Source organism: Blennius ocellaris (assembly GCF_963422515.1).
Source record: "Blennius ocellaris genome assembly, chromosome: 1".
Classification (NCBI taxonomy): domain Eukaryota; kingdom Metazoa; phylum Chordata; class Actinopteri; order Blenniiformes; family Blenniidae; genus Blennius; species Blennius ocellaris.
Window position 1 is genome coordinate 22,601,034 of NC_137650.1, and position 286,324 is coordinate 22,887,357.

The 286,324-nt window shown below is 41.4% G+C and overlaps 12 protein-coding genes across 19 annotated transcripts; 7 read left to right on the forward strand and 5 right to left on the reverse strand.

Moving 5' to 3' along the window:
• Positions 1 to 11,402: 11,402 nt before the first annotated feature.
• On the reverse strand, positions 11,403 to 34,785 carry aldh1a2 (aldehyde dehydrogenase 1 family, member A2). The gene is made up of 13 exons (XM_080497121.1): positions 34,633 to 34,785; positions 26,666 to 26,770; positions 25,916 to 26,056; positions 24,561 to 24,690; positions 22,458 to 22,519; positions 21,560 to 21,688; positions 20,011 to 20,124; positions 16,591 to 16,693; positions 15,774 to 15,958; positions 15,479 to 15,643; positions 14,641 to 14,798; positions 12,520 to 12,594; positions 11,403 to 12,273 (listed from the first exon to the last, which is right to left on the reverse strand). The coding sequence occupies exons 1-13, from the start codon at positions 34,747 to 34,749 to the stop codon at positions 12,201 to 12,203; spliced, it is 1,557 nt and encodes a 518-aa protein (XP_080353247.1). The 5' UTR covers positions 34,750 to 34,785; the 3' UTR covers positions 11,403 to 12,200.
• A 4,995-nt stretch (positions 34,786 to 39,780) lies between these two features.
• Positions 39,781 to 51,518, forward strand: aqp9b (aquaporin 9b; the record flags this gene model as incomplete). Its single annotated transcript, XM_080521158.1, has 6 exons — positions 39,781 to 39,882; positions 40,675 to 40,801; positions 43,938 to 44,075; positions 44,377 to 44,495; positions 45,559 to 45,776; positions 51,356 to 51,518. The coding sequence occupies 6 exons, from the start codon at positions 39,781 to 39,783 to the stop codon at positions 51,516 to 51,518; spliced, it is 867 nt and encodes a 288-aa protein (XP_080377284.1).
• A 3,948-nt stretch (positions 51,519 to 55,466) lies between these two features.
• On the forward strand, positions 55,467 to 63,356 carry lipca (lipase, hepatic a; the record flags this gene model as incomplete). Its single annotated transcript, XM_080497555.1, has 9 exons — positions 55,467 to 55,548; positions 57,269 to 57,447; positions 57,805 to 57,984; positions 58,111 to 58,228; positions 58,468 to 58,701; positions 60,381 to 60,623; positions 61,664 to 61,778; positions 62,196 to 62,414; positions 63,242 to 63,356. 9 exons carry the CDS (start codon positions 55,467 to 55,469, stop codon positions 63,354 to 63,356), a joined length of 1,485 nt encoding a protein of 494 aa, XP_080353681.1.
• A 1,402-nt stretch (positions 63,357 to 64,758) lies between these two features.
• adam10a (ADAM metallopeptidase domain 10a) lies at positions 64,759 to 89,577 on the reverse strand. Its single transcript, XM_080503697.1, has 16 exons — positions 89,358 to 89,577; positions 84,772 to 84,922; positions 76,712 to 76,830; positions 76,171 to 76,326; positions 74,481 to 74,581; positions 73,991 to 74,149; positions 72,316 to 72,408; positions 71,877 to 72,060; positions 70,054 to 70,217; positions 69,757 to 69,940; positions 69,507 to 69,657; positions 69,226 to 69,409; positions 68,985 to 69,096; positions 68,310 to 68,530; positions 68,108 to 68,234; positions 64,759 to 67,654 (listed from the first exon to the last, which is right to left on the reverse strand). The coding sequence occupies exons 1-16, from the start codon at positions 89,407 to 89,409 to the stop codon at positions 67,560 to 67,562; spliced, it is 2,253 nt and encodes a 750-aa protein (XP_080359823.1). The 5' UTR covers positions 89,410 to 89,577; the 3' UTR covers positions 64,759 to 67,559.
• Positions 89,578 to 91,587: 2,010 nt separating this feature from the next.
• mindy2 (MINDY lysine 48 deubiquitinase 2) lies at positions 91,588 to 113,969 on the forward strand (the record flags this gene model as incomplete). Its single annotated transcript, XM_080494592.1, has 9 exons — positions 91,588 to 92,487; positions 92,880 to 92,937; positions 97,121 to 97,185; positions 102,796 to 102,954; positions 104,565 to 104,667; positions 105,615 to 105,757; positions 106,518 to 106,691; positions 107,950 to 108,135; positions 108,956 to 113,969. The coding sequence occupies 9 exons, from the start codon at positions 91,588 to 91,590 to the stop codon at positions 109,157 to 109,159; spliced, it is 1,992 nt and encodes a 663-aa protein (XP_080350718.1). The 3' UTR covers positions 109,160 to 113,969.
• A 3,452-nt stretch (positions 113,970 to 117,421) lies between these two features.
• sltm (SAFB-like, transcription modulator) lies at positions 117,422 to 127,183 on the reverse strand (the record flags this gene model as incomplete). The annotated part of the gene is made up of 20 exons (XM_080494542.1): positions 117,422 to 118,104; positions 118,197 to 118,351; positions 119,120 to 119,258; positions 119,352 to 119,663; positions 119,824 to 119,997; positions 120,230 to 120,354; positions 120,738 to 120,891; positions 121,020 to 121,165; positions 121,264 to 121,320; positions 121,416 to 121,516; positions 121,665 to 121,744; positions 121,824 to 121,921; positions 122,026 to 122,175; positions 122,283 to 122,389; positions 122,504 to 122,547; positions 123,183 to 123,879; positions 125,162 to 125,189; positions 125,590 to 125,645; positions 125,747 to 125,834; positions 127,049 to 127,183. 20 exons carry the CDS (start codon positions 127,181 to 127,183, stop codon positions 117,996 to 117,998), a joined length of 2,955 nt encoding a protein of 984 aa, XP_080350668.1. The 3' UTR covers positions 117,422 to 117,995.
• Positions 127,184 to 131,681: 4,498 nt separating this feature from the next.
• rnf111 (ring finger protein 111) lies at positions 131,682 to 162,575 on the forward strand. 5 transcript variants are annotated; one of them, XM_080510057.1, is made up of 16 exons: positions 131,682 to 131,753; positions 135,850 to 136,809; positions 140,998 to 141,130; positions 148,534 to 148,688; positions 150,084 to 150,278; positions 150,348 to 150,727; positions 152,452 to 152,704; positions 153,569 to 153,646; positions 153,723 to 154,086; positions 154,190 to 154,315; positions 154,479 to 154,596; positions 155,056 to 155,136; positions 157,629 to 157,724; positions 158,030 to 158,116; positions 158,592 to 158,695; positions 160,763 to 162,575. In XM_080510057.1, exons 2-16 carry the CDS (start codon positions 135,933 to 135,935, stop codon positions 160,878 to 160,880), a joined length of 3,165 nt encoding a protein of 1,054 aa, XP_080366183.1. In that variant the 5' UTR covers positions 131,682 to 131,753; positions 135,850 to 135,932; the 3' UTR covers positions 160,881 to 162,575. The 5 variants fall into 5 exon arrangements, with proteins under 5 accessions (XP_080366183.1, XP_080366182.1, XP_080366185.1 ...); XM_080510056.1 differs by having other exon boundaries at positions 131,696 to 131,868; XM_080510059.1 differs by lacking the exon at positions 158,030 to 158,116 and having other exon boundaries at positions 131,696 to 131,868.
• Positions 162,576 to 164,282: 1,707 nt separating this feature from the next.
• Positions 164,283 to 214,610, reverse strand: myo1ea (myosin IEa). 2 transcript variants are annotated; one of them, XM_080495864.1, is made up of 29 exons: positions 214,368 to 214,610; positions 199,803 to 199,946; positions 198,730 to 198,819; positions 197,138 to 197,232; positions 192,549 to 192,636; positions 190,180 to 190,269; positions 188,922 to 189,053; positions 188,513 to 188,647; positions 188,132 to 188,264; positions 183,858 to 184,054; positions 183,544 to 183,624; positions 182,847 to 182,933; positions 182,682 to 182,765; positions 181,000 to 181,167; positions 179,849 to 179,934; positions 177,001 to 177,082; positions 176,677 to 176,783; positions 175,376 to 175,474; positions 174,778 to 174,922; positions 172,477 to 172,591; positions 172,219 to 172,388; positions 171,986 to 172,131; positions 169,950 to 170,096; positions 169,482 to 169,639; positions 168,777 to 168,866; positions 168,466 to 168,670; positions 167,550 to 167,585; positions 165,887 to 166,056; positions 164,283 to 165,782 (listed from the first exon to the last, which is right to left on the reverse strand). In XM_080495864.1, exons 1-29 carry the CDS (start codon positions 214,368 to 214,370, stop codon positions 165,706 to 165,708), a joined length of 3,360 nt encoding a protein of 1,119 aa, XP_080351990.1. In that variant the 5' UTR covers positions 214,371 to 214,610; the 3' UTR covers positions 164,283 to 165,705. The 2 variants fall into 2 exon arrangements, with proteins under 2 accessions (XP_080351990.1, XP_080351991.1); XM_080495865.1 differs by lacking the exon at positions 167,550 to 167,585.
• A 3,502-nt stretch (positions 214,611 to 218,112) lies between these two features.
• mtmr10 (myotubularin related protein 10) lies at positions 218,113 to 230,983 on the forward strand. 2 transcript variants are annotated; one of them, XM_080504051.1, is made up of 16 exons: positions 218,113 to 218,640; positions 219,802 to 219,859; positions 222,363 to 222,499; positions 222,889 to 222,961; positions 223,985 to 224,127; positions 225,647 to 225,740; positions 225,838 to 225,985; positions 226,629 to 226,716; positions 226,837 to 226,925; positions 227,116 to 227,246; positions 227,372 to 227,441; positions 227,850 to 227,920; positions 228,074 to 228,246; positions 228,360 to 228,530; positions 228,930 to 229,112; positions 229,402 to 230,983. In XM_080504051.1, the coding sequence occupies exons 1-16, from the start codon at positions 218,584 to 218,586 to the stop codon at positions 230,014 to 230,016; spliced, it is 2,301 nt and encodes a 766-aa protein (XP_080360177.1). In that variant the 5' UTR covers positions 218,113 to 218,583; the 3' UTR covers positions 230,017 to 230,983. The 2 variants fall into 2 exon arrangements, with proteins under 2 accessions (XP_080360177.1, XP_080360178.1); XM_080504052.1 differs by having other exon boundaries at positions 229,405 to 230,983.
• Positions 230,984 to 236,032: 5,049 nt separating this feature from the next.
• On the forward strand, positions 236,033 to 241,684 carry atxn1l (ataxin 1-like). Its single transcript, XM_080495003.1, has 3 exons — positions 236,033 to 236,135; positions 238,082 to 239,278; positions 240,223 to 241,684. The coding sequence occupies exons 2-3, from the start codon at positions 238,205 to 238,207 to the stop codon at positions 241,654 to 241,656; spliced, it is 2,508 nt and encodes an 835-aa protein (XP_080351129.1). The 5' UTR covers positions 236,033 to 236,135; positions 238,082 to 238,204; the 3' UTR covers positions 241,657 to 241,684.
• A 5,762-nt stretch (positions 241,685 to 247,446) lies between these two features.
• Positions 247,447 to 263,219, reverse strand: znf821 (zinc finger protein 821). Its single transcript, XM_080496239.1, has 6 exons — positions 263,129 to 263,219; positions 254,720 to 254,851; positions 254,458 to 254,576; positions 253,301 to 253,399; positions 252,470 to 252,636; positions 247,447 to 251,190 (listed from the first exon to the last, which is right to left on the reverse strand). Exons 1-6 carry the CDS (start codon positions 263,130 to 263,132, stop codon positions 250,242 to 250,244), a joined length of 1,470 nt encoding a protein of 489 aa, XP_080352365.1. The 5' UTR covers positions 263,133 to 263,219; the 3' UTR covers positions 247,447 to 250,241.
• Positions 263,220 to 263,271: 52 nt separating this feature from the next.
• ap1g1 (adaptor related protein complex 1 subunit gamma 1) lies at positions 263,272 to 282,927 on the forward strand. Of its 2 annotated transcripts, none has more exons than XM_080500311.1 (23): positions 263,272 to 263,358; positions 269,840 to 270,043; positions 270,183 to 270,307; positions 270,565 to 270,706; positions 270,850 to 270,946; positions 273,052 to 273,128; positions 275,254 to 275,349; positions 276,304 to 276,384; positions 276,478 to 276,576; positions 276,659 to 276,714; positions 276,819 to 276,932; positions 277,022 to 277,162; positions 277,656 to 277,710; positions 277,915 to 278,037; positions 278,186 to 278,275; positions 278,389 to 278,513; positions 279,655 to 279,759; positions 279,893 to 280,034; positions 280,954 to 281,077; positions 281,847 to 281,945; positions 282,104 to 282,264; positions 282,412 to 282,510; positions 282,623 to 282,927. In XM_080500311.1, the coding sequence occupies exons 2-23, from the start codon at positions 269,843 to 269,845 to the stop codon at positions 282,722 to 282,724; spliced, it is 2,454 nt and encodes an 817-aa protein (XP_080356437.1). In that variant the 5' UTR covers positions 263,272 to 263,358; positions 269,840 to 269,842; the 3' UTR covers positions 282,725 to 282,927. The 2 variants fall into 2 exon arrangements, with proteins under 2 accessions (XP_080356437.1, XP_080356438.1); XM_080500312.1 differs by lacking the exon at positions 263,272 to 263,358 and adding an exon at positions 263,531 to 263,672.
• The last annotated feature ends 3,397 nt before the right edge of the window (positions 282,928 to 286,324 follow it).

Genomic DNA, 286,324 nt, shown 5'->3' on the forward strand with positions numbered 1-286,324 from the left:
TTTCATCAGAAGGAAAAAAAAATCTTTATTTATGACCCCGGCAGTGACACAAGAATAGGTTCAAGCTTCTCTCCATCTGTTTGCAATCCCAGTGTAATGCTATCATCACCTGTTTCCATGGTCGCGGTCGCATCTGGCTTGCATTACAAAAAAAAAAAAAAAAAAAAAATCACACAAGGTGCATTTTTTTTTCTTTCCACTTTGTGTGTGTTTTACTTTAGTATTTGGCTCATGTTTCTGAAATAGACTACAACAGCAAATTAAGATGTAAGACATTAGACATAAAGGGAAAGAAAATACTTATATTGACCTGCAATTTGCTTTAAAATTTGGGACCAGGCTTTCTGGGGTTGTGAGGATATTGAATGCAGGAATGTAAGCACTCAGTAGTGTTTATTGCAATGCAATGTTAGTTCACTATGACAACACCTGGGTTTACTTCTTAAAACCAGAAATAAAGGACCCCAGTTTAAAGAGCTCAGTTGAAAAAGATATTCTCAATATATCTATCAAGTCAAGCGCAATGCATTGTTATTCTTACTGCATGCAAGCTGAAGTATTCTGATCCGACGTTCAATTGACTAACAGCACTGTGCAAAGCTTTGATGCACTTTAGATGTTTATCTGGACGTATACAGTATCCCAACCAAAATTTCATTAGGCTGCATGATGATCAGCCGAAAATGACAGCCATGGAAAACTTCACGAGTTAATCAGGAGAACTCATCCTGTGTTGCTGTCTTGAAATTCTATTAGTTTGTTTTTCTTCTTGAGGCACTTGGTGTAAAGGTGATTGATTATCAAACTATGTGATGTCTCCCTTTTGACTTGCGCACAGTATTTGATCCATTCACAGGTCTTCGTGTGCATAGTGTCTGCAGCCTAAAGTAACATTGAGGTAACATTTGCCATATGATACCATAACAATGAGGACACACACCGCAGGGTGGTGTACTCTAAGAAAGATCTTGCCCAAGGAAATGTATTTCCCTGCCTCATAACAGTCTGGAATTTGTGTATCCGCTCTGTCTCTCCCATGGACACCAGCTGTGCAGCTGGTGCTTGCTGGAAACTGCAGTTGTAGTCGTGTGGGATTTTTAACACAATTCTCCCATGTGCATTCAAGGAAGCAGTAATGTCATGCAATCGGGGCTGTGTTATCATTGTGTGGATCCCGAAGAGTGATGTCAGAGGAAAAAGGAAACTAGCTAACTCCCAAACCAAGAGAGCAAAGGTTGGAGGCAGGCTGGCAGGGACCCAGATTGGCTTAAAGATTTTCCTTATTCTCTTTCCATTTTGCCTTCCTTAAAAGCATAGTCACTCCATCCAAATGGCCTGCATGGACAGGAGGCTACTTCCTTTGGCATATCTGGTTATGAGCCTTGATTTATCATTATGGAGTAATAGTTGTCATTTTGGGGTTAAATATTACAGCATTATTAAACTGAATATCCTGTGGGATGGCTCTGCATTGATGAAACACCGTGTTGTAAATGGATGAAACTGAGACAAATGACTGGGTGGACAAACTAATTCATCCGTTGCATTAACACAAGCTTTCTATCATCCATAATGAAAAATCAACACCGCCTAAGAGATTATTTTGTGTCTCATAAATGCTCTTGTTGTGTGACATTCAAATAGGGGGCAATCAAATTGGACTTTTCAAAGATTCATATCTCAGTCTGCTACAGGGAGTGTGTGCAGTATTGATGCATTTGAAGAGTACAAAATAGGACAAATGATGTTGCACAAACGAGTACAAATCGTGATCATGTCACCCCAGCTTTCTGATTGTTGGAAAAGCATGTGTAAGGTAGTAAATGTTTCATCGTTCTCATCAGAATCATTTGGTGAAAGCATTGTTGTAGTACTGTGGCTGCGTAATGATTCAGCTCTTTCAAACAATGACAAGGAAGCATTTAGATAAAATTTGGCAGCACCCCTTCAGAATAACACAAAATATAGACAAGAATAAACAAGTGAGGGCTACTGTGCCTGCCTGCGTGTGTGTTCATTACTGTTACTGGGATCTTACTCTGTTTACACAGTATAATGTGAAGTTTTTTGTTCTTGTGAAGACAAAAAAAAAAAGAATTCTCCACAATGATTGCATTTCTGCAAAATGACATGTTTACAGGTTAAACTTTGCTTAGGCATCATAGTTATTGTTGAATTTACCCACAAGTTAAATTAACAGTGTCTGCCCACACAACTGGAAACACCATTACTTCTGTCAGAGACAAATGGGGAGGCTTTATATGCAAACCGTGTGTTTGTGCTTCAGCTATATTACTTCTGTTTGACAAACTTTCTTTGGCACCTTGTGGTGCATGTGCATAACATGATGCCCCCTGTACCTTCGCTCAATTACTGAACGCGATGTCCTGATAGCAAATTTGTCCAGAAAATGTGACATCATCCACATAGATAGGATATTTTATTAGACAGTGATGCTAGTTCCTGGTGGTCTGCCGGAAAAAATGCAATGTAGGCATCCCTGTCTTCTTGTCCCATTAAAGCTGTAGGATGCTGTGCCATAGTTGTGATAATGCATATGTACCATGTGCAGGTCTGTACAGAGAGCACAGCAGGAGATGTGGTGGAGAGAAGCAAGTGGTGGATGCAGTTAAAATTAATGTTTACCTATTTCAATACTCTATGACATGAATATTAATTACTTTTTAAAATTACTGGGCTCATCTGTTGCAAATGTAAGTCATCTGAAGAAATGAAGTAAGATTGTTTAATCTTGAAGAGCAAGTTATATCAGATCTACACAGAACATTTTAAATTGCCGTATTTGATTAAACAATGTAATTTTTGTAATTTTTGTAATTGTTTTTTTCTGCCCCCTGTCCTGGAAACGAAATCATATAATTGATAGTAACTTGGAAACATGATTAGATAACATATTCTACAAACAGAAATCAGATTACTGGAAATATTGTGAAATATTTGTCAACTTTTTCTGACTTTAGTCACAAAATTAAGCATAGGTTCCAACTCCCAATTTATTCCTATTGTTGCTCGCGGTGAAACATCTCCAGTTGTGTATTGTGAATAAAACAATCTAAGAGCTCTATATTTTACAATAAAAGCTGGGCCAGAGATCCGCTACACATGCTGCAACATTCAAATGTGTAAACAGCCATGTAACCAAACCAATCAATACAATAGTAAATCAATATCAGGTTTCAACGAAATACAATGATTAACAACACTTAAAATCAATGACAACTGGGAAGGACACGTGGTGGCCAAGCAGAATGTTCCTCATTTAGGGTTTTTATTCTGGCAGGGTTTAGTTTGAGGAAAAAGTATTGAGACTGATCTTATAGTTGCTACTGCAATCATTATTAACTTTATTCTAAGTCAGTCAACGACAGTGGAAATGTTCAAAAAGAGGAATTGGGTTTTTTTCCGGATACAATGAAATGATGGGGTTGCTTAATAATTTGCTACTAAACACATGATGAGACTAAAAATACATAAAGATACAGAAGGAAACAATAGTGATCTCAAACTTCTAAATTATTACTGCACATTGATTCAGTGGTTTATACGCTTGCCGCATCGTGAGAATATGATCCAAGCTTTGGGGTCTTTTTCTGTAAAGGTTGCATGTTCTCCCTGTGTGGTCATGGGTTTTCTCCAGGTACTCTGGTTTTCTCCCAGCCTCCATCGCTGACATCTGGGACCAGCTCCACGTCTCCTCAGCACTGAGTTGGATGAAGCGGTATAGAAGATGGATGGGTGGATGAAAAAATGGTGACGTTTTGCTAAACACACCATATATGACAATGTGGATAACTGCACTAAAATGTTGTGTTGTAGGATGCAATAAACTCATTTATGGTGTTGTTTACCTAAACAAGCTTCAGAAAATGTTGTGAAATGGGGTAGTAAAACACTTTTAAATAGGTTGCATGTTTTGTGGTAACAAATAGGATAACCAGGGGCATACTTTTAGATCTGAAGCTATAAAAATAGTTCATCTTCATGTTTTGTTTTGTTTTTTAAATAGTTGTGAAGCAGATTTTGCATCAAAGCTGTTTATTTTGATGAATAAAGACTGAAGCAGCTTAAGTAAAGAGCTTTTCAAAAACCTGGAAATGTTTATCTAATGAAGTGCAGAAATGTTTCAGTAGTATAATTTACTAATGAGCTGCATTGTTAGTTAACCAGTTTTTGTTACCCTTTTGGGTGTGTGTGTGTGTGTGTGTGTGTGTGTGTGTGTGTGTGTGTGTGTGTGTGTGTGTGTGTGTGAAGAGTGTCCTGTTGTATTGCCAGATGAGCCCTTACTCTGTGAAGAGGTGTGATAATGCATACACACAGCATAATCAGCCAAAACACGGGCCAACGCTGATACTTCCACAACTGTAATGATCATGAAGTGGCCTTGTTAATTTAATTATCACATGCAGTGTCCTTTATTTAAAGGTCAGTTAAAATTTTAAAAACATGCTCCGTTATCTTACATCACTCTCATAATTCGTTCTTGATGTCAAACTCAATCAGATGAACAGATGGAGTCTATTTCTACGTCAATGGTAGCTCTGAACTTTTTGTTCATTACTTGACATCACACAGGACACATAAAGTTTTTTGGAGTCCGTCATGAACAAATCATCAGAGAGCAGATGTAATGTGTTTCTATTTGAAAGAATTCATGTTTCTCAGTCAGACTATTCCCCTAAACAGGAATTTGTGCCTTTGAACTGAAACCTTCCCATGGGTCAGCTTGACACGTGTCATCCACTACCTCTCTGTCCTTGTGTACTGGTGCAAAGGGGAAAAAAAATTCCTGCAACTCAAGCTTGACCATAGACATGTCAAGCTCAGATTTTATGATGACATTCGGAGCTGCAATGTCACTATCTCATTTAAGTCCTTATGATACAAATGAGTCATTTCATTAGTCCCAGAACAAATTTGGCACACCATGGAAAACCAATAGATCAGCTCAGTAATTCTGTCCTTACACAAGTTATTTCTCAGAGGGTGAATCTCAGATACTGTGCAACAGAATTTAACCTCCGAGGCTATCGTGCAGATGGAGAGATTAGCATACAAATGGTTACCTTTAGATCATTTTTCTGAGCATAGGGTAATGGCTGGTGAATGATACTTATCAAGCTCCATAAGTGCTCCTTCCAATCAGGTCATTTGTATTGAGAGTCAGGTGTTGATGGATATGGGATTACCACTTAACCTTGGAGTAATTCCAAGACACCTCTTTAATCATCCAATACATTACCTATCCCATAACGGCTTGACCAGTCTTTAAGGATATCACTTCTTAATGTAAAATATGTTTTATGTGATAAATTAAACTGGAGGTGTTAGTGACCTATTAATCTCCTGGATGGACTCATGACAGGACACCTCTATGCTTTTATGTTCCTAAAGGTTGCCACTGCAGCTGCATTGTCCTCGTGTCTGTGGTGGTCCTATAATTATTATCCTCATTTGGACACTTTGAAAACAAGATGACGAGCAGCTGCACAATGATTTTACCAAAAAATCATGACCAGTTGCTGAAATGTGTTTAATATTGGTCAAGTTAAGCAGGTTTGAATCTGCAGACTAACAAAGTGGGACACTAATTTATGAAAGCTGATTGTGATCATGTGCTGCTTGTTGAAGGCTGGCTCTGATTTTCCCACCAACACTTGACCCTGACCCTGCCTGCCACAATTATACCTGAAGACTTTCACTCCTTGCACTCGTCATCCAATAAACATGGCTGGCTCTAAACATTTAAAGCTGTGTTCTTGCTTTAATCCTTCCTCACAACGGTGTAACATGTTGGTTTTTTTGGGGGGGTTTAAAAGGATTTCCCAGGTCACTTAAAAAAGAGGTTTCATGCGGTGCTTTTTGTATCTGTTGTAAATGCGTGTCAGCACATCTTCGGGCTGTGGACGAAAGGCAGCCATTGTGGGAAACCAAGTAAGCAATGAGGAGGGAGTCAAGACGAAAGAGTGATTGAGCTACTTTTACTATTTACACTGGATATTCACTTGAGCTGTGTGTGAACTGCACTCTCTCTGCACTCTCCACTGAGTGGTTTAACCATCAACACGCTCCCAAGAGCAGTGGATGGGACGGCTGACTCCGCTACTTGAGGGGGTTCAATCCCCTTCTAAAGCGTGGTTTTAATCTTTGGTCAAGGTTCCCGGTAGGTACAAGATTGGAAAGAAAACAAGTCAACGTTTCCCACAAGAAAAGTACTGTGGTCCCACTATAAGCCAAGCTTTTGGGTGGTTTTGTAGTATAGTTGTTAAGGTGATTGAATGTGGGTCTGTGTGGCAGGGATTCAATTGAAAAGAAACTTTAATTAAACTTTATTCCAAAAAATAAGCATATATTTTCATAAGAAATGTTGTAGTGCAACCAGAAAATGTCCAATAACTAACAGTTCAACTTTCACTCAAGATCAAGGGAAGGTACTGCTTCTAAATGAGATGAACTAAACAATATAATCATCATGAGGCAGTTTATATCTGTGACTACGATCTGCTTTGATCTGACTTCCTACTTTATTTTGTACCCAGACACGGTGCACATGGTCTCATGCTTCACTTCCCAGCTTTGCACTCAGCAGACCTGTGCCTCATTATTAATCAGTCTCTCAGTGTTCTTTTGCACTCACTCACTCACTCAGCTATTGTTTGCCAGATTGTCTTTGCATTTGTTTTAAGTTGTTCCAGGATTTACTGTCATGCGTTATTGTTTTTGTGATTGTTGCTTGCCCTTGAATTTTGATTTTGTCTGCTGGATTTTTATGTCTTTCGCCTCACGAATAGGTTCCTGTGTATGACCCCCTGATTAAAATCAATAAGTTTGAACTTTTTGGATTCTGAACTGTTTGATCTTTGCAAGTGAGTTTATGATCTTGTTTCCAATCTGGCCATGAAAGACTTAGCTAAATCAGATGCCCTCAAGGCTGACATTTTGGGCCATGGCCAGTGTTTCTTGTAGCATAACCAGCAGCTGATCTCTCTTTGAACAGGTTTACAGACAGAAAAGAAGCCATTTCATTCTTGTCAAGTTCAACAGATGATTTAATAGTGTTTTGCTTGCAGCTTTGCCGCTCGTGCTCCAGCTCCCGCACTACCAGTAAACATGCTGCCGGGGACTCACCAAACAGTCTGTGAACCACGAGAGGTATAATGGAGACTCAGCGACATGTCACTCTTTTCTGGTGAACTTCAGTCTGTAACTTGTACTGATGATGGCATCAAAGTCTTTTGACAAGGCCACAGCTGGGTGAGAGTGGCATTCACTCCTTAGTACAGGGGTTTCCAAATTTTACTTTCAGTAACAGGACAGGAGGATATTCAGCTGGAGCTGGACGCTACTGTTTACAATGAGAAAGTTTGTGCTGTGTCACGGACACTCGAACGGCTGTGGAGTTGCAGCCGGGTAAAGCCGGCCACCACCGCCGGCCGCTTCCACATTCTTTGCCAGACGCGTTCCTGCGTCGTTCACAACCCCGCCTACATTTTAACCGTACTTTCTATGGTGGGACTGTGCGACAGAGTTAGGACTGGGTGCGCCGTGTCATACCGTACCCTCCCACCCCGCTCCACTCCGGCACGTACTGCGCGGTGAAACCGAAGCTTACAGGAATTCCTCAGACAGCTGAATCCTGATGAGAATGAGGAGGAGCAGATGACATGGTAGGACAAGCTCCTACATGGATTGTGCCACTATCAAATAAAGGAAGTGGCTGGTATCAAGAAGACCTACCAATGACTACAAAATCCTGGACTGATAGACAACATGGCAGCAAAAGAACAGGCACTGAGCACAAGGGCCATAGAGTCAAGTATCGACCACAGTATATCAGACCCAAAGTACAGGGTGTGCAAAGATGCCCCAGGATTAGCGTGCAGAGAGAGACACAACCAAGCGGCTGGCATAGTGTACCGAAACATCTGTGCCCAGTATGGACTTGAAGTAACCATATCCTGGTGGGACATCTCCCTGAAGGTGTGAACAACAGGGCTAAGACGATGTGGGACTTCAGTTTCTAGACTGACAAACAGCTGCCAGCCACAGTGATAGATGTGGCAGTATCAGCTGACAGCAACATCAGAAAGAAAGAATAATAAAAGGTTGAGAAGTACCCTGGGTTGAAGGAACAGCTGGGGTTAGGGTTAGCAACAGATGTGGAGGGTTAAAGCTGACGTAGTTTCTTTCGTTGTCGGAGCACTCGGGATGGTGACCATCAAAGTTGGAGAGAGGCTGCAGCAGATCTGAGGAACAACATCTGAAGTCTCAGTCCAGGGGAGCGCTGTTCTAGAAACAGCTAAAATACTGCACAGAACCCTAAAACTCCCAGGTAGAGGACCTGAGCTTGAGATGATCAGATACCACGCTACAAGGGTGAGAGAGGGCCTTTTTTTTTTTTAAAGAATATATACATATTTGCTGTGTTCTGTTAAAGGTATACAGGAGGATTTTCAGGAATTTTAGGAAAGAACCGCCCTCTCCACCGTTTGAAAAAAATGCGCATGCGCAACGCTGTACCTGCTCCCGAGACGGAACGCCTACTAAAACGCGTGCGAGAGACATGCACGAGCCCAGCTCTCCTCGTGCACGCTCTGTTTACAAGTCACAAGTCGGCATCGCTCACATAAGCTCACTTTACAAGAAGATTTGCACCACAGGGGGTGAAACTGTGTAAAAATGTCCGAGAATAATGCGTCGGGTCGGCCACCGGCTTGATGAGGACCGTGTGGAGTGAGCTGCGCGCAGGGACGAGCACGTACAACGGGCTTACGTCATATATCACCAGAATGATTGACAATTGGGAGGACCAGTTATTTTGATGATCCACCCGGAAGAAGAAAATCCTCTACTATACCTTTAACTACAAATAAAGGGGCTGAAACATTAAATATAAAAACTCACAGAAACTGAAGGCCTTGTTACATATATGGTATACATATCCAGCGTGACTGACTGCCGTACAGCACTTAAAGGAATTAAAGGAAAAAAGGCTACACATTTTTTTTTAAATCTCAAATTCTCAGTCCAGGCAGAGATTTGTAAGATTTTTACTTTCTGAGTTATCTTTACTGTCACGCAGACATTCACTCATCACCGCATCTCTGTGGAGGAGTTACGGCTTTCCAGACTGGTTTACTAACTGAGTCCTGACTCACGCTGCACGGGAATGAGAAGCATGTACAGCAGAGCTTACACAACATTTCAATGAGAAAAGTCAGACGCCTCCTGTACACACACACACACACACACGCACACACAGAGGCATATTTTTGAGAATATAAGAGATTGACCAGACAGCGCTTAAAAACATCCATGTTTGGTGTGTTAATACGTGAAAAAATATGATGAAGAACAGATAATAAGAAAAGCAACACTATCTGGTTTAATTGTGAACTCAAGCTGTAAACAAGACTTCTGGGGGATAAGGGTCTGTCTGGACAAAGGGTGAATGACCCTTTCAGTGTGTGGTCTGGTTTCACCCCAATGCCCTGAAATGTCGAGTTGTGCTTTGGCGCAAAAAGAAAGTAAGATGTTAAGTTAGTGTTGATTCTAAGTTATGAGTTTTCTTTGGTTTTTTGACACACATCAGAAAATAGGCCATATCTCACATAATCTCACTGCCAAAAACATCCATTAAAAAGTAAAATATAGCTATTTCACTGTTTTTGTTCATGTGATCTTGTCCTTGAATTGTTGGTTTGATGTGATTGGCACTACTTACTGCACAGTGGACTATGTTAAAATAACAGCGGGGACATATTTGCATGGCCCATATATATTTCACTATTGTCGTTGCATTGCTACTCTAAAAATCTTTGGTTTTTCAAAGAAGTCCCTTTACACAAGGGTTCATGGATGCAGGATTAACGCAAGACTCTGCTTCCATAGTCCTCACTGACATCCCCTGTTGTGTTAACAGAGTGCTGCAATAAGGAGATCACTTTTTCATCTTCTCCTTGTAAGGCCTTCAGATACCAACTGGGATCGGAATTGTGGGAAACTGTACTCTGATCATTCAAAAGCTGTTGGCCAAAGAAAAGCTTCAGCTCAGCATTCTCACATCTGTTCATCTCTGACGAGAACACCAGCACCATGCCGGCTCATGTTTCTGTTGTTTCAATTCCTCTCTATGGGCACATGTCATCACCTCTTTCTTTTAATATGTCAACGATGACAACAGATTCATGTAACAATGTGTGTTTTTTTTATGTAAGAAAACATTAAAACATTAATAGGATGAAGGATCTTTGCAATGAACATGCAGAGTAAAAATCTTTTTTTTAACCCTTCATTAAGCAAGTGACTGTATTGTCCAGCTTCTGCCTATTCTTTTACAGCTATGAAAGATAACAACAGTAACAGCTATATATACACACACACTGGGATTGGTGTTGCTTGTTTTGGAGTGTAGAAGTGATAATAAAGAAGTGAAGTAGAAGTAGTGGACATGCAAATAAAAAAAATACACATCTGCTGTGCTTTTCAATTTTGATAAGTAGAAAACATTGTGTTCTGCCCTCTTTCATTAGTCAACCACGTCGGACTGATGCATTTTGCATTTGACCTGGGAAAAATAATCTGGAAAATGTAAACTGTCACCATACAGTTTTTTTTTTTTTTTTACATTTTTTGCAGGGGGGTTTGAATGAAACTATCAAACTGTAAAACGGCAGCTTATTTGATTTTTTTTAATGTAAAACTTGAATCCAGTGTGCAAGAGTGTATTTCATTTCACAGGCCCAGATAGTTATTATTCCGCTCTCCCCTATTCTTAAACTTCAGATTTTCACATTTCTGTTCTTCTATGTTTTCTTTCATTTTAATCTATGATTTTCTTTCAAACTCGCTGTAATGTCAAAATTATCTTCTTTTACAATAATATAAATGAGTGGAGATGCTGTTCAAATGAAATTGTGTTTCAAGATCTGTATGCATTTAGGCCAATTTATTTCAGGCCTTGAGGGTCATTGTGTGTGTGTGGAGTTAGCGTGTGCTCCCTGTGCATACCTGGGTTTCCTTCCACAGTCCAAAGAAAATATGTGCATTTGAGTGATTGGAGAGTCTGTAAAATGTGCCTGCCTGTGTACATGTGATTGTCTGTCTCTCTGTGTGTGTCCTGTGATGGACTGGTGACTTGTCCAGGATGTATCCTGGCTACTATAGTCAGCACGGATCAGCTACAGGCATGTTTGATGTTGGTCTGTCCAGTTTAACTCATTATTAAGAATTGGGCATGTTCCGCAAAGACAGCTGGATTTAATTGTTTGATAACACAATCAATACTTGATGTTTTCCAGAGAAAAAGGTTTTTACAAAAAAAAAAAAAAAAAAAAGACCCACTTGGTCATTTTATAATTTTATAGCATATGATTGTATAAACATAAACATAAATGGACATCAATGAAAATCAGTTACATAAAGTTAAAAATACATCTACCCCTCTTTTAGCAGGTGAGAGTAAAATGCTTTTAAGAGGTTAAAATCTTTCACGTTTACATCAGTCAAAGGTTGACATACAGTGTTAAGTCATATGAGCTAGAATATGAACAAAGAAAATTAGAAATTGATTTTAATTGTGAATTAACATTTCATCCATTCCTGTCTGAGACATACAACTTCAGTGGTCTTGAATGTGCTGACATGCTCGCATAAATTCTACCAAGACAACAACATGAGGTTTTGAGGATCACACCGCACAGTACGAAGTAAAAAAACAAAAAACAAAACAAAAACAAAAAAAACCTGCCTCTCAACACATGACAAGTTGCTAGTAAAGAGTTGATTACGAGTGCGGCGACCGAGTCTCTGAGCATCCAGCATTCGGGGGTGGGGTTGTGGTGAGGATCCGGGTGTAGCGGTTGGCAGAAGTTATCAGTTGGCATTGCAGTCTGGGCAGCCCCCCCCCATCGTCTCTATGAGTGCTTTAGTGTAGTTAGTGAAGGAGGTATACAGTATGGGGAGAGTTCAGTGGTTGTCAGTAGAGGCTAGAGAAAGTCCACATGTTCAAGGCGAGGTGGAGACGGCTGGACAGAGACTGAGCCGACTGTCCGGGCTGACGGAGGGACTGGAGGCAGCGGGTGGATACAGCCTGTAGTTACCGTGCAGATAACTAGATTCAATGGTTGGTGTGGTTCGCCACCGTGGACGGACTGACAAGAGGTGAGTCAGTGATGGCTGCCTTAAGAGTTCTTAGCAACCATCTTCATGGTGATGGTCTTCACCTCTGCGTACTCCTTCAGTCCATTTTCTCCCCTGAAACAGGAAATAGTAACCAAACTGCTCATTTTGTAGTAACTAAGGACACTGAGAGCCACGTTGAACCATAGCACATACACTGCCGGTGGCTCAGAGTAGAAAAATTGCAATATCCTCCATGAACAGGATTTATGTGATGTTAAGCAATTTTGGAAAGCAGTCTTTGAAAACACAATGTCAGTATTAGTGATATCGTAGCTAGTTTGTGTATTCTCAGCAGGCAGTCGACCAAGTCATACTCACAATTCACGACCATTGCCAGACATTTTATATCCTCCAAATGGACACTGTGAGCTCATTGCGTTGAAGCAGTTTATCCTGGGGAATAAACAAGACATCGATCACTCTCGTGCATTCAAGTCCTGTGGTTTTATTTTTTATTTTTTTTTATTTTTTAAACTTGCACAATTTCATCCAAAGCTATTTTCGGGAGGACTGATGAGGAAACATATTGTCAGCATATTCTGCAATTTCTGAAACCCTCTGAAGCTGAAAATATTGTTATGTTACTGTTTAGCAAATACAGCTGACCGTTGACAGGTTGTATATTTGTGAATTTACTAGCTGAAAGTTCCTGGGAAAGAACTTGTGAAAGAGTGCTGTTCACAACATATTAAACTGTTTGAGTACAGAACGAAAAAAACATGATGAGGTGAGGAAATTGGCTTAATTTCAGTCCCTATTAAATTGGTGTAAAGATTTTGAACTCTCTTACAGCATGCCTTATCATTAGGAAAAATGAGCAAATGTTGCCATTTACTTGGTGAAATTTCTGATAAAAGCAGATGGAAGGAACTTTCTGACGACCGCGATCAGGGTGCAGCAGGGAATGAAAGCAAGAGCATTATGGGTGGAGTTTTTTATATTTATTTTTTTTAATAATTTTTAACAATGTAGATTTCCTAATCTTTTAACTTGCAATCAACTTTGCATCATTCACAAGAAACATCACATGTCCCCATTTGATGTCCAAAGTTTTCAGAATGTTTAAAGTAAGTTGAAGGAAACAGTTTTTTTGATAAATGAAGGAGCTCTCATTTAAGAAAAATAGTATCTTCATTGGTTTTTACACTGCTGCCCATCACAACCGCCCTCACATTTCCCACTTTTTTGTTGTTGTTTTTTTTTCTCATCCTGGCAGGGATATTCCAGAGTTCAGAGGAAAGGAATGACCATTAAATCAAGTGTAAATTTTTTTTTATAATTTCACCAAAACATAAAGCTTTACAACTTCATTATAACTTCAGGGTTCAGTTTGAGAAACGAAAAAAGTAACGTGATGTGGACAAAGTAAAATGTAAAATCATAATAAAGGTACGAGCCACTAACTAGCTCCTGTCAACACTGTCCGTTATAGCTTGGATTTGAAATCAACAAAGAAATGCAATTTTGCAAATGCAAGTCAGAAGCAATTTTGCAAAGCAAAACGAGAAACATGGTACTCAACCAAAATATTCTCCTCATTGTGAGACAAATATGCGAGGTAACAGTTCGTCACAAGAGTTTGATTCTCAGTGCATGAGATGTCACACCTCTGCTTAATCTAAATATTAAAATGCATTTATTTGATTAGTTTTGTCTGCCTTTAAATTAGCTTTCATCGCCAATCAGTAGAGATCGATTTTATCTCTCAGTGCACTTCAGATAGTTTGTTGAATGAAGTGAGAGGGGTTTACCTAACACATCCCAATGGGAAATCACACTTGACCTTTTACTGAAGAGGAGCACAGAGATATATTTCCAAAATTACACAAAGTGTGCACCCTGATGAGTTTCAACAACCTGCTTTCAATCCAGATTATTTGCACGTTTTCTTTACGTAAAGATGTACAAAGCTCAATATAGGGATTTGTGCAGCATTCCGGATGAAGGACAATGTAGAGAAATGTTTCCTCATCGCGCTACAAGGCCGTGGCCAAGTCTGACAAGGTGGTGAGACCTTCCTGGCAGACGCTTTATGTTAGCTATACTTCAACTCCTACTCATAACCATCTGTGGGTAATTACAAAGGAAACAAAACAATTTAGAGCAAACTCAACAAGAAACAGTTTATGACCATTTCATTTATACAAATTATAAAAACGAGGGTGTCCGTTTACATTCACAGTTCACGGTTTGAATTGTTGTATTGTATGGGCACACTGTATTTCTGATATTTCGACATCTCGAATGTCTGAGCTGTGATTAAATAAAATCCGAAAGAAGGAAGGAAAGCATTTGTTTGTGGCTGATGCAATGATAGAAAAGTGGCACATTGCCAGTTTTGCTGTTTCTGCATGACAGAGACAGAAATGGTTGATACTTCCCAGATGAAAGAAATTAGTGACTACAGCCAAAGAAACAGAACAAGGGGGGAAGACTCACCAGACAGTGCCAGCCTGCATGGCTGTGGAGATGGTTATGGCTTTGTTGATGTCATTGGTGAACACAGCCGCAACCAAACCATATTCTGTGTTGTTGGCTCTTTCAATCACCTCCTCAATGGTTTTAAACTTCATGATCTGCTGGACGGGTCCAAAAATCTGCAAAGAGATGAGAATGAAAAGTGCAATCAGCAGCATGACAATTCCTGGTGGAACAATAAATGGATGCATCTATTCAAGAGTTGCCTGCAAGCACTTAATTCTCTTTCTTATATATGCTGCATTTCGTGATTGTGTTAGTTTTGAGTTTGACGAACCGTAAATTCAACAATTAAAGTAGGACAAACTTAAAGATGAGAGACCCCAGCAGAGAGAGAAAATAAAATGAGCTCAATCAACAATAGCTTTTGTGATCCCTATCTGCACATGGTGAGGGAATGAATGTAAATGTGAATGAACTGGGAAATGTTATGGATCATGTGTATGTTTGTTGAGACCTCGGAAGTGGTAAAAATACTGCATGCATCATTACTATAAATGCTCGCCACATAAACCAGCAGCAACACTGGTCTCGTTGTTACTTTTGATATTTTTTTTCTTTCTGAAAACTTGGATTTTGCACTTAAATATATTTTCAAAGTACGATTTGTATGTATGGAGTATTTTTGTGTTTATAAACCTTGTAGAAAAACAATGATGTTTCTTCCCCTGCTGCTTTTCATACATGTATCAAGATCAAACGATCCAAATGTCCACTGGACTCACCTTGTCCAAGTTGCAAACACAAAGGTAAATCTTTTTGGAATTATTATTATTATTATTATTATTATTATTATTACCTCCTCTCTGGCGATGCGCATGTCATCTCTCACATTGGAAAAAACTGTGGGTTCGATGAAGAACCCTTTCAGGCCCAGAGCTTTGCCTCCACACTCCAGCTTTGCTCCTTCACTGATTCCACTCTGGATGAACTCCAGCACACGGTTCTGCTGCTCTCGGCTTATCTGTGGAGGGGAAAAAAAGCAGAACAGAGAAAACTGAGAGTTAATCAGAAACGAAAGTAAACGAAGGTTAAAAAAAACCACAAAAAAAACCCAGACTAAAACAGCACCAGTGAAGGAATGATCAGCTCACCTGTGGACCCTGCTCAGTTGTGGGGTCGAAGGGGCTGCCAACTATCCTCCTCTTGGCTCTCTCCACACTTCTCCTAACAAACTCCTCATAAATGGGCTCCTCCACGTAGATGCGAGAGCCGGCCGTGCAGCACTGGCCTGCGTTGAAAAACACGCCCTGATGGGCCTGTTCGACAGCGAGATCCACTGTGCAAACACAAAAAAGACTGTAGTGAGTCAAAGCGGGATGAAAATGCCTGCTTCAAACTAGAAACTGCAACATGGACGTCACATTGTAACGCTGTGGTTTCTTTTTAAGTAGGACAAGCCATAATTGGTGTTTTTAAAGTCAACTGAGATCCCAGTGTGAATATAATTCTCCACGTATAAAAACTCAATCTGGCTCGGGAAAGATGTGCTTGGTGTTATTGGTGCTCGCCTGTGCAAATCTGATACCTGACACCTGGGAGACAGGACCCTGCTGTTGTGCACAAAGGGTTAACGGACCCCTGTGATTTATGGGTCTCGGCTGAAGCACCCGACTGAGTCAGGGTCCATTCTGCTGATTTACAGGCCTATGTGAGCCCCTTTCACGGCTGCTGAAAGCATTTGAAAACCTCGACACCCCCAGTTTTGTCAGACACTTAGAATGCATATGAAACCCATCCATCCCGGGGCTTTCATAGCACCAACGTCCACCTGAACATTTTAGGATACTCACTCTGTATCTAAAAGTCAAAGGTCCAAAGAGTGGAACACATAACCAAAAAAAGTAGTGACCACCTAGTGAGGGTCAGAATTCAACAGTGCAATAATAAGAACATCTTATGAAAACTTACTGTCAGCATCCGCAAATATGATGTTGGGATTTTTTCCTCCCAGCTCCAGCGTCAGTCTCTTTAGGTTACTCTTCCCAGCTGCCTCTTGGATCAGCTTGCCGACCTAGCAGAGGAAACAGATCTTTGGTTTACTCGTAGAGATACGGGCGCCCAGCCAGATCACTAAATCAGCTGGAGCCATTAAATATCTTTAAGGGGCTGGTTAGGTCCAAACAAGGAATGCACTGGTCCGCAAGTTGAAACATGAGTTCTGCAAACACACAGAATGAATATCTATTACAGGGCTTTGGAGACAGTGACAGGAAAACAAACTGATGTTTCAGCTGGGAACAGCCACCGATGCACAGTGAAGGGCAGGAAGAGGCAACCACAAGGTGTGTGGGCGTCGTCCTGCGAACTAAAACGCTGCGAGACTCTTTGGTATGAAACAGGTCTGATGTGTTGATATGGAAGAAGACAAGGGATTTGCTGTAGTTATCGTTTATCTTCCTAATCTTCATACTTCCTTTTCACTTCTTATCAAGAGAGATGATATCACATATCCAAATTGAAGAGCAATGTAAGATACGTTCAGGAATAACATTCCTTAATAAGAGATTTTGGTCAAATATGTATATCGCAACAGAGCCACGGTAAATTCATCTTAACCTCTTTATAAGGCAAGAAACCATATTCAATAACTTTCGAATTTCATCCTGATTCCCTTCAATAAATAGAAAAATCATATCATACATGATTTTTTAAGGAGATCAGTGAAGCTGATATGTTTTGCCCTCTCACTAGCCTGCTGTGCTAAACAGCGCAGTCAGACAGTTGAAGTTTCAAGAGTCATGAGGTTTTTCATATCTTGAAGACGATGATTGCAAACCTCACTGGTTTCTTGCATGAGGTATGCTAAAAAGCTCATCATGAAATCATGAATCAAAGTTATTCGATGCAAAAGCACTAACATGAAATTTTTAAAGAATTAGTTCAGAATGTCTATTTAATAACACAGTTATCATATGTTAATATATTAGCATGTATGTGACTTTTGCAGCTTTTTTTTTTTTTTTTTTTTAAAGGTAAACAATCCCTTTATCCACACTTCAAACGCTAACTAATTAGGATCTAGCATCTTTTTTTGTTAAATCTGTGCAATTAATAATTTTGAAATGGGAACTGGAAGTTCATGAGGTGGATTTGGTGAATTTATCCAAACAAATAATTCCAATTAAACAGCAAACGCCAACTGTTTCATATAAGGCCATCAAGCGAACTATAAAAGACAACACAAGACAATGTAAAAACAAACCCATAAATGGCGTTTGAACTGATTCATTCAATATGTAAAGTAAATGAAAAAAGTGCTAAGTGGCGTGTTTTGTTACCACTGGAAAGTGCCAGACAACTGTTTTGCCCTGTTTCTACTTTTTAGTGTCAAACTGTGTACAGACACGAGCATGGCATCGATCTTCTTCGCGAACTCTTCAAAAGAAAGAAAATATGTGTTTTTACCAAAACGTCAAAGTATTTCTCCAACACTGAAAGACTCAGACCCAGATGTCAATGGGTACAGTACAATATGCACAAGCAATGAAAAAAGAAATGCAGGAGAAATCTGCAAAGGAAGCAAAATACAATATGCTCCCCATTCACAACTTAGAGGAAGCGAATTAGCTGATGTTTTTATAACAATTGGTGTGAAAGTGCATTAACAAGAGAGAGACAATCCTGAGAAACTCCACATGCCTCCCTTTCACCCCTACACCTAAAACAAGTCTTCTTCCTGTTACTCATACAGCCTGTTTTATTTTCCATAAAAACCATCAAGATAAAGTGGAAAAATGCGTTCTCGTGTCCAACTACAGAAAACCCCTGAGCTGCAATGTGGCGAAGACTCATCTTGTCTCATCATTTTATCCGGTGTCTGATTCACCATGGATACAAAACTTTTATGTATAAAAAAGAAAAGCTATAAGCTGGATTTGTTGCTATGCTGTCCCCAGCACTATGCAGTCTAAAAACAGCATACTACTTGGCTTTGTTTCTTGTTTGCTGGTATGTTTTGTCTGTCTTTGATCAGAAACGCTAAGTGGCTGGCTGGAGGGAGGTTAGCGTGTTGTTTGTTGAGGGATACAGGAAACACGCTGGACTGCTGGACTCCTTTGCGTGGTGTCGCAGACATGTGAGTCAGAAAGAGGATGAGTTGTGGGCCTACAATCCACCTGTAGCTACTCCTCCACCTTCTACCCTGCGAGGAGATGCCGCAGTTGCGAGGAACCCATCATTGCTACTACAGTGCAATGACTCACTGTCTGGGCATCAGCAGTCTGACAACGCGGCTTCAATCTCCCCGTAATTGACTCCAGATCACACGAAACAACACAGCAAAACTGGTAACAAAAAAAAAAATTGGGCTACTTACAAAGGAAATGTTCAATCAGGACGGGATAATAAAAGAAAGAAGATGTTGATGTTAGAAGGTGCATTTATGTAAGCTAGTGTGCTGCATGTAATAGGAGGAGAAAACATTTATCTTCCACTATAATGAGAATTCATGAATACAATATTATTTGATGGATCGATGGATGGATGGAGAAAATGGTGAGGGCACTTTGATAGTGTTCTTGTATGCTTGTTAAGTACATCTAATCTCTGTTCATGATCAGTCACATTCACCCATTCACACACCTGTTGTGCAAAGGTGCTCATAAATCATTAAGAGGAACACGACATTATGACATTCAATGTTTTCCACAAGGAGGGGTTGGCTAATGATCAGATGTACCAAATGATGCCAGATTCATTCCCGACACACAGTAAGGCTGGCTTATTTAGAGTTAATATCACATTAATATAAATCGGAATTCAACATCAAATGCAAATGCAAATGGTTTTAACAGAGCGGCCATTCAGATAATAGATAAATTATCTGTAAAAAAAATATGGCTCTGGCAGGGATTCAGGCTGTTACCTCCAGCCTCAGGGATGCATTCAGGCCACAACGTTCAACTCATAACATGGTAACATGGTATGTCCTTTAGCTTCTCATTAACCACTTTCCTGCAGAGGTACAAGCTGGTATCCTGACTCCGCCCACGACAAGTTAAAGGAAAGGCTTATCCATTATTACAACAGGAACATCCGAGTGGAAAAGAAGAAAAAGCCAATGTTTTTAAAGAGACTTGTGTGTAAACACTTGACAGCACAAGTATGTGCATATTTATGAGATAAAAATCAGAGCCCTGTCATGTGGAGTAATGACAGGGTATGCAGCTCCAGTAAAATACCATTTGTTTGTCATTTAAACTTGAGTAACAGGCACACAACAGCCCCAAATTGCCCAGCATTGCTCTTATGCGCCGCACATGTTGGTCACTGTGTCACTTGTGTTTACTGACAACAGTAAGCAGTCGACCACTGCTGAGAGAAACGTACCTCAGTCGATCCTGTGAAAGCCACTTTGTCTATGCCCATGTGCGAAGCAATTGCAGCGCCTGCTGTTGGCCCAAATCCTGGTAAAATATTGATGACTCCCGGTGGAAACCCGGCCTGTCAAAACAATATGAGAGGAAACAAGCTTTAGCGGAGATGACAGTAGAGCCAAGCAAAACTACAGGCAGTGTGGGGGAATCCAGACCCAACCCAACCTCCCGACTCGCAGAGAACATCAAAAAGAAGAAGGCAGCAGCAGCAGACAGATCTTCTCCAGAAAGAGACCAGGCCAGAGAGGAAAGAGGATGTGGACTCTCACCTTTGTGAAACTTTATCCGGCTTCATTATGGTACCGTGTAATACTTCTTATAGCTCCTATCATGTTTGATTATTAATGTGAGAAGACTCTTTTTCTTGTCTGAAGATTTACATTCAAGTTACAAGTGAAAATCCTGAATTATTTTGCCGATTCACTTTTTTTCCCTAATTCATTATATAACATACACTTTCAAATTAATTCAACGTTAATTGTAATATTTCAAGGTGATTACTGCCACTTAACAAGCCGTGGATGAGTCACATTAATGTCACATATGAAATGCAGTATTTTTTTATATTTTTCAATTCCCTGTACTTGCTACATCTGTCAAGTATCTACGTATTTAAACTGTGGTGCCCAGTGTGATAACAAGGTAGGTTTACTACTACCACCAATATACTGCTAATGTTGAATCCCTGTGCTGTTAAAATAATTCAGAGAAAAAGAACAATGTACATTATTCCAATGCTGCTCACTGTCTTTCTCAATAGTTACGTATTTGCATGATATCATCGCGATACCCAGTGGACTCAAAGGAAATATTATTTTCAATAAAATTTTATGTGTAGAAATGGATTTAATTTTAATGCAGCGCTATACAGAGATGTGGCACCTATGCGTTTATCAACACAATTATTTTTTCTTTATCAATTCAGACAAATTGATAATTGGTATTACCTGACAGAATGTACACATTGCTGTATATAACGATGGTTAAACGCAGCACAACAGGTCACTTTGGCAAATAACTGCAGCCAGTTATTTGCCAAAGTGAAGACTACAATTGTATATCTAGCATTCTCAGACAATATGGCCTGGGTATGGCTGAGCTGACGTGCAATAATTCAACACTGAGAGCAACTTCATTGCTAAAGCCTACATTCACAACAGTGACTCATTGGAGTTGAGCTACTTTGACATGTTTTAAAGAATTGGTTCGTAAGGCCATGAGACATTTAATATCAGCCTGGCACAAATGTATTAATTACCTTTTGATGCTGACATATGTTAAAGTGGTTTGGGTTGTATTATTCTAGCTGTCGCAATGTTTCAGTTGATGAACAAGAGTATTTTTTGGTTGCATTATGAAGTTCAAATAAAACATTGGCCAGATTCACAGTGAACACTGTGTTCTTGGCAAAATGAAGCCTGCAAGTGACTTGATTAAATGAGCAGAACACACGTGTCCTAAATCCAAACGTTGGCAGTTGGCAGAACGACCCTTCAGTTTACCTCCTTGACGAGAGCTGCTATGTAGAGGCAGGTGAGGGGCGTCTGCTCAGCTGGCTTCAGGACAACAGTGTTTCCACATGCGACTGCTGGACCCAGCTTCCACGCTGTCATCATCAGAGGGAAGTTCCACTGTACACACACACACACACACACACACACACACACACACACACACACACACACACACACACACACACACACACACACACACACACACACACACACACACACACACACACACACACACACACACACACACACACACACAGCAGAAGAAGACATCACGCATCTGACACACTGGGTGGTCACAAGTCAAGTTCAATAACTCATCGCTCGAAAGTCACTTACTCTCATTTTCACTCTGTCTAAACATAGTCAAGTGAGAAAATGTTCTCGGCACTTCTACAGTATTTTCTCTTCTTACGGCATTCTGGGAAAGTTGGGAAATTGCAACACATGTGCAATAGACCCATATCACTGTACAACACATAGGCCTGTGTTATTTCTGCTCCGCACAGGAGCCCATGGGGCTCAACACAGAACCACACGCTTTCTGCACTCTTGCACAATCAACAGAGTCTCCTTCTCCTTGATCTACTCCTTCTTTCTCATCATTACCTTTTTTTTTTTCTTTTTTTCCAAACCCACCATGTTTAATCTCTGCTCACTTCTTGTTCCATATTACTCAAACTCACTGGCATCGTCAAATTCTGGGGCTCACCAACAGAGTTTGCTCATATAAACAATGACCGTCAGGGAATTACTGGAAATGCAAAATGTAATTCAATAAGCAGGCCACAATTACCAATCCAAATTATATTTTTAGACCCAAGCCTATATCAGTTTTTTCACACTTCTCTGTATACTTGTATCCAGTGTGGTTGACAGTTGTACTCACAGGGATAATTTGTCCACAAACTCCAATGGGCTCATATCTGGTAAATGTCAGATACTCTCCATCTGTGGAAGAGTATGCATGTGCACACGCACACGCACACGCACACGCACACACACACACACACACACACACACACACACACACACACACACACACACACACACACAAGCAGACAGGTGAGAAAGTCAGTTGTTAAATCTGTTGCATTTGTTCAAAAGACTTGAAAAGTAACTCCAACACACAAAGTATGTTGCCACCTGACACCCTTGGCGTGTTGACTTAACATGTTAATTTGTAAACGAATCCACATGCAACATTCCTGATTCCCAAACCCTTGTGAAAGATTACATTTCCTTTCAAGCCCCCAACAGCACAGGCATGTGTGTAACTGTTTTAGGTCACAGAGATGGGTGTTATGCTGGAAAGGTTTGCTCATTCCTCTTGCATTACTTGAGTAAAAGGAGGTACTTCCTGTGGGTGTGCCATGCTTGTTCATTCTGTACAAAAACAATTCATATTGAGAAATGTGTGTATGAAATTGTTTTGTTACAATGGTCAGTGGTCAGCTGATGATTGCCTAATGTTGCCTTTGGATTGTAGTGATCAGGATAGATAACAAGCCAAATAATCACTTTCAATGTGAAGCAGTAAAAGCATGACTCTGAGTATCAAACTGGAGTAAAGGTTCACATATTTCAACCTTGTTCTTTAATTTCAGGGCAGATGTTGCTTCTGTTATTATGCTGTTATTATGTGCCGAATACATTATCTTTGTATCTGTCAGACACAATATTTACAGAAAGAGCTCTTGTTTCAAAGTATGACGTCTGCAAATGACTTAAATTTCAATTTGGAACAAGCAATGTAAATGATACCAAGTTGTGGAGCCAAAGGTGCTTCACATAATGAAACACTGCAGTCATTTCACACCTCTCACTGTGATACAAATTCAACACCATCATCTCAGCATAACCAGACAAGGGGTTGTTGATGGTATAAGTATTGCACCTTGTCCTGACAGGTGAACAGACATGGTTACTTTCATCACACAGGATACAGGAATACTTGGTTCATTTGTCAACAAGTAGAGTAAAGCTTCATCCAAAGCTCTGGGAAAACGGTCACCATGGTTAGTTTGGCACCGGTGTGCAAGAGGAGCTTTGAAAGGGACAATGCAGTGGTATCGGGAGGTTTCCCATGTCCTCTCTCTTATTCTTATTACTTCCTGTTGAGACAGACGGCCAACTTCACCCTCTGTCACCCCCAATTCAAGTGGATGAGAGGGGCAATACTGGCAGCTGCCTCCTCTGGACACTAAATGTGTGGATTGATCATCAATTTGACACTTTGCTTTACTGAGAGTAAACACCGCTTTTTTTTCTCTGCCAAAGCCGTAACCGCACCAAAAGTCTTGAAGCAGATAAGAATCAGTGGATCAAATGACAATAAGTAAAAAGAGCTGCTAAAAAAGAGTGACAAACCCACCAAAAATCTGTGCAGATCTGTGAAGCCCTGCGGTGCTGTAATATTTTCACAGGTTTTATGAGTTGATGCTTGGCCTTTCGCTTACTCCAACTATCACAGTGCTTATAGGGAACTACTAGCTGCTGTACAAAACATCTGATGAGAACGTTTTACCATCTTTTAGCCCTTCTTTTTGACTTTTTCCAAAATTCTGCTTTAATGCTTTTAATCATTCATGAGCCTTGTAGTATCATGAAATCAGAGGCTGGCTGTTTGCAAAGAAACATCCCTGCATGCTCAGCGACAAGTGTTGCTGAATTGTACAAAACTAAGGTTTAAATATAAAACTTTTTTTTGATATGTAATTACTGTATGAGTAAACAAGTAAATAAATGGTTAATCGACCGGCTTTTTTAAATTACTTTAAACTAAACATACTTTACTTTGATGTTCAAATTCAAGCTAGAATATAGTTGAAACACATATTGGTTGATTACTGGAGGTAAACTTGCTTTTTCAGCTAAAACATTTTATAGTTCATATTTCTATATTTTTCCTTTTTTTTTTTTTTTGCCTCACCTCCAATCTTGTTCACCACCAAATTGCCACTGTAAATCTTTTGAAAATAAAGTTTCTTACCCATTGGTATGGATGTGCCATGGAGCTTGTCTGCATATCCAGCAAAGTATCTCAGTGTCTTTATAGTTCCTTGGAGGTCCACAAATAGGGTGGGCAGGAAAGGCTTCCCACTGTTCAGTGACTCGATAGTCTGAGGAGAGACGAGGGAGACGTTTGAGAAATATGTGATATAACCTTGTGATCCTCGCATAATTCCATACCCCGTCCATCCTTTGCACGCATCCACGGGTGAAATGTGACACTAAGATAACACTAAAGTACAAATATGGCCTCTCAGTTACAGTTACATGTAATGTTTAAGACAAAGCTAATATTTGTATTTTCCAAACACAGAGGCAATTGAAGGTGCTCGACAGTGTCCTTGAAGTCCGTCATAAAACGTGGGTAAGAAAAGAAGAAGAATTTTGATTAACAGTGAAAAATCTAATAAGCAGACAGACATTGAGTGGTTAGAGAATTAAAGTAGTGTGTATTACACCTTAGCTAGAGTTGAATATTGTTTTCGGACATTAAGCTCCCATAACTGTTTTCTAGTCATCGTACATAAATATTGAGACGTTAAAAAAAAAGAAAAGAAAAAAAAAGAGTAAAATAGTGTCACCAATTAATCTCATATGTATGTTTTTGGACGGTGAGGGGAAATGAGAGAACTGAAGGAGACCCGCACACGCTCGTGGAGAACATGCAAACACACAAAAAGGCCCCAGTCAGGATTTGAGCCGATGAGAGTCTCACTATGAGGAGAGAGCATTAACCACCGCACCACTGTGCCGCCAACAATGTATGTTCTGGTTGTTTCCAGGCTTGAAAAGCTTTCTGTGTGGAGTTTCCATGTTTTCCTTGTGCCTGTTTGAGTTCTTCTCAAAGACTGTGGAAATTAAAGTGAAGTCAGATTCTTTCTCTAAATCTGTCACTGGTGTTAATGATGGTGTATGTTCAATTTCCAGTTCAAGAGGCATAGCTGCCAACATTTAAAAAGACAACATTATTACATCCAAACATTCTTCTTTGATAATAATTCGTCCAACTTCGGGTCGCAGGGAGCTGGAACGGAGCCCATCTGACTGAGCCAAAAGGCACGGTCGACCCTGGAGAGTTTACCGATGCATCACGTATCTACACCCGCGGTCAATTCACAGATAGTTCACCTGATATGCATCCATTTGAACTGCGAGTGGAAACTGGAGTACCCCTGAGAAAAACAACGCACGCTCAGGAGAAAAGATTCAAACTTCTCACAGATCAGCCCAGAAGCCCTGAATCAAGCAGGATATAATTACTCTGATTCACTCGCCACTACGGCACTGTGGTTCCCCGATCTAAATGTTTTCATGACTGAAAATAAATTTACTTACGGCGAGATAGACACTGTCTCTCTCTACCAGGTCAGCCAGTTTGGACAGCAGTCGGCCTCTCTCAGATGCATCCATCCTTCGCCAAACAGAACCCAGAGAAAAGGCCAGGCGGGCTGCCTGCACGGCTTTGTCAACATCAGCCTACGAAAATGAAACACTTCAGTAAATTTTCCTTTTTCGTCTTTCTCTCCAACAGAATAATACGATTTGTTTCTCCGCATGCGCATAAGTCGATCTGAATCTGAATCTGACATCTGAAACTCTTGGACAGGTTCTGCTGTCCAGTAGTTTGCCCTACTTTGATTGAATAAATGAACGATTTCAATTTTTCTTTATTACTTGGACACACATTAAAATACTGAAACGAAGTAATGTGATAATAATTGTTGACATTATGCAAATAATATACTGAATGTGGATATTTAATTAAATGGATTTCACTTTTAAAGTGCTTTTCCATTGTCAATCACATTCACCCACACACTCACTGCAGTGGTGATGGCTGCCATGCAAGGCACTTAATCCACCCACTGGAAACAGTCTGTGGCTTGAAAGACTAACAACGAAGGACAATTCCACAGGCGTTGAAGTGTCCTTCCCAGACCCCAGGGTGATGTGGAGTCAAACCCACAACCATACGATTGAAAGACGACCTGTTAATTTTACACGACTCTTTTAACTTCTACAAATTAGTGAATATCTTTAATTTGACTGGACATCCCTGACTGAGAGAGGGAGAGGATTATTTACCTTGTCGGCTTCCTGGACCTCGCTGATCTGCTCTCCAGTAGCTGGGCTGTAAACGGGAAAGACCTTCCCACTGACAGAGTCCTGCCACTCATTGTTGATGAAAATCTGCAGAACAAACACAAAGAGGTGTTCGGCATTTCAGTAATGAATTATTCATGTAAAAAGACATCCACCTGTGATTTAAATGCAACTTTTGAAAGCTTTTGAAACAAATTTACTGCAACAACAAAAACGTAGTTTCTGAACATGAGCTCGTGTGCGAGGTTCATTACAGCCTTCGGTTTTCGGAATATTTAGTGAATCCTCACAAATCATTTCAATACATGTTTTTACAGACGGTGAAAACAGCTCTGAGACAGCAGGCCCGGCCCCTCCAGACTCTTGTGTAAGGGATATGGGAGAATCTCTGGAAATCTGGACAAAGATTCCTGCCTGTCCAGCATTGCTCTCTGGGGAGTGCTCCACCATCCAGACAAAGGGGGTGGGGCAGTTGTGGGGGTGCAGATAAATCCCTATCAGACACCACCGGCCCCCCCACCCGCCACCACCACCCCCCCCCACCCCCCCAAGCACAGAGACACACGTTTCACAACATCACTGCTCGTTTACGAGATCATAAAACACGTGCTGTGCTTGGTTTCTGTGATGCGTTAAAGCAAGTCTTCCGTTAAACAACTGCCTTGCCATTCCAAACAGGACATTTTCAACATCTATTAAGACAAAAAAAAAAAAAAAAGAATAAACGTTTACACAACCGCAAGAAAGTTGAGAGGTATTCCACTGGAATATGGTCAAAAGTTGGATGAAAAGTGGAATGATCAGGCAAGGTGTGATTTGATGTCATTAATATATCTCATGTAGATTAAATCCTCTTCCTTGTTGACATGTTTAGGTCCATTAAGCGGACTTAGTTCTCACACACTGTTTTCAATGGCTGTCGGTCTGTCTGATCGATAGAGTGCAAGGGGAACATCTGCTGGCACAGATCTCTCTGTGTATACATGCGCTCTTACTGTCCTTCGACTTCAGAGGAGTTCAGATGCACTGAGAGCAAACCTAAGAGCAGGGTTCAAGTGTCCCCCTGGCCTTCGCCTCCCTGAACCCTCCGACGTGTTTACCTCCATAAACGCTGGGCTTTAAGTACTATTTAATTGGCTGTAAACTGTTCGCAGTGTTTACTTTTGGGCTGGTATAAAATGCCAAGGAGTCTGAAAACTGCTGGAGCCACTGCAAACACATCACTCTGCTCCCTCTCCGCCTCCACCTCCATCCACCACCTCCTCCTCCTCCTCCTCCTCTTCATCCTCCTCCTCCGCCTCCTCCTCCTCCTCCTCTTCATTCCCACGGCTGACTGGCTCATAATGTGGATGTATGACTAACTTACATGCAGATGTTTAAGGCGTTCAGTATCTGTGCGTACCACTCCACAGAGCAATACTGTATAGTCTCATTCCTCTGCGATTCCTTTCGACTGGTCACCGCCAAAAAAAAAACAAAAAAAAAACATTCCCCATTTGCCTCAGCAGAGTCAGACGAAGGCCACGGTGGCTTCTCGCTCTTTCTCTCTACCAACCCCGTATTCTCAGGCGCCTTCCATCAGAGGCCACCTTTAATCTGCTGCTCATTAAGAGCACTTCATAAAATTGTCAGTAACGATAAGGAGCAGAGGGCCAGCTACAAAAACAAAAAGTCCTGTAGAGCACTGAATTAGTTTTTAAATTTATAGGGGCCACTGAAGTGGGGCGCCCTAAATCAGAGGAGCCCCCTGACAGCCTCAACAGTCCGAGCAAGAATGCAGACCGTGGGTAGCTTTATGCATGGCGTAACCCCTCTCACAAGATGCTGCTAAAGGAGAACGGATGAAGCAGGAGAACAGTGGAGCAGGCCCCACCTAAATCACAGCCAGAAAAGGACAACTGTCAGCCGCCGTTTGGCTCTGCCCTCTCACTGGGCTCGGACTGGTGTTAGACTTTTGTCTCGATCCATTGAGAGACTTGATTAAGATGACAGGCCCGGGTCGTAAATCAACTCTCAAGGTTTCTTAAAATTGCTTTTAGGATCATTTGGACGAAGGGAAAAGAACACATGGATGAAAAAGCAAGTGCAAAGGGTGCACATTTTCAAATGACTAATAGTGTTTTCTTTCCCATTCCCCGCGGGGTTCTTGGTATCACATCACATGATCATTTCATGTTCAAGAAAGTCTGCGACTCAGGACTTTCACTCTCAAAGTGAACAATTCTGTTTTCCTGTAATTGAGCCAGCACTTCGACACTGGAAGCAATAAAAAAAAAACTTTGAATTCACATACTGGATATTTTGTGTGGCTACATTCGGTTCAACAAGCATTAAAATTGACATTAAGCTGGGACGTGTGTTTCCTGACACGTATCGAGGAGCCCGACGTAGAGGAGAGCGAAGCAGTAAGCTTATAGGTCAACACTTTCTGCATGGGTCACAGGGCAGCTGCAAACATTTAGCGACTCCCATGCTTTTCTGTAAAAGTCGTCAGTCACATCATTCACCGAGAGCCCGGCCTTGGGGATAATGAAAAGATGAGACATGACGTAAACAAATGTGCTCTAAGAAAGAAAAAAAAAAATTATGTCATAGTGCATTTTAAATCTTTTCGGACGAATTACTTTCATGCCAAACTGAAATCAAGATTTCCTCATCCTGTGCCTAAAACAATTTGACGATGTTCATGTTCTTTAGCTGTATTCCTTGTTAACAAAACTGTGCGTGATATTTGTGATAATTATTTTTTTGTAGGAGCAAACAGCAATGGGAAGTGAGAAATGCCAAAACATTTTGCAGCCAACCAAACATCTGTTTGGCTCTTTGCTTCTTCTCACAGCTCGAATGCTGACGGCCGAAGGAAAACGTAACAATGGGTGTGTGTGTGTGTGAGAGAGAGAGAGAGAGAGAGAGAGAGAGAGAGAGAGAGAGAGAGAGAGAGAGAGAGAGAGAGAGAGAGAGAGAGAGAGAGAGAGAGAGAGAGAGAGAGAGAGAGAGAGAGAGAGAGAGAGAGAGAGAGAGAGAGAGAGAGAGAGAGAGAGAGAGAGAAAGTGGGTCTCTATACGTGTGTGTTTATACACAACACGCCAAGATTCCTCAGCCAGACTAATCCTACGGGCACCTGCAACCCTCGTCTGCTCAGGAAGTTTCATATCCTCCCCTATCACAGGACCTCTATTTCCTTTCTGTTGCTGGATGGGTTTCAAAAGTCTTATAATTACTACTGTTACAAGTGAGCGGAGAGCATGTGAAAGTGGAGACCAGCTGGTGTTTTTTTTTCTCCTACTCCTCTCCACAGGTCTGACACCACGGAGCCGTCATGTTTTTCATTCACACACCCACAGACAATGCCACCCTGCGCTCCTGGGCTTGGCGAGGGCGACCCCGCTGTCACTGACTGGCAAACGTCTCTGTCTCGTCAGCATGTGTGGGCAAGTGGTTAAGGCTATTGACACCGAAGTTATGTGAGAACCAATTTTCACCTTCAAAAAAGGAACTCGCCAAAAAAAAAAAAAAGGGGGGGGGGGGGTGGAACTAGAAACTATTCCTTGGTTGTTCTTTTTTTTTTAATAATATTTTAACATACGAGTCAAATGTAATTCCATTTTTAAATAGACTAACAATAACTTAACAAAAGCATATATTTTCTAATTATTCAACAAACATGATGAGCAAGACAGATCTACTATATCTAAAATTCTAAAGTCCAAAATCAAAGTGTCCTCTCCTTTATCTCTCTCTTTTTTCTTTTTCTTTTTTAAGTCTCTGAGGTTTGATGGGTTTCCTGTGTATTTAACCATTCCTTAAATCTCAGGTCAAGGGAGTGTTTAAAGAGTGTTTTTACATAGTTTCACTCATGGGATCTCGAGAAAAAGAGGAAGTAATTTATAAAGAAATGTCATGCTTTTCCACAGTCAAATAAACATCAAGAAAGGCACTTCTGTCTCTGCTGTGTCTTGTGCTCATGGGAAAAAAGAGCCTATTCCTCCAGATTTATGAAGCCGAGTGTTTTTCATAATGACACCGTAAGGATTTACACATTGCTTGTCAAGGGGGGGCTGCAGACTGAAGGTATGGGAAGTTAACAGGGTAACCTCGCTGTCATTGCTCTTCCTTAAACAGTGATTAAGAGACAGGGGACACGATGTTGACGTGTCTGCTAAGATGATAATTTACACTCACTGCACAAGTAGGCATTTCACACCAGCGGACACATTAATGGCACTGCACACTTGCCCTGTCACAATCAAAGAGATGTGCCTCTGAGACTGCAGCCATGTGTGCACGGACAAGGAGATTGTGTAAGCAAAGTCGCACAAGGGAGGGAGGGGCTCTCGCTGTGCTCGTTGTGATAAATCATTTAGTTGCGCAGTATCCACTAACTTTGACTCCGTTTGATCTCGATCAGAGTAAGACGGTGGTTTTGAAGTGAAAAACTCCAGGACTGCAGGTCAGGCACTGGCAAAGCAGGGCCACTAACCCACACAGTGAGGCAGGGTCATAATTTACACCCCGGTGGACAGCACCTAGCATCAGGGAGCCCCAAGCCTCCATCTGTACTATCTCAATCAGTGACAGATTGATGGAGCCTCTTATTCATCCAAACTGAGAGGATGTCTGTGCGTAGACTGCTGTACAAATACACAGGTCTTCAGCAGATGGATTCTTGCACAGGTTTCCTATGGTGAAAGTGCACTATGCCACCATGAGCAAAGCAACTAAGAAAATTTATAACACTTGATTAGATTAGGAGACCTGTAACTCAGACAGTGAACAAGGTCACTGAATCTGATCCCAAGTCTAATGCTGGTTAGATATTTAATTTTTTTAATTATAGGCACTTTTTTCATTCCAAAGAAACACGTGTATTTTGAATATGTATTCCTGTTATTCCACTAAATGTCTACACTTTTGGAAGTATTAACTTTTAGTGGCATAACATTGTCATATGTTAGCATTTTTTTTTCAGGCCGTATTACTAAAAAAAAAAAAAAAAAAAAGGCACAGCATGTTCTAATGTTTCACTTGCACTTTTTACAGCACACAAAAACATTTTATAGACTGTTCTTTCACAGCAAAAGCAGCAAAGCCGTGCGTTTATTTCCTTCCTTGTTAAAGTCGTCCCACCAAGTGTCTGGTTTAAAAAGTCATTATCACTGAACAGTGTGAAAAACCACAAAAGCCAGATGTCTCACCTGCGAGGCACGAAAACGTTCTGCTTAATTACTCCTAAAGCGGAGCCTATCTTCTGACAAGGGAAAAACATCAATATATCGCTGCCATTGCACATCTACTCATAGTTTCCTTTATGGCCATATCAACCTTTAAGCTGTTTCTATTTTGAAAGCCAGCTTGTGGAGCCGTGCAGCAATAGAAATGTGGGAGTCGGGCATAGAAAGAAAAGGGCCAGCCTCTGTATGGTAATTCCTCCAAGAGAAAGTGAGTTAAAACTAATGATAAACCATTAACAGAAGTCACATTTTGCAGAGCGGCTCAGCAGAAGAACAATATCTTATCTGCGGCAATCTCACAACGTGTATTGAAGGTTGAACAGTTCATGACTCGGTGAAAAGGACAAGGGGCAAGCCTCGATTGCAATTATCCTTTTGTTTATCACAAGCCTGCCTGTTATAGAGAGACATGTTAAGTCAAGATATTGTACAAGTCATATCTTTGTTTCCAGGGTCAGCTGATGTAATCTTTGCATTGCAAAACAAAAGTCACTTTGTCTTAATAAATAACTTTCTTTAATTGTCATTTTATTACAAAAAAGATAAATGTCGCATTTCAAATTCAGAAAAGATGTATGCATATATAGATCAATTTAGAAAGGAGAGCACATGAAAAGGCCAACAATGCTGGCTCTTTCCCTTTGCAGTCAGCAGGGTGGAGAACAGGAACAGGGTGTGAGGAGAGCCCACGCCAGGGGTGCCCATAAATCAGGGCCCTTCTGCCCCCTATGTCCACCAAACCAACAGGGACTGGATGATCCAAATTCCTGGGGGTTAATTCACCAAGTCGTTCCCTAAATTTCCTCCTGTACGCTGGTGTGTCCACCCTTTTAACTAACACTGTGTACCGTGAGGGAGTGGAAGGCTTCCAACACAACAGCGACTCAATTGCAATATGTACCATCGTCTTCATGGTGCAGCAGCAGCAGCCTGCCCTTTGCACTTAAAACACACGAGATATGTGTTAACACAGAGCAGTTATGCCTGTGAATGAACTTCCACCATGCTATCATTATTCTGCCCTTTCTGAGATACGCTCTTTAATCTTGCAGTCATAAAAACATTTGTTCTGGGAATGAAGGACCAGTAGCAACAAAATGCAGCAGGGTCCATCCTAATACATTCTGCTAATAATTACTCAGAAGACATAAACGGAAAGTATTTCCATAACTTTACTTAAAGGTATGTAAAAGTGTGCGATGAGGGGGGAGGATATTCCAGACTGACTGGAGAGTAAAAAAAACACAGGGCATTGTTCAGCAAATACTCACATTAGGTCAAAGGAATACAATGAGATTGATCAAAATGTTAAATTTTTGCAGCAGTATATTTCTAACTGTATACTATCAAGGCAACCTTGCAGATAAATATTATCTTTCTTGTGATTTCCTTCATAAATCAGTTCTTTCAATCACTTTTCCTTCTTCAGCCTGTTTCTGCTCCTCTTTCTCCCACCCACACACTCAACTGTAAAGCTCAAAACACATTTTGACTTCATGCATTTAAGTAATTTATTCAGAAAATCAACTTTGTGTTATATAATCTGGACACACATCTGATTCAAATTATTTAACGTGACTGCTATTTGGACTAACCTGAGTGTGTGTGTTCATCGCTGATGTCATTAAAATAAAATAGGCAGAAAAGAATTTGGTTGGGTTCTTTTTCCCCCCATGCACACTGACGCCTGATGTTACAGTAAATTGTGGCCTTTGCAAGTCATTACCACATATGATCCAAAGGGTGAAAAAATTAAAAGGCTGTCTTGAAGTGATACGGTTTCACAAATGTAATTTTATTTCCTTTTTATTATTATTACATCTCTTTAAAATATTTAATTGATTGACTTCCCACGCAATATTCTGACATGATGTTGGCCTGTGTCTGCGGCAGGGCTGCACTCCAGGCGCAATGTGGAATTAATTTAGAATAAAATAAGAATAAGGTGGGATTTTTAAAAAAATAAAAAAATTCAATGTGATTATTTTGTAATTCTGGCAATTTACTGTTTGTGCACGATGCAGTTAAACTATGACACACCCTTTATTATTAGCTGGACAAATATTTTGTAGCATGAGCAATTACACCTGGCACACACACTCCAAACATCATCAATTATTACACTGGATTGTGGTGCCAGGCCTGTGCAGGGAAGATCGACTTCTTCACTCATACTGGAAGAAAATCAAAAATCGGGGAAAGCAGCTTTAAAAAAAACAAAAAACTATTACCTCAAGTCTATCACACACACACACACACACACACACACACACACACACACACACACACACACACACACACACACACACAGACAGACACACACTCACACGCAGTCGCGCGCGCGTATCGAAACGCGCGTGTCGCGTCAGTTAAAATCGCGTGTGTTTTGGAAATTTAAATGACAGATTAGGATGAAATAATGATAGTCCGCCTCCTGAGCGCGCGTGGACGCGGACAAGGTGACGTGCAGTCGTCAGATCACTCACTTTTTAAACTTTTTTTTTTTTTTTCTTATATAACAAATACATGGATCAAGAGTGATCTGCACGCGCTCGGACCCAAACTGCAAACTCTGCTCACTTCAAACAAAAACAAACATTAAAAAAAAAAAAGTTTTGTTTGCAATCAAACATCTGCGTGGAGAAAGTGAGCGGCTGTGCGCAAAGTTAAAGTGTGTGAGGGTCGGCGCGGTGGAGCAGCGGTGGAGCAGCAACAGACCTTGGTGAACTTGATCTCCGGGTTGGGCACCGGGGAGGGCATCAGCTGGAGGGATGCCATCAGAGCCGCGGGGTCACTCTTCACTTCTCCGGGCATCTCGATCTTGCTGGAAGTCATCACGGCCGTCTCTCTCTCTCTCTCTCTCTCTCTCTCTCTCTCTCTCTCTCTCTCTCTCTCTCTCTCTCTCTCTCTCTCTCTCTCTCTCTCGCTAATGCCTGAGGCTGCGTCTCCGGGCTTTTCCAGCAAGTTTGTGATTTGGATTTGGGGCTCCTTCCTGGGTTTATAGCCAGGTGTCAGCCACGGCTCGTTTTCATTGGGCAAAGAAAAGGGCTGTCCTTCTGAGAATTAAATTCAGACATTTACATAAACGGACATCGGCCATGCGTGTTGAGGAGGAGTAACACATCCACACCGCACCTAACACTCCCGGTGCACTCGCTTTCCACTGTTTTCGCGTACAAACACTCTTTTCAAAGAATTTTATACAAACACCATGCAAAAACGTATTGCTGGTGAATCATTCCATAGGTTTTACGCTGACAGATTGAGATCTAATTTCAAGTTTACCTTTATTAATCAGTAAGTAAATATTAAGTAAGGTCTATATTATGAACTGTGCAAAAAAGTTCCTAAACTGGCTTCGTTTAAAGCTGCACGTTTCTTGGAGAAATCACAATCACACGGAGACTTGCTCAAGGGGCTTATCACGATCTCCTCTCTGCAAATGGAGTTTGCCCTGTTGACATGAAACTATTCTATATTTCTGGCATTTCACAAGACGCTCACCAGACCGACAATACTGCACATCCCAACCAACGTTCATCAGATTAGATCTAATGCAAAGATAAAAAAGAAACTCTGACCACCATCAACTGTTTCCACCAAGTGAAAGGTATCCCACTCCCATCACCATGTAGTGCTGTTTGCCTAACGCCTGCTCCACATGGTCTGAGATGTTATGTAAATGTGGATTTACAAGGGTTGCTGCTACTTGCTGGGGTGTTGTTGGCACAGATTTGTCCTGCAGGTGATAATTCCTCCTCGCGCCTCCTTTAAACCTCCCAATAAACATCCACCCATTTACTGTGGGCAAGCCTGTCTCCAAAAAAACAAAGGTATCCGAGGTATAGAATTCACACATGAGCTCATGTTTTACATATGAGGGCACTCAAGTTAGAATATCCTTTAAGAGTAAATAAAAAAAGATGAATTTGTAATGGATGAAAATGGTTAAACATGCAATATAACATTAGGTTAATGAAATGGTCAGGAGAACAAAAAGTAGTTAAAAAGCCTGAGTTTAACAAGTTTTGTGTTTTTGTTTTTTTTTTTATTTGGCATTTCATAACTTGACCACCTTGACAGGACAAAGAAGTTTAGAGACAGATTAACCCCCCCGCCCCCCCGCAAAAAAAGAAAAAAAAAGAAAAGAGGAGGATGCGTTTTCTCCATCAGCACATCAGGCTTTTTTCACAGCATGGGCGACACTCTCGAAGTGTCTGTTTCACATCAAAGAGGACGAGCCTGAAACCGTGACACTGATTAATGGATTGAAAACATCCCGTCCTCGGCCTGTCGCCTCATCTTTTCACAAACCACGGTGAACGGAACCGATAAGGCGCACCGGGGAGACGACGGCGTGACAAACTGTGGCCCTCGCCTCAAAACACATTCATGGAGCGCCCTCTGTTGGAGGAAGCGAGACTCGGAGGCTGCGGGCGCACGTGTCAAACGTCCCAACGATGTAAACAGGTTTAAATAAAGTGGATGAGCCGCGGATTGCAAACATAAAAGTAAAATGTGAGTGAAACGGGGAATAGATTGTGTTTATCTCGACTCACAATTATGTTCAGCAGAGGGTTTTTTTTTTTGTTTGTTTTTGGTTTTTTTAAGTTTATAGACTTCATTTCCTGATTAATTCCTCTGATTAATCCCCTTTAATGCAGTCGTATTATTCTCGTGCGTGCCTCCTTAAGAGAGGAGGCGCAAAGGTTACTATCCTCGGAGCCCGATTTTTCAAAATCTTTTTCTACTGACGATTTTTTTTTTGGCCTGTAACTAGTCCTGCATTGTTGGGAGCATGTACACACACACTAAAAAAGAAACACATCCGAACATGCAGAAAATTGAGGAATAATGTGTTATGACTGTTGTTAACAATATGGCAACCATTTCAAAAGACATTTTTATTAAAAATGTATACATAAAGCGGATGGGAGAGGTACCTCATGGAGGAGATCAAAGGAGATGAAGATTGTAGATTTTAACGCTTTATTGTCATTGTCATAAAGAAATTCTGCTACTATGTTAACATAGAATGTTGTAGGAAAAGAAAGAAAGAAAAAGACAGACAGAAAGAAAGAAAAGAAACTTTGATGACATCACGTAATGCCATAACAACTTAGCCTTTGACAAGGGCTGCGAGAGGCAGGCACACAAAAGTTTGACAGAAACGTTCTAATTTGTTATGCTCATGCATGTATAAGAAAGCTGCAGGGAGATGAATTGCAAGAAAAGATGGTTTAAAAATCAAAACTTTGCTGATTAACCGGAGGCTGTTTTCCTCACACACAGGTTTCTGCTGTAAAAATATTTTCTTCCAGCCATTTTTCAGATTTATGCTCATGGCAGCAAGTTAACACACACTTCACACCTCAGAAAATAAATATAATACAGAGGGGTTTTTTTTTTAGATGCCAAAAATAAAAGGTAATAGTTTTTCTAGAGCCTTGTTTGCAGATTTAACTGTGTTAAATTCATTTACACTTCATCTATAATTGCCTCGCTAGACTTCTACTGAGGGCAGATTTTGTATTCTGATTTCAATTCCCATTTTCTACACTTATTTATATATTGTACACACTAAATAAATAAATAAATAAATAAATATATAAATAAAATACCTATCTATGGAAGCCCTAAAAGGACATGGTTAACTATTTTTCAAACCCCTTCATTTTTTGTGATAGCGAGATAATTCAGTGGTTTTCTCAGGATCTCAAGTTATTTTTCTTGAGAAAACTGGATTCGTTTTCCCGGCGTAACGATAAAAAAATTACAACATAAGTTGTTTTTTCTGGTGCTGTTCGGTCAGACAAAGACATGACAAGCTGCCACTGCTGACACAGACAGGTGCATAAAGTCTATTTCTATGTTTCTTTTCACTTTTGCACCTTTCTAGTTCACTTTCTGGTTAGAAGATATGATGCTTGGAAATCAAAAAGTATTTGTCCAATGACTGTAGGACTGTGATAATTAGCCCCCTGCCTGTACCTCTTGTAGTGCAGTTGTTGTTGTCCAACCCAAAGAACCATTACTGTGCTATTGTGCTATATGTGACATGCATCCTATGCTCAGTGTAATTTAATTCCTCCTCATCCCGCACACATCACCCATGCGAGCTAGATGGTGTGGTCTTTTGCTGATGTATATTCACATCCATCATCCTGGCAACCTGCCATGGTTAAAAGAAAAAAAAATGAAAAGAACACCGAAATATTACATAATATTAAAATAATGTATAGTGGAATGGCTGCATTACTTGTCATCAATAGAAAAACACCTTCTAAAGCTGTACGATTTGTTATATGAAAAGGGTCAACTTCTTGTCAAGATTATGTTGTTTACCTTGTCAAGCAACATTTTTTTCAAGGTTCTCTTCAGGTATCCCTCTGTCCCTCAAGGCAGCAAAATAAGGGTCATTTATATTTTTGCAGACAGCTGGATAATTAAAATGAATGTTAGTTCTGGGAGGCTCAGAAAATAAGACGTTTTCTGGGGCCTCAGTAAATTAAGAAGTTGACAAAATGAGGGTTATAGCTGGTCAAAGGTTTGGCAAATATTTACCACCAAACAATTGAGATGGAGACACAGAAGCCTGTTACTGATGTAAAGATTCCGTCAGAATTGGCTACTAGCTCATTTGAAATAATGGATTTTACATAATTGACTGGAATAAGCATAGATCTATGGATAATAAAGGGGCTTCTGTAATTACTATCTCCCTGGGGGAAAAAAAATCAACAATACAAAAGCAAGGTCATCACAATGGAAAGCATGGAAGCAGCAGTGTTTAACACGATCTCCACTTTAAACTGGACTGCCTGTCTACAACGCAAAGGTAAAGACAACAGGGCTTCATGGTGCATCTTTTGGTTATTATATTTGTTGAAATATATAGTAGTTTCATTAGTGTATTATTCTTTTACTTGATATTGTTGTTCTACAGCCCCCAGGTACCTCTATTGTCAATTTTCATGTGGATTTATTCTCGCATTTTTGTTTCCACGAATCCTGTTTTCTCGAGAAAAATAACTTGAGATCTCGAGAAAACTACTGAATTATCTCGTTATCACGGAAAAACGGAGGGGTAAAAAAAAAGTATTAAACAATAGTATTTAACAATACCATTATACCATACCGTAAGTATTTAGCAATGTCCTTTTTAGGCTTCCGTATCTTTCTGTTCGGTCTTCACCTTCAAGCAGACTGGTAAAAAAACAAAACATTTTACAAAGCTTGATTTTCTATTTGTTTATCTGCTGGACTCTGTCAGGATAGTTTATATTGTTATTTACTTCATTGTTGTTAATTTCTTTTATTTTGAGTGCAAAATTGAGACATGCATATTGACGGCACCAACCATAGAGGCACTAACGGCTGAAACCGTTGGCGAGCAGGATGCTATAAGAAGTATTGTTGTAAATCGATCTATGCATTTTATTCAAGAATATCATTTAGTTGTATAAATGTAGAACTGTACATGTTATACGTGTATCAGTTATTAATGTATTGTTTGTGGTACTCCAGAAAGGCGTTTTGTTTTGTTTTTTTCTTCTGTGGGTTTCCTGGTGTTTCGACGAGAGAGAAAATAAATCGACACAACACCCGTTTTGAAACTTAACTCCATCCGAGGGGCCGCGACATCCATACCCCCTTGTGGTTGCAGGAGGGATCGGAAGCCGCACAAAAGCTCCGCGCGCTGTCTTGTCAGCCCGCACGCGGCCGCACGCGGCCGCTCGGTCCGAGCGCACCGAGTGGGAGGCGACAACCTGCTCCCGTCCACCGCACGCAGCCTCGAAAACTCATAGTTTGTTTGTTGTGGCAGAAGGGAGACACCGAGGAGCGTCATCGTTGCGAATAAAGAAGATGGAAAGTGAGAAGAGGATGAAGATGAAGGAGAAATTTGCCCTGAGGCAGGACATCTATAAGGAGTTCCTGGCGGAATTTCTGGGGACGTTTATCCTGATAGTGAGTACCCTCCCTCTGCACCTGTCATCCAGCTTAAACAGCCGCTTCAAAGCTTGTGGAGCAGCATGATAATAAGGTGTCAAACCGGGTCCCCGGGGACGCCGATTGCTGTCTCTCTTATGTCTCTATTAGCAGATAACATATGATGACAATAACAGGCTCCCTCTTTGATGTGCTCAGCTGTAATCTGCTCCTGACAGGCTGTTTGTAGGAATCATAACAAGATGTGACAGATTGTTTCTCTTTTTTTCCTAAACTCGTCCAAAAGCCAGGGCCAAAAATGTTCCACATATGCTGAATGATTACACATTAAACAAATGACTGCCTCTCAAATATAAGATCCTCAAGAAATATGTGGAATTAGAATAAGATGGCCCAAACAAATGATCCATTCACCTCGCGAGTAGGGTTTTTTCCATTCACACCCTTCATGACTGAGTTGTCTACTTTTTGCACGATGAGATTGGGAGCGTCCGCATCTCCACCTGTCAGCCCTGAGCTCCACCTGTCACCCCCAAGCCTGCATCAGAGCAGAGATGCAGCCCTCTTTATTTTTTTGGATGACTGCTCCCAACTCCCCCATCACTTCCTCCCTCTAAATTTATTGTCCCTTTTTCCTAATGAGTGAGGGATTAATTACTGTATTAAAGTTGCAACTTGGGGAAAATTGTCTGTGGCAGTCAGAGGCTGACAGTGGACAAGAGGACTAGTGTTAATCATGGATATAATTGGAACAATTAAAAACAATGAGCCCTTCTATTGTGTTGTTGCTGTTCTTGTTTTGTGTCCCAGCTCTTTGGATGTGGTTCAGTGGCCCAGACAGTGCTGAGTAGAGGGGCTCTCGGCGAGCCGCTCACCATCCACATTGGTTTCACTCTGGGAGTCATGATGGCAGTTTACATCGCAGGGGGAGTGTCAGGTAAAGTCTCCCGCTTCCATCTGAATACCGCGTCACACATTTTATAAACATATTTTAGAATGTTGTCGGTAACAAGACAAAAAAAGAATTCAAGGATGTATTTATTATATTCACCTGAAAAGCAAACCTAAATAATTCTATTAGTATCAAAACTACGGCTTGTTTTTCTTTATTACATTTAATCCACAATGTTTCACTTCTGCTTGTAAGCCTGTTGCTATTAATTCTGCTGAGTTTTGAAACGTTTCTCACTGGCTGCGCTGTGGAGCAGTGGTTGATGCTCTCGCCTCACTTCAGAGGGGCCATGGGTTCAATCTCCAGCTGAGCTGCGTGGAGTTTACATGCTCTTCCTGTGGCTTTCCTCAGAGCACTCCCGTTTCCTCCCACTGTCCAAAAACATGCACGCGAGGTTCATTGGAGACCCTAAATTCTAAATAGACGTGTGTGTTGTTGTCAGCAATGGCTTGGCGACGTGTCCAGTGTGTACCCTGCTTCGCTGAGATTGGCTCCGGCGCCCTGCGGCCTTGAGCGGGATAAAGCCGTATCGACGATGGATGACTTGTCCTTGCTCTGTTACTCTTTGTGGAAAAAGAAACATCCTTGTTACTTGATATTTCAGTCTGCAGAAATATACAAATACAACCTGATAACACTATTTTTTTTTTTTTTTAAGTGTTTGTAGTAGAGTGTGATATCTCTGGAATTCCCTCTGCTCACTTCAATCTTTTGTCCCCAAGTTACTACTGTTGGACCATTTAAAAGTTTTATTTTGGGAATAGCAAGGTCATTTTCTGTAGAGCAAAACTAAAGTAGGAATGCTTTGATTATCATTCTAAAGAAAAGAATTATTGATACTAATGGCAATGTGTGGGTTTTTGTTTTTTTTAACTGAATAGGGAGTGAAAGAAAAAAGGAAGCTACCTTCAAATAATGGGCTCAATTTGTGTGTAATAGCAGTCTCGGTGAGCTTTAGGCTTTGAGATATAATGTCATGACGTGCAAATGGGACTTTATCGGGTGCATTCCTGGAGGATTACGGCAAGAAGAGCCCTCTGTGCTCTGCCAGCAATGATATGGATAGGAAGGAGCCACCGTTAAATGTCACATAGGCTTTTCTTGTATTTTTTTAGCCAAAATAGTAAATGTCCATTAATCAGTCATTAAAATATTCTGGATGTCAAAGGTTGCATTGTGCAAATTATACAAATTGATAGTACATGTTTTTTTCACCTGGGACAGATAAACAGCCTCCTTAGGTTTTGCTGAGAGGTTGTGAAGTTTGCAACAAGGGGAAGAAGCTCGTGGGACTCCTGTCACTCACTCATTTATCTGATTTGTGTGAAATCCTGACTGGGTTTTTGCTGGGGGTTTTTTTTGGTTGTTTTGTTTTTGTGTGTGATTATTTCTTGATTATAACATATATAACAATTGGAAAAAGCTTAAAAACAGATTTTTAAAAAATGGTAGAAGAGCTGTGGCTCAGTCGGTAGAACTGTCGTCTTCCAGTCTTGAGGATGGGAGTACAATCACAAACGTTGCCTTGGGCATTTGTTGATGTGTCCTCTCTGAGGCACTGGATTTCTTTTAATAGATATTCAGCTCTTTGCATGGCAGCCACCACCACTGATGTGTGAGTGATTGCAATGAATTGGTGAGTTTTGAGTTTTCTTTAATTTTGAACCTTTTGATGCTGCTTTGGACAGAACCAGGGTATTTGCTCTCTGTGGTTTTAGTCTTTCTAAGCTAAGTTAAAAGGATATTCAGAAATATACACGCATGACAGCGGATTTAGTCTTCTTATCAACATTTTTCATAAAAACAACCAATTCCTTGAAATCAGTTCAAATTGTATTCACTATAGAGTCATTATTTTTTTTCATGTATTGCATGTAGAACATATTTAATTTATTTTTATCTTAGTTTTACGTGATGAACGTCAAATCAATATTCCTTCCTCGTTAAGAATGCTGCTGAACGGTGTGATCCCTCTGGTCGATGGCTCATTTGTATGTGAGCTCCATGTTAAAAAAGTGAAGTTGTGAAGCTTCGGTAACAGAACAGCCTGAGGACAGGGACGTTAATATATGGAGAGCCTTTTTGCTGCATGACTGGGCCATTCAGCCCTGGGGTCTCCAGCTCAGTGGGAAGCTTCTGTCCAACGACATCTCTGAAGATGATCATAGGTATTGGACTAATGAGCTTTACTGGGGCATGGGTCTCAGGAGAGGAGGGGTGGTCAGGTGTGACAAGCCTGGCTTTCTTGGCTTCCCTGGCAGGGCGGCCCCATAGGAGAAGAAAACACAATTGTTTTCACTTTGTAGTCCCAGATCTTAGATGACAGTGTACCATAAGTGTGACACATCATGGTCACTCTAATGACCTGCAGTCTACGTGTGCCTTAAGCAGATTCAGGCAGATTATGTCAGATGCAATTCAGACAGGCAGGTCTGGCTGGTTGTCGTGGTCAGTGTTTGTGAACAGGATGGGGAGATTAACAATAGGCGCATGGCTGATACCCCCAGTGGTGTTACCACATCGAGGTCAGAGCCAAGATCCCAGAGTGTTAAATAAATGACCCAACACTGCCATCACAGCCCAGTAGCGATTGGCTGGAATGTGTTCAAACACATCTCTTTGGGACAATGCAGAAAGTAGGAAAATAGATAGATTCTGAAGGCACACAAACCCGCTGCCCTTTGTTTGAAAGTATCCGGGAAAGTTTAAATGAGTAAAGGAGTATCAAAGTTCCTCAAAAAAAGAGACAAATGAACAACTTCCTATCTTGGTCTTAGACACATGATTTTTTTTTTTTTAAGTTACAATAAATATTCAGATCATTAACACCACCGAAAATATAAACTGGATTTCTTATATTTTAAGTAAATTTTATGGGGTTTTTTGGTCACACTACATGTGTGACAAAAGAAACTGCCTTACGTATATTGAACCAAGAACAATGCAAAATCACTGTGTCCTGTAAAATGATATTTTCTTCTGCTTCCATTTGTTTGATGTTATTTGAGGTGCATATTTGGTTCGACAAACTATTTTGCTGTTTATTTTATTTATTTGTTCAATTTTTCAGATGGAGCTGGCATCGTTTAATTAACCCGATTGATCATGTCATTGCATGCAGGAGCTCATTTGAACCCTGCAGTCTCTCTGGCCATGGTGATCCTGGGGAAGCTCCACCTGAAGAAGTTTCCTGTGTACGTGTCGGCACAGTTCCTGGGTGCTTTTGTTGGATCCTGCGCAGTCTTCGGATTGTATTACGGTGTGTGAAACTGTGTAAATGCCATCACTATCGTAGCAGTGTCTCAGAAAGCAGGGTGGTCTCAGGAAACCTAGATCTCCATCCATCTGAAACAGTGGAAGAAAAAAAAAAAAAGTGGCTCCAGAGCAAATAGTCGTCATCCTGGTTCACAGGATGCCGCTGTGTAAGCTGCAACAACAATGATCCTATATTTACTTGCTGTATGTCTGAATTATTGATGCATACTAGTAATGTACAGCAAATAGAAGTGAGGATTGTTTGTGCGAATTGCATTACATTTATTGTGTTTTGTTTCCCACAGATGCTTTGATGGATTATACCAGTGGTCAGTTTGAAGTTACTGGAGCAAATGCCACAGCCAACATATTTGCATCCTACCCAGCAAAACATCTGTCAGTCGTCAGTGGGTTTTTTGATCAGGTAGGACTCAATAATACATTTAAATTTTGCTATATCTATGATTTGTGTTTTCCAGCATATTTTATGGGTAAGAGGTCAACCAAAAATATGATCGGGATACATCTTGAATAGATAGAAGTCAAGAAAACCAGGCATGATATCGAGGCTGAAGCGCGATACATAGTATAACGTGTCACATGGTCCAGGGCAATAATGCAAGCTGTATATCAAGATTTAGCAGTCAAGTAGTTAAACTGTTATAAAATTTACTCAACAATGAAAACATAATATTATCTTCCAAACGATGTATAATAACACGTTGTTTTAAAAGCATTTATCAGTTTTTAGGTTTTAACTGCTTTGCCTCGCTTTGAAATTGAATTATTGATGTCAGCCAGATTGGAAAGGAAATTCCTGTGGGTAAATAAGTGGGAGCTACTAGAGCATGTAGAGATGCCTGTGCGTTCACATTTAGTCCAGTTGTGGTCATGCATGTAGGAATAAATGAACACGTGAGTTGTTTGCGGATGTATGAACAATTCGGCTCGGATGACGAGAATAGCTGCCATCTGGCTTGGGTGTGATTTTTGTTTGTTTTAACAGAAGACAAAACTGATGTATATTCACAGTTGTAGGAATTTGTGTCGTTGATGAAAACTCATTCAATCTAACAAAAATGTAATCATTCTTGCAAAACATTGCTGGTATAAATGAAGCATTCGGTTATGACGCATTCTCATCATGGTTAGATGCAGCTGATTGTGAATATATGAAGAAAAATTATGTTTTTTTTAATCCATATATGTTCAAATTTGTAAGCAGATTATGGCTCTTAACCACAGCGTGTTGTGTTTTTTTTTTAATGTTTTGTGCAGCTTTACTGCGTAACCCCATGCAGCCATATTGGGTGGTGTAGTAAAGCTGCCTTATATAAACTGAAAGCGGGGGAAAGGGGAAGCCCTTTAATAAGGTTAGACACAATGCAGGGCAGAGGTCACCACCACATCAGATGAGGTAACACTCTCTCAAAGTCCTCTCCCAGAGAATCTGATGATAACTGTTCAATGATTTTGTTTTTTTTAAGGTAATTGCTACAGGTACACTGATCCTGTGCATCCTGGCCATCACTGACAAGAAGAACATTGGCGCTCCAAAAGGTATGGAGCCTTTGTGCATTGGCCTGGTCATCATGGCAATTGCCGTGTCCATGGGACTGAACTGTGGATACCCGATCAACCCGGCGCGAGACCTTGGCCCACGGCTCTTCACAGCAGTGGCAGGATGGGGCATGGAAGTATTCAGGTAATTTGACCGATCAAGTAAGGAAGAGCTGGCGGTTATTATCTGAAAAGCATCATGTTGGAGAGTCTCCAATTTCCAGGATCATGTTGAGATTTTAGCAAGAGAAAATAGAGGAGGTAAGAAATAGAATCTGCCTCAACGAGCTTCATCATCTGCTGCAGCATTTATGCTCACAAAAGCCTTGAGACATTGTAGATGTGTGATGTAAGAAACTCTGAGGGTGCTCTTCCTCATCACACACAAAGAGCCACGTTTGTAGCACCATCTCTGCTCTCTTGACATTCTGGATTAATAATTCAAAGACTGTGTGTGTGTGTATTTCTTGCATTTTGAAAATGGGCTGTGGGATTTAAAGTTAACAGGGAGCGATTCCATGCAGGCACAAATGAAATATTCAACGCCTTGCCATTGAAATTGAACATTTGTATATGCGTCAGTTTGTCTTTGTACTTTTTATTTCCTATATTCAAAGACATCTCAGCTGTGTCTGGGTACTGTTTGTGCTTGAAGCAATACCAGATCTTGACCAGATTTCACTGATCATCCATTGTTGCGTTACATTGTTGTTAAAGATTTCACTGAAGCATTTGTCATTCTTGGTAAGGGAAAAAAAAAAAGGCTCTCTGCTGTGGGTTTCACGAGTTGCAGCACCATGGAGCAATATGTTCTCACACTTATAAACAGCATTTGCCCTTTACTTTACTTCACACCTGCTTTCTATCGAGACATTTGGCTGACAGTTCAATCTTCATTTTACTCAGTCTCTATGGCTAAATAGCTTTTGGAAAGACACTGAACCCAACGTTTTCCAGCATTAGCATCGCAGGTGTATGCATTAACGCGAGTGTGATGGGGTGAATGTGTCTGATCATGTTGAGGAAGTGGAGATCTTTGAATGTGTAAAATGTGCTATAAGTGTATTTTCTGTGACCTGTCAGTTTAACATTGCTTAAAGTGCTCAGTAATTCCAGATATTTTGGAAACTGTTCGCGAGGTACCTGGAAAGCTTCTCATATGAAAAAATATTTAGGCTATCATCAGGATCGCCAGGAATGTCTTAGTATAGGGACTTTTGCTGAATGGGAGATGATCATGCTTATCTGCAGGCAAGATAAGCAAAATCAGCATCCAAGTCGATCTAAAGTTACACTGTGAAGAGTCTTTTTTTTTTGAGGCAGTGGTGGCCTTGAGATTAGAGAAGTTGACTTGAGATCGTAAGTTTGCAGGTGCAAATCCCGCAGCTGACAGTTCATGGCCGTCTTTCCCTGACCAAGACCCTTGACTCCCTTTTCTTCATGTGAACAAGCTGTCTGTAAATACACTGAGCTCACTGTGCTGCTGTTGTAACAGGTGATTTCGGAGGGTCATGGAGGGTTGGTGACAAACCCACCTGACACAAAATGAGAGGCAGTGTATGCTCCGGTTGAACTGCTGGTCACTCGCTGGCATGACGGAACGGGCAAACATTCACACCCACGCCCACATTAATGGCCAGTTCAAAGCTGGCAGGTCCTTCGAATTTCCTACCAGAGTGTGCAAAGAGTCCGAGGGCAGCGCCCTCTTTTTGGATCACTAACATGACATTAGATTTTGAAAATCAGTCTTTACCGGAACAAAACATTCTCATCAACAGAAGCATGTTTGTTTTGGCTTTGCTTCTAATTTGGCAATAGGATAAACAATCACCCCCAACGGAAATTCACAGTAATTTCAAATTTTATTTGCACTTTATTGAGTTATATTAAGTTTTGTGGACATCAACAAACATAGACAACTACTGTAAGCACAAGAAGTGCCAGTCTTATGTCACTAAAAATGTGTATTTTAGATCAAGTCTGTATGTTGGAAAGAGAGAGTGGGACAAAGTGCATCAATATCTCACTTTCTCTTTGGACTTTGCCAAGAGTGCAAACTCGGCATATTTAACTAAACTAAAAGTTCACAACAGCAGACTGTAAACAAGAATCCTACAAGGTCCCTTTGTGAAAGAGTACTTATTGATAAAAAAAAAAAAAACATACAGTTGTGCTGTCTAAACAATGGCTGATGACACTTTTTCCAAAGCTAAATTATCAGGCTTTTTACTTGAAACCTTGAATAGATTCACCTTGGTACCATCTTGATTTAAGCTTTAATTCCTGCTGAGACAAAGTTCATCCTTGGAAAGTTGGAACACTTTCTTCCAATCAGTCTTCGCGGTTAAATTTGTTGAATGGCCTATTGTTGTTCATCAACTTTTCTGCTCCAAGTCTTTATTCACATTGAAAAGGTATGACTAGTGTGTCCCCTAAAACCTTTTAACCTAAGCTTTTCAGCAGCTGTTCTCATGTCTTCCTGGCACAGTTCCACAGAGGTGCTTTCTAATGAGCTGATGAACTCCAGCCAAAGAGATACGAGCTCCAAGTTCTCAAATCCTCTTCAGTCACATTTAATTTGTTCCGTTCTCCTCTAATATCTTTTACATGAAGTCAACATTGTCCAGGCTTACCAGAATATCTTCCCAAAACACAATCTCTGCATGAAATCCCACACCTGGAGCTTTTAAATACATTTCTTATCTTTTGTGATCATAGTCCTCTGAGGTTTTAATACTGTGGCCTTGGTTCACATGTGACCCAGCTATTATCAAGCTTAAAAAAAAAAAAAAAAAAAAAAGTATCTTTCTATGGTGTTTAAATCTTTGCTCTGTCATTGTTAGTGCTGGCTTGGACCAATCTCTTTAACCTGTGACCTTGAAAATGGCACCAAGTGTCACATCAGACCAATGGAAATCCTTTACATCGGTGTGGTCTGAGTGCTAGACAACCTGTAGCGGTAACTGACCACACCACCAGAGACAGGCGTCACCGTCTTGCATGGGCCAGGGAGCATTTGTACTGGACGAGGGACCAGTGGGCCTCGGTGCTGTTCTCTGATGAAAGTCCATTCACGTTGAGCCACCAGTGTCACCAGATGAGCCTTTGGTGGTGGCGGCGTTTCATTGGAGGCAGGTGTGTCTGGTCAATACAGAACTGCCCTACGCTTTGTGAACGGTCCAGTGACGAGCCCAGACGACCCGAAGAACTTCATTAATGCAGTCACAGTGCCCCAGCAGGAACAATTTTACCTTCATTGACGACAATTTTTATGGAAGTGGCATCGTCAGGGAGTGGCTGCTGGAGACTGGAGCACCTCAGACCTGGAAAAAAAACAAAAATATGGGATCAGCGAAGTCACCATCTTGAGGCTTGTAACTTCGTACCCAGAACTTCACTGACCTGAGTGTCGCCCTTCAAGAAGAGTGGGATGCCATGCCTCAGCAGACAATTGGTCAACTTGTGAAATGCACTACTTTTTGTGAGTAGTGATCGTTATAGTGACGGTAGTAATGGCTTCTTCTGAAATACAAAATATGTGACTGTCTTAAAAGGTTGCCGAGTACAACAAATTCCTGAATGTGCCTTGAACATAAAAAAGAGCGAAGACCCTGGTATACGGTTTTAATACTCTGCTTCTCCACACAACTGGAACCAAACAGATGGCTTGTGTAACTTTCCTGTTTAAAAGGCTGCTTTAATGCACATATAAGCTCATGGTATCTATATATCGTCAAGTGGATCTGATATAATCTTTAACTGAAATGAAGCTGCTATAAATGCATTAAAAAAAAAGAAAAAAAAAGAAAAAAGCACTCATGTCAGGATTTCTATAAATCAAAGTTCTTTTCAGTGCACGCACACAGTGTCAAAGTGACCCACTGGGTGTCCGTCTCCTGACCTGATCATCTTAGCCGTGGTCCTAGATTATAGTCTCTAATCCGGCCGTCTCCCTGCTCTCGTCTGCTTCCTGAAGGCCGACCGGAGAGAAAGAGGATCCATTCGGAGGCTTGTTTACTCTCAGGCTTGTGCATCGGTGCTGTTAATTGAAGCCCTTTCACCTGCATTAAAGGCTCCCTACAGCCACATTAACAGGCAAGACTCTAATCCCCCTCTGGCAAAGTAGGAGAGTATGTCTGAGCGGAGCCAGAGTGGGAATGAGGACACATGCCGTCGGTGTTTAAGACTTTACTGTAATCTGGGTCAACCGGTTATGACTGGTCTCAGGTAGGAGAACACCAACATAAACGTACCGATCGGTGAGCAAGTGGACATCCACGTGAATACTGGAGTTTTATACAGACAGGATTATTGATAAGAGTGGCTAAAAGTGATGCTGAGATCAAATTATGAGCTTTTTAATGGTGAAACAGATCCTACTATTCCCATAATGCAGCTCAGCAGTGTCTTTCCTTGTACTGCTTTTGTTTCACATCAGGTTTTGATTTCAACTTCTGTTTAGTCGTCAAGTCAAAAAACTATATCTGACTTTGTGCTCATGTCAAGCCAGGTTTGCATTTATGCCAGCCAATGTCTCTCCAGAAAGGTTATGGAAGGTGGTTTGGCGTCAAGGCAAATAAAGTTGGTATGTGTAAGAGAATTAAATGTATTATTCATCATAAAGAAGCCTCTCAGCTTAGCTTCTTAAGCCTCTATCTCACCGGACTGATGACTTAACACAAAGATGTTAAAATATGTGGGAAGGGCCTAACAACCAACGCCTAACAACAGTCACAAGATGCCGATGGAGATTTCTTGACCATATAAACCAGTCCAGAAGTCCTTTTGTCATCAGATGTCAAGCAAAATGGAGCTCACAAAAGAAATTCAGAAGCTGCTGGAATCAGACCAGAGCCTTTTCTATATCCAGTCTCACGAATGTTACAAATTTACAAATTTGAAACCAGTTTGCAAGTCATACAAGAAAACCACTAACAAATGTTTCCAGATATTTTTACAAATTCTTCAGTTTTGAATCTGTTGTAACCCAGTGAGGCAGCGTTGTAGATTCCCTTATTCAACAAATACTAGTGAGAAATAAAAGCTTCTGATGAGTATTGAAGTTTTATGCATTCTGCAGAAAGGGAAAACAATGGAGTTCTCTTGTAGCGTTACAATAAAATCTTTCACCAATCATAGACAAGTGCAAACTTTTGATTATGAGCAATATTCATGGAGGATGTATTATGTCATCAAGTTGTTTATGTGAAAAGAGTGAATATGTGTATATGTGACCCAAGCGGGAACAGACAGACACAATATGAGCCAGTTCTGTGTATATCAGTTGGTGATACTCTGAGTAGACGCTGTATGTAATAACCAGCAATATGAACGTCAGAGGCGTCATCACATGGTGACCATCTGTGTCAGATATACAGTGACCGTCACAGATTAGAAAAAATAAATAGCAACCGTAACAATTAAAAAAACAACAACTTGCTAATAAGAAGGGGAGCGTTTATGTGACAGAAGCCAAAATGACTTGTTTCAGTCTATTCGAATGGTTGATTCTGTATTAAGTCATAGCGAGAGATGAAGAAAGAGTTTTTGATAACGGAGAATGGATAACTTTGTTTGCGGTAGTCTAATATAAACAAAACAAGCAAATGAAAATGTGACAGTAACACTTGAGTGCATCACTTTATAGTATTTCAAAGCTTTAGTTTAGGTTAGTTTAAAATGCTATTTGTCATGATCATTGACATGTATGTCTCCTACCTGCAGGGCTGGAGGCTGCTGGTGGTGGATCCCCGTCGCAGGGCCCATGGTGGGCGGAGCGGTTGGAGCAGGCATTTACTTACTGCTCATTGAGCTGCACCACCCGGAGCCGAAGACGCAGGAGGAGAACAACGTCCAGGAAAAATACGAAATCATAACTATGAGTTAAGATTGATCACACTTCCACAATAAAATGTTACGAAGCATTTGTCTGACTGGCGAGTACATGCTGAGAGTTTGGCAAAGCCTTCAAAAAGTCAATTTTTGTTGAGAATTTCAGGTATAAAGTTCAACTTGTCAGGGCTTCTTTCATACACTAAACTTTATTAAAGTTCGTCTTCTCTTCACACAATAATTTCTTCTCATAACCTTCTTATTTATTTGCTTTATAGCGACAGTTACTTCGTAGCCACTGATTTCCTGACTGAAGTCATATCACCTTGTTAGAATTGTTTGCCTATGACATTTTTATTTTTATTAATTTGTACTTACAAACAGGCATTGATTAGCTTCAAATGATTTACTGTGAAAGTTTATCTGTTCGTACCACGTTTCGGTGAAGTAATGATTTGTTTAGTGGAGTGATTTCCTCATTGTTTGTCATTTTGTTTTTTTGCATGGATTAATGATTGATTGTATTATCTTACTTAGTGTTTTACTTGATAGATAAAAAAAAAAAAAAGAATCAGCCTTAAAATCATACTGGCACTGCTTACTTTTTCCACTCATGTCCATATATATTTCTGACACCTTGGGTTGTGTTTAACATGATATTCTACACAATTTCACAGAACAGCAGGTATGAAAAAGCCATAGGTTTGCCTAATACATTTACCGTTCAGCTTTATTTGTGTGGAAGTTTTTATTTTTGAGGACATACGGTGTTTTTGCAGACTGAGTTCAGTCTGGTGCTTGTGACTCAGGCACATTTTCTGTCAGTGGCTAGGCGCAAACACTGACTGCAGCTGTTTACATTAAAGATGCACTCCAGGACTGAGATGAAATCTAATAAATCAAAATTAATGATACTGTCCCACTGAAAGTAGGCTGCATATGCAGTCACACTTTTCACAGTTTGGATGAATGAATTAGAGTTTTAGGCACAACTATCACTACACAGAGTCTGTGATAATGTGAATGTGGATATTTGGTCACGTTTGAGGGCATTAACTGATGACTCACACATTACGGCACTGAAAGTCATCTTAGCACTGCACTTATGTATCACACAACCAGCAAGACAATCGTTTCAAGTTGTGAAACAATAAAATACAAGAGCAGTTTGTTACATTTAAATTAGCTGATTATCTGTGAAATGATTCTTAATCTGATATTTTACTCCTCCTGTCATGCTTCAGTGTCAAAAGCAAAAAAAAAGTGTTCATTTACTAATTGTTTGCGATTTACTTTCTCCATAATTGAGGAGGGAACAAATATCCAGATTTATGTACTGTATGTATCAGACTCAGCTGTTTTTCTAAGGTACTAATAATATAACTTAACATTGAAGGAAGTGTGTTCACATGTTTTACAGCAGGTGTAAAAAATATTAGTGTCATGATTTGGAGTGTTTGAAAGGCCCAATGTTTTGTGACTCAAAATTCTAATCGACTTATTGATATATTCAGTTCAGTTTATGTGACCAAAATGTTTGCTCGTAAATAAAGAAAAAAAAAAAGCGTGTTTTCTCTTTCGTGTTCTTTTCCCCCCTTTGACAGCAGAATGTGGGACTTGGAAAATAATAAATACAAAAGGTTCATCAAAGATGTGCTACAACTGTATAAATCTACTCGTACAAGCGTGCGGCCAAATATCGGGCTGCTGTGAACCGAGTGCAGGAATCAAAAACATCTCTGGTCATTGCTACTGTCCAGCCACTAAAACTTATTCACAATCGTCATAATCTGCGCGTACAAGCACAGATACATGAAAATTTTAAAGAAGAAAAGTGAGTTCATCTTATGTAACTTCATGGAGAATGGATGAAGAGTGTTTTGTGGTTCAGTGGTTTCTGAGAGTGTCCTCGGAGAGCTCCCTTTATCCAACTTGACATAATAATTGACGGCATGAGCTACGGTTCAAAGACTTTATATCAAAGTATTACTTACTGTGCCTTCTGCACTTCTGGTTTTTTTTTTTTTTTTTTACTCAACAATAATTATTTCATTTCTGCCTCTAAGGGAGCCTGGATTTCTCCTCACGGTTTTCTTAAATGTCAGTAGCGTGTAGATTGGTATTAATATTGTGTATTGCATCCTGTTTCTACCAGCTGGCTGTACTTTTGTATTTGTATACATATTACTTCACAAAGCCAGTCACAGGCTGTTACAACGGTGTTCCCAGACATGGATGCAAACATATAGCACCCGCCCCCCAACAACCACGTGCGCGCGCACACACACACGCACACACACACACACACACACACACACACACACACACACACACACACACACACACACACACACACACACACACGTTACTGGGAAGAGTTAGGTAATTGTGTTTGCTTTTCAAAACAGCACCTGCAGATATGACAAGAGATATTACAGAAACTTTAACTCACGTGCTGCTGGACTGAAACAAGAATTTGAAACAACCATTTTTATGGTGTGACATGTTCCTTCTGAATCTGGTTTATGTGGTAGGCAGGAGAGGACACTCACTGAAGCCTGGAAAGAACATCTCTGTGTGTTCATGTGTGCATAAATACTGACCTGATTTGGAGAGTGTCAGAAGTCTGATATGTACTCTATAAATACATACAATAGCGAATACACAGTGAACCATCACTGACATCCAATATATGCATTTTAACTGTTTCCATGGTTTGCAAACCCCCCCACATAAATGTGTTATGTGTTGTAGGAGATACATTATAACTTTAATAAAGATATATGGGAGGTTGATATGTGATAACAGATCAAATAACAAAATGTCTTTTACTGTAAAACTGTCATAATGTGTTTACAGATTACAAACATATAAAAATAATGAATAACTATTAAAAAATAAAAATGTTGCCAGACAAAGGTGCAATAACTTCAAATGAAAATGTAAAATTATACAATTTACTCGAACCCTCATGTGATACAGATATTGTAGGATTGTGTTTTGATATCAAAGAGACTAATTTAGGACAATTTGACCACGTGTGAGGTGCCTTGGTATCAGTTCAATCATTGAGAAAGCTCTAATCAAATATTTTGTGGAATTAGTGTTCACGGGGAATGGCCAGAGGGTCACTGTGACCACCACCTTTATTTGTGCAAAGTATAAAACTCTTTGAGTTCAAATAACATGGAGAATTTAATTTCAACCATGATCAGAAAAACATCCCAGATGTCACAAACAGAAAAAAGCGATTCATTTGAATAAATAAATAATTCCATTAATCTGAATACAAGTCTCAGACGTGGAGTTGTGTATTTAAAAAAAAAAAAAAAAAAAAAAAAAAAAAAAAGCAGTAATAATGAATGAATAATTTCTTTAGTAATGGCGTGTTTTACGGCTGGGCCACAGTTAGAATTAGATTGAGGGTGGCTTATCTTCAGGGTTAGGTAAGAGTAGTCACAGCTGAGTTTAGTCTGCTGGAAATGATTGTGCCCGTTTGTATGTTCAGTGCTGGGGTTTTTTTGGGCTGTTCAAACATGTGTTGCAACAATGTTGGGCGATTTCACATTTAATTTGTCCACATGTTCTCACTAATTCAAGTTTTGTTCAAGACAAAGTTTTTGACTTTAATATTTGTCAGTACAACATAAAGAACAGCCGTTACTCATTTCTTAACCCTTTGTGAGGGACACTGATGAGCAATCCTGTGCCATCTCTGTCGTTCAGTCACACTCCACATGTTGCTTCACGTGTTATTTCACAATGTGGCCGGTTTCCACGCAGCCAATCAGCACACGACTAAATCCCCCTTATCCATAAACCTTTACTCCCGGTGTCTCCCTTCTCCTGCTGAACACCCCAACAAAATGATCTAATTTAACTCCTCTGGAGGGCAATGAATCAGATTTTAAAATAATTTAATACTCGCAATCCAAAGGATCTCGCCTTCCAATTCTTCTGCATTTACACAGAAATTAGAATACCGAAGTGTCTGTGGGACAGCATGTCTGTGGTCAAAATCGTGTGCTGTCTCCTGTTAATGAGTCACCTCGGTGAGGGGAAGAAAAGCAAAGGAAACAGAGCAGGTGAGTAAAATATCATCGCCACAGAAATGGATGATCAAATGTTAAAAAAACAAACAAACGTGTTTTAAATTCAGTCAAATTGAGCATCAAAATTCTGCAGATTAATGAAAAACCAGGATTACAGTTGACAGGTTTGCAGCTTGAGTTTTATGTTCTGTTGGATTTGGAGTGTACATTGAATGCCTTTGAACTGATGTTAAAACAGGTTTGTTACTCCCAACACGTTTTTAACAAAGGCCCCCAAACCGAGGCTGCAATCTTTTAAGCTTGAAAGTACCTCGGGCCTTTACACAATTCTTTGGTAAATACGATTAGTTTTACTACACCGCAGTTTTCTTTTTGAAATTATACTGTCCCACCTGTATTGTGCAAAGCTTCAGGAGTATTTTACAAATATTGTAGATAATTCTCTCCTTGAGAGTTTTGAACATGGTTTGTGTTTTAATGAGTCGCACATTTGCTCGTGTGTAAAGAAGTGATAAGTTGAAGCGATGTTGTTCTCAAGTTCAAATGAGGATTAAATGTTAATGATTGTATTTTCTCCCGAATCTCTGCAACTGTGCAGCTCTTATCAACAAAAAGATTCCTTTGATCTGTTGTAGCAGATACCGGCCTGCAGTGCCTCATGTCTCGAGTACACTCAGTACTCAGAGACTGCGCTTTGTTACAAATGAATCAGACTCTGTTTTTGGACTGTTCTCCATGTTTATATGGGCAAACTGTTCACGAAGAGAAGAGACACACCAAAGAAAAATTTGGGATTTAGTGATTAGAGGGATGATTGTTTCCATTACTTTCACTGCTGAGATTTTCTTTATAATTGGCTTCGTATCAGTGACCAGAACTCCTCCAAAGACAACTGTATCGCCGAGTGTTCAGACTCTGAGGGTTCTGGCGTCATGAATGTAACCACCGAAGAACAATAAATAAGCTCAAACAAAATCACGAGAAACTACAAAGGAAGAGTAATCGTTGATTATTTTGGAAGGTGATCTATGACATCTGAGATATTTTTTAGCTGAAGTTTTTGGGCGTGGTGAGGGTGGAGGAGTTTACGTGAGGAAGAGGAAGAGGAGTCTGGCACCGTTTCATTTGATGAGACAGGGTGTTGTATGCTTGCTAAAGTGATCCATGACCTGAAGACGCAGTAAAGTGCTTCTGAATGGATGCGAGACTGCAAACCAGAAGGGTCTCAACGGGAAGTTGCAGTTACGTCTCCCCCTTCTCTGCCTGTAATTAAATGAAAGCATTATTTTTAGACTATTTATTTGTAAGAATTCAACTCAGAGTGATCGTAGTCACAAGCAGATTTGTTGTGCATCACTGTCGTTTTTGCTTGCAAGTAAAATGGTGGTGCATAATGTAGGCGACATATTATTTAACCTTATTTGTCATGCAGAACCACCTGTTTTTAAAGGAAAAATATTTTTAAACTTATAACAATATCACAAAGCAGCGTGACGACAGCCAAGATAAACTAGCAGCATGTAAAGAGCAGCAGACAGACAGCTCTTTTAAAGAAAGCTCATTTATCCAGGAGCTCTTCAGGAAGGCTAACATAAGCTAAGAAGACAGAGAGACAGCAGCCCTGCAACTGTCTTTGTACAGAATCTTGTCGTAGTGGTAATTTCGTAATAGTGATCACTTGTTATTTTATGACTGTGAAAATTAGTGTCATTAGTTTAAAGCACCCCCCCAACACTTTGTTGTGTCATTTCAGTGGACACAGAGCTGAGACGAGTCCTGAAGGTGAAGGAGCCATATGTCAGCAGTTCAGTCTTCAGCCTGTTTTTAGGGGAGGATGACACCTGCACACTGGACCCTCTGCAGCTGCACACACTCACCTCCTGTGGCTTCAACAGCAGTAATCCCCTCATCATCATCACTCACGGGTGGTCGGTAAGGTCAACTCCCACTTTCTTTACACTTGACTGAGCTGAGCCACTGGATACAAAACACTGAAGTGGACCATAGGAAACAGCATCAAAAGCTTTGAACTGGAAGAGATGAAGCAGACGTGGAGAGGCATGCCGATATATCTGCAGAAATGTATTTAAACAAACTGCTGATTAGGATAAAATTATTGTTTCACTTTTCTTTTTTTTTTTTACTCTCTGGTCTGTTTGATTAATTATGTGTGTTTTAAGCCAAATGAATCAGCATGATGTTTACACAATCCAGAGTTACACGGTGCACACTGCAGCATGCCAGCACCTCAATACGAAACACATTTCTAACTGTCGTGTTGCTCTGAAGCTGGATGGCATAATGGAGAGCTGGGTTCCCATGTTGGCCAAAGTTCTGAGGACACAGCTCAGGGACGTAAATGTGGTGATCACCAACTGGCTGACACTCGCTCGCCAGCACTACCCCATAGCGGCACAGAGCACCCGCACCATTGGAAAAGACATTGCTTACTTGCTGCAGGCTGTTCAGGTGAGAGAAAATTCATCCATTTTTCTTTTTGGATCTAATGACGTTAAGTCTAAACATACTGAAGAAACCAATCATGTCGCTTACGGAAGTACCCAAGTTCACATAAATGTCGTGAATCCCCAACAGCACGAATATCGATACCCGCTCAGAAAGGCTCATTTGATTGGCTACAGTCTTGGCGCTCACATCTCTGGATTTGCTGGAAGTTACTTGGAAGGTCCTGAGAAAATTGGAAGAATTACTGGTGAGTTTTTTTTTTTACTATGGTGAAAATCCAAAAAAAAAAAAAATTTAGTTGCATTCCATCAGGATAAACTAACAACCATGAGCAGATAATGAAAACAAAATGTATGTGTCCACTCTGTGTGTGTGTGTGTGTGTGTGTGTGTGTGTGTGTGTGTGTGTGTGTGTGTGTGTGTGTGTGTGTGTGTGTGTGTGTGTGTGTGTGTGTGTGTGTGTGTGTGTGTGTGTGTGTGTGTGTAGGCCTGGATCCGGCGGCGCCGCTCTTTGAAGGCATGTCTCCCACAGACAGACTGTCTCCTGACGACGCCGACTTTGTGGACGCCATCCACACCTTCACCCTTGAGCAAATGGGCCTCAGTGTCGGCATCAAGCAAGCCGTGGCTCACTATGACTTCTACCCCAACGGAGGAGATTTCCAACCGGGATGTGAGCTGAAAAATATTTACGAGCACATCGCCCAGTATGGAGTCTACGGTACGTTGACGACATTAGGCGTGATGATGACGTATGTCTGTAATTGAGGCGTTACAGCATTGAGACATCTGGAACATACAGGACGACGGCCTTCCAGTGCCAGGCTTGGAGAGCGCTGCTCTAGAAACTTCTGACAGACTAGAGAATCCTACTTCATTGCACTCACAACACACTTGTTTAGGTTCATGTTTATAATTGAATTCAATGCTATGGCATGAATTCTGCCGTTAAAAAAGTAATCATGCTCGGATTTGCATCCCATCGCAAGGTTTTATATTATTATGTTAATCAAATACTGAAATCAGCTCTCAATAGATTTCAGCTTAATGCCACTGTGTCCTACAACCTTGAAAACCGATGTGCACTTAAATCAAAATCTTTAAAGGTTTTATGCTTATTATTTTAGGTAAATGTAAATCAATATGACCTTAGAAAATAAGTTAAGTGACAAAAAAAACAAGAGTGATGATATCATCTCAGAGCAGCTATCACTTAGGAACTCAAGAATGCCAAGACCTACTGAATTCTAAAATGTCAAACCTGAAAGAAATATGACCTGATGATTAATTCCTCTTAAACAATTATTCAAGAAAAGAGACAATTCCATTATTTATTTTGCATCCAGATAAATAAAAAAAAAAAGGTTTTTGCATATGTTTGAACAAAAAACCACTGCACCGTGCCCTGTTGCAGTTGTTTTTGTAATGTGATTTATTTATTTTTTTATCCAGAAGCAAGAAGCAAAAAGCAGTACAAATGTCTATAATACCGCCCACATTTTATGCAACACTTATTTACGAAACACATGCATGAAATTCTGTGCACACAGGGCATTGCTGAATGTCGATTAGAAATGTCACAGCATGCAACCCAGACATCAAGAACAAATAAGTGAACACTATCTCTCTTCCTTCAACTGTCCCCTTCTGTGATGACAAGTCTCATTTGGCTTAACAACCTTGGTCCCAGTGTTGAGTGGAAGTCTGCTTCCCAATCAAAAAAAACCAAAGAACTAGTGTTGCATTGTGTTGTATTTGTTGTAGTTATTTTCAAAATATATCAGTAAAATAAAAACCCTACTCCCTTTAGTGCAGGAAATAAATAACTGGTCCTCAGGATGACGCTGGAGGAACGACCCTACAAAATGTGTGACTTAAAGGGCCGTCCTTTAAACATCTTTCTCTTTAATTGGTTCTGCCACCTCAAAACACTGGCTTAGGGGCCATGACATGGATGGCAGATTATCTTTTGCTTCTTGACAGATGCATTTTATTCCCTGCAATCCCACAAAAGTCGCTCTGGGATATTGTGCTCCTTCTCAAGCCAAAATGCACCAGCATAATGGGACGGTGAGAATTGCATCAAAAACAGCGGTTATCCTCAATGGTTAATTAGCACCATGCGTCATCCAGTGCTCTGTCCATTCCTCCGAGCTGAGCTGCCTTCAGGCTACAGAAACTACTGAGAAGAAAAGCCTTCAGAGGAGACCAGCGACAGACATAATGAGGCACTTTTAGAGGATCTGATGAGACGACAGGCTGATAGATGTCTAGATTTGGAGCTAATGAACTCGATCTGCAGATAATGGTCAAACACTTGCTTGAGCTGCTCTAATGATCTGTAATATATATGTCTGATTTTTTATTTTTTTTAAGTCATCTTTTTATTTCTTCCCGTAGCTGTTGAACAAACGATGAAATGTGCCCATGAGCGGTCTGTGCATCTGTTCGCTGACTCTCTGCTGAACAAAGACAAGCAGAGTATAGCCTACAGGTGCAGCGACAACATTGCTTTTGACAAGGGCGTCTGTTTGGACTGCCGGAAGAATCGCTGCAACACACTGGGCTACAACATCAAGAAGGTCCACACCCGCGCCAGCAAGAGACTCTACCTGAACACAAGACCGCGGATGCCTTACAAGCGTATGTAGCTCTGCTCAGCCAGAAAGGCTGAAGATCCACCAACATAATCCCTCTGGTCTTTTGTTCTTCATAACGATGCATACCACACAAACTCATCACATTAATGCATTTCCATAAATTTTCATCAAATGCTGATGTTCTTGTAATTTCACAATATAAAATATCACTGAAAAGGGATGATTATTTAGCGATCCATAGCAGTATTAGTTGGAGGCCTTTGTATTGACAATGAAAGCTATAGTAAGTCTCTCCAAACGCAACACAGATTGTTGTAAAATAAATATTTTGATGGAAAACTGTATAAAACGCCACTTGCAGTGCCTCCCTCACTGAAGAGACACTCCCCGCACAGATCCCAGGTCACACTGAAACCCAAAAGAAGGAGGCTCACTGTACGTGTCACTAGTTCATTACAGAGAAATACAAACCGCACACTCGCATCCACACTGACGATCGATTTAGAAACACTAATTCATGCATGCTTTAATACTGTGGAAGTAATCTAGAGTACAATGAGAAAAGGCACACATGCGAGCGTCACACAGACGCCAATTATAGTATAATTAGACTTTAAAAACAAAACAACACAACATTCCCACTTGAGCAAAAATGGGCAACAATGGAGAGGAAAACCTCCTGGAAGAACGACAGAACAAGACTGAGATGTGTCAACGATATAACATGTAGCCAAAAATAGCACCACTGATATCAGATGCAACATTACAATCCTTGATAACTCGGTTAATGTTCTGTGCTCCAAAGAGCCTCCAGCCAACATGTGAAAGCAGAAGCAGCCTCTCATGTTGTCCTGCCTTGCTGGTACACCACTGACCACAGCTGTTTATTTTTCAAAGAAAATATCAGAGAGCTTTTTTAATGAGATACGTTGCCATACGCTATAAAGGACTTGCCGTTATATGCTACTGGAATGTAAAGCATAGAGTAGAAGGTCTAAGAACTTTGAGTGTCTCTGTATTGTTTTTGTAATCAGTAAACTCTGTTTGATTAGGTTTTTTTTGTGTTTTTTTTTTTCTTTTCAGTTTACCATTACCAGTTCAAGGTCCAGTTCATTGATCAGATGGACAATATCAAGCCGTCTCTCACCATCTTCCTCACTGGAACAAAGGAAGACAGTGGAGACCTCGCCATTACTCCGTGAGTACCGCGCCGCCGTCCCATCAGAGGAAAGTCGCATCCATGCTCACTTTACGACACATGCAATATGCAGCTGGGCTCTCGACTCTGCAAAGAAAGAGGACATGCTTAAGAGGGCATCTCACACATATGGAAACAACTCCGGCTGTGGCATGAGGGAGGACTATAAATGGGGATGATGGGATGAATAATTCAATCAAGACGCTACTCCCCAACAACAGTGTTATCCTTTGTGGTGTGTATCAAAGCGCCTCAGGCAGAGCAGTCTGAGCAGAGGAAATCTCATCAGCTGTCCTGCTTCTGTTGTACTGCAGCAGCTTTTTGCGACACATTGGGAAGAAAGGAAGGCGTTTTGCAGGATGTGCTTACCTCAACTATCTCTGCGTGTATGTCGTCCCTTTCAAAACTTTACACCAGGTCTGAAAGCATCACGGGTAATTCGACCTTCACCTTCTTGATCACCCTTGACAAGGACCTGGGGGAGTTGATGTTGCTCAGGATGCGGTGGGAGGGATCGGCACTGTGGAAGAACGTGTGGAACCGATTGCAGAACATGATCCCCTGGGGGGGCCAGGAGAAGAATCCCGAGCTCAGTGTGGGCAAAATCAGCGTCAAAGATGGGGAGACACAGCAGAGGTACAGACAATCGTTGCCAAGCACTCGTCACATTCATCACAAGTTGCCAATCAGCCAGTAATGTAGGAAATTACCTGCTGTAGAGTCACTCCACATGCTATGAGGAGTTACCGGCTGAAATTTGGGCCCATCTCAGAACGTGACCTTTCCTTTACACACCAATACACCTATGAACACACTATCAACACATCATCAAAGACTGAGAATAAAAAGTAGTGCAATTAAAAGTATTTTTGTAGTTTTTTTTGTAATGTTTTTTATCCTAGCTAATAAAGTAAGTCAGCTTTTTAAAGAAGTGATAACGTTACTATGTTACTGGCACTATTTTTAGTAACTTGGTTACATGTTAGTGTGTCTCGTTTCTTGTCATACAATTCATTAAGGTCAGAAATGTAGTTGCTAGATTTAGAGGTGAGGTTTATTGGAGATGTGCATCATGCATTACCATTCATAGTGGAGTTAAAAGTTCACGGTGCTCTGAAATGTAAATGATCAGGAATATTGTACTACAAGTACTTCAAAACTGCCAGGATAACATCTAACCTGTTAAAAGTGTTGTAATAACGATTCCAGACGTGAACAATATTGATGGTATAAGATATATGATGAAAAAGTTTTGCACTCAGTGAGTGGACTTTTTTTTTTTGAAAGCGTGTTGCTTCTTGATGCAATAATATTGTGCCTCACTCCATCCTACCGCCAACATCAGCACTATCACTGACCATGTAGTGCCATCTAGTGGACAGTTTCCCCTCATACAAGTTGATAATGTATCCCAGTCAGGTTAACAACATAATGGAAATAACCTTACTTCTGTTTTTTTCTAGGACGTCTTTTTGTGCCATAACAAATGATGGGCAACACATGGAAATGTCTCAAGATACAGAATTCGTGCGCTGTCAAGAGGAAACGTCGAAACTGCGCAGAAGAAAGCACAACTGACATTTGTGAGAGACGCTGACTAAAGGCATCTGGACAGAAATCTCAGTTATCATGTTTTGGCTGGGCTGATTTCAGGAGTAAATTTAAAACATGTTGATGCTTTGAAGGTTCTCTGAAAAATAAATGTATGATGTTTATACAGAGGACCTGCATTCTCAAACAATAAGGGTTTAAAAAACAAAAACAAAAAACACAGAGTTTACAATTTCCTGAAAAGTGTCTGATTATGTGATATAGTTATTACTATACTGTCTTTAGAATGTGCATTATGGTGCCTGAGCTACCACCGAGCACTGGGGCAGATGTTTGGATTGACATCCAGCGGAGTTGCACGGCTGAACGTATTCCAACTGAAATATTAAGCCAGATGTTGACAGACCCTTTGATAATGACGATTCCTGAGGTTTTAGGTGTATTTTTTTTTTATGTATGTGAAATAATGTGTTGCCTCTTAAAAACCTATACAAGTAACATCAATAATCATTAGATACAAGTAGACAAACCAATCTCATTCACAAAAGACCAATAAAGACTCACTGTTCTTTTCTATTTTTTCCTCATATTGTGGTTTGATTCTTTAAAGATGGTAGTTCTTCTCACCCATCTGATATATTGACAGACAAACTACATTAGTTGCTGCAGTGTTCACAGAAACACCAGAAAAGTAAAAAGCTTCTTGCATTTAACCACTGCAGGCAAGGGCAGGATTAATCATGGACACTTCGCCAGTCCATCAAACTATCAAATTTACTTAAGAGTGAAGCAACAAGTTAAAAAAAAGGTTTCACCTCATTGAGAGAAGATGCTTTTTCAAGGCATCTTCAAGCTTCTTGTGGCGTCCAAACACACACACAGTACATGCACCACAACACCAGTTTTATTGTCATACCCTAGTGTGGATTCATCAACTCAATCATTACCAGTGAAGCAGCTCGTGATTCAACGTGTATCTCAGTTTTTAGTGTGGAATTGAATTAGTTTACAAATTGAAAGATTTTTTAATTCCAACTTTTATTTGGAGTGGGATTTTATGCTCAAATCGGAAACAAGAAATCATCTCATCCAAGAGAAGTTTCAGTCACTTTCCTTTCACTGTCACCGAGTTTCTCCGAGGGTTTTCGCAATAATTTAGTGATGCAGCGAGGCAGATGTGATCACATCTGTATTAGGATAGTCTTAATTTCCTAGTTGTTAAGCAACAATAAACTAAACCGATTAAGATGCAATATCACTGATAAAATGTCTGACTAAGCACAGTGCTACATGCAAAATATTGTACTTTGTTTTTGAGCAGAACTTTTAAAAAAAAGTAGATAAATGAGTTAAGCTTGGCTTATTGACTCTTCAAACTTCAATGAAATTGCAACATAAACTCTTTTTGTAGACACACAGGAACAGGAGATATTCATCAAGTCTGGTTTAATAATGCATTTCAAGTACTTCAAAAGAAATTATATTTTTGCACAATACCTTTATCAAAGTCGGTATAGTTTTCAAAGACGGTTCAATGGGAGACGGAACCAAAGCAGTAGATAAAAGCAAAAGTATGATCGAAGACACTGTATAAAATACGAGAGACATTAAGTCAGACAGTAGTTTTTGAATATGGACCTTTGGGGCTTCTCTGTTTACATCACTTACACTTCAGTGCACATTTTCTCAACATCAGAGCAACACATGTGAAGACAGACAAAAAAAAGCAACAACAACAAAAAACTGTTTTAAGCCCCATCACACTATGTCAATGTAAAACAAGGATGATTCAGCAAAGCGTCAATTACTCACACTCGGACACGTTAAAAGCTCGCCGAAGACAGTTTAAAAAAAATACTTTGAGCTCAGACCCAAGAAAAAGCCCTCCAGTAGCACCAAAATGAAGAACAAATTTAGTCAAAGAAGCAACAGAGAATTGCATTTTGTGTCTGTTGAGAGACTTTGCTGGAAAACATAACCGAGTATCTATGCTGCAAAAACCAGAGATATTCGATGTACCCATTCAGGATAAAACATTCAAGGCATTTCTCTTGTTCACGGCTGAGCACTGCATAGAAACAATCAGATCAATATTGCATATCTCTTGCACCTTTAATGAGTTGTATGATGTGCTTGAATACAACTCTCTTGCAAGGGTACAGGGTGCCTTTGCTCGGCTGAAGTGGTGCCTCTCAAAAAATAATAAAAGCATTTATTTTTATATTTTGCCAATAATTCCTATTTAAAAAAACATCCTGAACTCACATCCACCTGCTCGTGAAGTTGACCTCAGTTTAACCCGTCAAGCCAAATTAGGGTGGGGCTCGTATATAACAAATATATTTTTAAATGAGAAAATATTCAAATATACATATAATTCGAGGGCAATAATAAGAATTCAAATAAAGATCCACGTGTTTTGAGTTTTCATGTGAAGGTGGATACAGGTATTAATAATGTCCTCAGCCTGATCAAGTCTAATACATGAACATCAATTTAAACAGTCTGAAAACAGTGGTTCAAACAGACTGCCACCTAAAAGCACTGTTTCAGCCTGGTAAAGTCCAATAACTCAAATTTTAAATGCAATTACACAATTCCCAAGGAGAAGAAAAACAAATACAGATCAGCAAGATAAAAAGAAAACAAAAAACAGAAGGAGATGGCTGACAAAGTGTTTGCACGCTCTGGTAAAAGGTCTATTAAAAGCAGCATCAAAGCAACAATATAATGCACTACTTTTCCCCAAAAAGACCCAATCTTGTCCACTTAAACAATCTAAACTGCAAAAGATCAACAGAAGCAAAGGCAACAATCACATTTCAACCAGACAGGCTCCTCGTCTGGCTGCAGAAGCTCTCGGGTGGTTTTCACCTCGTCATGAAAACTCCCAAGTGTAAGAAATTCAGAAGACGATAAGAGTCTCAGACGATAATATAGAAATTATAATCCCTCTGGAACGGGTCTTTTCCTGTCCTGAACGCTTACATATGCACGGTTCTTTGTCCACAGAGTTTGAACACATTCAGCTTTTTTTCTTCCACTATCGCCACTTCGAAGGGAAACGACACACACATGCAGCACCAGGTAAGTTGTTCTGCTGAAGCATGTGTTGAAAATCAGTGCCAAAAGCAGCGAGTCGGGAAGAGTAGGTATGACAGGACGACAGTGTGATACAATCAGATAGATTAAAAAGCTATTCTTTCACCCTTTATTTCAGCCTAATGTTATATACCTCAATGTAAACACACCTGCAAAACCCTATCACGCGCATCTAAATCATTAACCCCTCCATTTGATAACAGATCACACCGTTTCCTTAACAAGCTCACTAATCTACATTCTTTTCACGCAACATGTCCCCCACAATGCACGGCAGCTCATCTTTCTGTGCACGCACCTGCCAGGGGGAACTTTACCCTGAATTTTAAGCATGCAGCCATCTTTTACACTTGTTTTGCTGTTATTTTATTGATCCTGAGAAAGTGAAGTAAAACAGTAAATTATCTTCATCGAACAGAAAATCTGTTTCATTTGAAACACAGAAAGAAAAGAAAAAACAGAAGTACTGCAACATCTTTACAGCTGCGCATACAAAATAAGTATGACTCAGAAATTAAAAACTTCAGTTTGTGATGGTACTTTTGACTTAAAAACATTCTGGTCAACATAAAAACAGAAAACAAAAAAAATACGTTTTTTATTTATTTCAACGCAATGTCAAGATGCTGTGATTGATTGGTGGCAAAAAAAAATAAAAAATCAAGTGACCTGCAGTTTTCTGCTATCGGACTCCAGGTGGCAGCATTTCGGAGTGGAAGAGCAGGGAAACTTGAAAGAAAGTTAAAAAAAACAAAAAAGAAGAAAAAACGCAACAAGGAGTCGCTTCTTCTCCCTCCAGTGTGATTTTTTTTTTTTTAAAGCATTGAAGAAAACAAAATTAAGACCACATAATGGAGATCAGTGAAATTCTCCTCATCTCTCCTTGTGGAAAACAAGTATTTCCTATAAAAAAGCTATGTGAACCACTGCTGAACGGGACTCTCGGGAGCAGAGGTGTTGAGTGAGTTTGTTAGGCCCCCCCAAAAAAACTCTGGGCTTTGTCCGTTAAAATGGTTTCAGTTGCAAGTTCTTTGAGCTTTGCAATTCGTGGTAAAGGTTAACTCTTTGGAGTGAAGTGCTCCCATTGTAGGCACTAAGAAGGACCAGGGCAAAGAGCAGGGCAGCGTCTCAGCGCCTCAACTGTCCCATTTGATAGTTCTCTCTGTACTGACGGGGCTGACGCTGGCCCTGGGCTTGCTGCTGTCTTCTCCTTTTCAGGGTACCTGGAGGAAATGAACAGGTGAAAAAAAAAAATCCAGAAAGATTATGGCAAATGAATAAAAGAATTACTGGTGAATTACTCCTAAAACGTAATTGTCGGGCCCGTCCAGTACATCAACACTGGAGTAAAAGTCTTACGTGAGTCACATCACTGTTTTTCTTGATTTCACAGGCAACTCGCCATTGTATCTAGGCTGTGAGCTTTTCTCAAGCAGCGGGAGGCGCCAGCTGTCTATAAACACCTCTGCAAAATTGCCAAATTGCAGATGGCCAATGCTCTGAACTCTCCTTGAACATTTAAGCCAATTGGATGCTTAAGCCGCGCAACAGTACAACACCACAATGTAAACAAGTCCAGCATATCGCTGGTGAAGCCCAAAGGTTTGTTTGGTAAATTATTAAAATAGTACACGTACACCTACTTAAAGCTCTTTTGCACTTTGAAAGTACTGTACCTGGCAGCGGCTTCGGTGGGGGGAGTTTGGGGTTACTGCTGGGGGTGTGGACACTGCAGATCTTGATGAAGCCAGCCATGAGCATGATGAGAGCGATGCCCATCAACAGCACTGCCCACCAGTGTGCCTGATGAGAGGAGAGTGTCATTAACCACATTAAATTGAGATGGAAAAATACCTCCGTTCGTATTTGTACACTCACCACTATCCACTCCGCGATGTTCTCATATAGTTCTGCATTAAAGATGGCTTTCTTCAGCCTGGCCAGTGGCCCATCGGCGTCCACCAGACGACACCTCATGAACACGTCGCAGTAGCCCTTAAAGTCGTTGCAGGGTGAACCGGGCTGCAGCGTCGTGGTCTTCTTGTTGAAGAATCGGGCCCATTTTTCTGAGCCCGTGCTGGCACAGGTGCTGGGATTCACTGAGGGCGCAGAGGAAATAGGGTGATCTCTAAAATAGCGGAATTCATTTCATTACTCCATTACTGTCACAGAGGCCAGCAGGTGCAGCTCGCAACAGAGTGCAACAGAAAAGTTCACTTTCATATTTGATTGAAACAGCGAGGTGTATTTCAGATATATAGTATAACACAAACTGAACCACCGTTTTATTTTTCTGTTATTGTCGCTTTGTTTAGGGGATGAAATCACAGTATCTCAGACATTGATTGGCTTTATTATTTTCTTTACAAAAAAATAGCTTAAATGGGGATGAACGTAAAAATAAATGATAAAACATAACTTTTCAATACATTTTTTTAAGTAAAAAAACAAAAGAAATACGATCAGTCGCCCATGTCATGTATCAAAACCTCAGCGTATTATTCTCAGTGTGATTGCATATTTTCATCACGAGTCCTGCGGCGTGTCGCTCACTTTTCTCCATGCAGCAAACGTGACACAGCTCGGCTGCCTCGTCCGGGCCGTCCTGGCTGGCACAGGTGCAAACCTCCAGGCCGAATTTCACGCAAATGGAACCAGAGCAGACCTTTCAAAAAACAAAGCAGGCGAGACAGAAAATGTCTTAATGACGAGAGCACGACTGTAACAAACTACGCACAAAACCTCCAAACTGGACTTGGAAAGACATGACATCAGGTCGGCGTGTGAAGCGTACCCCATTTAGGCAGACTTGACTTTCCAAATGGCAGAGGGTTAAGTTCTCCTTTGGTTCTGAAGAAGGGCACTGAGCTGTAGCTCCATTGCACCGGCCTTCGAGGGCACAGTCGGACTCTATTCTGCACACCTCATTCACATCCTTGAATGTGCACTGTAGAGTGCAGCATGGACCCTGGCTGGGGCTGTATGAAAGAATTACCAAAGCATTATGAAGTCAAATGAAGCCCATATTAGGACTTTAATGAAAACATTTGAAATATATATAATACGAGATCTGACCTGCAGATTTTCCCAGGTTTGACTTTACACTTTTTGCCCTCCTCTTCATTGGCGTTGTAGCAGCACTCGTCTTTGCACTGATCGCTGTAGCCGCAGTCGCACTCCTCTCCTTCTTCCAGGAGTCCATTACCACAGATTGGCTGGCCAGACTCTGCACAACCGAATAAAAACGCAGTCCATCAGCCTCACGCACACAAAAAACATACACGGACACGGGCTGGAACGGATTTGATCACAAGACGTAATTTACCGACAAAGCAGTCGTCTCTCTTTTTCGTCAGAACTGCACTTATGTTGCGGATGCTACAGATGGAGAACTTGTTGTTGTTGAGCTTGTCCCCTGATGTGGCTCTGGCGTACATGATGTAGTTCCCCTGTTCCTTTTTCTCCTGCGACTTGGACTCTCCCGGGGTGCATTCGATTCCAGAGTCATGCTACAGAGACAGCAGACGGGTTGGAGAGAGCGCTCCATGTAATCCGTGACACAGCTCGGCAAGAAAACGCTGACGGCATGCCCAAGGCCAGCGCTATAAATCATTGTACTTACAGGCGAGCCGAAGTTGTGGCCAACTTCATGAGCAAAGGTGATGTGTGACACCTTGGGAGGGACATGTGAGGCATAATTCTGCACAGTGATGATGCCAGTGTTCAGGGACTTTCTCTTTCCGTCAGAGTAGAGTTTGCTCTTCTCACAGATGCCTCCAGAACTTCCTGCGGCGGGGACGGAAGACATTACAAAGTTAACAAATAGTAAAGGAATTTTACATATAGATGTTCAAAACGTGCTGAGACATCGAGGGGATGTGGATTCAAAAGTTTAGAGAAGGTCACGTGCAAGGTTACAGTGCATTTTAAGTCCATCCTGAAATTTCACCTGAACGTCAAATATCCCAGAGTTTCTGTGAGTAATGTATAGCGCAATTTCACCACTCCAGCAGTTTTATCATGCTTCAATATGACAAGCTGCATTCACACACCAATAGAAACAGCTTCTATGTAAGGTTGTTTGCACATTCTTTGGGTTCCTGGAAACTCTAATCAGAAAACACTGAACTGCAATTAATTATTTCCATGGACTGTGCAAATTCTACCCGATTTAATTTTAAATGTGAAAAAAAAACTGTGACCGACAATTGCAAGTGACTAGCAAAAATTGCTTAGTTAACATTTTAATCGAATGAACCTCTGATCATTGCTGGTGAGAACTGCAGAGGGAGCAGTGTCACTTAGAACAACCAACACATTAACATCAGCGACTTAACTGTCAATGCGGCAAAATGCACCTTTGTGGAAAGTATTTTATGTTATTTAGACGACTGTAAGCCTCGACAAGATACAGAATCAATGGTGGGAAGTCTTAAATATGGGGAAGAACAGTGATTCTTCGCACGCACGCAATCACAGTTTATAATATATAGCAAACAGGTAATCACACAACAGTGCTGCTGCTGCTTTTCCATTAATCCATAAATCCAGTCATTAGGAGGAAGCTTTTAACTGCACAGAAACATAAGAACAAAGCCCCCTCGAGCAATAAACAATGTGTCCTTTATGTGCAGACGCGTGCACATTTTACGACTCCGTCATCTTGTCGTTTCTGCTCTGCATATGCTTGTGGAGCTGCTCGCTGCAGCCACTTACAGTAACAACTGGTCACATCAAATCAGAGACACATTAGTTGTGCTGCACCTATGCGCCTTCGGAAGACATTTGTGCTTTTCTGCCTCTGTTCAAACGGCCTCCACAGAGCTCACTGCACCTCATCTCCTCTCCATCTCCTATACTCGATCGATTCTTTCAGCTTACGGCTCTGCTAATTCGCCACTATTGATTGTCTGGGTTTGTTGCTGTATTCTTCATGTTGAGATGGGATCTAAGCTCATCCAAAAGTAATAGGAAGAAGGCCCACCAAGACTTAAAAGAGCGTTAAAATGTGTTGTTGTTTTTCCCCCCCGATGAATCCTGACAGACAACACAGCTGCATCCTATATTATTCACACACAAAAAACATGTGTTGCAAAACAAACTTAATAACAATCAAAACGATGAGCAATTATTACATAGGCCAGTTTACTATGTGTCAAACATTTTGTATCGTCACAGTATAACAGCACATTGCACACATAATGACATTTCCTGAAGGCGTCATTGCCACCTCGTTTGACACTCGAACATAAACACGTTTTATCGTGCAGCTACCGCAATTCGTGCCGAGGTCAATAAAGCTTATTTTTCTCAGAACATTAGGTGTCGGTAACCTCTGTTGTCTGATGACGGTTTCTGTGTCATTAAAGCACCCGGTCGATATCAATGTGCAGGTCGGGAAGTTTATACCAGGGATTTGTGTGCGCGTCTGCGATTGGTTCTCACCGGAAGGCGCTCCGACCCACGCCAAGCCAAGGACGCCGTCATCGAAGTCCCTGTCAGTGAAGACGTAGGCCAGGCAATAGTCGTCGTGGTTCTGCTCAGAGTTCAGCTCCAAAAACTTCTCCACTCCGATGTTGGCAAAGCGAAAAGGATTGGTGGCGTCCTTTTCATCGAGGGTGTTATTGATCTGATTAGAAAGACGGCAGACATTCTGAGGAACGATCGCTTTACGCAAATAAATAAAAAAATATCAAGCAGACCAGAAAAAATGTTCACAGCCAAGATGAACACAATTCTTTAAGAAGAACATCAGTGGCTTGATTTCTTCTGTCAGTTTTACTCAAGTCATTTCTGCAGCACTGCTCTTGTAGTGACACTTTTAACTCGTGTCTGATGTTCGCCATTCAAAGTCAGAGACGGTCTTTGTTGAGATTCAACTCACCCTGATCCTTTTAACCATAAAGCTTATGTTTCGTATGCCCATGAAGTCAGTGGCCTGGTAAATGGAGTCGATGGCCTTCACGTGGCTGGAGATCTGTGGCAAATGTTTAGATCAGAAGGAAAAAAAGGGAAAGAAAAAAAAAGAACAGCAGTGGGGAAAAGTATATCATGACAGCAGTTTTTTTTTTTGGAATGTACCAAGCTTTTCACAGACCTACACAACAGAGTGTTACATTCTAAGAGAAGCCCCACTGATTTTACACATCAAAGTTTGTTTACATGTCAGAGAGAACAAATGCTCAAGTGAAAAGTGGAAAACTCTTGTTTTAGGGCTTTGTAAAGTGATCGAGTTTTGGGGGAAAAAAGAACAGCAGTGTTGCTCCAGAAACAAACGAAGTTAGAAGTCTTTTGAAACACTTTTCATCTGCCCAATGTTTGGGACACAAGGCTGCATCGGCTGTTACTAGTTCATACAAGATTACATCAGGTAACATACATTTTTTTTTTTTTTTTGACGTGATTAACAGTAAATCCAGCATTTTTTTTTTTCGGTACCCGATTTATCGTGACCTAAGAATTCATTGAAATTCTCCAGATGTGACTCTCGTCAGTGAGATTTCGGACAAGTAGCCTCAGTAGTGGTGGCTCTGCATTGACACCTGAGGTTCAGCTTAATACGGCGTGGAATAAAGTGGCGACTGCACAATGAGCACACCCATCTGCAGGACGAATCAGTGCCCTTCATCTGGGGCTGACCTTTGTCAGTGCTTTTAAATTTGACATACAAATCAGTTCTGTTCTCGAACCTGGATTCTTTCATTTGAGGCAGTTGGCTAAAGTAAAGTCTCATCTCTCTCACAACGTCTTTGAGAGAGAATCATACATGCCTTTATCATATCTAGACTAGACTAGACTGCAATTCTCCGTATATTGGTCTGGATCAGATGTCTCTTGGTCGGTTCGAGCTGGGACAAAACGCTGCCGCCCGACTTCTAACAGGGACAAAGAAAAGGGTGCACATCACTCTTTCTAGCCTCAGTCCACTGGCTTCCTGTCCACTTCTTTTTTTTTTTTTTTTTAAAGATTTTATCACTTGTTTTGAAGCTGTTAAATGTGTTGGCACCTTCTTATTTATCAGAGCTTTTTTCATGTTCTTGCTCCAGATTTATCGCTGAGGTCAGCTAATCAAATGGTCCTGAAAGTTCCCAGATCCAGACTCGGATATGGTGAACAAGCCTTTTCTGTGGCTGCACCGAGTTTGCGAAACCGCTTACCTCTTCAAATTAGAAACACCCGGTCTCTTGATACCTTCAAGTCCCCACGGAAGACACGTGTAATCTCTGACTTTTGATTCGAGTTGACTGCTGACACCTTGATATATGGCATTGTTTATCTGACTCTGTATATATTTAGTCACAGGTTGTCGTGTTTTTTCCCATTTAAACTGGAGAACACCTCGGTCAACTTTGGTTGTTTATCAATGTGCTATATAAATAAAGTTGACTTGACTTGACTTCACAAAGCTAAGAGGACGAACTGAGGTAAGCTGACCCCTGACGTTGAAGATAACAGTACTTAGTAATAAGCCGCACCAGCTGACTAAAGTTAACACATTGCTTTTTTTTTTACTCTTATATAGTCAGTGATATTTGAACACTTAAGGTATTCCTACATACCTGGGCAACGACCGCTTCTCTTGTGCCATAGTATCTGTAAAAAAGGTGGTCAGTCTGGATGAAGAGCTGGCAGGTGTTCTTCTCCTTTCCTGCTGCCCTCCTTTTCCTCAGAAGGACGGGCCCATAGGAGCGGTCTTCTTCCAACACACTGTTCCCTACCTGCACAAAAATGTGATGGTCATTGCTACAGACAGTTGATCTGTTACGGTTCCTTTTTGAGTCCGTGTCAGGCGGTTCATGGCACTTTGGAGAGGAACTCCCTCCAGATTTATCCAAAAATTTGTGAAGGGGACATTTATATTGCTGTGTTTCATAAGGTGGCGCGAGCACCGCTAATAATCGAGTGACATTTGCTAAACAAGTACACATGGTCAGTCAAGGTGGTTGGAAATGAGATGGGAGCAGTTAATCTCCTGAGCCATGTAAATCTCTGTGCTTAATTATGAGCGTTGAGAAGGGGGGGGGGGTTTGGTATGATCCTGGCTCTTACTTTGACGGGTTCCTCTGCTGCCGACGCCTGGTACTTCCTCATCCTCTCGAATACGGAGTGGTCAGCACAGCCGCCCTCTGAGCCATACTTATGAGGATAATCTGGCAGATAGGGAAGAGGATGAGGGAATGACTGTGGAGGGCTTATACTGCATCGCTCATCGAACTGGAATCATGTGAGAAGTTAAAGAAAACTGTGAATCTGATGAGAGAGAAGACGCTTTATATTACTCCAAGTTTAATTTGGATGTTTTTCTCAATAACAAAATACAAATATTTAAAAATAAAAAATTATACAGTCCCCCACTGGGCACGCCCACATGAAGTAATATTTGATTTTAAAGTGGCCCAGCAACTCTGAAATTTTATTTATAGATAATACAGGTATGAACAAAAGGACCGATTGCTGACTGACAACTGAATGTGAAAATCTAAACATAAAAAGTCCTCTTGATATCTTTTCAGATAAACTGGTACGGGCCTCCATTCATCTACTATACCTATTTAAGTCAATCTATTCTCTCCGGGTACCTGTTTGCACTCTGAGTTAATACAGAACAGGTGGATTGTAAGAAAGGCCAGGAGGTGCAACGGAAATCAGATTTTAGGTTATTAATGTTTTCATTAAAACCAACATTTTAAATCCACATTTTTGTGAGTTTTGTCTCTTTTTACCAGCACGTATGAATGAATTACATGCCGTCTTTAACAGATTGAGACAGAACCTCTCGGAGCCATATTTGGTCATTAAATGAAGAGCACATTGCTGTGCTGGTTACTCCACAGACTGAACCCACATTGAAACAACACATTCAGCCTCTGACAATGTGTTTCTGAATGTCTGTCAGAGAAAGGAGTCTTTTGTCCCCACAGTGAACACTGTCTCATTCAACTGCCGATCAAATGGCCTTCGCATTTTGTACAGAAGTAAAAAGTGTTCTGAGAAACAACAAAAGTCAGAGCAATGACTTCTATGTTGTCCTACACACCATCGTTTCATTTTTATTTAAATGGTATGTGAATCAACAAAGAGGCTTCCTAAAATAAAGAAGCTGGATTGTAATATAGAATGAATGTGGCAGTGAAGTAATGAAACTGTGCTACACCCATTTTAGGATTACCAACACGTCTCTGGCAGACTGCAGCGAGCCGATTCCATTCAAAAATGATTCATTAGAATTAAGGACTACACATTACAGAGGGCAAAATGACAAAAACAAATAAGCGTATGTACACCTGGCGACGCTGTTCTGAACTGAATTGAATCTGATCCTTGCAATCTATTTCCATAAACTATCAAAATCCTGTTTGTGATACAAATACTGTGTAATGACCCGGGAGCCTGAGCCAAACCCTGCTGCTTACAGCCTGCCGAACTATGTTTTACTATACAAACTGCTCAACCATCATATTGTCATTATTCTGCATCTAATAAACATTTTGAACAAGGTTGTATGTATAGTTTTGAAATTGTATTAACTGAGATAAACAGAAAAGTAATCACTGTTTTCTTTTCAACATTAATTTCAAAATATACCCGATAACGTAGAAGCCTTGCTTCAACTAAAAAGCTATGTTGGCAAGGTATTGATGCAAAGATCAAAACTTTTTCATTTGGCCTGTATTAATTTCATATACGTAGCTTGTATTCATTATAATGTCATGTCCCCGATTAAATCAAGCGCACTTACTGATGTCGTCCTCGTGATAGATGACCGAGTGGAAGGGCATCTTCTTGTCCAGATACCTTTCTGAAGGTTCAATATAATAGACTCCTTGGTGGGTTTTGATGAAGCCCTCAAAGCGTCCATCCACCACAGAGCCATGGGTCAGTGTGTCCTTTTCACCTGAAATGCGGTTGAAAATCAAGCCCGAAAAAATGCAATCAGTTTCACACAACGTTAGATTATGCTCAACTCAATGCAGCTGCAAGGTTCACAGTTATGAATGCCTCTGCTTCTCCCTCTTTGTTTCACACGAGTCGAACTCAATAGACCAAAATGGCCTTGTTTTTTTCTTTTGATTGTTTGAGCTCTGCTGGAGATGGTCAGCAGGAAGATGTCGGAGGAAGAGAAGAACTGCATGAAAAGGAACGGAAAGTCTTGTGCGGTCCGAGTCGTGACACACAAACACATTCAAATGTTTGAGAATTTACACAACAAATAATGAGAGAACACACAAACTGGGAACAAATCAAGGCAAACTTTGCAATGTGGAAAACACCAGACTTACCAAAAATCTCTCCCGTGTAAATATGAGACGTATCGACGGGTGCCTCCTCCCCGGATACTTCAACGATGAGATCTGGTGAAAATAGGCTTGTATCCCTTTTCAGCCGCAAGTTAAAATACCTGAGAAAGTAGAGAATGGCACACTGCGGAGTTACAATAAGCATTGAACACCGAATACACAATTGGACAGATTTACAAGTGGGCAACATGGAACACATCCCGTCGACAGATTCACATTCACTCTGCTCGTGTCCTGCTCACCACAGTTTTCAAACCGAAAGAGACAGAATGCCACGCTGAGAGAAAACAAAAGTTTAATATAGAAAGCAGCTTCCTTAACTCATTTTTACTGAACTTTAACTTGCTTCTGTGCTGGTTTTTGCTCAGTCATATCACGAGGAAACTCACACAATCCTTTGCACACAACTGTAGTGCAGTTTTACTGAATTCCTCTTAATGGTATGAGAATAATGTCAAGAGGGGGGTAAAAAAAAAAAAGAGGAATGAATCACATGAGGTTCACATGAGCGACCGCTAGCTTCGCAAGGAACGTGAGGCGATGTAGATCAGGGGAACACTGGCAAGAAATGTCTTGCGTCATCACGCGGTAGGTGTAAATCTTCCTCCAGATGACTCAAATGACCAGTGACTCATTACAACCTCACACTGAATCTACGATGGCTTTGTTACATGAGCACTGCCCAACACGTTCAACAAAAGAGGTTTCACACTTCTTTGTGGCTTGGATAATATATAATTATGCATGAACTGCCGAACTTGATTTCGTAAGCCATCGACTCCTTTTCTCTCCCGTTTGAAAGCCACGCTGTTTTGGAGATAATGACCTAATTTAATTGAAGAGAAGGCATTATCAGAGAGGATGTCCTCTTCAGTCCTCACTTTGTAATTGAGCCTTTGGCCTTACAATCCCAGCAGAGATAATCTAAAGGTATCATCAGGGTTGTTGTTTTTTTTTGTTTTTTTTCCCACCTCAGACCCTGGAAAATACACTCCCACACAGGACAGGCCAAGCAAAGAGCCACATACTGTAGTACCATCATCAGTACTACTCAACAGGCAGGTGTAGTCAGAGGGGAAACAGTATGCATCTTTATGGAGAGTTACAGGACACCAGGAGTGAGTAATTGGAAAAGTAACGAGATTTAACAGGGAGAAAACCTGAAAACGAGGCGAGAGAGGGAGGGCATAATGTGGTCAGGAGAAGTAAATGGAGGCATGTCTGGGAAAATGCTCTGCAGATAATGTTTTGAGGGTCACACAGTGCAGGATTTCCCTTCTCAGGATGACCGTTTGACCTAAACCAGCACTCAGTTTTTCCTGATCTCATGTCCAACCGCTTTATACCTCCCTCAACTAGTATTTCATATTCGTCAGGCTCAAAGTTACTGACCATTCACAACAAAGCAGCTCAATGCATTAATCCACATTACTGTAGTTTACATTTAACCCAAGTTGTTTCATTTTACACTGAATGAAGCCAAAACTGTGGTCAAATTCATAAAGAAGAAGTGTTGGCTCTTCAACTCAAGAGGAGGTTAATAAAAAAGAGAAATTAGACAAAAACATGAACAAAAAAGGAGAACAGCAAACCTGTGGAACAAAGATTACAATATGACCTTCAGCGCTGTGGCACAGATCTGACAGGATTCCATTCGATGAAACTACATATCAGGTACAGGTCCGTGGAGCACACTAATATCTTAGTAAAAAAAACAAAAAACTAAAACAAACAACGTTGATTACAATTCCACAATTGTTAAGGCACTTTAGACCAATGATTGTCACAGAGAGATACTTTTAGGCATAATCAAGCACAGAGTAAAAACTGAAAAGCCCATTTTAATTTGTGTCTTTGGTTTTCAAGAGACTTTATTCTGTAATATAACTGGATTTTCTACCTACAGTATACATCTATATGTAACGATTGTCTAATTGGCAAAAACCCATAAAGAATAGACCCCTGTGATGTAAATACAGAAAGACCGATAATCCATCTTAGCACTGACTTGCTTCTACAGTTACTCTGCCAATATTACCAAATCATTTGACTTTCTCTTACTGCAGCTGAATGAACTTGCCAGTTTAATACTACTTAGTCCTATATTCAGTCTCACAAGGCAATCGCTGCAGACATATGTGGAGCCCATGATATATGGAAGGAAGAGGACGATGCTCCTGGTCGCACAGAAGCAGCTGACGGATAAATTATTCAGACAATTCCCAAACGCTGAGCATACCGACTCAAGCATCTGACCGTCACACACTTTCAGCTCAGTCCAGAAATGCAGAGCCCCCGAGCACTGCTGAGGAGTTCCCACAACGGAAACTGTTATCGATATGGTAAACATTCCCAATATGTTCAATTGAAAATATCCAATAGTTTAATTAGAATGTGAATTATTCATGAAAACCACTTTATGCTTACATGACTTGCAGAAAGTCAGATTACATGCAAGACAGAGAGACGTTACATAACTGCTAGCTTCAACAGGATCGACACTGAACATATTTTTCTTGGGGTGAGGTGGAACAGAAAACCTTAGCAGATCACCTAACATTTATACTCTCCTTGGATTTTTATCACCAAGGAAGACAAAGAGTAATGAATATGAACAGAGGCTCCAAAGACATGACACTATACATTAACAGCAGCCATATATTTATAAAATGGTGAAAAATAAAAGAGTTGATAGCAAAGGGAATGCCTATCGAAATAAAAACTACAGACAGAAGGTGTCATGCAAATATTGATTGGTAAATAATTCCTCATCATTAAATGAATAATGTGGACAAGAAGTTAAGTTTAGTTGATTGTGTTATTTGATTCAGTAACTTGCACATTGTGTCAGCAGTATAACTGTGGGAGATAACTCCATGTTTGTTCATGATGTGATTCGGTTGAAGAGAGCATCAGCCTGCCAATCAATAATCCCTGTGAAACACTGCATTGTTTTTAATTAATATCGGAGCTATGATCAGTTAAAGTGACAAAAATCTTTCTGCATTTCAGATATGGAGAAAAAGGATCTAAAAAAACTTTTCCAGAAAAGTTGACACACTTCTTGAAGAGATGCTAACGGATATGATGGTGACCATATTAAACGCAGAATTCCAATCTTAACGTACAACAGGATTGAGTTACAGATCATTTACAATATTCAAGAAAGGGCATTTCAGTGCTATGACCTGACATTTATCACAAATAGGGTTGTGCCCTACATGTTATATATACATAATATACAAAACCTTGCTTTCACTCTCCACGCTATTGTTGAAAGTGCAATAAGCAAGTAGTTTTTATTTTGACTATCTTTATCTTTGAATATAAAAGACAAATTAGGCAGCTTTAGACCAAAATGGTAAACAGTGAAATGTCTGTCTGTGAGGGACTTCCAGCCATATTCTTAATAACCAAATATTTACCAGTAAAAATAACACTTCAGGGGAGTATAACTACTTGTAAGTACCGCAGCTTCAGAACATAGTTGAGATAAGACGCTCGCCAATTATTTTCTTATCTTGATGATATGTCAAGGAGACAATCGCACCTCTCTTACAACATTGGAATCTGGACTGAAATGTGAATTGTGCACACCAGGAAGTGTGCACTTGTAAAAGTCCAGGCTACGCTTTTCTCGTTGCACTTCTCTCTGTGAACAAGCGTCCCACAGGCACCCTGTGCCCCGTCACCTGATCCACCACACACTGTATATTCATGAGAGCGGGCATACACAAGAAAGGGTCTCTTACAATAAACCTCTATAGTGCCCAAAACTCCTGCACTGGGTTCTTACAAACTGGGTTTGCCATTATTTGCTCTTATATCTAAAGCTTAACGATTTGAGTGAAACACTAGCTTTATGGTCATTGGCTTTAAAACTATTAAGTAAATTAGAAAACTTTAATGTGATTAATGACAAAGATCATGAACAACTGGACATCGGCTTTAAAACGGCTGACTTCAATTTGTGATGTGTTCCAAGACCGGAGGCTATATCAGAGTACAGCACAACTGGACCAATATTGCAGAGCAAAAACCTTGCCTGCACTGGCTTCTACTTACATTATTGTACCTTCAAAATAATTTGTTGCAACAATCAGGTTACATCATAGCCAGATGGACTATTATGCTACTGGGTACAGAGTAAATCTCACTCATTGCCTTGGCTTTCTCTTCCTCATAAAAAGGTGTCCGAACTCTTCATAAATCCCCTGTTGTAAACTCCTTTCATGCTCAGTGAACTTGGCTTCAGTGGCCTAATTGAAAACTGCTCCTCTCGGGGAAAAAAAAGACCACCATTTTTTCCTGTAACATTATTTAAGCGCCCACGAGAGGTTGTTAAAAGCAGACACACTGTCTATGCAACTTGCATCAAACGAATTTCAAGATTTGCTTTTGTACAGAGTGAAGAAGCAGCTTTGAAATCCAGACGTGCGCCCCCTATACCATGTTGTCGTTCAAAGAAAAGCAAATGCAAGTACCGAGAAATGCAGATCTCTGATGTCACAGCAGCAACATAACCTCTCTCAATTTCTATAGCAGGTACACAAAGTGTGACCTTTAACAAGCAGACGCATTGGAATATTGGCAGCAAGAGCTCAAAACAAACAGATCGAGCCACAGAACGGCCAGCCAGATAGTTCACTTATGTGGAAATGGTCTTGTTTTGAAAAGGCTGATAGTCGACAGACCACTGTAGTCTGCGCAAGGTTTGCAGGGCTTTGGTATAAACTAAAAGTGGAAGCAAGACAAACCTGTTCAAGCAGCCGACACAAAAGCACACAGTGAAATGAGAGTAGAGTGGGTCCCGTCAAGACTCAGAAGCTCAGTCCTGCCCCAGTTCTCAAAGCAGTGCAACAAGGAGCCTTACTTTGCAGGACGAGCAGATAAAAACACCGTTGACACTTTACGTTGGCGAAGACATGATACCAAACAATCCTCTCCAAAATACTTGATGACGACTGAACTGGATTTTTACTTTTAAAACGTTACCGTATAGTTGCTTCAAATGTTTCCGTCGATACGTGAACATTATGGACAATGACTTCTAAATGTATGCGTTTTATTTAACATAGATGTAGTCATACCTACTTGCAATATAAACATGTACAGTTGGATTTGCTATTTTTTTTTTTATTTTTTTAAGAGTTGGTTAAGGGAAAAATAAACTGTTGAAATCAAAAACTGAGATTTGTTTGTACATAATGCCCAATAAAGCGGTACAGTGCAACGCGAGGTGAACACAGAAAGGAAATGACACACAAGTCGATTAGAGATCTGTTGGAAAGAGCCTCTCCCAATCCATAACACACAGCGAAGAGAGAAGGAAAACAGACAGGTCCTCTCCAAACTTAGACTCAGAAATACAAAAAGGAAACGCAGAAACATCTAGCCGATTTCAGACTGGGATAAACGGCGGGCGCAGGCATTTCCTATTTGCAAGAAAAGTCAAGAGCTGCAAGATAAGATCTACTTCAATGCGGAAGAGATAGCACGGTCGTACAAAGAGAATTTCAATTAGTGAAGAAAATCATATTCATGAGTGGAATTTGGCTGCAGATGAAAACGTCTGAATAATTTGGACTTTAATATTTAAGGTGGGTAACTATATGCATAGAGAGCCTCAGTCTTGCAGACTTTTTAACGTATCCCCTGCTTTAAGGCACCAAACTGTAATGAATGGCTCCTTGTCAGATTTTATCTGCGATGTGAAGTCACAGTCAGTTCACGTTTAAAGGAAAATACACTCAATCTCACAAAGATGTGGCATACATGTATTATATATTCAAAAATATGCGTTAGAACAAAAAAACAACATTTTCAATGTTAGAGTATGTTAACTAAACTGACATACTTAATTTATGAGTGTTTTCTTTATTGTTCATTTTATTGGCAAATTCTATATTCATGCACTTTCTGCTGAACGTGGACTTAATGCGAATTCATCCTAAATTATATAACACACAAAAATAAATAATCCAAGTCTGCACTTGCAAAGGCCATCATCTGAGAAAAGCTTGTAACAATGTGGCGTGTCTTGACTTTTAGAGTACTAAATAGCCACAATTTTGGAACTGACGTTATTGGGGGGAAAAAAAGAAAATATCCCAAAGGCAAGGTCTTAATAACACAGAGGGAAGCGTGTGATTATTTGGCTAAACGATTAAAGGTCCACTGCACCGTTAGTCAGCACCAATCTGTGTGTAATGTCGTCGTCCTCCCCCCATGTTCAAGGCACTGCTTAAATGTCTTGCAGCCTGCTGCCATTCATCAGGGCTACAGACTGGACAGACAGCACTTGTCTTCCCTACGGCAGGGACGAGAAGATGACACAGCTCATCATGACAATGACCTAACGGGACCTGCTTCCACTCAACTTTGTGAACAGCAAACGCTTCAGGAAAATGAATAAAATATGTTTAGCCTGGAAATACACGGTGCTGGGACTCAAAATGACCCCCCCCCCCCACCCAGAGTAATACACAGAGGAGTACCTCTGAAAAACATTTTCACTTCTATGCTGTACTTTGTAGTGACATTGCTCTTCTCCAGCACGTCTGTCTCCCCAGTTCAATAACATTAAATACACATTTCATATCTAGTGTAGCGCTCAGTACAACAGGAAACCCAACTCGTAAAATACATTACATGCCCATTTAAAGGCAATAAGGAACTGAATAAACCTTTTCACATGCATTCACGTGTAGATACATTACTTCCTGATTAGTGATGCAAAGAATATAGTATCTATAACCTTATGGTGCTTATATTGCAAGGAAACAGAGCAAAGCACATGCTTAAAGGTTGAATGATTAATATTATTGTCAAAACAAGTTGCCAGGAATACAAACAAATGAAAAACAACTCGTATTATTGTTCAATATCTACCATCTTCATTACCAGGGGTATAATATTCAATGTAAAGGCCACATATTGTGCAAATTTCACTACAACGGTTTACAATCAGTAATATAGAAGAAAAAGAACCATTCTTTGTCAATCCCCTCAGGGAAATATACTGTATGTCATCATAGCCTCTGTATGAGGCCTCAGACATGAAGAAAGTCTCATCTCCTCTTCATCTCCAGCTTAAACAGACGATTCTGAGATTTTCCCTTCATGATGTTGACTGGGGAATTAACCCCTCCCTCTAGTAGTGGACATTCCCGTTGACTCTCCCACAGCGTCCATGTCGTCTCGCGATTGAATGTAGACGGCACAGACGATGATGGATTTGAATGCACGGGAGAGATAGAGAGGCCGGAATTTAATGGTGAAGAGCTCCAGGTTGGGGCGAGCCGGACTTGGGAGAGATAAACAGCATCTCCAGCACCAGTTGTTATCGGTCATGAGACACAAACCCCCCCGCCTCTGGACTTTCCCCGACTCAGCTGTTCTGTCAATATGGTATACTGTGAAGAACTCTGCTGGTCTGCAGATCAACTGCCGTTATTCATTTATTTAGTCTGCTGATCGCGTGATTTTATTTCATAATATGAAAGAACACAAGAAGTTGCAAAATAAAAATGTTCTATTGTCACAATTATTTTGATCCATCAGCACCAAAATGTAATGGGTCAAAATGCATCTGTGGACCAATTTTTATGAAGAGCTGTTAACAGACAAGACAGAGAAACAGCGGATGATTTTACAACCTCCTTGGTGGAGGTAATTAAAAGGTAAACAACAATTTGTAAAAAGTTGTAAAGGTGATGGGACAGGTAAGACGGCGTCCGACCTCACCGGCACCATCTCATCTTACGTCAGCATGTCTGTTTTCACGAATTCCCCCTTAAAAGTATGCCACTTTGCCAGCAACAAGCTCAGTCACTGCTGCATCACTGATCTTTTAGCTCAGGGCTCAACGGGAGGGTTTGAGGTAAGGGTCGCATTAAATCGAAGACGTACAGGGTCACAACAAAACTGCCAAAAAAAAGTTAGACACAAATAAATCTTGAGCCGGGGGGGGGGGGGGGGGGGGGGTGATATAAAACACAACAAGCAGTAAATAAGTGAGGAGCATTTGTGGATGAACTGACCTTCCATGGGCATGAAAGTCCAGCTGCACCGTCTTGTCTTGAGGTGAGAGTGCCCTCCTTGCTCTCTGGTGGCTGCTGTGCAGAGCTTCTGTATCGTACGATAAGCCTTCATAATGACGAATGTATTTGTTCAAAGGCTTTTCGAACTGGCCTGCAAGACAAACACAATGCAAGGGCAACAATTTGTATTTTACATTGTACAAGAATTTCAGGATTATTACAATTGTTTGCCATGTTTCTGAGCAACACACATTTTTCACACGGTTTCAAAGTTTCGCTGTGGTTAAGTACTATGTGACATAGCGTTACATACCCACCATTGTGACAGCCTAAACTGTGTCTTTTTTTTTTTTTTTTTTAACACGACATGTTGTCTCAATTAAAACAGATCTCATAAGTCATGATGAGAAAAAGCAAGATAAAGATAGCTTTAGTACAAGCTGTCATTTATTACACATGCTTATTAACAAGCTCATTCAGCTTATTGCCGTGACCCCCAGAGAGGTAATCCTGCCCAACCATGTTCTTTGTTCTTTTCACAAAGAAAGAGCTCAGTTTAAAGGACAAGGGAGGAGCGCATGATGCACATCAGGTGACCGAGTTCCCCCTCAGCGGTTCTGTATAACAGCTGTTGAACAGCAAATACACTATGCAAAGGAGCGCTGGATGTTACAAAATTGACATCAATTTGAAGTTTTTGAGGTTGTACAAAGACAAACTTGGGAGGGTTGGAAAAGACGATCCATTTTCAAAAGTTCAAAAACGCAGCTTAGTTTACAAAGCTGAGCTTTTGTAATGGGAGGATTTTTTTTTACACATTTCTAAAAGACTCCCACAGGCAAAAAGGGATAATGTAACTGCTCGACCTTTCTTGTATCTTCACTTTGCGCTACATTGTTCATTATTCTGGAGGCTTACACACGGTGGGAGTCACAACTTCCCAAACAGGGAGAGGCCGTACCAGGCCAGCACCAACATGTCCATGAATGCACTTGAAAAATATTCCAACAAATCAAGATCTTTAGCTCTTCATCAACACCGACAGTCATGGCAGCGAGTTAAACTGAACCAATGGCCGTGCAGCCTGAAGAAAGAAGTACAAGATGGATTTGGGAGTAAGAGAAGTAGCAAGGCTGTAATTAATCAGAGAGTAGATTGATTTTGTACAAAAGTAAACAGTCCAAGCTGAGATGGACCAAACCAGCCTTCCTTGAGGACATGACAATGCCAATAATATAATAATATGACAGTTTAAAGCAGCTTTGCCAACAAACATGGACTTAGTGTAATATGTTGCAGGAAAATGTGACATGTGGGCATGGCCATAGTATCACTACTTACTCGCTACTTTTCTTCCTCTGCAAAGGCATCTGTGTGAGGTTAGTACGGGTTTTATAGAAACCTAATTTTATGAGGCCTAATCAAATTTTGTATGAGATCATGCCTGCGATCATTTTCATATACCAACAGGCAGGGCAGCCACCCAAAAAATCAACAGCCTTCTTATCAGCACAAAATTAAAAAAAAATATATATATATATATAAACATGCTGTCCTCAAGAGATAAAAGTACATTTAAAAACTTGAATCCCATTTGAATAAAACTGTTTCATTACCTCTATTACAGATCATTTGCCATATTTTGCTTGAACGAGAAGGGAACTGCCTTAAGTCTTAGAAAGGGGGAATTTCTATACCAGTGCGTTCACATTCCAATAATGAAAGAAACACAGCAGTCACTTTGAAGAGCCGCCTCTGCAGCCCTGGACCAACACTATCGCAATAAGAAACCCTATCAACGTTGTTTTTTTTCAGTCCTCACAATTTGATCTTGTATATTTAGACATCACTTATATGAATATGAGCTAAAAAGAATAAAAAGAAGCCTCAGTGAGAAATCAAACATAATTGACTGATTGTGAAAATTCCTCCTAAATATATTATAAATCATAAACATCAGCCCAACTGCATGATTAATTTAAAACTCAGGATTATTGCTTTAAAGTGACGTACGAAGATAACTTGAATTGGTTACATGTATGAAATACTTCTAAAATTGAGTTTCTTATACAATTCCTATATTCCTATATTTGATTAATAAAATCAATCGCAATTTCCTATTGAAACAATTGTGATTACATTCAACCCACTCAGGAGTAACTGGAACATAAACATATACAATGAATCGTGACATTCGTTTTCATTTGGAGCTCGACAACATTGAACATCAGCTCAAGGAGCGGGAACACGTAGACGGCAACAAAAAGCAGGAAATAAAGTAACAGTCAACGAGATTCACCCTAAAAGCTGCATCATCATAATTTCAGCGCAGTCTGTTTCAGCCTCAAGTGGCCTGGTGAAGTGCAAAGCTTGACAAGAGAGAAAACCGCTGACAGGACCCCCGAGGAGGGAGTAACAGCATGGATCACAACTGATTCCGGCCTCACATCAAGCAGGCTGGGTCATAGCTATAACCCAACACATCAGAAAACCTCGCCGCTCCGGGGCAAACTGCTCTGCTTCTCCCAAACACTACCTATCATGCTGCAAGAAAATGACAGGGAGAGTGTGGGCTAAGACCCGCAGGCCTCAAGACTGACAAATATTGTATATAACAAAACTTTGTGCTGCATTACCCAACGAAAGCATCTGCAGAGTATACACTGTAAACAGGCCAAGTAACAGCAGCTATGTCAAACCGAAGATAAGCTACTTTATCTAAAAAAAAACTGACTTCCTCAGAAATGCCTGAAAGTAGTCAGCAAGGGGGAAAAACTACACGCCGTCATGATCAGAAGCCACAATACTAACCACAAGGACACCCTTCATTGTTGATCCATATTGGTTTGGCCATTTTGGTCTTTGTGATGCAACACATGAAGCAGGCAAACAGCCAGCAGTTTCCTGTGTGTGTGTCTACACAGGAAATGTTCAGGCAGTGATAGTTGTGCAAAGTAAATGAAGAAAATTGGGCCCAATGCCTAAACAATAAAGCTCTAACCCAAGTTCACAAAACACAGAAAATAAATGCAAACAACTAAATAATTATGAAGAGAACAACTGTTTTCAGACTGTTGTTTTTAAATTAATAATATTTTCTTATACTGACAAGTTGAATTTTTGCTGAACATGTGATCAAACTGTCTTTATTGGAGACAATTTCTAGTTTTATTTTGAAGCACAATAAATAAATTAAGAAAAGAATCCAGTATAATCTGAAACTACAATGGTCGAATATCACGATATACGGCAAGTATGTATGGATGCCGATAATTATCGGATTTCTTAGCAACTAATAATATAGAGAACAGATGATCTATTCATAAGTGTTTAACTGTTGTCTCACTTTCTTTTGTTGGGTTGGTGTCAAAAAATTATTAAAACATCAACCTATATTGACTAACACCACACTGTTTGATGACCAACTTTTATTGTGAAATCCCTAAGTTAGACTTTGAACAAATTATTCGAATATAGTGAACCTGGAAGGCCAGACTCCCACACCTGAGAGCTTTATGATTTTTAAAGTGATTTGAATTTGATTGAGACCATGAGGTGAATCTTTCCCAGGAATGAATCCTGACAGCTCATCTGACAACATATAGTAACACTAAGAGGTTTGCGTCAATTAGTATTGAGCATTGATCACATTTTTATAAAGCAGAACTGCTAGATTTGTGAAAAACCCAAAGAAGAATATTGACAAAAATAAAACCTACTGGTGGTTTGCATTTTTTTTTAACTCTTGCACAATAGTCTTCTGCTCGTTTCCCAAAGAAACCATGACTCAAACAAACTGAGTCTGCCCTCTCCTTCGAAATCATGAATGGAGAAGCACTAAAATGGAATTATACTGTGGATGAAAACCTTCAGTAGATTAACATTTCACACCAAATACCGAGTAAATTCATGCACAAGAATGGCTTAAACTTTCCAGCTCGACCACAGCAGAATGTAACGCAGGAAGCCATTGTTAAGCCCCGCGGCGTGACGGGTGAACGTGTTGCTGTTGTAAATACTGAAGCTCGCAGTGGGGGGGTCATTACGGGTGACTGGTGGGGAAATTGGCTGAGTTTAGCTTCGCTTCGGGCAGATGTGATCGCTGTCAGACGCGGCGGAGCATATCAAATAACCCCACAAAGTATCTGGCTCCGCACACGCACTGGGCATGCGGAGCGAAGCGAGGAATTATTATAGTTTGATATGAGGCAAAAGACGGGGAATTATTCGATGCATTTGCGAGACATTTAGATATTTATACACGTCAGTGGACGATAACGCTGTAACGTTTAGTTTTTTTTTTCTTTTCTCACAACTGTCAAAAAACAAGCTTTTTTTTCTTTTTTTTAAACTACTCTGGAACTGAACTCGTATCAGTAATAAATGAAGGCGATACGGAGCCGTCGCGGGCAGGAAAAAAAACCCTCTGTGGAGTGTGAACGCAGGTTAACTGCAACAAACACTGACAGTTACCAGTAACATTAGCCAGCTAGCTCCGTGTACGACTGCATGATCCGATTAGCGCGAGCTCCGCGGGCGACCACCGAGCACTTTCCCCGCGCGGCGGCGGCCAGTGACAAACTTACCTGTGAGGTCCCGTAGGCAGCAAAACAAGAGGAGCACTCTCACAAATATCATATCGAAATCCTCCCCTTCGTAGTCCCAGTCCACCGGAGAAGCGAGCCAGCGACACCGCTCACTTGCTGGTTCTTTTTCGTTCTTTCACTTAAAGCGGTAGTCGCCTTTCCTCGTTGAAGCTAACTCCCATCACAAACACCGCCGGCGGCTCCTCTCGCTGTCTCCACTCTCACACACACACACACACCGACAGACGGGCAGGCCCTCTTCCCTTCCGCTATGAGTCTCCAGGAGACACACCCTTCACCCCCCACCCCTTTCCGGCACTGTGGGCAGAGGTCGGCGGACTGAGAGCAGCCACAGTTCACCTGCAAGACCCGGACGAGGAAGTATTGTGTTGTCAGTGTTTAATCTCGCAGCAAAAAAAAAAAAACGCGCTGTGACGCCAGTGTTTACAACCATCACGCACAACTTCCGGGTGTGGCGGCGGCTTGTTTGCGCGACTTTTCGGAACTTCACTTCACAGACATAAGGACGATGAAGCCTTATTTTAAACGGAAATAAAATTAAAGCAATAAGTGGAGAGTAAAGTGATTTGGGTAAAACACATTTTCTATTATTTTTCTATGTCTGAATTTCTCCTATGTATCAAAATATACTTGAACGCAGACATTTATTGTCGGGGTTGGGTGGGGGGGGGGGGGGGGGGTCTGTTTTTTTTTACATATAATTTTGTGAAACACTCAGAGAGCCAGTACAGAGTAGCTGGAGAGCCGCAAGTGGCACTACTGGCACAGGTTGCAGGCCCCTGTGCTATTTGATGTTTACAAAAGTAAGTTGGAAATGATGCTGATTATATTCAAGTGAGTTATTGTTCTTATCTGAGGCAAAGCATGGTAAGTTATAATGTAAACTCAAACTTGTTGCAGTATGGAATGGAACACAATAAAAGGATGTTGCACTTTCCTCCATTGCAATCCTTTGGCGTTGTCACTTTGATATTATGAACTCTCAGTCGAAAAAAAGCGCTTGCATTGCCTGAATTGAGTGGAGGCTTCTGTTTTGTTCGTGCGAGTGATTCCTGCCATCTAGTGACTTTTAAAAGTCACTGCATACGTTTTATTCCACCTGTCAAATAAGTAGTCTCGCTTTTCTCAGAGAGAAAAAAAAGCTTTAACAAACGGGTTCAAAATTTAGAGACATTCAATCATCTATGAAGCATAATTAATATATTAAAAAAGAATCATACAAAGCGTGCATTGTTTATAAGAACACATTACTTGTACAAATGGCTACAAACTGATATTTTTACGTAAATACAGAACAATCGAAATGTTTTTAATTGTACATCAAAGAGGGGGTTACATGGCGTAAATAAAACAAACACAAACTAAATACAAGAAAAAATGTTACATAACTACATTAAGCGCTCACTCGACAATCATGCTGTATGGATATTACAGACCCTTCATTTACTTTTCTCGCCATAGAAATGTTCCAATAAAAACACTACTTCACTTAACGTATACTTTCTTAATTATAAAGCGTATTTATTGAGACCAAAGTGTTCCAGCCCGCTGACTGACGGTTTGTTATCACGAGCGGTGCTGACGGACCGAGAGTTTCCAACGACGCGAGATCATTCCGGCCTCACAAATGCGCGTTCACGTTTACGCAACACGGCCACGACGGGTTTCTTCCAGTTTTACATTCATGGATCCTCGTAAAAAAAGGACACGTCAAACATTGAATCGATTTAGAGATGCAGCCAGCTGCACACATTGACAAAACGGAAACTATCTTTTATGACTATGTGATAAAAGATTGTAAATATTGGGGCAAATCTCTTCTCAAAGTTGTCAAAAAAAACCCACCTAAACCAGGTTTCAAGGTAGAACATGTAACATGTACTATTCCATGAGAGTAGAACAGTAATGTGAAATGCATTGAACTGCGGACATTTCATATGCTCATACTTGAAGTGGAATATTGCTCAAATGTTGGTGTTTTAAATTGTTTTATTGAATTTTAATCCCAGCGATATGATTTAATTGCCTGGAATCTGAGCCGCCTTAAACGCACCGCAGCCTGGCCTCTGTGTTTTTTTTTACGCCCCCTTGCTCGCGGCCTGAAAGCTCGCCACTCTGATGACGTCACTCGCATAGTCGTCATGGCGTCTTTGGGACTGAAGCTACTGCTGCAATTTAGCTAAAATCTGTCGACCGCCTGGAAAGCGAAATGGAGAAAAATGCAAACTTGCATCGAGACACTGACGCGAGCTCTTTGTGTGCCACGATCGCAGGAGAAATGGAGGACGTTACGGCTGTCGGCGGAGTTAAAGGAACAGTCGACAAATGCAGGAATAGTGAGGCTCCTCTCAGTACTTTGGTTAACGTTAGTTGTAACGTCGGCTCCTCTAACGTGGGCGCTCCCAGCGCCGCTCATGTCACTTCCAGTGCCGGGAAGTCCGACGTGCCAAAAGTGATCGAAGTCCCCCCGGTGCCGGAGGACCAGAAGAGGGACAGCGAGGCGAGCAGACCGCGGTGCGGGTCCGGGGATCAGATCAGTAACGGGATGGGGCATGACTCGGTGCTGGCTGCAGGAGACGACCAGGGTGGTGCCTCAAAGTTAGTAAACAACAGGACCGAAGGGCCGTCCTCGCCTGCTACTAAAGACGACGGAGACGCGAACGCTGCGGGTTTGGCTTGTGGAGAAAGTGAGCCGACAAAACTTGCCAAACCCACTCATCTGTGCCCGGACAATGCCATCAAGTCGGGCTTGTCCGGCGATCACACCTTGTCGGAGGGACCGCCGAGTGGGAGTGACCCCGAGCCCAGCCTCGGAGGAGAGTCCCGAAGCATAGATTCACTGGAGTCCTTCTCGAACCTCAACTCCTGCCCCAGCTCCGACCTGAACAGCGAGGGGCTGGAGGACCGAGGGCTGGCTCTGGCCCTGCAGACTGAGTACGGGGCTGACGGAACAAAGACTGCGTGCGCCAAGGATCGGGCCGCCGGCCAGTCCATATACCACATTAAGTGGATCAAATGGAGGGAGGAGAATACTCCGATCATCACCCAGAACGAGAACGGTCCCTGTCCGTTACTGGCAATCATGAATGTCCTTCTGCTTGCATGGAAGGTATGAAGACTGATGGGGATAGGTCAATACAAACTTGATTCTTAACTTGATACAAGCGGATCAATCATGAAAGTCATTTTAGGACTCCACTGACACCGATTATAATGGCCAGTTTACTGTAAGAGCTCTCTCTCTCTCTCACACGCACACACACACATATATAATGCTCATACTAATGGAGGGCACTATTAAATCTAACCCTCACCCCTCAGTATGTCCTCTGTATAATGCTTTATGCCTAGACATGTCCATATATGTCTCCATTTGACCTTTTCATAAATTTTAGTCCCCCCCATGTCAGCACATGTTTAATGCTGACAAAGCTATGCAATACTTGTGTACTTGCACATTTCTTGTGTTGGCGATGGCGACACGCATGTCTCTGTTTGCAGGTTAAGATGCCACCGATGATGGAAATAATAACTGCTGAGCAACTGATGGAGTACCTTGGTGAGTGTTTGCAGCCGCTACACCTGTTACACTTGTTAGGAAAGATGTTTTTTTGGGGGGGCGGGGGGTGATTTAAGGTGGCAGGTAATACCGCAGTTAAATCAGGATGCAGAGATGACCACTGTTAAAACGATTGTCTAAAACTGGCTCATCCTATGGAAGAAAGTGACTAAAGGCTCATCTTGTGCAATATCGGGCGAGGATGTGATGATGTTGAATATTGAATTAACGATATGATTTGCAATAAATAGAACACTTAAGTGGACAGTATTCATGTGTTTGTGGTTTGAGCATTGTACCGAGTCACAGTGCTCTTTCTCTTGCTCCGAATTTACACCTCTCTCGTCGCTGTATCTTCCACCGCCATGGCCTTTTTACGAAGCTGTCTTCATGCACTCTGGTCTCGCACAGTCGCATCTACCCAGTGCAGTGGGCAGGCATCTAGGGCAGTAGGACTCCATCTGACTCGCAGATACTGAGCATGAACGCACAGCGTATTATGTACGTTTCAGATGATGATTTAAGGTAGGAAGTGACTATAGTTAAACCAGAGTGAAAAGAGAACAAAGTGGGAACCGGTTAAACAATTGATTTAGACTTGGTCAATTTTCTTGAAAAGAATGACAGGAAGAAGCAGCTCACTCCTTTCTGAAAGGAAAGAAAATGCACGGAAATCGGCAACAACAACAACAACAAAAAAGAATTGCTCAAACAGCGACACTAACTGATTCCAGTTCACTAAAGGAATAACCACAAGCCAATCGAGTTCAGTTCACAGCACAACCAAACACAACATCGCTTGCGGTGCCCAATGGCCAGATTACCATTCTCTGTGTCTTCTGTGGGCATTTGACCTCCTTATTCTGATTAACGGCGAAGATAGCTAATCTTCAGAAAGAAAGTCACCGGTGTCACCTGGAAAACCTGCATTGCCTTTGCAGTTTTAATAATACCGTTACGTAAGACCAATCCGATGAAGTGAATCCGGACCTTTTGTGGATGACTTTTCCCCACATCATGTTGAACGTGTCACATTATCTGGTTTTATAATTTGCATATAAGTGTATTATAAATGTCTCACTATATGTTTCTAGGTCGGTCTGCTTTTACAGACTTATCACAGTATAGTCTGTGGCTGTGAGTCCATATACTGTATGTCAACGTTGTAGCCCCTTTGAGTTTTAACTGGGAAAAGATTCCAGTGTTGCATATCATCTTTAATGAGCAGTCCCATACTAAAAGGTCATACACACACACACACACACACACACATATATATATATATATCACCACAAGACCAGAGCAGAGCAGGGAAATCCCCCGTCAACTAATCTTTTGCTGCTGCAGATTAAACGGGAGCTATCTCTTCTATCTGCCTGTGTCCTATCCTTCATAACTAAAATTACCTTCATTATCAAAGCGTAGTATCTGATCAGCAGGGTTTGTTCATAGGTTGCCGTTCCCACAAGGGCCTCCTCTCAGTGCCTTCGGCGTAGTCGCTGAAGCCACCGGAGCGAGTGAACTCGAATAATCACTGTGTAGAATTTTATGGTGCATTTGTTTTTCAGTTGTTTATGTCATTTACCCAGTAGATTTTATTCATTTATTTATTTTTATGATTCACCGTTTAAAAAGACGGGTCTTGGCTGTATGACCACATAATGCATTTTATCGTCCTTGAGTATCTATGCGTTTGCTTTGGAAGGACAATAACACTTTGTATTACAACACACAATCTGATAAAGCACTCAGGCACTTCTGGATAACATGCAACCTCAGCGTGACTACTCCTTTTGTCATAACACACAAGCACAACCATCAGGGGTGCTGAAGCTCAGAAGTGTAGTTTAAAGTGGGTAGTGTTTGTCGCTGCAGCTCAGCAGTGTTGGCATACCAGTGATCCAGAGGCGAAGAGGCAGACAGATAAAGATATTAAGAGAGAACTCGAAAAGATGTGTGAGCCCACGGTTCACTGAGAAGATGAGAGTAGTGGAGGAGGGCTTTCCTTGTGGCGGACACACTGTAGTTTAACCATTCAGCTGTCTGGCCCCCTGCTGGAAAAAATCCTAACTTGCACAAAAAAAAAAAACCCTTTATGTGAGGTGACAGCTTAGGAATCATGGCAGAAGTGTTGTTTTAAATGGCTCCGAGCAGGTAGCTGCTTTGTCCAAATATCTGATAAAAAACATCTTGTGGAAATTAAGTTCACTTGTTCTGACGACGGAACACAACAGAGTCACGACTGAGGGCGGAAGTGACTGAAGTGACTTTAGTTCACACAACAGAACTTTAACCATAAGAATTTGGAGGTTGTTGTTTTGATGTAATGAGAGGAGACTTATGCCAATGTTTTTCACTGGGTAGTTCTTTCTCACTACAGGAACACGAGGGAAGCAAATGTTGGTTTATGGGTTTGTCACGACTATTCTAAAGTACTTTATAACTCTTATTAAGTGGAAAAAGAAGCTTAAAAGGGGTTTTTTTTGCTAGAAAAAACACGAGTGGACATACTCCACTTGTGTTTTGTGCTTTTTTTGAGCAAGACTTAACAGAAGTTCTTCCTAATGTATAGCTGTTTGGACTGAATGTGGACGTTGACAAGTCGATGGAATTCCTGAGTAATTCTCTAGAAAAGTATGTGTTGACAGTGCAACAAGGCGGCCTTGCCTGTTCTCAATAATCTGATGATTCTCTGAAACATTTTGCTTTTTAAAAGTAGACTATATGTACTTCACAACCAGAAGCGAGAGCGTATTTCTATTCATTTTTGTTTTCACTCAAAGTCTGTGAAATCCATTAAGCGTACGTCAGAGATATACTGTGGTAGAATGGTAAACAAAACCCAAGCTTAAGGCAAAAAAAATGGGCCCCGAACTGCTGCTGTCAGTAGTGTTTCTGGCTTGCTTTGAAAAATACACACCACCACATGTGCCGTTAAAGCCTGGGTTGGTTTTCTGAAGACCTGCAATGTGGTTTCATGTGTTAATGATCAGAGGGCAGCAGGTCTGTACTGCTGATCAGGCTGAAACAGCAGGAGCCAGACATCTGCCTGGCTACACCCTCTGCTACAAGCCATGCTGCCTGGGAGCCGAGTTAGAGCTCTCAGGTGACATCTCAGACAGGGATTCGACGGGAGCTTTACACTTGGCACAACCGTTCCTTGGTAAACAGCTGGCCTGTGCAAAATTTAGTACTAAGCCTTAGGAGTGCTTTAAAGTGCCTCCGCACTACACCGAACCTGAGCATCATATGACTTGCAGGCCGCATGCAGCCCTCCGGTCGTCCCTGACCAGCTCACAGCATTTTTAGTAAGGAATGAAATTTGAGAAAATAACAAAAAAACATTGTACGTGACAACTTCTCTGCTATTATTTCCAATGCAACTACTCTTGTTTCATTTAATTTTCTTCAGGATAAAAAGGTTTGCGCTTCTGGGCACCTTCATGTATCTCCAGTGTCGGCTGGCTGAGCACACAAACTTACACTGTTGACACCACAAACTTGCAGGCTTATGGTAAAAACAAAACAAAGGTTTATGACCGATTGTACAGTCTTTGATAAAACATGGACCTCGAGGTACTTCGTTCCTGAAGGTGTAGGTAGAACTATGTACTTGCTTTGTAGAAACCTGATATTGGTGTTCGAGAAATGAAATTTGATTCTCCATGACTTGACAAACCACAGGAATGATGTACAGCAGGAACAACTGACTTAGTGAAACCATGTATCAAACTCATTTTTACTATATTTTATCTTCACTTTCTTGAACTCGTGGCAAAAGTATTTTTTTTTTCTCAAAAACGGAACCAAATATAAAAAAGTGAAAGATTAATGTTGAAAGGTAACATTGTGTTTGTACTCCTCATCTAATGGAACAGCCAAAGTCACACTTTTGACAAGAGCTGTTTTACGATGGGGGTAAAAAAAACAACAACCTAATCCGTTCAGCGAATGGTGTGCCCGGCCAAAAAGGAATATTACGTAATGTTAATATTATTGACGTATGAATGGGTGATTGTGACCGTCTGTTAACGTTTGAGACTGTTTAGTGAAGTGAATTGTCTACTCCTGTATAACACTCCATAGGAACGTTTTGAAGCATGCAGCTTCTTAATTCTAATTACTTTGCCTTGACATTACTTCATTGCTCTCTCTCTCTCTCTCTCACTCTACCCCTCCGCAGGTGACTACATTCTTGAAACCAAACCTAAAGAGATATCGGAGGCTCAGAGGCTAAACTATGAACAGGTAAGGCCTGCTTAACACTGTACAATATCGTGAATAAATAGGCATGTGGTTTTGCTTATGTGTGTGAATTAGAGAGCTGCTGATGACTCGTGGTAATTTTTTGAGAAGCTCTCTTTCTCCCTCTCTCTATATATGAAAACCACAATTGTGTGATTTAAGCATGAGCTCTCACTTATTTCTATGGAGTCACAAATATGTTTTTCATTGCGGTGTTTTAATCGAAAGTACTGCTCCGCACAAGCACATTCCTCACTGCACATTTGCATCAAGGTAGCGGAGGGCAGTGGATGAGCTATAATATGTAAATAAGTAAACCGCATAGAACTCCAGTTTAGCTTTTTTTCCCCCCACTGCTCTATAGGTTACATAAGATGTGTCTTGCAAGGCGAAGGGAACAACAGGGGTCAGGAGTGTCAGATTATGTTGTTTCACATGGCGGTGGATGTTTAGAGACGCTTGGCTGGATTCGGCTCCCGGCTATTGCTGAGGCAGTGTGTGTGTGTCTGTGTCTGTGTGTGTGGCTCACTATGACTGGCACTGGGAGATGGAGCTCCAGCTCCCCTGCTTCTTACCATTTACACCGCCTGCCTCTGGTGTGGGAGGGGCACTGCCTCTGCTCGTCTTGCGTGGCAGAGCACCAGCACATCTGTGAATGATTTGAAGGCGCACTTGTCCCTCATTTAGAGAAGGGGGGGGATGATGTGCCGCTTCCTCACAGTAGCTCACTGGAACAGTCTTTCTAAATTTAAGTTGAGCCGAAATGCAACCTCTCGAATAAATCGGCGGTGTCCTCGGTATGCGGAGGTAAAGTAAAGGGAGTGGTGGCCGTTTGCGTCGCATAGTTATTATGGTGGTCTAATCTTGGACACTGGGCTGTGAGCTGCTTTGCATGTGGGCGTCCTTCTGTCCGTTGGCTGCCTGTGCGAGTTGCTGTGGTGGGTTGTCACAGTATGTGGACGGTACAGTGGGCAGGGCTCTGCGATGCTGGGAACTGGGACCAAAGTGAGAGAGAGAGGGAGAGCAAGTCTGAAACTGTTTATTTGCATGTGAAACATATGGTGTCCCTCTCTGGATGTGCTGAAGATAAATGCATTTGTTGTATATATAGGATCGGTATAAAGTGTAACTGTATTTGCCCTTGACTTTGAAAAGAATGATAGTGCCGTAATTCTATTTATAAATGCAGCATTAAAAAAAAAAAAAAATCGTCTGTCACAGGAGTGCAGTGAGGATTAAAATAGCTGTTGCACAAATGCTCTTTAGCTATTGTAAAATATTTACTCAAAGCAGCCGAGGAAGTGGGAGCGGAGCTTTGCTCTGTGTTCGTCTCAGTGGACCAGGCTCAACAAGGTGATTCATCTGTGGCTTCTGTTCTCGCAGCGAGCGGAGCGAGTTATGGTTTGAAAATATATTCCGCCAGTATTTAGAGTTAATGGAACCTTCATTTTCAAAAATAATACCCCTCTCAATCTTCCCTTGGTCTTATTTGATGACAAATGCACACTGAAATTTATTAAAAACTAAATTCATAAACACAGCCAAGCACATTTGGTCCATATGGAGTTCAGGTCATTGAGTGGAAATTACGTATCTGTGTTGGCATTTAGTTTAATCGAGACAGGATCCATTTGAATAGAAGATCTAAAGATCGTCTTTATAGGTTCTCAGTTTGTCAAGGACATATGATTTATATTCATTACATTTAAAAAAAACCTACCTTCTGAGTATTTTGACTCGCAGGGTCGAGGTTTGGCCTCTTGTTTCTAATCTTTCTGCAGCAGTTAATACAGATGTCGTCATATTTGGCTACATTGCATCAAGGAGCTTTTCTGGCAGCTTTTATTTGAAAAAGGCTGAAAATGATCTAACCATCGAACTAAAATGTAGAGCAGTAACAGCCACCGTATTTGATAAAAGCATGACTTGCATTATGAGGCATTACAGCCTTATATACAGTTTGGATTTTGCTGATATGGCTCTCTCTTGTCCTCTAATCACTGATGTGTGTTTTTTTTATCAGATCTGCTGTGTGTCTGCATGTGTGTGCGTGCGTGCATGTGTCTGTGTGTATAATCTAATATAGAGGACACATGGTGTCGTGTAGCACTCTTGTCTCACGCCAGAAATCATACAAGGCTCGGGTCTGGACGGGGACTTGTCTGACTTCTGTTTGGCGTGAGAGTGTGTGTCTGTTGTCGTCCCCTCTCCGTTTTGCTCAGTGATGGAGCAGCGATCTGTACTGGGTGTACGCTCCCTCCACACATAGTCAGCTGGGATTGGCTCTGACCCGGGATAAAGTCTCATAGAAGATGATGGATGCTTAAATTATGCTGTTGACTGGATAATGACGTGAAAATTAACTCGAGAACAGATTTCTATTAAAACCTGGGCAGGTAATTGTGGCATTGTAGAAACATTTTTCACGCCGTCCCAAATAAATGCAAGGCCTTTTTTTTTTTTTCTCCCCTTAGTTATTTATATGGTACACTTATACGTTATAGCATATTCAGACCTAACTGCTCAGTTAAGGTCTTTTCAGAGTTTTGTTGTAAGTTCCAGTTTGGGTGAAATTTTTTGTTTAAAAAAAGAGAAGAGAGGGAAAGCAGAGGCACTCACGGCTTTCTCAGACCAATACGTTGCAGAGCGTAAGTGAAAGTACAAGAAAGGAAGAAAAAAACCCACAGCAATGTTGTAGTAGTACGAATGTTTTTTTTCAGTAGAAGTGCATCCAATACGAGCCGGGATGAATGTGAGTGACGCATTGCTAATCATCTGATTTTTTTCCCAGTGCTCATCTGCTCTCGGAGCTCTTTGCCCCGAAGTGAAGAGACGTGGTCCATTACACAGCTTTGCTAATCCTGCCATCGCTGCTGCTCATAAGCATCCTAATCCACACATACTCAGATGAGCCAGCTGTGAGCTTTTCACCTCGGTTCTCCTCTCCAAGCGTGGCGCTGCGCTCATGGGATGTATAGCGTATGTACGGTGAAATGAGTCACACACTTCACCGTGCACGTTTGTTTAAAATGCGATGAGCTCCGCCGAAGCCACTATGATTCGATCAATTGACATGGAAAATGGTCAAATGGTAGCCAAAGAAAATTGTAAATGATTTGAATGACGATACCAAGTAAAAGTAAATGATGTTGTGGGTTTTATGGAAAACGTATGCAGGATTGTGTAAAATAAAACTAGCAACATTGTGCTGTGTTCTACATGCAGTTCCATGGACCTTTGGTCCCTTTTGAAAGGTGGACGCATCCATTTCCAAAAATATGGAATTATATAATACTAAACCACACACTGCAGCATGGTAGAAGAGTTCCGAGGCTGAATTGCAGTCCAGACCTTTCAAAAATACTCCAATAAAAAAAAACATTTATCACAAAATGAAATGAAAAATACAGGGGAAAAAAGCCGGCACTGTTTAGGGTCTATAATCCTGCCTCAGTAAAGAATACAACAACATTCCTCCCTCAAATCTCCAACAAGTGGTTTCTTCACTTTTTTTTTTAAATTTTTAAAAGAATCATGGATGCGACACAATGATAACATGGCTCCGTACCAGTTTTTTTGATATGTGCTGCTGCCATCAAACTAAAAAAATAAAGCACCCATCTTACCCATAAAGTCATTATTTGTCTTGTTTCAAAATCTGACAAGTTGTTGGTGTTCTACTTCAAATCCTCTGTGGCGTATACAACGCTGAACTGTTGATGTCCAAATGTTTCTAGACTTTACTATATATTAATTATAATGCATGCAATATGTCTTAATTATATTAAGCATTTACATCTATAAATCATAGTTGCAGTTTATTTCAGAAATATTTTTTTATGTTTTTATTGGATAACAGAATTTTTGAAATCACCCAGATGGGAAATAATTCAACAGAAAACCAGTAGACATTGAATCATTCCTCCCCATTTAAAAAGTCAGTAAAGAGCAAAGAAATGTTCTCATTTTTTTGGGTTCAAATTTTGATAATTGAGTACAAGATTTTCATATTACATTTGGTTTTGCGAAGCAATATCTTCCTTCATGTCTTTTTTTTTTTGTGTCTTCATTATGTCTCATAATGTACTGTGAGTTAAAATCAGAGGAAATTAAATTATAACCTCTCACTCATAATGGAGACCCGGGACTCTGCAGCAGGGTTTATCTTGATCTCCGGGTTGAAATGGCAGCTGAGGTTCAAGAACCAGCTGGGCAGTGATGCTCCACGGCTGAATGCAATGGTTTTAGTTCAGCAGCTTCTCAGGTTTGTAGTGCATTTGTGTAAAGTGCTCCCTCTGTTACACACTCATTTCTCATTACATCGTCATTTACAGTTAATAAACGAATAGTGTTTTGTTTTGTTTTTTTCAATCATCCAGTAACTGATTAAAACAATGAGTTGGTCGTTCACATTTATGTCCAAATTACAAAACATGGCATCATTTCAAAGTCTAAGCATAATGAATGGGGATCATGAGGATACACCCGGACAGGTCACCAGTCTGTCGCAGATGAAACGAAAAGAAACAGACGACGACACACTCTCGCTATGCTTCCATCTCGGTGTATTCAGAACTAAACAACGTCCGGTCACGTTGTTCATTCTGATTACAACCGCTAAAATCAAAAGCAATCCAGTTGAAACCTACAGGGCCTTGGTAGTATATTTGTTTTAATGGACTTGAAAACCACTACAAAATATAAATAATGAAAAAGACCTGCAGACTGGAATCTTTTCTTTAAATTAGAATTTTGGAGATGTAAAATATTTGTCTATACAACCTGTATTACCTGTACTTGTATTTCAGCTGCAATGAGTCTTGCCCCATCAAATGGGCATAAAAATGAGGTTTTCCCTCCGAGAGGTAGCGTTTACAATATGAAAATTTAAGTGTTTTCCATTGTGTCATGCTCCAGTCGTCTCCTTGGTAATGTCAGTAAAGGGACATGTCATGTCTCGTGATGATGACTCCTTAACATTTAAATTGAAATCTAATATCACATGGTTTCCTGGCAGACACTTCCATTTCTTCCTCTGGATGAGGGCGGGCTCACATGGAGCAAAACATAACTTAATAAGTGCCAGAAATGTGAGAAGGGCTCAACTGGGAGTGAAACAACTATAGTTCCTCAATTAAAAACAACACAACCAACTAACTATTCTAAGAAAAGAGGAAAAAGTCCATCTGTTATTTGACTGATTACACACAAAGTCTGAATAAAGAAAATAAAGGCTTTCTACTTTTCCTCCTTGACTCGGCTCCTTGGTTCCTCTCGTACTGAGCAGGATTACTGTTGCAACAACACACCATGAGTGGGGGAAAACTTACTCGTCTCTCGCAGTTTAAACCCAGGTCACGTTCCATATCTGTGTGTGAACCATCCAACACTTGGTGAATTCTGCTTCTCAGTGATAGGAGGCAGTAAATGCTTTTTGAGAGTGTTGGATAGTTGTTTGTGCAGGTTTCTTTTACTCACCGATTACCTGGCACGGTGCTTGCTTCGATGGTAGTGTGTTTTAGATTTGAGATAATAGAACAGTTGAAGGCGGTCAAATTGATGTAAAGTTTTCACTAACCTGGAGCCCGCTTGTCCCGTCTTCTATTCTTCCAGAACATGAGTGATGCCATGGCCGTGTTGCACAAGCTGCAGACGGGTCTGGACGTGAACGTGAAGTTCACAGGGGTGAGGGTCTTTGAGTACACCCCAGAATGCATCGTGTTTGATCTGCTGGACATCCCCCTGTACCACGGCTGGCTGGTGGACCCCCAGGTGAGAGGGGACGCGTGAAACTCAGCTCCTTGGCTTTTCCTTCTTTCTATCTTCGGCCCACCTTGTGAATACTAAACCACTTCACCACTCACTTTTCACTGTTCGTATTCCATTGCTTTCACATTCATACTTCATTGTTGTTTTTCCACTACTTCCTTAACTCCTGTTCACACAATCGCATTCCACACAAAGTAAGAATAAAGGGCATATCGGACTGATGGGTAGCTCACTTCAGCGTGTCAAAGTGTACAGGAGTAAAACAGTGAAACGAGGAGTGTGTAAATGGCTTGTGAAGGGTTTGAAAGATGTTTTTTTGTGGGGGTTTTTTCTTCTGCTGAAGCACTAAATAACACCCACTACTTTGTTCAGGTTTTGTGAAACTTAATCCACCAGCTCCATATTCAATTGTTTTGCTTTTAGACCAAAATGTTACTTTGACTCTTGTAAGGAATTCATTTCAGATGTACCCTCAGCGTTGAGCATATGCAGACCCTTTTGGCATTACCGCTGGATAGTTGACTATCGAAATAGAAACGGCTATGATGATCAGAGACACCTCAGAGAAAATGTCTCTCATAAGAAACGATGAGTGTGTCTGGCAGTTTGCGGTCTTCATTTTCTCCAGCACTCGTCTGTGCTGGTCAGGCTCCAGTTTGCTGTTATCTGTGGAGTCCAAAAATATCTTTGTTAGTACAGTATTTGTTTCCAAATCCCCCCTGGATATTTCTCACCTTGAAACTAATTAGTTTCTAATTTTACATCTGTATTTAATTCAGATTTCCATTCCACCTTTTATTCATCTTGGAAATATTACATTACTGTGTTGGTCCGAGTATAACGCACGGGCTTCTAAGCGGGTGGGGGTCTGAAGTAGAGGGTTCATCTTATAATGAGGGTCTAATATTTAGCTCCCAATGGTATCGCAGGAAATCAGTGAGTGGAATAGGCTGAAGACACTGGAGACTGTAACCTGTATTTAAAACTGTATGTTGCAAGAACACGTCTTTAAGTTCAATAATGTGGCATTATCACGTAAAGTAATGTGTCCTGTTACTCGTGTTTAACAATGTTGACAAATGGTTTTAATCGATGTTTAAATCATCAAAGTTCACATCTTTATAAATGCATTTGGTCCTAAAAAGCATTTACCAAATAGGATTCTTGTAAAAAGATGTGTTCCCCCTATATTGGGATGGGCTTTGGAATGAGATTAGATTCCATTCTGTTTATTTTGTACTAATAATACATCCCAATTGAAGATGCCTTAAGAAGGTCTATAGTCTGACTGGAATCACTTCAATGAAAATCAATTTTAGTGTCAACACATTGTAGTCTTCTGTTTGAATGCTGACGTCCATACAGTGAAGTCATAGAGAATTTTGACACGCGAGGTCAGTGAAGATTCAAGCATCTCATTGCGAGAATTTTAAAGGGAGCATATGACTCTGAAGATTAAAAGAAAATACTTTTTTTTTTAAACGGAGCATTGCCCAAAAATCTATTTCATGTTCATTTTTAATATATTTTTTCAGAGTGTTCTGTGGCTTTTAAGTGAAATTTGCCCGAATGTGGTGAATGTTCTTTCTCACAGTCTTTATCTTTGTTTGCAGATGCATGACATTGTCAAGGCAGTGGGCAACTGCAGCTACAACCAGCTGGTAGAGAAGATAATATCCTGCAAACAGTCCGACAACAGCGAGCTAGCAGGAGAAGGTGAGCGCTTTCTCCTCATTCTTTCTCCTCATTCTTTCTCCTCACTGCTCCGCCTGGCTTTCTTGCCTTGTTTTGCCCTTTTCTTTTAAGAGGGAGAAAAACGGGTAAAGGCCAACACATTTGTAGAGAGAGAGCGAGATGCCTCCGAATCAGAATGAAGCATGTAACATATTTACTTGACTGTTTTGTTTGTTGTTGTTGGGGTTTTTTTTTTGTGCAAAAATAAAAAAATATATATCTTTAAATGAAACCAGGGCACACATGTGACTGCTCATCAAATGACCTACTTCATGGACTCATCTTCCTTACCAGCTGTCAGTAACTTCTGCGTTAAATATTTGCTCATTCAACACTAAGCGGTTGTCGGCTGAGCTGCTGCGAAGTCATCACATAAAGGCTGCAGTCGATGATGATGATGATGATGATGCACTCGTAGGAGACATTCACTCCGCTCTGTTGTATTCTGGCCTCAGTAGCCCCGAAATTCCTTTGAGTACGGATTTGATGCCAACGTTTGTTTTTGTTTTTCATCACTCACTTAAAAACTAATCTGGCATGAAGTGTTTCTCTCAGCGTGCGAGATCGCGTCTGTCTTGAAGACTGCTCCTTAGCCTTTGTTTTACTGTGTCCAACCCCAGCAGCACGGAGTCAGAATAGATTAAATCATGACTGCAAACGTGACGGCAAGGTTTCCACCCAGCTTTCCAAATAGTGACCCGTATCCATAAATGAGTGGGGATTGCTTGATTCGTAACGTTGGTGACTCATCCACTGGTTGTAATGATGAAAATATTTGTGAGAAGTTTCTTCACAGTCCGGTTTTCAGTCTTCCTGAGGGGGAGAAAAAGTGTAAATTAAAAAGATGTCGACAAAATCTGCCAGATAATCAAGTTCCTCTTCTGCTTTTATTTTTCACTGCGTTTCATACTCTCCTCTTCTCGACCCAGGGATCGTAGCAGAGCAGTTTCTGAACAGCACAGCGACACAGCTGACTTATCATGGCTTATGTGAGCTCACCTCCACTGTGCAGGAGGGAGAGCTCTGCGTCTTCTTCAGGAATAACCACTTCAGCACCATGATCAAATACAAGGTAAATATTTGCTGTACTTTTTTGGGAATATTCACATGCTGACACCACTGATACACCGAACTGTTGACCAAACTAGTTTTACTTTGGCTTCCTCTGATCCCCTGTTGTCTGTATGTGTACGTAAGGTAATAATAACCTGTTCCTCTGAGGATGGTTCAGTGGCCTGTGCTTATTTGGTTTGTTTTTTTTCTCAATAGTAAGAATTTTCCAAACTGTCATGATTTTTCACATTTTTCATCATTTGAAGGCTCTTAATAACACACTGCTGTCTCAACTCACTATAATGACAAAAATCCCCTCAAACAGATTATTGAAATCAATACAAGATCCATTTCCTGGTGTGACAGCCCAGATTACTTTGACCCTCTGAAAGGTCTCCTTCACTGCACACATGTTAAGTCCTGTCCGCATCAGCCTTTGCTCACAGCTGGCTGCTTCATGACTGCAGCTGGAACAGACCTTTCCTGTTATCTACAGGAGAGGAAGTCAGTCTGTTGGCTTTGTTTTTCCAATAGTACGCTATCATTGCCAGTGAAACTAAAGCTTTGTGTGCATTTGCGTATCTCACGAACCTCAGACAAATGCCACGAAGAGGCTCTCTTCTCGTAATCTCTCGGATGCACCCATTCGTAAAAAACACAAGAAATAAACAAATACGGGAAGGTTTTTACGAGTGCGCGTTGAGAAAGGACACCGTTTATGCGTCGCGTGACACCGATTTTATGAAACGACACATTTAATGTTTGGTTGTCTTCCTCAGGGCCAACTCTACCTCCTGGTTACCGACCAGGGTTTCCTGACGGAGGAGAAGGTCGTCTGGGAGAGTCTGCACAACGTTGACGGGGACGGCAACTTCTGCGACTCCGAGTTCAGGCTGCGGCCGCCTTCTGATCCGGAGACGGTGTACCGCGGCCAGCAGGATCAGATAGACCAGGTCTGAGCAATGACAGGCAAGACTAAAGATGTTTTCACAGCGACTGGGCAACCCGCTTATCCAAACCCGACACAGCGAGCGGAGGGTTAATGTAAACTTGTTTACTCAGCAGAAAGGGAACAAAGTAAACACTTTTCAACAAAAGTGTCCCTTCACCGGTAAAGACGGAGAAAAAGCAGCAGCTTCTACTGATCCATGGGGAGGATGTGTCAAATATGTTAAATGTCAAACACACTAAATTGCAGACACAGCCCATAAACATTGGCTTTTAAATGGGACAGTTGTGGTGTGAAAGTGGTGTCGTAAAAAAAACCCAAAAAACCCAGGACTGAGGTACCCTCACACATCGTTGTGCTTTTCACACCATCAATTTACCCTCAAAAGTCTGGAGAGAATTCAAAATCTGTAAAGACGCACAGAGATCCCGAATGAGACTTCAATGAATCACTGTTTTCACTTCAAGGAAAAAGGAGAATCATTAAATAAACAAAGGGCATTATATCAATTTCAGGATACAAAAAAAACAGAAAAACACTGCATCACCCATGCTGAGAGACTGCTGTTTAAATAATAGATCTGTTATAGCTCCCGATACCAGCCTTTTAGACACAGGCAGGCTGAAAATCACAGCATTGGGTTGCCTGCCAGCCCCTTTCTTTTCTCAGGCATTCCTCACCGTCCCACAATGGTTGCTTATCAGTGCGCTGGATTTGGGTCTCCCGTGTATTTTTACTGGTTTCACGGCTGTTTTCTGGTTCGTCACCCCGAGTGGCCAAACAGAGCGCTGGCTGACTGATTGTCTGTCCTGCTCTCACACACATACAGACCAGACAACAGCATGGGGCCTATTATTTCCTTATTCTCCCTTTTTTTTTTTTTTCCTACTTAGAACTAGCCCCCAGAAAGGTTTTGTTAAATAATGATAATAATTTAAAAAAAAAAGCTATTTAGGGGTTTCATGTGTTCACAATCAATTCTGTTCTGATACAATTAGAAAGAACACGTGTCTAATCCAGCAGGAAAATTATCCTAGAAATTAAAATAGTGAATAACACAGCACAATAATTATGCTGATTACAACACCATCCTTTTTAGAATTGCCACACTCCAGAGCAACAAAAGTCACTAAAGGAGGCTGTTTAACAAGCGGTTGTGGCGAGTCCGGGTGGACTGCAGCTTCGTGTTGAGAAACACCTCCGCAAGGCTTTCAATGGCTTCACTCATCAAGTCCTTCTGTGTCGTCTGTGCTCACGACCAGGACTACCTGATGGCGCTGTCACTGCAGCAGGAGCAGCAAAGCCAGGACCTGCAGTGGGAGCAACTCCCCGAAGGCATCAGCGACCTTGAGCTGGCGAAAAAGCTTCAGGAGGAGGAGGACCGCCGGGCCTCGCAGTACTACCAGGAGCAGGAGCAGGAGCAGGCGGCGGCCGCCGCGGCGGCACAGGTAGGGAGGACGCCGCCAGAGAGATGCCGTGGACACAGATGGCAAAAGAAGGAAAGAGAAGCAGGAGTTTGAACTAATGTGGGGAATTTAATTCACCGTCGAGTGGAAAAACTGTCTTGATGAAAAGGGAAAGTGCGGTGAAAATCAATTATCCTACAGATATCTGTTACCATGATGATGAAGAGAAGAAAAAAAACTTCAGCTTTTTTATTTCTCTTACAATGAAGAAAGTAAGTCTTTTACCTTATCGATCACAGTCAGACAGCCAAATGCTCCACTGCCCTCAGCCTTTGCCTTGAGCAGATCTCCTGCCTCGTGAGTTTTGCTCCAGCTATTCTCACTCTTGAGCTTCGGCTTCAGCCGCTCCTCCGGCACTGCGTCGTCTCGCCGCCACCCAAACATCTTGAATGGTTTCTGAACAACATCCGGCCCCTTCGGCTGGCTTGTCAGAACCCCAGCATGATCACCAGCTTCCCGTTTGTTGTGCACACCTGTCCTCGGCATGGCGTCTTCATCTTGTTTCTGACGTCACCAATTAAAAGACAACTTCACTGTTTCGCGCCTATTTACAGTCTAATACTGGGATCAATAAAGTATTGAAAGGATAGTTTAGGACACAGCATAATTGTTACTCCACCTAAAGTGAGCTTTCGGTTATCTGTGGTTTTTTTCCACACGTTTTGAGACTTTTTTTTTTTTTCCTTTCTCAAAACCAAGGGCAGATTTTAGTTTCAGTCCAGAGCAATGAGCAGGTTTACTTGTTTTCTACACAAGAAGATTTGTTCACGTTGGCTCCGTTTCTCCCCATTTTGCACCGCAGGGCCAGCAGGAGCCCGGCGAGGGTGGCGAGGCAGACAGAGGAGCCGCGGGAGCGGGCGGAGCAGCGGCCGGCACGGGGACGGCGGCGGCGGCGGCGGCAGCAGCAGCAGCTGGAGCCACACCTAGCCCGGGAAAACAGTCATCAAGCGGTGACCGCAAAGCCAAGAAAGAATCGAAGGATAAAGACAAATGTGTAATTTTGTAACATACAGCGTGTCTGTGCGAGTGTGAGTGTGCGTGTTTTGTGCATTTTGCTTATCCGTGAGAAAGGGGAAAGCGTATATTTCTCCACGGACTGGACACGCAACGTGCCGCCCCCACCTGACGACAAACAAGGGAAAGGAGATGGTCGAGGAGAGAGAGAGAGAGAGAGAGAGAGAGAGACACGTGATTAACAGAGGATTTGCTGTTCCCAAACCACTGGTGCCTGCTATCCTCTATCCTCAGTGGAAACCTGGACATCAGAGGAAGGGACACAACTACAACAACAACTACCCCGTATCTTTCATAAGAGTCGGCCAAACTTTGTTACAAGTTGCACAGTGCACTATATTTGTGATGTTTGGGGGTCAAGTTTATCTTGGGGGTGGTCTATTTTATAGCAAAACGTATTCTGGAGACACACAAAAGTCACCTTCTCACTATATACATTTTTGTTTGTTTGTTTTTTTATGTCATCGTACATTTCATTCATTGTTTCAGGAGTGCAGTTTCAATGCTTTTTTTGTTGTTGTTGTATACATAACGATTTCAAAAACGGACACACACTTTTTTTTTTTTTTTTTAATTCAGCTGTTGATGCCAAGATTCAAAACAGGTAGCTTTTTCCAGAAGTTTTATTTTTGTGTCGGCCAAAAAGGGATATATATGTTTTGTTTTTTTGGTTTTTTTTTTTTCCTTTCGGAAATAAGTGTGACACCGTTTGCATCCCCACTGAAATACAAAATGGGTTAGTTAATGCCAGATAGCTGCCACATACTGTAGCTATGTCACATAACTCATCACAGCTTGCCCAGGTCAGATTTGCCTTACTGAGTACGGCAGTGTCGTCGTCTGCTCCGTCTGAATGTGAACGTGTGCGTGTTTCCATGTGTGTGTGTGTGTGTGTACAGTGCATGTATACTATGTGCTATACATGTCTCCGCTTACAGAGCGCCTCAGATTCAACAGGTTTCAGTTTTCAAATAGCTAAATTTCAATGTGCTATTTAATGTTTTGGGGATTTATTTTTTTTTAATGTTGTGATTTTATTGGCAGTCAAATGCAGATATCGTTGGGTAATGGCCGAATCTGAGATGCATTTCGGTCTTTGGCAGGTCAGATTTGTTTCCGGTTGCACCAGGTTCGGAGTTTGTGCTAATGGAACAGTCCCTTCTTGTTCTCGGTCTCTCCCCGAGGAGACGTAGTCGTCTGTGTCTGCGCGTAGGAGCCACCGTGATCTCCTCCGTCGTGGATGTAGCTTCCACTGCGGCTGGGTTTTTAAAAAGACGGAACTCGGTCACGCACATGCAATATTTCTCGCAGCTTGGAAGGTGCAGTGGACATTTGTGAGCCTCGATTGATTTTCACAAATCGCAGTTGAATTTTAAACTTCTTATTTCCATCAGCATAAAGGCGCGTCGATTAAGATGTTGGTACTCTGTAGATGTTGTGGAGCTGTGTTCACGTGCGTCTCTCAAATTCAGGAGGAGGTCTCACTTTCTGAATTGAAGTCGGGGTTAAAAAAAAACCACAAAAAAAAGTTTCCTTCATGTTCTATTTGAGATGCTCATGCAGATTTGACCTTTGATTCATGACCCACAGTTCTTTTGACACTAAATTCACTTTATTTTTTTTGAGTTTTGCATCCTTTTCAACCACCCGATGGGTCACTTCCAGTGGAAAGTCTGTAGAGGATGCGGATTCGTATACTAAGATTCTGCGGCGTCACCTTCAAACCTGCACGTCATCGCACCGCTGCATCACGCATGCAAACACATGATGTACATATGTATCCAACGCGTCGCCGCAGAGGATTCAGCTCGTGGTTTGTGCCATTGTTGTACCATGGGACTGCCTCCCGAGAAATATTTCTATCTATACATTCCAGTTGGATGCCTTGACTCGAGCCTTCTGTTCCAGACTGAGGGAACCGGTTGTCAGTGGAGGTCTTTGCAGTGCTTGCGGAGTGACGCGGTCTCTGTTATTTCGTTCCCCTGAGCACAGACTCAGCTTCAGGACTCGTCGGCGGCGACAGGCTACCTACTGTGCGGGGAAACTTTTCTTATGGACTTAATATGATGGCTGGAGGTTGAGTTCTGTGTTTTTGTATGTGTGTATATATATATATATATATATATTCAAAACGCCTTACAACATTTCAACATATTTTATAGGACAAAAGTAAACAGGCATATTACCAGAATGAGACAATCCATGAAAAAAATTTTTTTTGTTTGTTTCTCAAATGAACATCAAGACTTACTCTCGGGGCCCATTTTTCTCCTGAAGGGGAAATATCCTGAGGTGTCCTTTCCTTTTTCTCAACTTGTCTGCTTTTGAATGGCACAGTTCTTTGGCCTCTAGTCACTTATTCTTCAGTCACAACTTTTGAGTATCTTTATATTCTCGCACACACACATACTTTGACACTTTGAAGGATTTAACATAAGATTATTTATTGAAAACTCATTCTTAACTATTCACTAGGAACACTGAATTCTCTCTTCCTGTTAACAAGAAAAGGGTTTATTTGTCCTTCCCATTGACATCTTCACTGGTTTTCATGCTGCTTAAAAAATTAAGTGGGCAAAAAGAAGGTTTTTTTTTTCTTATTGTGGTGGGGGGAGGGGGGGGGGGGGTTCAAGTTGACATTTCAGCTGATTAGTATTTGCTCATTAGATGAACATGCTGATTAAACATTCCAGTAGCGGTTTAATAAATGGAAATGACTTGGAAGATTTTTACATTTGTTAGTTTGGTTTGTATGAGTGGAGTGACATGCGCCGCACATTTTAATAAGTTCTTACACACTATTTCGCGTTTGTTTGCTATTCCTCGTCCTTATTGCCAGAGTTTTGCAATTTTTGTTGTAATGTGTTTGCTTCGCCCTAATTCCTATGATGGATTGAACAGAAGGCTATTGTGTGTTCGGTGTGTCAAAGTGGTTTCTTGTATGCCTTGTAAAAGTGATGGTGGGGTTAAATGCTGTAAAATTAGTATTTTGACAAGGTGATAGTTGAACATATAGTTGTTGTTGTAATTGGTTTTGCACTGTTACATTGATATGCACTAACGGAAAAGAAACATACCTCATTTTCTACAGAACATAAATTGTGCAAGAGCGCTATTGTTTTCTTTTTTTTCTTTTGGGCTACCTTTTTGGGGGAAGAAAATGTCATGTCCAAAATAGTTGTCACCTTGGTAGCAGTTGCTTTTTAAGTCAGCTGAATAATAATTTCCAAATTTAAGAAAAGGGCTTTTCAAACGTTCTGGCTTAAAAATGATCTAGTACATTTGTGAAAAGGTAGTACCTGCTGCAGTTTGCTCTATTCAGGTTAGTGGTTCACCTACACCAGTTTAACGGCCCGAGCCACAGCGGAGGAGAAGTCCAGTAAAGACTTGGAAGGATGTGGATCTATTAGGTAGCGGAAGCACTTGTATGCGTTTTGCCATTTCTGTGTGTGTAATGAGATCCGTTAATGTCTACAGCCACAGATTTGCATGTGCATGGTAGGTTATACACTTTGAATTTGTGCGATATGTTTGGTGTCTGTGTACATGCAAAGATCTGTGACTGTCTCTGTCCTCACCTGCACCTCAGGTCATTCTACTGGACTTTTTTTTAACAAATGGATTCTGCTGCACTTCTACAACAGTTATTGTCCATAGCCTTGAGTTTTCCTAGCTCTTTTGTCCAGACATGACCAGTCCTGGGATTCTATATTAGAAATTAACAATCACTACAGTGCTATGAGGGCTGCTGCTGCCAGTCCACAAAGACAATCTAGAATCCCACTGCCTGAAGTGGAGGTGAAGATGGAGACATTCATAGGTCCATATAGGTGCACAAAAATCTCAGTATGCACAAACCTAACACATTACACACAAATTGTATTACCCTTTAAAAAAAAAACAATAAGCAAAGACAAATTTGTGTACATACAAATCAAAGTACACATTGACAAATCTCATTAAAGACCTACAAATATCAGTAAACACATTATTTTGCTACTATAATAAGTCCATAGAGAATGTCGTCTGAACAAGTTTAACACAGAAGAGCAGAAAAATGCGTACGAATTTTTCCATCAGCAAAAAAAGGTGTAGGTGTACCTCTAAAACATGTCATTTTTCAAGTCGAGTCCGTCATTTAGTTACACCACGCTCTCAAAGAAGGCTTATGAGCCCAAAAAACATCCCGCCGCCTCCCAAAAAAAAAAACTTGTTTGACTTGCTTGTTAAGGCTCGAGTGTCGTTTTCGATGTAGCATAGTTTGTTGTGTGAGACACATCCAGAGTGCTGAACAATCTAAAGGGAGCTGGTTTCTTTAATGCAATATTAAACTCCCAGGTTTTGTGATGCATGTGAAGTGTGGGCAGAAAACCTCGCAGGAGTGAAACAAAAACAAAAAAGAAAGAAAAAAAAAGTTATATTTTCCCCCCCCAGAGTATAATTTCCACCGTTAGAGCCGTTATGTTTATTCTTCACATAAGACAAGAAAAAAAGAAACCCGTTTGTGAAATGGAAGGTTACTCATTTGTGTTGATTTTAATGTTCATCTATTTACATAAATGACCAAATAATGTATGTAGCCTTTCACATCACAGTCACATATTGTATATGGTGATATATATAAATATAAATATATAACAAAATGCCTTATAGACGAGGGACATTCAACCTGATTAGAAGTTACCAGGATAATAAAAAGACTAAGATAAATCGTTGGTTTGTCGTCATTGTGTCTGTTGAGCACCCATCACCTTCAAAACTAATCGTACATATCCCATTAAGATTAAAGCATATGAACATTGCAGAATCCAATCACATGCTCACGGGCAGTTTCTCATCACCATTTAAACTGAAATACTTGTTTTGGCCTGGAGAAAGGGTGGGAATTAGCTGGAAATATCTGGGGCAAGAGCGCTGCTTTCCAGTGTGGCCAGATTATATTCTTTCCATTAATTTGACAGAAAGGCAGCACACGTTGTAGAACAGGTCCTCCTATTTGGCTTTAAGATCCACTGACTGGCGTCTGTAATGTGACAACAGGATTATACCTTAATGTGCTTAAAATGTGGATGTGTCGACACAGTAAACATAACACGGGTGATTGCACACGTCAGAGGAAACTGCATTCAAGTTCAATGTTCCTGCATCAGATTGTGTGAGTAGTAAGTAAAACACTGCTGATGCCAGGCCTTAGAGTAGTTGTTGGAGGGGGATTAAAAAAAGAAAAGTACAAAATCCATGCTTTTAACTGTTTTGAATGTACTCACATTCATCACTTTTACAAATTAAAGTTCATTTTCCAGCAACTTTCTTCAGCAGAGGTCATGCAGGTTAATTAAAAGGCCTTTATAGGTCATCAACTAAATAAAAATAGGACATAACAGAGACTTTTAATATTTGTGAAGAATGCATTGACCTGAAAGTGACCACAAAGTCAATATGTTAACATGAGAAACGATTCTGTAACCGATGTATGTAGTATAAAAAAAACTGGCATTGATCCACAAACCACCAGTCTTTGAAAATTCCGTGTCGAAAACAGCAGGGATATGTTTCATTAGATGGAAATTATTTTTTAAAAGCACCACTTTGCAGGTTCTCTCTCTTAAGCACACGGTTTTGGTCATCGACTTTATCAAAAGCAGCTTAGGTTTCATTTGGTATCGGACGGGAAAGAAAATAAGTGGTAGCATTAACTCACAGTGGGTATGAGACAGAATGGGAGTGAACGGGGGGAAAAAAACAAAACAAAAAACCTAAAGTTTCACCCACAAACCTATGAGCAGGCTAATCCACCCACGAGTCACGAGCTTTTTACTTTATTCAAATAAACCCCGTCGACTAATTCAAACCACTGCGCAGTTGAAGTGCGACGTGAATGAGAGTCCATGCGGGAACGTCTGGGAGGCTCGTTGCAAATCCAAGCATGAAATAGTCACAAAGCTTGACAGCACCTCAAATGAAGTGGAAGAAAAATAAATATCTGACACAAATGAATAAAAACCGCAGAGTCCCGATGTTTGTTTAGGCAGTTTAACACACAGCACGGTTCACCCGGGTGTCGGCAAGCAACGGGAGATTGAAAATTCTTTAAAGCAGTGGGATTTATGGGGGAGGGGGGCACTTGTGTGAGATATGAGTGATGCATAAAAGATACCTGACGGACTATCACAAGCTGTAGAGGACAGCATAACAATGAAAAGACTGCCTCTGCCAAAGCCAACCGACCGTGTCCAGTCCTGAATGGAGAGCTTCCCTCCACTCACTGATTGATAAAAAGGGCATTTCTGGAAATAACTTTGTTTTTGTTGTCCAGCAAATTCATGGAACATCCCTATTTATTTATTTTAATAATTAGCCTTATGTTAAAACAGAGTTACGTTGGAGTATTTTTGACAGTGCAGCAGCTTCTTTGAGTTTAGGTTTAATAAATAATCACAAGATTACTAATGAAACAACATATCATTAGTAGAATTCAGGCGAAGAGAATGAGCAAACATCTCCCCCCAGTTTAGTTCAGTAGTCAGCAGTCAGGGAAGAAAACAATAAGAAACTGCTGAAAGATGAGGAGGAATTGAGTGCCGAGGTCAAAGCTCTGGAGTCCAAAAAAAGAACAATTGGACTCTGAGCTCCATGAGCAGGAGGGTCAGTCCTTGGCAGACGGTCTCCAAATCACAAAGCAAAGAATGAGGATGTGGCAGAAGAAATGGGAGGAGGAAAAAGAAAAAAGAAAAAAAAATTGATGAGCTTCTGCTGAAGCTGGAGGAGGAACTGAAGAGAAATCTGCCCTGCAAAGAAGTGGGAGAAAGAGACGAGGGGTGTTGTGGTGCTCGTATCGCCATTATAATATGCAATTTAATATGGCCATGGTCCAACCGAACTGGGAAAAAAACAATATTCGGCAGATAATTACTCTGACCTCCCAATGAAGCTTGTAGCTGATGCTGAACATGAGAAACTATAAAAGAGAAACTCAATGCAACTTATAAAAGTGCTTATCATTTATATAACTATCTGTTATGACAAAATTAACCGTAGGGTCAGGGTTTAACGCTCAATAAACCTATGAAATTATTGGCCTTTAAACTACGGAAGCAGAGAAAATAGAGTGATCTCTAAAATCAAAGAGCTAACAAAGAAACTAGATATAGACCAGTTTTGAAAGTTATTAGAAAATTCTCTCTAAAACAGAAACAAAGGGGCTTTCTTCATTAATTCAATTAATCTTCCTGAAATTTTGGACAATTTCATAACATATAGAACTGGAGAAGTCGATATGAGTCAAAGCAAATAAATCTCCAGGAACAGACGGATATACTGCTGAACGGTATAAAACTCTTTAAACACCCATTGAATCCACTTCGGACGTTCAATTGGGTCCTAAAAATGATGAAATGAAATTTAGCCTCTGTGGACTAATGATATGAAAAAGGAAAATATTGAAGTCATCATATTTAGTTTTAGCCTATGATTATGTAGAATTGTTTTTTCTTTAGTGCGCTATTCAGATTCAACATTCATGAAAAAGATTGTACATGAAAATATAATGCCTTAAAGTTCCTGTTACCAATCGGTGTGGCGCCATCACCATTTTAGAATACGAGTGTGGCCGTCATCATCAGACAGTCTCTGGTATCCAGCATAATGACAACCCAGTAGTTTGGATCACGTGCAGCTGAGATAGAAACATCAATTTTCATGACAAAACCTAAAAATTCACTACGCCGCCACAGGCGCACCATTTGATGACGAGTCACCCTTTTTTCTCCGGGAGTGATCGTGAACCTGACGAGGTCTACGTCCCCACATTCCAGGTCGACATGGGCAGCGGGCGAACAATAGTACAGTAAAGTGTCAAAAAAAAAAAAAAAACATTCACTTCCCGACGCCACACGACCAAATGAACATTATGGATGAGAAGGACTGATGACACATGAAGTTCCAGGCAGAGTTACACATCACTTCCTGTTTCATGGCGAACCATCAGATTTTTAGGACCTTTATAACTTTTGATTGACATTTTGACGCAGCTTTCATCAGGAAGATCCGTTACATCCGACTGTATACTAGACATATTTGAACAATGTGATAACATGCGTAATTCCCATTGAATGGAGAATTTTTTCCACCGCTTCTGATGTGTATGCACATTTTCAGGTACGGTTGAGCATGTTCAGGTTGGGCAGGGACAGAAAGAAATCCAATAAATGATTGGTTCAGGAACTCTTGAGACACAACCGAGTGTTGGGCACTGAAAGCTTGAGTCAAACTTTATTTCAAAGACTTGTATACAATTTAACTCACAGCTTGTGAAAGGCATTTTGCTACAATGCAGGCAATTTTTACAGTTTGAATTTGCTTTTGCAGAACTTAAAAAAAAAAAAAGAAAAGAAAATTCTTATGAATTCAATAAAATTCTTTGCAATGTCAAGTTTTCTTAAAGGAACACGTCAGGTTTGTTATCTCTGTCACTTTCCCTTCTATCATTCACCAAGACATAGTACACAGGAAAAGTGAGCGTGAGCCTACTGATGAAAATGTACATACAAAACGCAGTAAAATAAATGGCAACGTCACAAGAAAACCTGTGACGAAGAACCAAGGACTGTACAGTATCTTTCCAACTTCAGGAAACTTGAGCACGAGGTTGTTTAATGGTAACAGCACGACTGCAAGGAGAACCCTAAAGTGAAGTAAACGCTTTTCTATACAAAACCGGTGTGTCCACCTCATGGCCACAAACAAGCCATCTGAAAGAGTTCATATCCCGCCTCCCCCCCCAAAAACAAAAATACAAATTTCAGCCAAGTGGCAGAATTTGGTTGTGGTTAGAACTGGCGCGGCGTTCCTTTGAAGGGCTTGAACCCACCCACCGTACCACTGCTGCCAATGGAGCTGTTGGTGATCTGAACAATTCGGTTCATTCCCGATGAGTGACTGCAGAGAGACAAAGGTCACGTCTGAGATGGCAGCCAGCAAGGCAAACTGTGGAACCTTTTCCCCATCATTTGTCGGTATATTTCGTATACCTTGAGGGAGCCATCATGCCGCCTCGAGAGTCTCCCATCCTGCGATTGTCAGTGAAGCCCCCACCTTGGGAGCTTGAGGTCCCGTGCCACTCCTTCCTCAGTCCCGACTCCCTGCTGTGACGCTCCACCACCACCTGGCGGCCGGTGCTGAAAGGCTGCCAAGACAAGATATCCAAGTTAGCGTGTTGAAGTGCGAGTAAAGATTTGGCATGTTTGATGTCACTGAGCAAAAGAAATATTCCAAAAACAGCAGAAACCTCTTAAATTACTACCAATTATCAATGACTTCTCTCAGTATAACCCAGCATCGTCACATATTCTTATTTGATGATGAAGCTGCTAAACGCAGCCTGTAATGAGCAGCTGTGACATGGGTTTGTAAAATCGTGATTTTGATGTAAATATACAAAAACTGTGAAATGCTCCAAGTGATGCAAAACCGAACCAAAAAAACAACAACCGCGAATCAAAAATCCAGAGACACAACCAACCCAATCTTGAGGGAGCTCCAGTGAGAAGTTCATTAGAGGTGATAAGAAACTATGATACTTTTTTCTTTTTGGGTGTTTAAATCCTTTTTCTGTGGCCTATCAGGACTAAAAATAAAACGCTAAGGTGCTTAACATAGGACACTCACTGTTGAGGCTTAGAATAAGCAGACATATTGTAATTTGCAGCGCTTGAAGGGCGTTGTGGTTCGGACTCTGATCTCATCGTGACAATGTGTATTTTAGTTTAATCTCACAGTCCAAAAACACGCATTTCTGACTCACTGGTGTCTATAAATTGCCTGTAGGTGTGAAATTCTGTGTGTGTGTGTGTGTGTGATCTGTCAGAGTGTACGCTGCCTTTACTGTGTTCCCTCTGTTCCATGTCCCGCAGCTTTATAAGAAAATATAATAACTCTCTAAAAGTGAACCGACCTGCTCGTTCATCACCATGGGTCTTCTTTCATCCCGATCATTGAAGCTCGTCCTTCCGCGGTTGATTGAAGGGCCTCCTCTTATGGCAGGACCTGGACCCTCTCTGCCCGTTCGCTCGGTCCGCATCCGCACAGGTCCCCTGCACAACCCACAAACCATAACAATGAGCCTCAAACGGAAAAAAACAAACCTCCAAACACTTCTAAAAAAAAATTTTAAATGGTACACTTACCGGATATCCCCCTTGTTGGAGTTCATTCCTCCGTCATTCTTCCACCCGTGCCCTCCGTCCCTCGGCGAGCGGTTGTGCGGTAAGCCAGGCATCGCGCCTCTCGCTCCCACGGGACGATCGTGCATGGGCGCGGGACGCCTCTCGTCTCTCTCCCTGCGGTCGGTGTCCCGGAGTTCCGCCCGTTGTGGGGGAGGCGGCTCGGCTCGGCGGACGGTCTCGAAGGTTTTCGGGTAGCGATCGAAGCCGGCGCCGTCCCTGTGAGGAGCAGGGCGACTCTTCTTCACCTCCGGCTCGCCATCAAACCGGTTACGTCTTGGAGCAAGACGAGGCCCAGGGTGGGATTCAGAAAAGTACAATTAGAAAGAAGGTAGAACAGACACCCACAGGACAGTTGGTCACATGCTGCTGGAAACTTATTTTGTACTGGATAACGCAGACGACATAGTTTTCATTACATTGAAAAAATGTGTACCTGTCATACGTGTTGGGCTGTTCGACTGCGGTATCTGGGAAACGCCCACGCTCTCGTGGATTGAAGTTTGAAAAGCGGTTCTGCTGCCGGTTGTAGTTGGAGCCTTGGTTCATACGGACATCGGGCTCAGACTGCATCTTCTTGTTTCCGTTCCAGTAGGTGTCGTCTCTCCGACTGAAACGTCAAGTACACATTTAACTTGGAAGTAGGGCAGAGCAACATGTGGGGGAAAAAGTCCTGTCACAATCATTTTTGCCCTCATCGGTCGATGTGTGACTCACTGCAAAACTGTGCTGTGTGCTAAATTGGCACGCCTCCATTTCAGCCACGTGATTGTTTCAGCGACTCTCGTTATCATTGGCTATTCGTGTTGCCTGTCAAACAATTGAGCATTCATACAACGTACCCATGTTCCACTTCACGGCCTCTCTTCAGGTTGTTTCTCTTTTCTTGTTCGTACCGAAGCTGCTCCTGCTGTCTCCGCAGCTCCTCGCGTTCCCGAGCCATTCGCTCTGCCTCTTTGCGTCTTTCCTGAAAGAGGCCGTGTTAATACCGAGTACGCAGAGAAGTAGACACTGTTGTATAAGCAGGATGACAATTTAAGTGGCATTCTCCACCTTTCAAAATACAACTTCAGTAATAAACTTAAGCTGCAAGTTTGAAACACTCAATGTTCACAGTGTCCTCTACACTTTGTTTGCATCCAAGTGGATTGTTACAATACAAGCAATAGCATGTTGCATCAATTCATCCATCCAAACTCTTGGCGTGTTAAAAGGGCTGTTTGAGAAGCCTAAAATAAAACTAAATCTAGAGTGATCAAACAAAGTTAAAATGCAATCCTCAAAAGTGCTGAAGAATTCTGGTTGGCGTCACGATACCAGCAACGGAAGAAATTGTTGGGTTCACTGTACCTGTTCGATTCGGATTCGCTCCCTCTCGAGCCTCTCCCTCTCCAAGCGCTCCCGTTCTAATTTTTGCCTTTCCATCTCAAGTCTCTGACGCTCCCGGAAGAGGTTCTCCCGTTCTTCACGCTCCCGATGCTCTTGTTCGGCAATTTCCCGTCGTCTGAATAAAGAAAAACAGTGGGCAAAAAAAAAAAAAAATAAAATAAGAGGACCGGCAATAGGTTTACAGAAACCCCAAATTAACCAATCTACTGATTACCACGTATGCTATGAATTGCTTCAAGTTACCTGCGCAGCTCTACAGCTCGACGAACACGCTCCAGACGAACCATCCGTTCACGCATCCTCTGTTCCTTTTGCTCCTTCATCTTCTCAAAAGGCAAGATGTCTCCCTTCGGAATAAATGGGCGCTGCCTTTCCCTCATCATTTGGAGCTGAGAAAGGAAATATAATTTGTAGCCTAAAAACCAAGAGTTGCGCTGGGGAATTTCAACAAGTGCAATACAAATGGCTTCCGCTGAGTGTTTCATACCTCCTCAGGAGGAATCAACCATTTAGGACGTCGTTGAAAATTGGTGTTGACAAAAGGCTGGGGGAAAGAAAAGCACCAATTAAACATCAAAAACCATCAGCAGGCAAATTGGAAACTGTATTTGAAAATATCGGACAGCAACAAAGTCTTACCTTATCAAAATATCTACCCTTCCTGAACGGCCTGATTTTGTTAAAATTCGGATCCCCTTTAGGATGCTCTACGTCCATCACCTTGCCAGGACTCTTCGCCCCTGAAAAAAAGTAGACGGAAGAAGGTGAAAATCAAACACAGAACATGACGTCGCAGTTCCCTGAAGGGTCAAAACCTACATCTATGCTTTTTGTCATCTTTCTCTGAAGGTTCTGATCCTGATGGAGAAAGAGAGGAAGGTTTCCCACCTTTAGTTTCTGGTTTCTTTGATGGATCTTTGTCCTTTTCTGAAACTTTCTTGTCTTCTTTTTTGTTGGACGGCTGCGCTCTACCAAGTAAAAGGAACAAAATGTCAAATGGGTTTTTTGGGTAGATATAGAATTTGGTGTTCCTGTTCCATCACTCACTTATTGATCAGCTTTGTACCAGCCACGCCACGCTTCTCGTTGACCTTGTCCTCCGCTTCCTTCTTTGAGGGCTCCTTTTTGAAAGGATCGTTTTTGGCCTAAAGTGTGGCGGCAGCAGCAGAAGAAGAAGAATGAAACGGGTCAATATTATTCCCAGAGGAAAGAAAATACAGGTAAATGACTGGTTACGATCCAAACCTACCCTTTCAACAAAGATCTGTTGCCCATGCAGCTCGATGCAGTCAAGGTGGGTAATACACCGAGTCACCTCTGTACTGGAAGACATCGTCACCAAGCCGTAGCATTTTGAGCCGGGACTGCGAGCATTTGTGACCACTTTGGCGCTCAAAACCTGCAACGACCATCTTGCTTTCAACGCGGTTCAACAAACACCAGCAATGTTAAAAGAATGCCTTTTTTAAACGAGTAACAACTCATCCCAGGGGTTTGGTGGTTTACCTTTCCGTATTTACCAAACAGGTTTTTCAGATCAGCCGCTTTGGTGTTTGAAGACAGGCCGCTCACCCAAATGTTGCGAGACGAGCTGCTGCCGCCGCCCACAACTCCTGATTCACAAGTTTTTTTTCAGAACGTAATTAGCAATCATGGGAAATTGTGCGACAAAATGGAGGAAATTAGAAAAAAAAAATGGCTTTAGTCCCCCCCCCCCAACATCTTACCCTTCTCATCTTTAATTGCTTTTCCATCTCGGTCCTTTGAAGAGCTGCAAGGCAAATATTGCAACACCACACAGGAAATAAGACAACAGTAAAAACAATAATAAAAAAATAAAAATAAAACAACAACAACAACAACCCAATGTACAGTGACACACACATTTAGAGGAATAAAACACTTTTGTTGTCAGGACAAAAAAAAAAAAATCCTTTAGGGAAGGCGTGGATCTGATCCAATGTCTCAACGGCTTCATTGCTTCTCCAGTGGTGAGATGGGTGAGGTTGTGAGCCAATTTATTCTCTGGACCAATGAACTCTTCAGAGGTTTGTTCAACTTCATGGAACCATTTGACCAAAAAGGGAAAAAAAAAAAAAAATGCCATCACAGAGACTAATGCTCTTTTAGACTGCAAGGTGGAGAAACTGAGAGAAAAAAAAACGGCTTTTAAAACTGCTGGGAAGGTCAAAGTACCAAAATAAGAGACGGTCTGTCAGCTTCTGGTTAATGGCACAATTTAACCAACTTCAGAAAAATAAATAAAAGTAGTAAATGGCAGGAATAGGTACACCAGTGAACATTTCCTTATGGCCAAAAAGAAAATCTTGAGGCTACCCACAATGTTGCGTTCATAGTGAGCTGGACTTGGTAGAAGTATCAAAGAACTGACATAGAAAGACAAACCTCTTTGCTTGACCTGATGCCCCAGTTGAAGAGGGGCCTTTCTTCCCAGAGTCCTTGTCTTTATCTCCGGATTCGGCTTTCTTCAAGGCGTCTCGACCGTCTTTCTTCTGGGGATCGCCTCGGGATCCGTCATCGCCCTTACCATCACGGTGGCCCTCCATGTCTTTGTCTTTCCCGTCATCATCTAGGCCCATCTCGGCAGAGGCGTCTGGCTCATGACTGCCCTTCTCTGCCTCTGAATCTGGAAGTTTCACATGTTTACCTGTTTCCAGGAGGTCGTCGCCATCTACATCTAGGGTGATGGCGTCTTCGTTTTGGATTGAGACGGACAGGTGATCGTCTTCGGCGTCTTTGGAGGAATCCATGGCTTCATGCTCCGTCTCAACCAGGTCTAGCTCCCCCTCTGGCTCTGGCTCTGGCTCTGCCTCTGGCTCTGGCTCTGCCTCTGGCTCTGGCTCTGCCTCCCCATCCATCTCTGGGTCGGCGTCTTCATCCACCTCTGGGTCCACGTCTCCATCGATCTCTGGCTCAGCCTCTGCATTCACCTCTGTCTCGGGCTCGGGCTCTGAGTCAGCCTCAGTCGCCGCTGGTTCAGCTTCGGGCTCAGGCTCAGGCTCAGCTTCAGTGCGAGCGAGGCCGTCCTCACTGGCCGCAGGTTTAGAATTTTCACGAGTACCATCATCTGTATCAGTTACATCTGAGGGATTTAATAAGGATAAACATGGCAAAACAACTTTTAACATCGACATGTCGCAGGTTACTTGACCTATAAAGTAGAATATAAAGCACATTCAGTGTTAATGGTCATCGAAGGCGCAGACACCACAGGAAGACACAAAACACACAATCTTCACTGGGAATGGGGGAGCGTTCGGTCTTCAGCTCTTTTACACGTTGAATCCAAGTGGCAGCTCTCCAGGTGAGAGACTTTTTTCCAAACTTCGATTGATGCAAAACAACTTGTCGGTTTGTCAGTCAATGTTCTCCGTTATGTAAACACCACCGGGGGTCAGAGCACAGGATGTCAACTCGTCATGGGAACACGTGGAACGTGGTTCTGCACTTCTTAAAAAATATCATCTCGGGAGAATGCCGATAAACAAAAATGTGTTTTGCCATCACGTGTCCAATCAACAGTGCACAAATATTTGCAAAAGAAACAAAAAGTGCGCCCGTTGGAACAGAACAAAGCATCCTTGTCAGTCGAAGGACATAATGTACGTTGATCTATGCACACGTCATACCGAGGCTGCAGTCAGCTCTTTGGGGAAACTTTAATGGACGACGTCTGCAATAGATTTGCATAGTCTCTCTTGACACGTGTCCTCATGACACATTTCCAATCCATTAGTGCAGGGTTTCGATGAGATGAGCAGTCCTTGAGCAAACTCGTATCCAAGTCCTGACTCCAGTCTGTGACACACGCACCTGTGATAAGGTGTCCGATTCCCATAGCAAAGGTTGTGAAGAATTCAGGCGAGTCCCAATACCCAAGTCGGCACCCGACCACCTGTCCATGCATGTTCAATGTTTTGACAATGTCAACGAGGGGTGGGGGTGGGTACAATGATCCCGACATCCACAAACTCCTGTTGCTTCTGATAGGTTGGACATCAAATGCCAGCCGGTGAACATTTGCTCTTCGTGTCCTTTGGGGATACGTACAGTTGAATGCCAGATCGAAAGTGCAACTGAAGTCTGATGAAGCCAGCCGAAGGTGATATTCAACATAACCGCAGAAATATTGGCCACCTAAATTAGGGACACCCAGATCCATTGAGTTTTATGTGAACCAGAGGCTGATTTTTGGAAATGTCTCTGTTGCTCCTTTGGTGATTTTTTTTTTCCTCCCACCTACATGATGCATTACTTAGACGAATTAAAACACCATGGGGTTTTGTATTTGCCGTTTAAAAAAAAATTAAAAAATTAAAAAAGCCTTACTGTACTGTTGGCCACTCACGTGTCCACATACGTACCTTTTTCTGATTCATACTCCTCAGTTTCCTAGAAAATAAAATGCATTGAGGAGACATTTCAGTAAAGCCTGAAGACAAGACGGGTGCTTAGAACATTTCCTGAAAGTTAAAGTTTTCATGTATATGAAAAGTCTTTATAATCAAAATTAAAGTTGCATCAGTTGTGATTTACCAGTGTCTGCTTCATGTTAAAGATATATTTGTAAAATGTCGTCTGAACAGTTCTATGAATTAAAGGTTTGCTTTGACGCCAACAACTAAAACAACTAAAATAGCACATATAAAATCTATTTAACAACAATTTTATGTAATGTGTCACACTCAACTGTCTCAATAGAAATGAATGAAGACGCCAACTTCTACATATTTTGGCCGAATGGATTAACAGCGAAACAAACGTGAGAAACAAAACAACATGCCGCAACTACCTTTGAAAAGCCATCTTCTTCTGCTGTGGTGTCCACATCTGAATCCACTTTTTTCCCTGAAAGATTTTGAAAAAGAAAAAAAAAAAATGCAATTACACACAACTGAGAAAAATTAACTTAATTCGCTTGAGTTCTAAGAAATTTAGCACAGGATTACCTTTAGCTTTTCCACCTTTCCGCGTCGGGGTGTCGGCTGCAACCTGGATCTGAATATCTTCTGGGTCACCACCTTCATCCTCAATAGCCTTCAAAATAGAATTAAACAAAACAGTTGGTTCATATAGAGCAAATTGGTTATTAAAATTGTGCATTGGCAAGCCTATAGCAATGTGACGCACAAGATAGTATAGGATTTATAATCCTCTTGCAAATCAACCATTACCACTCCGGATATAAAGAAATACAATTATGATGTATGACAAACAATATCATAAATATCAAATGCAGATAAAACGTCATGAAAAAAGCCAAAGTGTGGGAGCACGTCATGTAAAATCTACAAAAAAAGATATGAATTGATTAGCAAAATCGTTTCTTACATATCAGCAAATCCAACTGCCTTTGTGAATAAAATGCAGTTTTCTTTTCCCTCTTAGAATCTAAGTATTAGCATTCATGACTAAAATGTGAGAAATTGCCGAATGTTAAAAAGATCAGCTATCATTTAAACATTATTATTTTTCAGTGTTTGTATCTAAATATTGCGTCACCATGTGACAATTGGCACAAAAAAATAAATCAATAAATCCCCCCTTTTCAAGTGGCAAGTCGTTTCATATTGTGGCCTACAATCTGTATACGTCATACATTATTAACACATTATGGCTTGTATCCATTAGTTTTCTGGCAAGTTATCTTATTTTACCACAATTAACCAACGGAACGAACATGGTGAAGATAAACTTGTGAGAGAGGTGGTGTTCATTGAAATATTTCCCTTCTCATTTTTAGTCAGAGAAAAGTTGAATTGAAAATTACCTTAAATCGATAAACACTAATGGACGTGACATTAATGGGGCAATACAGGAAAGAAGCATGTCGATGTGTTTCAATGAGAGTTGATTCTGCCGTTTTCAACTTCAAACAATAACCTCTGCATAAATACACAGTAAAACAGAAACGCGTTCTCCCAGCTACAGTCGGATGTTACAACAGCTGCAGGGTAAAAAGTGCGTTTCGTCGTAACGTGCGACAGACTGCACGCAGGCCTCTCCTGTCGACTTCCATGACAAACTTAAAAGTTTGCACTGTAAACACAATATAAAAAAAGCTTAGCCTCTCTTATGATAGATGTGTGCAGTTATGTGACGAAAAAGCGAAAACAAAGCAGCAGTTGGATTGAGCCAGTGTTTATTTACGCCGTTAAGTACCTCCCTGCACGGCAGTTAGCATTAGCATTTATGCACAGCATGCAACGCTCTATCGTCGTTACTGCACACATCGACTCCTTTCAAATTACCTGTCTGAGCCTGGAAACCAGAACGCTCTTCACACCCGAGGTGTCCAAATTCCTCCGCTTGAGTTCGGACTTCAAATCCACAACTCTTAATTCAGAAATCTTCTTTGACTCTGATGAAATGGCACCCGACGCCATTTTACCTTCAGATTAACGGAGCGTGCGCGCGCATACAAACTGTTCGGCTACTTTTTCGTGGCCTTAATTGACGTGTTTAAAATTCACAGCGACACCTACTGTAAAACTAAATGAATATAAATTCAGATTATAGAATACCGAAGTATAAATTCTTAGAATATATCTTTGGATATTTAGCGTGGATATATATGGCATATATGTGGCCACAAAATGTGGTTCAGCTTCCCAATACCTTTTATAAATATGAGTAGATGTCAGAATGTAACAATAATACAATTCCGGACAATAAATGAAAAAACAAAAATATTGTTTGCATTCTTGTTCAGGTGCTGATTATGTTTGTCCATCATTGAACCTGTTATATAATCCATCCATCTATGTAATCAGACTGAGGTCACAGGGGCTGGAGCTAATCTCAGATAACATTTGTTGATCGGCAAAGGGCAGCTTACACTGGTTACAAATCCATTACAGAGCTCACACAGAGATATTCACAAATCCACACATGCACCTCACTTTCAATTAGACACTGTTATCTTTTATGAGCAGAGTGCTGGTCAGACAATGTTCCTGAAGGAAGAGCTACTAGACTCCTTTTTTATGCAACCAGCTGTGAATGTTCAGGAAACCATCATTGACCCGACGTTTGTCATAGACTTAAATCGTTCTCATCTGAAAAGGTTTATTGAGACAAAGAATAATTTCTTTTAACAATTTGGGAAAATTGTTATCCTGTCGGGTCAGTCTAGGGGTGGGCATTCGTGGGTTTCCAATGTCCATCTACCACTTTCCTGGTTTGTCCTGTGTAATTTTTTTTATGCTACTGAAAAGGAATTTAACAGGATTAAAAACTTGATTGTCTATGACAACACACGATTAACAGTTTCGGGAGAGAACACAGCATTCCATATAATTACTTCATATAAGAAATGCTTATTATAAGTCAAATCAACATCACCTGTGTATTGTATTTTCTTAAAAACTGTTATGGTTAGTCAAGTGACTGGTTTATCAGTCTTACTTTTCAAAAACTTAAACGTTTCCTTTCCAACTCCATCAATTGTGAATTTATTTGGTTAACTTTAGATCTACAGGACTATGAACTTAATACCTATTTTTGTTGTCTGTACACTCCTCTTAATCTAAACCAACACTGTACTTCTCACAAGACTTTCCCAAAATTGATCACAGTTTTCATTCAATGTATTGTTGCAAATTGGTGGTGTGATAATTCTCTAATTGTGGTGTCCACCATCAACCTTTCCAATCCTGTACTTCATATGCAACATATTTTAGCTCAGGTTTAATTCTGGGAATACTATAGTTTCTCTGTGTTCAGTAACAACAATAGTTTAGAAAACAAAATGCCGTTTGGCCTGCCTCTGGCTGGCTTTTTTTTTTTTTTTTATTGTTGTTTTGGTTGTTTGTTTGTTTTTTATTAAACTTAGTATCAAGTTACCATCAGAGATTTTTGTTTTTGTAAAATATTCCCTGAAGTCATGATCAAGAGGCGAAGGATCTGACTGATTCTTTGCTGATTTTGATAAATGATGACATAAAGTAAACTAGAAAATTCCAGAGGAAATTTCTAGTTTATGTGTGCGTGCCTCTCGCTGCTGAAATCTGTACATCTTAGCGACTTATTGGAAACAGACGCTGATCTCCGTTGCTTTCCTTTGACCCACTCCATCCTCTATTTATTCAGAAACGATTGGCCAAATGGTGAAAAAAAGTCGAAGCAACATCTTCCCGTATTTCTGCATGTTTTGATGTTCTTTATGTGTCCATGTTGACCAGTAATGATAATAATAATATGAATAATAATATTAATAACAATAATAATAATAATAATAATAATAATAATAATAAGAAGAAGAAGAAGAAGAAGAAGAAGAAGAAGAAGAAGAAGAAGAGAACAATTAAACACAGCCTAGAACAGTAATTTTTGTGCCTTGCCACTAAGGCGGCACAAAAATGTATACTTTTTCATAAATTCCATGTCAGGATTTGGAATTCCATTCCGGCAGGATAGTTTCAGTTAGAGATGCTAACATGGTTTCTTATCTGACAATAACATTTAAAACATTCTTATTGAATAAAGCTTACTGGTAATGCTGGTCCAGACCACGCTGGACAAACAAAGCTTGTATTGGTTTAGACTGCTAAGGTTCATTGCACTGAGCTTATCTTCTTTCTTTCTCCCTCTCCATACATTCATATTAAACCAATACATGTCACAAATATTCTGTCTCTCTCCCATAATGTGTACTCACTGTCCTGCCTCCCTCCCTCCCTCTCTCTCTCTCTCTCTCTCTCTCTCTCTCTCTCTCTCTCTCTCTCTCCCTCTCTCTCGCTCTCTGCCACCTCTGAGCCCTGCACTGGTTTCTTCCATCATTGCCGATGCTTCCTTACATAAGTTGAGTTTTTTTCTTTGTCCAGGTGTCTTAGGATATCTATGCTGTGATGGAGTTACATAAAAATAATTGTTGAATTGAATTGAACTGTAATTCTAATAATTCTAATTGATCTGCATGTCAGTAATGACGCTGGCCAACAATGCAGTCCTGGTTGACGTAAAGGCATGTCAAAGAAAATATCAATTTATGTGCAATCTGTATCACCTGCACATGAGCTGCGCCCTGAAACTTTTCACATCCAAATGAGGTACAGCAGGTAATGACACAACTTCTGATTTTTTCATTGAAACTTAAAGGTAAAAACAGTGAGACATATTACTGCATATAGGCAACTTGTGTGTGTGTGTGTGTGTGTGTGTGTGTGTGTGTGTGTGTGTGTGTGTGTGTGTGTGTGTGTGTGTGTGTGTGATTTATGAGGTGTAGGAGCCACTTGGGGTGGAAGGCTGCAGGTTCGATTGCGAGGCTCGAGGAGTGACTTGCGTGGCTGCAGCCTCCAGTGGTGTGTGAATGGGTGAACGTGATGAACTATTTAAAGTCCTCTGGAGGCGGCTGAAAGGTACTAAATAAGTGAAGTTAATTTATTATTACCATTAAATCTGTCCTTTTTGATGGTATGAAGACATACAAAAACAAACATGTTTGATCATCCTTTCTAATCTAATCTGTTAATACCATCATCAATTAGTCTAATTTTTATATCTCAATAATTTGATGACCATCAGGAAATGTGTTCAAGCATTGAATAGTACATTGTCCAAATGCTCTCTTTTCTAATTACTCCTCAGAAAAATCCAGACCTTGACTATACTGTTCGAGCAGTCATGAATCATTATTCTCTAATATCAAGTGAATATGATTTTTTTTTTTTTAGTCGCTCTTTGTGTGCATTTTGGTTTGGAAATTTTTGGTAGGTAACTCCAGTGACTGGTCAGCTCCATTTCTGGAGGGGACGCCCATCCCCTGGCCAGAGTTCCAGCTTCTGCCATCTGGATGGAGATTCAAAGTCCCAAAACTTAAGACGACCTGCCAAGGGAGCAGCTTTGTTCCTGCTACCATTTCTCTTTTAAATGAGTCTTAAAGGCACTTTACTCTCGAGTCTTGTAATTTAATGGAGTTTGACCTGATTTTTAAAATCTATTTCTTGCCCCTTCTTTATCATATTTTCAACAGGTTTTTATCGTGGCATTTTAGCGGTTCTTTTATTTATTTAATCACTTTTTAACCTGTCAGTGAGCCTGTGAGTGGCCATCTATGCCTGTGTCCCTGCTGTTTTTTTTTTTTTACTGTCCTGCATTTTTAAATGTATGTGCTGCCAGATGCCCTCTCCTGCTGCACAAAAATCTACGTACGGGTAACAATAAAGTCACCTTTGACCTTTGACTATTATCACTTCATGATCATTATTATTATCATGTCTTCTCCACTTGCTTCCATCAGAGTAGCATCTTAGGCCTAACCAAGGTGTCAGTGAGTGAAATTCAGGGGCCACAGCAGTTATATCATGACTTGACAGCAAACACACAATCGCATACTTTTAATTACATATAGATGGTGGGAAATGTGTGTCCAAATGTGAGTGGCCTGTTCAATTAAACTCTTCCTCTCATTGGTTTTCTCTCTGTTTCTTCACCTTTTATAACCATATTGGCCAAATCGGATTAAAAGTTTTAAAGCATATATTTGCAGCCTTAAATTTCAGAGCTTCAATCTTTTTCTTTTTTGTGGATTTGTGGCGATTCACATGAGCTCCACTAGTGGGCGCGCTTGTATTTAAAATCGGGGGTTCCATGCACCGCAGCGACGCTTGATCTCACATTATCACGGGTAAAAAGAAAACAACCTTATAGTTCATGTTTAATTGTGTCTTTTTTTTTGTTGTTGTTATTTTTGGCAGGGTGGTCCCGCCGCTGTCTGTGTTTTTAATGCAAACATTTACCGCTTTGAAGAGCAGTGAAGTGGAGCTGTCGCAAAGTGTCGTGAAGCGGCTGGTGTCCGGAGGAGGGAGGGAGTGAGTGAGGGAGGGGGGAGTGGCGCCCCCGTGCGGCCTTCAGGGACGGTGCCGCTGTAGTACATCCAGCCAACTGACGACCTGCTGGGTAAACAACAGTGGATACCTCGGAAGGCAGGAATGGGAACTTCGTCGAGGACAAACAGTGAGCCATTTCCATTCCGCCTCACGGAGACGCACTAGAGGGGCCGCGGTACTTCCCGGCGGCCGCCGGGACTCTGTTTGAGGGTGTTAAATGGTGGCGTGCGACCGAGTGTTCGGTGAGTGGAGTGAGGCTAAGTCTTAGCTTAGCTCGTAGCCGTCCAGGGCCCCGCTGCCTTCGGGTTTGCTTCTTCGGCTCAGCTCGGGACTGTGTTGTCAGTTTCACAATCCCGGGCCACTACCACCGTCCTCGAGTCGCGGTCTCCAGTGTTAGGCCCGCCGAGTTGCTTCCAGGGGGGGTAAAGCTTTACTAGGCCGTCGGTTTTTTTTTTTTTTTTTGGTTTTTTTTTCCTCCAGCGCTTGTCGTTATTTTCCGCAAGATTTAGCCTCGTATATCACAGAAAGGATGGTGGTTCGTTTAGGAAAAAAAAGAAAGGGGACATAGACCTCCAGGTACGTGTTGTCTTTGTTGTCTTCCGTCTGGACTGTTTGACAGGCTCGGATGGCGAGCTGTTGGTCCACTTTTGGGCTTTCTGGTGCTTCTCTATCGTTCTGTTAACATCCCATGCCAGCAGTGGGGGTTAATATTTCAGCATTTCTCGATTAGCTCGACTTTTTGTTGCCTCAGTCACTCCAGTAGCAGCAGCAGCAGCAGCTGTGGTGGTGGTGGTGGGACACACACGGACAGACAGACAGCAGCTTTGCTCATTGTGATTGTTTAGCGTTGTACAAACTGTGCTCATTTTGTATATATGTTTCAGATATTTGCTTGCCTGATCAGAGAGGTTTGTCGTCGTTTCTCAGTGAGTGCACTGGGTCTCATTTTTGGGCTCCTCAGCTCTGGTTCAGTCTTACAGCTCGACCTGGTTTTCTCCCCCCCCCCCCCCCCCCCCCCCCCCCCCCCCTCTCGTCCAGTGTGCTCGATATTATCATCTACGAACCCCTCAACAACATATCTTTGCGTATCGTTTTCTGATGGTGAGGAATCGGTTCTGGGAGCCAGCATTTAATGCTTCCACACATTTCCCCCTTCACTTCTGTCCTGTAAGGCCCCTGGATGTCAATGCACCACTTTCACTTGTCTTTTACGAAATGAATGGAAGATCTAAAAATGTGCACATGCTCGTGTGAGCTTTATTAAATGCACACACTCACCCTGTGTACCCTGTGATGCAGGAGTCACATTTTTAGGTCAAGTGACAAACCAACATGCTGTTATGAAATAGACCGAAAGAGGAATGCAATCATACTGCTTGCTTTGTGTGTATTACCTCTCTCCTCTCTTATCAGAAAAGGAAATGCACTGCAATCTGCAGAAGCACCATACTAAATGTACTGTTGCATTTTCTACAGGGTCGGTGAGTGGGATTGTCATCAGGGGGAAGCTCCTTTTAATGTCACAAAAGCCAGAATGCCAAGACAATTGTGTCAGGAGTGACCTAAATATTTAGCCTGCTGACAGTTTGTCTGATTCAAACATTCATGATGCATTTTAAGCAGAATGAATCGGGACACGTACATTTCTCACTGGTGCAATTTCTGTGGTGCCAGTAAACGGCAAGGATAGGAGGACAGCACTGGTTTTCTGTACTTGTTTTTGTGTTGCATCACTTGTTCTTCCAGATGGCCTTATACACAGAGTTGGTACAATATGTTCTTATTTCTCTTTTTGTGTTTAGTGGCAAGATGAAAGTGTGTCCTGATTACATCATACCAAAAAGGAGTGTTTGGCTGTGTTGCGATTCGTGTTATCAGAATGTGCACTTCATGCCCTGAAGTTGGGCCTTTCGCATTGAATTTCTCTGGTCATATGCCACAGTTTTTATTAAGAGCATGGAGCTGTTCACAGGACAGATGTTCAGAGACGTGTTGATGGCCATTGTTTATAAATCATCTTTTGGAAAATATTGAAATCTTACATGTTTTCCACTTGTGTGCAGGGTTTTTGAATAAAATACATTGGCGGCGATGTCGCCACTGGTGTATCAGATCAGCCACAGGAAGAGATGGAAGGCTAATTCTGATCAGTCTCTACCAGTTTAATGTCATTGTATTATAGCAGTTTTCAATTTATTTCAAACCATCCTTGAACACAATGCAAATGATCCGTAAAGCACAATGAAAATGCAAATAATAATACCTTTCGACCGGTGTTGACCACTTCATTAAAAAAACAAAATCAAGTTTGTCAGTTATCATGTGAGATGTTACAATGAGGTGAACACATTCCCACACCTCAACACGCTAAAACAATGTGTTGGGATGTACTGTCCATATACCAAACATAGACCAGTCTGTCTGAAAGCCACGGCACAAACATGAGTTTTACTTCCATGATGGATATTCTCTTTGAGCTCTCTTGTTGATTTAGTTTCATTCGTGTGTTTCCTGGAATTACCAATGAATAGCAGTACTGACTCATCCAATACTTTTGACTCAGCCTTTGTGTATTTATTTTCTATCTTTAATCAGTTGCCTTTGGTCATCCTGGCCTAAATTATATATATATATATATATATATATATATAAATAACAAAATAGAATGACCCTAACCCCAGAATGAACATATTGTCCAGGATTAAAATGTTGAAGCTTCGTTATGCGTCTCTAAATGTTTGTTTACAGGGATGTCAAAGGGGTTGGGCCGTATTCAATTCAATTGTTGCCACAATATTTTGTGATTGCAATAAACAAGGTCATCAAAAATATTCCCATTTAATTTATTTTTTTCATTTTGTGACTGTCTATTCTAAATGTGTAGTCGGATATTTCAATTTAGTGAAAGTAACTCTGTCATCAAATCTCAGTGATGCAGTTTGAAATCAGAAGTTGAGGTTAAAGGATTGTTCTTCAAAGTTCTGAGCCTAAAAAGATTTATCCTTGAATCAAGCAAATGGGATTGGATTGTCGCATTTCGTCAGTGGCATCAGGCTCACATGTGAAAGGGTCTCTGGTGATTTGCTTCTAATTCGTTTACTGGTTTCACCTACATTTCTATTTCATAAACCACGACATAATTTTTTTTTTTCCCCCACCATCTACTGGAGCTACAATAAAATCTCTGTATGCCAGAAATAAATTGACATTTTGAGTTGAAATTCATGCCATCACCCGGCAAGACATCGAATAAAACAACATTTTCCAGAAGAAGGTAAAGTTAGATCTGTTGTTTCTTAAATTGATCAGAGCCCTAAGATATGAGGACATGTCCATGTCGAAAAGTGAAAATGCAGCATTTGTGAAGTGAGTAACCATCAGCTGATGGAATAGATGAACAGACTGTGTTGAAATCGCGAACGTTATTGTGCGCACACAGAAGAACTCTGAGTGATTAATGAACTCCTGCCGCTGACGACGGTAAGTGGAGCGAGTGTTGACTGAAGGATGAAGACGGGAATGGCAGACTCTTTTCCAGTCCACACGGCAGCATGAGAATAATCCTCCAGTCTTTGTTGTAGCAGATCAAAGTTCGTGGAGCGACGTATTGTAAAGTGATCACTGCGGAGTTGGTGGCACATGCTAATCCTCCACGCTAATTCTCTCTCCATCAACGCTACTCCCCCCCCCCCCCCCCCCCCCCCCCCCCATTACCGAATCCACTGGTGGCATCAGATGTTTTTGCTCAGTATGACTCCGAGACTTATTTTCGCTAGTATTTCTGGTTTTTATCGAGGGGCGCAGACGATGACTATGCGACACACTTTTCATAACTTTCAAAATGACGTGTACAGAAATGACTTTTAAGCTCAAGCCTTGGCAGCAATGGGCTCTCCAGCTTGTAAAAAAAAATAGTAACAGCAGTCGTAAGTAAGTAAAATCACACAATGTTTCCAACGAAGGACGTCTATAATTGCTGTTTTATTCAGTGTTGGCTTCAGTCATATGTCCCTTATTATGTTTTGAATTGAACGTCATCAGACCAAAAAACCTCAGATGATCCCTCAAGTGATGTTGATCTGGTCATTTGTTCGGCATTGTGCTTTGGATGAAAACGTTGATGTGGTTCACAAATAATAAACGGTATCGGAGCAGTTGGTCTAGCGAAGTGGCTTGCACATCTCTCATTCTCTCTTTTATTTTCTTCTTCTTGTGTTTACTAGGTTTTGTGGGATGCAGTGGACAGAGGCCTAAGAATTGATCCAAGTGCATTTGGTGTTTGCACGGTGCGGACAAACCTGTCACCATGAAGAGTGAGGTGCCATCTGAGGCCGCCAGCAGACAGGAGCAACTGAAGGAGCCACTGGTGAACCCAGAGCCCATGGAGGCAGCCAAGAGCTTTCCTAGCAACATGGAGGTGATCGGGAAGGCAGGTAGTGATTTTGAAACCCTTTGCGAGTCCAGGCATCGGCCCCTGAGGGATACGGGGGCACATAGAGACTCGGAACGGAGCCTCCCTTCGCGCAGGAAAAGAAAAGGCCAACAGGCGGGGCCTTCGGACTGTTCACTGAAGGGGGGCCACATCAGTGAGAGCTCACTGGCTCCCCAGCGGCCCCGAGTGGAACTTTTACAGCACCCCAGTGAGGACGAACACAATCACGAGTCGTCTTTCAGTGACTGCGCTTCCTCCCCTTCGTCCAGTCTGCGATTCGGGGACTCGGACACACTCAGCTCAGAGGACGACGGGGAGGCCGGTGCAACGGGGGGCCAACGCAAGGCCCCCGCCTTGACAACGGGAGGGTCCACAGGAGTCGGCCTGCGCCCCGTCCTGGGTCGAACTCGTTCGAATCGCCCTCACAAGTGGGCGCGGGCCGAGGCGGAGCCCGTGCTGCTGAAGCGGCAGTGCCTAAGCAGCCGGCGGCCTCTGCATAGGAAACGCTTCACGAAAACTACAGGCGGCGGAACACCGCGGACTCAGAAGCAAAAGGATCGACTAATACTGCAGAGGAAGAAACGTGAAGTGATCGCACGTAGGAAATATGCGCTACTCCATAGCACAAGTAGTTCCAGCGATGAGCTGAGCAGCGACTCGTCCACACCTTCCTCTACCGAAGTGGAAGACGAGCTGTATGTGGATGTCAGCAGCACCAGCAGCCAACCCAACAGTGCTACCATCGCCTCGGGTAATTACAAACATTCGCTGCGTGTGCGTGTGCGTGTGTGTGTGTGTGTGTGTGTGTGTGTGTGTGTGTGTGTGTGTGTGTGTGTGTGTGTGTGTGTGTGTGTGTGTGTGTGTGTGTGTGTGTGTGTGTGTGTGTGTGTGTGTGTGTGTGTGTGTGTGTGTGTGTGTGTGTGTGTGTGTGTGTGTGTGTGTGTCACATAACACTGCAACACTTGTCAACATCACATGCAAGGGAATTCATTCAATTCATTGTGTTTATACTTTCATGTTAATCAGATGGACAAGTAAAAATTCATCAAAAAATGTTTTTCTATTTAATCAATGGGTAAAATAAATACTTCGTACAGCACATCCTGTTGGGACTGTTTTGTAATTATGATTCTGGTAAAGGCACACTACACAACGTGCAATAGCATGAAGTCTCTAAAAGCTCTGTGGCATCGAGATCATTAATCCTGCTGCAAAAAATGCTATCTGGGATGCATTAACATATTTTAATTGAAGTACATTGATGCAATGCTGAATTAATATGCACAAAAAGCAGAGACGACTGGTGCTGCAGGAGAGGTCCGCATGCGTGGTGCTTATTTGCATTGACGGCTTTTATTCACAGGAATGTTGTCATTGTGCCATATTCATGTGCCCACTTCCAAAAAGGTTGGGACAATTGGCTGAACATTAATAAAACAGGACGTCGTTATCGGCAATTCTTGTGAACACATTTTATTTGGAATCTAACTCTGATAACAGCACATTTTGAAATTGAAACATTTTACGAGTTGATGAAAATTACTCTTTTGTTTTCTGTTTGATGGGAGAAGCATACCTCAAGAACGTGCGACAGAACCATGTTTGACTTTGTGTAACTTCACGTCTTCTCGCAACAACAGTTTGTGATTAAGAAGCAAAGACGACTGGGGGTTTTAGTTCGACATTTAAAGGACTTGAACAGGGATGTTACAGTCTTCCAGCTCCCGATGCTGCGCAATCAGAATTTTATTGGGTATAGGAGGAGTGTGACAGTTGTAAACCGTCTCACTTTGGCCTTTTCTCTGAGGGGAATGAGCGGCCGAACGACACCGCCACAGCGACTGTGTTTTGGCAACGCTCCTCGTGACCAAGATTTGGCTGTGTCCATGGCGACCGTGACTGAAAACGATCAGTAAACAATCAGATATCTCAAAGTAGAAACAGGAATGTAGTACTGATTTCAACAGACTGAGCTTGACGTGGAGGCTTGCAGGACTATTGAATATAAAAAAAGAAATGTTGCCTGCAGTCTTGAGCACAGATGTTCCAAGTTCTGCTGCCCAGAGCAAAAAGCAAAATGGAGGAGACATCACAGGTTGACCTTTTCGAGCAAGGAGACCCAGAGCAACACAACCTGTCCTGGCTGCGAGACTGTTGTTGACATTTAATTCATCCTGTGTCGGTGGAGCTAAAACAGGCAAGTTGAAAACCGTGCTATGTGTTTATTCAATAAGAATTAAAAGTGCACTTGTGTTAGTTTGCTCAGGTTCATTACGTCTGCCGTTCCCGGTTGTTTCCCAAGTGATGTTGACACTTGTTGGAATAAAGCAATCAAATGTCACAGCTTGGTGTTTTAGGTGTTTATGTTTGTGACGAGTGGATATAAGAATTATTTGGCAGTCGTGATAAAGGCGTAGCAACTCCCTTTTGCATGTTGGAGCCTCACACCTATCAAATGGTAATGGAAACTGCTGCAACCTGTACCTGTGGGAACCACGGGTTCGTGCTGCTCCCAAATTCAAATCGTAAATTTCTGCTCTCCCTGTGAGCGTGAGATCCTTTTGGAAAGCTCCACCTCGACCCTGGCTCATTGTTTCCTTCTCGTAGCGACTTCGCCCCAGCAATATTTTCTGCTGCCGTGGCCCTCGGGGAGAATGGAAACTTAGTTGTTGTGCCTCTATGGTCGAAGGCAGGTGGGAGAGAACTCAAACACCGTTGAGCAGGAGACCTTTGCATAGAAACAGTGGGTCTCTGAGGAAAAACAACGGCGCGTGTTTACAGCAGTGGGAAGCAAGAAGGTAAATGATGAACCCTGGCTTCTCTGTGTCCTGGGTGGGAAAAGGTGTGGAAGCTGTCTGGGGAATAGTTAAGACCTGTCTCCAACCAAAGGTCAGTGGGAAATATTTGAATAAAGGTAGTATTTTCGTCTCACATCTGATCGTAATAAAATTTCAGGCATGCCCTGATATTTCAGATCAACATAGTTCTTCAGGTCGGACCTTTCAAATATGATCACACGTGGCCACTCCATGTTTATAGTTCCAGTGTTTGGTCGTGAGAGCAGAGAGAGGTTGGTGCTGTTCACCTATTGGAGCCGTGCACACGTCAACTCGCTACCAACCTGAACAGTGTGGCTGTTTGTTTGTGAGACTGCAGGAAGTCTTCGCCACAGTGCCAGGCAGCTGGACTGGCAGAGGGTGCTAAGCAGCAGCTCTCCTGAGACTGATGGAATAGAAATGACACTGGGGAACATGGCAAGCCTTTTAGCGGTGTGCACACAAACACGGTCGATACGACCGGAGCGTTTAAAGCGCAGTAATTACCTTTGTCGCACAGCGATTTTTAGTGAGGCAAATATTACTTTTAATATGTTTTATCAACCTTCTTTAAACTCCAGTAGATCAGATGTTGTGATTAATTGTAGATGAAGTGAAAGGGCTGCTTATACATTTCACGGTATTCACAAAAGACACCTCTAACTATCATTGTGCAAGGTACGAATCTAAGGGATTTCTGACACAAAATAAGAAGATGATCTACTCTGTGATGGTGTGCCATAGTAGTTTAGCATTTAGAGCTTAGATATGTTGTCTGAGAAGTTGTAGGTTCCGCTCACACACCTAATGTTTGAGTCGGCAGCACCGAGAAATTGTGAGGGTAATTACAAACAGACATGTGACTGTATAGTGCATTTTATTGTTACCACTAGTGGGAACTAAGATGAAAGCTTGATTTTTTTTTTTAATTTAACTCAACTGTAAACCATTATATTAAAGTGAGTGCTCAGTTTTTATTAAAAAAAACAAAATGCCAGTTGAGGTTTTGTTCTCATTACCTACCCACGTCAGACTCGGTCTCTTTTAACAAGGTGTGAAGGAGAGTGCGGAAGTTTGCGACGACTAACCTGTTTGAGTTGTGTTTGTGACGATCTGTGGTCCACATGTATTATAATACACATAAACACACAACAAACAGTATGCGAGTAGTTGTCGATAATGTGATGTTCAAATATAATGTAATCAGCCACGACGCAGTGTAAACTTGTGATCCAGAGTAGCAGCAGTAATAAATTCTACCGTTTCATACAATACAAAGGGGTATTGAAGTTTTAACATATAGTTATAATGCAAAGCCGTGAGCTTCCATTCTCTCTGACACACAGCGGGAAAACGTTCTCATCGTGAACAGCAGCATCCAGCTTCCTGCTGAATCTCCTCCTGCCCTGTTTATAGACAAAAGCATCTGCCCCTTGTCGGAACGCCGGGCTGCTGTGTAACGCTCCAATGTTTCAATAAATGGAGTTAACAAAACAACCAGTGTGCGCCGAGCAGTGTATGTAAACAACGAGAGGTTTTATGTCAGATTTAGATATTGCCGGCTCGTCTGGAGTGGCGATTGTCACGACCAGTCAGCGGACGCCTGCATTAGTCACGGTTCTTTAAGGACCATCGAAAAGAATTTTGTCAGTGGGAACGCACGAAAACCCGTCCCAGCACACGCGACACGGTGGAACCACGGCTTAATGCTACTTAACTGACCATAAGGTACTAGATTTCACTGCTGCGTCACTAAGCTCTCTCACACACAATATTGCTGCCTTCTGTTATTCAGTTCCGGTTCTCGGTTTGTCTCGTACTCTTACTAAAAACTATTGCTAGCGAACAAATGAGCAATAGCAAATACTTAAAAAAAAAAAAAAAAAAATGTTCTTGACATCTTTGTCATCATACAGTTTTGAATGGGTTTAAGCACAGGCTCAATCCTGCTTTCACTTCGAAATGATCTTAATGTAAACTTAATATGTAAAATGTGAATAAAGATAGTTAAATAAAAAAAAATAGGCTCTTTGCATATACATAGCCAATTGCTTCCTTTGCCTTATTGTAATGGGGTGAATGGTGTGAATTAACTCTTTGCTAACGTTCCCTGGTTGACTCAGGTGGTCTGGATGAAGATGTGGTTGTGATCGAGGCCTCTCCAGCTCCTGCTCCCGCCGTCCCCGCGAGTGAGGAGATCAACGTCACCTCGACGGACAGCGAAGTGGAAATCGTCACGGTCGGAGAGGGATGCAGGTACGCGCCGCTGGTTTTTCCCCAACGTGCCGCTAAAAAGTACGACGGACTCGACCTCAAGTTGTGTAGTCCGCGCTCTTAGTTTGAGCCCTTTTGTGAGGTAATGTTTATGTGAGACATAACTTAATTGTTATGGCCTTCTTGGGTTTATGTTGGATCCCTGTTTAATCCTTAAGGTGCTACAGTGCTCAGTGTCCGTCAGTGTTTTCAGCGCTATCATGTCAATCAAAAACAAATATTTTTATTATGCTTATTGAAGGATTTTTATGTTCTTTAGTAATTTTACACTGTTTTGCTTGTCATTGGAGCTGTTGGTGTCCATATTGTTAAAATGTAATCTCCTTTGTCTATGTCTGATATACAAGTGAGATTGTATGGACATTAATGTATACAATTCAATAGTGGTTAGTGTCATCATACTGATCTTCCAAGATTTTTTTTTTTTCCACCCCAAGTTGAAATGGTCTTGGTTTCTCAGTAAGATAAATGCTGTTTCAGAGGGGATTGATTGAGGAGGTACTTCACAGACCTGTTAATCAATCTTCAGCTGATTGAAGTGTCAGAAGTTGTATTGATTGTCAGAGAATTGCTCCGAGCAATTATCCCCTGAATAATGAGATCTGTTGGAGCGTGGGATTTTGAGACTGAAGAAACGCTTAATCTCAGTGACTTTTGCATGACTGGCCATGTGGTGATGTTCCCAGTTCTTGCCATGGATATTCTATATTTACCTGCAATCGTCAACCTTTTTTTTTGCCTTCAGTTCTGTTTTGTTACCTGTTGCTTGAAACACAAGTTGACATAATACCTGAGCCTGTGTTCCATGTGGATCTACATTTGAAATAAATTGTTGGTCAGTCTTTAATCTATAGTAGTGACTCTCACCACCCTAGGAGTTTGTTTATGAGAACCTAATTTGTGCTCATGAACCAGTAATTATTCAATTGAAACGATGCACACCCTTCAGTTTGGGACAAATGATTATTATCATAATCTCTGGACTATTGAGGGCACCAGAATACAAGCTGCACTTACCAAATTTAAAAAGAATAAAAGAAGAGTCGGAATTATGTGGTGCACCTGAACACATCACCCATATATCAGCGGCATGAAGCTTCTTCACCTGTAAAAATCCAGAAAATTAGCCGTGTCATTGTTTAAACCACAGGGCTCAAAGTGTGTGAAAAAAGTAGCGGCTTATAGTCCGGAAATTACAGTATGTGGATGAGTCAGTTTTATCATATGAAGGCTTCTGTATGTCTTCAGTGTAATGTGCGATATATGAGGCTTGAAACAATTTTAGATAATCACATTGATTCTCATAAAATGGTTGTTTCCAATGTGTTTGTTTGCCCTGCCTTTTGTCCAGAGTGGGCTGAGAAAGGTTTCATCCATCTTCTTTGCCGTACGGAGGGCAGAGAAGCTCAGACAGCTCTGTCCTCGCAATCTTGAGCCGCTCACAACAACAGGGAGATTTAATCCCTTCAGCAGGTCCCTAGTCGACCCCGGAGCGTCCTCTCAACTGCGGTCGTCCTCTAAAGGGTGGTCATTAGAACTGGTTCTTGTTAACGTGGGGAAGGAGTTTGAGCCCTTATCAAGATCATCAACATTCTCACGTTTTAGTACTTTATTAACGATAATTAATGGATTGGTATATAATTTCTTTTTTATAATTCATATGAACAGTTGAGGTATCTTGCTTTTTAAGCGGCATATGACGCCCCTTACAGATTTGAGTCACAGGTTCTGACAAGTTGCAATAAAGAGGTAATATCGAAATTGATGTAATTATGCCTTTTCATTAAATTTAGCTTATGTTCATGCGAACCAATTTCCATGAGTTCTCCAGTATTTGAGTGCTTTTTAGCTTTCCAGCCCGTCACATCACTAGATTTTTACCCTTTTCCGACGCAGGCAAAAAATGTCCAGAAGAATGTGGAGAACAACAGTTGCTTCATGAATCGCACTGCTTGGAATGCATATAGAGCATAGGTGGGACTTCTGGTCCTTTCTGGGCCCCGAGAGCCACAGTCCTGCTCCTGCACAGGGGTTGATGAGGTTAAACAACGTAGACCTGTGGATTGCTCTCGCAAGAACCAGCCGCTTATAGAGAGAAATGTCTTATTACGCCCCTTACGATAGAGAAGTATACCAGTTAAAGTACTCCGCCATCGTGTAAAGCATTTTGTGTTATGAACTTGTTACTAATTACAAATTCAGCTGCTTAAAAAAAAGAAAAAAAAAGAAAATAGGGTACACATCCAGTGAGCTCTGATTTTAATTCGGTTTTGACCTACTTCCTCCACAGACTTGCGACTCTGAAGTGAGTGGCAGCAGGAGTGAATGTTTACAGCCCGGTTTCACCTGCAAACGTGTTTTTTTTGTCTACAACGTCAAAGTCATTTTGCCTTGAGGGACCGCATACGTCACAATTTAATCTGTAGTAAACTGGACCAGTCAACGGTTAGAATAATACACGTGTATGGACAATTCCAACCCCTTTGTTTTAGAGCAAACGGGTATCATTTTCATGTAAAGTAAAGAAGTTGAAAATAGTCTGTTATTGATGATTTTAACTGGAGCGAAATGCAGTGAAATTTCCTTAAACCATTGTTTGTAGAATTTTCCCTGCTTTCAACTTTTCTGGCATGCTTTCTGACGGTCGGTTAAAACTACACTTTTTTAGAAGTCGCACCACTTTGCTGCTGAGAGAAATCGAGGAGAATGTGTGGTCCTCTGAACCCTCCCCGAAAAAGTGTTTATGCAATGTTTATTGTTGGCTCGAGGTGTTCACAATGCAGAGTATTCCTTTGCTAGTTATAGTATACGCTCTGTATTATTATTCAGATTACTTTCACTTCCTTTTGGGTAAGATCTACTGACCCCTCCGTCTTTTCTGCCCCAGTAAGCCTCTTCATACGATCTCTATGCAGTAAAATCTCCGTTGATGATGGAGAATATTTTTGACAATCTGGGTCAGTGTTTAAATCTATTCTAAATTATTTATTTAAATGTGTCTGTGTGGCTTCAACTGAGACTATGTTTGTACTGCTCTCTCATAGCTGACAGACTCCTTTCATTGGCACTGGTTGAGTAGGGTAACGTTTGTTTGATGTCAAATCAAGATATACAGAGAGGATTGAAGCGACGGATCTATCGACGACCCATGTGTGTTACAACATAGAAGAGGTTGAAGTCCTCTGCAGCTATTTCCATTTTCCTCTGTCCATTGAAAGCACCTTTTTCTCATTGTATGAGTTCCCCTCCCAGTACCCTCTCAATTCCTTATGCAGGCTATTGTGCAGCTCGATTCACAAACCTCTGCATCTACGCTTGCCTCCTCCTCCTCCTCCTCCTCCTCCTCCTCCTCATCCTCATCCTCATCCTGTCTTCCCTCCCTGTTCCACACATCCTGCTAATCTACCAGTAATATCAAGCAATAGTACCTGGAAGTGAACCCACTAATCCTGGTATGTCACGGCTTGCCTATTCGGCCTGTTTTCCTCACTTTCAAAGATGTCTTGTCTCGCTGTAGAATGCAGGGATGAGCCTCACTGGGGGGGGGGGGGGGGGGGGGGGGGGGGGGCAGCTGTGGAGCAGGAGGGCGGAGAAACAAAAGCCAGAAGAATGAGCAATGGAATCTTTGTTTACCAGCAGTGGTCCGATCTGTGGACATGTGTTTGGATGTAGTTGGTGTCACTAGAAGACCCCCCCCACACACACACACACGCACACACCTTTATATTTCTAATGCCCATGAACTCTCCTCTCGGATGAAACAAATCGTCAAAACTGATTTTTCTTCAGAAAGTTCACAAGAATGAGTCGATTTCCGTGAATAAATGGCGATACCTGATACAAAAATTCAGATTAGAACATAGCCCACCTGCATGTGTCTTTGCAAATCAACATTTTTATTTATAATGCCTTTCATGGTTTCATTTTTGTTCTTAAATCTATGGCCTGAGCTTCTTTAATTAAAAAAAAAAAAGTAAATTAATTTTCACTATCACAATGAATCAAGATTTCCAGAGGCTTCCTGGCAAATCACTCCTGCCGTTATTGGTCGTCATCCTCACCAAATATCACAGATCTCCTTCTCGATTGTTGGTTCATACGGCAGATAGGCCAAATATTCAGTCTTACTTGTTTTTGGAATGTATGTCTGTCACTGTTGAAGTGTGCCCATGATGATAATGATGATAATTTGCCCCATTGTACTTACCTCTAAATTTATCATAGCGTTTTCATTCATCATACATGTTTTTTTATTGTTGTTTCTTTGCTACAACAGACAAAATTACATTCAATTGTCCGCTGTTCTAATTCGAGTTCTTTCACTTCATAAATGCTCATTTAATAAATTGCAGGTTTGGCATACATACGCATAGATATATACAGATTGACCAAAAATACAAACATACAAATAATATTTTTGTGTTAGTGATGCAAAGATAGTTGTTGTGATTGCAAAGGGTCTAAGGAGTGTTATTGTGGAACAGTTGCAGCTGTGTTTTTGACAGTATTTTTCATCTCTGAATTGCATTTGGGTAAAATATGAAGATGTTTCATTTCACATGCATACCAATCACAACACGTAATGAGAAAAAGAAAAACATATATATATTTTAATCCAAACCTGCACCCCTTACATTCCTCTGTGACATGTTGCATATATGTACTGCTGGCTGTTATCTGTTTGTTCAACTGGGTTTACAATGGAGTCATTTGGAAAGCAGCGTGTTGGGAGAAGGTTCCAGGGTTTTAGCAGGGAGCTGCATTTGGCAGCCCCGTTCAGCCAGAGAGCAGTTAGTTACAATACAAAGATTATGTCTCCTGACGCTGATTTTTTTTTTTCTTTTTCCAGGAATAAACAGTACATCACTTCTTTTTAAAAATCTAGAACATTTACAAAGATCTTTTTTATTATTTTTCTGCTCGGTGTGAATGATCAAAACGCTGGATTACCAAAAACATATTTCCATACTTTCATTCACGTGAAGCTTGAGATTGTTTACCGGTGCTTCACAGTGGGTTTTTTTCCCCTGCCTGGTGTCATCTCCTCCCTCTTTAATTCCCAACTCCCAGCCTTAGCTGTCCACAGCGTCGGTCCCAGTAGTACGGCTCCACATTACCGCAGTGCACAGCCCACAGCTCGCCTCTGATCCCCGAGGAATGTGGCTCACATCACTTTGGCTCGGCACAACCCCAGCTCTGCCAAGCCACCCATTCCCATAGTGTTCATATTTACAATGTAGTGTTTTCCTCTTTGCTGCCACCTCCCACCCTCAGGGGGTCATAGTGGTAAACAGATATTTACAAAATAATCCCAGGTCTGCTTAATTAGGAGCTCGTCTCTGGAGGCAAGTCGCGCTCCCGGGGATCAACCCCGAGCTGAGGAAGGTGGCCAATTAGACCCCGACACTACCGCGCTCAAGTTTCCCCCTGCACCACCCCTCATCGCCGTGTTTCTAAATGGGGTCATATATGTGTACTGTTCCCTTATTGACACAGTTTTGTGGAGTACGAAACTTAATAAGCTTGCTTCTCTGTTCCACTTGAGTTGTGCAGCTCGTCTCACAGGAAGTGGGATTGGATGCAGACACTATGACTTAATGGGGATTCCCCCTTATCACAAACAGCACTCATAGAGGCATTTCCTGTCCATTACAAATCTGAGGGATTTGATTTAACCAACCTCCCAAATTTTGGAATAGAACCGATTATTAAGAGTGAGGATATCAAAAGAAAGGATAGTGTTTCATACAACTATTCTCATACAGACCAGGCAAAATGAATCTACATTTTTATATATTTTTTTTTAATCCCAACAAATTGCCCTTGCATTGTAAATTGTTGGCACACTTGACATTTCTTTTAAAAGTGCTCTGAAAACAATTTTGGGCTCATTGATAACTTCTCCACAGTTCTTGTCTGTTTTCATTTGCTGATTTCATTTGCCTTCTCGCCCTGACGGTTTGGCATCAGGACTCCATGTGGGCGTACAGCATCCATATAATAGTTTGTTTTCTCTCACCGCTTTTAGTGCGTTAAAAAGTACAATTCCCCTCCATTTTATTGAAATACTTTTCTAGTGAGTTGCTATCAGGCTGATGGCTTTACAAATAACCTGTGATAAGGTAAATATGAAAAAGAAGTGTTAATTTCTACATCCAACTTGAAGCTCCTTGTACCTATCCCTGTGGTAACTCATGAGGGTCCAATATACACCAGCAGGAATTTGTTTATCCAGCTCACCTTCACATTTCTTCGAGTCAGTCGGTCAGAATTCCTGATCCAGTTTTTGATCTTCGTTGACACAGTAGAAGTTGTGTTTAACAGGGTCTCGCTGTCGGCGAATCCACACTCTTTCCCCAGTGCTCCCGTGTATTCGCTTCGAAGAAATCTCTCATTTGGTCGCAGTCAAGTCCCTCTGCTACGCAGCTCCATGGTTATCCAGCTTTACGGCACTCCCTCTCAGTCCCTCGTCTCTTGTCCCCCGGGCTCATCCCTCTCCCCTCTCATCACCTGGTTTTACTGCACTGTGGAGGGAAATGCGGCGATTCCCTGGCCTCTCACCCCAGTCTCAAGAGGCCAAGGAGTAGAGCGACAGGAGGCTTTGAGAGAGAAAATTAAAAGAAAGGGCAAAAAAAAAAAAGGCCAAAGGCAGAGCAAGACAGGTGCAGGGGAAGGAGGGGAAATAAAACGATTTATCTGGAATGCATTAGAAGGCTTTTCTGTTTGAACAAAGGTCACAATATTCATAAAGCTACACATTCAGAGATTTTATATCTTGTATTGTATTTGCACCTTTGATCCAATGAGAAACAAAAAAACACACACACAAAAGCTAAAAAATAAGACAACATTTTCCACAAAGTACATGTAAAAATCCAACCTAAAACAAAAGCAATGGAAAGTGGCAGAGCTATTTTTGATCCTGGAACATGTCAGTTCAATTCCTCAGAAATACAGCACTCATTTAATTTCTGTAATCGTGTTCCCCAAGTCTTCTATTCTTTCCTTCTCCCATTATTTGCAGCCTGCAAGCCAATTAACAAAAAACTATGGTTTCATAAGTTAGACCCACCTTTGAGCCTCATTCCAGTTGTACATTATTTATAACTGCAGTGGCTAATTGAAATATAAATTAGATCTTTTTTTTTGTAAAACTGGTGGAACCAAATGCCTCTTATACCCCCTGAGTTACATGATGCTATAGTATACAGTTATTTTATAAAAAGTACATGAACTAGTGCTGGGAAGCCCTCTACTACGACTTTCAAAATAAACCTCGAGCTTCTGGCTCGGGCATAAGAAATGTTTCTCTGCTTCTCTGTGCTGTGAACAAAACCTCATGTGGTTCTGAACAAGTTTGTGCATCTGTGCATGTGCCTCCGCAGGTCGCGCCAAGTGGGAGGTCTTGGCCGGATTTGGGCGAGTAGCTGCTCTCAGAATCGTCTCCAGGAGCCACGTGGACGTCACAGACTCTCCACTGTCATCCAACCACTGCGTCAGAATGCTGGGGAAGTGGTTGACCTCACTGTTGATGAAGATGGTAAACACTTTATTACACTGCATAAATTCCTCATTCCATTAGCAGTTCAAAAGGTAATACAACATAGTTTGAACTTGGACGTGTTACCCAGTTGTATTATTTACACAATTTGCTGTAGGCATTAATGTCAATCTCTTCTTCTACCGTTTTTGACCATTCTTGGACAATACTTATATCTAATACATATTTAATGATACTTATAAATATTATACATATATGGGTTCAAAGAATTTAATTCAAAGCAGATTGGAACGCAAGCTGTACTGCTAATGAGGTTTGTTCCTCCGCTCATCTGCAGAGCTTCTGGGAATTTACTACAGATAAAATGTCAAGTTGAATTTCATTTGTCATATGTTTTGCGACTGTAAAGCCTCCAGACAGGACTGAGAAGTATTACCAATGGCTGCAACACCAATTTGTTGTTCTTAACTCTGAAACAAATGGACTTCTGTTTAAAAACGTTTCACCCAAGAGGCTGTAACTTGTCGTTAAACACAAAGTTGTTGCATTGAGACTATTGGGTAGGGTCACATGTCAGAGGTATGGGCAGAGGTGAGATCTCTATAATTAAGCCGGCACAGCAGGATCCATCGTTCATAGCTATGTGTCACTCCTTTAAAGAGTTGGGTTTGGTCCTGAAAGGAGTTGGCACAGATAATCCATAATTTACGCGACAATGTTTCATGTGACAACACCTAATCTGTTAAATTAAAAAAAAAGAGTGGTGACACTGACATCGATGTAGTTAGTATGCCCGGACACAGGAGGGCGCTGTTGCTCTATTTGGTAACGAAACCACACAGACGTGTGTGAAGAGAACAATACGCTATAAACGTGAAGAAAATGGAGAGAACCCGACATCCGTATGGACTGATGACTCATCGGATGCTGTCAGTGGTGAGTCTCAACTATAACGTTACTGATATGGACGATAAAACTCGAGTACGGACCTCAAGTGATACCACTACGGGTCGGCCATGTTTCCAAGTGCATGAGCAGAGGGAAGGGGAGGGTGGAGGAGAGAGATGCGCATGCATAGTAACAGGCTCTGTAGCCTCCAGCAGTCTCTCTGCAGGAGGGAATAGCGACCTTGAAAGAACCTTTCCACCTTGGGAGCCGAGATGAAAACTTGGCGGATAAAGTGGATATGCACACGTGTCCTTTTAAACGGACACCCCAAAAGTGACGAAAGTTTTGCGGTTACACTCGTATTCGTTGTCGTGTCAACGGCTGTGAAACTTTTCCTGGAGGGTACAGTGTTGCTTATTCTTGATTGATCTGCCATGTTACTCCAGAGTCCCCTTTGTTGACGATAATCCAGTTTTGTTAAAGACTGTTGTTTTTTTTTCCTGACCACTTGTGTTAAACCGTCACCTGTATTTGTGTTCCCCACAGATCTCACCGTTGTGCCAACAACCTCTGGCAGCATTCACCCTCAAACAGTCAGGTCATCATCGTCATCATCTTCCCATCATGCCTCTACCTCAGAGCTCAATGACGCCCCAGGCCCTTCCACTAGCTGCCCAGGTTCAATACCTGATAGTATGCACACACAGAGGCCGAGCGGCTCTGCTCGTACAGCCACAGAGGGTAAGATGCAGCAGGGCACTCCGAAGCGACGTCCTGCACATCCCGTTCTGACCGTGTTTTCCTCTTCAGATGAAAGCACACCAGGTCTGTCTGGTGCAGCAGGTGAAAGTGGAGGCACAGCCATGCCCAGACTCCCATCCTGCTGTCAGCAGCACTCCCCATGCGGAGGCCCCTCCCCCGGCCACATATCCTTGAGCCACTCCCACTCGAGCTGCCTGCAGGCATCGTCTGCTCAGCAGAGCAGCGGTGCTCAGCATAGCCACAGTCACGGCAACGCTCACCACTTCCTCCACCATGTCCATCACCCGACACCTCAGCCTCCGGTCCCCGTGACCTTTCAAGAGTCGAGCTGCCCCGTGGAGCGACCCAGCGCTCTGCCCGCCCCCTGCGCTGGACTCGGCAGCAGCAACGGCAGCGGTAGCAGCAACGCGGCCCACTACCATGACCAGGTAACGCGATATTAAACACACGTCACTTCCCAATGCGTTTTGTTTTGTTAAATCTGATTTACCTATTTTTTTCTTACTTGCTTAGGTGCAAACTTGTGACATTGCTAGTGGTTAGTAGTTTAAGCCAGAATAAGGCAGCGTGTTGGTAAAACAGATCATTTATTTGGTCTAGACAATGGGGCATCAATTTGTTTTGGGTTTTTTTTAGGGCGTGTACACACTTGGTATTGCATTGTGGTGTACCGTATTTTCTGCCCTATAAGGCGCACCGGGTTATAAGGCGCACCTACATTGATTGACATAATTTACAACTTCATTCATATATAAGGCGCACCTCCCTATAAGGCGCATGGAATAGACCAGTGGTCAGCAACATTTATAGCTCAAAGCCATTAGGTTACATTTTCCACTGATTCTAACACCCAGAGAGGTGCACATGCTTTATTTTAATAGCCTACCTGCAGCCTATGCCAGGACGACACTACACACAAAACCTTCTTCACTACTGGTTGACAACTTACAACTACCGGTAATAATAATAATAATAATAAACTAAACTACATGAACTAAGCAACAAAAACACAACACAACACAATTATTACCGACACCACAAACCAAATATAACCCCCAATAATTGTATTTAAAACACCACAAACAGCTGCAATGAATTATGGGAGTTTCTATCGGCTGCACTGAGGAGCTCAGGTTGAATTTGTCGCTGCAAGGCATGATGTCCCATCATGCCTTGCAGCGACAAATGTTTTGTGTTGTTGGAGGTTATTGTGGCTCGTTGTTGGGCTTGGTGTTGTGTTGATTGTGTTTATGCTGTGTTTTTGTTCCCCAGTTTAGGGAGTAATTATTTCATCTAGTTTATTTTGGTTTGTTAGAATGTTGGTGTGCAACCATGAGTGATTAAGGTGTTGTGTGGAGTGTCGTCCGCTCTGAAGATCCGGTTGCGTAGTTAGAGTTGTCAAAATAAAAGCTTCTGGTTGTTCAGCTGTCAAATAGCAGTCTTGAGTAGAACAATCGTCCATATATAAGGCGCACCGGGCTATAAGGCGCACTGGCAGCTTTTGAGAAAATTTGAGGTATTTAGGTGCGCCTTATAGGGCGGAAAATACGGTACCTTAGAACAATCACTTTGCTATGGGAGGTGAATCACTACAGCAGTGTTTTGTTTACCTCTTTGACTCCAATAGGAAAACTCGCAACGCAAACTGTCTTTTTTTTTTTTTTTTTTTAATACATTCAGTCTGCTTCAGTGTGACTCCTGCTTCAGTCGCATTCACTCTTGCGAGTTATTTCGTACCATATACAGCACGTGTTTTTTTAACAGGACTTTTCTGACTCCTGCAGTAATGCTGTGGTTTGAAGTCTTTTAATGGTGCTGTGGACTGAGAGCCGTTTCTCGGGAAGTCTTGTCTGGTTTGTTGCTGTACAGCTGTTTCACACTTCTAAAAAATGTCCCGCACTAAAGGAGCCGAGCCAAACCTGCCAAGTGAAAGCACACCCTCTGATTCAAAACACCTGCTTGTAGTTGGAGGCATTCATTACACCAGTATTCATTACACTACTTCACTGTGTGTAATGCTGTATAGAAGAAATGTTGAGAACAAAATATGCTTTTGATTGTACGAGATGCACGACGGGGGGGAAGAAAGGAAGACCCACAGGATAAAGTTGATCTTGTTTCCTCTCGACGTCTCGCCGTTTCTGTCTCACAGCAAACTCTGCCAGTGGACCTGAGCAACAGCAGCGTTCGGAGCAGTGGAAGCGGCGGGGCTAGTTTCCATGGTAGCACCTCAGCCTTTGACCCGTGCTGCCCGGGATCCACCTCGCGGCCTCCCGCTTACGTTTCCCATGCCACCCCTGGACCCAGCCAGCCAGCTGTGGTGGATTCATTCAGCTCCTCCATGGTGGCCCAGCCGCAGCCTCAAACGCAACCCCAGCCCTGCAGGCATTACATGCATCCATCCTGTGAGTACGCCGCCCTCACGCAAATGCAGAACACCACGCATTCACAAGCATCTTTTGTTTCATTTGAGATTTCTTTTTCCTCTGTCCGCTGATCCGTAAGGAAAATGTCCTCGTCTGTGGCACTGTGCTACCAGCAGAAATTGGATGTACTCGAAGGAAAAACCTCATGCTAATATTAATTAACGGAGACTGATGGTTAATATGCCAAGTGCTGCGGGAACTGTAGCAGGCAGGAGAAGTTAATTGCTACTGAGAATATTTCAGTATGGAGTGTGAAGCCGTGCGACAGGCCTCCCTGGTGGGGGACGGAGGAAGAGTTAATGGCTGTTGCTGTCTCATGCTCACTTCCTCACTTCCACCTTCCTGTGCACACCAAACAAAGGATTTCAGCAGTAAACAAAATTAAAAAAAAAAACTTTAAGTTGTTCACTCATGTTTGAGAACGAGTGTTTATGTCAACGATAAGTAAGATACTGCTGCACGTCCATCTGCTGCTGCATGTGAAAAGATGTTTTTCCCCGCCTGTGTCCATATCAAAACCTTTTGGTCACTTATTTTATGACAGCGTAACCAATGATGTAGAGTATTGTTAATCTGGACAAAAATGACCTCGGCATTCACCAATGAAAAGTGTCTTATGTCAGCTGGCATGTTACTTGATGAGACTGTAAATCAAGTCTGACAGGATCGCCAAATACTGATTGTCCTTCCAATTGTTTCAGCTCAACATTTTTGGTAATTCATGAAGAAGAAAACCTCATCTCTGTTTTCAAAATATGTCTTGCCCTGCATCATTTCAGGGCTGCAGGTTCTTGTACGTCTTGTCGTTATGTGTTTAAGTCTTGCCATGGTTTCTTTTGACAGTCTCTTGCAGGATTAGGTGTGGACTTCATACTGGATCAGATACTTTGAAACAGAATTCAACACAAAGAAAGTTGGCAGGTGTAGTTTTTAACCGTTCTGGCATTTTTCCTTTAATTCTTTATTCGTTTACCCTTTTCTCTGTCCCCAAACCCAGATGGCTCGCTAACGCGCTCCCTGCATCACCAGCCCTCCTCCGCCTGCCCTCACTCCCACGGGAACCCTCAGCTCACACCTCAGCCCCCGCCCCAAGGGGATTATGTCATCCCCCACACCGTCACCTTTCATCCGCCACTGCCATCCCACCCTTCAGGCCACGCCGTGCCCCCCGCCCCTCCTCCGCCACTGTCCACCCACCATCTCTCCACTTCAAGTGCCCCGCTGGCCCAGCACCTTCCCGCGGATCACCAGACCCTGCCTCACCACATGCCGGCGCTGGGTGCTTCCGTGCAGAGGCTCCATCAGCACGAGATGCTGCAGAGGATGGAGGTTCAGAGGCGCAGGATGATGCAGCATCCCACGTGAGTCCCGCCGTCCCTCGCGCGCAGAATCTTGCAGAAGATGGCGAAAGTTGACGATTGTTCCCGGTGGAATTTATTTATTGCCTTCCGTATTTCTTCGCAGACGAGCACATGAGCGTCCACCTCCCCACCCTCACAGAATGCACCCCAACTATGGCCATGGACACCACATCCACGTGCCACAGACTATGTCTTCCCATCCTCGTCAGCCTGAGCAAAGAACGGCATGGTCTGTATCAGTAGCAGTCAGGCAGAGGGTTGATTTTTGATCTTGACACTATTTAGGTTTTATATGTTTAACGCGACTGCGTTTGTAGGCCTCCACGGTTTGTTCTGCAGGTCTGGTTGAGAAAGTGCCTCCAGAATATTGACTCGTGGCTATTTATCAACAGGGAACTTGGCATAGAGGCTGGAGTGACCGTGGCACCGTACCCTTCAGGGCACCTGCACTCCCACCTGCCCCACTACCACCCTCCCCCTAGACTGCACCACTTCCCCATCCCCTTCATGGTGAGAGAAAGCTTCAGCACACACACACGCATCTATTAGCATACATGAAAACCAATCGCGTTCATACGAAGTCTGGCCGAGATTAATGGGGCCGTGCCTTATTTTTAACATCAGTTATTTCAAGGATGGTTTGGTTGAACCACATGAATAATGCATCAGCAATTAACATTGGCTCATCAAGCATCTCAAGTGCACACGCAACACAAATCCAGAATCCCTAATATAGTCAATATAGTTATATTTATTTTAATTGTTGTATATCTGTGACCTTAATTAGTACTTGTTTATAACATTTGAGCCCTTTCAGAAAGCCTCTGAATCAGCTTTTGAAGTATGTGATAAATCGTTCTGCAGCACACTTTTTAAATGTCTGGTAGATAGTTTTTTTGTTATCAAGGCAAACGGTTATTCCCTGGCTGAACATAACACACTGTGGATGCTCTGTTTTCTCATTCACAGCACACTGGCATATCTGAAGTGACCTACCCGCACATTAGGTACATCTCATCTAGAATGACTGGTTTTGGAAGAACCTATGAGGTGAGGACGGGTTCCGCTTCTTCCTGGCCGTTTTCACGAGTAACAATGGCTGCCCTCGTTCATCACGACTACTCACTTCCCCGTGGCTTTCCTCAACACCCCGTGCTTCAGTGTCACTGCGAATTCAGTTTACCGTAGTGCCCAAGACAAATTTGCAACTACGCAGAGGATTCGAGTTCAAAAATCAAACCGAAGTCAAAACGTTTGAGAAACTCCCACAAAGGCCACCGTGGAGAGGAAACACTCTTTGAGTGAGGTGCAGCCTTCATTGCAGTCTGACTGAAGTTGATTGGGCGTGAACGGAGCGCATATAATGGACACCATATCATGACATTGATGTTTTCTGCCTTCAGTCAACCTCGGCTTCACGCTGTACAATTCAAAAACCGTGACATCTCAAGGGTTCAGGCATGCATGGAAGAACTGCGACTCTGCATTCATGCGACACCAACAAGAACAATCCTGATTGGCTCCGTACGAATCCGACAATTATCCCAATGATACAGGCATTTTAGCATAGAAATGCATATCAGGAGACCTGGAAGTAATGGTACAGCTTCTAAACAGAGCTAGAAAGTAACAAATTACATTTACTCGCCTGACTGTAATTGAGTAGTTTTTTTTAGGGTTCTTTTGAGCTGCTCTACTATTAAAAACTGTCCAAGACTTCATGTGTATTGAGTTAAGTTCAATAAAAGAATGTTTAGAAAAGAATCACATCTCCCTCGACAAGCACATGAAAACTTAAAAGGCTTTAGTTAAAAAAAAAAAAAAAATGGCTATAGCCCTTATGAACATAATAAAAAGAGGGGAGAGGTTATTATTTCATGAGGTCCAGCTCAAATAACATGAAGTAGTAAAAAAACGAGGAGGGAAGATATATACTGGTATACGTTACAATTTTCAATGACAGTTGGAAAAAAACAAAAAAACACAAGGATTTTTTTTTCAGAAAGCTATTTGCTGCCATTGCTTTGGCGACAGAGGATATCTTAATATGTGTGGGGGGAAACCTCATTGTGGTTATGAACCATGACATTGATTCAACAAGCAAACGCAAAAATAGAAGCCACTTTACCCAGTTTCTGAACTTTTCAGTCCAGGAAATGGGCCTCAGGTATTTGCAGAGACGGCTGCACAAACGACAATCTTTAGCAAACTTTAGTGCACCAACCGGAAGAAAATTAAAAACATTATTTGGAGAGTATCACAAGAAACCATATTCTAAGCTTTTAGCTCCTGGTGAAACAACAGTTAGAAATGTTCTCAATGCCCTCGTCTCTGCCTTCTAATGGAGCCGGAGAGAAGGAGAACAGAAATCCACAAATTACTTCTGGAGTATTGGAATCAGTGATCAGTAAATCACCAGGAAGCGATGGACACTCGGCTCAGTGGTTCAGTGAACTATTAACATCGCCATTCTCGGGAGCTTCCTTACATTTGTCACTCTTAACTGAAATGTTTTCCTCCACATGAGAAAGTGTCCTTCAGAAAGTCGCCAAACTTTGAAGCTCTCCCTAAAACGTTCATGTCCACGTTTTTGTTTTTCTTCCTTCCTTTCTTTTCCCCCAATGTTTTGGACGAAGGCGTCTGCCCAATGAATTTATTTCAGTTTGGCTGTGTTCGCTTCACTTCCGTAATCATCTTGTTGGCTCAGACGATCACAGTCCCGGTGCTGCAAAGCATACGAAAAAAAATAATGAAGTGCTCGTGTCCTTGTTTCTTTTTTCATCAGTTGTTTTCAATGAAGAGAAACTTTTTCCAGCATGTTTCATTGCTCCTTTAGTTCCTATCTGCCACGGTCGTTGTTTGTTATTTTCAGACGATCAGTCCTGAATTAAATCCCTGTCACATGTAGAGTTTTGAGGTCTCTGATGTGTTTCGTACCAACATTCCCTCTCGTTGGTCACTGCTTTTGTCAATCTGCGTGAATTTCTACTGATCGAAAGATCATATTGTAGCATTGCGATAAACCTATTGCTGGTTTATAAGCGGCAAAAATATCTTGCCTTAAATGTCCAGAAAATAGAGTCTTAAACAAATACGTTATTAAAGAATGATAACATGATCATTTCAGGACACTGACACGGTGATCTTGATAACATACCGTCCAGAAACAGTTGACTTTGACTTTTTTTTTCTGCCTGACAAAATTCACACTTGCTTGAAGTCATTGAGTTGAGTATATAATGTGACAATCAGAGGAACTAATATAGTCAAATGTCTAAACTTAATTTTTTTCCCCCTCAAAATTAATTCTGCCAGAAAGTCTCATTGAGACAAAGATTTCTTTCAAAAGAAAATAGCAGCCGGGACAAAATGACCTCAATAACGCTGAGGAACATTGTTTATTAAGCCGGTGGAAATGACAGTCGCCTTTCTAGTTGTAGATTTTGTTGCAAAGGCATGACGCGGGTTCGCCGAACTCGCAAAGGTCCTCCCGTGCGTGTCGGCCTCACAGTTATTTTTCCCTCTCCTCCCGTTTCCGTCAGGACCTGCTGCATTTAGAGGAACGACTGGGGACTGTGAACCGAGGAGCCTCTCAGGGAACCATAGAGAGGTGCACTTACCCACACAAGTACAAAAAGGTGAGGACACGTCGGCGTGTTGCGTGTGGCGTATGCATTTCCTGTGTTTAAACAGCTTGTGAACGTACTGCGTAGAGTTGTGCATGCGTCTGTTACAGTTTATTCTGGGACAGAGTGCGCAGTGGTCTTTTGTGCTCATTTTCAAACGTCTGATGTTTTTTTTTTGACAGCGTTCAGAAAAAAAAAAACCCCGCTGTAGTGTCTTTTACCAGAGATTGCAGCTGTGAAGATATTGTCGGGCAGTTTCCTTAGAGGTTTCCAAATGCATCTAAATAAGCAATCTAACACCCTGCCACCCAATACAGAAGGTGTTGGAGAGAGACATTGACCAACAGTTAACCCCTGAAGCTTGGGCATCTATTGGGAAAAATATGCACGCAACCCCAGAATCGGTGAGAAATAATGAACAAATCAATTTGGAAACATGTCTCTGCTCTCGTGTTCAGTAGATGTTAGTTTTAGTTTTTTGGGGGCCAGGGAATTCGGCTAACATCTTTTTTTTGGTTTGATGAGTTTTGTTTAGCATAGATACAACAGATAGAAAGTTGTTTTTTTGTGTGTGTTTTTTTTTTTTTTTTTAATGTTTCACGACAAAATGACCATTCTCTCTGTCCCCAATTTTAATGTTTTCTGTTTCCTGAAATGTTTGTTTACATAGCAGCCTTTTTTTTTTCCTTTTCTTTTTTTTTTTTTTACGTTACATTTAATAGAACTGAGCCATCTATTGATAAAGTTACCCCTATTGTGTTGTAGTTTAGCAGCTTGTTTAAGAGAGAGTGACTCGTTAGGATCGTTGACCGCCTGTGATGCGTCTTGTCTTCTCACGGCTGATCGAAGCTCACGTCTCCCCGCGTTTCTGTCAAACAGAGGAAGCTGCACGGTAAGCAGGACGAAGACGAGGGGGCAGACGAGGACACGGAGGAGAAGTGCACCATCTGTCTGTCAATACTGGAAGAGGGGGAGGACGTCAGGTAAAAACGTTTCCCCCCCTCCTGGGAATTGGTCCCGCTCTGCACTCGGGTTTGCTTTGTTTCGGTTTTCAGGAGGAGCCAGAGTGTTTGGAAACAGGCAGGTGTGACAGCAGGTGTACGACTTCCATCTTTTTTCTTTTTTTAAACCCAAAGGTATTCAGGTAATCAACAGAAAATCCCACAGTGGCTTAAAATTACCGGCCTCATGGAACTGCTATTTGGCACTCAGTCAGGTGTTGGTTTTTTTTTTTGTTTGTTTTGTTTTTTTTAAATCTTTTGGGGATTAAATAAGGAACTGAGATTTTTTTTTTTAAAGCTTTCCAGTTTTTTCCCCATAATATTACAATGCAGTGGGAAATGTAGCCTAATTCAAACTATGAAAGAGTTATTACTCATAAACTGCAACACTTTAAGCCTTTTTTTTTTTATTTGTTCTTGATTATTTTAGCTTATAAGTAATGAAAATGAAATATATTGTGTCTTAAAATATCAGGACTTTTAAAAGGACAAGATGTTTATCCTAATTTTTTAATTTATATCTTCTGATTGTAAAATTAACTCTGAGATGTAACTATCGGTTTACTTTGATTTATTTTAAATCAATATGTTTGTCTTATAAATGAGTTCTTTACACTTGTTAGGGAGGAATATTTTTCAAGCTGTTAAAAATTCAAATCTTTTCTTCCAAAAAATGAGTTGTGAACCACATCTACTTCTCTCGACTAAAGCCTTCAGTTTGATCTGATTTCTTATTATTTCTCGTGAAAACTCTTGTTTGATCGTCTCCGTTTCGCAAAAAGACTGAAATAATTTGATGGAAACATCTGGGAGGGGGGGGGGGGCCAAAAAACGTTCCAACGTAGTTTTGTAACTTCTGAATGAAAATCAGTGGACTTTGTTCAGTTCGCTGAACAAAAGAAAGAAAAAAAAAAGTCTTTAATGGAGTCTGAGCGAGTGCTTTTTGAGTGTTTTTAATCATTAAAACTGATGATTTTCATTTTGTGAGTCTACCAATCCCATAAAGCGACCAAATCCAAAAATCTGTTAGTTTTAACCTTCAGACAAGCTTTTTGTCTTCCACTTTTATCCGTGTGCTTGATTACTAAATCGCCGTCGACATGAGCTGATGTCTTAAGTAGCAATAACGGTGCAGAAGCGTTGGCGCTGTAAGTTGTGAATCACTGGCCGCTGCCACAAACCTCTCAGAAAGAAAGTTTATCTCTTCAGTGCAGCAACATTTGTCTCGAGGAGCCGAGCACACAGAATATTTAGCTCCTGCTCACGTTGGCGTTCGGCTCCACGTGTCCTCCGGTTTCTGCAAAGGATGTTTCTACAGGGTGGAACGTAAAAGCTGCAAGAGTTACATGTCCCTCATTTATGTATTTATCAACTGGATGTGAGCTCATTCAGCGAGGGCTTACATTGTGTGCAGTTAACGTCCGAGTACGACTTTGGTATTCACACTGGATTGGTTCTGAACGTTCTCTTTTTTTTTTTTTTTTAAAGGCTAAACTGAAATCATTTCAAATCATTAAAGAAAGCAGCGAGTTTGAAGGCCCATTGTACATGTTGGTATGTACAGTAATGTGCAAATGTTTAATGCTGGTCTTGGCGGATAAAAGGCTGCTTTTAACTTGTAACTTAACACAAAATGTAAGGTGGATTTCGAGGAGTGAGAAGTTGCCTGCTGGTTGTTGTAAAAAAAAAAAAAAACCTTTTGGAGAGTTCTGACCTTCTGTGGATGTCGTCCGATTCAAATCATCCGATTCAAATCCTTCTTCTCGTAAACCCACATGTTGTTATTCATATTAAGATCAGGGCTCTGTGAGAGTCTCACCGCCACTTCCTGGATGCTTCGTTCTTCCTCACACTTCCCAATATAAACCTTCCGTATGTTAAAGGTTGTTTTCCGCTGCTCTGGGGTGAATTTATATTAGCTATTGATTCTGCTCCATGCTACATGATGAATAAGTGGCACAGCACTGCAAAGTTCATCACGACTGTAACATAAATGTCTTCTTTTGACCCCGTTTCTGACGAGTCCCCTCCTCTCTGCTGCCCCCGCAGGCGTCTACCATGTATGCACCTCTTCCATCAGCTGTGTGTGGATCAGTGGCTCCTCACCAATAAGAAGTGCCCCATCTGCAGAGTGGACATTGAGGCGCAGTTGTCTGCTGAGAGTTGATGCTGTTTTTTGTTTGTTTTCTTTTTTTTTTTTTCCTTCTTTTTTTTCTAACAAGCCCCTTTTGTTGAAAGTTTATTTTGAGATCATATTAAATGTTTTTTTTTCTCTTCAGTACTGCAGTCAACCAAAGATGGCATGAAATACCTGCGCAGCTCTACTACGAGAGAATACAAAAACAAAAAAACACCCTGACAAAAAAGCATTGAGCCTAGAGTGCCAGCTATCACTTGTTATTACAACAGCTAGAATTCTCCATTAAGGGTTTAAGATTTTATTGTATTTATAAAGCTTTTATGTAGCTTTCGATTGTTTCCTCAAGTGTCATTTTTTTTTTCTTTTTTCTTTTTTCTTTTTTTGTTTGTTTCTCTGCATGTTTCCTTGCAATGCATTTCTTTGCACATATAACGTGGGCTTCACACGGCCTAACAAGTTGCAGGCGAGGATAGCTGCTCTAGTAAAGACGCATTTCTGTAAAACCCAATGCCTTGCTTTACTAGAATAGAATGTCAACCTCCAGTTTAAAAAAAACAAAACAAAACTGCATTGCAGGATTCATTTTACCAGTCATTGTATTGATTAGTTTGTTTAGAAGATGTGGATTGTTAGTGAAAGATGTTTTTTTCTTTCTTTCGTTTTTTTCTTTCTTTTTCTTTTTTCTTTTTTTTTTTTTTTAAAGTCAAGACATTCCTAACTAGGGAAATATGTTAACAGATCAGCTGCTGTATTAGTGCACACCCAGTATTTCTAGAGTGGAAATAAACTCTGATGTTCACCTCACTCCCAGAATATGCACATGCTTTGCTACGATGACATCTCCCTCCCTCCCTCCCTCCCTCCCCCCCTTCCCTCCCTTCCTCCAGCACCTCCATCTGACTTAAAAGAAAAAAATAATAATAAAAATAAACCACCGTTCTCGCCATGGTCCCATGTACTCTCGAGAAAAAGAATGTTGCATCCCTCTTCTTGACTGTTCTTTCTAAACTGATTGTCGGGATCTGCTGTGAACCTTTTCTTCATTTCATGGGGGGGGGGGGTTTCTCTCCCGGCACACCGACGGACGGGCCCGCGATGACGCTTTACTGGGTTTCTTGTGAGATGATCTCAGGTCAACATGTGTTTAAGAAATTTCACACGAGCCTGCAACCTGGGATCATGTTGTCGATTTGATACTGGCAGTGGCGTTGGCTTTTCATTTCCTGTTTGAGTGCGTGCGTGCGTGTGTGTGTGCACGTGGGTGTGTTTGTGCGTGTGTGTGTGTGTGTGTCTAATTTGAGATAAATATTTACTGTTTGGTCTCACACTTAAATTCATTTTAGCTTCTCTCTCTTTCTCTCTCTCTCTCTCTCTCTCTGTCGTCAAGCAGCGGCGCCCATTTTGGCTGCTGCAGGAAGACAAACACTAATACTGTTGACTAACTCACTCGCATAGACTTGCACAAGAGAGAAAAGGGTTGGAGAACAGTAGTGAATATGAGAGCGTGTCGAGGCCATGTATTTCCACTCTGACTATTAAAAAAACAAAACAAAAAAAAAAGGCAAAGAAAAAAAGATATTTTGAATGGAGTGTTGAAATGCAGTACTTAAAGCAGGTATCCATGCATTCACTGACTTAAAGGCACCAGGATCATACTCTGTGGGATTTATATTAGTTTTAAAAAAAAAGAAGAAAAGATTAATAAACTTGGATAAATCTCAATGGAGTCCTGTCATTGTGTGAATGTTGAAAGTGTGAACAACAGCTCACTGATTATGGGAATCACTGAGTTTATCTCAGTCCAGTAAAACTAAAATCGGAGTATTTCAGAAGCAGAAACCTCCGACATTTAACTAACAGCTACTTTCCTCGTAATCCTAATTTAAATTCATAATGGTCCATGTTTATGTTCTTGAGCCCGAAAAATATAAAGTTTTCCATAAAGACTTGTCAGAAAGGCATATTTTCAAACCCCAGATGGTTTTGCAATTCACCAATTTGAATGAATATTAGCAAGCATTTTGAATATAGAAGCCAATAAGTATGACTGAGGCACTATTGTTATGCATAGATTAGTGTTTTTCATCCAGCTTTTCACCTCTCTGTGTCGATCACCTTGTAGCTCCTCAAATGACCCTTTGTGGGAGTTGCATCCCTCAGGCTGATGAATATGCAGATGTGCCTATTATCCAGTACATCCCTGATTCTCTGTGTTTCTGTCATACTGAGTTGAGTGAGCACAGTATTTTTGACGCTCCAAATTCAGCTTGAACAAGCTTTTAATAAATCATTAGGATTGTCTTATGATTATGAATTAAAAGAGGTACTTTTTTTTTTTTTTTTTTCAAAATACCATTTCAGCATTTCCCTCTTATCTATCTGCAGGATACATTGAAAATAAGCATAGTTCTTCTGAATGAATCAACATTTTGAGGGCTAAAAATACTTGCATTTCTAGAATAGTATCTGGAAATTGTGTGAGAGGATAAACTCGATGTCTTATTTGACACAGAGTGACTTCAATCTTTCATACCGCTGTAATCAGGAGCTGATCCCAGGTGATTAATACAGATTACACCCTGGACAGGTCACCACATCTGCACTGGTTTAGATTAACACACACACACAAAAGTAAAAGCTGTTCTATTGAAAGATCTATTCAGAACTCGAATAAATACCAAATTGTCTTTAACATTCTATTGCCTAAACCAGTGGCAGCTGGTCTATAGAGGGATAGACTGTCAGACTGTCATTTCAAGTAAACCAGCCCCAAGATAGTCATTTTCTCAAAGGAACTACGGTAATGAAGCAGCATCTTGTATTAATTTACAAGTGTGTTAATAATAGTGTCTTAATAAGTGCTCTCTACTCACTAGATGTTTCATGAACTATGGTGCTTCACTGGGGGCCTCTGTCGATCTAATAAAGGCAGGATTGTTTCATTGTGATTTAGAAATGCACCTAAATGAAGTTAACATTGGCTGAAATCAAATAATACAGGGTGCCCCACCTAAGAAATGTATCACCTGCCGCCACTGGCATAAACTGCCTTCAGTAAACTACTGTTTAAAGTTATTCTGTATGTTTTTAGTTGTTAGATTTTGTATTACATTGGGTAATTCGATTTAGGTGTTTGAAATGATAACACCCAGTGTACGATGGTGACGTGTGCTGTTGCGGTAACAACTGCAGCCACAAGATGGAGCAAAAACATCAATAGACATGGTGCTCCCTGTTCCCAGAGTCTTCCAGTTGACCAGGCTGTGGCACTGAATCCCCCCCAGCAAAGGTGTTTCTGTGATCTTTATTTACAAAGTGCCATAAAAAAAAAAATTTTTTAGAAGTGGAACGTTTGGTACCTGTATGGATGGAAGGATGAATTAGACTGAAGGTTCATGCATTTCCTGCTGACAAAACCAAACAGAGCAGTTTAAAATACAATGTTACACGCTTTATTGAAAGACTCATCCACTGTTGTGTATTGCACAAGGATGTATGCAAGCATCCACGATAAAACTACACTTGAAGAAGCAGAATTTCTCCGACAGAAGTCCCAGCAGTGTTGACCGACAAGGGCGTAATGGAGCGTTTTCATTTAAAACATGAAGGAATGTGTAAGTAATGCAACAGCAGTGCAAAAGATGTGCAGAAACAGTCGAGTAAAAGCAAAATTAACTCTTGGTAGTGCCATGGAAAATTAAAATGTCAACATTTTTCTTTCACCTGAAACAATTTGAACCCTCGGCAGAATAATTGATTCACCCTATTCTGTGATTTTTTTTTTTGGCTGAGCTGGTTAAAAAAAAAAAAAAAGCAGCCCTGTAAGTATTAAAAGCAGAAAGAGGGAAATAAAACAGCATACAAAGATCCTTCAGAAGAAAATACAAAAGTTAATTTAAAACCTAACCAATAACAGGCAAAACTCCTACATTTGAACACATATACAGAATCAGATCAAAAATGCCTGTTGTTTTAAAAATCATCTCATGTAAACAAAATCTTTTCGTCAGGCTTACTACTAGCTTGGCAATCTGTCCTTCATAGACTTTAACTGGCATAAATGGCATCTGAGGGCGTCTGTGTCCAAGGTAGTACCTGTACCAATAAAGTGCTATGACACCACAGACCGCATGCTCAGGTTACAGTATTCATGGCCTCTACTGTTCGTCTAACAAGACACCGGTGTGACAGGAGAACAGAAACGACGACAGGTTTCCTGCTGATCCGTCAGTTTGACTGCACTAAATGTGTATTGCTTTGGTATCTAGAATATCTATCATTTCAAAAAAAATAAAAAAATCACATTGAGGTGATTTACTGAGTGTCTGGGAGGTCGGAACAGTTTTGCACCAAAAATAAATATTCCTGTTAAAAAAAACAGTAGTCACTTCAGTTTAGACACTGAGACAACCATGTTTGCTGCATCTAAAAAAAAAAAATCACAGCCTGGTCCCACAAATTTAGCAGATTCCATTCCAACACTTTAAAACGTGAGCTCAAATCCTCAGAGAGATATGCTAAAGACAGTAAGGAGAACACAGAAAGCTATAAATACAATAAATAGATTTTGTTCAGTACTCAGAGGGACCCTGGAGGAAAAACAGCCCCTGAGGTCAAAACAGTCTCGTCGTGTCTTCAGAGAAGAGCCTCACTTGGAGGCCGGTGGCCTTTTTGGTCTGAGCCGTAACCGAGGGTTACTTTGGTCCAGGATAAGGCAGTAGTGGAGGATGTGTCTTCCAGTGCTTCTCTCTCCGACCGGGAGCTGCATCCCCATCCTCTGACAGGGTCGGCGGGGACACAGCCGGCTCGCCTCCTCCCCCCCCCCCCCCCCACGGCTGTAAACCAGCAGCTCCTAGATCTTGGTGACGTAGTTGTTGGGGAAGAGTCCCTGCTTCCCTCGGAGACGTCCCGTCCACCAGCCTGACGCATCTGTCAACAAAAACACCAGCATATTATCAAGTTGGTTTTTGCACAACTGACATGGAAACGACTCAGATTTTGGAGAGCGGTGTCGGTAAATCCCGAGCGCTCACCCTCTTTGATGATGTCGATGACATCGTCGGCGTTGAAGCTGAGCTCGTCGGTGTCCTGAGCGTCGTAGGCGTACAAGGCTTTGCACTGCGGCACGTGGGGTTTGGGTTTGGGTGCAGGTTTGGGGCGTCCTCCTCCCGGCGTGGGTCTGTTGGCTGATGGTCTGTGAGCTCTGACGGAAAACGAGAGAAAAAAAAAACACAACGACCGTCAGACTAGACAGTTAACGAGTACCGAAGAAGTACTCGGGACTTCAAGGTTGTGTTGCAAGGACTATTACTCTATCGCAGAGAACATCCATAAGGCATGTATCGTCACCATCTTGTCTTACTGACAAATAACACATCTGATTAGATTTGTTTTCGTGTGTCAAAGCTTTAATATGTTTTAGCAGAATGTGGCCACAAATTGAGATGCTCCACGTAATGAAAGGAAAACTGCAGTACAGGAATCAGCCACAAGATGGTGAGGTAGTACATGTGCAATCAGTGCCTGCAGGGAGGAAGTCCAACTAAAAAGTGTTGATGAAGCCTTTGAAGAGCAGAGTGTTGATCCTGAGTCAGCATCACCTTTAAAATGGCAGCTTAAGTCACTTTAAACTGCCTGCAAACATTTACCTAAAGAAAAAAACCCTGTGGATTTATCATTTTCTCTTCTTAATCTCAACAATGATGGAAAAAAGACTGCCAGACGTTACTTCACTCAACTGAGGATCAAATCGTTTAGAAGCTTCAGAGAGCAGAAAAAGTGAAATAAGTGAGTCGAGACATGTTTAGAAGATCTACTGACTGAATCCAGAGTATTAAAGCTGCTAATCTCACTGAGCTGCAACAAAATGTGAACGGTTTCCAAAACATCCGCGGACGGTCGTTTCACTATCTCCTCACATGGGTCGCAGGCCTCCTCTCAAATAGAAATTCTGAACGTGTTAAAAAAATAAATTGAGGCCATTTTCTTTTCGTGCAAAAGTCTTAAAAAGTGTGCGAAAGTATGTTTAGTATGTCGGTCCGGCCTTCCTTGCGGTTCATTCAGCAGCTTCGGCTCTTCTTTGGAAGTCTATTTCTTTTTATGTTCCATGACCAAAGTGATTCCTGGACTCTGCGACACTGTCGTGCGACTTTTCTGTGTCCATCATAAGAACTGCATTAAAATTTCACAATGGTTCCCGTTGAATGTTGTGCTGATCTGGCGTGAGCGTCGTGTGAAGGTCTGTGTACATGTATACAAATTTAACTCTCTGCAAGTTTGTGCTACATTCCAAGTGAAAAAACAAAAAGAGTTACTTCACACATTTTCTGCCACTTTTGAGCCTTCGACTGGTCGTGAGTTGTTGCAGGGCAGTGAGACCGAGGCCTTACTACTCTCATAGCTTCCACAGCAAAACTGAACCAGAGTAAAATGTGCACAGCAAAGATTTGTTCACTCTGTCAAGGATCTTTCATCACAGAATGAAAGATCGACCATTGTAAATAGACTGTAAACATCAGTGAAACCAAGCAGCAGCAGCAGCACGAAGTGAAATATTAGTGGCACACTACAGTTTGTATTGAAAATGTACAGGAAGAAAAAAAAAAAATATATATATAAATCAGAACGTTCTGCTGCTGAAAGCTTTTCTTGGTCCGGAAACCACCACCCAAAAACCCTTCAAACACTCCAACTCACATCTCTCCATTTGAGGCTGGCCGTCTGTCTCCAGCACTATAAAAGAATAAATTACCCAAATTATGTCACGTTACACAAAACACATGGACGTGTAGCAGTGTGTCTACCATGGTTCCCTTCGGGAAATGGAAAGGTGTGTGTGTGTGTGTGTGTGTGTGTCGTGAACTGAATTATCCCTTTATGAAGGTTTTCCTGTTAATGAACACACAAATACTCACTGCTGCAAGGAAAACAATAAATCATTCAGCAGATTTATGAGACTTAGCACAAGTTATTTTCCCGCATTGAACCGGCGTGAAAAACTCAGTGAAAGAGACTTTAAACATCTTAGTCATATCATGCTAAAAGCTTGAATCAGAGGCCTTTTTGAATAAACTTATCATTTAATGTACACAAGCCCTCTCTTTCCCCTTGAAAAATTAAATAAAGACAACCAAAAATGATGATTAAGCCAACCCAACTACAACTGCAGCTGCAAGTAAGGTCATAATTGTTGGTTATTATAACAATCAGAATATATATTAACTGAAAAAACTAACTGTGTCAATTGAACATTTTCAGATACTGCATTTTTGATTTTCAGGATTTATAAGACAAAGTTATACCACGAAACAAACCGTGAAAGAAAAAAAAAGGCTTGAAATGCTTCAGTTTATGTGTCACAAATCTAGCCTATAAATATCTTTGTCTATTTGAATTGTATTTACATTTTCAGAGATGCATGTGGACCTGATAAACAAATGAAGCTCACACTGCACTCTCTGTTTGTGGAGTGTCATTGTGGCGCCAAGCAACGAGTGTAAAGAAGAACTACGATGTCGATCGTACGCAGACCACCTTCCACGCTGCTGCTTCACTGTTTTTGAGCGTGTCGTTTGGATTGCTCCTGGAGCCGGTGTGCGCGGCGGCTTCTCACCCTGCGGCTCCTTGCTCCGGCACCCTCAGGCAGTCCAGGTTGGGCTGCGGCCGACTGCCGCCTCGCTCCTTCAGCTGGTCGACGTTGTTGGGCAGGAACGGGCGTGCGGCGTTGCCTGAGTGGGGATTCCTCTGACTGTGATGCTGCGAGTTCCTCTGGTTGGCGAGGTGGTTGGTGTTTTTCAGGCCACCGTTCTGATGGGCGACTGCAGGGAGGGGGTGTGGGGGGGGGGCAAAGAGACGTACCAGTTGGGACGTGATAAAGACAAGGCAACATTACAACAAAACAAACCGTCACAGTGACGCGCTGACCTGGAGGTCCCGGCGCGGCTCGAGACGGCGTGTGCTGGTGGGTTCTGGACGTGTTGGGACGGGACTGATGGAAGCTTTTCTTGGTTGGGCCTGAACAGGGAACGAAAGAAGGAAAGAAAAATAGACAAATTAAAAATGATGTTGATTTTAAAGATGCCTTCAGGCACAAAATACATTGAAATGTTCAAAACACGCGTCCTCCGATTTATCATCTGATTTCTGTTTCACTCAGAAATGCAACTAATTCTTTGACCTTATGTTGTTTGGAGCAAAATCTACTGAGAGGTCTGAAATCCAGCCTGCCACTACGTTTATTCTTTAGGGTAACATTTGTAAAAGCCTGTCACTTCTCAGTTATAAGGATTTTTTCCCCAGCTTTCGATGTCCACATTTTAGCTTTAATGCCAATAGTTTGGTCTCGGTGGCTTTACATCAGAAACAGCAGTTACGATTATTGAAAAAAAAAAAAGAGAAAAAAGATCATGTTTTTTTTTTTGCCATTCTCGCTCAATGAAAGCCCCTGGGCTTGATTGGAAACTTCAGATTGCTGGTTTACTTCGATTGTGAAGTTCATCTAAAGTTTGCAGTGCATTACGTTACAGTGATTTCTAAAAAAAAAAAATCACAGAGGCTCGTGACAAAAGTCTTTCATACGTCTTTAACACCACACATATCAGCAGGTCAGGACTCGTGTTCAACACTCACGTGTGTTCTTGGGGAGTCCGGGTCCGATGCTGACCTGCAGGGACTTACTGGAGGGCTTCAGTACAGGCAAGTCCCCCTGACCCTGGACAAACACCACCTGCCGGGAGCCGCCGCCACTCAAGAAGCCCCAGTTCTCCTTCTTCAACTTCATCTCCAGTCTGGAAACGACACAAGCGTGAGTTCTGAAATGGTGTTGATGAAACTCCTAAGAGTTTTTTTTCTTTTCCATTCTATTTTTGAGAAGGATTAAATAGGATAAAACCAGATTTAAACAAAAAAACAATCATACTGTCATAACTTAATTCCCTAAAAGTGTAATAAGGACCAATAAAAATCTTGTAATATCAAAATATCAGAATGTGTTCAATCAACAATGACGTGATGGGAGAGTTGCAGGAGGCGTATACTCCCCCACATTTAATAACTCGACACAAAGCCGATTTGTCGACTTCTTTTGACTTCACTTACGTGGTACTAAACTTGAGCGGTAGCTTCCTCTGGGTTTTCTCCTCAAACCTGCGTGAGAGCAAGCTGATGAACTCGGTCTTGAACACGCAGTCCAGCAGGCTGTCGTACTCCTGCTCGTGCAGGATCATGAAGTCGTCCTGCATCGTGCTAAACAAGGAGAAAGAGGAGAGTCAGAGGTTTGTCTCTGATACCACAGTAACTGACGAGGACCAGCTCTATTTAAAAAACAAAAATAAAAACATTCACACGGTTTCTTTTTTCTTTTTTTTTATTCTTCGCCCTGTCGTGCTTTGAAGTGAGCGAACATGGAGAGTCAGAATCAGCTTTCACATTTGCATGGAGAGCCTCACTGAACGGCTCACATCTGAAGGGGGCAGACAGCTTGTGCTCGTAACCCACACAAGGATACTTTGTTCCTCCCAGTGAAGTGGAGTTTGTCTCTGATGAGCTTTTTACAACTCCTGCTTTCTCTCATTGCGCCACCTGGTCTGTATTACTTTGCGCATTGGAAAGCCACATGCTCGCACCAACAAATCTACCTCTGAAGTTAAACATCAACAACAAAGACCTCTTTTTTTTTTTTTTTTCCATCCCCTTCTCATGCGCAGGGTTTTATAATTGTACATTTCACTGTGTATCCTTTCAGTCAGACTCGCGCACGCAAACATGTACAAGTAGCTTTAATATACCGCACATGTTGTCTGTGTCCCCTGCGTGACATTTATAGGAACATAGGAACTTGTGATTGGAAATCCAGACTTCAGCTTTGAAGTGGATGTGTGACTTCCTCCTGTAGATTGTATAGTGGACGTCTGCATGACATGGTGTCCTATCCTTTGCTTTGTTTTGGAAACAAGTCATCCCCTCCTGGTATCTATTTACACTTACACATGAGTGATACAGAACCTTGGGTCAGAAAAAAAATACACATGGGCAAGTAGTGAGGGTGAGTTTATCCATATATGTCAGCTATTTTCTCAAATTCAAATTGTGGCATTAACCCACCAATTTGTCAATTGATTTGTCCCATGGATGCTGTCACTGCTTTTGTCACATAAAAAAATTACGGGAAATATGCTGGTAATCCAGTGGGAGCCACTTTGAGCAGAGTTTCGGCTCACAGACAGGCAGGGGTGGGGAACAAATCATCAGGATTGGTGGATGACCCGCTGCACCACCCGAGTCCCGGCCAAGTCATGGCAAACAATTTCAATGAAATATAGCAAAATAAAAATGCAGCGGGAGGTTATGTAGCAGCAGGAAACGGCACCTAAATTTGATTGATGCCTACTGAACAAGCGCCATTTGTTTATAGGTGCTGTGATTGTTTGGGACATGTTGCAGTCATTAATTATTGGCCAGGCCACAGAACCACTTGGTTAGAAAGTTAAGTTTGCGCCTGCCTGACCTGCAGTGAGACTCCATTAAAACCACGTGAGCTAATAAAACACAGAGACATAACTCTGTCTGGTGCGCAGCAACTGAAAGCTTTATTTCCCAGGTCAGTGGAAGAGTAACACAAAGATAAAGCATTAATGGATTTGAATCACGCTGCGATAGCGACAAGGGATTTGTGCACACCAACTGAAACAGACTTCATATACTTATTTTTTTACATTTTCTAAAGGAATTGACACTAAATATTCAAACATGACACCAATGTAATTCAATGCCACTGAAACAGAGGAGTGATAAAGTTGTTGCTTGCCTAACATTTATTCAAATAAAACAAAATATCCATCCACCATGATATTCAGGTCTTCTGATATGCACATGAACTCCATTTTATTCTTTCTATTATTATTGTATACAGACTTTGTATGACTTAAAGTTTCCAAACTCTAAATAATTAAAATCTGAAACACTGAAATAAAAAAAAAAAACATATGATCTGTTGTTACGCGATATTTAATTGATTCTAGCCCCCCACTTCCATCCGCCATTGTTCTAAAAGGGGAAAACAACTTGAAAATGAATAACAAAACAAGCGACAAAAATAAAACTGTGTGTTTTGTGAAGGCATTTGAAATGTATACCTGAGAGACACCGCCAGGAGCTTCTCTACGTCAATCTGCCTCTTCAGCACCTCGGTCACCTGCCCCTTGTCTGGTCCTTGTTTAACCTTCTCTCTTCCAATCAGGTACACACACTTTGGTGTCAGGATCAAATCTCTCTTGATTCCCTAACAATTGAAAATAGACAGGACATCTATGGAAATGTTTCCTCAGTTATTAAGGCCAAAATATGAACGAGGGGAAATGAAACCAACCTTGAAGCGTCGGTCATATTTTGTGACCGTGTCTGCGAAGTCGATCTTTTCTCTCTTGGCGAGAAACAGCCGAAGCTCCGGCCGGTCATCCATGCCGAGGTAGTCGCCCACAAAGTTTCTGTTCAGGCTGTGTCGCCGCCTCTCCTTCCGGTTCAGCAGCAGGTCCGACGCTGGGCGAAAACCAGAGACGAGGAGGTGAGCGATGGAGGCGCAGGCAGACCAAATAATGAAGCAGTGAGACATGGAGACTTCACTCACCTTCCTCCCTCATCTGAACATACTTCTTACGGGCCACGTACTTCCTCCACGCCTTCTGGATGGTGCGGGCATAGCCATCAAACTTGCGCTCTCGTGTCTCCTCCAGCAGGAAGAGCTGTAAGAAAATACTCCTCGATGAACAATGCACCTGAACACAGACATACCTAAACACTGTACGCACATACCGAGCATGCCAGGGGACACAAAGGACACACTAAGAAGCTCTCGACAGGCCGGCAGCATGTGTGTGTGTGTGTGTGTGTGTGTGTGTGTGTGTGTGTGTGTGTGTGTGTGTGTGTGTGTGTGTGTGTGTGTGTGTGTGTGTGTGTGTAGAATCTCAAGCAAATATCTTCAAAATGTCAATCAAATTCAGTTTCCTTGACAAAACAAGAAGTGACTGTACAGTCATTGACATTGTATGAGCGCAAGATAATGGAGTGATAGGATCAAACTGTTAACAGGGCCGTCTGCTTTTCTAATACGATCCTGGAAACCAACGGTCCTTCATGTTTTAGATGTCTCCCCACTGCAACGCCTGAATCAAAGAGGTACTGTATGTTCGCACCAGACTCTGCAGAAACAACAAGCCGGTCATTATTTTCAGTGGTGTTGGAGGAGACACATCTCAAGTATGAAGGACAGTGTCCTTCCAGTACCAGGTTTAGGAGAAGTCTGGTTAGGCACAAACCCCATCAGTCACAATGGTAACTGGGAACAGCCAGTTTAACTTTATAGAAGCTTAAAATACACATGAGAGTGCAAAAATGTCAAAATTCTATGCACATCTTCTAATAATAACATTAAAATGTTCTGATTTCAGTGTGAATTTCTCTTGAAGTCTCCCTAAAAAGGAGTTGACATTATCTCAGCAGAGCAGCAGCCCTCTTACTGGTCTATGTCATTTCCTGATGGGGATACTTAACACGCAATCACACTCCGTGCCCTCTCTCTGCCAGACTAAACATCCTGCCCAGCGCTCCAGCAGCCCTGGCATGGACACGGCCGGCCACAGGCCGCAGTGTGACGGGCAAGGAACACACCACAAGCAAACCCCAAACACAACACGAAAGAACAAACAAAAACCATGAACGCTGTGGGCAGAAACATTCACTGAGTCACAGACTGACACAGCAGGGGGACTGGACAAACTGCTCGGACACCAAATCTACCAACGTCCATCACAGGACAAACAGCCACACACATACATTAAAAAAACAGTAACAGTAATACTGAAGTATAAACATGATCAATCTTAAGGAACAGGAATTTTCATGTGTTGACTTTTTAAAAAAAGACTTTAAATAAACTATTATCAGCATTAGTCTTCTTTTTTCCAATGTTACACCAAACGGAAAACTGTCTCTCGGCCTTAATCTCGACCATAATTGAGACAAATGTGACAGTCCACAAGGGAGTAGATTGTTATATGGGAGCACAAGAATATTAAAAACAGATTGTGATCCATCATCACTCTCGGGGAGAAACTTCTGCAACATCTGAACAAACTTCATTTATTACATCCCACAAAAAAAAAAAAAAAGGCTCAGTCATAGAAGTAATTAGCTGGTGTCAGTGTCTTATCAGAGACAGAGGCTTGTTTGGAGAAACCTGGCAGCTCATTTCAGCAGCCCGCCCTGTGTGATATTTACGTTTCATAAGTACACCTCAGTGACTCGTGCTCTCAGTGTGTGTGGGGTGTGTGTGTGTGTGTGTGTGTGTGTCTAGTGTAGTGTGAAGTAAATGAGTGAACGCATTCATACTAAGATGTCTGTGTGTGAGCTTCTAAACCTACATCTGTGCGCGTGCGGGCTCGTCCGTGCATGATGTGTACAAATGTTAATAAGTGAGAGCATGGCCTGCACACAAGTGTTGCTTTCATAAGAATTCAGAAAAAAAAGCAGTTATGGTGGAAAAAAGACGATCCTTTATGATGTCCCCCCCCCCCCCCCACGAAAAAAAAAACTCTGCAACCACAGCCTGGACTTGTGTTTAAGTCTCACAGCGCTGTTGACTCAGTACTGACGTCGTACAGGGGTTGGTTTCAGTCTCCTCCCATGAAACAAGGAGTCGAGCATGATTCTGGACACTGTTGCCCTTTTATGGAGTTTAATGTATAACTGTGAATCCACCCTCCCCGTGAATCCACCGAAAGCTTTCTCACATGCTCACTTTGTTTCTTACACCAATTTCACTTTGTCAGTGCAAGTTTTTTTTTTTGTCATTTTGCTGGAAGGTTTCCATTCAATAATGCTGTATTAAAACGTGGCAAAGCATGCAGAAATAAGCTGGAGCGAAACGTACCGACTCGGGGGCTTTAACAAAGATCTTGGTGCGACCGAGCTGGAACTGATCCTTGTCCATGTTGACTGACTGCAAGAGATGAAGGACCCCTTGTTTCTCCTCTCCTTGCCATGTCGGCCATGACTCTTTGGTGAGGATGGCGTACCTGAAAAGCAAGGAAATAGAAGAAATCATCAAAAACGGAGGTCTCTATGGAGGGATATTCCATAATAAATGTTAGTGGTTTGCTGGCTGCAGAGACTTAGTCTGACCTTCATTTTCAAACTTTAAAAAAATGTGAAATCGCCAACAATTGCCTTTATTGCCAATGTTTAACTGCAGGCTGTTTGCCAAAAGTGACTCCTGAGTTAATACTGAGGCAAACAATGTGCAGTATGAGTTTAAAGTTATTCGTTTGTGAGAGGTGACAGACTTTAAAATACAGTTATTTGATGTGTTTTGTAAAGTTGGAAAGTGAAGTAGCTTTGGTCAGTTCTACAGATGTAATACTGTTAATCTGTTCTGTTGATATAAACGCTCGAGCACAATGGGTGATGTGTAAGCCAGAGGAGGGTTTACCCCCGATACTCCGACCCAGCATGTTGCACCCTGACGTTACCTATTGAGGAACTTCCTGAAGACTCTGCGGTAGGCGTAGCCAGCACGCCTCACCCTGATGTTCTCCTTCAGACCCAGATACTCCACCTGGTGCTTCACTCTGAGGACAGAAGAATGTAACGAATGTCAACATGTACTGTCAAAATCGGTTCTTCTTGTGTTGGAAAGGAAAACCTTACAAATGTTTACTACTGTTCAAACCTGCTATTATTCTTACTCATCAGTAATTAGGCTCAAAAATCTCTCCACGGCGTGCAAACCCACCCTCCACTCACCGGCGGAAGGGATAACTGTAGGTTATTGTACGCAAAACAGCAGCTCTTAGTAACTTTTCCCCCAAACAAAGACCTTTAAGCGCTCCGCGGTACACTCAGACTTCCTGTGCAAACAACGGTTCCTGTGCTAATTAATGAGCCATCCCCGCTCACTGTTCACAACAGGAAGGTCATAGATCCTGAACAATGCGTCGGCCCCTGTATCAGAACATGCAGTGACCAAAAATGTGTGGGCAGTGGTTGTAAAAAAGAGCGGGAAACTGAAACAAAAGGGGCGATAAAGGGGAAACGACCAACAACTGCTCAGACATGAACGACACACAAACAGATAAAGAAAAAGAAAAATCAAGCAACTCAAATATATAGATTAGTAATAAATTCATGTCATAAAAGATTTCATCATAAATTTAGAAAGAATATATATTTCCAATTGAATTCTTTGATTTGTCCAACCAAGGAGAGAATCTGAAGTCGCAGCAGCTTCATTACAAGAACTGATTAGAAAAGAAAATCACAGTGGATAATACTTCTGCTGAAGCAATGTATGTGTTGTTTTGTACTTAATTGAAGCAATTTTGTCAGCTTTAGTTATATTTTCTCAGGTTTTTTTTTAAGTTGGGACATGCTTGCGGTAGGAATTAAATACATGTTACATCAATTGCTTTTTGTGGATTATTTTCTTTTTTGATAGGTCAACAGATTTATTTTATTCTTTGACGTGTCCCCTCCAACTGCAGCAATATTGCTTTCTCCAGTTGTTTTTAACCTTATCAAACTCTGCTCAGTAATCCTGATTTAATATACGTATTACACCATCTATTAACTTAAGTAAAACTTTGATATACGAAATTTTTTTTTTAAATCACACATAAACAGAAATATTACATTAAAAATGACTTGGATGCACCTGTACGTTAAATATGTTCCATAGGTTTAAATGACTTGAGGAGTGGCTCACGGTGTTGAACTGTTAAACTCCTGTATGTTAACGGGGTTCCGGGTGGATCCCGGTCACTCCTCCACTTACCGGCTTTCCTCCCAATCCCGGGGCTTCTTGGTCTCATTGGGTTTGATGCAGCGGATGTAGTGTGGAGTGCATTTCATCAGCGTGCTCACCAGATCGTTGGCTTGTTTCTGCAGAAGGGAATTACAGCAAACATCAAGGGGGATTGGAGGAAGGTGATGATGGTGATGATTGTGGTGGTGCAAACCACTCGGACTAAATTAGTGGCTGGAAGAGCTGAAGGACACTCCACTGTGCAACAAGCGTTTTATTTTTAACTCATCAAACGGTCTCTACCTGCAGCAGCCCTGATAGGGACAGAGTACACATACTGGACTGAACACACACCTTTATCTTGCTGCCTGCAGTCGTGGGGCGCCCCTTCTTCTCAGCGTTGAGGTTTTCTTGAAACAGTGCTCTAATGAAGCCGCTGTTAAAAGACAGATAGTTAGAACAGAGAGATACCGAGTTAGGGTGGACAGATAAAGGTTGGCGTCATCCTAGTATCCACAAAAACTAAAAAAAAAAAAAAAAAAAAAAATGTAGGCCTAAAACAATGGCGTTTCACAAGTAGCCAAAAAAACAGAAATGCAGTTAATCATTTAAGAACCAAGGACCTGTGACAAAGGTCGTCCGTTTAAATTCCTGAACCATTTGGGAAGGTCTGGGTTGGGGGTGGTTGTGAAAACAAGAGGTAGGTGTGTGTGTGTGTGTGTGTGTGTGTGTGTGTGTGTGTGTGTGTGTGTGTGTGTGTGTGTGTGTGTGTGTGTGTGTGTGTGTGTGTGTGTGTGTGTGTGTGTGTGTGTGTGTGTGTGTGTGTGTGTTGGATTTGTTCAAATATCTCTCTGTGCAGCAAGGCCCTCTGCAAGGCTGCTGCTTTACAGAGGAATGCATGCTCCCATTTAGGAAAATGTTTAGTGAAATAAAATGATTAATTGCAAATGACGAAGCAATTGTATGTTTCCATGCATGCATTTTCCTCACTCAGCGCTCCGTAAATAAAAGTACAAATCACTTATTTGCATAAAGGACAGAAAGTCATGTCTTTTTTTTTTAAACAAAAAAATGGGGGCATCTTAACAGATAACTTGAAATTTTTCCTGATCTTAACTTGTGTTTTATTAATAGTCATCGTCTCCACACACCTGAACATTTCACTGCTGCTCAGAATGTGGCAGGTGTTTGTGATGTTTCCATATTCTCAGTGCTCTCTCAGCTCGAGATGGACATTTAACCCTTCACCAGGTAAGTGAACAGACACAGAGCACTTCCTCATTTCTTCCAACCTAACGACGGTAACTGAATTATCAATCACTGGACACACCATTGAACACTGGTGCTTAACATTGACACAGATGTAGACTGAATAGGGTTTTGAGAATTTATGAAAAGCATGACAACTCATGGCACTTATGCTTGATTCTTGTTATTGTCACACAAACACTGATGTGTTTTTCACTTTTTGCTTTGACTGAATTATCTCTTATGTACTGTACCGTAGCATGTGGAAAATGTGAGACTATATTTGATAACCTCCAGTAAGAATGGAGTAATCTCATGCAAATAGCATATTAACTTTCAGCAATATATAGTACATCACATTAAAATTAGGTTTTTAGTTATAAACTTTAAATGCAGATAAATAACAGTAAAAAAGGGTCACATTATACAAAATTCACTTTCTAATGGTTTTCCAACAGTGATATGCAGTGATACCCCAGTTTGTTTCTTTTCTTCCAGTATTCAGGCTGTAAAATTGTGTATAGATGTGTTAATTTTTTAACATTACACTTAAAAAGCTGATCTAGATGCGCAATTATGTGCTCCTCCCTCCTCGAGCACACTCGATTAAAGCTTAACAGAAGCCTGTTTCAGGGGATCCATGGGCTGAGATGAGAAAACCATTCAAACATGCAGGGCAATGATCCTGGGAAATACAGGCAGAGATAATCTAAGGCAGGTGGGACGCCTGTGGCTCAGGTGGTGAAGTGGGAGGTATTTCTTTCGAGTTGCACGGGTAGTCATTTGATCCCTGACCCTGTCCATGTGGGGATGATTCTCTGGACAAGACGTAGAACCACACATCGCTCTCAGCGAACGTTGAGCAACTTGCATGTCAACCGTAACTGCTGGTGTGTGGAAGGATGAATATGATTGGGAACTTACAACACAAAGTCGATTTACCAAAACTATGATTCACTTGTTAGTCATTTAAGTGTTTGGCTCCTTTGAACTGTGTTGGCTGGTTCTGCTTTGCAACGTCGCAGTAAAATGTGGTGGCCTGATGTAAAGCCGACCCATACGGCTGCTCACTACTTATTGTCTCAGTCAATGCCTTTGTCATTATTGTTTTATTATTTCAAAGTGCTTTTTCATGTTGTGTGTATTTTTTATGACTTCCCCCTTTCTGGCTTTCGCTCACACTGGTATTCGTTTGATTTTCATCTCGACTCGAGTCCTGGCTCGAGAAGAAAAGATCAACAGGTTGTGTGTACAAATAGACCAGAGGTCTGCTAATACTGTCCAGCTGACAATACGGGTCATTCCTTTCTTCTCTGTTCAGACCTGCTGCTCCAAGGAATGAGGGTGCTTCCTTCCTCCCCGTGCTTCCCATGTGCCGCAGTGCCAGAACCTTATCTACATGTGTGAATATATATTTTTGGTGTCTATATGTGTGAACTGCAGGAGGGTATATTTCTAGCACGTGTCTACATATGACTGTGGCATAAACTTCTTTAAATGACACTCAAAGCGGCACACAAAAGAAGCCTGCCGGGTCAAGCAGACAATACAGGCTGTTTGCACAGATGGCCAGTCTGACAAAAAGACTGCAAAACCATAACACGGAGGGGGGGGGGGGGGGGGGGGACCTCAACATTGCAACCCCATGAGGACCCTGCATTTGTAGAAGCAGATTGGGAGGACCTCCCCGACCCCACCCACCCCACCCCACCCCACCCGAAAAAGCTGCATAATGGGACAGCAGCCATACGCGTTTCAGGACACAGGGCACAGTCACCCAGCCCCACACACACACTTCGGCTGCGTCTCGCCAACTTCCAGATGCACTGGAACGTCTTTCATTTAGACGTGTTCAATTATAACCACATGCATCCCAAAAGAAGACTCCCTTCAAGTGAGCACCGTAGAAATGCTCACCACATGTCGGTGCAAGGCGCAAACAGGCTTGACTTACATTTCACTACTCTGCATCAGTTCAATGAGGTCAGTGAAAAGGACGTCTCGGTTCCTCTCGCAGAAACCTTCAGCATCGTAGGACACCTGGAGAGGAGACGCGTACAAAAGGATTTTCAGTGCTATGGTTATCAAAGAGGACAAGGTTAAACGGTTAAAAACAGGCAGAAAATGAAAGACGACACCCATGTGGGTATAAAATGTGTAACTGATACTCCGAGTAGAATCGGTGGAGCTCAGTTTTATAAGGGAAAATATGAAGGGCTTCAGATCCAAACCTTCCACGATGAGCATCCCCGTAAAACCAACAGCGGTTTAAAAGTGTTTAAAGTTAAACCGTTTCTACTAAACTGTGGGCCGAGACCGGAGGGAAGTTTTGAGCGCAGTCGTAGGAGCCCCTCAAGCCTTTATAGCACGGCTCATTAAGCCTGCGGCATGTGTGCCAGGCTGAGGCCACCACACATCTGGAGAATGACACAAGACAACCCCGGCAAAGACCACCAAAAATCCAAACGAATGCAAAAACAAAGTTGTCTAATGGTGCGTAATGTCTGAACTCGATAGTGCTCAAAAACATGCACAACACTGTCCGACACCATTACGCAAGAGGGGCAGACGGTCACCATAAATAGACAAAGCATAGAGACAAAAGGTGCAGCAGAAAAGTTTAAAAGTGGAAACATTAAAAAGACACAGATGACGACGTAAGACTCCAGAATTGAAGCACCAGCTGCATAACTGGTATTTATGACAGATCATACCAATGGAGAAGGACAGCTCCTGCACCAACACCATAAAAATGACATTTCATTGAGATTCTTTTTCCAGAAGTCACCAATCAGATCGTAGCCACGCAAAGACAAGTGCATGAGGTACTGGGAACATTACACTGAATGTGCTTCTGTAAACATATGCATATAAACATCTTCGAAAAAAAGAGTAAACAAATATTTTATATATATATAGATATTCATCTGCTTCTACTAGGAAAGCATATGCACTCCTAACTAGTATGCTTAAATTTTATATTTCATTGCAAGGAATTCCACCAGCAGAGAGTAGTGTTTCAACAAACAAGTGTTGCCAGTTGTCGGATGACTCAATAAACTTGGATCACTGTATTCGGCACAAGGCTTCCTCACTCAGACTGACCTTCCCAGCATAGTGATGAATGATGAATCCCTGGTTCCAGCTGTTGAAGTGTTCATGAGTGTTGATCTGCATTCGCAGCTTCTGCAGCATGGTCTGGTCGGCTCCCTCGCCCACCGCATGCATGGTGGCACACACGTCATCCAGGATGCACATGACACCAGGCGGACTCTGGGATCGCAGGGAATAAAACGCCACACATTGATATCAAAACTACGACAGAAGACAGCAGCTTTAACTCAAAGAGTTAAGTTTACCTTGTTTTCTGTAGATAATATAGATGGTTGGTCAGATAGATATAGACCAGTCAGTCACAATAAAGATAATATTTCAAGTTTTACAGTGTAGATTTAATCAATTTAGTGTTCATATAAGATACAGATCAAATATATCTTGGACTGTAATTGATTGACCATTTTGTCAAACGCGAGAACAAATAATCCAAACAACTTGAGTATCTCTAAAGTGTGATGCGTTGTGGTGAAGCTGCCCCATCGTGACCTCTGCCTTCCTTACGGTGTCTCATTGGGTTTAAATTAAGTCCGGATCTGATCAGCAGCTTGTGGACGGCACAGTGGAAACTGTGTCTCGGGGTCAGAGGGCACGGTTGAAAGGGCACTCGTGAACTTGTCACTGGATTAGCCGAAAGAACGAGCTGCCAGGCCGCGACACAGATCTGCTGCCTCTCTCAGATGGAGGCTTGTTTTAAAGCTCTTGTTGTGGATTTCATGGATTAAAGCTCTCAGTGGGACAAATAAATCTAATTAAGAGGCGTGTCAGCACGTTAAGCTGCAAGTTGTGGCAGCCGACCCGGAACTTGGCAGGAAATTGCTTAACTCAGTTTACATTATTAAATATAAAATGTCTAACAAATGTTCAGAATCAACAACTAAGGACTCATTATAGAACAGTTTTATCCTGGCTTATTGTCACAGGCTCCGTCCTGACTCTAATTGGAGAAATAACGCATAAACTTAAAAGATTAACACAAATACCGTTTGGACAATTTGTCCCTGAATGAAAAAAAGTGCTTCTTGTAGTTTTGTTCGACATTTCTTATTTTTTCGTTTTGTTTCTGTATTTCATATTAATCTATCATAATGTCCAGCTGCTAAATAGGATTGAACCATTTAATTGGTCCAGATATTCCAGGTGAACAGATTATTTAAACAGATTATACAGGGAGAACATATAAACTCCACACATAAAGGTAGGACTGAAACTGCGAGTAATCTCACTGTGAGGTGTGAGCACTAACCACTACACCTCAGTACGGCCGTTCTCGACTAACCAGGTACTGTTAAATAGATTTAACGTACAGAGCACATTACCACTGGTTTAGCAGCCCCCCAATACAACTTCACTTTTTTAGTCTCACACACACAGTCAGACGCTCAATCCCTCAATTTTAAGTACTTTAGGGTTCAGTGTCTTGCTCAAAGACACTTTAACATCTGGACAGATGGGATATCAAACCTGCAACATTCCAGTTAAGAAACGACCTGTTCTATCCAACAGCTGACCAAACATTATGAATGAACTTTAGAAACCATCTGTCCATCACAAGTTTGTAAAACCCAAGTAAGCGTCATAAAATCATTTGTTTAGTATGAAATTCCAAAAAGGTAGAATTAAACATCAGACTTCATATTATTTGGGGCTTCTTTTTTTTTTTTTTTTTTTACCTTGGACTCGATGAGGTCGCACACAATCTTGTTGTTGAAGTACTCAATAGGACTCCACTTGATGCCTTCCTGCACATACTCCTCCTACAGGACATGGTGACAGCCGGGGGTGAGAGAATACAATCTCCAGAGGCGCAAAAGATGAAGAGTGTGGAGATTTATTACCTGCTCGGCTTTCAGAGTCAGCTCAATGAAGATCTGCTGCAGCTTCTCGTTCACAAAGTTGATGCAGAACTGTTCGAATCCATTTTTCTGAAAGAGACACCACGGTTGATGAAGTGCAAACAGAGTTGGTGAGCTTCGTCTCCAGCAGAGTGCGGATATCCTCTGAGCTCAATGGGCTTTGTTTGAAGGGGGAACCATGCTCTGGGCGCCTCATATCAAAGGAAAGGCTACATTGTGCAATTCACAGTACATACAATGGACCGTCAGCCTAAACATTTAGCGACGGCGGTCTCTTATCTTCCTGTTGAGTGACTCGTGGCTATCAAGGTGACCTTCTCTTACATTGTCAGAAAACCTTCAAATTGAAAAACAGATAAACCTGGAAAAGCAGATTAAAAACCTCCATTCCTATAACCTTTCAAATGGGAATATGAAGCTCTTTGCAAACCAAAATACTACAATCACACTTCTACTTCCATGTCTGGGGTCATTGCAGAAACAATTAATCAGATTAGAAGAGCATGTTCAATCAGGAGATGGGGCCTAATCCTCATACTTAATAAATTAGTCTCATCCTTTGTGGTAAATCTGTTTAAATGCTCAAAGATAATGCTAGTTAATCTAATTTATGTGCTGCTGCAGAGTACAAAGTTCCTGTAGGCATGTGTCAGCTCAGGAAATAGTTATAAAAACTTACTTGAAAGATTTCAAAGCCATAAATATCCAAAACTCCAACATTGAGCTCCTGATGATCCTTCACCATGGCTTTGTTGATCGACTGAAAAAAAAAACCAAAAAACAAACTACATTGTCCTCAAAAAAATGCATTTTTGACAGCCTCAATTTATTTGTTTTGTATAATATTTTATGTTTAAAAACAAAGTTTTTGACAGAGAGCCGTCGGTTCAAAAATATCAATTAATTAAAGTGGACGATCAGTGAGATTGTATATTCCGATTAATTCTGTGTAAAGCTGGAGCAGGTGATTAAAATATACAACCAACCAATTACCTCAACCAGGTAGTCGAAGACGCGAGAATGTAGCGCTTTGGAGAGAGCGTCACGGGTGTAACACGCCTGCTCCACGTTCAGGGTCACGTCGATAGACTCCACCGCATTGCCCCACTTGCTGTCCATCTTTCGGCTCGTCAGTTTTTCTTTCAGGCGGTTTTGATCAATTCCAAGAAGAAACGCAGGAAAGGCCAAAACTGTTGAAAGACAGGAGATTTTAAAAAAACACAAAAAAAAACCCCTCAGTGATATAAAACAAAATAATTCAACCTGGGATCTATGCTTATTGTTACCCCCTTAATAAACAGGCAATAAAAAGTTTGTGTCATAGCAGCAGAAGATGATTAATATTAATGAAAAGTCTTTATTCCACAAAAATGTCAAACTTTGTTTCATCCAAGTTTAGGATATGTGAGAATAATCAGCTTTTCCTTGTTTGAATTATTTCGGATAGATTGAAACTCAATAATGCTAACAAGGACACAGAGAAACCAATTAACGGTGGACTGTGCTTTGTTATGAATTCAAACAAATAATCTCATTAATATAAAATTGGATACGGTTGTTGCGTTTTAGTTCATAAAGTTGAAGGTTACGACAGCTTTCTGCTCTCATACAGCACAGAGGTATTCATGTGAAAGCCAGTATGCAAATCAATTTGCACTCATTGGGAAGGTCGCCTCAGGTCGGCGTTGCAGAGGAACCGAACCAATGCAAATACAAGGCAATCGTGTTTAATTTCCTTCTGAATTTAGTAGAAATTATTAAGGTTCTCCTCGTCATCACACTGCATACATTCAATATAAAAATATAAATATGTGAGGATAAGTTATAACAAGGACATAAATTATTGTTATTCTGTAATCAATATAGATATAAGTCTTGGATTGCGGTTGAATACAAGATAAAATGGAATTAGGTAAACTCGTAAAATAAACCTCGAGTGTGCCCCGACCTGGTGTTGATATTGTCCCCTGAGAGCCCCTCCCTGCCTTATTACAGTGACTCACTTCCCCTAAAAGGAAATAGCTCTCAGGCCTGCAGATTCACTGCGTCTGGGAATGCATCAGACCATTTCAGTAGCTCCCCTTTTGGGACACGAGGGTGTGACTGACCGTACGCCTGCTTAAATCATGAGGCCAAGTCATCTGTTGTGTTCAGCAGGAAAGCTATGGATTGTATGGTATAGATTGGAGGCCTGTACACAATGTGTGCACGAAATGATCAGAACAATGGCCACGTAAGCGCAGGTTTTCCTGCAGGAAATTTGTTAGTCAAAGCAGCAGAGGATAATCGGGGGTGTTGTTGGTTAGAGATTTGCCAAGCGTGCTCCTCTGCACAAGAGGGAACCCAAACAACAACTCTGTCAATAATCACCTCCCTTCCTCGACCCCTGTCGTGCTCCAAAACATTTGAATAAAGGCACGTTGTATGTTTACATTCAGAAATGGAGAAGTTAAGATTAGAACTGACTGACTGCAAGTACTTTTGCAAAATACACGTATGTTCGAATGTAATCTGTTGAAAACCCAATAAACAAAGTTTTAAAAAAACAAAAAGACTGACCGATTTCAAGCACCAGAATCTGAACATTTGCAGAAGGTGTTACTGTGTCAGATTCAGCACTAAAGCGCGAAGCACACAAACACTGCGAATGATTCCAGGGGATTACACTCAAATGTTGATCATAAATAAACCTTGTGATCTTTTGACAACTTCAGAGCAGGCTTCAGAGCCCCTTGTGATCTCTGATATTAACGTTGATGAATCGAAACAATGAAAAATATGCAGAGTGACACTTTTAAAACCAAATATTTAACACACTGTATCCTAAAGTTCAACAGGGACGGCTCGAACTAATGAATCATTCCAACGACAGAAAAGGATCTCAGTTAAATGCCAAGATATCTCAAGATTTTACTCAATGACTAAGTGCAAGCTGGTGAATTTTCATGTAGGGAGGAAGAGTTCTCAAACTGTGCAGCACACTGCGTTTGAAGCACGCAGCGACGGAAGGCAACAGGAAAGGCCGAGAATATGAAGTGCTGCTGCTACGTCTGCACAGAACAGAAAAGGCTTTGTACAGTAGCAGCAGAATTCCCATCTGCATCACACAGGCGCTGCACAACAAGCCAAGCAGGAGAGAAGAATCAAGGGAGAAACAGAACAAAGACCCCCCCCCCCCCCCCCCCCCCAAGTCATTTTAGTTTCTGAAGAAACGCCTTCAGACCGCAGATCAACAGCATTTTATTTTCTGGTAACCTGAGCGCAGCCAGTTGGCTACAGCCCTGAATTAACACAATAAAAGTTTAGGGAGTGAAAGTGGTGAGAGAAAAACATCTCTGAAAACCAAAGGGCAGCTCAGGACACCAGCAGGCAGAGAAAAATCCAAAGAGACAGAAATCACCCCGACCCAGAGTCCACCCGAGTGTCGTCATAAGCCAGAGTGGAAGTATCGAGTTAGAAATACAGTACTCACATTACTGGAATTAATTCATAGTTTTGGGAACTTTAATGAGCGTTTTTTGTTTTTTCAAACACATAATTTGACTGATACTCAGGTACAATTTACACCATGTAGTCTACTTCACTACTTTTTCTGAAGAAATTACAACTGGGCATTCCCACAGTTTGTCTCAAAATGAAAACATGTTGATGTGCATTTTTGTAGCCAATGAAGTTCAGAGAAAATGTCAGATTTACACCTACATTTTGTATCATTCCATATAGTTTACCGTTTGTCCGAGAAGTGTACTTTGAACGTAGATATTTTAGGAATGAAAATCAACTGAAAAGCCTCGCATTGATAAAGCACGTAAATCCTGTTCAAAAGTAAGCAATACTTAGGAGTACTTTTTTACTTTTTTAAATTGTGACCGAGAACAATTTAAGTAACCCACCGGTGTTTTCAGTATATTCAGTATTCTGTCGACCTCGGGTTTTAAGCGAATCAACAACATGACTCATGGGACTTTTGCCAGGGCCTACTTGAGTCACCCTCAACCATTTTCAATTCAAGCTGCCATAGGTTTAGACTGAGGGAAAACCTGTCTTCATATACGACACCGCTCTCCTCGTCTCACTCTCCCTATTCCACCATGACATGTCACTCTCACTCCGTCTCTCTCCTGCAGTCTGTTCTCTCTCCTGCCAGCATCCCGGACATCGGAACTAGAAGTTTGTGATCAGAGCCTCCGGCCCCCCCATCATGCCTGTCTGTCTCCCTCTTATTCTTTTCTCTCTTCTGGTCTCCTAAACTGAAAAACAGCAGGACGCCACCAGCCTGGTCGTGAAGTGGTTTCCTCACAGCGATGGCTGTGGCTCAGTTTTCTAGAGTGGGTCGTCTTTCAGTTGCAAGGTTGCAGGTTTGATCCAGCATCTCCGCTCATCCACTGAGCCTCAAATTGCTCCCAATGGATTTGGTCGCCTTACACAGCAGTTGTCACCAGTGGTGTGTCTAACAATGCAAAGTGCTTCGGGGACTGCTGAAGCAGCAGAAATGCCCCATCTAATTGAAATCCAAGAGAGTTTTGCCTCTCCGCTGTGTGCTGTGCCAGCTCGTGTGAGACTGTTGCGTTTTCTCTGTGTTAAACAATGACCATCCGCCACTTTGTGTCAAATGGATCTCCACAACGACTAAATAGATAACTATTTAATTTAATACACACATTTATGACAGCAAGAGTGTGAATCGCCTCCACACTTGGCACTCGCAGACTTTTCACTTTTCAAAGCAGCTTGAATGTTTAATTTCATATGAGGAATTCAAATTATCTGGCAGGTGAACCATCTGGAGATTTTTTTTTTTTTTTTTTACAGCACTATCGGGTCACAACATTGTTCAAACACGTCATGTCCATCAACATTAGCTATAAATTGTTGCAGTAATCATTCTAAATATCAGATGTATTGTTTTCATTTGTTGATTGCGTAATTTAAATGCTGTGTAGTTTACATTCCTATAGAATAGCTTCCCTTTACCTATTTATATCGACCCAGACATGACTGCGTCAAGAGAAGGGGAACAATGTCTCTGAATGAGTGTTGAATGAGTTCTTCCCATATGACCAGAAAGTCATAAAACACCCACTGATTGTCAGAACAAATAAAAAAAATGTACCACAACAAACATAGAAATTCTATTTTTGTCTGCCCCTCCCTACTAAAAATAAATCTTCAGCGTGAGCTTCCCTTGTTGCCCTATGCTAATCCAGTGTAAACCACATCAAACACAAAATTAGGCGGCTTTCAGCTCATTGTGCAAGCCAACTTACACTCTTCACTTTCCACAGCAGCGTAGTTGCCCGACTCCTTGAAGCTGATGTTTCCCAGGTGGAGGACGCCGGCAACGATCTGCAGCACCATGGCACGGTCCTCAAACGAGATGCCAATAACATCCATAGCATGCTGGGGAAACAAAGGAAGAAAATCTCGCTAAATCAGGGCCGTAGTGTGGGTTTACTCACTCCGAGCTCACGTCCTCTAATTAGTCCTGTTGCGGTCTCGCCGGTAAACAAAAACAGGAGGAGATTGTTGGAAAAGAAAACAAAGGAGTGTGAAGGAGAGAGAGAGGAATGTAAAGGGGAAGATCATGAGCTGCATGACCACTGGTTTGAGATGAACACGCAAAGCGAACAGGAGGAAGGCGACCGTACCGTCGTCTCCTGGAAGTCACTCTTGTCATTGATGTCGTCGACTTTGTAAGAACCCGACTGGTTGAGGTAAGTGTAGTAATCCAGGCTTGTGATTCCCAGGCTGTTCTTCTGCTCCGCACTGGCTCCTTCGATCAACTGCAGGGTAGAAATCAATCACGTAATTGCACTTGAGGATACGAGTCCTAAATGTACTGCGATTATTATGCATTAGTTGTGTTTTCCGTCTGAAGAGCAGTTAACGATTTTATCTTTTCCAGGAACCCTCGAGTCCCGCTTAAGAAAAACAGATTGACCATTTCTTTGCAGCCAAAAAGCCTGTCCAATGTGTCCTGAAATCCCCTCACCACAAGCACTTTCACAAGACAGATGTGTCCCACTCGCTCCTCCGGTCCAAAGAAAAAAGCCTCACCTGATAAAATATATGGAAACTCCTTTCTCCAGGATTTCTCATCACGACACGTGACTTCTCCAGAAGGAAGTTGGAGATTTTCCCTCCGTCTGGTTCGCCACCGGAGCTGAACTGGATCTCAAAGTATTTTCCCTGATGGATCAAAGCATGGTGTTTTTTTTTTTTTTTTTAAGTTCTGCATAGTGCTGCAATAAAGCTTAATAGCCACAGAGCTATTGAGTCCGTATTACTGGCACCTGGCCCTTGTAGGGTTGCGGGTGCTTGTGTGTACATTTGTGTAAAAGTCTGATCCTGCTCTTTGTCTTGCTTTCGTCTACAGACAAGCGCCTGTAATGTAATATCTTCTGCACCAGCCAAACTGGGGCAGAAGCCCAAAACTGAACAGAGACACTATTTATTCAAAGACAGTATTTCACAAGTAGTAATCTCATGCCATTAGTGCCAGACCAATATTTCTTCTTCCAAACTGGAACTAAAAACATCTGTTTAGTATCTGCCTTGTATGCAAACCTTAAAACTCAAACAATAAACACAAGAGTTCTGAGACGATGTTCTCTAAAATAGGCCTCTCCTTGTTTTTATGGGCATGTTGACCATAACTCTTGGTCAGTAGAGGAGGATCTGCCTTCACGGTCCTGCATGTGAATCCTGCTTTGCAATGTGTCCTTACAGAAGTTCTGGTTAACCAGGATTCACGTGAGGTTTGCTGCCTCATGCAAAGAAATGGAAAAGGCATAACTATAAATCCTAAGGTGTGACACAGAAAAACGTCCTCAAACATTCTCACAGTGACGACTCGTCATATCTGGAGTGTCTCTGTGGTCAGGGTACTTTAATAATAAATACTGGGGTTTATTTATCATTTTTGGAGCTTTTCCTTCCCCCAAAAAATACTGTTTAAATGGGGTAAACTTATATTTTCATAAACTATGTGTGTGGCCTCGATAACAGAAGATAACATTATTTTTCCCCACATGATTGATGTGTTGTTTTATGCCGTTTGTAGTAGAGCTTTTTTCCTTCCCTTCAATTGAGAAGGGTTCATTTATACAGGGTTAATAGAGCAAGTGGAGACCTCCACTTAATACTGATACAAAGATGGAGACAAGGGGCAGACCGAGGATGACTGAAGGAGAGCAAGAAATGACTTTTCAATCCATAACTTCTGCTTCTGTTTTTTTTGCTTATTACTACCCAAGAGCCATTTTTTGAGTTGAGCTAAGAGGTTCAAAGGCTAACTGAGAAATGAAAGCCTTACAAATCTGCTGGAGTTGTTGTTCCTCACAGTCTTGGCATTGCCGAAGGCCTCGAGCAGCGGGTTGGACTGCAGGATGATGTCCTTGACGTGCTGCAGACAGACACGGACATATTCAGCTGTGAGCCACATCACACACAGACGGTGCAGCAGGTAGACACGCCACACACACACACACACACACACACACACACACACACACACACACACACACACACACACACACACACACACACACACACACACACACACACACACACACACACACACACACACACACACACACACACACACACACACACACACACACACACACACACACACACACACACACACACGCACGCACGCACGCACACGCACTTCGCACCCTCGGCGTCACACTGGAACGTACGTATGCCTTTGGAACTTTCCACCCAAGTGTGTGTGTGTGTGTGTGTGTGTGTGTGTGTAGCACATTTACAGACAGACAAACCAAGTCTGGCAGGCAGTATGGTTCCAGTGAGCCTTGCACACATGAGTTTCAAATCAGTACAACAGACACAGCAGACATTCCCACTTGCATGATTGTTCACAGAAGCCAAGCTGCATTTCTTGGTATCTTTTGTGTGCCTAAAATTTGTTCTGAATGAAATAGAAACATAACAGCAACAGCAGTGCAATGTAAGTGACGAAAGGAACACTTGCGTCACTGGAGTTCAGACTGATCAAGCGTTCAAGCGTTCAAGATTTCAAAGAGCCAATTTAGTTGTAGCCAATATTTTTTTGGACCTTTGGTGTTTGGAAGCTGCAGACATGCACTTTGGTCAATCTGAAGTGAATTCAATGAGAAGAATTGCCATTTTGGCACAGTGACTAACTTCAATATGGTATTGAGATTCAATAATCCAGGCAAGAAGGGAGGAAGGCAGAAGGAACACTCCGTATTGAAAAACATTACTGCCTACTAACACTCGCTTATGTTAAAGCTCAGCAAATACCTTTTTTCGATACAGACAACTACACAGATGGGGGAGCAGGTTAACTCAGGTTAAGTCTGAATTAATAATAATAATAAAAACACACAAAAAAAAAACCTGTTGTGCTATGTTTAACTGTTAGGCTGATATTATTTATGTGAGCATTTTATTGTAGTGTCACATTAGCTGAGCTGTCAGCACTATGTGGGTCAGTCCAATGTCCAATTCACTCATTCCGTTCTGCTGAAGTTCAGTTTAGTCGAAAAAATAAAAATGCTCTATAAAAAAAATTGGGGAAAAACCCCCAAAATAAAACAGCAGCATAGTCATTAAAAAAGTGAACTGTCCAACAAGAGTATATTTACTGTAGAAACCAGTGAATGTCGATTTCATTTACTTTGATTTTTAATGTTGCTTTCAGAAGAACTATAAAGCAAAGTAGCTGTCAAATAGTAACTGAAATATAGTTGAGGCTTAATCATACCTTAACTGAGCCGTTTCAGGGCAGAGAGAGAGAGAAACTGCCGTAATATAACTGTTTTTAAGTAACTATTACGAGCAGTGTGATGTGATCATTTAGTCATTTAGTGACAGGTGACCCGCAGTGACTAAATCTCTTTTTGAAATGATTCTTTTCACACATGAATAAGCATACATCATCAACACACCACAGGGGAATGCATGTGCACAACAGTTTGTGCAACGCCTCCAGGAACCATGTGACGAGTACGTGATACTGAACAATGTGCTGGAAGAGGCGGCGAAGACAAGCTGTCAGGTATGTTTGTGTTCAGGTGCATATCTGCTGTAATCATGACATATCTTTAAATAGAGATTGTAAAAAAAAAAAAAGCCAAGTTGTTCAAAAATACACATTTACACTGCGATTGGCAACTCTGTAAACTGAACAAACTGCTGTGTAAGTGTAACGTAAACATCTCACATGGGTTTAATTCCACTTCACTAAGCAGCTGTACGGTTAAACATAAAGCCTAAAAGGGATTTCTTATGCGCCTTGTTGGAATCAGTTCTGAGTGGATTAAATATAAAAATCCCACCAGCATCATGGTGAAGGCATTTCCTCATCAAACTTTAGATCTCTATCAAGCTTAGAAAATGGACATCTGTTAGATTTGGGGGGGGGGGGTGCCAGATGGCTGAGGGGGCTGAGACCAATAAGAGGCTGCTGATGGTCTGGTAATGGGGTATGAAGGATGACGATGACAAGACAAAGACGTGGGGCTGAAGGATGAATCAAGTAGCTACAGGTCGTTTGATTTCACGTGCGAGAGGAATTATCACACATCGAGGCCTTGTTACGTGGAACAGCGTATTGCTGACTTATCATTAAATCTATACAGCAAAGCATCTCAAACATTTCATGCATTTTACACGATGTACTGAACCTCCTCTCACCTGCACTTTGGGTCCGCCTCCCGACACTCTGGAGATGTAGCCCATGATGTATTTGGCTGCAACGGTCTTCCCGGCTCCACTTTCTCCACTGGAAAACAGATTTAAATTTTGTCACGCTTTTTTTTTTTTTTTTTTTTTACACAGAAAAACACCAGAGTAATTTAAAAAATATTACATGATACCTGAATATGTTCTCACATATCAGCTCTGTTATGTTCTCTGACCTCACATGATTCCCTTTGTTTTTGTGCAAACAGGTACATTGTGAAGAAGTTTACACCTAAATATATATACATATATATATATACATATTTTTTTAACAGAAGATAAAACAAGTTGAAAATTCACAATGTCATTTGGAATAATACTTTGTGGTGCAGACTGAAAAGTCCCAAACCATGTCCTCCAGTTACAGTTTGTAATTTCACCTTGAATTTTGTTAGATCCAAAAATGCAACCAATTATTTGACTCAGTGCTTTATTTGGGAAATCTGTTGAATGATCTGCCACAGACTTTCTCCCCGGGCCTGACCTTTCCTAAAAGCACATGTCTCTGGTCCACCCTGCTTAAACAATGCATGTTAAACCATTTGTTTGTTAAGTCATCAGGCTTCAGTTGTTTTTCTTACATGTAGCTCCGTGTGGTTGAATGATGAATATCTAGACAATAGCAGTAGTATATACTAATTTGAGGAGGCTTGAATCAGAAATTGAAGAAATGTGTGAGAAGTAATCATCATATTTAATATTTTGTCTTTTGTACCTTTTGTCAATTTCTTGCTCCAATTGCTTTTCTATTTTGTTTCACACACAGTGTGACATAAACCTTCTCCAATTCATGTTGGGAAACGGCAGCTTGAGTCTTACTACTGCATAGCTGTAGCCAAATTAATACATTTTAAACTGAATGTGAACATTTAACCTGCAATACAAAACCATGAGTACTCGTCCAAACAGTGATCAAAATCTTAGTTCAGCTTGTAATTGTATCTATAATATTTTACAACACTACAAGCCTTTTCTCTTAAAACATGGACAAGAAATTACAGTTAAAGATGCCCCTGCTACAACTGTCATGTGAATACACTCCACTCATTCCTTACAAGACGCTTTTTACAAACTGGAAACAGCTTTCAGCGCTCCGTGAGCAATGGATTCCAGTACATCTGTGCCGATGAATGCATGTTGTAACGAGGACATCTATGCTGTTTTGTTTACTTTTTTTTTTTTTACTTCTCCCTTTTTCCTTTACCCTACATTTGCCTTTTTTCCCTCCCTGCCGTTCACTTTGCCAGGGTCATACTTATTTTGACATATGTGGTTTGGCAGTGGCTGACGGTGGAGTCCGTTTTTTTTTTTTCTTTCTGAGCCTTAAAGTAGAGTCAGGTTAGTAAAGCCTCTGTGAGAAACACAGCTGCAGACTGTTAGAGGCTGCCAGAGGAAGTCATAGGGCCAACTCTATTACACGGCAGTCTCTATATGGTTGTACCCATCCCCCCCCTCCCTATATACCCCCTTGTCCCCAGCAGATCCTGAAGCATTGTCTTGGCCTCAACACTGCAACAAGAAAAGCAAACTTTCAAAATGTCAGTAAAACCTCCCGGCTCCATCCGAGTGTATTGTTTCTCCTCCTGCAAGTGATTGTCTGAAGGGTTATTTTCAGCACATGCTGTGCACTCACTCTTAAGAAGCCTAAATGCTGAAGGCATTGTTAACTTCCGCAGAGATTTACCAGCCAATTTATTACTGAAGGCAGAGGAGGTTGAAGCATTATCTTTCATAAATTATTACTGACTTAAGTTATGTGGAAGATGCACAGCCAAAAATTGTTCTGAACCCTGGCGTTGGCTGCATTTCTGCTGAACATGTTGCATGTACAGTATGTTCAAGGAAGCTTTTTAAAAAGATTAACTTTCTGATAAGTCGATAGCTTTGTGTTCCCAGGAGCTTGAAAAAAACATGAACTTCTTGAAAGCAAGATGGGAGTCAATGTTTTAAGGCACATTTTAGTAGACCAACACTTTTAAATCCAAATAGCCATTTCAGAAGAAGAAGCAGAGGTTCAATAACTCTTAAAAACTCTTTCATGATGAGACTGTCTGGATTTATTTTCATTTTATTGTTATATAATTGTCAAAAGAATGTGCAGCAAGGAAGTACTGACGATGTTTTGCCCTGATGAATTTTCATATCTGACAATTCTTCATTATCACTGCTTGTTTTTGAGTGGCCGAAAGCAAATCTTTTTAGTTCGAGGTGTCAATAAAAGAATAATAATTAAAAGTTTTGGCTTTGCCCAGCATGACTGGGGCTTCAGATGATTGTTACAATACTCTATGTTACCGTCATGGAAAGCCTTTTCAAACAAGCACAATCAATTGTGGATTCATCCATGAATAATTAATTTTCTGTTCTTAGCTTCTTGTCCTGTGGAGAAAGAAAATTGCTTTTCAAACAATTAGACAGTTTCTTTTAATGGGATGCCACAGCAACTAAAGCTGTAGAATTTAACATTTTGTTATGACGAATTCTCTTCTTTTGCAACTGGGATTCAAACCTGTCCCCAAGATTACGGCTTAACTCAACCTTAAAGGAAAAATTTATTTTCCATCCTGGTAATTTCTGAATGCACAGTGTACTTTGTAAAAAATAAAAAAAAAGGAGGGGAGGGGGGGATAATTATAACAACAGTTTGTTTTGTTGGCATCTATGAAAGGACGGCTCAGGAATAATACTTTAAGAAAGAAGAACAAGAAAAGAATAATCATGGGAATAATCCATTCAAACACATTATATGGCTGTGTTTTGCAGGATTAGGTTGAAGGAGCTGATCTTCACGTGCCTTGTTGAAGGAAAGAATGAAACTTAAGCTTACTATGAAGGAACATAAAATCATGTGGACCTGTGAACACATTGTGAAATCATGCATGGACACTGGTTATGTATCTGCACAAAATGTAGGACTTTATCATATGATCAAGGCATCAGGCCTGTTAACCCTTTATGGACTAGCCATGCAGTAAATACTTCAAAGTGGAAAATCTCAATAGAAGGGTCTTTCTGAAGGCCATTTCAAGGATCAGATTTTCACCCAAGAACTTGCAAATTTACAAAAGTAACAGATATAAACCATTATGTGTCATTTCTTTATCATAAAATCTGTAGAGAAAGTTGAAAAACAGACCAAAATCACACATTTCCAAAAAAGGTTGAAACATTCATCCCTGATATGTCAGTCCTGAAATGTTTTACAGGTACTGTGACCAAATACTGTGTTATCATTTTTCATATTTCAAAGGCAAATGTGCCAAACACAGCAGTGTAGATAAAAACATATGAGCTGTTTAAGCAGGTGCTTTATCATTGACTACATAAATTCAAATAATCCTGCAGAGACAGTACAGTGTGTCTTTTGTGACTGATAACTCAGCCATTTCAGTTTGGAAGAAACCGGAAGAAGTGAGGAAATTAATAAATATGGTCACTTGCCCAATATAGAGTCAAGTCTATATCATCATCCTTGAATATGCTGAAGGAAGAGGAAAAAGTCAAAACACATCCGCCAACTTTATGCTGAATTTCCTTCATCATCACTTCACACGTTTTCTTAGTAAATGTGAAAAAGCGCAAACGCAGGCCGACGCTGACCACACTGCACAGCCAGCAGTTCACAGCAGCCTTTGTTTACCGAGACCCCGTTCATCATCAAACCACTTCCAGGCTTTTGTTTGCTGATGTAGTTCATTATGAGATCCACCTTTATGCTGGGAACTGAACGAGCAACTGCTGGCTGTCCAAACAACGGCCGAAAGTGCTGAAGCAGGGCTCATTCAACATGAGGTAAGCACTATAGTAACCACGCTGCTCAGATAACCCGAGGATAAACTACCAACCATGACACCATACTTTCTCTGTGCAGCTCTGCTGTTCCAAAACAATGAAATTCAAAGTCAGAAAGGCTGAAAAAAGTACCAAAAACCCCTCTGAATGCAGGGAATGAGTGATGTTGCGCCAGGGATCACACAGGTGCTCTTTTATTTCTTCTGAAACAGGAAGTTGTTCAAAAATAGCAGCTATAACAGCTGCTTTGTTCCCATCCCACATCCTGACTTAGCAGAAGTCAGATCCTGCTGTTAGGTAGAGTATGCATTGTTTTTCCCATTTGTGTATTTTTTTGCCTCAGTGAAACGAAAGACAATTTCACGGAAAAACACGAAAGAAACACGTCACCTGCAGTCAGTCAGCTGTGCTAAATGATGTGGGGAAACCTGTTAGCTCTGTTCTGTTCTCCTCCCATCTATTAACATCGCCTATAATGGCATTCAGCTGCCAGGTCTCACAGATTACATTGCACAGGCTACTGTCACCTTTTTTGGTTCCTAGACATTTGACACTATGTTATAAAGCCCTACAAAAAAACCAAAAAAAAAACCCAACAAATGTAAACATGTCCATTCAATAAATCAAAATCTATTAAATAATATAAAGTTATAGAAAAATGAGGTTATGTAATATCCTATTCACCTGTCATTTCCTCGTGAGCTGTGTAGAAGACAGACAAAGGCAAAAAAAAAAAAAAAAGAACTCACCTGATGATGACACATTGGTTCTCACGATCGATCATCATGTTTCTGTACATGTTGTCGGCCAGAGCATAGATGTGAGGAGGGTTCTCATACTGAGCCTGAAAAAGAGAAAAGCATTACATTGAAATCAATCCCAACAATTCAGTTGAATCGTTCAGGTAAAGTAAAATGTATAATAATAATAATAATTAAGATGAATAAAAAGAAGAAGAATCAACTCCAGCTCCACACCATTACAAACTGCCAGCACAAATAACAAAATAACTTTCCTGACAGTGAAGAGGCAAAACTAGCGTGTTACATTAGAGAGAGTAAATGCAGCTGATAAAGTTGGACAGAATGTTCATATCGATCAGCTTGAACTGTAGACTTTTTACTCCTATTCTGGAAACGTTTTCTGAAAGCAGGAGTGTTCAAATATGAAACAAGTCGGCTGTTTTTCTTTTAAATGGACATTGTGAATGACGATATGCTGCATGACACTCAGTGACACGCAGTGGTCTCACATCCACGGACTGGTAAAATCCTGCACTTTGATTTTAATGCATTGCTGGATATCTGTGTGCCATTGAGATTTGCATTGCATTACTAGGTGCAGCCATCTTGGACATCACTGCACTTTGCATGCCACAGCAGGCTGTTAATCTCGATCTGTTGGTAGACTCACTCGCTGGCTATTATCTCTAAATGTATTCTTGGGCTTCTCCCAACATATCTACAGTATATGCCATTATGGCCTATGCACTCAGTATATCCCAAGAGTCAGAACTAAACTGTGTAAAAAGGTTTTTAAAATGTCCTGAAAGGAGACGCCAAAAGACTTGAAACTATCAGAACTTACAAGTTTGGGTAAATTCAAAACAATTCTTAAAAGACAGAGAGATGAGTTTTCCGGGCTCTTGTGACTGCACAGTTGTATCATTTTCTCCTGTACTGTTAGTGATTGACTGCATTGTTGCAACTATTTTTTTTAAATATTTACACATTAATACGATTTTTCATTCCCATTTAGTTTTTTTGTCTTGTTAAATAAGCCACATTGATTGACAATATGGAGACTTGAGGCCTAAAAGCAGCCTCAGCATGAACTTCATGACCTTCTTTCTTTATTATTCATATTTTTAAGGGGCAAAGCATTGTAAAGCACTAAAAAGTAATTAGCAGGACCTTGGTTTTCACAGGTGCCGTATAAAAATACTGTAAAACTGTAAAAAGCCAACTGATAAATTTGTTTAGTCTGGTGCACATTTTGTCCGTCATTTGACTGTCAGAACTTTCAAAGCCCTTCAATGTGCTCCTGGCCTGAAGAGACAAGCCCACTGTCAACCGGCTGGCCAAGAGAGGAGACACATTGGAACAGGCTGTTCTGTGAAGGTGCTGCCAAGCCCGCTCAATGGTTGAGTCAAGCAACATCTGCGCCAGCCCACTGGAAAGTTTGTACCGCATCTAAACCAATTCATTGGAAAGCATTTTTCCTCCAGATAGGTAACCATCTTAAACTTCCAGACGCCTCATCACCACATCAGTGCCTCTACAGTGTGATAGTTTACAACATTTTGTGTGCTGCCTTAGATAAGATAATGAGATCTACTTACTGCGCCTTGATACATCTCAATTTCTTTTTCCCCAAAGTACGGCATCTGCTTGAAGGGGTTGATCGAAATGAGCACAGGACCGATGTATGTCTGGTGAGGTTACGTGTTAAAGATCATACAGTGATGACAAATGAACAGAGACCAGTAGTACAATATTGTGATCGCCATCTCTTGAACGGATGTAATAAATCTGAATGAGTCCTTACGGTGAGGGAGTGTAACAGGACTGCAGTGATCAGGCCTAAATAAGTATGAAGAGCTTACAAATAACAGAGAAAAGGCCGACCATGTAACACTGTGAGGTTTTATGCCCCGAGGCCAAAGCGCTGCTCAAGGCAAATAAAGCTGCTATTGTGGGTGGCCCACAGTGACCCACACTTGGCAGTCAAACCTCACAGTTACAGCTATTTATTGACCCAAATCAAAGGGCTGACTCAGAGCTGTCGAAACTAGAACTCCCAGCCTTCACTAACCTCCATAATCTGGAGCAGCGCGAGATCATGGATCAGGTTTATGTAATGAGCCGTTTTGGAAACATTCAACATTGGGCCTCAAAGCAGCCATTCACTCATTCATTCATTCAGGTCATGAACAGCTTACGTATGCATGTTAGCCACAACTGCACTTTAAAAGTCGAAAAGTTGTGCAGTGGACTGTGCGAAAATGACAGCTTTCAGCATAAAGTCCCTCAAACCACAATCAGAACCGGCTGCTCAGAGGATAGCAGGAATGCTTCGATGGAAACAGACTCCACATTTCTCCATTATGCAATCTGCTGGTGCTCACACCTTTTCGTTCACATCACATCGCCATGAGGCCAAACTGGAGTCCGCCTGACTCCTGACGCGAGCGGTGGTGTGAGAGATGGGGTTCGGGTATGTACAAAGAGGCATTTTCCCCTCTGAACATGGCAGAGTCTCAAGGGTAATGTGTCACTTTCCAACACCGACTCGTTACTCACTGCTGATCCGTCATGGTGAATGACCATTCAGCCAATTCTGGGAATAGCAGGGATAAGACGGGCTCAGATATTTCTTACAGGGGTGTGAACTACAAATGCAAGCAAAGGATACAAAGATGTAGTCATCCATGTATCTCTTCTTGAGGTTGTCCACGATGGCGTCCTCGTTGATCTTGCTGAGCAGCACCATGTCATCCACCCCGCTGTGTTTGACATTGTGGCTCTGCCAGTGGTACCGGTAGTGACCCCGGCTCCCCTGCAACACAGCACACACAACGTACAGTGGTTATTTCACTCAGAAGGCCACAATGTGAAGACGTGAATGAATTCAAGAGTCTGACCTCGGGGTCGCACACATGTACATTTACAGTAAACTGCTCTTCAGCACATTCAGATGCTGAGATGGTTTTAACTCATTGCTGAGATAATCAGATAAAAAATGAAAACGCAGGGGAAAATGGTTGTTATAACTCCAACAGAAAAACTCCAAATGTGCACATTTTCTGGTCCCAGTAACATGTTTACTTTGCAGCAAAGCTAAGTTAAACTCCCAGAAGTGCTTTATGTTGTTTATTCAAGTCTTAAAGACGCTATGATTGTTTTTTCTCCACATGCTAACACTCTGGTTTCTCCCCGCGTCCTTGTTTTTCTTTTAGCTGGGTGAGTCTCTGGGGAGCTGAGGTCATTCATCATGTGCTATGAGTCAGTATTGTCTGGCTACTGTGGACGCAGGTCACAATGTGCTGCGAGGAGTGAGTCTCTTTCTCCTGGATGGAGAACCACTCAAAGCCACGGAGAGCATCCAGAACATTAGTCAACACATAAGTTAACTCTTGACTTCCTGCCTCTCCAGTCAGGAAGTGTGGAGCGAGCACAGCTGCAATCTAAACAATGCCAAAGGAAAAAAATTGCTCATTCATTAGAAAGAGATGGCATCGTTATTTGCAGAAAAAGTGCATCGTCTTTCTTTTTTCTTTTACTTTATTTTTTTAATGTGCAGGTAAATTAAGTTTTATTTCATTTACAACCATTAATAATACAACCGTTAATAAGCTCCTACATTGAAGAGAAGCTTTAAAAATGAAAATGCTGGGAAAAAAAACCATGATAAAATTAAAGCTTCCAGCTATTTTATTAACTGGAGCAATAACATCGTCAGTGAAGGCCACACCTGAAGTCTTCACTATCACACTACCTTCATAACCAAACATTTACCCAGACCAACAAATAGGGCAAAATTCCTAAAATACAGTTGATCCAACTGTAAAGGAAACAAACATAGAAAAAGACAACAAGGTAAACACAGTAAAACAAACAGAAAACACAGTGGAAAATGATTGCGTGTTCAGTAATTAACTCTAAATTACTATGAAAGAAGGAGGGCCAGAGGCTTTTAATATCCTCCAGAGTGGCTTTATTTTACTTTATTAGACTTTATTATTTACAGCAAAAATAAAACTCCTTTACAGACTAAGTCATCGCATGGGAGATGGTGAGGAATGTTAACAGCACTTTGCTCTATTTGCCCCTCAGGAGGGAAGCAGCAAATTATTTCTGGATTATTTCTCCAGATCACACAGATTAACGTGTGTTCCAGACTTTGTCAGCTGCCTTTCTTATCGACAATACCAGGGTGATGTCACTGCTGACAATGAATGAAAGGAAAGGGAAAGATCCAAACATCAGTCTCAGGCAACAAAGCCATGTTATGGAAAAGATCAGCCCAAGGAAAAACCAAGCAGAAAACAAACATTATTGAACACTTGATGCATCTTTAGTAGTTTTGAGACTGACGTTAATATTGCGAATGCATAAAACAACACACTGCATAACATTGGTTTTGTTTTTATGAGCAAACTAATTTCTGAAGGATTTACAGTCTGAAAAATGTGAAATTTACAGGAGAAAACCCCTAAAAAGAAGGAAGCAAGTGATTTGTCACGGTGTTCTTCATGTCAGAAATAGTCAAACTGCAGGATGGTGAGCGCTACTCTTCTTTTTCACATAAGATATTATTGTTTGGGATGCCTAGGCAATATACTTCTCACGCAGAGAATTTGCTGACTGGGCTCACTTTTTCGGGCACTTTCATAAAAAAGACATACAGCTCAGGATACACAGTGGAGTTACAGCCAAAACAGTGTCGGTGATCCTGCAAAAGAAACTTGTGTTGATCACCAACTTTTCTTCATTATTCTTTTCACCAATAAAGATAAATGTGCTTATTATACTGAGAATTTGTAGAATTTTGCAATCAATTATAGCATCAGCTTGACAGAGCAAAATCTTATTCTTTAACAGGGAACTGGATGTTATGAGAGAGGCCAACCACGAAGTGAAAATAATTGAACATGCTATATTTAACCTCTCACTGCTATGTCTGGAATGAAAGCGCAGTGATTTGGGGAGTTAGAGGTAATAAGGTGGAGACGTAGGAGGGAAATGTCAAATATTCTGATGACTGTTTCATCTGTTTTGACTTAGACTTTGTTTAATGAGGCAAGCGGACTAAGAAAATATTTTTGCTAACTTACTGCAGTGGACTGAGGGAAGAGCTGCAGAGGATAGTGAGGCTGCACACACACACACACACACACACACACACACTCACACTGAGTGGGCTTGCCAATTATGCGTATTTATTAAATTTCCATTGAGGAAAATGTTACTCACCAACTTTTGTTTGTTTTAATTGGCCGGTCTTACAAATCAAAGTTTCCATCACTCACAAAGTTTTTTATATTTTCTTGATGTAAATGCAACAATAAGTTCACGCCATCACTTTGGCAGCAAAGTGAAAGGTAAAGCACTGGTTTATGCATGCAGGCAACATTGAGTATTAGTTCACAAAAACAAATATTTGAGAGACAGAGGGAGAAATGAAAGATCGTATGAAGTCATCCCACCTCACAGGTATGAGTTTTTCAACTGCACAGCCTTCATTTTGAATTAAATCCATTGTGTGTTTTATGTACACACCAATCATTTGGCAAAAGTGTATGTGAATGTTTTATGTGCATAAAGTTGTGGAAATATTTAAGAGAGGTTGAACAGACTGATTTGGCAGCAACATGTAAAAATATACATTAGCCCCCAACAAACTATGCTTAAAAAGGTCTCAGAGCTCAGGTGAACACATAAAATACTTTAACAGATGTTTCACCGGTTATGTAACAAACCATTCAAACCCTTTCAGACTGGTAATTTAGTTTTATGTGCAACTATACAAAACATAACACCTCACCCCTTTTACGTCAAATATCATGGGGCACAAGTTCTCACAATAGTCTGCCTTTCATAGATTTTTAGAGCAACAAATCCTTTTAAGGATTAAGCAGAGATGAAGGAAATGTGAGTCACTGCTGGCCTGTGGTGCAGAGGTGTGCACACGAGCACTCATGAGCACACACAAGGGACATCTGGTACAATGTGGAGTAATAGTAGCCATAACAACAGCAATGCCATTGAACCGCAGCCTTCCCTCAGAGCACAGCAACACACAGACGGGCACAGTGAAGAAATTATGTCTGACGTCACGGACGCGTTGATGGTAAACTCGGCATATGCTCACATATAAAAAAAGAAAAATGAACGTAAGCAGAAAGAAAATCTGAGAAGACAGCTGATTAGTTTTCATTTAAGCCGTACAATCTGATCGTTCACGTTCAAAACAGAAGCAGACTTTTTTCCCCAGTACTTGAGGAATTCCAGCACGAGTCCTGATCCATAAGGCCAGGCTTTCCCTTCATGCAAATACCATTACCATATATGGAGAGCGCTGAGCCACTCTGGCTCGGGGTACAGGAAATGGATGGGTTTGATACAGTATCATAAGCGGCACTTTTCCCCTCATTTCTCCCTCCTGTACCATTTTCCTTCTCCACACCAGGGTTTGACACACACAGCCTTCCATGTGGAAGGAGGACGAAGATTTCGGCTCTGCCCTCTGACAAAATCTGGATAAAAGCCATGAGAACAAAATCCCGGTTCCCAAAATAAGCCGAAGCCGTTTATCACTCTCAAGTCTGGAAAAAGTTTAACACAAGCAAATGACTGCAGAATAACATATAAAGAGAATGAATGAAACACTTCAGCACAGACAGGTTTAGTTCCTCTAAAGCAGCACATCTGCCACTTGACATCATGCGATTAAAAAAAGGCATTTTTAAGGAAGGAAACTAAGAAACTGTGGGATGTGCTCATTAAAGCTTCGGATGCTAAATCTAGCTTAGGAACACTTAGTTCTACAAGGAGGTCTAATTCAGTAGGTCATGGACTGCATGTGCCAAGCACTTCAGTGAAGAGGACCGAGGCTTTAGACTGGAGAAAACCAAAGAAAAACCCCACTTCTGATAAGCCCCCAGATTTTAGATTAGACGTGCTACCATGTGCCAGTGTACTTAACCTGCTTTCGAGATCAAATGCTGCCCTAAAATGAAAAGATTCATGATCAATCCTATCCTAATTTCAAAATCTACACCATCAACAAACAAATAAATACAAATGTTCTATTGTCTGCTTTATATGAGAGACCATCAGTACTTATCACAGACTGTGTAGGGAGATAATCAATAATAATCTCATTGAAAATGTATCACAAATTAAAGATCACAGTTGGACCATTTGGGTCATGCCAGACAAACCTGAAACCCCTAAAACTCATCTATAGGGTTTTACAATGAACCGATTGAGAATAAACTTCTGTATTGCTTGTAATGAGCCATACAAGCAATTAATGACCTAATCAGTGGCCCAATTGTTAATTATAACAATGAAAAACAACAGGAGAGCAGCCCTCATTGCCTGTTACTTTAAGTTGTAATCTGAGAATATTTAGCTCAGCTAAATTTGTTGCTGAAAAATACAGTATAGAGTATACAGTCTCTGACTGTCAATACATCTAGACACAAAACCCTGACATGAAGATGTGTCACATATAAAGTTAATGTTGCACGCAGGCGAAACACACACTCTTATGCACCATGCCATAGTTTTCCAAGCGCTTCAGCCCATAATCTGGAAATGATATATTACATGCTCCAAGTATACATAAAGATTCTTAGTCTTTGTGAAGTAAAATTCAGTAAGTGCGAACACTGATTTCAGTGTAATCTATAAAACCTCAGCAGAAAACGACCTTAAATCAACATAGGTGATCCATGACAACCAAGTCGGTTTTATATTGCCTAACAAATTGACATAGTCGTCACACTGTAATGAACTGGAGCTGTAAACAGCAGCTGTTTGGCAAAACTGCCCCACACAGATGTGTTCAGTCACTTGGAGGGAAACTCTGTCTTCCAACCCAGCAATAGACTTTTAACAGTCAAGCCATCACAACCGTTTAACTCGTTGCAAAGCGAAACACAAAAGCCCCCATGTATTTCTTCTACGTTCACTCTCACTGTAGTATTTGTGAGTCTCCTGAATTTACTGACAAGTAAAAGGAAGTTCCTGCTCATAGCCCCACGTACACTTTTTGAGACCAAGCGACATGCAAATCTCTACTTTAATAGATTAAGCTCACAGAAAGCTGAGAGACATGTAAGCTCACTGATGAAACAAGAGCCAAAACATAGAATATGCTTCCATAAATCTTATCCTTTAAACAAGAGATTTCAGATACACAGTAAACGGTCTGCAGGTTAAAACCGGGCAGCAGCAGGGTGCAATTCAGTCCACAGGATGACCTTGCAAGGCATAAAAAGGACAAAGACAACACGGTAATGGCATATCGGCATATCTACATCGTAAAAGACCAACTGAACTGCAATACATTATACTTCCATGAAATGTGAATTGATACTACATTTGTGAACATATTTGGCCACTCAGATAGAGCAAAGCTACATTAGAGGCCTGCTCACTAGATAAATCTGAGCGTGTGAGGTCATAAAACAAACAAACAAGCAAAATAAAAACAATTACAGCTTGCATGAGATCCTGGTGAACGAAAGAACATGATGATTTTGAAGAACAAATCTCCTAGCATAAAGACATTATCATTATTTACTTCAGAGTTTGTATTTATTGTAAATCATGTATCAGATTAATTGTATCATATTTTTTATCTGGTATCACACACATCTAAGCAGCAGTCCTAAATAAGTCTCTTATAAGTCTCTTGTATTACTAGGAAAGTAGCATTACCACACTGTGACGATGATGAATGAACCAATCATGTGTATTAAGAAGCTTTTACCAACATCAGTCTGAAGAGAAATACAAATGCAGAGAGGATTTGAGATCTTCCAGAAAGAATTGTGCAATGGAAAAAATAATGTGTAAGTTTTGGAGTTCTGGTTCTTTTTACACTATCATGCAGTCATTTTACTCGTCCACCCAACTCGGGATGAAATTAGAGTGTATGTGGCCCCTAAACTAAAATAAGTTTGACTCCCTTGCTATAAACTATAAATATACACACTTGAAACAGACAGGAACAAGGAACAGAACATAAATATGGAATATTTGTATTAGGAGTCATTCTTTTGGGGGACACTATTTATGACTAAAATTGTTGACAGGACTGGCCATTCAAGAAGAAGCAGTCAATGAATAGCTGCAAATAGCTGCAAAGTACAACATGGCATGATATTAACCATGTTTTGCTCTTCCATTGTCTTATCAGGTTTGAAAGATAGATCAGCTGAAAACGCAAACAGCTCAAGAGGGTGTTTTCTCCAAAAAAGCTTTTCCTCTTGGCCCCCGTTGCTAACGTTATACTTTTTGTGTACGATTATTCACCGTGCGCAATCGAACCAGATGCATAATGACTACTGACCGTGATACTTAGCCTTTGAAACAGTAGTGGGAGAATCTAAACAGAGGAGAAAGTGCCGTGCCGCAGAGAGACTCTCCTCCAAGGTAAACTTCGGAGGGATGGGATGCTCATTAAGGTCACACTGAGCAACGAGCAGAAAAAAATAAAAAACACACCATAAAAGTGATGCTGAAAACTACAGATGATGCTAATATCTGAATAAAAAGTAAATCCACTACTGTTGCCGCGTTAATTCTTTTAAGCTACAACTGTGAAGAACATAGTAACTCTGGTTCCAGGAAAGATACTGTAATCCTGGAACACAAGGGGGATTCATTTAGAATTTGGCTGAACAGCTGTCAAAGTTCAACTCATGCTCTGATACTGCATGACAGTCAGTCGAGTTAAAGATTAACAAAGGTTCGTTAGAAAAGTAAATCCACATTTTGTAGCAGTGCAGCCAACATGCAATCACATTTGGCTTGAAGACAGAGGACAGAGAAAAGAGGCCACCTGTCGCTTCACATCCAACAGATTGAAAAGAAATGTCTGTTTAGTCTGCTCTGATTCTCGAAAGAAAGATCAAGTCTCCATGCTGACATGTTCTGCTCGCGATGGTAATATTTGTTTAAATCCTTTGTGTAACAGTAAAAGTTGATGTAACCAGAAATTTATTCACAATGTTTTGGGCCTTTCAAGGACCATCTATTTCTATTTTCTACAATTTACCAACAGACTGAGAGAACACCCTGCTCACCTTGAACTCAAGACACACTAGTTATAATGTTTGTGACTGTAGATGCTTTTTGAATCATTATTGTTTGATCCGTCCATACTTTTTTTACCCCCAGTTTAATCCAAGATATTATCCAGCTGACATTTGGGCAAAAGACAAGGTACATCCTGGTCAGTTCATCACAGGGCAAGCACAGGTAAACATTCATAAACCCACATTGACACCAACAATTTGGGATCACCAATTGATCATACCCATGCTGTGCCTTTTCAGCCATAAATCATATCCTCAAATGCTGCTGGTCATCAGCACAGCCGCTACAAAGTCCATTGGGGAACGAGGAAGCAGCCACTCGAGTCCTGCAAGTCTACGCTCAATAGATCTTGATACATTTTTATCCTGCTTATTAACACTTCTTCGACCAGGAAGTTGTTGCCATATAATGTCCATTATAGCCCAGTTGAACGGTTCGTCTTGAAGCCAAAGACAAAGTCAATGACGCACTTGAATTGTCAAATGTATATAGCTATAATTATTTTTCTTCCTGTAAATGCTCAAGAAATGCACATGCTTCAGAAATAAGTGTTAAACCCAACCCAGGTATCCCTCGTCAAGTTTGCAATGTGATTTATGCCCGTGGTTACCTGGAATATAAATGACACCACTATGATTAATGTAACCAGCGGGCCTGCCATGGCTTTCCTTGTTTATTCCCTTCAATGCTTGAGGTCACATTCAAGGGAACAATAAATGAATAGATATTATTCTGCATCATTGGGAAACATGAGCAGTGACTGGCCGGGGTGATGTTATACTGCTGAGCCTGCAGGGCAGGGCCGAACACCACCCCTCCCAGAAAAAAAAAGAGGACACAATGATCATTTGTAAACAGATACTGTATGGCTTTTCACCACATCTCAAACCGAACCAACACAAAGTCTCATCTCTTCAGCAGCCTTATCTCACCATCGTAGGAAAGTAAGGAAACTAGAGAGCTGCTGATTCCCAACGTTTCAAAGTAAATTATTCTTTTATATGGATTACAACAGTAAGAGTGCCAATAAAATAGAATATCAAAGAGAATGTGGCTTCGGGGTGGAACCCGGCTGAAATCCTACACAAGACACATGCTACAGAGCACAGCATTTTCCTTTTGAAGCAACTTCAGTAGTGGTTGAATGTAAATAAACTATGCGCAGTGGAAAATAATTCACAAGCTAAGGCAATGTGCCACAACAGGGCCTCAAGCTTTAATCAGTGGAGGGATAAAAAGCTGTATTGACATTAGCAACCTGGACACAAGATACACAAGTATAGTTTCACTTTCTACTGTTATCAAAGAAAGAAGAGAACAGTTATTATGTGTTAAATCAAAGCACATGAAAAAAAAAAACTCTGAATATTTATTTTTCCTGCTGTAAATGGCTTTAAGTACATCTACGAACAATTTCAAAAATCCCATCATTAACACAACTAAAGTGGACAAACAAACTCAGCTGAAAATTATAGGTTTGGCTTTAGAGCAGAGATTTGCTTTTTGCACCGACTCATAAAACTTGTTTTTGCCCCTCCCCGTCCACAGAAAGATCATTGGTTGGCAGGGTGGAGGAGCTCCAGTTCCATACATCAAGGTCAGAAGAAGAATGACATTTTTCAACACTTCAAAATCTAAGCGAGGTTCTCAAAGCATCAGACACATCATCCAACAGGATCAACAGGATCGTGTGTCCGAACAGACCCACACCAAAGCTGTTCATCTTACTGTACCCAAAACAAAACAAAAACAAAAAAGCTGTGGACTCCATATTTAGGACAATGACAAACCCACCCATGTGTTCTCTTACAGGACACCTGGGTGTGGTGCATGCTTGTGATGAATGGGAAAGTTTGATGATGCTGACTTTCAACTATGGTGTAATCACAGCTAAAATTGAGCTTAATGAATGACTCAGCCATCGAATTCATGCACTTGTCAAACAGCTCCGAAAGCCACTGAGCTGCTTCCGATCATATCACCAGTCTGAACTAAATGAATAAATATGATTATTCCCAAATGAGGGAATAATGTGAAGTTGATAGACGTAGATGTATCATTTATGTCAGGTGGTGTTAGCGCTGAGTTGAGCGCACATAAATACAGTGAAGTGGCTCAATGTGCCATTTCTGATCACATCCTATGTCCGACCCTGTGAAAACTAAACTAGTTGGTGTGTAGATAGATAGATAGATAGATAGATAGATAGATAGATAGATAGATAGATAGATAGATAGATAGATAGATAGATAGATAGATAGATAGATAGATAGATAGATAGATAGATAGATAGATAGATAGATAGATAGATAGATAGATAGATAGATAGATAGATAGATAGATAGATAGATAGATAGATAGATAGATAGATAGATAGGTAACAATAATATCACTTCTTGACTGAGTAAAATCCACAAGAGACACAAAGTTCTTGAGTCAATTTATTTCGGCAATTGTTAGGAAAAGTATCACAGTATACACACAGCATACGCAATAATTTTGCCAATTACTGCAGAGGAGCGCAGTGACAATGTAGCAAATGGACATCTATACTCCCAGCCCCAGAAATCAAGATCAGCTGGATTGACTGGATTTACCTTGCCTATTCATTCACTGTGGAAGGTTCAGCTCAAGCATGCACAACACTGATTTCAACCGTGTATGGTCCGAAAAGTTGCACAATCAGTAACTAGCTTATCCATAATGCAATATCAACATGCACCATAGACATATGGAAAAAAAAACCTGACAGCACAGCTAGAAATTGTGTTTAAAATCACTGTGCATTCATGTTCTAGTCTGCATGTCAAAATATTTAATCAATCACAAGGAATCATAATGATATTGAAATACTCATTCAAAATCATAGCGTATCCAATGATCACCTGATATCGTACAGTCAGAGTGGTCACAATTTTGACCGTGGACAAGTAAATTAGTGTGAGCAATGTCACAGTGGATCATGTCAGAGTATTTTTTTTGTCCTTTATGTGACATTGCTTTTGTAAAAAGCCAAAAGTTATCAGAAGGATAAGAGTATTTACCTGACAACAATACATCTCTGTCACAGCATAAGTCAGGCACACAGTTTATCGAGTAGATTGTGACCTTCATCTAGTACAAATGTAAACAAATGAGGATCACAATAGTTGATCAGTTTCTAAAACCTCAGGCCCACATTTTTAAATTATACACTACAATATATACAGTAGTAACATATACAGTAGTAAGCACAACGACACAAAGGACACACAACTGTGGCTATGGATGATCATCAGGGTCAGGAGGAAACTATTCTGACACTCCAGAAACTGTGTGATTCCTCAGACAGAAATGTGATGACTCAGCCCTGCCATGAGATATGAGCCAAAAAAAGACAAGTAATTCAAAGCAGCTAATTTTGACTTTGTTTTCCAGGCACTTCGCTTATGTTTTTCAACAGCTGACAGACCTTTAAAAAGGTTTGACTCACTCCTTGGTTCCTTCTTAACCATCGTCTCATTTTCCCCCCATATACTCAGTACTGAAAATACACAACTTGAGATCATGTCGAAAATTTTAATTTTTGTCCTGTTTTTGCCCAAATCCCCTAATTTTTACTTTCACAGAGCGAATGGCAACAAAACAGAAATCACCTCGAGGACAACTGAAGAATCAGCATGAGAGCCGAGCTCCTTGTAAAACACTTAATCACACACACCATTTTATTTTCACATGAGAGCACTACTGCTCACACTACCAGAGCCAGAACCTCAGCAAAAGAGACACATTTATCCACCTGTGACAAAACAACTTCTCAAATGGGAAGTAGAGCAAAAACATAAGCAATCAAAATGTCAAATCAACTGCAGCATAAAGACAAATGAGGCTATCAGTGGCCAGAGCTGCAGCCCCGTCACTGACACGGAGTTTAAAACACTGGCTGGCGGGGGACAGTGGGAGGCTCTCGGAGATAACAGGAGCACGTTATGCATGAGTTTGACCTTGTTTCGTGTCCATGATGAAAGAAGCCGTATTTTCCAAATAGAAAGTCATGTTATTGAACAACTTGGTTCATGGTCCAAGAAAAAAGAAACTAAACTTCCTGGTGTATCTTATCACAGATAACAGCGTCAAAACCACAGCTGTAAACCTTTAGTTTATTAATCATCTACATTGGAAGCAGTTTAAGCGGCTCACGATTCGCAGCAGACATAAACTTGAAGTAATATTTACCACCGCCGATTATCCTACAGCGACAGATGCCACTGGCATGGGTAAACATGTGCTCACCATCAGATCACTTGCCAATAAACTATTACTGGTTAGTACGCGCCACTGAAACGTGTGTAGTAAAATCATCACTCAACACTGTCCAGTTGCTTTGCGATGGCTTTTGTTGATCAGCTGAAGTAGCAACATCCTTTTGTCAACAGCCATTGTGAATAATCTATGGCTGGGACAAGACACCAAGCCCCAGGACATAAAGCACCCTCCATGTGGATTGAAGGCTTTTCTGATTGGACTTTGCATGTTCTCATATGTATTTTATCTGACTGCTCATTGGTAACGTTAAATTTTCTGTTCGTGTGACTGTTTGTGACTGCTGATGTGTCGGACCATACAAATGCTTTGACCAACAGTCGGCTGAGACCGGCTCCAGGATGCTGTGACACTAAATAGGATCAAACGGTTTAAGATCGATGAATAGAAGAGGGAACTATGCTATAGGTCCAGTGATCTTTTGGAAAATACCTTATTCAACATGGCCTTAACTCTGTACGGTGGCAACTTCATTTGCTCAATTAAGAAGTGAAAAAGAGTTGACAGTAATGTCCTCCTCATGTTCTGTCAACATCATATCACCTGTCAAATTTTGTGAGATGATCAGTTGAGTGACAAAGTAAACGACTGAATGTGTTGTGTTGATCTCTGCAGTTAAAAACCATCATTTGTTTTTGTTGCTGCAGTATCGCTGTGTGGTTGTGTGCCAACAAATCCACAACAGGAACAAAATACTACCACATATGCTTTCAATAAATTTCTGATTAAATAATAAAAGTAGCAGTAATATAATATTTTTACTGGGAATAAAAAAAAAACAACTGGTACAAAAAGTAGTCAAAACAGATTTCACATAAATATATTGATAGGAAGAAAAACGTTCAAATACACTTTACAAAAGTGTAGCTAGATTTACAGCATGTTTACATTTTTATGACATTTATACGTTTTCACAAGAACAATTTACAACAAGGACGGTGGAGCCGTCATCATCGTAAACAGTCCAACAGTGAAAACATTGCTCCAGCTTGGTAACAAAGACGTATGGAATTTATCAGGAGGAGTGTGCGAGCGCCCTGAACTCCAGCAACAAGCCTAACGAGTTCCCCAGGTTCACAGGATGGGTGTTTGCCCTGTTTTCAGACACGGGGCTTGAATTCCAGAGCAAATCTCTGCACCAGTGATGGGTTTGAAAATGGAGCAGGAGCTCTGAGATGAAGGGAGAGGGGGGTTACTCAGTACGCACCTCCCTGTTGCAGAAACTAATGTGAACCATCTGCTGTCATACCGACTCGCTATTCGGCATCTGGCCGAGAGGGAACCAGCGAGCGATGCTGGGGTCTGCTGTTCCAGACAGTGAGGGTGACAATCAGATATTTTCTACTCTCATCTACCATGTACAGGAACTAGGACACTTTCTTCAAAGTGTTAGTGAAAAAGCGTAAGGACAAAGTGTCAGTTTCTTTAAACTTGTACACAAAGTGATGTCCCTCAGCACCTTCAATTTAAATCACTCACTGTTAAACAAAGCAAAACTATATCACTCAAACTTTGTGAGAACTCCTCACATTCTAGTCCCGGGGCAAAGATTTGCAGTAATTCATTATCGCTATTTTGCTTTCATGTTTTATTTGCAGCTCAAGAGAACAACTGTGCTGCAATGGATAAATGTTATGAAAGCTTTTTTCACTTTGGTTTCTCTGGAAAACCTCGCCTGCAGGTTCAACACAATGGAGGTACCATCCATAACTTTTTTTTTAATAAATAGCTATATTAAAAATTTGCCTGCATGTGAGAAAACCAAGAGGTGAGACGATACCATAACATGATGTGTGCACACTTGTATTTTCGGTTCTTGAGGAATATTACGACAGCTTTGTTTCAATGGAAGGTTTCCAACCCACCGTGAAGCAGCCATTATGTCAGAGAGCTTAATCCATCTATTGTTACGTTCAGCATCCAAAGTGGGAGTTTGGTTTTCTTTTGTTTGGTTTTTTTTTATGGAGGACAGAGACTTGACAAGATTGTTGCCAAAACACAGTGACGAAGCCACACAACACACTCCATAACTTAGGCTGAGGCCTGTCTAGTGGAGGGATGGCATTCTGCAACCAGGAAAAACCTGTCCCTGGTAAAAATAAAAAAAATAAAAAAATGCATAAACACCCAACAAGCTGCACAGGTACAGCACACACACACACACACACACACACACACACACACACACACACACACACACACACACACACACACACACACACACACACACACACACACACACACACACACACACACACACACACACACACACACACACACACACACACACAGCTGCTGGCTGTCTTCTCCAGGACTAACCGGTTCTTCAGAAAAGACTGCACCTGATGCGTCTCAGTGACATAACATCTCTCTGAATGTCTCCCTGACAAGTCAAATTGAGCAGCTCGGGGCCAGGGCTTTCTAATCATCTTCACTGCAGTTCATAGCAAGCAGACATGGCTGTCAGTAAAGCTGTCAGGATGGAAGACAGCATACACAAGGAGTTACTTTATCATCCATCTTCTATATCGCTTATCCTGTTCAGCAGAATAATCAAAAAGGTCAAAACAGCACCAAGAAGTTGAGATGTTATGCTCTATATTTCATCAGTCGTTGTCCCTTGTAATAATGCTACTTTTCTTTCATTATGTCAATAAGAAGAACTTTGTGTTAAAGGTTTTTTGTTTTTTAAGTTATTTTAAGTAAAGGTTATTATTTATTTAGAAAATAAATATTTGGTGTTTTCATACCCATACTCAGTTAACAGGGGCCCTGTGGTAAATATTCAATTTATAAGGAGTAGTCCAAACAGTGTTCCTCAGGTAGTGTAAACATCACTCACCATCCTGTCCTCGTTTTGCCCTGTTCCCCGAGATCCAGTATCTGCGAGGGACTCAGTGGAGTTCACGCCGCTTCAGAAGAAACAAACAAAAGTCTTGCTTGTATCACCTAAAAGTCAGAGGACAAACTCCCAAAGTTCAGAGATGATATTCCCGATAAGGTCCAGACAGCGTGGACGCGTTTCCTCAGCGGTGTGCTCCGTCCATTGTGCAGTCAGATCCCAGTCCTACACTGACAGCGGAGCTGCGCTCAGACTGCGAGCTGGAGGCTGATTTACAGAAGGAGCAGCAGTGCCCTCGCAAACATTACACAGGAAACGGAGCCAGACTCTCCAATCAAAGGACTCTGAGCCTCCAATATACTTAAATATTCATTAGTTACAGGGAGGGAGACCACTGCGCGTGCGCAAGAGAAGCGCTCCCCCAACAACGGGGACAAACACAAAGTGGACAAAAACATTTCAGCGTCAGTGCGCTTTTTTTTTCTTTCTTTTTTTCATGAAAGTCTCTTTAGAGAAAGCTGACAGTGCAGTCAGTCAAGTCAATGGATAAATAAGGGAACGTTATATATCTAAAGCATGTTTAAGCCACAACGCAATCGACAAAATATACAGCAATAAAACAAGAAATATAACACAACTGTGAAGAATATACAGAGAGTGGAATATTTTCACAAAGTTATTTCTACACTCAAAATACACCAAATAGAGACATTTTGAACGTTTACTTTTTTTTTTCAATTGTGACATTGAACCTGTATAGTTTTTTGTTTTGTCTGTTAAAATAGAAAAATATCAAATCTCATTAAATGTCAAAGTGAACTTTTTTGTTTATTCTGCTGTACCTTTAAGACATGGTGGAATCAAAATTAAATATTGCTTCCCCTCCTATAGTGTAGACATCTATCACCCACAATTTTTCAAAATAAAAATATAGAATATAGAACAAGGAAAAGAACTGACATTGGGCAAAGGTAGGGCACTCAATGGACTGGTTGCCAGTCCCTCAAGGGGAAACTCACACATAGGGAGAATATATAAACTCCACTAAAACTTGTACCCACAACCTTCCCAGACTTGAATCGGTGCTCTTCTGGATCTTCTAACTACAAGGCAAGAGTGCTACTTTACCAAATAAATGCACCCAGAATAAATTATGCCGAACATTATCTTTTCCACAGTGTTTGCCCTTTGTTGAGCCTCATGAATGTATATATGTATTTACATGAAATGCTGCTACACAACTTGTACACCTTAACTTCTGGAAAGTTTGTAAACTATTATGAATAATGTAAATGGGTTTGTTGATTGAATTGTATCACTAATTTAAAAAAGCTGTCGCTTTAGTTATAAAAGTAGTGATGATCAGTTAAATTTAGTAGAGTACAATTGTAAATTCGCAAACAAATGTAATAGTCCTTAAATTGTGCACCTCTCAAAAAAAAAATTTCAGGTAATCTTGGTCACAACTTATTATACCAAACTCAATATGTATATCATATTCATTTACTCTTTTCCTCTTTCTCTTCTTGTAGCTATCTGCGTGAAACTGTTGCCAACAAATATCTAGCAAATTATGGCTTGCTATAACTCATTTGAATTTATGACACTTCAATTTAACTAATTGAAAAATATTTTTCTATGTTTTAGGTAAAATTACATTCAAGAACAATTGATACTTTGCAAAATAAACCATTAACATAGTTTGTGAAAAGCAAGTGTTGTGAAATCATCGTCTCACTTTTGTGTATAAATGATACCCGTCACATGGCATGTCCTTATGGTGTTGATCCTTGATAATCTATTAAGCAACATTTTTGATTGCACAGTTTGGGGAAGGAGTCAGCTTCATTACATGAGACACATAAAAATGCATTATTGAGGCCCTTGGGGAAACCCATTTGGAAGTGTTTGGGTGGCACCGGTATCCACCTCTCACAGCCAGTCTCTGCCAGACTGAGGCCGGCACTTAAATGATGAGTGGTAGTGAGGCAGTCTGCTCTCTGGGTGTAACCCGTCTAATGGTGTCCCTCTCTCTCTCTCTCTCTCTCTCTCTCTCTCTCTCTCTCTCTCTCTCTCTCTCTCTCTCTCTCTCTCTCTCTCTCTCTCTCTCTATTCAGTTGAATTACTTTCTTGGTGCCTTTTGGAGGATCATTCATTATTCCTCTGTATTTGACCAATCTAAAATTCTCCAAGACAGCTCAGGCTTAGGGGGCTACCACTGTGCAGCACCTGGGGACAAGTGGGTAGTTTTAGGATCTTGCTTCTAGAGGCCCAGAATGTTATGTTTTTCGAAGAAATGATGAGCAGAAGTCTAAGGTGCTCATGAGGACCCAAACACAGTCCAGTAGGCAAAATATAACACTAAACAGAACCAAACACTAAACACAAAACAGAGCCACGAAAACGTTGGCGTTTCCTTGGATGCAGTGTTTTTTCGCCATCTTGTGGGGAATAAATAAATCGCAGCCAACGTGAACAGCCTAAAATACTGGTTTTCAATCATCTCTTAAATCAAATATATGCTATTAGAAAAAGTTTAATATTTACCAAACATTAAATACAAGATGTGACAAGATGAGTGGCAATAAGATCCATCTTCTTTACTGATTTATAGAACTGAAACTGATACAAGCTGATTAATATGAATTTGTGTTACTTACCAATCACACAAGTCAGTTGACCATCAAACACACCCATATTCACACCCTGATCATATGTTTTTGGAGAGAGGAAACCGGGAACCTGTAGAATTCTCACGTGTACATAAGAACATGGAAACTGCACACAGAAAGCCCCGCTAGAATTGACTTGAACTGGAGAATTCTCACTGTGAGGTGTGCCTGGTCTTCTGTTTTCTTTTTTCCATATATCCACCCAGTATCTGCAGCGTTGATCAGCAGCCATAAATCACATACATGTTTCTTATTGCTTAGAAATATACAGACACCATTATCGTAGCAACTCACCAGCTGCCTTCAAGCTGTCGAATGTAAGCCTTAAAATGTGTTTCACTCCTCTGCTTTATCCTGAGGTTGCTCATTGGTCAACAATTCAAAGTATGGAGCTTTACAATAATGATAAACAGTAAAAGAATATATCACCGAAGTTCGAATTGAACAGTCATTGGACAAAATATCTCTTTAAAGGTGGCTTTAGTTAACACTTAAAGACACCGTTAATACTTAAAGAACAACATCATAAAGTAAATATAAGTCTGGAATGGCACAAAACATTCTTTAATTATTAAGAAAGTTATTATTGCTTTAATTGTTGATAGATAGATAGATAGATAGATAGATAGATAGATAGATAGATAGATAGATAGATAGATAGATAGATAGATACAGTGGGTCGAGATATATCAGTGAATTAGATACATCACTTTCTTACAGAATTTCAGAAAAGAAAAGAAAAGAAAAGAAAAGAAAAAAGAAAAGAAAAGCTATTGTTAAAATAGTCAGAAAGAAAAAAGAGGCACGGCCACAAGCTCAGTGGTGCATGATGGGAGTTGTAGTCCATAGATACACCTTGACGAACGCAAACTAAATAATTATAGCTTTATATTTTAATGACAAAGTTGTTTGTATTTAGCAATGTTAAGTTAAATGTAGTGGGAACTCGGATTCCGTTTCCTTTCTGAAAGTTTGATTGAGCGAGACAGTCTGACGGCGACAGCTGAACGGAGGAGTCCGGAAGCAGGGCGGGACCTCTGCTCTCCGTATAAACATGGCCGTTAAATCCTTTACAGCGTCAGGCTCTGCGTTTGGCTGAATTAGTTTAGACTTTGAGGAAGTCGGCGAAGCTAACTTAAACTGTTACAGGTGTAAAAAAAAAAAAAAAATGTAGACAGTCAACCGACGTGTTGATGTTGTTCGGTCGAATCGGTCCGCGGTGAATACAGTTAGAAACTTCATGTGATACTTGAAGCTATCGAGCTAACCGAGCTAGCGCCGACGTGCAAACGTTAACTTCTGTCAAGTTTCTCTCGCGCAGAGTTAAAGCTGCTAACTGGAGCGCCTGTCGACATGGAGGAGTGCCGCCGCTGGCCCTGCCCGTCTCCATGAAGCTTTCACACGCGGACGTCTTGGATTAACCGAGAGAAAAGCTGACCTAAACTTTCCTGAAGGCTTCTTTTAGGGTTCTTTTTCTTTTCTTTTTCTTTTTTCACTCACCAGCCGCCCATTTGAGAACATCGCCGGGAGGGCGGATATAAACAATGTTTTCTGTCAAACCCCCGAAACCAACCTTCAAGAGTTATCTTCCTCCTGTACAGGTGAGTTTCAATGTATTGTTTTAATTGTAAGGTCTTTACATGGTCGGATATTTTCTTCAATAAGCTCAAATACTAAGTGACGTACTTTTCGGATCTGCTCCTGTCATTCACACATTAAAAACATGAACACTTTCCACATTGTGCCGAAAGAGTTTAGGATGATATGACACACTTTTTTGGCGTGTATGGTGGAGTTTACGATTTGTGAAGTAAAATGACACTAGACAGTAATAAGGGACAGTAGCTCCTGTTTGCCTTGTTTTGCTGGTACGTGAATGCACCTTCAGCATAAACCCAGTGTTGTATGGGCAAGGTCAAGTGTAAAGGGAAGTGATTGTAATCCCAGATTATAAATCTATTCACTACACTGGAGTGCAAAGATTTCCTATTTGGGTCAGAACATCAATAGGTGGAATGAAACAGGATAAACAAGAGTCATAAACTGTGGACAAAACATACAACCACGTCATACCAGAGTGTTTTTTCTTCTTTATTACATTATAATTCATACCTTTGGAAGTGGATGTTAATTTGTCTGGACTGCTACAAAACAACACCTAAATAAATGTAAATGAACTAGTTTTGTCCTTGCTTGTTTTTATGTCAGAGTGCCCAGTGATGTTGGGCTATTGATCTTCAGGCTGTAATGGAATTATTCAAAAACATGTAAAAACTCCGACAGGGCAAATTGAATACTTGATTAAGCTAATTACATGCACAAGAGATTCAAAGGATTTCAGTTGTATGGGTAGTTATGTCAAAAGTAGATAAAAGAATAACTTTATAACATTTAGTCTAACTATAAATATGGTTTACTTGATACTTTTCACTGTATTTCATTAGGGGTAACTTTGAGGTTAAACCTAATACCCAACTGTCTAAGAGTCATCACTTTGCCCTTATCTGCATTACTCAAATCCACTGGGCACCAGATCAATTGTCACTTCTGCTCTTCTAAGATCTGAACATATGTCCGTTTTTAACTGTTGTTTGGTGGCGACTAATGATTCTAAACACCTTTTTCTGATATGATTTGTTGACAATCAAAGAACATTTTTGCAGGAACATTTTCTCCACTATCATCATCCATCATTGCCATGAATCCTCGACCATCGTGAGTAGCATCTGTGTAACAAATATGGCATTTTATTATTTTTATAGACCGAGAAGAAAGCCATTGAACAACCCATTAAGAAGTTGGAGCCTAAGTTACTCCCAGGTGAGTTTGTTTTCTTCATTTTAAAAATAGTTTGCACCCGACAAGAGTGTTGTGCAAACAAGAGCAGAAAAGTAGACAGTGCTGGGATAATGTTGCTTTATTTGGCCATTGTGTCAATGAACAAATAACAGATTTTATTCTTCTGCTAATATTTAAGCAATATATCACATACTGTCTCCATCGTCCCTGTGCAAAATGGAACTATTGCTGAGTGAGCAACCAACTTGTACTTTGGCAAAAAAGTCTGTTTGTCATTAACCTGTAAGTGTTTCCAACTTGGCTCATGATTCTAGTAATCAACTCTCACAATTCTCTTGTACTCTCACATAACCGACTGTGATGATTAGGCCTGATTATTTAGCCAAGTTTCAGCTATGATCTTATATAATGTTGTTATTTGTGTCTAGATTTTTAACTAAAATCTAAAACACTATTTTCGTTGCAGGTTCTAAAAAAACACAGTTGCAGTTACTCAGTTTCTTGTGAAGGAATGTCTTTTTCTGGAACAGTGGGTGTGGCAGTATATGAACAATTTCACACAAGCAGATAGCCCAGTTAACATGAGCCTTTTGTTATCTAGAATGGTCCATTAATCTATTGGAGACAAGACTGGCTGTTGCTTCTTTTTGTTTTCCAGTGTCAGTGTCACATTTTGTAAGATTCTTTATGTCTTCTTCAAGTTTCTCAAAATGCATTGACTGTGCCCTAGCATGCACCTATTTACCTGCAGTGTTTTTGTTTCGCATAAATGACAGAGTTTCAACAAACTGGTCTGACAAGCATTTCTGCACTGGTAAAACCTTGGCTAATTGTGGTGCTGCCATTTTGTACATGTAAATGAGAAAATGTTGTGAAGAGCTATGGATGATTTAATGTGCAGGAGGTTTCCTTCTTTGGACATTTGTCAGTACAAGCTTCATGCATGGAAGAGCAAAGTCATAATGGCAAAACTAAACCCTGGGCTCTCTGAAACAGACAATCTAATGCCCTGTTTACACAACAACGGCCTGAATGTTTCCAGAAATGGTTGTTTTCTCCCGTCTACACAAGGACAATGGGAGCTGGTCTCAGAACGGCTGCAGTATAATTACTATGCAGCCTGAATGTAGCATGAAACCATTCGCATTCAACTGCAGATTTCTCACTTCAGAAGGCTCACAGAATTTAATCAGCAAAGCAAATGACTTTATTAATGCACAGATATCAACAACACAGAATAGGGAAGTGTATGAAGTGTTCGCTTAAATGTCTCATTCACTGGGGCTTTCATCACTTTGTATAACAAAATTCTGCATAAAGGCAAAGAAAATTCTTGTCAAACTACGTAACCACGATGCTCCCCGTGTGGTCACATCCTGTAGTCATGGAAACGTATTGATAGAAACCTGTTTGGACTTGTAAAACTGACAAATGCATTTTCAAAGCCAGAAATGGTGAAACGTCAAAGGATTTTTGTAAAGGTTTGCTTAACCACTTGCTGAGTCTGAAAATTCTACAATTTGATTTGCAACCAGGTAACTTGGATATGACTCACCAGTTGCGTCATATGTTTGAAAGCTGATGTATTGCTACTTGCACTTGACAAAATGAAATATGCAAGTTACAGATGAGGTCACATTGCAGAAACTCCTTTAAGCTTTTTTTGGAACTACCTTTTCAAAATGTAGTCTATATTGCAAGATCACTGGACTGAAATAGATATTTTCACACACGCGCATCATGAAAAGTGATCTCATGTGAGTCTTTATTGTGGTTGGTGCACTTTTCTCTTCATCTCTGCAGTTAAGTCATCTTGACTGCAGTGCAAAATGGACTGAACAGGTTTCATGATCTGCTTCCTTATTTTTAACTCGACAGTCTGGGGTGGTTACTCTAACGGACCTTTGAAGTATCTGTCTGCAGGCCTCCACCCAGTAGCTCCAGATCACATCTTTAAAACATTTGTGGGGGGAACTTTTTATAGCTGGATTCTTTTCTAGGCCTTGATCGTTTTGTGATCATGTGAAGGAGCTAAGGTCAGAGCGCTCGTAAAAGATGGTGTATATAAAATACAGCCTTGTTCACCTTAAGCTGACGTAAACACCATGATGTGGGTTGCATTTATTTTTGGGTTTCTGGTGTTGAAGCTTAGCCTTTCACATGTTTGCAAAACATCCCGTGATAATACATATAGAGTGCCTGGTGTGTTTTGATAAGTTGTATTACATTTTGTTACTTGCTTCATGGCCTCAGCCTTCATCAAAGTGGCCAATGCTGATCATGTACCCGGAGAAGCATTCAGCTATTTACAAAACTCTGATACACGTACATGGACCAATTAATCGACGTTGAAATCAAAAACCAATCGATAAAAAAAAAAAAAAAACTTGCAGGGAAAGATCAGACAACATTTTTTTTTTCTCCTCCTTAATGTACTCACTTTCAAAATATCCCTACGCACTTCTTTAAACCGTGGCACGAGGGTTTTCCACTCGGGTTCATTTCTTCATTTGTTCTTTACCAGGAGAGATAGTGGTGAACGAGGTCAACTTTGTGAAGAAATGCATCAACACTGAAGGCGGCCAGGATGACCTGTGGGGGAAGTTGATATGCACCAACTTTAAGGTCTCTTTCATCCCTCAAGATGCCTCAACAATGCAGGTATTTATGAAGATTTGAACGTCACATTTTATTCCTAATGGGTCTGGAGCCGTAGAACTACACTCTAAGCTTTACAAGTGCCAACGGCATACCGCTGAAAAAAGCGACAACATCCTTGTTTATATGTGTGTTTGGTACGTCTGGTAAGGAGGAAGGAAGACTTGTGTTCTTTCCTGCATTGCATTGTTCGGAATGGTGCACAAGATGTGAGAGGGCAGATGCCATTTCGCCTTTATGGCAGAATGTTCGAAGTGGTGCTCACTCACTGCTTGTTTATGCACTCTACAGAAGTTTAGCAACTCGTAATCTAGTTTTTCTGTGATTATTGGGGATAATCCAATGTTTCGTCAAGCATAGTTTTTAAACGCTTTCCTGTGGCTTTGTTACAGAAAAACCAGTTGTGCCACCTGCTGCTTGGAGAGCACGACATCCCTCTAACCTGTCTGGAGCAAGTAGTAACAGGTAAGAAGGAAACGAGCATTTACGTTTCAGAGATGTTTGCTCTAGTTCTTTGCGTTATGACACCCAGCCGGCTACTGACTTCCACATCTCACAAGCGTAATCTACAGTTGGGCCGAGTTGATTCCTCATTAAATTTTGACAGCTGGTCTGACTGGTGTCGTCTGTTGTTTCTCCCAGGCTGGAATCTGATAACAAGTGATGTCACAGCGGAGGGCAGGATTTAGTGGCAGCGCAGGCCCGGCTGTGGATTAGCTTTGTTTATATATCTCATTGCTGTCGATTGCTGACCGCACAAGGGCATTAGCCCAGGGCAAGGTTTGTTAGGTTACAGTGGTGAAGCGCGAGGTTCTGCTCTTTCCAGCTTGTTTGTGACCAGTTTGAACTTGACTACTAAATGCTGCAGCATCTGTGTCAATTTTACCAACATATAAGGCAAATTAGACTTTTGTTTTAGGTATTGATTCTTCTTAACCGTCTCTGTTTGGATGTTATTATTTGGACATAGCTGAGGGTACAGCAAGTGCAGTGTGTCTGAGTAGCATACATGGTCTTATACAGAGGTACGAGGAAGTTGTTGCACATTTCATTTCTGCTTATTTGTTCTGCTTGCTTGGCAAGCCTTATTGGCAGATGTTGTGCTTAGGCGAATAATAGATGCTGCTGTTCCACTCAAATAGATATTGGTCTGTTTCTCTCCCTGGGATATGTGTCTTTTGGGCAGCAGCGTGAGAACTGCAGCTTGCATATAAACGAGCAGAAACACAGACGAGAAACAGTGACGGCAAATAAAAATCACTGTATAACCAGGGTTGTTGGAGCATCCCTGGTTCACTGCACAGTCCTCGTGACTAGATGTTATTGTTAACTTGAATTTTTGGCCAGCAAAATGGCTTTTGGTTTTACTTAAAAAAAAAAAAAAAAACTCACATACACAGCAGTATGATATGTTCTGTGTTTGAACTTTAATATCTGCTAAATGGCTTGTTATTTAAAAAGAAACAATTCTGTTATCGTTTCTTTCAGTGAATGACACAAAGGGCAAGAAAAAAGTATTGGGCTCAAACCAGAAGCTGAAGTTCAACCCCACTGAGCTCATTCTGTACTGCAAAGATCTGCGCGTCATCAGGTTCTGCTTCGTTGAGGCTGGGCCTGAGAGTGCCAAAAAGGTAAGGGAAGCTGCCTATTGAAATATATTGCCTGAGTTTGAGTGTTGTTGAGACACTATTAAATGATCCTTCCATCCACTCTGACTTTCACGTTTGTTCATTCTTTAAAAACAAAAATAAACACACCGCAGTTGTTGAATTGTCAATGCAATCTGAATGAATCTGTCTTTTTAATGACAATAAACTGTACACAGTTTCTTAGAAGTGACCCTTTCACGTTTCAGTTTTCCTTGCTGGTTTCACTGCACGGTACTGCTGACCAAACTTTTCCTTTCCTCTTTGTGTGCGTGTGCGTATTTCACTGCTGTCGCCACTTCCTCAGCAACAAGGATGTTCATGTCACCCAAGCTTGCAAGTGTCTGTTCTGTTCCTCGCCATATGAATGGAAATGAGTAACTCCTTAAGCACCTTGTTCATGTAGCCGTTGGCCGAACAATGAGGAGACGGTCAGAACAATGCTCATTCAACATAAAAGGAAACAGAATGTAGGACTTGTTTGTAGGAGCCACTGGCAGTGTGACTCTGACTCATCTCCTGCACACACAGAGATGTTTTATTCTTCACACTGCAGCTGTCCATGAGGCCACTGTGAGGGATTTATCAGACATTGTAATCTGTACATTGAAGACAAAGAAAAATTTGAATTGCAGTTGATGGCATTGAAAGAGGAAAAACAAAAATATAATGTTCAATATCACTTGTTTCATTAGTTCAATGTTGCATTTAATACAGAATATAAGACGGCATCAATCAGAATGAACTAAGTTTCTCATCTCATCTGAGAGCAACCTTTGTGGAGTTTTGCTGCTTTTTTATTACACACTTTTGCCACATCCGCTGAACAGTATAGTAGTATATAAAACAAGACTTTCCCTTCTAGTTTATTAATAAATGTAAACATTAACACTATATTCCATGTACAAGAACTACTGCATGTAAGAACATGAAAGGTTAATTATCGCTGCTCGACTAAAATAAAGTGTGTCTGGCCTCTGTCACTTCATTTAAACCTATTTATGAACACCATGTATGTAATTACAGTGCGAACCTAGAAAAGAGCTCAGGTCTTTTTTTTTCTCTTCCCTCTTTGACATATGGAGTTATGCCACCCTGTAATAGCTTATTTTACCATCGGAAATTACAGAGTGGGGAGCAACCTTGTCTACACACACACTCACTCACACCCACACACTTCTCGGTGTCCTATGTTTTTCACAGCTTTACTATTGAATAGCTTGCTTTGTGTGAATCAAGTGCAGTCGCAGAGTGATTCGGTCTAGTAAATCCAGAGCAGTGGGCTGTCTGTCAGAATTAGACTCTGCCAAGTTTTTTGGGGTTTTTTTTTTTGTCATGTGCCTCTGCTGTATGATTAAAGAACATTTATTTTAGCACAAGGGTGAACCCGTGTTGGCAATGAAACTGTCTCTCTTGCTTTGCTGATGTAGTAAGTCTGCCATTATGTGCACCTTTTGTAATGCCCTGTGCATCTAACTAATTGTTCTCTCTTGTCTTTGCTCAGGTTTGCCTTGCTATTGCTCACTATTCACATCCAGCAGACCTCCAACTGCTTTTTGGCTTCGAGTACCAGGGACGGCGATATCATGAATTTAAAGGTACTTTAGCATGTGCACCGATTGTCTTACACGGAAGCCCCTTGTCAGATTTGTCTCTGTGTCAAGCGCAGCCACTCAAGTGTTTGCACTTTTCCAGGGGAGCAAGTTAATGGTTCCACCTCAAAAGGAGGATTGCAGACCCCCATTTTCGATCGTCCATCTGACTGGGATCGGGAGATCAAAAGAACGGGCGCTTCAGAGTGGAGGGTGTGCTCTGTCAATGAGAATTACGTCATCTCACCAAGGTTTGTTGGTCAAAACATACTTGTACCTTCTCGAGAACATCACGGTTGATTTCAGTTTGAGAGATGCATGCGTGCATTGTGTGCCCTAGTTCTTCTTTACTGAGGCACTCATTGTGGGGAGCTTGATTACATTTATGTTTTTGTACAATACACTGTTCATGCAAGTTCAGTGGTGGTTTCATGGCTGGTTTCATAGCGAACATTGTAGTTTACAGAAATACTGAAAACTGCTTTATAGCACCTTAAACAGCGCCCGTGGTCTCACATGACCTGCTCAAGGACTGACTGTCTTTACTGTACACTGGTATTTCCAATCATTAACATCAGTCAAAAGATACTTGGCTATATTTTAGACGGCAGATGATTCCAACAACTTGTCTACGAAATATCAATGGCTTTCTTTAGTCATATCAACCAATGCATCAAATAAGAAGATTCAAACGGTAAAGGAATGCAGTGTATTGGCAAAACAGTCTAAAAGTTAATTTTCAACTTCATGAATTGGACTCTTGACTGCAACACACTGCACATCACATGCAAATTCCTCCATGTTTTGTTCTGCTGTCATTACCGTCTGTCTTGTTTGCTTCATGCATGACTCCAGTCTTTTTTTTTGTTTGTTTGTTTCTCAATTTCCTTACAGTCTTCCAGAGTACATTGTGGTGCCAGTTTCTCTGGCAGATCAAGATCTGAAGCAGTACTCCATATTCTTCACTGACAAGCGCATCCCTGTGAGTCGCTCGTGTGCTTTGAGAAGCATCTTTGGAATCATTTCAGATCATTGGTTATTAGAGCATCTCCTTAAGTTCTCTCATGGTCCAGGTTTAATTTCGAAATGCTTTTCTTCATAGCTGTGGTGCTGGAATCATCCCAATGGGAGCGCTCTTGTCCGCATGGCCAGCATAGTGGACCCGCTGCAGCAGAGGAAGATGGATCAAAGGTACTGCCCGTGTGCATATTTATTTCAGTCCGATTCCAAACGGTCAGGTCTGGTTTGTACTACGGTGAAGTTCAGCTGGAGTGTTCAGTTGTAGCCGATAGATAAATAATGCTGTCATAATTTAGTTTTAACGTGAAACTGAACTATTTAACGTATTCCTCTATCATCAGCATGTTTCCTGTCGTTTTAGGATCTTTACTGCCATCACAAAAAGCCACCCACAGCACAGTGAGGTCATCCGCTCAGATCTGGACAAGTGTCTGCCAAACATCCAGGATATTCAGAGCGCCTTTGTGAAAATCAGGCAGATCTGTGTGCTCGGTGAGCTCTCTCACAACCTCTGACTGCACTGTGCACAGCCACTGCAGACACGCAGTGCAGTATACATTTTATCAAACACCTGTGCAGCTTATCCGTTCAAGTTGTTGACTGCTGTCATTGTACAGACCCCTTTGAAGAGTCTGAGGAGCGGTGGCTTTCAACTATTGAAAACTCACGATGGCTGGAGTATGTCAGGTATGTAAACTGGGATGGACAAGTTCAGTGATGACTGTGCATTTTTTGTTCTTACCTAACATTTTCTTGTCAGTTAGCCATGCTACTTGGGGGGGAAAAAAATGTACCAACAGTTTTGAGTTGAACTTAATAGCATGGTGATTAATATTGCGTTTGTAAGAGGACATTTTGTCTATGTCTTTATCTCCACAATGTCAAACTTTCATTCAAAGTGTTGTTCTTGCACTAAAGATGTCACTTGTCTGACATAGTTCTTCACCCTGAGTATCTTTAAGGAATGTTTTATCTGCCTGCGAACCTGCAGCTGTCTGCAAACAAAATGAACTTCAGTATGAAATTCTGACCGACAGACTCGCTCAAGAAAATCTTGCAGTCTGTCAACATTCCGTACCCTTTTTGCCTTCCTAGGGCCTTTTTGAAGAACGCAGCGGAGACGGTTTACTACATGGATGTAAAGAATTCATCCGTTGTTCTCCAAGGTAAATTATACGTGGGCAGCAGGGTTCTGAAAGTTTTTGCAACACTTTTAATAATATTGCTTTTCTTCTGCAATGTGTACTGATCTGGAAGATTCTTCTCTCATAATAAAGCTTTTATTTAACTTTTGCGGTCTCTCTATTGCACGATCACAGAGGAAGAAGACAGAGACCTGAGCTGTGTCGTGTCCTCACTGGTCCAGCTCATGTTGGACCCTCATTATCGCAGCCTTATTGGATTTCAGAGTCTAGTGCAGAAGGAGTGGGTGATGGCTGGCCATCGCTTCTTGGACAGATGCAACCACTTAAAGAGGAATGACAACAAGGAGGTGAGTGTCTTTTAAAAAGGTCTGGAAAAAAGCCCAATGCCCAATTTTTTTCTTAAGAAGCTCCTGTTTGATGCCCTTACTTCGTTTTCTTTTTTTCCTTTGTTCCTTGTTAGTCTCCACTGTTCATGCTGTTCCTGGACTGCGTGTGGCAAATGATGAACCAGTACCCAGCAGCATTTGAGTTCACAGAGGCCTATCTGACAGTGCTGAGCGACAGCATGTGGATCCCACTCTTCAGTACCTTTCTATTTAGTTCTCCCAAACAGCGGACTCGGCACTTAACGGTGAGGAACGGCAATATCTTTTGCTTCACTTACTACCATAATTGAGATATTAAAAATATAAGAAGTTATGGCATGACTTAAGAATCTAACAGCTACTAACATATGTTAATAGAAACGCTCAGATGACTGTGTGACAAAGCAGAATTAGTATGTTATCATTTCCTTCTTGTCTGCCAGATAACATGCAGGAAAGGAAATAACCGAGTTCAAACATAAAAAAGCATCGAACTTGTGGTGGGGAAAAAAAGTAGCCATCACCTTTCAAAATAGAAAATGTTTTATCGAGCTTCCTGTATTGTCCTTTTCAGTTTCCTGCAGTTTTTTGTTTATTTTTTTTAATCCATTAAAAAAACAATTTTCTGTGAAGATTCCGAATAACCTGATCTTCATCTTCTCCAGGACTTTGCCAAGAACAAAGCCATCCCTCCAGGAGAAGACCCGTCTGTGTATTTCCCCCCGGTGTGGGATTGGTCACAGCAGTTCTCTCACAAAGATCAAACCCTCTTCAACAACCCCATGTATGTGGGGAAAGGAGCTGCCTGTGTTCAGAACGGGGAAGTGAAATCTTTCACCCGCACCAAGGTTTGTGAGGAACTGAGTCACTGGCGTCGTTCTCACTCTGCAGGGATACGCACCTAACAAACACAGTGTCTGTGCACATTGCACACAATCGGCTGGTAAAAGTGAAGATGTAATATCATCACGACGGCCATAAAAGTCTTTTATGTTACAAATGGAAGTGTGGATACAAAACAAACTACTCGAATATTTATTTGCGGCTTCTGTGGCTTTATGACCCGTGAACCTGCGGCTGCTGCCGCAGGCGGTTAATGTCATAATAACGTGCTCCGCTCTTTTGTGCTTTCTTCAGCAGAAGACCTACAGCTCCACCGTACGAGGATCAGTCCCGTCCGCCCGCAACGGGCTGAAGGGGGTCGAGGAAACGCTGACCCGGCGCGGCTCCTTCATGTCGGAGCTGAGGGGCGATTTCTCCCCGGTGAAAGACGAGAGTCCAGCGGAGCGTTACTTCAGGGACTGGTTTTCTCAACCCGTCGACCAGCGGGGTGTCCTCATCCCACTGCTTTTGCCCTCGCACGTGGCCCTCTGGAAGCTCTTCTTCCTCCGCTGGGTCCCCGAAGCATGCATTGCCAAAGGAGGCGCCATCACCGCCTACCACAAGCTCTCCCAGCTGGTGGACGAGATCGAGATCCTGAAGAGCCAGCTCCGGCAGTACACGGGGCCCAGTCCCGGCAGCACGCCACTTCCCAGCCCGAGGGGGCCTCCCTCAGACCAGCGGAGGATGTACTTCAAGGCCAGTTCCCCCGATGACCCCCCTACGCCTCCAGACTTCCTCACCTCCTCCTTTCCTTTCACCCCAGTGGGAAACCTGTGCCGTCGCAGTGTGTATGGGACTCCCATTAGCAAATTTCTGAACGGGGCGAGGATCTGGCTCTCAACAGAGACGCTAGCTAATGACGCTATCTGAAGACCTCGGGCTTCAAGACTCACCTTTCTAATCCTAATGCAGATTTTTGTAACGACTAATCATCTTATTTTCTATTACCTCTTTCTTGAACGCAAAAAAAAAAAAAAAAAAATAGAAACTGAGAAATAGACTAATGCCATTTTGGACTTATCATTTTAAATTATTTATAAGCTAGAATTTGCACCATTGATGCTGCATCTATTTCTAAATTGAGGTGTCATTTGTAGCACTGAATCATTCTTGTCTCTGACGGCGGTGGACGTCAGAGTTTCACCGCAACTTTTTCATTAGCCAGTGAGTTGTTACTGTGAGGTCTTTGAAGACTGTGAAAAATCATATTATTAATTTACAATATAGTTTTTTCTTGTCCACGTTTGAGGCTTCTCTCAAGGTTCAGCTCTCAGTTTTTGAGATTGTATTACTGAATTAAGGTTAAACAGCTTTTCCAAGAAATGCCTGTGATTGTTTTAAGGCAATAATAGAAACGTGTTTTTACCATATAACGGTGCTTTCCGGTGTTTGTCATAGGTCAGTAAGCTCTCCCCCAGTAAAATTGGATGATGTTCAAAATTTAGAAATACAGATGTATTTGTTTTTTGCAGCATCAATAATGCATTTCAACTATCACTGTTTTTGTAAATGCTTAATTTGTTTGTGCCTTCCACGAAATTCTTTTGAAGATTTGTTTTTTTTATTTTTAAATTATATTTCAGAAAGAGGAACAGAAAATTAACACTTCTAACAAAGTTGTCTAGAATGTGGTCCAGACACAAAGGAGCTGGCTGGGTTGAATGTAATGGGGTGTGTTATTTTAAAAAAAAACAATTTTTTGCACAAACTTACTGCTGTTTTCTACAAGTACCTGCATTCTATGGCTCATTTTGGTGGCAAATGGTGTGATTTCAGGATGTAACTGTAAATTAATGCTTTTAAAACGGCATTAAGGGCCTATATTTTGAGTATCATAATGCCAGGGGGGGGGGGGGGGGGGGGGGTGTGAGAGTAGAAGAACTTCCAGGATTCAAACTGGTAGATATTATCTTCAATTGGGTTTTTATTGATCTTTTATGGGAGCCTTCTGGTAAGGCACTGAGGAGAAACAATTGAGGTGAACAGCTGAACAGATTCATATTTGAAAGTAGTAGAACAGACGGATCTCGTCTCAAACCACTCTGAAGTTTAGTCGATAATACATTTGATTGGAGCGCTGAAGTTTCTGATTCAGAGAGGATGGCATCGTTTCCAGGCAGAATGTGAAAATAACTTCAGCAATAACTCATTTGATGCAAAGTGTCATAAATGCACGGTTTGTGTAGCACTTTCATTGTGGAGTGATTTGACAGCAGGAAGGCCAGGATTGTGTACACTGTTCAACATTCTTTGTTCATTCTTGATTTTTTTTTTTTCTATGCATAGAAAAACAATGTAACAAACGAGCAACAACTAGTGTTACTTTACTTCCGGTTGGGTTATTAATAGTGACGTTCATGTGCTCTTTGCTGTCAAATATGCAAAAAAGGAATTTTCTTGGGAGGTTTTAAATCGTGTCCATCCTTCAATTGTCATTCGGCGAAGTTTTTGTTCAGCCAAGTTGGGGACTGGAAGGATCATTGTCTGGTTTAAAAAACAAACATGAACTAGTAAAATCACTAGGTAATTTCTGAGTGTCTTAAAAATAACGGAGCATTTATTGTACCAGTTTGTAATTCTGCATAATGCAAACCACTGGATAGACCTCACATCTGTCCTGATACTGCAGATGAGCATTGATCTTTTAATGTCTGACCCATTTTTAATCTTGTATGGTGAACTTCTTTAGCAATAACTAGTTTTTTTTTCTTGGATGTGTTTACACTTGTCAGGTTTGGCCCGAATGAAACGAACCCTCCTTCAACGCTGGGTTTGGTGCGGTGCGAGAATCGGACATGATCGGGTTCAGATAAAGTCCCATTGAAGCCCGAACGCTCAGACCAAACGCAGGACAGGCGTTTTCACGTTTTTTAATCGAGTTCCTAGTTGGTGACAATCTCGCAGCAATAATCCAGCATGCATTGTGATGCAGGTCGTGCAGCACAATGCGTGTTTGTAGAAGATAAATTGCAGGCTGCATGCGGCAGTGGCTGTCCAGTATCTTTCTGGTTACGTCGTTGGAGTTCCATGCCTGAAGCCAAACCAGGCCCAGAACATTTTCTTTATTTCAACTTTGGCAAGAAACCAAACTCCAAGTGTAAACACAGCAGTGGTAATGTGTATAAAGTGAGTGCAAACCTGCTCTCCCAGATGCTAATAATTGCACATTTTACTCGATATAGGATAGGCTCTTTGGAGGCAAACGTTGAATATAATTTTGGCAAATATTTTAAATGCTGTATATGCTTGAAATCTTTCTATTCATATTTTTTGATTGACGGTACTAAACCTTTATCCTTGATTTAGTCCTTATATTTTATGAAGATATATTTATATGCTGTTTGTTTTTCCATTAATTGGTGACGTTACTCTCTGTGTGATTGTATGACGGCGGTGCCCCTGCTGGGGCGCAGTTTGATATTGATCAACCGCAGATGTATTTATTCCATTTTTGCAAATGTTCTCTGAGAGGGATCCAGTTGCTGCTGCATGTCCTCTGTGCCTTTTTGGGAAGACTGACCATTTTTGTAGCTATATTTTACAACCACGTTTCCAGAAATGTTGAGATGCTTAGTGAAATGTAAATAATAATAATTAAAAAAAAGATTGTAATGAATATGTGAATCATTCAAAGCGTGCATTTAATAGAGCAATAACCTATTGAAAATTATTCTTTTTTGATTATTCTTGAATACAGTGCCATTAAGAAGTTTCATATTAGCTGCTCACAGCAGCATGTTCACTAAGTGATGCTTCAGCTCTTTTTCGTAACTCGGGGCCACTTTAGGCAAGTTGTTTTCGTAATGCTGAATAGGTTTTAAATGGGTGAGTGGTCTGAACTGCAGACGGGTCCGTTTACATGCAGAATGTGGTTCAAACTCCTGAAAAAGGCGTCTTCTGGATGGCTGCATGTGTTGCTTGAAACATTGGTGTTATATGCCACCAACTCAATTTCAATCTGGTCTGACCTTTAAAATAATACCTTAAAATAATAATCCAAATGGGAAATGTTATTTGTCCAACACAAAAAAGGCATATCCTAATAATTGTAACTATTCTGAATTTTATTTTGTGACGTTTTGAAGAATGGCCACTTCAGAGTAATGTTATTATTTAATTAGTATTAAAAGTTTCAACAAACTCACCCCAATAATATGGCTTTGATACTAATGCTACTTTGCTAACAACAAGGTGCCTTGCTGTCACTGCTGCATCACTGATCTCCCTGTTCCCTTCTAAAACTGCATTCCCTGGTGGACAAATTGAGAACAGCAATTCATTTGAATCATTTATTGCAGTATCTTCACCTGCAAAGTCATCCTTGCAGGCTGGATTGAACCCTCTTGCATGTCTGTTCTGGCCTGCGGGCCACATGATGAACATCACGCTTCTAAACCTTACTAATGACATCAACCTCACTATGTGTGAACCACCTTTCATGTTTACTCTTGACAGATTCACAGATGTTTTTTTTTAATACCAAATAATTTCTCACGTTAGATGTGGAACACCCTTTATGTGTTAAATCAATCTTTTGGTGCACCTGTTCAGTTTTTTTTCTTTTTTTATTTAAACATGTCATTATCAGTATGTATTTTCAACAGCATTCTACACATACTGTAATCCTCAGTGATTCCTAGATGTTTTGCAGAAAAGAAAAAGAAATGTTTGCATTTGGCATTCCATTGCAAAACACACATTGAACCTGACCAGCAGGTTCACCAATATAGCAGCAAAGAGAAGTAAAAAAGAGAAGATCAAATATATAAGATTAAATAAAATACTATTGGGAGGAAAAACCTTCGGGAAACGGAAACAATTTCTGGCATTAAAAATAAGGACGAGAACATAAAATTTGAAAGTCAATAATAATAAATGAAGCTAAGGAAATAAGATGACTTAAAATAAAGTGCAATGTGATTCTTTTCAGTGTTTCCAACAAGAGACAAGTATTGTTGAATAATGTGTCAAACCATAAAGAGAGCAGTGAGCAAATACTATTTTTACAACACATAATATAAACACAAGTGAGCAAATCATACATTTATAAAATGTATTGGGTTCTACTTTGTTGAAAATGATTTTGATACTGATCTTGCAGGCATTGGAAGCTAAAGAGATGGTGGCTCAGACGGAGTCATCTTGTGGACAGATAAATGATGAGCTTCAGGCGCCATTTGACCCAAAGGTATGAGGGATCACAAGTGACTTTGCATCACTACGTATCCTCTACAAGTCCTAATGATCACCGACCTGCCTGTTTTACAGGATATCCTCTACAAAGACGAGCTCTGGTATAGCGGTGAAGGACTAACTTTAATACTTTGACGACTGATGGACAGCAACTATTAAACATTTTGTGTTTTTAGTTTTAAAACGTGTTGTTTCATTGCACAGTGTTTGGCTCAGTTAATGGCCATTTCTTTGCCCCATGATACAGATGCATAATGATTTTTTCTTAGTTTATTACCGGCATCTCAATAAAATTTTTGCCCTTTAACTCTCCTTTTTTTTTTATTTGTTTTGTTTTGATGTACTGTATTTCCTTGTAAATTACCAGGTATTGCCTTGGGCCTGAGTACTGTAGTTCTATACATTGCCTACCCATTCATCTCAAAAGTTTCCTCCATCACCTTTTTAACGATAACTTATTGTTTCACAGGTGCTTTTTGATATAGTAGCTTGCCACACCAAATGGGACGGCAGTGTCCAACTGTGATCCTGCAGCTCTGTACTGCACTTCTTTTTTTTTATGTCTCTCTGCTTCAACTCACAAGGATCGGGCAATTATATCTTCAGCAAGCTCCTAAGAAAGCCAGAACCAAGCTTGTCAATGCAGCAGGGGAGACGTTTAAAACATGCAGGACAGCAGCTCCCTCGGGCCAGGATTGGATACCCTAAGTCCTCAGTTACTTAAGTTCCATGATGTGGTGCATCCAGTACAATCACTGGGACAACTAAATGATTTCCATGAGGGAAACCTCTCTTCATGCAAGAAAGGGGTGCTGAGCAACAAGTCTGCTTACTCCATCAAATTCTAAAGATTCAAGAGCAACTTGAAATATAGAAATCTAGGCTGTGCACAGTTGAGGGATTGTGTGCATATCTCTGCCTTTCTTGTCCATAATGTAGCTTTTTTTTTATTTTATTGTATTGCATTTTATTATATTCTGGCAGAAAAATAAGTGTAAATGGGGAGTTTCTACTAACAGGAGTAGGAATGTCAGGATTATTTTTTATCTGGCAGAAATATACAAAAGCACAAAGCATTCATGCTTTTTTCTTTGTTATATTCTTTATTAATTAATTTCAGACATGCCAAAACCACTATGAAACAAAATACTAACCACTTGTAAATAAATCTATATAGATAAATGAATAATACTTATATGGACACATCGTCATACACTTATAACACATATACCTAGTCTAACATGTCTAAAATGGAAAGTAGGAAAAAGTTAAACTTATTTGATCATACTCCTTATCCAATGTTCAATCATCACATTTCATGATCACCCTGGTTCTTGTGCGTTTTTTAATTCTAAAATTCAACCTTTTGGTCAAGTGTATAATAACCTCAGAGTAATTCAAAAGTTGATATAAGAAGATAAACGTTTCACAATGTTCAGATAAATGTTGGAGATAAACAAATAGTCTCGAAACCATAACACGCTTGTTATAATTAAATAATATAATGGTATGCCTTGATAAACGGCGCGTGGTAAATGTTCGCAGAATGTACATCTTTATTCAAACGAAAAAAGTAAAACATTGAGCACAGAGCACGTCTGCTCCGGCGTGCGCGTGCTCGATGTTCATGCGCGGAGAACAACAGGAAGTTGAGCGAGCGTGATGACGTCATTGGTGAGCGCCTCTGCTGGCCTTCGAGGTGGGCTTGACTCCTCAGCCCTGATTTCTTCAGCAGTCCCTCCGCATAACAACTGTTACTTTCCCGGAGAAACGCCGGTCCGAGATGACATTTGGAGGTACGTGCGCCGGACGACACAAAACGGAACCGCGAGTTTTGAGACTGATCGTTGCCAGTGCAGTCGAACTGGAGCCAGTCCATGGGGCTGTTAGCCGCCAGCTAGCCTGGAGCTGTGGGCTGCTGCAGCTCTGTGGACGACTGAACACAGACCCGGCCGGACTCGTAACCGCATCGCATACCCGTTCAACTCGCTTTCCACGTTGATCGTCTGCGTGCGAAGTGTCACGCTGTCACGTCTCCGTGCAAACGGAAAAAACTTTGAGGAGGAGCAGCCTGCTAGCATTAGCAGTCAGTCAGCAGCTAACGGTAAACAGTGTGAAGTGTAGCGGGAGCAGGAAGAAACTCTTACGCTTGGTTTTTAAAAAAAAAAGTACGTGTGTGGTTCCATGGAGCTGTATGTGTCGAACTTTGCAGAGTCTGGATCAGAGGTTGATTGAGAAGAAAACCGCTCTCGGGTGAACTCTTGTTATAATTTAGTAAATTTGCTACATGGAAGAAGTCCAACAATTCAAGTTCAGGCGTTTCTCTTGTTCTCGATTTGATGTAATCGGATTTCTACGTTTCACTCAGAGTAGGCATGTGCAGGAGGTAAAATAGGAGTTGAAAACCAATACCAGAATTATACTAATTCATTAAAGTACTGGGAAAATGCAAAAATCTGACTCAGCATTTTCAATCCACTATTGGAAAAAACCCCCAGTCAGACATTTCTGTAGCTTTTTCAGTTGTGAAAGCTTACAACCTGGATCGTTACTCCCGAATAAGGCCATCCATCCATTCCTGTAACCACCTAATCTGCAGAAATGAGGCCATGGATGGAAACTACTTCTTCTTATCGCATACCTCACAGTCATATTTTCTTTGGATGAGTCTTGCTTGTTTATTTCTTCCTTCTTAGTGGAACTTCTTTTTCTTCTATATGCACATTTCTTAGTCACACATTGAGTAATGTGGTTTTTTTTTCTGTTACCACATTTGTTGGAGTCATCAAATGTAATGCCTAGTAATAAATATCAAATTGACAATTCCTCTCATAAGTCAATTAATGTAATTATTTTTTAAATGTCCTAAAATCCGTACAGACGTCAACTATTTTTTCCTGTTTAGTTTTTGAAGCCATAAATGTTTGACCATGCATTAAGTGAATGTAGATGACTATGTGCTGAAGCATCTATACAAAAGTGACACGCAATCAATGTGATTAAGAAAAGACAAATTGCTGCTTGGGGAAAATGTGGTTCCATCTCGGGTCTGTCAGTTGAATGATTAATTTCTTACACAAATATACTATCAAAGAACATGGTAGTAGGCGGTGGTGGCCAGGTTTTTATTCCCACAGTGGACAGGTCACCACTGGTTCCCTGAGCAAGACCCTTGACCCCTGTCATTGTGATGTGGCTGTCCACTACGTTCTAGAAATAGGATGAGTTGATACAGAAAAAGTCATTTCCCCCAAGGACATTGTTTAGTCTGAGTAGAAGAAAAATGTTCATTACTTTTCATTAGAGCCTGAGGTAGAGCTGTTCTGTGAAGTGAGAGTTTGGGTTTAGGTTTTGCACATTGTAAAATTGACATGACAGCCAAAACTATACGGCAATTGAATTACAGGGAATTGTTTTTTCACTTACCAAAGAGCTGACCTCTAACTATTCACAATTGTTTTAATATTCAGCAGGGACCAAGTTCATAATTCCCACAGCATTGTTGCAATCACGATGTTAAGATGTTATGTCATGTTAAGAGTTATTTTGATGTGTAATTTTTTTCTCATCACCTTTCCACCTATTCAGAGGCAAATAAAATGTGTTGCTAATCATAAATATATCCGGATAAAATCATGTTTTTAAGTTGTGACATGTATTAAGTTTGATGTCATTCCTGTCAGAACTGTTTGAATGAATAAAACAAAGTGGTGACTTGTTGTTTTTAAATTTGTTTTTCCAGGTGAACTGGCAGACGAGGTCAGCCCGGTGATTTCAGAACTGGTTCCTTCACGGGCTGGCTGGCTTGCAAGATTCAGTTCCTGCGCAGTACAGTAACAGTTCCTGCTCAGTCAGACGGATTGCAATGAAACCAGCTCAGGAGCGTAACCAGGAGTGCCTACCTCCAAAGAAGAGGGACCTCCTTGTCTGTAACAGCAGTGGAGCTGGAAGCACAGGGGGAGGTGGGGCTGCAGCAGGAGGTGGTGGTGGTGGGGGTGGAAGTGGAGGTGGAGGCGGAGGCGGCATTGGCGAGAATGAAGTGGTTTCCATCCAGAACTCTGCAGCCAACAGTGACACTCAGGGAGGGACCCAATCTGGGGATTGGCTGCGAGCTCAGTCTGGGCTCCATTACGGAGTGGACAGTTCGGACAGTGTACCAGCGGTGCCCGTTGACCAGTACAGTATGCTGTACAAAGTGGCCCTTCCATCGGTTACCTACTCGCCCACCAGTCTGCACCCAGTGTTAAGCCACATCTCTCCAGCCTACACTGTACACTCTCCTCTCCTGCAGCATCCAGGCCTTTCCTATCCCCCTCTTGGTTATGCGCAGATCCCTCATTCTTCTCTGCAGTTTGTTAGCTCCCCGTATGCAGCGGTACCTTATGCTCTACCCCCTGGCTTCGTACCGGGATCATTAATCTCTCCCCCAGGCTCCATCCCTCAGCCTCACACTGTGTCCCACCTGGTTCCCTATCCGTCTGTCATACAAGAGGGCGTCGTTTCCCCACCTCCCCAGGCCCAGGTCGCTGCTCACACTTTTACCAAAGTCGCAGCTTCAAGTGGTGTCCCACTGATGCTGCCTTCAGAGCAAGCTGCCCAGCAGCACCTGAGCACCGTGGGAGTTCTGCCCGCGACGGACCTCGGCTCCCGGGGGATGCCGGTCTACTACCACCCTCAGATGACCCGGCCCGCCAATGCCAGCAGAGACTGCCACAGTTCCCATCAGGAGGCTGAGCCCGAGATGAATGGAGGGGACAAAGAGCCGGGATCCCGGGAGGTGGTTCCAGACTCCGTCTACACTGCCAGAAACACACGCATGCTGCAGGTAGCGTCCAGCTCTGCAGCGCAGGAGCACAGCCAAGACAAAGTCATGCTGAATTGGCGGTTGGAGGAGAGAAGCTCACCGGGTCAGCGCAGCACTCCTGACAGTGACCTGGAGGTGAGACCCACTGATGGCTTCTTGTTGGCGTGAAATACTGCTGCTTTAGCAGAAAACTTAAAAACAAGCAATTCTTTTACATGTTAAGGGATTACAAATAATCTCAGCAGTGACATTAACTAAATTTAAACAATATTTTTTCCACTTGTGATCATAAACTTTGCAAGACACTCCCCCTCCCCCCCACACAGACATCGAAATCACACCTGTCAACAAGGTTTGCCAAAGCAAAGATGTTTTCTCAGGAGCACTCTGCTAGCGTGAAAGGAATTAAATATCCTTCAGACGAAACAGTAATTTTAGAGCACTTCTAGTGAAAGTGGTTTAAAGCCTTCCAAGTGTTTGTCAGATGTTTGAATGAGCTGTTTGTTCGTCGGATTAGTCACACTTGTGATGGTGGTCTTGAGTTTGACGTTGTCTGTAAGGCCCACAGATATTTCAGGAGCCTGTCTCACTCTGTCTTGATATTGAGTGTCTCTATTATGTACCTATATTTACAAGGCTTACAGCCTTGAGTTTGTTGTCACTTTGTTCCAGCAGAACATGTTTGGGTTTTTTTTGTGTGTAGATTCAAGAAGAAACGCTGTAAATCCTCCTGAGCCTCTTTCAGGGAATCATACTTTGCTCTAGAAATTACTAAAATGATTTCATTGTGTTGGCTGGACTCACTCATGAATAATCACGAGTCATATATAAATTGGCTGCTTTTGAACATAATTGGGATAGCTTTTTGAAAACATTGCTTTCTGTCAGAATGCTTGTTTATTTTTTGCTTTAATGCCTTTGAAGAGAGGTTAAGGTTTTGAAATGCATTCATTTTAACCTGCACATACTTGCAACTTTCAGCTGCTAAGAGAACGATGTGATAACACGTGATAACGATATATTGTGTTTTTCCAAAGTCAGAAGTTGTCTAATACTTGCTGCTTTTACTGGGCTTGCAGGTGCAGCAGGTGGTTGGTCGTTTGGCCTTCTCCAGCCAAAGCGGTGCTGCAATACGGAAAGAAGTCTCCTTCGCTCCCTTGAACCTCTCTCAGGGTGGCCAGAGGGCCAGAGAGGCCCACGCTGAGAGCACAGGTGTGATTTCGGGCCGGACTGCATACATAACCCAGCCAACAAGTTACAATGATCCCAGGGTGTCTGGTCTCCAGCAGCAAACAGGACAACCAGGCCATGCTGTCATGCTTGCCAATGGACAGCCAGTTCTTATTCCTCTCGAGTATCACCCACACCAAACACCACACCAACACTACCCAGGACAGGCGAACAATGTCTCCGCCAGCCATGCCTCTGCCACCATGGCCTCCACTAACCTAAGCTTTAAAGCCTCTGATTCTTCAGCCAGAGTGTGCCTCCCTGAAAGGGCGGAGCCAATCGCAGCTCAGCAGCAGGGCCACCCGCAGGCTCCGGCCCCGCCCGCCGCCGACGTGACTCCGGCCCCGGCTCCCTGCAACCCATCCCACTTCATGAAGGGAGCGATCATTCAGCTGGCTACCGGTGAGCTGAAGCGTGTGGAGGACCTGCAGACTCAGGATTTTGTGCGGAGCGCCGAAGTGAGCGGTGGGCTCAAGATCGACTCCAGCCTCGTGATGGACATCCGTGCCAGCCAGCAGCGACCTGGCCTCGTGTCGCTTCATTTTACCGTAGGCGAGCAGCAGAGCAAAGTGACCATCGACGTGCCCCCAGAACACCCGTTCTTTGTGTTTGGCCAGGGGTGGTCGTCCTGCAGCCCCGAACGCACAGCCCAGCTCTACGGCTTGGCCTGCCATCATCTGCAAGTAGGAGACATGTGCGTGTCCATCACTCTGCAGCAGCAGCAGCAGCAGCTTCAGCAACAGCAGCAAAAACAGCCACAGCACCATCATTCGCAGCAGCAGCAGCAGCAGCAGCAGAACCTGACCAGGCCTTTGAGTAAAGCCAATTCTGCATCCGGACCTGGTCACCAGCTCATGGGGCCTCCTGCCCCTCAGCAGTCACGTCCTCCGTCTCACTTCAGGATCGATCGCATCCACAGAGAACGACAGCGGGATGGAGAGAAAGATGGGATCGATAAAGAGGAAGTCGCACATTTCGGAGTTATTGGGCACACCGACTCACCAGTAAGACCAAGTCGGACCTCTGCAGAGCACCCGAGGAGCCACAGCAGTTACCACTTGCACACAGAAGGCTCTGCTTTTGCGGAGCCGGGGATGGGAGCGATGCAGGCAGCCGCCGGTGCCTCTCAGAGACGCTGGTCTTCACCAGGCCTCCAAAGATACAGTATGAAGGGAGACGAAGGGCCACGCCCTCAGATAATCACCTCCGGCCATTCAAGGCCTTCTTTCATCCCCCAGGAGGTCAAACTGTCCATTGAGGGGCGCTCTAATGCAGGGAAGTAGCATTACATCTGGTAGCAAGAATTAAGAGACTGCCACAAGTAAGAATGAGTCTGACAAGGTGAGAAATGGGGGTGGGGGTGGGGGTGGGGGCGGGGAAGAGTGCGAATGTAGCCTCATGAATGTTTGAGATTTTGCACACCTAGAATATACAAAAAAAAAAAAAAAAAAAAGACAACAATTGTCTTTCTGTTGACAAGTTCTGATCTGGTTTGGTTGTAAATTGGCCAATAAATGCACATTTTTGGTTTGCTAGCCAGTCTGAAAGGGACAGGAAAAGCTGAGTACAAAGTATGTAGCTGATGAAATGCCTACCATAGTCTTTACACACTGCATTTCGATTCCTCTCGTCATCATCTCCTCTCTCATGCGGTAGTTGGAAGTTGCCATTGCTTTGAAAAGCTTCCTTGACTAAATTGTCTCTTATAAATTGCAGATAGCAAAAAAAAAAAAAAAAAAAAATTTTGCATCGCACAGTGAAGCTACCACCCCTGAGTGTCCAAATGTCTCAGCAAAGATCACAGCCAAGTGATTTTGTTTTTGTTTTTGTTTTTCTTCTGCAGCACTGTTAGGATCCTGTTTCCATCAGAAGCATTTGCCCCAAAAGAGTAGAGTTGCTGACATCAGCATCTTCCATGGTGGTGCTGGCACTGTTGCTGCTGTTCGTGTAGCTTACATTATGCTTCTCCAGCAGGATTAGAAAAAACCCCCGTCAGCAGATACGCTCTCCTTTCCTTCCCGTTTTTACTTGGATCCAATTTTTGGGTCTTCTCTCAATCCGAGTGTGGCGCGCCCCACTTGCCTTTGCAATCAAATTGTGGTAAATCAATCAGTTTCTCTTCAAGCAATTTTCCTCTCCTTTATAATCTGGTGTCTTAAAAGCAACGATGGGCTGCGTTCATCTATGTGCAGATGGTGTCAAATAAAGGAAAAACTCGCCAAGCCTCTCGATAACGGTGACTTTGCTGTACAGATAAACACGTCTTGCCTAAAGAGCTTCCCTTTTCTGGCGTTTTCATGGCGGCGGAGAGCTAAACAAAGAGGCCGCAACGCACCATCTACCCCATCTTCACGTGTTTCGCACCTGCAGTGACCGTTCTAACAATCTGGAGGGGAACAACCACTGTGATCATGATCGAAATGCTTCATCGTAGGTTGAAGGTGATTATTGAGAACAACCTTCACCAGTGTTATTTATTGATCCAGCTTTGTAGTCTAGAATGTTGTCATGGTGGCATTAAGACCACAGAGGAGCCCAGACAACTCCCACTTCCCTCAGCCTACTCCAATGTGTCTCCCAGCTGAGCTGTCTCCAGTTCATCAAGGGGAATATATATCCAGGTGGTCTTGAATTGACTTTGGGGGTCATGTTTGAGTTGGCTGCATGGTAAATGTCCAACGGCGTCCACATTTTTAATCCATCTGGCTCTCCTCTCTAAGGAGCGTACACTTCTCAACAACTCAGTGCTCAGCCGCGTCGCTAAAATCTCCCCAGATCATTATAACCGCTGGAGAGGAACAATCAGTCGGTTTTTCCTTTTAATTTGTTACCAGTTTGTATGTATGCATTTGTTTCTCAGTGCAGAGATGAGCTGTGTCCGTGGATCATTGTGACACTGCTTTAACCCCCCCCCCCCCCCCCCAACCCTCACCTCAGAGCTTCCCTGTTCAGACTGATGGATATTAAAGCCACCCGAGGATATGAACCATAGGAACAACACCCCGTCGTTCTCATGTGCTCCCACCAGAACCTCCGGGAGCCAGAGCGGTAGTGGTCTGGTAGTGCCAGGGCACCGTGTTGCATGAGGAGGCTGCATGACGCAATCTCATTGTTCTCAGCTAAGGCTTCATCTTAAGTTACCAAATTAATGCAATAGCTGCTTTGTTATATATATATATATTGCTTTTTGGTTGTTGTTTTTGTTTAGCAGGATTTTCCCCCTCTGCGTTGTACTGACTTTCCCTTAAAACCCCTCGCTGTGGGGCCGTTATACATCGCCGTACCTGCAAAGTGGGATCTGTCGCATTTTACTGACTGACGGAGATGCACGACTCTTTTCCGGTGATTCGGTAGTTTTACACAAACGCACGGCTTTGTCAGGAGTGTATCTTCAGAACCCCCCCCCCCTTTTCTTTGATTAATTTGAAATAATTCTCTGGTTGTTTTCTTCTTGGCCTCCTCGTTTCAGATCCCACTTGTTTCTTTGCTTTTTGTTACCAGCGTTTCTTTTGTCCAGTGGATTGTACGATTGTCGTGTATTGCACATATAGCAGATGTCATTCAACACTTACTGACCTTGAAAATAGGAATTGCAGTAGAGTAAATGTTTATTTTTTAATGAAGGGAATATGTTTGAAGTATTGTTGGTGTTTTGTGGTAAGAGGAAAAACAAAAAAAACAAAAACTGACTTGCATTTTTAACTGTTTACAAATTAGCCAAGATGAATGCTGCAGTTTATTCCTTCTGAAGTACTTTTTACTGTTTGTCACTGAAAAAAAAAAAAGCCAAAAGGATGAGATTGACAAGTGCAATTAGACCACATATAAAATCATCCAGAGGTTTCTAATCAGGCTACATTCCTCATGCGGACATTCCCATCAAAAAAACAAAATGTGTACCTGAGAGATTCATGCATTTTCGTCCTCAGACAGGAGCAGCAGTGAGTTACAGTCTTCAGCTGTAAAACCGACTTGTCCATCAGGCTCAGGCAGTGTCATGAAGGTCTGTGCGTGTGAATCTTAGTGGTTTGATTAGGCAGCCTGACGTTATATCTGCTATTACAGGATTGTCATTTTAACCACATTCGACCCAAGTGTCAACTGATAACTCACCGAATTAGTTTGTTTATAAACTGTCGAATGCATGCACATCATCAAAATTAGTCCTTTTTTTAATTTAAAATGGGTGCCTCTAATCATAATATATTCTAGTTTCCCTCAGACTGATCAAAGTTGTCCGTCTCAGCTTTAAAGGAGAGGCTGACATTGAACTATTCTCCAAGGGGGATGCAGTCGACAGTTGATCCTGCATTAATTAGACTGAACAAGTGAGACGATATTTTATTAAAATTTTTTTTTTGAAAGCTCCGTTTTCATTACAGTTGACACATTTCGTACACACTCACCACCTTCAGCTTCGTTCACACTGTAAGCAATATACTTAAGACCTGAAAACATTTCACACAGTCTTGGCACCCTCTATGCAGTAACCTCAGTATTGTTACCCTTCTTTTTTTGTCTTACGTGCGGCTCTCCGGAGCCGCGAGGCAGGTTGCCCGATGCAGTCGTTCTATGCCGATGTCTGTTTGTGGGACTTTTGCTTTAAATCACCCGTAACGTTTCAGAAATGAATTTGTAGACATGTTTAACTTTCTGTTTTACGCTCCTTTGTCTTTATAGCACAGTGCTGAGTGACAGATCAGTAAACGTTTCTTTTCTTTTACAAAGCCACAGATTCGAAGCCAAATCACTCAAGATGAGTGTCTCTCAGATTTGTATCCGTTTTTTTTGTTTGTTTGTTTGTTTTTTTAGGGGGGGCAGGATTTGCCAAAGCCACTTCAACTTTGTGTTGTAGGTCAAGATGTGTTTGGGGTTTTATTTGGTGCGAGCAGTGCCACCAGTGACTTTACCTCCTGTTGACTCTCACAGCAAAGACCACCCCCGTGTTACCGTGAGCCTTTTTCAGGTTTTGCCCTCGACTCAAACCAAGATGTGTGATGAATCTCATTCACACCACTGATAGTCTGTTGCTGTAAGTAATTGCACTAAAAAAAAAAAGAAAGAAAAAAAAAATGCCCTCCTTTACAGTGTTTTGAATCTGTTGGTAAATTGAAGCGTTTCGAAATGTAAAGCACACAGAATCATGGAGAAATCGTCGGTTGTGTGTTTTTGTAGATAGATGTATTTTTTTTTTTTTTTTTTTTGTATAGATAGCTTTGACGATGCTTGTCGATAATGCCTTAAATTACCGCTTTGTACAATGTGTGGAACAGAAATGTTTCCGGCAGACTGCTTTCCCTCTTTCAGGTTGTACGAGAGCAAATGGGACATGTCGAGGCTCGACACTATTGTTCTGCTCATCAGCAGCCATGTTTGAGGTGTCACGGGAATGAAAATCCCTTTGGATCAGACGTTATGTTTATTTTCTACTCCGATACGTTTTTTTTATTACATTCTATATGCTCACACCTGAAATCCAACTCCCATATTTTCAGTATATGGAAGTGAAACAGATCGATGCTCTTCTCTGCACTTTTTGTTGTTTGTCTTTTTAACAAGGTGACGCCGGGAGTGTCGGCTCTGGAGCGCCATCCATCAATTCCACACATGCAGAGACGGACATGCACAGATCTGTTTTATTATCGTTGTTGCACAAGAGCTGTAGGTTGTTTTTTGTTTTTTTAAATCACTAGAATTACTGGATTGTGTTTGATGTCTTGTGCTCTGTAACGGTCTCTGGACAATAGGAAGTGGGCTTCGAACAACTGAATAAATCACATTTCCTGGGGTGGTAACGCAACGATGTATCCTGTGGCGTTGCTAATGGTTTTTTTTTTTTTTTTGGTTGTTTTTGCGGGAACTACTTTTCCATTGATCCGGTGTTCAAAAGTGAACTTAGGATGGTTTTGGTCTCGCCGATGTTGAATTTCGTCATGAGGTTGGTTGAAAGTTTTAAAGAAGTCTGTGTATTTTCAGATTTGACATTGTACTTTTTTTCTTTCGCACAAGGTGACACTGCTTTTCATGTAACGTGTTGACAAAAACAAAAACAAAAAAATGCTTTTTCTTTTCTTTTTCTTTTTTTCTTCAAATGCCTAAATCTGCAAAATATATGCAATTATGTAAATGTACCATTCAATCCTCAAGTATAATCCAGGTTGTATGAACTTTGTATAGTGAGTTTTAATATTGTATGGCCGTACCAATATGTATTGATCTTTATCAGAAGCCTTAGAGTTGTCGACCCAAAGTGCTCCCTTAGATACCCTATACCTACCTGACTTTAACAAAGCATTAATATCTCTATTTTGTTGCATTTTCATTTCTACCCTTTTTGAATAAACTAGATTTGTACTGTATATTTGTACCTCTCTGTGAACTACTTAGAGCATTTTTTTTTTTTTTTTTTTGCTGTTTTAATTCTATGTACTTTAAGGACACAAAGATATTGTATTTTTATTGTTACAGCTAACTTCGAGACATTGCATTTATCATGTTTGTTAAGTAAACACATAATATATATAAATATATATACAAATATAAATGATTATTTGTGTTCTGTGTTTCTTTAAGTCTATACTTTCATATATTTATTTGAAAAAAATTGTCCTTTGTTTCATTTAGATTAGACGACCACCATCTGTTTTATTCCAGGAGCAGTAATTCAGTATGTAGTCATCAGAGCGGATTAGCCCTTCGTCTGTTAGGGTCTGCATTAAAATAAAAAAGATGCAGGGATCATTTTCATGCAAAACTTTAGGTTGCACATATAGATGTACTAATCACTCTAACTTTACAGTAGTTTTTTTTATGGTTTAAAAATGTTCAGCCTTTTGGGGGTTTTATGATTATGTATGAGGACTTTTAAACCTTGTAAAATCCCTTTTCACATAACAGTAACACACAAACTGAATTAACATGAACCACAAACCACATGTAAACGTGTATATATATGGTTTTACTGAGGTTAGAAAACAAAAATAAAGCTGAGGTAAATGGATTTCACTTACACAAACATGACAGTAGAAAGAAACAATGCAAGTCACTCACATTATAATAAATTCAATGTTTATTTCCACATTCTTCACCAGATAGCATCATGGTCTGTACATCTGTTAATCCAGTAACAGAGGACGGCGACCCAAAGTGCCGTCCAATGAGAATGCATTGATATCACAACGTAGCATGTTGTCACTGTAGCTCATTCATTTGGCCTTGTTTAGAGAGACTTTGTTTTTGTAAACATGGACATCGAGATAAAATCCTGAAAGAATTGATATAGAAAGGCCAACATTATCAACAACATCTTTTGATTAAACTGTATAAAACAGGCAGGCATAAACTAACAGTAGAACACAAGCTCATATTGAACCATTCTAGGACAAGTGCAGTTTCACCACATGCAGTGCTTACCTAATTCATACCGAGAGGACTGCTCGTAAAGACCACCGCCACCCCGGCCCACTGTACTTCCTGTGCAGCAATATATTCAAACACAAGACGCGGGAGTTTTCCGTCCCATTATCTCACTGCAGGAGGAAATGGGATCACAGCAATTTCAAAGAGCAACCTCTAAGAATACCCAGTATTCATAGTCTGAGAGAGAGAGAGGTGACACCTGAAGCCTGATCTGCCCTTGGTCGAGTGCGTCATGAGGAGGCTGGCAGCGAGACCCTGTTGCTTTTATGTGCTGAACTCGGAAGAGAAAACGTAACTGCGGGGGACAAAGTGTCTCCGGAAAAAAGGAATACGACTGCCTGAAAATGGACCCCGTCGCATCAGACGACGGCTCTATAAATGAACAGCGTGGAGCGGGTTGCCGTGTCGGGGCTCGGAGCCCTCTCACTGAGTTAAATTGCCTGAGAAGTGGAACTCTTCACGTTGACGCCTGTTAAAATTAAAGTTGCATTCTGCATAGTTTCAGTGAAAAGTGAATTAATTTCCCTTAATAAATAACACATCTGTTGCATAGAGGTTTGATGCACTCCTAGAAAAGCCTCCGAGGATTAAACCAAAAGTCCCTTACATATCATATATATCTCTTATCTATAGTTGTTTTCCTCCGTTGAATGTGTTGTAACAAACGGCGGGTAGACCGACTCATCTAGGAGTGACTCAAACAGAACGCTCGTCCTCGTTTCTGACACTGCTCAACTGACACTGCAACGGTTTGCATCTGGAGAAGCAAAAAAAAAAAAGGGAAAAAAACTTGGAGGTAAAACTTTTACAGACGAGAAATCAAAATGAGGGACATCCAAACATGGCCTCGAATTCAAACATTACAAACAAATTTGGATATCAACATACTCTAAACACTTTCACAAGAAAAAAAATCTATTCACATCATATTGCGTAAATATGTGCTGGAATGAGGTTATGAATAAAGGTTAATAAAATCTCCTGGTATGCATGGGTTGTGTGTGACATGAGATTAGCCCCATTGCCCACTGACTTGACAAAAACTTTTAAAAAAAATAAAACAAAACAAAAACACCTGTGTTGGTTTGTTAAATACTTTCCACCTGTAAAGTAGCTTAATAAATATGTTTCTGCTGACGAAGAAGTAACTTGAAGTGGTCGTGCAGCTTTACAAAGCATGTGGGTGCTACACAAATTGCACAAAGCACAGTTTGCATTATCGACATATGATTGCCAACATAAACCCAATTTCACCTTGAAATCATAATCAGAGAAAACGAACACGCCTTTGCAGGTAGATTTCAAGTAATGCGACAATGTCTGAGGTCAACAGGTAATGTGTCAGATCCTGTTTCGACGTAACCACTGAATGGAACATTTGAGCACAAACATTCCTTGAACGTAATGAGCCCCCAAAAAACAGGTAAGAGGTAACTAATGTATAATACAGTACGAGTAACAGCAGCGCAGACTGAGATTTCATGAGGCAGAGAAAAGCTCTGTAACGGAAAGTACAAAAAATGTAAAAAAAAAAAGAAATGACATTGGCAAATTATTCAGAGTGTAGAGAACAAACGAAACAACAACATGAAAACCTTGGCAACCACAATGTAGAGGCAAATGTACAACTCAAGAGACGAGGGGGAATGTTGCTCAACGCCGGGTTTGTTCAATGGGGCAAACACTCAAGAGCTGCTCCGTAAAGGAAGATTCCACCGATGGGCTTGTGAATCCAGTCGCTCTCGTCGATTGTTTGCGTCCTATTAAAGTGCCTGAAAAGAAAAGTACGAACGGAAAAGGTGTAAAAACAACCTGCATCCCCTGGAGTGGTGGACAGTAACACGTGGAGCTTTGGAAGCTTGGGAGTTGGAACGCAGTAAGCCACAGGACAGAGGGCGCCACCACGACGCCAGTTGAGGTAGTTTGACTGAAGGTGAACGTCCCGGGGACCCACGGTAGCAGCTTGAAGAGGGGGAGAGGTGTAGCTACCGACGAAATGCGAGTCACTGGGCAGGAGGGGGCTGCGGCTACGAAGTCCCCGCTCCCCGTTTACTGGAGGTCCATGTGCAAAAACTTCTTTTCCTCAGAGGAAGTAGAACTGCTCTGATGAGAATGAAAACCGCGTCGAATCTGCTCGTCCATCGACAAACAGATGAATCTCTTTACAACATGCTCTGAAATAGTCGTCCACAAAATATGAAACATTCGCGACCCTGTTTCCAAGGTCTCCTTGACTAATAAATTAGGAATTTAACAAGTTTTTTTTAGTTTTTTTTTGTCATTGTTGCTGCTGTATTTAGCAAACAAAAAATGCAGTTTGCATGTGAAGCTGTTAGAAACCAGCAGGGAATGGTTCACAGAGACCACAACAGCCCGACGGGGGCAGTGCAGAGGCTGCCGGTGCTGCGAGAAGCTCGCTGGCGGTCTCTCTGGCGGCCCGGCGCTCTGCTCACGGCAGCTTCATGAACAGTCCGTTATCGATGGAGGACACGGGCATCGGGCAGGGGAACTGGAAGAGACTCATGTCGGCCGTGAGGGCCGCCATCGCCGCCGGGTCGTGCTCGATCTGCGTCCTCAGGGCCGGGTCGATCTTCTCCAAGCGCCGCTTGATCCTCTTCGCCTCCCTCTCCCGTATCAGCCTGGCCTGCCTCTTCTCCGGCGTCTCATTGGCCCGTTTCAGACGCATGGCCTCCCTGTCTCGCTGCAGCCTGCGGGCCCGCTGCTCCTCCGACTCCTGCATCCTCTGCATGCGTTTGGCCTCGCGGTCCCGCAGCCGCCTCATCTCCCGCTCGTCCTCCGTCTCGCAGGCCCGCTTGTTCTTCTTGGCCGTGCGCTCGCGTTCCAGACGCTGCAGACGGGCCTCCAAGGGCTCGTTCTTCCTCCGCAGCGCCCATTTACGCATCGGCGACTGGGCCTCCACCAGCTGCTGATAGGCCACGCAGCTGTTGCACACCAGCAGCACTCCGGCGGGATACACCGGCATTGGGCTCAAGATGTCAGGGATAGGAGGAAGGCTCGAGGAAGAGGAGTTAAGAGCATCGGGGATTGACGCGAGTGACGGCCCCTCAGACAGGAGGCCGTCGGGCAGTGAAGGAAACGAGGGTCCTTGGTCCGATCCCGGACCGTGACACGGCCTGGGGCCTTGGCACGGACTCGCGATGGGGCCGGGCCCCTGGCAGGAGCGCTGGCCTTGACACAGGCTGAGATTGGGTCCGGGCGCTTGACACGAGCGAGGGCCCGGATACGAGCCGGGGCTGGGGCCGGCTCCATGACAGGACTGCGAGGCGCTGCCCGGGCTGCTCATCGGGCTGCTGGAGAGGGACTGAGGCATGGAGCAGGGGTCCCTCACACAGCTTAAATCGATCCTGCTCGTGTCGAGGACATCTTTCAGCTTCTCCCTACGGCAGAATGCAGCAATGAGTAACACAACGGCTTCCTCACACACATTTGACTGCTTTTTCCGTATTATTTTCAAGGGATCGCCACTAAGCTAGTCTCGAATGTGCCAAACATTTCAAGCATTTCATGTCATTTTGTGGTTTTCGTCTTTTACTTTATATTTGCATCGTGAGTGATATCATTTGGAAAATCCATAGCAAAAATAGTAAGTTCCAGTTATTTCCACGAAGTCTGCCGCAACGACTGAAAAAACAAAGGCCCAAAGCATCGAAGCTTTTCAGTTTGACAGTCAGTGCGTTTGACAGCTTGTACGTGTAACCTGGAGTGTACGGCCTCATATTTTTAGACAACAGTGAGTTTGAGCTTCTGGGAACAATCTGCCGTTCTTGACATGATTTGAAACCATTTTTATCCAAATAGGAAAAGATGAGTCAGTTCCCAAACTCTTTGTTTCAGAGCTGTGCACATAACTTGCAGGCAGAAGATAAATAACTGTAGCACACTGTTCACAGCCTGAGAGGAAGATGGTTGTTTTTAGAAGGACCGGGACCAAAAAGTATGTTTCTTAGGCAGATTTCTGCCATTTTTAATGCCACTTTAATACACCTTTCAGATACAGTTTTTAAACGTATCAGCTAAGGAAATATCGACTTTTAGGAAAAAGAAAAAAAAAAGTACAGCAGCTCACAGCTTCTCGCTTCTCTGCTTTTCTTTGTGCTGCTCCTGCTTCTACTATGTATCCTGACCTTATTCGTGCCGTTATAAATTGAAATGTAATGGCAGTTGCTAGGCAACGTGCAAGTTTATTTCCATTAAATCTGTCATTCGAGTACAGTACTTGTTTTATTCATCCCTCATGTTCCACATTCTGCCTAATCTCCCACTTGAAGAGCCGCAGTGCACAGTTTTGACGAGATTCAACGACTTCATCATCTATATTACAAATGATTCTTTTGAATGACTGTGGTCTGCCAATTATTCCTTTATGTTCATGTTTTTTTTTTTCATGTTCTACAAAATTACAACATGAATAACTTAATGAGTTATTGTGTCCTGATGACAATACTTTTTCAGCTGCAACATTGAGGTATTGATTTAAAATGAATTCAAATGTATCATAAAACAGAAAAGTCAAAGTAAAAAAAAAAAAACCCTACAGATTTCATTATCAGTAGACGGAGACTTAAATAATATAATAGTGCGGCTATATCGATACGGTCACATCTAAACCGTCCAAAATCAACTTGAGACAGAAGCTGCAGCAGAGAAGAGCTGAACCTGTTAAAGTTGTTGGTGTCTGTGAAGCGTGCGCCACAGACAGCGCAGTTGGAGAGGCGGTCCTCAGAGTGGATGAGAAGATGCCGTCCAAGTGAGCCAGGCGAACTCAGGGCTCGCCCACACACTGGGCACACATAGCTCTTGGTGTTGTTCATCATTGTTGTGTGCTGTCAAAAAAAAAAAAAAAAACAGCAGAGCAAGATAAGGACGGGAAACGCGCCGACACGCAAAGTACATTTTGCTTCAGTTGCTTCTCAAAATTTGGAAAAGAAACTGACTGATCTGTTAACACTAAAATGATCATTGCAGTAATGAAATAAACAAAAGAAGTTAGTAGCCACTTCTATCCTGACAGTTTTTGATTTGAGATAAAACTATCATCACGATACAATATCAGTATACTTGTACATTTGGATAAGTTTAATGTGTTTCTATCTATAGTTTCTATCCTTATTTTTTATAGATTTCATCTTTTTGTCTCATTCTAAGTGTACCGTGCAATAAGAACAACTTTATTCCAATTTCTCAATATCGCTAAGACAATGTTCAGCCATTTGATGATGATAATAATAATAATAAGAACAATAGTAATAATAATCTAAAGTCACTGTACAAAACACAACTGTTAAAAGACACTACCGTAGTTACAATATAATGATAAAAAGCTCCAGATTTTAAAGTGGTGGACAACACGTCACTTATTTATTCACTGAAGCTCTGATTTTGAAGGTCTGACCTGTGATTGGTCCAAGCTATTAGAAGATGTGTAAGCACACATCTGAGTGGTTGTGTATGGGGTGAGAGCAGGAGAGGAGAAGGTGTTTTTCTCACCTGGTAGACATGAGAGATGAGCTTCTCGGGGCTGCTGAAATCCAGCGTGCAGAGAGGGCAAACAAAGCCGTTGCTGTGGTCTGTCCCTTCCTCGCTCTCCTGAGGAGAATCAAGTTACTTTAAAACACTTTTCAGGAACACGAGTCAGGCAAACACCGACATCACAATGTTCTTTTCTTTTGGTAAATATTCAATTCTCAGCAAAAATGTCTTTACTTCAGATTAATTTAATATCACAATTAGGATTATTCCCAAAGATGAAATACAATACAAAGAATTAGAATTAATCATAATTCCAGGAGTTAAATTTGGAACCTTAACTACAAAACTAATTTGAGCATTCGGTGGGGTCACGACTCGCTTCATATTCATCCGATGCTCCTTTGAAACATTTTTGCAAACGTGTGATGATGTTTCAAGTGTCAGACCGTCAGTGACTCACTGCAGTTTGTCAGATTTCTCTGCTCCGTGACATGATGCTGTTTGCTGTCACAGATGTGACTCAAACACAGAAGGTCCAAGCATGAAACATATTCCCTCATTTCGGGGCTGTCTGGTGAGGTGAAACACTTATTTCTGAACATCAGAGTGATATATTTTGGTTATCAGACCCATCTTTATTTAATTTGTTTCCTTCCGCTCTGATTTCTTAGGAAGATGTACAAGCACTTTCTTCAGTCAAACCATTTATTCCAGAAATATGGTTTTGACTTATATCTACCCTAAAAATGAGAACAATTCTAAATGGCATTGTAAAGAAAAACAAATGTGCTTAACATCCTGGCAACTGGAGACCTGGGTAAGGACCATTTCACTGTTGTGTTTCCATCACTTCTGGACAACATGCAATATAAACATTCCATCATACATTTGTCCAACATAAAACTGCCACGTCTACCTCATTATTCAATGACACATCTCACAAAGAAGCAGATGACCTGCAGAGATACAGGGCAGATCCTTGTCAATCACTTGTAGGGCGTTGTGCGATGCTCACGCTCCAGCATGGCCGCTTATAGTGGAATGTATACGTGATTTAAAAGAAAGGAATGCACTGCTATTGTAATGGCATCTTTTTTAAAAAGCCCCAAGCTGAAAGCAGTTTATATTACTGGAGCGCATGAATTTGTGTGGTGGCCGTTCCACTCTGCTCTCACCTCTTTGACTCCCGCTCCTTGTAGGCGGCACTGTGTTCTCTTAGTGGTCATGTGGTCGTCGGCTGAGGCGTTGGACGACGAGTCTTCACAGTGGTTGTCAGGGTCGCTATCGCTGTCTTCTATGGAGGCAAACACAGCCCTATCAATACAGACAAGACAACAGAACACAGAGCAGGTCTTATTCTCACTAACACCCCTCAGTCCGAGGACGTTCCCGCCGAGTCCGCCCAGGCCGTCCCTGTCCCGTGACGCCGTCCCGTACCTGAGAGGCTGTCCTGCCCTTGGATTTCCTGGGAGTTGTTACTGCAGCATTCACTGTCTTCGGTGAATTCGTCTCTGCCGTCCATGTTAATGGTGTGCTGAAGTCCTGGAATGCCTGAAGTGTGGAATGGCCCTGAAGATACAAAGAGAGTCGCTGCCATTAGGTTGTAGGCACTTATGGAGAGTATAGAAGGCTTTTCTGACTGATCGAGAGATGGAGGAGTGCAGCTGAGGAACATGTGCTGCATTAGTAATGAGGTCTCCTCACCTCTGTGAACCTGGGATACAACAATCTGCCTTATACATTGTGACCACGTGCAGGTAAAGCAAATAACACCAAGCACCTGGTCCTGAGCTTGACTTTATTCGGGAGCAAATTAATATTTTAAGAGCAGAAACAATAAGCTGAAGAACATCTGACAATGGCCACACTGTGACGGTGAGACTGCAGACCGCGTGGTCCATGTAAGGCAGCAAACAGTTTAGAGTCTCGCTGAGGTACGTGGTCTCATGAAGGCCACACCTCTAAACTTTCAGAACTTAAAGGATCTGAAGGGAACTTTGTGACAGACACCATGCCTTGAGCTGTTTTGGCAACAAAACAGTCTGACTGGTATTTCCACATGGAGATGTATGTGTTCTTCACACTGTTATCAAAAGAGGCAAAAAAAAAAAACCTCCCCCAAAAAACAAACTTCTAACATCTAACGTGGATTAATTATGTGTCAGAACATTCATATCTTAGACAGACATTGCCTGAATAGATTTAATACATTTCAGCATGTCTGGATGTCTTTAATTGATGCTGCATGCACACTTTAAACAGGACTGGACCAGAGATGCTGTACCTTACAGTTTGTTCGTGATAAGTACACCATGATACAGTACCGTGTCTCCTGTGATGCCTGGTGGTTGACTGCTAAAGACTTAACGATTAAAGACCTTGTTTTGAATTCATGAATGGGTCTATCTGGAAAGAATTGTAATGTTCTCCCTTTTTAGGGTACCACAGCTTCTTCCCCACTATTAAAACCAATACTTATTGTGGTGTCAGCGGATGAATAATTATACATTAGTGTGAGCGATTGATAGGATATGGACTTGTCAAATGACGACCCTGCTTTTTGGACATTCACCTACAGCTGATACCGGTTTAATTCCCTGTATGACATTGAGACTAATATTAAGACATAAAATGTGCTCGAAGCATCTGATCTGTAACAATGATTTTTAGCAGAAGCACAAGACCAATCAAAGTGAAGCAATATGTCAACGGAGTCAAAGTTAATAATAATTCTACATTCTTGCCAAAGACTCTAACGGCACTCATGCTGGAAACAATCGAGTATTTCCTCGTAGGTCTGGCTGGTTTCACGTCAACCCTCCAACAGATTCTTAATGCATGCTAAGCCAGTGAGGCGAGCTCACTGACATCCATGCATGCACATTAACTTCATTTGCATCCCAACCCCCCACTTTTTCACACACATACACCCAAGCAGAATACATGCTTGCTGTTCTGACATCCATGCTGCAGTCCCACGGGGGAAGCAGCCTGCATCTTTTCCTCGAGCTAACTGCCGAGCTCCTCGGCGTCTCTCTCTCTCTCCCTACCACCCACACACTGAACAGCCTGGCTCGCCCTCTGTCCTCCCTGCGTATATGTAGCTGCGACTCCTTCCATATCTATACCATCAGCTCTGAGGGGGAGGATGAAGTACCATAACATGACAGCCCATATGTGGCTTATTTCAGCTTGTGCTGAAGCCGTTTTATTGTGGCATTTTTGGCCGCAGGATGCGACACAATCCCTCCACTTTTCTTCCTAATACACTTGACCCTGTAACTGCGTATTCAACTGCCAACACTGCCTCAGTAGAGACAGATTTTGTTAAAGAAGCTCATCTGGCATTCACACATAAGACGATTCCACTTCAAACAGCTAAAATTAATGGCAGTCGAGAATTGAATTTTCCTCCCTGGTGTGCTTTGTCTCCATTAACAGAAATCAGAGAGGAGAGCGAGAGATTCTGACTTCAGATACCTGAGACTGACAGAAGTAATTACAGCCCTCATCACAATCCTGAACTATTGCATGCACACACACACTCTCACTCTCCAAGTGATGAAAACAAGTCTAATCGTAAGGTCTGTCATTCTTCCTTGGCCACTTGTGAGAACTTGGTATGTGAATGCAGTTTGAACACTTTTCCCATAGAAATCCCAGCATTCATTAGCAGCGGTGGAGTGGGTCGGAGAACTGAACTATGAACTACTACAACAAGCTGGCTTCTCGGGCACATAGCCAGTGATTGATGTGTGAGAGATACCCCCTCCCCCCCGCTGCTCGGGTTCTGTCTGTACATCTGTCCCCCCCCCCCCCTTCCCGACTGCCTCCCTCCCTCAGTCTCTGCCACTGTGATGTTATCTCTGAGTCTGTGTGTCTGTAGGCAGGAGGTGACGCAGTGTCTGACTGAATCCAGACAAAGAGACAAACTCATCAGCCAACAGACACACACAAGAGAGAGGGAGAAGGGGAGTCGTGGGGGGAGACAGGGTGTTGGTGGTGGAGGGGGTAGGATGCAAAACAAAACAGACAAAAGACAGAATGCCACAACTCTACTCAAACACCAAGCAATGGGGGTCCTGTTGAATTCAAAGAACCCCCCCCCCTTTCCTTCTCCTTCTCCACCACCGCCGCCGTCCCCTCCTAAAAACACACAAACGCAGACACACAACACTGTCTGAATCTGCAGGAAGTGCTGGGGCCCCAGTTGGGAGGATGGACGGCCAGACATCTGATCAATTGCCACTCTGATTAACCGCTGACCTAATATCACTGATGGCATAAAGTGATTCAACTCTGTTCTCCAGATCTCCGCGGCCGGTTCGGCTCCTGGTGCGAACTCACTGCACAAACAACAAGTCATATGTTTAACCTCTGGACTCCTGTGGCATTTGCCGCCACATGACATTTTCACATTTTTTTTAAAAGTACTGTCTGGAAATCCCTCTGCTTGTGCGTGTGTGTGCGTGTCTGTGCGTGCGTGCGAGGCCTCCTGCCCGTCAAACGTTCTCTGTCCCTGTCTGGTCTGTCAGTCTGTGCATGCAATTCATACTTGACAAGAAAGAAAACAAGTGAAAGAGTCAAGACAAAAGCATGAAGAAAAGTACAAAAGAGTGCTTGGATTCACTCCGGTTCCGAACTCAAGAGGGAGGGTGCGTCTGGGTCTTAGAACTTTTTACATCGCTGCAGCATCGAGAGCACAAACGTGTGTTATTGTGGGACAGAGCTTTTTCTCTTCCCGCTCTGGACTCCTGTTGGTGTTTGGAGCAAGAATAGAGCTCATTAGCTGTCAGGGATTAGTGCAGCTACAAGTGTGAGATGTATTCCTACTGCAGTTTAGAGAAACTATGTTTAGACAGCAGAGCCACGGAAATGCATTTCTTCAGTAGATTATACTGGACGATCCTCTTCAGAGGACAGAAACTAGTTTCAGAAGTCAGCACGCCGTCCACCAACAGCTACATTCTGACACAAGGGCCAAAAGCAAGCCGCTCCTGTTTTGAATAAATCTGACATTATTCAGTGAAGTGATTGAGGGATTCTTTGGCTTAAAATAATTCGCCACGAAAAGACACCTGTTCAAACTGCTCATTTTAATGGGATTTTAAAACATAGTGATTTCTCACACTTCGGCTACAGGAATTGAATCTTTGCTCATAAACGTGACATTTCCTTCCAAAATAAGGAAATGCATTTATTACATAAAACTAATACTGTCATCAGTTAATCAGCTAAATCTTTCAGTCTCTATTCCAGCAAACAAAGACGAGGTGTTATTGTTTGTGTGCGCGGAACATCGGCATATCAAAAAAACGTTTCAGAGCAATAAACCTCTGAGACAACATTATCTCACCTCAACAGAAAACAATACATTTGAATAATGGCAGATATGTTTTCATATCATCTTGCTTTCCTTTCAAGCATGTAGTAAAATGACTGAGCAGATCTGCTTGACCTCTCTCATCACAGTTACTCAACAAAAACCTAGAAACACAGCTCGTTACTCAGAATGAGACACAAACACAATACAAAACATCACTATCAGAGGCGCTCTGATATCGATACCGGTTTGAAAGGAGCAACGGGACTGTGCCACAAGAAAACATGGAGATGCAGGTGATGAGCAGTATCACAGCTCATCAGTCGAAGTTGGGGAGTTTGGCAAAGTTACAACAGCGACTGAGTGTGCTCATTCACAAATGATACAACTCATTCACTTATGTATAGTTCTACTCCAGACTGACGTTATCTGCCTAATACGTTATTGCTATTCTTAGTCATTTAACAGTAAATATAAGTAGCAGTGGTCACAGAATAATGAAAGGAAACAAACACAAACACGCCTCTCCAAAGACTTTTGCTGGATTATTCAGAGGTGGAGGTAATGGATTGTAAATATACACATCATTGTAATTAACTTCTGCTATGTTTCTAAAGCTGCTTCACATGGTTGAATTGTGATGTACTTTGTTTGCCTGCGCATAAATACTTCGAACAGGTAAACAACAGATATTTTGGATGCTTTCTGATAAAGAGTACCTGGTGTAAATAACAACATCACTCAAGTAATGTAACAATACTGTTCTTGTTTACAGTTTTGCTTCTAACTCTATTATCATTATAAACGATGTATGAGCAATTAGGGACAGCAGATTGACAATAACCAATAATATGCCATGTTTAAATGTTGGCAGTCGAAAACAATAAAAAAAAAAAAACTAAGATCAGTTATCAATCATTTAATCGAATCGCGACATATATAACATATTCCTGCCATCTGCGAAAGGACGTGACACACGAATGCGACTGAAACAGTGGGAGTCGATACCTGAAATACCTACAGTCAACTTTGAAGGGGTTGGTCTGTTTTCGCCTGGACATATTACTGTCCACTCCCGATTAAAAACAAATCAAAAAGCAAGCTGGGGTGTCCTCGGCCAGGACGCCTCCTCTCCGCCCGGGTCCAGGTGTAATCCGCACCGAGGGGACCGATGATGATCAAACAATGTGACCAAACCACGCTCAGCACGAGCAGGGCCGTTCACGGAGGTACATTTTTTTTTTTCTTTTAAAAGGAAAATCCAAACACGGGGAGAAATAAGAGTCACATTCTTGCTGTTTTTTTTCTTTTCTTTCTTAAAAGAAAAAGAAGAAAACCCCGTCTCCAGCCGATCAGAGGGGGTTAAAAATGATATCCAGGGAGACGCCGAGCGTCTCCGAGCTCCTCCGAGCCGCTCCGATTCCGAGCCGCTGGCACCGCGCGCTCACTGCAGCGACGCACGAGCTCAGCTGATCTGTGCGCGAACGCTGCGCCGCAATGAATTGTGGGAAACGTCCATGAAAGACACTACGGGGCGTTCAAGTCATGTGGGAGAACAGGTGGATACAAGAAACTCTGCAGGAGGTTTTCATCTTAAATAACACCAATAGATACACATATACTATAAAACAGTGATAGTAAAATATTTAAAAAATGTAGATTGTGATTTTAATGTCTTGAACAGGGTGTTTGTGTATGTTTCTGCAGGCTTTATTCAGTGTTCATTACTACCATGGTTATATTGAGACCCCTTTGAAAACCAGAGGGGATAGGCTAATGGGTTTATAGTGGCAAATAAACGTTTATGGTGGTAAATAAACTGGCAACAATAGTTTGCACAAGTTTAAAGAGCACATGTTACTTTTCAGACATGGTGCTTCAAGCCAATTTTCCCTTGTTTTGTCAAACAATCATTATTTGGTTCCACTGGCTGATAACAGAATCAATTATTGCATTTCCCAAAAGGCCTAGCAGTGAAAATTTATTATTTTGAATTAGGACTTTTCCCCCACAATACTAGCTGATATTTTACAAAACTTCTACAGTAGTGGTAATCTACATCAGTACCGATATCTGCATGTTTCCAAATAAATGTGATCAAAAGCTCAAAATAAGCCATAAAAAGCACAACATGTTACTTAAAATACATTGTGCTTTGTCACGGAATTTGCATTGTTAATTTTTCCTGCATTACTATTTTAGCAAATTTCACAGAACAGATATCTTAGGAAAAACTTATCAGGCCATGATTTACAAAAGAAAGTAAAAGAAGCATACTTGTTTCCAATACTTTAAAGTTGCTTAAACACAAATAGTGAGTTCTGCTTTTGAAGTATGCATTAATTACAAACCTATAAAAAACAAACAAACAAAATGTATCTAGAATAGAATAAAACCATGTCAAAAAGAGGCAGAGTATTCACAATAGACAACAATAGATTTGTTTTAAAATGCACAGCAAGTTGTTGTTTTTTCCCATAATGGTCTTTAAACTGTTTCTTGTTCATGAGCTACAGGGCTAATTCACAACGGAAACAACGGTTAGCGCTCTCTGGTGGACAGATGGTGCAATGGCAACAGAGTTTTAAAAAGGAACAAAAAGCTCGTTTTTTTACAGAAAATATTTGTGGGTGACTTGAACAACCATTAAGAGATGGCGTAATTTCAACCAATATCAAGTCAAAAGTAAAACTGACCACAGCTTTTCTGAATGGGAAGTAAACTCCAGGAAAACAACACACTGAATTACAAACATTGTCAAATTGTGGAGTATGCTTTAATGTGGCATTTAAAAACAATGCTTGTTATTGTTGTCCCAAGCAGAGGGTGTGTCAGTATACTGGACATCATTGCTGGGGATGTGGGGAAATGATGACGTGTAGCAGCCATCTGATATATGCTACCATACCTTTGTATCCGTATATTTTAAAAGTAAAGGGGTAGATTACGCGGCGTTATTTGTATGTGTATAAGTGTAATTGAATATGAATAGATACTCCAAAGCACAAACACTCCAAATAACTAATTAATTAAGGTATTGAGGAATGTGTTACTATCATCATTGAATTTAGCACATTCAAGCATTTAGTAATTCCAAAGCATGTACAGACTATTTAAATGTCTCCCAAGGTGCAGGGGGGCAACAGGAGCCCAGGGGATCTAAATAATAATAATAAAAAAAGATCCAGAAGTGATCCTGAAACTCACAAACTCACCAAATGGCTGCACATTGACTCAAAAGAGAAGACGAGTCCCAAACTGAGCAGAGGTGTAACACGATCACCCATGAGCCATAAAATGACCTCACAGGACTTTAAAGAACCCCCCCCAAAGAAACAGCAACAAAGATGTAAAATGAGCACAAATGAATGGAAACAGGCTGCATAAACATACAACTTTGATACACAAAATGATCACAAACTACACTCACTGCCGAATAAGACCAGGAGCAGTTTTCCATAATGCTGTTCTATTTAAACTATAATCCAAGAATAAGCCTTCAGAAAATGTTTTCAATCAACGAATGGCCAAAAATTATATAGTTATATATATATACATATAATGTTTTGACAAAAACAGCTATTAACCGTTAACAACAAAATCTCTTCAAAGATTTGGAGAAGTTGTGAGAAGGTTTGACGCCTTTAAAGCATGGAAGAACATATTTCAGGCTCTCCAGTAAGTTAATCTCATCTATCAATTAAGCCAGTGGTTTTCAAGTGTGGGGCGGGGCTCCTCTGAGCAATGCCACAGAGCTGGGGTTCAGGGTGACACCTCATCTGAGCATGATGACAATAAATCGCAATTGAAAACACGAACGAATGAAAACGACGAGTGAAAACATATCAAACTTTGGGAATAACATGAATTAGGATCTGTTATTGCAGGCTGTTAGTATCTGGTGTGGACTGAGTTAAGTGCAGTTTGTTCGGCTGCTTTGGAGGACTGAAGGCCGCTGCAGCGCCTCTTCTTACATTTCATAAAGCATCGATGAAGCACAACCTGTACAGTCGTGCAGTCCGCCTGCGCCGCCACTCGGGGGCGCCTCACGTCGCCAAGCTGCCGCCAGGGGGCGCCCCACGCCGCCGGACCGCCGCTGCCATAACATTGCACGCAGTCGTCATCACTGACTGCCACGAGTAAACCGACCGCAGCACGACATCGACAGCGCAGAAGTGTACCCTTCCGCGGGGTTGTGCCAAAATATGCCATCTCAACAAAATAACATCGCCGTGCCGATGATTCACGTTTCGCCAGACAACGCTTCACAAGACACGCGTTGATGTAGAAAGCTCGCACTCTGTCTATAACAACGGTTGCAAATTAAACAAATGACAGCAGGGAGATTGCGTTTTAGCTAGCTGGCTATCATGCCAACAAACGGTAGCCCTTTATATTCATCTGCGAGAACGACCATTGCAAGCGAGCTCATTAGCGAGACAGAAAACGATGAGGGAGATTTAAAGAGCAGTCACCTCGCCGTGTAAGTGGTGATCATGGAGGTGTTGTGAGTGAGCTATTACCCATGGTGTCCAGAGCGCATATCAGGTGGGAGTCAGTCTGCGGTGATGCTGGGCTCCTCCACTGGAAGCTAGCCTAGCGTCGCTCAAACCTCTGGGATCTGTCAGTGTAACCCTCCGCCTGCGGTAGATGTGCTGAGGCTGGAGTAGCCACCATTTTGCATGTCTTGTGTGTTCCTCCCTCCATTGCTAATAGAGACGATTCCAGTCGTTTTCTGGCATCACCACGGCTAGTAAGTACCACCCGAGAGAACCGTGTCTTCGGAGACGTTGTGAAAAGTGCTTTTCGCGTGTGTGCTGGTCCGCGGTTCGGCTGCATGCGCGTTGACAGCTGTGACTGCGCGCTGCATAGGAAGTCGCTGCCTCTCAGTGCGCCGGGGCTGTGCCTGTCAGCAGCTAGCGCGGCTAGGCGCGGTTAGCACGGTGAGCCCCGCTAACTACCTGCGGCGCCGGGGACGAGGGTGCCCCATGTAGGCTGGCTGCCTTTGCGCTCGGTCCCTACCGACGTGACACCACGCAAGTCCGGTTTTGCTCCCTTTCGAGCGAGGTGACACGAGTGGCAGTTGTGTTTAAATCGAGGTTGTATTCCGGGGTGAGGTAGCACAGAAGCGGTCAGGTGAGGCAGCTAACGCCACAGATGACTCGCTAGCTCGCCTTATCAAGGAGGCCTAAACGGCACCATGTCCTGATCGGTCGGCGATCACCGTCAGGTGGAATGTCTCTCTGGATCGATGCACTTCATTTTGTATGCCGCGACGGTTTCAAACTTTCAATTTGACTGTGTGTTGTGAGCCAAGGTGAAGCCACCCCGGTGTGACACTCATAAGATCTAACCCTTTCTCCAATCGACCAGTGCATAGTGGAGGTTAGCTCGCTGTTAACTGGCTTTACAAAATGGGCTTTGCTTCCTCTGAGAAACATTAAGCATATGACGTGTGCTTAATGTTTGCGTGGTGTCCGGCCGTGAGACTTTGCTAATATTTGACAAACTGTAAACATTTCCAGTCACAAGTCAACGCGGCGTGTGGATTGATAGGAGGCTAACGACAGCTAGCACAGAGTGCCGAGGACATGGACTCGGTTTTACTACAAAATACTCTGCGTTGGCGACGTTAAAATAGTGATCGCTCGGATACCCGCCTTTTAATGACACACTGTCGTTAAAAGAGGGTATCTATTGATTGACGTAAATGCGCTGGTTAATGTTAAGGAAGTCAATTGTAAAGTAGGAAGTGAGTGAATGAGTGTGACGTGTAGGCTGATCGCTGCACATATTTGTCAGTTGAGTTTGTCACAGCCGGTGCAGGAGGTCGAACAGGTCAGTTGCCGGTGGAGCAGATTCTTTTTGCTCTCTCTTTTCCGATGCCGACACGTTGACACCGCACTGGAGAACACGCAAGCAACGTAAGGGTAACGTTTGTATAGAATTGGCTTGCAATCGAATACTTTGAACCACCTGTATTGACATCTTTGATGATTACATAATAAGAAAGTCGTCTTAACCGACTGTGACTGTAGATCACATTACGCTATTATATTTTTTAAAGCTACTTTCTATTTGGCCATAGCTCATCTGCTCATTTTAATTGCGTTCCTTAAGTTCATGCAAAAAATTTGTGAGCTGCTATTTCAACATACCAACTGCTCAGAAAGGAATTGGAGCAATCCCTATCGCTTCAGAAATATCTATATTTACAAATAACAGCCTGCCTTCCTGGTGCTGGATAATTCCTTGTATCATGTAAGTAACATATATTCCAGCAAAAGCTGTGTAAAACTCTGACTTATTGATAAAAGCACTTAGCACAATTCTTCTGACACTGATGCGGTTACAAGCTTTTGTATGTGAAGAGTTGGCAGGTATTAATTGCTCAGTATATATAGTGGGTCCTATTATCGTCCTCCCACATACTGCAATGTACAATAATGGCTCCGTGGAGTGCTTCTTGGCTTTGAAATTGTTAGTATAAGAGGAATTACCTGCACCTTTTGTGGTGCTTGTTGGCGTTGGTAAAACTTTGAAAGTTACTTCTGTCTCTGCAAGGCTTTTGATTTAAACAGTAATTGGTCCGTGTTCCACATTTTAATCGGTGGTTTTCTTCCCAGTCACACAAACCGCAACTCCACAAAGTCAGAAGAGGAGAACTTAGAATTGCAAGCATTTTCAGGTTCACAGTCAAATAAATGCCTTCTGGTGATACCAATGGATTGACCCAACATCTTGCATGCTAACTAATGACGATACCTGAGGTAAAACACTATAAACATTGTCTTCTGACAGCAAGATTTACATCAAATCTTCATTAGGTAAGCAGCAGTTTTTAGTGTGTGATCTCTGGAGCAACTGAAAAGCCTTTGCAGCTCAGTATTGACTCTTTGCTTTTTCTACTGACCTCCAGGCTTCAAACAAATAGTCACTAAAATAAGTTCACATGCATGCAATTGGACCCTCAACAGTTACAATGTGGTGGTTGCACACAGGGTCATGATTGTGACGCTGCAGCATTCTTTTTGGTCTTTCTGTAATCATCTCAGGTGTTTGGACAACCGTTTGAAGGAAAGCAGAAAAACCAGAATAGCAGTTTAGAAAACAAGAAACCTTAAATCTGCAGGAAGAGTTATGTTTTTTTGTCACACATTTAAACTCTTGTCATAACAGTTGGGTATCAAATACATTTCACATGGTGTATTGAGGTATAAGACTTTAGAGTTGAATGTGAATTAAAATATCAGGTTCTGACACATTTTTTTTCCCCTCATGTCTCATGTTGTTGGTCATGTTTGTTTTTTCCTGTAGTGTCTATTTATATGATTTTACACTTTATTTGCAGCATTGTATAGTAGATAATAAGGTTGTAATTAAGACATAAATGCAGTAGTTGAATTTGCTAGCACTTCTTTAATTACATTTCATTGCACAGGAGAGACTGTGGAGACAAAGTGCAATGCAATGTTTTTTAGCATCGGTCTGCCTGATGATATTCGAGTTTAAATATTCAGCTGACTTCCATTTGAGATGATACATATGAGGTTTCGATCCCCCACCATACAGTCCTCATGGCAGTTAGTAATCTGATGCAAACCCATTTGAAACAGTGCTTCATCTTGTGATACTGTTGGGCTGATGTCTCCGTGCCGACAGGTTGACTACTCCCTGTGGTATATGGGAGGTGCCGCATGCTTGTTACTGGTTGTCAGGCTCTGAAAGTGAACCCAGGCTTTGCTCTTCCAGTCTCCTGAGAGAAAACGCTTGTTATGAACATTTCGCAGAACATGCATGTTACACTTACGGGAAAGATGAGTGCGCATTATAAACATTGCGTCTATGTCAGGAAAGCTTATACAGGCTTAACTTTGCGTGGTTCCTAATTAATTGGAGAAGATGGCTTCCCACCTTCTTGGCAGTCTTTGAGCCGATGTGCAAGTTTGCATTTGAGTTTAGAGGAAATTAGGAATCTTAGGTGGTGGTCGTGGTGTTTCTAAAGTGGTTGTAAGGTGCTCCTATGTTGAGCTCTGTTTTGTTTATGTTTACTATGGATCAGTGAGTTGACTTGCACCTTCTATTGTTGTCACACTTCAGTCAAACTCCCCGAGCACACTGAACCTGTCTTCATGGACGACAGCAACTGGGCACACTGTTTTCAGTCTCTGATACGGACAAATAGTCGTTATTTTTCCTTGTAGCGAGAATAAAGTAACCCAAATTTCAGCAGACGTTATGCATTGTTTTCCCCCTTCAGGTAGTTTTCATCCCCCTACTTCACTCTCAATAAAACATGTAAGAAATGGCTGTAAAAAAAAAATGAAGTGAAGGCAATTATAGAAAATTTTAAATAATGTGCTGTTGAATTCCAGATTGAAGGACTGTAGTTAATTTACCTCTCAGCAGAGGCTGGATTTACTCCCTTCAATGTGTTCACATCAGATTAGAAGCACAGCAAGACACAGGGAGCTATGATTTATGGAGCCCAACACTGGGTCCTTTCAGTTCAGGTAATTTAAATGGTCTTAAGACAGACAGTAGATCTTGGGCTTTATTAAAGTGTGGCCTTGTCGGCCCACCCTGCCTTCACCTCTTTGATCACAGTGAATTCTGAGACTTTCCACAGACCACTACCTTATTCAACAAAGGATGCCCCTCATCCCCTCTCTGTCTGAATCCCTGTTTTTCTCAGTGGACTGGCATCATTTCAGAGAATGCTTTTGATCTCGGCAGTGATAAGACTTTAATTTAATCAAAATATTGCTTTTCTTTTAAAGAATACAGGTTTCATGTCATGGACGAGCAGATGTGTCAGTCGGATGGAAAGTTTCTCTTGGGTTACTGTGAAGCCCATTCTTCAGTCACCTTAATTTAGATGCTTAGGCAACTTTGAGTCTGTATGTCCTGTGAGAAAAGGAGCCAGGCTTGATCCCCCCCCCCCCCCCCCCCCCCCCCCCCCCCCCCCCCCCCCCCGTCAAGCTCTCTGGAAATCAGCCAGCTCATGACCTCCAAGGATTTCTATAAGTCCTGTGCCCGTGCTGCTGCAAAGTCAGTAGAAGTTACTTCACGAGGTGATAAAAAAAAAAATGCAGAGCCACAAGATGATATTGCTTTGCACTGTTGCCAGCATTGTTTACACGATTACCTGTATGTTCCACTGGAAATACAGGCTTCTCCCTTCTGAAAGTCAGCCTCAGATGTTTTGCATGACAACAACCCAGCTGGAATGATAAGCTCTCACTGAACTACAAAATGAATATGAAAATTCTCCCTGAAAATGATGTGTTGATGGTCTTTCGGGGGGAGGGGAAATGGCATCATCTACTTAGTGATGAGATAATTGCCACCTATTACCTGGATAATAAAGCCGAGGACAATCTGACTTGACCATCTGCAGATGCTACTCGGTTAAAACGGTAAACATTTAGTTTTTTCGAGTGCAGCTAGACTGAATTGGCAAAATTCTCCTCATTATTGGCAAGTGTTGTTGATCAGCAATGACATCCACAGGTTGAACATGTTTCTTTTCACACACTGCACCGTGTCTCTTGTCAAAGTGCATTGTGTCCCTATCAACCAAAGGCTCACATCAGGCTGGGTAGTTGGAGAAAATGGATTTGCTCGACAAGTAATTACCATCGTTTGTGTTGTTGCGGCAGCTTAATTATGTACCACCTACTACCGGATAAAAGGCCTCCGTGCAACTGGAGACAAAATGTCCTTTCCAGTTAAAGAGCCACCTTGAGTAACTTTTAAGTTTTATCCTTTGGCTGAAATTGAAATCATTGTTTTAGAAAAGCGATGACAAAAGACATCTTGTACGCCAGTGAAGTTGTGCAAATCTTACATACTTTTAAGTGAAATAGTAGTACATATTGTAGAATGACTGCATCTTTATGAAATGATCTAATGTCTGTCTGTTCACAAACGCCAAGCACAGCTTAAATGAACAAGGAGGTTTGACATGATTATTTAAAGAAAACTGTACAAGTTGCTAAAAAGTGGATAATGTTTTCATTTAAGTCATTAAATGCTATACTGCTCTGAAAATGGCTTTTTTTTTTCTAGATGAATATTTGTATTGGCGTTAGATTTGTGCAGCTTGTTGTATTGGTTGAAATCATCCCTTCATATTTGAATCGAGAACTTATTTCTTCTACACTGAAGCCGATTAGACTGCGAAGCCTCCTGACGTCAACCTCAGTGGTTGCATTTAACATGGTCACTTATTTTGTTTATTTAATTCAATACTAAAGATTGTATAATTTACTCTGAATATTGTGATCAGATTCACATGCACCAAAGATACTTGTTCAGTCAGTGGTTCAATCCCACAATGCTTTGGGGGAAGATGGGGTTGCCACTTAGGCTAATTAAGATCGTTGCATTTCTTTTTCCATTTCTTTTTAAACTGGAACGCCATAGAAACTTTCAATATAGGATCATTAACAGGTTTGCACCGCCTCTGTCAATCAGAGAGGGCTGATCTAAGCAGAAGATTTCTTATGGTCTAAGTAAAAGCAACAAATGTTTGCTACTTTGAACTAACTTTTAGGGCTGCTGGGTCAGTTTGTGTTTATGTGAATGTCAATTTGGGGTAATTGGTACACACGAAGACATGGGAGTTTATTCTCCCTCGTAAGCATGCACTTCTTATAAATATTTAAACTTCTTCTTGTGGCTTGGAGGTTGGGTACTCTCTGAAGCTTCTGTGTGAAGGCGTTGAATTTCACCCACTATTCTCCATTGCCTCTGCACTTTTACCTCTGTTAGTAAAATGAGTTAAAAGTCAGACAGCCGCAAACGACCCCTGAACTCTTAATTATCTGCCATTCCATTGCCTAATCTTTGTTTTTGGCAAGTGTTCCATCAAGACAAACTTGCTTTAGTGAAACCGAGTGATACACTTTCATTGTGTCGATGTGCGCAAACTTTTGAAAATAATCTTTTTAAGTCCCACAATTGTGAAAACGTGGCAAGAGACACTGCTATTGCAGAGTTATAATGATACCTCTATTTGTAGGTACAAGCACAGGTCAGCAATCAGATTTCCTCCCGACCCACATCTATATTCATGAACTGAAGCCATTTCACCACCCATCAAAGGGATTTTCTCCCCTCAGATGAGGCTCTTTTGAGAGTATCCCTTTGTGTTTTGCTGTGATGCAGTGGAGTTTCTACCCCGGGGCCGAGGTTCAAGCTAACCTGTTTCTTTCCTCTGTGCTCTTCAGAGAATGCCAGCTCCGATCAGACTGCGGGAGCTCATCCGGACTATCCGGACAGCACGGACCCAGGCAGAGGAGCGTGAGATGATCCAGAAAGAGTGTGCCGCTATCCGCTCGTCCTTCAGAGAGGAAGACAACACATACCGTTGCAGAAATGTGGCAAAGCTACTTTATATGCACATGTTGGGCTACCCAGCACACTTTGGGCAGGTAGGTTTGGCGACTGTGGCTGGTGGGGACAGAATGTACAGGAGAACCCATTTGGATGCTTCAGTGACACTGTTGTTGCTCAGCTCATACACATACATTGTGGTTTTTGTTTTATGAAGCATCGGTCTCTTTGTTGTAGCTGGAGTGCCTGAAGCTGATTGCGTCCCAGAAGTTCACTGACAAACGAATAGGTTATTTGGGAGCTATGCTGCTGTTGGATGAGAGGCAGGACGTCCACCTACTAATGACAAATTGCATTAAGAAGTAAGTGCCTGTGTGTAGGTTGACTCATTTAATATTCGGCTTTTAGGCTAATGCTTTTTCACAATTCACAAGCACAATGATTAATGCTGGACTAAAGGTGAAATTTGATATTTGTTCATCGCTTTGCAGACACACGAAACCATGACATCTTGCTCTATTCTTCCCAGCGCATCTTTATAAAATTCTGACATGTCACAAAATTCTCCCTTTCGTACGTGTCTTTCTATGGCTTATGTGATCTTTCTCTCCCACGTCAGCGACTTGAATCACAGCACACAGTATGTCCAGGGCCTGGCCTTGTGTACATTAGGCTGCATGGGCTCTTCAGAAATGTGTCGTGACCTGGCAGGGGAGGTAGAGAAGCTGCTCAAAACATCCAACTCCTACTTGAGGAAAAAAGTAAGCGTCACTGTTGTTCTGTCGCCGTGAGTAAAGAAAGACTGCAAATGTTATGGCTAACTACTTTGGATGAAAAGCAGACTGATGTATTGAAATGCTTTGTTACATGTTAGACAATGTCTTATTCAAATATTTGTCTACAGGCAGCATTGTGTGCAGTCCATGTCATCAGGAAGGTCCCAGAACTCATGGAAATGTTCCTTCCAGCCACAAAAAACCTGCTGAGTGAGAAGAACCATGGTAAGCATGAGCAGTTTCTCAGGATGTGGGTTGATGGCGCTTGCAAGTGTGCTTGCTCCACACAAGTGTCGACTTCATCCCATTTCCTGCCACTTTGAACACTCTGCTTGTAACAGCTGGGCAGCTCGTGTCCTTTTTGTAGCGTCCTTTGTAGAGGAGTGGGGAATTAATGAGTCTGTCATAAACCCTGTGGCTCATATGTCCCCCTCATATAGGAGATGTGCTAAAGAAAACCCTTTTTTTTTTTTTTTTTTTTTTTGACAGTCCCAAAAATAGCTTGATCTTCTTTGACATTGTGGAAGTGTGTTGGTGATGGCTTTGGATTAGACAGCTTGGGATGTGGAGGCTGTAGCATATCGAAGTGACTTTCAGCAAAAGTAGGGCCTGGGCAGGTTGCCTCTTCATCATAGGGCTAAGGCCCAGACACATGCATTTACACCTTTGACTTATGACATTAAGAGCACAAGCATGTTCGCTCACACGACACCGGTGTGCAGATCCACTGTATCTGTGACGATCTTATACCGGCTCCCAAGGTGGAATGATTCTTTCATTGTTGTGATCCACCTTTGCAGAGACTGCCGGAGGCGACAAAGCACTGTTACTGCGCATGCACCCCCCCCCCCCCCCTACATGTTGAATGGTGAAAATAGTTACAACAATAATAAATAACAGACATGGCAGACCCATAGTGGTATGACTTGCTGTCCATAGCCTAGTTTTATAGTCCATATCTGTAGTTTTATAGATGAGACTCACTCCTCATAGCTTCCGATGCGTCATCAGTGCATACCAATGTCAAGTTTATGATGTATTGTTCTCTGCACATAAGTTTGTGTGGTGTGACTACAAAAACAAGCAACAGTGCCCTCTCATGGCCCAGAACACGAACTACATTGTTGTCAGTGTGTCTGCTGCTGCAGTGCAAATGGATTAGGTGTTGTCATGTAAAATGTCGCGTAAACAGGGCCTGAAAAAGCACGCAAACTGATATCTGCAATGCTGGATTTTAATTTGGATATTTTTGCTACACAGTAACAGTGCTCGGTATTTTCTACCATGCTGCTCCAAGAAGCTTTCATACATTATTATTTTCAGTCCTGTTTTTACACAGTTTAGAAGACGGTGTGGTTTGTTTACCGATACCATGACAAACATGGCTTATGTTACTAATAGAAATGAACGTTTTGTTTCTCCACATTGCTTTAAAATCAGCCTCTGAGACCCTCAGATCTCGTTGCAGTCAGTTCAAAGTTGAGCTGAGTAAGAAAATTTATTTTTGTCAAACTGCATTCCTGAAGGGACGTAGATGACGGGTCACGAGCGCGGGCTGTTACTGTACTAACTGAGTGACGTGTACGAGGGGAGGAATGATGACGACAGTCCCAAGGGGGGATTTGTATGTGAGGCTATAAGGATAGCCATATTTACAGCATACTATGTACTGTACTGATACAGGCTTCACTTCACTATAATGCAAATCAAAATCCATTATTAAAGACACACACACGACACACCTTGATGCAAGATTAGACTGCAACAAACGGGTAATTCTTTTAACACCGCTGGCCAAGAATCACTGTGATATCATGAATTGTTTTTTGCTCCAATGCCAGTGATATTTGGCAGTAATAACCATTCAAACCCAAAAATGTATGACTCATTACTTTTTTTTATTCGATAGTTGTGTAACAATATAAACAATGACACTCCCTTTGCTTTGTTTAATTATTAAGTGTTTTTTTTCCACAGCTATTCTAAAATGACGCAGTAGTGAGTTGTGCCACCTGTTTTATTAGTTTTCAATTACTAAACTGACGGTTGAAGCAGTCTTCTGAATATTTTGGACAACAGTGTCATTTTTCTTTGTGGTCTTTTGAGCAATATTTCAGTTTAAAGAAGTCATTTTGAAATAGGTCAGCGCAGCTTATATATATTAGGAATTCAGCAATATATTAGGCTCTATACATGTATAGTGTGACTTTTAAAGCTTTAAAAACTGTCTGCTGGTGTGGGTGCTCTCATTTATAAAATCACTGTGTTGGAGAAATGACGACGGTTCGTTTCATTCAAAGTAAACAACCTGTCTGTCCTCTGTTCCTCAGGTGTGCTCCACACATCGGTTGTCCTTCTGACTGAGATGTGTGAAAGAAGTCCTGACATGCTGGCGCACTTCAGAAAGGTACAAACACATTGTCTTAAAGTAAACACTTGTGCATTTTGTCTTAAGCTCATGTCACATTTCATTCTCCCTTTGCATACACGTTTTCTTTGGTTAGAGCTAATCTAAGCAAACATGTTGGACTTTCTGAGGTTTGGATTAGTTACGGGTTTCCTCTACATTCATAGAATGTCTTAGTTTGTTATCTCTTGTCGCTGTCTTTACTTCTTGTATTTCAACTGCTGCTGTACCTCTTCCTGTCTAGGTATAACAAAGCTATTGCCAGAAGCGCCACTCCTCATGCTCATGATCTGAACATTTATTTTTAAGCTCTCTGAAAGTGAATGATTTCCAGTTTCCCCTCCCTAACATCTACCTCATATTTTTTCTGTCATTTGTCTTTGTTACAATTCCTGCATTGTGTTAGAATGAGAAGGTAAGATTACATTCTGATCTCATAGCTGGTGCATGCCGTAATTAGTAATCACTCCACAGTCACCTCAGTCATAAACAGATTTTTGTTGAGTAATGTCATATTGTTTTAATTTGAGTTGTAATTTCTTCTAATTGTACAGTGATCATTACTCTGTCAGTGTTTTGAATTACATAAACCAGTTTTTGGTCCATTTGTCAAATACAGTCACAATTATTTTGAATGTCATTACTTGCTTAATTTAAGCGATTCATTTGCTCACCGTCTGTTGAAAAGGAGTCAGGTGGGTGGGTTTTCACATGATTGCCACAGGTGTTGTCACAAGAAAACATGGCTCTTTGTCTGTTAATGTTTAGCTGTGAGCAGGCTGCCCACTGGTCACTGCGACTGTCTCCAGTGTTGTAAGATTATAGAGCGGAAGCTTTCAGGCTCCATGGAGTTTTAGAAAGCTAAAACTGGAGCTTTAAGTTCAGAAGCAGTCAACAATAATTTTCCTACTCTGGTGTTTGGTGCTTGTTTGTCGTCATACCCACGTCCCAAAAGGTTTTCTATCGGTTTCATCTCTGTTTGCCCTGCAAAGTGAACTGGTCTGGAACAGATGCATTGTGGTGTCACTAAACACCAGCAAACATGTTTACAACAAAGATAATAAAACAAGTCTTTTAACTCGTATTGCAGCATTTGCAACTGTCTTTAAAACGTTCAATACAATGCCCCATTTTCCCATAGTCTGAATCAAACTGTGAAACTTTATTTTAGATTATTTCACTGAAATATTTTTTTTTTGTTTACTTTTAATTTAAAGTTTAATATTAAAAATGCAGTACCTCACAATAATAATATTTCATAATCAGGTGTTATTCCTGTTTGTTTAACTTGAATTATAAATTCAGGTTAATATGTTGTCTGTAAAATAACTGATAAAGCAGATACATTTTCAGTGACATTTACAGTTTGAGAGGTACCTGTACACCCTGCTACTTGTGTATTAAAGTCACTCTTATCTTGCGTGACCTAATAAGTGAACGAATTCCCCGGTGCTTAATCTCAGAGGCATGTTGTTGAGCTATGGGAGGAAAAAGGAGTACCTGGGGGAAAATGTATGCATGCACAGGGAAAACATGAGATTGCTGCACAGAAATTGCCCCCGAAGCTCAGCTCGGACTTGATTTGGAAACACTCTTGCTCTGAAGCAAAAAGGTGCAAACCACGACATCGCTGTATGGCCCTTCCCAGACATTTGATTTATCCCTGGATATGACGTCAAACTGTTTCCGAGACCGCTGGAGTAGTCCTCCAAGAGTACGTTTTGACCACACGTCACCTTTTCTGTTGACACAGCATTTAACACTTTCACACATGTGATTTTAGCCCTGTGCAGATCTGATGGTATTGTACATGCACATTTTCTCACCCAATATTTTTCCCAAATCACGGGTTTGATTTTTATGACTTCAAAAATAGTGTGATTAAATAACTGGTGTTTTAACAACCACATACTGTATTATTCTACCTCAATGAATCCTAATAGCTTTACATAAACCTGTTGCATCTGTGAATGGCAAAATCATAACTTGAAATAATGAACAACAAATTACTTATCTGTTAGAAAAAAAGTAGAGAACAGTTGAAATCTTCGCAAAATATTGTGACATCTCTTTTTTTTTTTTTTTTTTTCTCCTGTGCTGTTGTGTTGTTTTTGTTTGGTTTTAGCTGGTTCCACAGTTGGTGAGGATCCTGAAGAACCTAATAATGTCTGGGTACTCTCCTGAGCATGACGTGTCGGGCATAAGCGACCCTTTCCTGCAGGTAAACCTCTTCTTCTTGACGCTGGTCACATTACAGGCTTGTGCAGATCAGAATTTGTGATATGAGAGCTGTGTACTGCTGCTTTTCAGTTCAGTCAGTGCTCTGAAATAGGAGTGGTTTTCTTACAAGTCGTTATTGCAACACTAAACTCTGGACGGCTTCCAGAATCCCAAGTTCCATTTTCAACATGGCAGCACTGGAAGTGACACGCATTTTTTTTTGCTTTGACAGCAGACAGCAGTTTTACGATGGTTTATATGACTCATGCATGCAGTTCTGCTACTGTGTAACTGGAGTTCTAGTTCTTTTTTTCTGAATGCGTCTTTACTTTTGTCTGACTTGTAAATGGCATCATTGTCCCCGAACTGAGCTTCAAACCAAATATAAACAATGTTAAGGTTTGGTTCATCCCCCGCAAGGCATTTTGCCAGAATTAGGCATTTACTCCAATTACCTGATGCTGGAAAGCTTGGAGCAAATTGCCTGTTCATTAAGAGAAGCATCTTCCTCTCAATGTGTTTTTAAGCCTTTCTCTTCTACTTTTCCCATTGACTGTGTTCAAGTATTTACTTTTGTATTACTTGTTTAAATTTTTTTTTTTTTAACAATTTAGTCGTGTTTTAATCACTTGGCCTCATACCCCAATATTTGTTTTCTTATTTCATGTGGGACATTTTGTGCTATTCAAATATTTTTTATCATAGATTTTTTTTTATTGTGGAAAAAAGTCCTTATAAGGGAGTGACCTCACTCTATTCAGTCTTCTGAGCCATGAGGAAACTGGAAAGCAGGATTAGTGAATTTTCATTGTGAAAATGTAAAGACATTACACAATTTTTTTTTTTATTTAAGTGAATAAAAAATTCCATAGAGAAACCAGTCAGCTCATGACATACAGTGAAATGTATCATATCTGTTGAGTAAACTGACAAGACTGTTGTATTCATGCTTCAGGTGCGGATATTGAGACTACTGCGGATTTTAGGCAAGAGTGATGACGACTCCAGTGAAGCAATGAATGACATCCTTGCACAGGTCAGAAATTTAAAAAACAAATAATTAAAGCTTTGCCTTTTAAAAGTCAACAATTGACTGATGAAGTCTTTTATTCTGTGTTTGTACATACAGGTGGCAACAAACACAGAGACGAGTAAAAATGTAGGCAATGCAATCCTGTACGAGACTGTACTGACTATAATGGACATCAAGTCTGAAAGTGGACTGAGAGTGAGTATATTAAACTGAAGAAAGAAACTAATGGCTATAGTTCTGTATTCTTCAACCTGGCTAATGAACCTTTTTCTTACAGGTCTTGGCCATCAACATACTAGGTCGCTTCCTTCTTAACAATGATAAAAATATAAGGTATTTATTAGATCTGCTGAGCACAACCATGAAGAATTGCCATTTAAAAAAAAAGTCACTTCATTTTCTATTTATTTATTTATTATAATCAACTTCTATTTCAGATATGTGGCATTGACTTCTCTACTAAAGACGGTACAAACGGACCACAATGCAGTGCAGAGACATCGGAGCACCATTGTGGATTGCTTAAAAGACCTGGATGTGTCCATCAAGAGGTGACTCATAGCTCTCCCATTGCAGTTATACCCGTCAAATCTTCCCCCTGTTGTCTCTGACCTCTGTCTGTTTTTTCACCGCGGTTCAGACGTGCAATGGAACTGAGCTTTGCCCTGGTGAACGGCAACAACATTAGAGGCATGATGAAAGAGCTGCTCTACTTCCTGGACTCGTGCGACCCGGAATTCAAGGCCGACTGTGCATCAGGAGTCTTTCTAGCTGCAGAGAAGTAAGTCACTGGTACATCTGTTGCTACGTGTTCAAAAGCCACTGGAATATTACGTAGTTGGTTTATATCGCATCTTGTTTTGTATGAAATCATAACAAAAATAGGTTTCAGAGTTTACTTTACACTTGCTTTCAAATGAGGGGCCGCTCATTAGCCTATCATTCATACCAGAGTTTCATCTTTCCCAGATGTGCATTTCTGCAGATTAAGATAATTTTGCATTCAACAAATGGCACAACAAGCGCTGGGAAGTGTGCACATATAGCTCCAATTTTAAACGAGTTAAATAAAAAAAGGTTGAATATTGTAGAACTTTTATTCTGATGGGAATGGAGAACATTGACGTGCTGTGTGATGATAAAAAGAGTGATCCATCGTCTGACAGACCATGATGACTCTCTTGTTTTCTGACTGCATTGGTCTTCTGGCTTGAACATGTTTGCCGCTTCAGTCCCTTGTGGGGAGTAAGCTGTTGTCTTTCTTTATGTTTCAGGTACGCCCCTTCAAAAAGATGGCACATTGACACCATTATGAGAGTCCTGACAACAGTATGTATATTATTAAAAACAAAGAGTAAAGTGCCTATTTTTGTTGTTGTTTAGATTAGATTGACTCACAACAACGGAAGTATTACAAAGTAAATAAACTCTGCAACAGACCCCCTGCAATAAACAATCTTAGTTTTTGCCGTAAATCTCCAAATCAATATTTAATGTTCTCTTTCTCATTCCCATCTCGACTCGTCCTTGCAGGCGGGGAGCTACGTGCGAGACGATTCGGTTCCCAACCTCATCCAGCTCATCACAAACAGTGTGGAGATGCACGCCTATACAGTACAGAGACTTTACAAAGCTCTGTTGGATGACATTTCACAGGTTAAGAGTCCTTCTGGTTTTGCTCATGTTTGGAATATTGCTGCATTTGAATACACAGGGTTTCAATTAGAGTCGCTGATGTACATTTTGTTTTTTGAACCAGCTCACAAATGCTTGAGAGGCTGACTTTCTTTTCTGTGTTCTGCAGCAACCTCTGGTGCAGGTCGCGTCCTGGTGCATAGGAGAGTACGGTGACTTGTTGGTGTCCGGGCAGTGTGAAGAGGAAGAGCCCATTCAGGTACATGAGGATGAATCTCCGCCGTGTATCATACAACCAGGATACAATGCAAACTTAAGGGAAGCACTTGTTAATGAGATGTTGTGGAATGTGTCTCTTCCTGGTGAATGAAGGTGACTGAAGATGAAGTTCTGGATGTGTTGGAAGGCCTCCTGGTGTCTAACCTGTCCACACCTGTGACCCGGGGTTATGCCCTCACGGCCATCATGAAGCTGTCGACACGTTTCACTAGTGTAAAGTGAGTAATTCCACAATGCACATACCCTACCACCTTATACTACCGTCAACTTCTTTGAAAGTATTTTTTTTTTGTAATGCTCTGGTGAGAAGAAAACACTGTACTGTTTTGATGACTATATAAAAAAGCTGAGATATTTACTAATTTATTTATTTCTGCAAGAAGGCTCCCAGAGCGCCTATCCCCGAGTGGCATGAAAGCGATCCAGTTCTCGATTAAATTTAAATAATTTCTTTGTCCCATCTGTTGGCCTGCCATTTAAAAACAATAATTTAATCAAAATCTGCCCTCAAGTTTTTGAATCCTCCTGTTAACCAACCAACAGCAATGAAAGCATCTACTGTAGCTCCTGGTGGGTTTAAACAATGTTCGAGGAATTTTGTACTTGGGTTTGTTCTCGTCTGACCTCAGGGAGGCACTGTTACCTCATTGTTAAAATTGTCAGCCCCAACACGGCAATCCACAGAGTATATATTTGATATCATTGTACCAGAACTGTGTTGCTGAGTGCTGGGTTACAGAATCACTTCAGAGTAGCTTTTTCTTTGATATTGAAGGAGAAGTCCATTTAATTGCTGTAAAACTGGTTTAACGGCTGAATAAAGGGTGTTGTGCTTTTAAATGGGCCACAAACTGTACAAGTCGGTAAACACATTTCCACCCCAGTGCTTTGGACTATAGCCACAAACCTGAGGTCATAATTCAAGTGCTGACCAGTTTTAGTTTCTAAGGTAGTGACAATTGCCAAATTATGTGACCTGAGATTTGAGTTGATATATGAAGCATGTTTTCACTGCTTTAGGGATCATAAAATGCTCTTCGTTGTCAGTCACAGTCAATCATTCATAAAAACTCGTATGAATTCAGGGGGACATTTGAGTTCAGAGCTGCTCATCCTACCAAATAGTCACATTTGCCTCGTGGGCCAATCAGAAAGCCTGCTTAAAGTTCAGAGGGGTGAAAAAAAGTACAGTATTATTGGAATATGTTTTACTTGTCCTATAACTTTCTTGCAATTGCATTTTTCATCTTTCATGTTTGATGCTCTGTAAATATTTAGTGGCAAATATGATTAAAAAAAATGTGTAATCTATTCAGAATTTGATCTTTGCTAACTTGCAAATGTGAACTGTTTTTCCAGCCGAATCAAAAAGGTGGTTTCGATATATGGCAGCAGCATCGACGTGGAGCTGCAGCAGAGAGCAGTGGAGTACAATGCGCTTTTCAAGAAATATGACCACATGAGGTGAAAATGTTTTTTCTTTGACCCAGGATAATTCCAGTCACACCTTTCACAATTGCATCATTAAAAGTCCTGACAATTAGAAAATCAAGTATTTGGTTCATGTCTTTGTCTTTTGCTTATTTCTTGACTACAGGCCAGCTCTCTTAGAGCGAATGCCCATCATGGAGAAATCTGCTTCCAACGGCCCTACAGAGATTGTACAGACAAATGGGGAAACGGAGCCCTCTGTTGTGGAGCCGAAACATCCACCGCCGGTCGGCCAGCCCACCAACCAGGTGAGGAGTCCTTAACCACGTTGATTTAATGTTTGAAAACCCCCCCAAAAAAAGCTTATTTCGGGCTTCCTAGGGGGTTTTAAAAAGTATTGAATTTACAAATCTAGTGTCGTGGTTTTACAAATGGACCGCATATTTATTTTTGGTCTCCATCTCAAATGGTTCATCTGGTTCCAAGTATTTCTTCTCCACACCACTCTGAGCGCTGTGCACGTGCTGATAGTTAAACAGACTCCTCTTTCACCCCCTTTACTGGCTTGCTATGAAAATGCCGGCTGCAGTATGTCCACAAGAGCAAGCGTGGCAGTGCACGGTATCTATATACGCAAAGTTAATAATGCCTGGTTGGAGAAAAATTCATCCTGGATGTGGTTGACGGCACTGGAGGGTTAACATATTGTCAGTCTTGCCAGGAACAAAAAATGTTTTTTCATTAAATAGACGGTTCTAGTTGATTTTATTTTCACTTCATTGAATGCAAATTGAACGGCCAGAAGATACAGTGGTATTGAGTGTCAGCACTATTTGAGTCCAGATTGGCATCAACTCTTCTTACTGAACTTCTTAAAGGACCTTTTCAGGCGGTTGGTCTGAAAATCCTTTCAAACCAAACACAGATCTTCTTTGAATGTAGATTAGCTCAATTCTTTTCTGTCTACTCATGTAAACCTGAACCGACTCCACAATGTTGAGATGAAGCCTCTGACGGGCCATACTATTACTGGAATGTTCATTTGATGGTTTTAAAACATCTGAAGATAAACAGATATTTTCTTGTTGGTATCACATGACGGAATAGTAGTATTTCTTTATGACATGGCTGAAGCCTTTGCACAGTACCATGTCTTGTAATAAATTATTGTGACAGACACGTTGATATCACGTGTTTTCTATCGTTCACGTCTTCCTTGTTTCCCAGGCTAATGATTTGTTAGACTTGCTGGGTGGTAATGATGTGCCAGTAATCCAGACCACGATGCCCACCAAGCCGGCCTCAGCTGGAGGAGAGCTGCTTGATCTGCTGGGGGACCTCTCGCTAAGTGGTACGCTGGTTACTGGTTTCAGTCCGTTTTTGTACTTGTACAGCTTTTTTTTTCAATCAGGACATTTTTTTAATTTTTTTTTTATCTTTGTTGGTTTTCTATTATATAAGTGCCATGCCTTAATGTGAGTCACCAACAGACGAATAGATGTGACGTCTCATGCAAACAGAAAACACAGATGCTGTACTGGTGGAATTGTAGCAACAAAAGGTGTAACTGTTTGACATTACCACCTCCATCATGGCTTGACAATCGGACCGTGCAGTATGAACTCCTCTTTAGTGTACTTCAGTTTTACATTTCAAATGTTTTACCTGTACATTGTTAGTTAGAAGTTACTACAATTATATGTAAAGCTGTACAGTATTTGTGTGGCTTCAGGACTATCGTACGCCTTTGTTTGCTCCCAGTGTGACTGTGATGCCAAACACATTTCTGATTACAGATTCCTCATAGTATGAATTGTAACATGATAGTAGTCAATTTTCACAAAACCAAAAATGCCCCTGAGGTCATTAGTGGCTTATCAACACAGAAATTAGCTGCACATTTAATAAAAGGTTAAAGAAAACCAAGAAAACCCCAGATAAAGTGAGAGTTTTGTGAATGTTGACACTGTGGATGTTAAAGATGTTTGATACTAAATTGTTTTTCAAACCTTACTATTAATGAGAAAATAAGCTTTTCTATCAAGATGGGAGATTCTTTGATGGATTACCTGTATCAGCCCTTGTTAAACCCCAGAGTGTTCTTTCCCTCCCTTTCCCAGGCGGTCCAGCCCCTACTCCCGCTCCCTCAGTGCCCACTCCCCAACCCCCTTTCCTCCTGGATGGCCTCTCCTCACAGCCCCTGTTTAATGACATTGCAGGTGAGAGCCTGTTGATCCCATTCACAACCTACTTTCATGATTTACAGTAGTTTGTGAATGTGTCCTTCTGTTTTTATGTGTTCCACTTGTATTTTAACCGGTCACCTTATCCGGAAATATGAGTCCTATCGCTCTGCTCTTCTGAAATCTTCTTATAGGTATACCACCCATGACAGCATACAACAAGAATGGCCTGAAAATAGACTTCACGTTCGAGAGAGCAAACCCCAACCCAAACATCGCTGTCATCACCATCCATGCATCCAACACGACAGAGGCAGACATGACAGACTTCGTTTTCCAGGCTGCAGTACCAAAGGTAAGCAGCAGAGGGACCGCATCGCAGGTTTAATAAACCACTTTGTCCTAAGTAATGAATTCATGCTGGACCGCTGTCAGTTCTGGTCATTGGCCTGATCAGCTCATTAAATTTTCTATCAAACATGGTGTCCTATCTGTTTGACAGACATTCCAGCTGCAGCTCCTCTCCCCTAGCAGTAATGTTGTCCCAGCACTCAACCAGGGAACAGTCACACAGGTCATCAGAGTCCTTAACCCACAGAAGGTGAGTTTTGTTCAGCACGAATCCCTGCTCTCATGCAGCATGTGTGAAGTCTTTAATCTTTTCTATGAATTGCCTCTCTTTATAAACACGATCACCCTGATAAAAATTTCAGCAACAGCTACGAATGAGGATCAAGCTAACGTACACCCACAAAGGCACGGCTGTACAAGACCTGGCTGAGGTTAATAACTTCCCCCCTCAGTCCTGGCAGTGATGAGCTGCTCCTGCTCCTCCAAGCCCCACCAAGGGAACTATGAAAACGTTTTTTTTTTTTTTTTTCCTTTCACCTCCCACCTTTCTTCCAACGGATCCCCCTGTGACGTCACTGCAGACCGCTGCCCTCGAGTTGCATGGGAAGCAGCAGAGCATTGAACACAGGAGAAAAATACAGATGTTACGAAAACCCTATTGACTATTGACATCACCAGATGAATTGGGGGTGGGGGGGGGGGGGAATCATATCAATCAATGAACTTTTCTTTTTCTCTTAATCAGTTTCCATAATCTCTTTGCTTAGTCGTCATGTTTTTCACAGATACCTTCCGCCCAGCACCATGACCACCCACTAAAGCACATATGCACACCATTCATTCGCTGTGGTGTATTTGATCTCTCAGCTCACTGGAGAGAAAAGTGCGCTGCAGTCGCCATAGTTTTAGAATGCAGTTAAAACATTTTGCTTCCTCGGTATTTGCGATAGGCTCTGGATTCATTTCATTTGCTTTGGTGCAAGCTCCCAAGTTCTACGGCGGCGGCCACGAACTTCTCGGCTGACCCCGTTTCTTGACCCTCCACACCCTCAGTGATATGACTTGTCATATCGAGTTGTATTCATTTTGAATTACATTAATTTGCATAAAGCATGTTTGAGCATCAACAGGATCACAATCACACCTGGACTTGAGCTCGAAGAGGATTCTTTGAATTTGGGCGTAGCGGCCTCTCGGCCTTACGTTTCAATAGGTTCCAGCTATATTTCTTTGGTCACTACATCGAGGCCACATAGAGATCCAGGGTGTCCACTTTGACCCCCTTGTACTGAGTTTCACAGAACATGCTCAGACTTTGTCTGCACTCTCATCACCTCTGCAGTAAAGCGATGGCTTGAGGTCTGTATTATAAACTCACCGGTTGACTGCTTTGCATACGATGGGGATGTTTATTCATTAGGCTGGCTACAACCCAGGCCTGAAAGTAAAATGAAAACCGGTCTATTGCATTTATGTTAGAGATCTGCACCTGTGTCCTCACTGTCACTTGTAATTTAGTTGCATTTCAGATTTGTTTAACCTGGTTGAACTCGGTCACCATGCACATACATGTAAATTAAGCTTGTTATGAATGTAGTTACATGCACTGAATGCTTTTTCTCCCTTCTCCTTTAATTCTTCTTTTTCATGTCTTCTCTGATGGGGACATTCATCCCTTTGGCACTATTTTTTTGTGAAAGTATGTTTTATTTCTGCAGTAATTTCACTTAATTTATGCCTGATATCAAAGTGATGTGCCTTTCTGACTTGGCGAGATAAAAGCCCCGAACTATTGAGTTCTGTATGAGCTTTGTTTGTAAGTCTGCTTGTGTGATGGTGGTGTTTTCACTCTGATGGAAGTGGCACTGACTGATTTGAATTAGTGTGCCACTTCATTTAATATTAACATCTCATTTGTAAACATTCACCCATGGATCTCCACAGCAGTGTGGGGTTTTTTTTTTTGTCTCAAATATGACAAAGATATATATACAGATTGTTTCTTTAGTGTGGCTGAACTTCCATTGAATTCACATTTTTGGAGATTATAAACAAATTCTTAACGGGGGAGAAAAAAAAAGCAAATCTTAAAGGTAAAGGCAGCTAATTGATGTAATCTTTTTTGAAATATATAAGTGTCGTTCAAACATCCGCCTCCTTCCCACATACTACTGGTGAAATGTGAGTGCGAGTCACTCGACGAGGTGAAGGAACAGGTTGTTCAGCAGCGAAGGGTTCGATGTCTTTGCTCTTCTCTAAATCGGAATTCTGACCATTTTGTCGGCTGCAGAAACCTTAATACCTCACAACGTTTTCCGTTAACTTGTAATGGCACTTAATGGACAATTTGTGTTTCGTCACAATTTGCAATCGGGTCGTATCTGCACGAGAAAGACGAACGGCAGTTTTTACATCTCATTACTTTACCACCGCGGCAGCCCAGCGATGCTGTGTTGAGATCCTCAATCAGGCTGTATAATTATTTACACTATGCTTCACTATCTTCTAACTTCTGTGACCAAAATCAGAGAGAGCTTTGGAAATATTTTTGAGCTATATGTGTATATGGATAAAATTATTTCAGTTTAACTTTTTTTTTTTCTGTTGGTGACAAATGCTATATTGGCTTTTTTTTCTGTACATATTGAGGGCTTTTACAGTTTTGTCTTATACTATCTTTCATCCTTTTTTTAGATACCATTTTCTAAAATTTCCAATTATTCACAATGTATATTGTCTAAATAGATCTCGTCAGCATTGGCCGATAAAGACTTCCTGTATCATCACTCTCTCATTGTAAAAGATTAATCCTCTGCTGCCTGTACATTGTATATAGTTGTAAAACAAATGCTGATCAGAATAAATAAAACACCCACAAGAAGACTTAAAAAGATTAGCTAGAAAGTATAATTGTATGCATATATGTACAAAAAAAGAAAAAAAAAAACTCGACTTAAAAGGATGCAATTGAGCTGCATTTGATTTGTCATGCGTTCATTCATGATGGGATGCGTCATTGTTACTTCTTTTACAAAGATAGTCTTGGAGTGTGTCGGCGACTTGGCGGGGCTCCCTTTGGATGCTGCTGGGAGGGTTGAGTCTTTCTGATCCATGTACTGTACTACTGAGAAACCGAAGCACAGTGGCAGAAGCAGCACCTCGCTTCGTTTGCTTCCCCGCCCCGCTCACGACCTCATGTCTCCACCTCCTCTGAAGAGCAGCAAGCCCTCGTGGTTGAGTGGTTTACGTTGTATGTTCTTTGTAAGCCACACGGCACCTTTCTTATAGCGCCACATCCCAGCCAGGAAAAGGAATGACAGAAAAAAAAATGTTTTAACTTCTGGCACTTTCCTCTCAGCAGCTCGACTGTTAAATTCTTTTTCATTCATTCATTCGCTTTATTTGAGTTAACTGGCAAAAAGGGATGTGTACGTTTAGGTCTGATTGATATATCTCTGGATCTAAATGTTGCAGTCCTTTACGTTTGGCGCCCTTTCTTTTCTGCTCCTCTCACTCATGTTCTTTGTGCGTGCATGGCACTATTTTCATCTTTCGTAGTCTCTAAAATGAAACACAATATTGTAAAACATCTCTTTTTTTATAAACCCATCACCATACAGCGATAAATCATTATAGATTGAAGCTTTTTTTTTTTTCTTTGTAGGACATTTGTATATTAACTTTTTTTTTTTTGATTGCAATCTGCTTTAATTCTGAGCCGCCTCTACTACAAACTAAAAACCACCAGGGGGAGCTGTGCAAAATGGGAGGCGGATGGGAAAGGAAAGGATGTTTCATACATCTATTCCTGAATATTTTAGTTTGTGTGGTTTGTATTGTCTTATTCAGCCCGTATGTACCCTTGTTAATCCCCCAAGACGATTTTATTTTAATCTCCAGTGAGTCATGCTGTTTGAAATATACAAACACAAATGATCCCATCGCGAGTGCTTTGGACACTAACTTTAAAAGGAAGAAAAACAAATACTCCCCATCAGAGAGGTGTGTGTGTGTGTTTGTACGTGTGTGTCTGTGTGTGTGAGAGCGAAAGAAGATGATCGCAC

What these genes read in the sequence shown, in the direction of transcription:
- adam10a (XM_080503697.1), bottom strand. Translation starts at nt 89,409, where the DNA reads ATGATATTTGTGAGAGTGCTCCTCTTGTTTTGCTGCCTACGGGACCTC. An exon ending in AAACCTGGGAAAATCTGCAG is followed by an intron (nt 69,410 to 69,506) that starts GTCAGATCTCGT and finishes TCTTTCATACAG; the next exon opens with CCCCAGCCAGGGTCCATGCT. An exon ending in ACATCGCGGAGTGGATAGTG is followed by an intron (nt 68,235 to 68,309) that starts GTGAGTGTACAA and finishes TCCTCTCATCAG; the next exon opens with GCACACTGGTGGGCAGTGCT.
- rnf111 (XM_080510057.1), top strand. Translation starts at nt 135,933, where the DNA reads ATGAAGAGTGAGGTGCCATCTGAGGCCGCCAGCAGACAGGAGCAACTG. An exon ending in GCATTACATGCATCCATCCT is followed by an intron (nt 152,705 to 153,568) that starts GTGAGTACGCCG and finishes TTCTTTTGACAG; the next exon opens with TCTCTTGCAGGATTAGGTGT. An exon ending in TGCACGCAACCCCAGAATCG is followed by an intron (nt 158,117 to 158,591) that starts GTGAGAAATAAT and finishes TCTGTCAAACAG; the next exon opens with AGGAAGCTGCACGGTAAGCA.
- aldh1a2 (XM_080497121.1), bottom strand. Translation starts at nt 34,749, where the DNA reads ATGACTTCCAGCAAGATCGAGATGCCCGGAGAAGTGAAGAGTGACCCC. An exon ending in AGGTCCAGGAAGCCGACAAG is followed by an intron (nt 26,057 to 26,665) that starts GTAAATAATCCT and finishes TCATTTTCGTAG; the next exon opens with GCTGATGTTGACAAAGCCGT. An exon ending in TAGCAGCTCTCGTCAAGGAG is followed by an intron (nt 20,125 to 21,559) that starts GTAAACTGAAGG and finishes TTGTTTTGACAG; the next exon opens with GCCGGGTTTCCACCGGGAGT.
- mtmr10 (XM_080504051.1), top strand. Translation starts at nt 218,584, where the DNA reads ATGTTTTCTGTCAAACCCCCGAAACCAACCTTCAAGAGTTATCTTCCT. An exon ending in CAGAGGAAGATGGATCAAAG is followed by an intron (nt 226,926 to 227,115) that starts GTACTGCCCGTG and finishes CTGTCGTTTTAG; the next exon opens with GATCTTTACTGCCATCACAA. An exon ending in TTCATCCGTTGTTCTCCAAG is followed by an intron (nt 227,921 to 228,073) that starts GTAAATTATACG and finishes GCACGATCACAG; the next exon opens with AGGAAGAAGACAGAGACCTG.
- myo1ea (XM_080495864.1), bottom strand. An exon ending in GTTTCCATATATTTTATCAG is followed by an intron (nt 188,648 to 188,921) that starts GTGAGGCTTTTT and finishes TCTACCCTGCAG; the next exon opens with TTGATCGAAGGAGCCAGTGC. An exon ending in TTCAGGAAGTTCCTCAATAG is followed by an intron (nt 174,923 to 175,375) that starts GTAACGTCAGGG and finishes CTTGCTTTTCAG; the next exon opens with GTACGCCATCCTCACCAAAG.
- ap1g1 (XM_080500311.1), top strand. Translation starts at nt 269,843, where the DNA reads ATGCCAGCTCCGATCAGACTGCGGGAGCTCATCCGGACTATCCGGACA. An exon ending in TCGGCCAGCCCACCAACCAG is followed by an intron (nt 280,035 to 280,953) that starts GTGAGGAGTCCT and finishes CTTGTTTCCCAG; the next exon opens with GCTAATGATTTGTTAGACTT. An exon ending in CCTGTTTAATGACATTGCAG is followed by an intron (nt 281,946 to 282,103) that starts GTGAGAGCCTGT and finishes ATCTTCTTATAG; the next exon opens with GTATACCACCCATGACAGCA.
- znf821 (XM_080496239.1), bottom strand. An exon ending in AGGGCAGGACAGCCTCTCAG is followed by an intron (nt 254,577 to 254,719) that starts GTACGGGACGGC and finishes TTGCCTCCATAG; the next exon opens with AAGACAGCGATAGCGACCCT. An exon ending in AAGGAGCGGGAGTCAAAGAG is followed by an intron (nt 253,400 to 254,457) that starts GTGAGAGCAGAG and finishes GATTCTCCTCAG; the next exon opens with GAGAGCGAGGAAGGGACAGA.
- atxn1l (XM_080495003.1), top strand. Translation starts at nt 238,205, where the DNA reads ATGAAACCAGCTCAGGAGCGTAACCAGGAGTGCCTACCTCCAAAGAAG. An exon ending in CTCCTGACAGTGACCTGGAG is followed by an intron (nt 239,279 to 240,222) that starts GTGAGACCCACT and finishes CTGGGCTTGCAG; the next exon opens with GTGCAGCAGGTGGTTGGTCG.